This window comes from Tinamus guttatus, unplaced genomic scaffold (genome assembly GCF_059628265.1).
Source record: "Tinamus guttatus ecotype Peru unplaced genomic scaffold, ASM5962826v1 Tinamus_guttatus_pri_ptg000052l, whole genome shotgun sequence".
In the NCBI taxonomy this organism is placed as follows: Eukaryota; Metazoa; Chordata; class Aves; order Tinamiformes; family Tinamidae; genus Tinamus; species Tinamus guttatus.
Window position 1 is genome coordinate 11,045,554 of NW_028288586.1, and position 270,976 is coordinate 11,316,529.

General features: G+C 41.7%; 3 protein-coding genes across 3 annotated transcripts; 1 reads left to right on the forward strand and 2 right to left on the reverse strand.

Annotated features, from left to right (window-relative positions):
• Window positions 1-19,854: 19,854 nt before the first annotated feature.
• Window positions 19,855-35,098, reverse strand: RNF4 (ring finger protein 4). The gene is made up of 8 exons (XM_088540037.1): window positions 35,082-35,098; window positions 29,490-29,653; window positions 28,835-28,955; window positions 27,897-27,976; window positions 25,998-26,007; window positions 23,961-24,126; window positions 21,177-21,225; window positions 19,855-20,857 (listed from the first exon to the last, which is right to left on the reverse strand). Exons 2-8 carry the CDS (start codon window positions 29,496-29,498, stop codon window positions 20,708-20,710), a joined length of 585 nt encoding a protein of 194 aa, XP_088396163.1. The 5' UTR covers window positions 29,499-29,653; window positions 35,082-35,098; the 3' UTR covers window positions 19,855-20,707.
• A 2,725-nt stretch (window positions 35,099-37,823) lies between these two features.
• On the reverse strand, window positions 37,824-91,385 carry CFAP99 (cilia and flagella associated protein 99). The gene is made up of 16 exons (XM_088540050.1): window positions 91,345-91,385; window positions 88,709-88,836; window positions 77,840-77,984; window positions 74,954-75,048; window positions 68,674-68,786; window positions 66,292-66,466; window positions 61,469-61,549; window positions 59,251-59,316; window positions 58,827-58,886; window positions 55,352-55,440; window positions 52,922-53,126; window positions 51,589-51,730; window positions 50,282-50,433; window positions 45,736-45,941; window positions 40,284-40,446; window positions 37,824-38,066 (listed from the first exon to the last, which is right to left on the reverse strand). Exons 2-16 carry the CDS (start codon window positions 88,826-88,828, stop codon window positions 37,899-37,901), a joined length of 1,980 nt encoding a protein of 659 aa, XP_088396176.1. The 5' UTR covers window positions 88,829-88,836; window positions 91,345-91,385; the 3' UTR covers window positions 37,824-37,898.
• Window positions 91,386-92,152: 767 nt separating this feature from the next.
• Window positions 92,153-212,172, forward strand: ZFYVE28 (zinc finger FYVE-type containing 28). Its single transcript, XM_088540055.1, has 14 exons — window positions 92,153-92,197; window positions 149,787-149,927; window positions 162,588-162,725; window positions 163,584-163,786; window positions 164,788-164,877; window positions 166,800-166,889; window positions 169,873-169,974; window positions 173,578-174,945; window positions 185,784-185,888; window positions 198,580-198,734; window positions 199,228-199,344; window positions 199,827-199,931; window positions 210,342-210,445; window positions 211,244-212,172. Exons 1-14 carry the CDS (start codon window positions 92,159-92,161, stop codon window positions 211,373-211,375), a joined length of 2,889 nt encoding a protein of 962 aa, XP_088396181.1. The 5' UTR covers window positions 92,153-92,158; the 3' UTR covers window positions 211,376-212,172.
• The last annotated feature ends 58,804 nt before the right edge of the window (window positions 212,173-270,976 follow it).

Genomic DNA, 270,976 nt, shown 5'->3' on the forward strand with positions numbered 1-270,976 from the left:
AGGGGGCCGCGGGGCCGCCGCGAGCGGACGGGAGCGGAGCGGGCGGGCGCGGGCGGGGCGCGGGCCGCGGCGGGCGCGGAGCGGCGGGGCGCACCGACTGTCACGGCAGCGGGGACTCCCTCGGCCCCGGCGCCGCGGAGCGGAGTTACCGTCCAATATGGCGGACACAAGGGGAAAGTGATCCCCCTTTACGTCGGGGGGCTCCCCCTCGCGCTGACGGGAACCCGCGCCGCGGGGCACGCCGGGAGCTGTAGTTCTCGCGCCGCCGCCTCCCGCCGCGCGCCACAGTGGCGGACTGCAGCTCCCGGCATGCCCCGCGGGCAGCGGCGGGGCGCGGCCGGTGATGTCAGCCCGCCGCGCGGGGCCCGCTGGGAGTGGTAGTTCCCGTCGCCGCCGCGAGCCGCGCTGCCCGCCGCCGCCGCCCCGGCGCGGGGACTACAGCGCCGCCCGGGGGCCGGCGGCGCCACGTGACGCGCGCGCCCGCGCCTTAAAGGGGCCGCGGCGCTGGGCGCTCCCCGCGGGCCCGCCCGCGCGGCCACGTGGTGAAGCGTCTCCCGCTGCGCGGCGGGCGGGTCGCGCGGGGACGTGGCCGCCCCGGGTTGTGCGGAGGGGGCTCCACGCGCAGCCCGCCCCGCCAGGGCGCTGCCGGTCGCGCGTGACGCGGGCAGCGCTGCGTTTCTGCATTCACCAGAGCCGCAAACGCGGTGCCAGGGCTTCGTACTCACGGGCCGTGCTCCCGGCCAGGCCGCTGCTGTGTGGACGGCAGCAATATGGTCACGGCGCCTGCCAACCCCCACGGCCCCTTGCCACAACAAGTAAATACCAGGCCTCGAAGTTGTGCTCTGGCTGCGCGAAGCTGCTTTCCTGATCGTGCCTTCTCGCTCTCTTAGTCATTACTGTGTTGTGCTTCATTAGCGTTCTATTGCCTTATTTTCAGAGTTCCTATGTTGCAAGTTGAAACACTGGCAGTTCCACCTCCATATGAGGAAGGACTTCTTTCCTGTGGGGGTGACAGAGCCCTGGAACAGGCTGCCCAGAGAGGCTGTGGAGTCTCCTTCTCCGGAGATCTTCCAAACCCGCCTGGATGCCACCCTGTGCCACGTGCTCTAGGTGTCCCTGCTGGAGCAGCGGGGTGGGACTGGATGGTCCCTTCCAACCTCAGCCATTTCTGTGTTTTGCAGTGGTGCCGTGTCCTGCTTCAGGCCTTCACGGAGCTTTATCTCCCCCTCCAAATGATACTTGGCCCCCGTTCATCTAATGCGGCCTCCTGAAGGGAGGGTTGCGATCCCGCCACTCTCTGCGGCCCCTCTGTGTTAGAGATAAGAGGCCTTATTATGAAGAAAAAAATATAGTGAAATCACCAGCTGGTCAGCCACTGAAGTGACGTTACCAACCCTCACACCCCAGCGTTTAATTCCAATTCCCAATTTATAGGAGCATCAAGGTTTTCCTTTTTGCTCTTCAGAAACTAAGAGTCATCCAGGTCATTTCTGAAGTTCAGTTTTCAATATTAAGGACAATTTCCAGTTCACAATCGTTAATTTTTGTAGACTAATAATAACAGTAGTCAGGAAAATAAAGTACTTGTATGGTTTTGAACAGCAGTCGGGCATCCCACCTTATTTTTGACTAACTAAATGCTGAGCCATTAGGTTGTTTTAGAAGTGAACTTGCCAGTGCAGTGGCGGATTTGAACATCTGTGTGAACTGCAGCGAAAGGAGAGGAAATTAATTTGACTGTCGTGAAGACCAATGACTTAAGTTTCTTGCCCTATTTGAATCAAGTTACTTAAAATATTCCACCTCCCCCCTAAGAAAATAAACGGAGCTGTTTGAGTGAGCTAACTTTAATTTACCTCGTTGTTAATTTGTAAAGGTGACATAGCACTTCAACATCCTTTGGGGCCAGAGAAGGGGAGGACCGTTGTGCTGGACTCCTGCTGTGCACACACAGCGATCTGGAGAATTTTACCCCTGAGCTCTTGTTACAACTACAATTAAAAAATAAGAGGTCTGATGATCATTACTATTCTTAAAGTAATAGTCCCAGGTATGTTAAAATTCAAGGATTTTTTTAATTTCGAGGAGAACGGACTCAAGGATTTAGATCCCATTTCTGGAAATGCTCCTTAGTGACATAAATAATACACTGAGGTCAAAAGAGCGACTCCTGTGCAAGGCAGCTCCGAGGGTTAAAAGCTCTCCTTCTGTTCCCCACCAGTCTCCAACTACCTCCCATTTAAAGAACTACTTTTTATTCACATTTCCAAAACTCAGTTTTGAGTCCTGATTTTCTCTCCATTTTCCTCTTAATAGTTCAGTTTTACAGAGAACCTGCAGCTTTTCCTAGAATTTAATATTATACAATTCAAGCAATTTGTCAGTGTAATTATTCTGCAACTAGCACTAATTTGTCTTTGCTGTCCAACGAGCTGTCACGTTAGCAGCAATTTCATTTCTGTAAAAGTCTCCTCTACGGGAGAGTGATCACACACGTGTGTCTATAGGGAAGCGCATACTTACACATAGGCAAAAACAGTTGGGAATCGTTAAGCCCAAGACGGTTCCTATTTGACTGTTGACAGGGCTGTGGTATCACTGTGTCTTTCAGCATCAGAGGCTTCTGTGTCTCCTTTGCGGGTTCGGGTGAGGGGACCTAGTGTATTTGACCTTGTCACAGCAGGAGGACAAGGTGGGTCTCCTACGGCCTTGTGTTTTTATCACGTTGGTTGGAGGATCATCCTAACCCCCTGCATGATCAACCAACCAAACTAACATCCCATCAATCTTTGGAAAAGCACCTTGAAGCCACCGAAGCCTCATGGAAGAAGAGGTCTGTCTGTGGACACCCAACAGGAGTGTCACGATTATTGGACGCTTGTTGGATCGCTGAGGCAGCAGCTCAGCATGTGTCTATGTGTCTATAGTGAATGCCATTTAATCAACATATCGACAGTTCTCACACCCAATGCCAGGGTCCTGAGCTCCTTTTGCATAAAACAGATATTGACAATAAATTCTCAGGTGGCCTTCAGGGAGTCCTAGGCACGTCCTCTTTTCAAAGACAACGATGTTCTCGGATAAGGTTACTGCCTTGTTGTCTTTGGGGGTTGAGGGGGTGTCACTTGAGGGGAATGCGAAGGACATTGCAAGCAGGCCTGTTCCTCCAGCCAGGCGTTTTTGTAAAGCAAAGGACTGCAGATTTCCCTTTAGATGGCCAAACTGTTTCTGTTAATCTCCCCTAGAATTTGTTTCACAGCCAGATGCCTCAACTGAGAATACTTTGTCTAATGCTGAAAAGGTTTAGAGCAAAATGAAAGGAATCTCACCTGCTGTATAATGAACCTTGAGTCCTGTTGCTTTACAGCTTTACGTTTATTTTTTTCTTTTGCTAGGCAGTCTTCACTGGTCCTTAAACAATGCGGGTTTTTTATGGTATAAGCAGAGACGTCTTGCAAAAAGTCAGGTCGGTTCCGAAGTATCCGCCTTGGAGAGCAATTTCTGAGGGAGACCTATCTCAGGGACCTGGAGTAGCTGAGGAGATGTGTGATATCGGCGTGTCTGTTCCCAGTGGCAGTGCTGAAAGGCCTCTGCACTGAACTTACACAAACACAGAAGCACAAAAATAAGCAAGGCTTTTTTTTTTTTTTTTTTTTTTAACCCTGAATGCCTTAGAAAACAAACTAGACAAAAGTTTGTTTCCTACAGTAGGAATACAAGAACTTGTATTTCTATTGAATTTATTTTAATTCATTGTTTTCCCAATATTCCTTTGATTCCTAGTTTCTCCCTCAGCAGCGGAAACATCTTCCAGCCTGTTGAGATGAATGTCTTCTGAAACGTCTCTTGCATTTTATGAGACATTGGTTAGATCTGGTCACTGAAATAAGGGTGTTATATAATGTTACTCTGTGCGAGCCGACAGTTTAGAAAATGAAATATGGTAACTTTGGGCATTATCAAACCGCATGGCTGTGGCTTATTGCCTATTACAGCACAGTTGCAGAGGGGCATTTTGCACCCCAGCAGAGGATAGGAGCCCGTGCTGCGCCCCGTTCACCCCCAGGACAGCGCGTCGCGGGGGGCCTGCGGCTCGGGGCGCCGGCACGCTGGCGGCGCGGCTGCGGGGGAGCCCTTCCGGCAATCCCGGCAGCGGATCAAAAGGGAACAGAAGGGCACGGACAAGTCTGCCCTGAGCTGCTTCCCAGCCCTGCGCGAGAAACCTGGAGGGAATCAAGCTCGCTGTCCTGGACAGAGTTTCAGAAGAAAATCCAATTTCCACCTTTCAGCAGAGGTGTTAACCGACGTATTCAGAGCCTTGCTGGTGAGCTGGCAGAGCAAAGCGGGTATTTCCATAGCGCGAGCCTGTTTATTCACAAAGTGCCTGGACAGTGGGAACAAACAGCAGCAGTTGCCTCCAGTGCAATTTCCAGGCTTGGTTTCCCCAGCGGGGTCTCTGCCACAGAGAACTTCTACCTTCTGCCTCTCTTGCTCCCCAATTGCTGAAAAACCTTTAAATGAAGCGTTTGCAGCCGGTCCCTGCGAGGTGGCTCGGCCGTGCGAGGTGGCTCTGCTGCAGGCCCCGTCAGGTCAGAGTTACTCAGGAGTGTTTCTTCTCTTTCCAGCTCCTGCCAGATGAAAGGCTTCGGGCTTCTGCTGACTCTCTCTCATTTAACCTTTTAAAAGATGCTGCATGCATGGGTTTTACGTGTTTTAAAACCCATGCCCCTGGGTTTTACTGAAAGGTCAGGACCTGCATCGTGGTGCCCATTAACATCTACTAGCACATGTTTATTTGAAGCGTGGAGCTAGAAGCACATCCTGCTTTTGCATTCATTGATTCAATTTTTCAGTGGAAGGAGGGCAAAAAAAGAACATCTCATTGTTCTTCCATCAGCTTTTTCTTCAAAATCCCCCAAAAAGGTAAAATTCAGTGCTGGAGTGAATAGTCAGCTGCATTTTAACACTCCACACGCTTGCCCGTGTGAACAGAAGTTCTACCAGAGAGCTTATTTTCCTGTCACTGAGAAATGATGCAGTAGCACTGTGGTTGTAGTGGCAGATCTCTTCATAACACGAGGATGCTCAGCAGAGGTCGTGGATCATCTCCTTTTCCAGACTGTGCCTGAGAAACTCTGCAGAGAAAAGAGATTTTTCTCTCTGCTCCTTCTCCAGAAACTGCTGCAGTCTCTGAGCAATCAAGTTCATAAATTTTAATTGCCATTTGCAGAGCAGCTGAACCCAGAGCAAGAGGGTTTTTTCTTTTTGTTCATGGCCACCCTTGTCTGACTGCGGGAAGGGAAGGGCCCTGCCCAGGGTGACACCAGGGAATTAGCAGCAATGGCAGGGGGCACCTTTGGTCCCTCCTGGCTGGACAGGAGTGGAGACCTTGGGCCTTACAACAGTCCAGTCAGACACTTTGAGTCTGGAAAAGCCCAGTTTACCTGACCATCTCTAATGCCATTCTCCAATTTTCACTTATTACTGGATTGCTCCCAAATCACATGCTGCATGACAGGATATTCCCACTGCATTTTCACTGCTTGCAGAGCAGCATTTTTCTGTGAAGACTGAGATTCAGAGCTGGTCTCTCCGAAATTCCTCAAAGCCTGAGGTGCTGGGGGCTAGTGCCTGGTCCAAGATCAAAGATACTAAAAACAGCTGTGAAATTCCGATCCAGGCTGCAAGCCTTACCGCAGCGCACACCTTTCCTTCAACAGAAATATTTCGTTTGCTTGATGAGATTATAGGAAGCGACTGGGCTTGCCCCTGGATTGCACGGTGATTTCCATGGTGTCTCCTGCAGTCCAAGCCTTGTCTTTGAATCATCAGAGAAGCTCGGGCCGTTAATGTAATGACATGATCCAAAAAGATGAAACAGATAAAAAGAAGCACCAGAAAGCTCAGGGCAGCAAGTATTAATGTGTCTGGTTTCAGCTGCAGATCCTTTAAGAGCTACCTGTTATTCCAGCTGCTTCACATCATTTGCACAGTGGGGCTTTTTGTTGGATTGATAAACAGTCACAGTAAACAGCCATTTCGTGGTATTTATATGAATACAGGGTGCCATAATTCTGAGCTTCTCTCATTCCTATGAGAGGAAGTATTCAAGAAAACTCCCTGAAGGGCAAGTCACATTTGGATGAGGCTGGCATCACTTCAAGAGCGTGCAATTACTGGAAAGAGGGAATTTATTTGATGAAGAATGAGGATCTGGCATTATTTGCAAGCTAAGAGCTGCTCCTGCAGGGGGTAGAACATCATCCTGGGTATCAAAAGACTGAGGCTGCTCCACATCTTAGGCCCAGATTTAACAAATACTGACGTGTTTGCACAGTATGTGCTTGCAAGAGGCATTTCTGTAAGTGCGAGGAGGCAGTTTGTGCATTAGCAAGGCCGGCAGAGATATTTTCTGAGGCACTTCAGGATCTGAGTTGTCAAGCACAGCAGCAGTACCAGGAGCTTCAGCAGAGAGGGGCTTGTTAACCTGCACGGTTCCCGCGCACAGCCCATTAGCAGGAGGCTGCGGCTGTCGCGTTTCAGGGCTTTGGGGGATTTGAGTTTATTTGTTTATTTTGAGGTAGTAAAAATACCACGTTCACTGTATTGTTCATGTATACAGATCAGGACATTAATCCCTGTGGTCACATTTAGCATCCACTTTTGAACATCTTTTAACTCCACAGAGAAATCAGTGCACGGTTGTGAAGCGTGACTTGTTTTTTAAAGCAGTCACCTTTGAGAGGGAATCTGCCCATCGAGCACTTACTGTTTGTTGGGAAAAATGGGTGGAAGAAAGAAAGAATGGACACGGCAAACAATTCTGGTGGACGTAACCCTGCTGGTTATCGAGAACGACAAGGAGGACCATGTGAATGTTCCTGACAAATTGCCCTGTGTAGGTGGATAGCTCCATGGATTTAGCCTTGTACACAAACCCAGCATCTTTCTTTGCTCTTCCATGAACATCTCCCTGCCACATCCCCCTCGTTCTCTCCACGATGGTGCCCAAGTGCTTTTGAACAACAGTGACACCTTCCTGAAATTTTTAAGTCCTAAATCATTTTCTCAAAGACTATTTTCCCCAGGATTAGCCAACTGCTACCTCGGTGTTAAGGCTACCTGAAAAATTAGATTTTTTTTCCTCCTTCCTTTTAAAATTCTGCATTACTGTGGTCAGCTCGTGCCAACAGAAGACAAGGGACGTGTAGTCATTGGATTTGGTTGCCATAACTTTGCAGCCGCTTCTTTCACACTGAAGGACATCCCATCGCACTGCCTCTTCCTCAGGCCGTATGACAGCTCTCCCTCTCGGGCTAGGGAAGCACTTTAGTCATCTCATTCAAATTTAAAAATATTTCACTGCTGTCGTGCGAGATAAGAGATGGGAGGATTCTCCAAATTATTTTATTTCTTGGTGACTGAAACAGCCTGGGACAAAGAGGAGATATTTCATTACATGAGTGCAAATAAATGGTGTATAAAAACACTCCAAACCGTACATCATGTGCTTCAGCCAAGTAACTCGCTGCTGTGAGCAGTGCCCTGCTCTAGAGATGTGCCTGGAGTCCTGCGCTTCCCTTTTCAAGGAGTGCTCACGTTGCTGAGTGCGTGTCTGCACTGCGAGCAGGTCTGTTCAGGCTGGATGGGGTCTTTATTTAAGAATGCAACATAGCTGGGTGCACCATATAGACAGAAGTAACGGTTAAGAACTTGATTGCAGAAGCGGAAGAAAATTTAGCTTGAATGGATTCAAAGGCACTTTGTTTCTTGAAAGAAGGCCATGCACTGAGAATATCTAACCTGGGTTATGCACTGGCTGCTACCTCCGCTGGGTAAACCAGATTAAACAGGTTTCAGGTGTTAAACAGGATGATGTTGCTTCGTATCCTGTACTGAAGGTCCATATACCCTGTCTTGACACCATGCTCGTTAGAGTGCCAGCCTATTAAATAGCTCCCTCTCCGCAGTTTAATAAACGTTCCGGTTCTACCAGTTGCAATGCCTTTCCTCAGTGCTGTTACTTTTAAAGCCTTACAAAAAGGCCATAGGTCCTGGCTGCTTCACGAACGAGATGCCAGAACGTGAACACCATCCCACTGAGCTAATGGAGCTGCAGCAATTTTGCACTACGACGCTGGCCCGCGTGTAACTCGGACAGACAGGTCCGTCTGAGTTCACACTAAGCAGAGTCTTACTGGTAAAATATTTCCCATCCTGCTACCCCCAGCATTTAAAGAAGTGGCCTCATTTTCCAGAGAGTATCAGTGACTGTGTTTTAAGTTCTTCACAGAAATGGCCAAAGCTCCCAGTGTTGCTGTTGAGTTGCAAGAACAAATCTCATCTGTTTTGACTAGCTGACTTGAATGAGTTTTTACAACATTTTCCTCACATTATCCTTGAAGGTCTAGCACAATGTAGACTTTGTCTAAACCACAGCTATAATTATTGATAAGAAAACAAAAAAAGGAAGGTGGAGGAGACACAGGAAAGGCATCTGTGGGGCCCATGGCAGCCCATGATGGCCAGGACACAGTGTCGAGCAGCTGTCTCTTGTGGAGATCACGTTTGTGCTGTTGTGGAGACCTGCTAACGTGCCCAGGTTCAGCCACAGGCCAAGGCAGAAGCTGTTCTGGATTTGTTTGCTGTCTCGCGTGAAAACTTCCTCCCTGCAAACCTGAGCAAGGGAGAAAAGGAGAAGGTAGCGAAATCCAAACTGCCACGGCCCATGTCTGAAGAGATAAGGAGAGAAGAAACCATTTGTGCTGTTTTTAGGTCTCAAATCCCAGGGAAGAGCCACTGAAGTGAGCAAGCAGCCCTGAGCAAGCGGAGTGGGGAAGGTTGGAGGAGGAGGTGAGGGGGCAGCAGGAACCGGACGAGCCCGGCACAGCAGAGAGCAGCCATGGGGGGTGGAAGGAAAGTTCGGGTAAGAAAATAATGACAAATGGCAAAGGACAAATGGCAAAGAAAAAAAAATGTCAAGGAGAAGATACTGCACCCTTGAAGGTCCTAACCTATCCGTTCATTTGGCTTTTCAGGCTCACAGGCAAAGCAGCCCAAGAAAGGGTAGGCAGGGTACTTATCTGGGGCGTTGTGTGAACTGCAGCTAAGCCTAGCAGTAATCTCAAAACACCGCCCAGCAATACAGGTGAGCTCGTCCACGTCACCTCTGCACAAGCAAAGGAACCTGGACTTTTGGGGGAGAAAAAAAAAAGTGTTTTCTCAAAAATTGTTGCTCGGGGCACTTCCGAATTACAGCAGCGCTCCTCCCTTCCTCTCCTCCCTCAGCAAGTCCAGCCTCAGCGTCGCCACAGCAACTGCACGGGCCCTTTTTCTCTTTTATTTACCCGAGTTGCAGGCAGTGAAGTTAGTCCCGACTTTGAAGCAGTACCAGGGAGGCTCCCCAGGCTGTGCGGGAGTGCACGAGTCTTCAAGCTGGGGACTTCAGCTGAAAAGCCCTAAACATCTATAAATAACGAAGCCTCCCCATGAACTTATCCTGTTCTGATAAGAGATTTCTGCTTTACCCAGTAAAGGTGCTAATTAATGCTTTTTTACACTTAATTCGGGTTGTCAGATGTAATCCCTTCCCCAGACCCAGAGCCTGAGGTCCTTTGTCAAAACCCAGCTCTGCTCCTGGAACCTCCACCACGTGGCAGAAATGCAGGTGGGTTTCTCCTCCCAGATCCTCAGCCAGCATCCGCAGAGGCTGTTGCTGTTTTCTCATTTGCTGCACTCTCTATGGATCGATCAGCCTTGTTAGCCTGAGGCAGCCTGCAGGAGGCAAGGTGGTAAATCAGCCTGCCTGCTTCAGAGCTCAGAGCCTGCTGCATGATCACGGAATTGCTCTCTCTGCTCAGGTCTCTCCTCGGCGGTTCACCAATGTATAAAGAGATCACCAATCAGCAAAATCACCTGTTGCTGTGTCAGCTGGTGACAGCTTCTCCTGGCACTGTCTCCTCTCTTCTGTCTTTGTATCTGCGAGATTATGTCTCGGGTCCTGAAGTCCTTGTTGCTTCCTCCTGGGATATTATGCACCGTGCTCTTCAAGTCCTTACTGATTTCTTTTATGGGAGTTTGTACCTGAAAGTGCTTTGCCTCCATCCTCTGGCAGCTGGCAATGCTGACGGATGAAGGATTGATGCAAACCCCAGCACCCTGCACCAAAAGCAGCAAGCAAACCCAGGCTGCATTTCTACTCCAGGTTCAGCATGCCCACCTTTGGCACAGGCAGCTCTTCCGTCTTGTGAAGACCAAGCACAAAGCAAAATGTGTTTTCGGCATCAGAAGCATCTTTGAAGCATCTCGGCAGCATTCTTCTGCGTGTGAGTTTCAGACAATGCGTGTTCTTGCAGCATCGTAGTGTCACCTCTGCTGCAGGCTGGAACACTCCTCCCCTCCTCTGGGTACAACCACATTCCCCCTCACTGCTTTCACACTCCTGCTGAAGCACTAACGCGGCTCTGGCAGAATTCCCTCGCGCTCAGTAGGAGCCCCTTGGTGTGCAGCAAGGGGAATGCCATGAGCCTCACCTCTGCCAGAGGGTGCCCTGTTTATGGGCCTTAGGTGCCTTCTTTACAAGCACTTACCGCAAGTGGGAGGATAGTCCACGGGCACTGGTGAGGATGGGGGTAACATGAGGCCTTCCTGAGACTGCTGGGATTAAAAGAAGATAGAAACAAATGGCCTGACTCCTCTTCTTGACACAAATGGCCTGATTGCTCTTCATTCTTAGTTATTTTTTCTACTTTTCCTTCTGCTTTGTCATCCAGGCTGAACACCAGTGCCACTGGTGTGTCCCTCCCTGGCTTTGGGTGTGCAGGCTGTGAAGCCCCAGGGCTTCCCACATGGAGAGCGCCCATGGAGGTGTCTGATTTACCAGCTGTGATGAGGGCTGCCTCCAAAGCACAGCTGGAGCAACACGGCTGCAGCAGCAAGGGGCTGCCCCAGGGCGTGCTTGGACGTGCCTGGAGGCTCCGCATCTGCAGAGCAGGAGTCCCTCGATCTGCCAGCCCTGTCAGCTGGGCTGTAACGTCAAGGTTGACATGCGCTAGCACCAGCCCATGCCGAGCAGGCGCCTCCTGGGTGCCATTACCTACAATGAAGAGCAGGTGGAGAGCGCTGCGAGGAAGGGCAAGGCCTTTTCCAATTCCCTGAAAACACAGGAGCCTCCTGCAGCCGCTGCACAGAGGCACTGTGCCATTCCAAGGGGAGGCTGCAGCCCAAGCGCGGGACGTCTCCTCGCACGGGCAGCAGCCGCTGTAGCCAGGAGATGCCCTTGCATGGGAAAGGAGACGACAGGCAAAGGCACGACAAAAGGGCCCAGCTGTAACTATTATCAAAAGATTTCTTAGGAAGAAAAAAATAAAAAGACAAATCAGGGCATTTATTTTAGGAGATGGTGAGTGCTTTCTAATGCCATTTAAGTCTTTGCACCTGGGGATAAGCATTGTACATAACATTGTAAACAACCAAATTAATCACTTAATCCTCATTTACTACTGCCCTCGAAGGCAGTGGTGACAATTATTATTAGTGGCTGCTGTTACCTGAGGAAGACTCCGGCTTTTAGGTTCCCCACTTCATACCTGAAAGGCAGGTGTTCCTTGGAGCAGGGCTTGATATGGACACGGTGACTGGCCCTGCTCTGCCACCTCGGGACATCTCAGGGAAATTGTTCTCTCCTTTTAACATCTCTCTGGGATTTCTGCTCCAGAGGTTTGCCGCAAAACGAAACCACATTTAGTTTAAGCTTGATTCATCCTCAGTGGAATCTTTCTGCTGACCTTGGTGAGCTTGAAATTTCCTAACCCCCCTTGGTTTTGCAAGCGATGGAGGCTTGGTTGAGCAGACGAATTTTACTTGACCTCCTAAGAAAGCAAACAAAAAGCTACACACCAGAAGATGTGCATCTCCTGCTTTCCCTTTGGGGAAGTCTGACATGAAAACCATAAGCTTGCATGGTCTACTTGGATCTAATGTACCTCTTTTCTGTCAGACATTGAAATCTATCCTTTCAGGACAGTCTTTGGAAGTGTTACCCATCAACCCAGGGGCAGTAGCAGTGTCTTACCAAAATGACAGGTATCCAAGCCTTGTCCAGCTGGGTCAGAGCAGTTTTCCATCCAGGCCATCGCCTCTCTGAGAGCAGCCAACGCTGGGCTCGTTGAAGGAACCATAATAGAACCAGCCCCAGGCCTCTACAGTCGGCACTCGGCTTTGCCTAGGGAGGTTTTGTCCAGTTGCTCAGCGCTCAAGTTCCGTGTCAGCACTGATGGGCAGCCAGCAGCAGTGCAGCCCGGACGCTTGAGTGCTGCTGCCAGCGCACTGGAATGGGCTGGGTCTGCGGCGCACAGGCGATACTGAGAGGGAAGGCCGCCCGGGACGCGTGGTGGGTACCCGTGAGCGCTGTGAGCGCTGCTCCGTGCAGCTCCACGCGGCTCCATACACCGCTGGGATGAAGTGGCAGGCCACGGCTTTCTGGCCACCGTGAGGCGAGAGCTGAGGGACAACGTTGAGACACTAGGGTGCTACGCTGGGGACACTCTGGTGCCACCGGCAGCAGCTCCTGTACAAATGCCAGGTTTGGTGCGGCCCAGTCGTTGTGGCTTCGCTCTCCAGCCACGATGGAGCACGGCGCTTGTTCAGTCCATGTCCAGGGTCCTAGAAAGCAGCATGGTGCATCCACAGCGCGGGTCTAAATAAGCACCCAGGCGTGAGCTCAGCGGTACGTCGCACAAGCAGTAATTGTGGGATTAGGGACTTACTGCCCGTTAGTTGTCACTGCTGCAGGGAGCACCAAAGCTTCTTCGGGATAAACCTCTCTTGCTGCTTCCCATGAAAGTTATACGGCCTCTTAATCCTCCCCCAACAAACTGAGCTGCCTTAAAGTGCTCCTGTTTAGTGGTTTATAATTCTTGGATGTGCATTCAGAGCTCGGAGCAACGCGCGAAGCAGATGATGGTGAAGGGAAAGAGGCAGCGCAGCCAGCTCAAAGCAACCTTGTGGCTTGTTGGGATCCCTGTGAGGCCTCAGCGCCTGCCCTGGAAATAGCTGCTCTGTCCCTATGGAAGGGCGCTGACCTGCGGCTCCACAGCCAGCCCCGGGCAGCTCAGTGGTGTCACGTACGCAGCGGGGGTCTCTCCCTGGAGACCTGGCTGCTACAGGGCTGGAGACACTCGTGGCTTTGGCATGTGGCTGTCTCTGCCTGCAGCCATGAGGCAAAACCCGGGGGATCTTGGCGGGGTCTGTAGCTGAAACTAGATCACACGCCAGACTGACTCTTCTGGCCAGTCAATCCACTGGGAACTCAGTTCCTGCAACCGCTCTGCCTCCAACATACAGATCGATGCTGCAGATGATCTTTTGGAGGAATAAGCTGCTCCCCAGGGAGTCACACCGTGGTTTTTCCCAGGGGACATCACCACGTGCTGGAGGAGGAAAGCGGGTGGCCAAAGCCACAGCTCCGCTCTCAGCCGGGGGTTTTCCCATGGGCCGGCACAGGGATGCACGCACTAGTACCGGGGCCAGGCCGCACATGCTGGACTAGCGCCCTGGCTGTCACACACTCTCGGTGCCCCCCAGTTACGAGCTTCCGCACGCAGAGCCGTCTCTTCCCTGCTTGATTTTGGATCACCTGTGCCGGGAAGGCGCCGTGGCACAAAGCCCCATGGTATTCGCTTGCTGGGAGCAGCAGCACAGAGCCGAGCCCGAAGGAAAGAGCGAGTAGTCCAAGGCACCGCGATAAGGGAGCCTCGCTACCCGGGGTGGCGGGTACCTCTAGCGGAGGCAGCTCCACCTGAGGCAGCCGCAGTGCCGGCGCGGGTGCCTGAGGCGCCGCTCGTGCTCCCGCCACAGAGCACAGCGGGCGACGCCACTGGCCTCGCCGGCGCGTTCACTCACAGCCACTCAGCCGGCTACATCCCAAGTCAGCGCTGCCCCTGGGAGAAAGACATAAGAATAAAGGTCAACCAGGCTGTTCCTGAGCTCCCCTCGGCTCAAACGAAGACACCCCAGCAGGCGCTCAGTGCGGCCACCCGGGGCTGGCGGGTGCTGCTGACCGGCGCTGGCTCCTCTCCAGCCCCGCGGCAGCAGCGCAGCCTCTCAAGAAGTGTCAGGAAACCTATTACCTTCCCGTAAGTGCTCAAGCACGCTCTCCAAAGTTAATTTATTCTCCTCTCCACCTCGCTCCTGGCTGTAATTTGCATTATCGGCTGCTCAATGCACTGTGGCTCTTCACACCGCGTCGCAGTCTCACACAGCAACCTCCTTGTGGCCGCTTCCTCAGCAACGCACTCGGCGGTCTCCTAACTCCAACACGTATCGCTGGCCCTGGACTCAACCTCCTGACAGCTCTTCATTTCTAGGCTGCCTACAAAGGCTAAGGCAGTGCAGGGGCCTTCTGTATTTTCGTTGCATACATTTTCATTACATTTGCTGCTATTTTGAAGCTGACCTCTAGGAGTTATATATTTTTGCTGCTGATCCATTCACCCTCCTTCCCTTGCCTTGGTCAAGTTTTCCCCATTTCATGAGTAATACTGGGGCTGAGATACTTCACGACTGATGACTTCTGAGAAAACCTCACTTGCAGCTGAAGCAGAACCACAGCAGCCTGTTTTAATGTTTGCCATTAACCTTGAGCGATCCCTTCCCTTCCACAATGGGCCCGTCATTGCAATATACTTTAACACACTAAATACTTTATTTAAATCCTTTCTAACAGGTCCCTTGTTAGGCTAAATAAAAGTCAGCCTCCTTCCATATGTTCCACTTGAATCCCTAATCACCTCCGTTATTTTCCTCCTGGCATATGTTGTGCTATCAGTATGCAGCTTAAACAAAAATTGCCAGCTTTACGATCTGATTTAATAACGAGTGTTTAATAATTGCAAGTATAATTATTCACAAAATTTGCTGTTAGCCACTCATTTCTCCAAATTGCTCAAGGCATGAAACAAAAACAGGCTGCTCATTTGCAGGTGAGTTTGGTCCTGGTGCTTAATGACCACGTGGAGGCAATGCCGTCTGGCGGGGTTTGATGCCACCAACATGCAGGGGGACGCGGCTGTGGGCAGTGCAGGAGCGGTGTAATCCGTAAGGCCAGCGCTGGGCATCCCTCGAGGCTCAACCAGCCAGGAGGAGCCAAATCTGAAGTATCAGACACCAGCCGTAGCAAGAGCCCAACAACAGATCTAATAAAATCCTGCACTATTGCTAGGTAGCAATGCTGAGTTAAAACATACCACGTATTACCTATACAACAGCATATTGAGCTTACTCTTCCCTGTCTGCAACACCAGCCAAAACCATCCTGCTTCCTTTCCGTTCCCAAGACACTGCCACACACCCCACACAACTGTCTCTTTCACCTGCTCCCGCCAGAAAGAGCACCAGGTCCTTCACACTGCTGGAAAACAGGCCCAAAGCGACCTTTTGGAGAGTCCAGACACATGCCAGGAAGGGAAGAGGCTCGGGAGAAGCTTTCCCAAGCACTTTTGCTAGGCAGGTGCCTGCAATGGAGGAGGCCTCCGTCACTCGCTCTCCTCCAGCGCTGTCAGCCTGATCCCGGGCCCTCTGCGCCGCGGGATGCTCCTGCTCCTGTGCAGCAGACATTTTCTTAATTGCTGGGAAACGTCAACAAATTAGAGCCATCCTATAATTTGGCAGGTTAGAAAAGCAGCTCTTAAAGAGCCTTGTTAAATAAATGACTTGCACCTTCACCTTAGGCTATTTTAAAAATTTATCTGTCTGCACTGCAGAGAGGAGGAGGGCTGCAGGCACAAATATACACACGATTCATGTTGAACATTTTGACTGCTGAATTAGTTAGAAATAAGCTACGATCTTCTGGGTCACTCATAAATCATTATGGGGAAATCGTGTTGGGGTTGCGGTTCCCAGGATAGTCACAGCTTTGTACCGATCCTCCAGCGATGGCATCTTCGTGTGGGATTTATGGAGATGCTGGTGAGGAAGGACCCTTCAGGACGCCACGTCCTCCTCGTGACAGCCGGAGCACTAAGGCCTAATTTACACATTGCTTCCCATCGGCATCTGTGCGCTTTTAATCAGGCCGATTCTAAAGTGCCCACTTGTCATGGAGCTGCAAATCAACAGATGCAAGAGCTACATGGGAGCTAGTATAAATACGGTATATTTTATATATAATACAAAATAATGGTGCTCCACCTCCCCTGTAAGCCAGAGTCACAAGACATTTATACTACACATCCTCAACAACAGGATTAATATAGCAGAATAGGGGCTGGTTGGATTCTTTCCTAAAAGGGAAAAGCATCAAGGAAAAGAGCTTCCAAGCTGCATCTGGACACAGCATCATAGATTTTCCTTGGCAGAAATGACGATCTTTTCCCCTGGGAAGCCCAAGGCGAGACACTCCGTGTCCCTCCTGCCTCCACAGGACCCTCCAAGAGAAACCATAGGAGCATTTAGGATGTCTGAAAGAACACAAAGAAAACTCTAAGGGTTTTCACTGTTAACAGCCCTTGAGCAAGAGCTACTTTAGTTTCCCCAGCTTATCTGACTTGGATTTCACATTTGCCCCTTCCCTCTTCCAAAAGCACAACCTAGAACAGTCCCAAAGAGAGAACACTGTCCTGTGATGGCTACAGGCTTCACCCCACAGCAGTGACAGTGGATCAGAATTTACCTCCAGTGGACCTGCTATTTTGAGCAGACAGGGTTTCATTGAAGCAGCAAGGACTGGCCCATCACAACAGCCCATCACTGAAGGGAAGTCAGAGCAGTTTCAGCACAGGCAGGAGGAGCTGGTGGAGATGGGAAGCAGAAGATCTCTTGCAGTGGGTTGTGTTCAGCCAACGCAGGAAACAAGGCAGCAGAGCACCTTCTGAAGAGCCTTGCAGGAGGGGAGGTCAGCTCTATCATTCCAAAGCACCTTAATGCAGAAACAAAAACAAACAAAAATAATGCTAATAATTTGGGATCAAGAAACACTTCAGAAGTGTACTGGTTGCCAAAGCTCATTGTAAAAAAAATAAATAAATAAAAATAAAGTGCTAAATATTCAGGCATGCTTTTTCCTTCAGTTTCATTTTTTTTTTCTCACCAGCAGTGCAGAGAGGCTGGAATTTAACAGTGAGCAGCAAGATTCCTCCAACACTAAAGCTGCAGATCATCACCTGCAGCTGACAGCAGCCTCTCACATTAGCTCCCCAGTTGTCTTTGGTGAGAAGAGAGACCTACAGGAAACATTCATTCTGAGAGGTTACCAAACACGTAATGTATTTACTTGCCTGCATGGAAAGTTACTGCCGTAGCCACAGCTGGGATAGGCTGGGGAGGGACAAGACAACTGCAATTACAAGATGCAGGAAGGCATCACTCCATTGCAGGGGAAGTTCAAGAGGAGTCACACACACTTAATGAGTTTTATTAGCAGCAACAGAATTCCAAATTATACATTCACATGGCAGCTGTTCAGGTTCACCATAACATATTTAAGACCAACTGAATAAATAACAAGTAGAGCTCTGATGCAATGGACTTGCATACAGGTACCATCCTGATTAACATGCTCTAGGAATTGTTTACACATATAAATGGCCAGCCTGGATATTTTTTTCTCTCTGCAAAGTGCAGAACTTCACAAAAACACGAGGGCCTGACCTTCACGCCCCCGTAGGCCTAGCCCTCACCTTGGCATGCTCATCCTCCTCCCCACTGCCATGGTTCATCCCTTGAGGTGTAGCTACAATGGAAACAGCAGCAAAGCCAACACCTGAGCAGCAGTGGCCACCTCAGCACCCTACAGGCCTCCAAAACAACCTCTATCAGTCACTAATTCCCAGTTCCCACCCCAAGGCATCTGCCCCAACCCCATTCTCTCCTTCCTGCTCCCCCAAGCACACAGCAGCATCACCCCTGTGGCCTCTGCACAACCACTGACCACACGAACTCAAAAGCTCTTCTGTATTACTCCCCCCACCACAGCTGCTACAGAGTAATTAAAAGAAAGAAGACTTCCACTTCATTAAATTAATAGTTTTATTTGCACCTGTTATAAGAACTGTTTGCCTACTGGTAGAGTCCAACATAGATGCGACATACAGACATGAATACAATTAAATACAGGAAAAATGGAACTATATACAACAAGACATACATTTACAGAAAGAAAAAAATCTTTATATTATCTATCAGTTCTTGCCAATGTTGTCTGTTATACTGAAACATCACTGGAAATCAAATATATTGTCTTTGCTTTTTATAAAGATATAATGTAATGGTAGCATTTTTCCTTGTGGTACTGAGAGCTTAAAATTTGTTTTGAGATGCACAAAATTTGTGGCACTTCACCAGGTACACAAAGCTAGAAGCTTTTTTTTTCCTTGAATGTTTTATAGTTTGTGATATCTAAGACATTTATTGAGACCAAACTATAAAGTGATATTTACATGGAGGGAATTGTGCAAAGTCCTCTTAGGCTACAGCTAGTACACTGTGAAAGATGCACAAACACGTTACCCAACCTCATCCCCAGACCTAACCCCTTCAATCTCGCCTTCCCTATTGTACAGTAGCTCCTTAGTAAAACTGGCCATAAGTTGGGGGGCTTTTTTCCTTTTGTTTTCTTCCAGATGGTGGGAGAAAGCACATTTCTGTGGTCCTTAAATATCTAGACAGTTTTACATCTGGCTACTACTCTTAATGCAATTGATGTTTTAAGCAATCTTTAGTGCTGTTTCATCAACTGATTTGCTTTTTGGGACACAAGTCACAGCCTGTGTTGTCACGGTCCTATCTTAAGATTGCCGAGTTCATTTGCATCCAGTTCACACTACCAAAGGGAAACACAGAGTTACTGAACATTTCTCTCTATTTAATGGCTCGAATGCAGAGCCTGCATTTTCATCATTAACAAGGCTGAGCCCAAGCGGTCCAGAGCTGGGCTGAGAAATTCTGCATTTCTTGGGCTGCCCTGTAGGGAACAAAACCTTCCTGCTTTGCTACACCCAGTAACACCCCTGCAGACTGAAATTTTCACTCTTGGGGTGCAATCATCGATCGAGAAGCTGAACCATCTAATCAGACCTCCATGTTTAACTTTCATTAAAAGCTTCCTACAGAGCCCTACTAGGACAGGTTAGCAAAGATGTATCAGGGATCAGCAGTGTTCACTAAAGGCATCCTACAACTGTGTTGCGCCAGAGCACAGAAAACGTATCTAATGCCTTTCATAACCAAACAACTTTCAGAAGTGGCAGACAGTTTAGTTTTGAACTGTTTTCCAGACTGTATTTCAACTTTTGCAAATGCTGCTTACTACATAAGTGGACCATAAAATACTGATGTTAATAATCTCTCCTACGTTTAATTATTATAATCCTGTTCATATTAGCCCGTTTGGGTCTTCCCATCAGCTTGGAGATTTGTACTGCTAACAGGTTTAAAGGAGACATTTATAACTCAGCCCTAGGGAGGAAAAAAAAAAAACAAACAGTAACTGGTAACAGTGCATAATCTTGCTTCGTTTTAGCAACAAAATTCTGACGTAGGTTATGTAACTGACTTTTTTCAATTAAAGATGCACATTTTAACTTCCAAGGCAAAGGGAGATTAAATTTCTCTTTCAAAAAGCTTCCAAGTCAACATTACTACCAAACCTCATTTAAAGCCTCAGTTTTGCAAATTCATGGTAATGTATTTATTATTAATCCTGTACACCAGGCTAAAACCAGTCAGGTGTCAGTATAGTGACTGAAGAGAACAGTGAAGTGAATGCACTGAACTTCAAGCGTGATGCTGGGTACACTTGATAGAGTGAAAAAAAAAAAAAATCTGTCCACGTAGTTTGGTATTCAGCTGACAAAAGCAAAGGATACAATTTGCTGCTTATTCATCACAAGCAAGCCTAGAGAAGACTATTTTCTCCTCAGTTATAAGGAAAGAGAGCTACAGAACAATAGTAAACCCAAGAGACCATTTCGTCATGTTAGAAAATAAACCCAGTATTATCATTCAAATAAGGGAATCTTAGCAGTTAAGATGCTCAAAGAAATATTTTCACATCGTACATGTTGTCATTTGGCTCTGTACTTTCGATCTCATGGAGTTCATAGACATCTACACGTTCAAGCTGCCTGCTTAAAAAAATCCAGCTGCTGGTTAGCAGCAGGTTACTTTATTGCATTACCCTGGTTGTCGATTTAATAGTGATTTATGATTAAATGTTCACTTGTTACAGAACTTATACTATTTGGGCAAAGATGATTTAACAGAAAGCAATATGGAATGAGCATGGAATAGGATAAGAATGAAAGTATAATAAAACTGCAAGGTGTTCATCTGTTTATCTATTTAAAAGATAAATATTCCATATCTTTGTGTGATGATGGGAACAATTTAAAGAGTAAGAAATAACAAAATATTCAGACTCCTCTTATTCAAGCATTAAAAAAGTAGAAGGAAGTGGATTGGCTGCTTCATTTCCGATATAGGCTGCTGGTCTAGTTTATAGACAGTCAAATTTAACATAACCAGTGACATAAGCAGCAGCTTGGACCATAAAAAAGCTGTTTATATATGTACAAGTTACTCTCAAAAAATCTGTTTTATTACATTTGGCTGCATGTACAACCTGTTGCTCCTTAAATCTTTAGAGCACTGAAAACATGACACGTTTTTCCAAAATTCCAGTTGAGTCTGTCCTGAGAAATCTAAGTACTCATATATAAATTGGATGATACTGTCTGTGAGTGAGTTTTTTCCTGCAGGTGGGGCAGGAGTTGGCATTCCTAAGGGAATCTCGGAGGCACTGGCTGCAGAAGACATGGCCGCATTTCGTTGACACAATAAGCCGTCCACTTTGCACAATCTGGAAGGAAAGAAATCACCCACAGTTATTTGGAAGAGATTTTAGCTGGTCTCTTCCTAGCAGGCAGATAGCCATAGTAACACTTGGATTATGTATAGGCATACAGATACCCAAAGCATAAAACAGGGAACCAAAATCTTTCAGTAACATCTTGGAAAGTCCTTTCCGTTACTGGACACTATTAAGTGACTGCATTACCAAGTCCTTAGACCTGGAAGCCAAGGCTGGACCTTAACGACAGCTGTTTGTGCTTTCCCCATGCACATGCACAGCGCGTCCCCCCCACAAACGAGCAAGGATGACAGCCCGGGCCCCTTACCTCTGAGTAGCCATCCATACAAATGGGACAGCTAACGGTACCTGAAGGCCTTGTGGTGGAGAAGACAAAAAGAAAGAACAGACACGTATTAATTCTGCAGCCTCCTGAGGATTACTGATATACAGGATGTAAAGTAATCGCTGGATTCCACAGAACAGACATGGCCTAGCTGATTTGAAGATCCCTGTGTACCTTCAACTGTTACTTTTAATAGGCAGTTAGGGTCTCCCTTACCTAAGGAAAACCCCCCTTTAGTTTTCATTCAACGACTACATTAAAGGGGAAGGAGGATGAAGATGCAGTTTGTCACTCTCCTCCCCCATTAAAAGTAACAGCAGTCGCTAGCAGCACATGTATAGTGGTCATCATCCTCAGACTGCACATAATTTATCTAACAAGAACACCTTAAGAAACTACCCAAAGTGGCTGACACAAAGTAAAGCAGCTCAAATTCTAGTTTAGCAGCATCCCAATCTATTAAGACACACAAGCCCAAGAACCCCTCCTTTCTAACAACGCACACTTCTGTGAGGCGTGTTCTGCAGAGAGCTTGGCTGTTTATGTACTGAAAGCATTTCACTGTCCCTCAAGCCCCCATGAAGGATATATTAGATAAGGTTTTCATACACACCAGAACAAAGGCTTTTTTTTTTTTTTTTTTTTTTTTAAAGAAAAGGTTTTCTTCTAGAAAAAAGAATTACACAGTTTTAAGTTTTAACTCAGTGATCGAACATCTGAAGAAATCAAAATGTCTATGTTACACTGGAAATTACACTTTAGAAAGTCTAACACATAACATTTACAAACATTCGGGGTGGGGAAATATATATATATATCTTCACTAATTTACCCTTGCCTAACCAAGTTTTTTGATATATTCAGAATACTGTGCATGCTGGAAATAAAATTCTGCATAGTTTGCCAACAGAGCTAAGCTACACATGACTTCTATATTATAGCTGCCAACTGTACATTTAACCAATTCATATCCAAAACCAGACTAAAAGCTCTACAAGGACCTGCCAGGGCCATTCCTGAGCACAGCAGTATATTTAGGGTTGGGGCCCTCGAGATGCCTTAATGCGGGAAAACCTGTGACTAGTCCAGTCCCAGAGAGGATGGCTCTGGGCAGGTCAGGAAGAACACAGCTGCTTGAGGAAGCTTTCAGAAGTTAACTCCCAGCTCAGAGGAGACAGAGGCTGCTACAAGGCCGAGTCAGACGCCCTCCTGCCCTCAGCCTCTGGGACAGCGAACATCCACACAGCTGGCAGACATCACTACTCCACCTAAAGGAGCACGCCCTGCTGGGAGTGCTAAACTCTGCTCTGTATCAGAAAGACTAAGAGCTTCCTGCCACTTTTAACCCTATTTTAGATGGTAAGTGCAAGCTGCTTCCATGGGCCCTTGCCACAAGCACCAGTGCTCCTTCTGCTGGCCTAAGCTCTACCACGTTATGTCACATGTCAAACACCCCCCTGTAATTTTTATTAGTAAGCGTAAAAATTCAGCCTTTATCCCTTAAAATCAGGTCAGTGAGTACTACTGAAGACTACCTAGCTTCGCATGTAATTTTAGCTCTAATTTCCCCATTTTCACTACTGAAATTCTGAATCTTTACATCAACTAAGCAATTTGATTCACTTATCTATACACTTGAAGACAAAAAATATGAAATCTAGAAGTCCATCAACTAAATGCACTACATTAGGCACTTGGCATCCATAAGGTTCTTAAACCATTTAAGAACCGGTCTAAAAAATTTCCATATGCAGGTTCTTCTCTATATTGCCTTGAAAACAATCCAAAAGTCTTTAAATGAAACACCTAGAAGTAGCAAAAACCATAAAGCATAACTCAGCTGTGACACTGGGAACATTTCACTGCAGTCTTTTGTCAATGCCATATACCACCTAAATTTCAAAACCTATTTTACTGCCAGAGACAGTCATTTAATAGTAACGCTATAAGGCAGTCTACATAGTAACTCTGTCAGGGAGCTAGGCAAAACAGCTACATTAGAATCATTAAAATCTGTATCTTTTTAAACACTTTAAAGATGTTTATATATCCCTAGTCCCATATACACCTCATTTCGCTTAATTAGTCTTATACCCATTGTGTTTCTTAACATCGTGGAGTGTTTCTGCTGCAGGAATTTACTGTTTCTCTTCATAAAATGGTCCTTACTATGCAGGCAGCTCTCTAGACAGCGAGACACCCATCTCATGTGCAAATGTGCAAGAGCTCCATGACACAGGCAAAACCTTAACAGCAAGACCTGCACACTCAGTGTGCAAATACCCTTTGGGAAGCACTCTTACTGCTCCGAGAGAACAAGGCAGTTACTAGACACAACGTGTACAAACGCAGTACATACATCATAAGTATTTACTGGAATTGGCCAAGACGCAGCCTGTTGTTCTCACTTACCAAGCCTTATCTACACAAATGAAAATATTTGCATGTTTAACAGCACTGCAAGGCTACTGGGTGAAAAGGAGAGGCTATGAACTATGGCCTGTGACTAATATTTCTTCCCTGCCACACTCCTACATTCACCTTGGAGGTTGTATGTGTAATTCCATGTCCTTCATTCTCTGTCTTTTTTATTCTAAAACTGAGAAGAGCCATTTTAGCAGTATTTGGAATGTGATCCTGTGCATATTGAAGAGGGCAACTACACAGAATAAGCTATGATTTCAAAAACACACCAGATTTATAATACAAGTTAGTTCTATATGTATAAAATAATTCGGTGTTTATTAGGTTGTAATGAATACATACTTTGAACTTGCAGTTTCATCCTCCAGTGGCCCCAAGTCTTGAGACACTTTGTTTGTTACATACACATCATTATCTCTCGGCTCATCTTCATCATCACTGCTCAATACACAGCTGTCCGACTGCCGCTGGCTCCTTAGTCTGAGATTTCTCCTTTGTCGTTGATTCTCTGTAATTTAATTTTGGCAAGTTAGATCTACTATGAGTACCAGCCCTGGAAACCAACCTTGAAATGAATTATTAGGAATAGCCCTTAACTATTCACATTTTAAAAGAAATTAATTTTTTTTAGTCCATAAATATTAAGACTGAATGTTTCCAGGTATTATGAACATTCAGTTACATGATTATTCATTTGCTCTAATCACCCTACAAACAGCTAAAACGTGATCTCAAAGAACTATATGTCTGCATATAGATACACTTAAGTAGACACTATCTATTTACTGGCTGTCACTAGAGCTCCACTACAAAGCAAAACTACCTCATTCTTATGCTTTGTTGAGAAATTACAACTGCTAATGAATTCAAGAACACCCCTACCAAAACTGAAAGGTTTTTTTTTTTTTTTTTTTTTAAAAAAAAAGTACACATACCCCTTTCAAGTGACACAGCAAGAAACAAAAGGCAAAAGCAGACAGACACATTGCATGAGATTAGAAAGGGTGGGGGGAATGTGCATGGGGGCAGGAAAACAAGTTTCCAGGAGCCAGTTGTGTCTCAGGGATTATTCACTACATGCATACACTTCCCACAATACCTTGTTCTGATTACCAAAGTTTAAAATAAATAGCTCTCATGATCAAAGTCTGAAGTAAGAGAGTTGTGAAAAACAGATTTAAGTCTAAAAAAATTCATTAGGCAGTTGCTATATTTAGTTTCTCACTGCTCTATCCAGCTACTAAGGCCAAAATGTTCTACTCTTTCTGTCCCCTCACGCAAAAGCGATTCAACAAAATGAGTCTTTTAAAAAAGAGTATCTAGAAAAGCGAAAAATATTTACAACTTCTTCAGAGCTGTCTCCTTAAGACATTTCACCATCTTTCTCCTGAAGGGAGGTACCATAACTTGGAAACGGAGTTCATAATGCCCAATATAAGAGCAGAGAAAGAATGTAAACATTCTTAATTGCCTGGTTTGTAATATGCAAAGGCTGAAGAACTGCTGTTTGCGTGTTAACTATTAGATATTACATAAAACAGGTTTTTGTTTGTTCTTTTTTTTTTTTTTTGCAGCTCTAGTGTTCATGTAATAACCAAGCACTGATCAACTAGTACTGGATAAGCAGCTACAAAATCAAAGGTCCTTCCACATAAGCATTCAGCTAATACTAATATTGCATTTTTTACTTGCTCTTGTCTAATTCAGAGCCCAGAATGGATTATGTCCTCTAAGAATAGAGCTAACAAACATAGGAGAACATTTCAGATCTTTTAATCAGAACAAGGCCTGAAAAATAAGGCCTGAAAGGTGTAAAGGACCGATTTTTCATGCCTATTCAATAATTACTATAATACAAAGCAGAAAAATCCACATTTGTTAAATATTTTTCAGCACTAGATTTGAAAGTGTTAGACTGGACAATGAAAGTGAATGCTACGCCTTCATTCTCTTTCTCCTTTAGTTGCTTCACTGCAATTTAGGCTAATAAAGCCTTTTAACATTTTCTTATTCAAAGCACACACTCCATAGCTAAACCTGCTAATTAATATAACTGTCAACTTGGAGCTTGCAGAACTTCTACATCTGGAAAATAAGAAAAGTATTTTGATTGTTTTTATAGATTTTATTTCAGATAGTTCCTATCAGAGCTTGTATAAAATACATAACACAGACTGAATCCATTTTTCTAACATACTGGCAAGACACCAGAAAAGGAAAGATGATGTTAAAGTAAATCTAGTTTCAATCCTTGATGCTCAAGTAAATGTTGGAAAATAAAATAAAAATTAAAGATACTAGTCAACACATTATCAGCTTCCTTACCTTATTAAAGTATTACAAAAATATGTTTAAAACATGTGTAAAATGTCAACTCACCTTCTACAATCTTGCAATAATATATGTGGAAAGAAAGAGAAAAGAAAAACAAAATTAGATTTTGGCATGCACCCCAAACGTTACAAACATCAGTTAAGCAACCCCCATTTCATTTCTTTGCATGGGCAGAACCAGAAGGCAACCAGTTATTTTCTGAGCTAATTTACTACTTCTACCATTCTTCATCAAAACAACACAGTGATACCTTATGATTGCTAGCCTGTGTTACTACCAATTGGTATCATCTTAAACACTCCTCACCCCACAACATCAATAGCCTAGTTTGATTTAGGCTTGAGGAGGTTCTTTGCCAAACAGGGAAGCTTGAGTGTCACGTCCATAAGCACTTCCCACTGGGTTAACAACTGCTGAAGAAAACTGTCGTTCCACAGAAGGCAGTGGTGGAATTTGAGTTCAGACACTGTGGGTTACATGTAAAATTTGAGGCCTCTTCGTTATAAAGCCTCAGGTACAGCTCCAGCATGTGACATTCCTGATCTATTCCAGCTTTTTCTCTCTGGTTCTGGCTCCAAACACTGAAGTTATAAATGGCAACACGGATCAGATCAAACACTGATCTGCTTTAAAAGGCAAAAAACAGTAACAAAGAAATGATGTGGTTCCTTTTTACATCTGTTTTTGAGAACTTACTGGAGCACAAAACTGAACTAGTTTCTAACATAATCATAGAATTTTTAAGGTTGGAAGGCATCTCTAGAGATCATCTAGTCCAATCAGCTAAGTTTTGCTGCAGTCACAGGAATACCTTACATTGGCATTGCAGCTAAACACCTCCTATTTGTTACATTGAAGACTTAACAGTTGTCTCCTTCAGTTTTTATTTACATCATTGGCCTACATCTTTGACACTTAAGACTTCAATTTTAAATGATATCCATTTATGTTATCCATGTCTGGCATATACCTTTCCCAAGTTTTGGAGCAATACGCTATCTTAGATCTCTATCTGCAAGTGATATTAACAGATGTTTTCACAGGTATTTTTGAACATGCATCTAAAGTATTTATAAAGACAGTGTTTTAATTCAGCTGGGCTATTTTAATGCCAGAAGAGAGACCCAAAGGCTGAGCTTTAGAAAGTCCGATGTTGGTCAACGGTAACACAAAGCCAGTCTTGCCAGCGTGGAGTCTTCAAGCTTATTCTTACTTCTACATCCAATACATCCATTTACTTTCACTGTACAATCTTTAAATATAGGTTAGATAAGCATTTCCACAGAACTCCTCAGTGCCTTAATACTGTCTTCCTGACTCCTCATGCTTAGCAATTTTCAGTAAGATTTTTCAGAAATATTCATGACTGAGTCATGACAAGTGTATCAGACTTCCTTTGATCCTTAAACTAGAGGCAATACAGGTAGTACCTCGTTATTAAAGAAAATGCACTATAAGCAGTGAGTAAACTCACTGCCTGGGCATTACGGTCTAAATAGCTACCCTGTTCCAAACCCCAAAAAGCAGTATCAGAACACGGTCACTGTACAGTTCAGGTACCTTCAACATTTAGTTAGCCAGGGGCCTATATTCTCAAAGAGTGTTTTACCTACATAGCATTTATTATGTCAGCACAGCAAAAAGGCATGTCCAGCTCTAGTCTAAATTCTTGTATAAATAGACATTGGAGGAAAAAAAAAAAAAAAAAAAAAGGCATATCTACAACGCCCTGGGAACATAAGAAATAAGAAAAGCATGTTGCTCTGCCTGAGAGCACTCTGTTAAGCAACATTTCCCCAAAGCTTCTGTATTGACCTGTAGCACACAGTTTTCATGTGTTAAGAAGCCAAGTTTGAGCCTGGAATATTTAGGCTTTAAGGACAAATTCTATCAGTAAGCACAATACAGAACTAATCTGACAATTTACAGAAGATCACTACTTACCACAACAGAGTCACTGTGAGTTAGATCAACTACTACAGGATCAGAAGATTCACATGTGAGATCTACTACTTCTTCACCAGCTTAAAAACACAATGTTAAAATCAACATAAGAGTTTGCAGAGTAAAATGAACTGCCACTGTATAACAAGTTAAAGTGTGATTCAACCCACAGCCTATTCCTCTTCAGGATTATATGCAACACATAAGCACTCTCCTCAATGGAGGAAAAGTAGCAGATCTCCTCACATATTCCTGTTATACGTCAATAGCCTGTGGAAAGTACACCAGAGCATTTATCTAATTTAGAGAATGTGTATCACAATATAAGTCATATCAGACAGTTCTCCAGTGCTTTGCTGTGAATGTTTTCATCTTATATCTTGTACATTTAAATGGATACCAAAAAATACAAAAGTCATTGACTACCTGGAGACCAGGTTACTTTTAATCCTTCTAAGATTTCAGTAGATGGTTTAAATGTCTAGAAGATTAAAGAGGCTTCTAAAATTCTGATACTTTTTGTCAAAATATATTTACCTAGGGCCTCTCCTTTGAGAGATGGACATGAGTAATGACAACCTTTTAATCATCTCCTTAAAAATTGGGAGTTGCCATACTTAGTTTGCCACTATCTGTAACAGCAGCTGCAACACCTCCCACCTCATCAGGCCAAACATTCATCTACCAGACAGCACTCATGTACCACTCTTAGAAAACTCATCTAGCACAAGTGGTGAATGCATCACACCTCAGGAACAAACTTAAACAACTGTCAATGGGTTTGTTCTTTACCCAGTTCTCACCAGCCGCTTACAAAAATAACTAGGTTTCCACTTTTCCCCTTTCCAAGCCTTCGAAATTGGTACAAAGGCAAGTTAAGTGGGACCATAAGGCTCCAGAAGGAAATTATTTTCTTCCAAGATAAAAGGAAAGCTTACCACTTTCTTCAAGTTCTATCGGCTCTGCTTCTGAAGCCATTTCTGTGGTAGAAGCTATCAGCCTGTTCCGCTTCTGAGTTTGCCTAGAATTAACTGCTCCTCCACGACGCTTTCTTTGAGTCTAAGAGAGAACAAAGCCTTAGAATTTGCTTTAGAAGTAACATGAACATCAACTTCATTTTTGGAGCACCAAGGAAAGCAGCAAAGACACACAAAACACTTCACTAAGAGGCCGCCTCATGCACAAAGTTGTGGGATGGATCTTTCCTGCTCCTCACATGAAGAAAAAGACATCACTACAAATCTCTTCACAAATGGGACACAAAGCAGAAAAAGCTTGCCATGGGTTTGCCAATGAGAAGCCTAGCTCAGAAGTATCTCAGATGGTAGCTTGCTGACAACCACCTGAACCACTCTGAACTAAAGACTCTGCCCACCTTGAAAGCACTTTTGAAAAGATTGCTAATACCCAGAAAGATAAAAAAAAAAATAAACAAGCAGTACAGAACACACTTTACATGGACTCTAACTATGCTTATAGTATAGTGCATTTGCTACAAATTCTTAAAAAGACATATAGAAATACCATAAAACCACACAGTTCAAGAATTAGTTTTGCATTGATTAGTAAAATGCTAATTAGTAAAATACTTACTGTACTCATGGTGTTTCTTGATCTAAAACTACAGAAAAAACAAGAGGTTCAAATACCATAAAATAAACTGCAAGGAAGCTATAAGTTTCAATTCCTTATATTTCTTTAGACAGTACACTTAAAAAGTCCAGATCTCTGTATCTTAGAATGATGTTCTTCCAAACCTATAAGAAAAGAAGAGAGAAGATTACCTATCTGTAGCTCTTGTTCTCTTACACAGACCCACTCTCATGGATTCCTACTCCTGAGTAACTAATTTCTGTCCAGAGCTAGATGGGAAGTCCCAGAGGTTGGGTGGCAGGTTAGCCTCAGCCACCTATGCATAGGACTGAAACCTGTCATTCTTTTCCATTTCCTAGAGCAGACACCAGAATAAGCCAGCTTAACTATAAACAAGAGAAATACTAAAGAGTCCCAATTAAGTTTCATTTTTTAAAAAAAGAACCAATAGGAACATCTCCTGCAGAGGGTCAGTGTGAGCAGAATTGGGCAAGGTGTCAAAGGAGCTGTCTTCTGAGAAGAAAAATTACAGATAAGCATTTCTCATTTCTCCAGCCCATCTCCAAATTCCAACACATGAGACCTGGAAAGGAATCTAAAGCAAGGGGAGCATGGAAATACCAGTTTGGAGACAGATGGAGCAACAACTTCCCACTGACTAAGAGAACACAACTTTTCAGTAACTCCATAACAAGCATCAGTGTGCAAGCCCCATCCACAGGGCTAACGCTGCCTCCACACATGCCTTGCATCTTGTCCCCCTTAGCGACTAGCTGAGCAGCTGACACACTACCCCAATTCACACCTTACACTTAACCCTCGGTAGAGTATCCAGCAGAAGTCCAGTATCCTGCTCTAAAAAAGTGGGTAGAACCGGGCAGGTGTTACTTGAGGTACGGTAAAGCAAACCTCAACAGGTAACTAGGAAGATGTATACATGTTACTTTAGCACACAGGATCATCTACTGCCTTTGTGATAAAGCAGCTCGACTATGCCAGTCATCTCTAGTCCTTACCAACATAGGAGGATTAGCTCACTGCTACAGTCAGTTCTGGATGCAGAGCAAGCCCAAACTCCTGAAAACTGTGCAACCCCTCGTCTTTAGTTATACCAGGTTGTTTTTATAGGCCATAACCATAGCTGCCTCAGAAAGAGAATGCCACGGGGTCACTGTCGAAGTCAGTCTCAGGTTACAGCTTCAAAGCCAGAACAGAATAATGTCAGATGGCCTGGGATGATGGTTTCCACGTAACTGGCCTTTTCCAAGCAGGAGCAAGAGGGCATTAGGCAAAACATAACAAGAGCACCGCGGATGCAGAGATGGGTGAGCTAACGGCATACGATAAGACCATAACCACAGATATCATCTTCCTAAAATCAAGGATAAGCCTATCTGAGCACTGCTGAGTTTATTCTGTCTTCCCAAAACTTTATGCTCTCTACTGAAGTAAAAATGAATTCCCCTCTTGAGACTTAGATGAACCCAAGGATTTGTATGAATGTTAGATTTGAACTAGCTGCATATCCAGGTCAGTTTACAAGTCATTCAGATAAATTTCAAAGATCATCCAAGCTTTCCTCATCATACTACCTCACGGGTTTAGGATTATCTGCTCCCACCTCTGTTGTGTTTTTGGTTGTGCTCTGCTTTACAGGTTTTCTCTGGGGGAGTTGAGAGGAAAGGTGACAACACTATGTCAGTTACAAAGATCAGAACTAATTATGAGACCCTTAAGAAACATGGATATAACACAGTGGGATGGGGTGACATTGGTTGCTAATTTTAACCTTGAGTTAAAGCAAGCTTTACTGATTTTTCTTTTAATCTTTTCCTATGCTTCTTAATGGGTCTTAAAGCAAGTGATTTAACACTGAACTGTGAAATTATTAAGACAAGAGGCCTCAAGAATATTTACAGTAGAGTTGATACTTTTACTGAACCAAAAGATAGAAGTGCCTCTGTTCACAATTTAAAGCTAGGCAGTGTGCACTGATTTTTTCTCACACTTTTTTTTTTGTTTTGAAACTGGCACAGAAATCCAAAACGCTAAACAGGAAGGCAACGTTCTTTTTTTAGTTGGACAACTCAATTATGTGCCAGATCTAAGTAAAAGCTTAACAGATTCAGCATTAAAAATTCATCTAGGAAAAATGCTATTAATCTGTGAGCTATTAGTCTGGCAGTTTCTGGTCACAGTGGAGCCAACTGAGATTGTTATAGAAGGGGGAACCCCATAAATAAGAATACCAAAACTGATTAAATTCATAAGATTCCCACTATGTATGACAGGAAACATTTTTAAAATATGTACTGCTGGGTAAAGTTACTCCTTTCTTTTTTCTAGGAAATTACAGCAAATGGCTTAAAGTACTCACATAGAGAGTGCAAGACTAAGGCTCACAGGTTGTTCTGTATGAGAGTGAACAAGGCAGTTAACCTTCAGGCTCCTGCTTCCTTAGGAAAAGATTCGCCTGCACATCCAATATAGAGGCACAAGCTGCCTTTACACCCTTCCTTCTACTGCTCTTAAGCTCTAGGTTTCATTTCACCTGTGAAGAAAACAAAGCTTTTCTGTTAGCCACATCAAAATTTTTGGAAGATCTTATTTTACTGACTTGGCTAAATTTTTGGAAGAGGGAGTAAGAACTCTTCAAGCAAGACCATGCCTTGTTTTGCCCTTAAAAACCAGAGCAAGGAGGGCATACAGGAACACAGAAGACTTAAACGCAGCACAGTCACCTTTGCATGTGCAAGTGTCTCTAATCCTACCTGGGCTGCGCTGCTCAAAAACAACAGAGCATCTGCACCAAACAGATGTAACTGAAAACCAAAGTAACTTGGAGAAAGCAGCTTGCCCCACACAACAGAAAGACACCAAAGATGAGCTACGTGGGCTGCACGAAGAAGTTATGCTATTAGAGTCTCTATTAAGTTTAAGATGATTTCATCTAGACAACTGAAAGACTTCTTCCTTGATTCTCCTCAGGATAGCACTGAGGAAAAGTAACTTTCACCTCATTGAAAAGCAGGTAACTGATCAGTATGCACATCTGGCCATTAGAAAGAACAAGGCTTTAAACAGGCAGCCTTTAATACAGTCTTAGATCCATCCACTCTGCTGAAAGACTGTGAGACATTCACTAGACAAAGTTTCAGCATAAAATGCTCAGGCAGTTTTCACAAGACTTGGTGCTTCTTAGACTTAATGCTGAACACACCCAAAGCACAGGTGAAGTGATAAAGCCTCTATAAAAAGGTTAAAGAGGCTAGGGAGGGATTTCTTTGTATTAGTTGTTATAGCACTTAATACAGACACCATATGAGAGGCACATACACTCTTGTGCTCTTCCCCATGCTAAAGACTCACATCTTTACCTTAGTTGGTGAATGCCTTTCAAAGAAGAAAGTGTAAAGAATGGATATCCACTGAGAAGCCCAAAATTGTAAAGTGACCCTAAAACCATCACAGGCTTGCACTGAACCTACCAAATCGCAAGCGTTATACTCGAAGAAAACCAAACTGCTAGGACTTATTACAACTGTGGGAAGACTCTTATGATCTAGCAACTTTTTTCTTGTAAGAACAAATTTCTTCTGTGGCTCTTGAAGATTTCCACATGTTCTTAGTCTACTAGGGAAATTTCACTGAAAATTAGTTTTGCAACATACAGGAATGGATAGGAAGAGTAAAGCAAAACTAGGTTTCTTAAAATACTGCAAGGCAAAATCATCAGTGTTCAAGAACAGAGATTAACAAAGCAGTTCCAAGTTTTGCATGTTGAGAGGCATCAATACTATCAATAAAGGTTCCTCAAAGATTCTCAAAACCCCATGACCACTCAATTTAATAATAGCTTTTATTAGTCTTGAATAGTGTAAATTCAATAATAAGTTCTACATGGTCCTCCTCCCGCAGTGACTATAGGATTCAGCAGCAACTGTCTCAAAGCTGGATACAAGAAATGCTCAGACATTAATTCAAAAATCCAGGAATTCCGATTTTTAAATTTTAAGTTTAAAACAAAACGAAAAAACCCAAACAAACAAAAATACAAGGACACCAATTTGAAATGCAAAAAAGCAATTAGCTCAACCTGACAGGCCACTAAATGCTACTAACCTCCACAGGATCTTTATTGCATCACTGGGGGATGATCCTAACCAGGAGAGGCCCCTCCTCTTCCTCCCTGCACAGTTATTGTTCCTGCCACTTAACCCTCCCAAGGCCTTAATGACTGTCACCTCCTCACAACAACAGAGTTCAAGTTGATTCCGGCTAATTTCATTCTCATTTCTATATTAGGTTTATTCTACTGGCATTTTAAGGGCTAAATCCACCAATCTTTCTATCAACAAGTTACTACTTCAGAAGCATATGCATAAACTCACCTAAATTAAGGTTTGTTCTAGCAGTGAAAGAATACTGATTCCCCTATTCATGATTTAAGTCTTTAAGCCCCTCCCCAATTTCATCAAACTCAACTCAAATGATTTTACCATGTTAAACTGCATTTTTTAAAATAATTTTAACCCACTAAAGATACGCTTGAATCTTTTCCTATACCTCCCGGAAAAGGTCCTGGGCTCCCAAACACTTTGATCTGAAGCAAATCAGCTTAAGCCAGAAGTCAAACATTTTTGACTGGCATTTTTACCATGTCTCCATGGACTTAACCATATGAGCACCTTAATATTAAAAATACGCTATAGAAAACCTTTGAGTAGTGCAAGTTTTGGGCTGAATGTCGGGCCTATACAAGGCACAGGTGACAAAACACGACACACGCTGCATTAGCCAAGAAAATAGCACGGGCCTCACCTTTAGGATTTTGCTTCTCGCTTCCACTTTTAAGGCATTTCATTGCACTTGCAATATAGGAAACCCGTACCCAAGGGGTAACTATCCAGAGAAGCTCCCCTGCCACCCGCAGCAGTGGCGCACAACGTGTCATCACAAAGCACCAGCATTGTTGCTGCTGGCCTGCAACAACCCACCCTGCCATTTTACCCACTGAAAGCTTCCTCCCGTCACACGCATCTCCTCTACTGCTAAACATGTTCTGGCCCTTTTCTTTCCCTTTTTTGAAGCACGCTACGCCAGCCTCAGTGAAAACGGAGGCCGAGTCTGTTACGTTTTACACAAACTAGGCCAAGCGGCCCGGTGCCTCGGCAGGAGGCTCTGTGCAAAGCCCGAGGCCGCGGCCCGTGCTCGCGGCGAACAAAAGCCCCGGCCGCACCAAGCCCCGCGGGGAGCCGCGCAGGGGCCGCACCGGAGGGGCCACCTCGGCCTAGGGCACCACACGGCGCAGCCCAAGCGCCCCGCGGCCCAGGCCCCGGGCCCGGCTGTCAGCAGCGGCGCGGAACCCCTCGGAGCGGGGGAGACCCCGAACCCGGCCCGACACCCGCGAGAGCGGAGGCGGCAGCGCCCAGGCCGCCCTCCCCCGCCCGGCACGGGCTGCGCGGCCCTCGGCCCCGGCGCTCACCTGCGGCCGCGGTGCCGCGGGGCGCGCACGGAGGCGCCGCTGGCGCCGCTGCCGCCTGACCCGACCCGGCCCGGCCCGGCCCGGCCCGGCCCGCAGCGCCCGCTCACCCCGGCTCGGCTCGGCCCGGCCCGGCGCGGCGCGGCCCGCCGAGTGCGCAGCGCCGCGCCCGCCCCCGCGCGCCATTGGCTGCGCCGCCGCCGCACCGCCCTGCGAGTGGGCGGCCCACGCATCACTCAAAGCGCTGCGCGGCGAGCGGCCGCGCCCTCATCCGGCCGCGGGGCGCTCTGGGAGTTGTAGTCCCGCGCGCGGGGCCCCAGCGCTGCGGCCCGGTCCCGGTCCCGGCGCTGGCCCGCCTCAGAGCTCCCAACGCAGCGTGGTGTTTCGTGCCTCCGTCGCCCCGTCGGAGGGTTTTTCCCCCGAACACGAGGACGCCCTGGCCTTCGGTGCAGCCAAGGCGCCTGCCTGGCCGCGGGATAGCCCGTGGGTGGCTCGTAGCTGGCGTGGCGCCTCCTCTTGCGCTCTCCCACCCTCCTGCACCAGCGCGGTGGTTTGCACCACGGTTTCATTGTGCAGTTCCTGCACAACAGCCCGCGGGCGCCTCTGGTTGCGTTTAAACCGTTGTCCCATCTTTCTCCCGTGTTGCCTGTGGCAGGCTGGCTTTGTGACAGGCGCCAGCCCCGCATCCTTCGAGTGGGGCAAGTGCGGAGCCGCGTGCTGGCACGGGCCGCCGCGATCCGCGAGGCTGGAGCGACCTCCACGAGCATAACGCTGACGGTGCCCCGAAATCCCTTCCTCGTCCGTGGTAAATCCGGCCCTCGTTACACTGCGGGGTCATGCAAATGGCTTTAAAGGTACCTGGCCGCTTAGACTGTGTCAAGCTGCTTCACGTTCACACGAGTGATTCCGTAAATCCCTCGTGCAGTTACAGGCACTTCTCACCGCGGCGGCTGCGCTGCTGCAGAGCTCGGCTGGCTCCCATAGCCCTGCAGCTGCGCTCGTAGCAAAGCTGCCAACTGCTGCGAGCCGCCTGCACCGGGCAGGGTCTGCCCCCAAGCACCACGTTATCCAAGCTGGTCATGAGGAATGCGAATCTTTGGTTTTATTCCATGTATTCTGTTGCAAGACCTGCCATCACCATAAAGTGAACAAACTATGTAAATAAAAAAGGACTATACTGATGTTTTCCCCCAAGATTATTTTTTTTTGCATTCCTTGAAAAACTGCAACTTATGAAAATTATTTAGGTCCTGGGGTAGTGAGAATAGGGCTATTTGTGAATCGTGATGTTAAACTTTCCACATCTGGATTATTAAGATTGTGCTGTGCTCCGTTGTTTCATTTTGAGAGCAAGGGAAAACCCGGGGAAGGAAATAGTTACAAGTCAGCATGACTGTAGTTCATCAAGAAATTTGAAGACTGGGTCCAACATCCCAGAGGAAGAAGTACGCGGTAGGATGGGATTGCGGAATTTTGAAAATTGAAAGCCCTCCCCAAATACAGTTGCTTCTCCATCTGCTTCATGATGAGTCTTTCTTTTCTATATCCTCAAAATGCATAGTCTAACAAGGTTAGGAGGTCCTATTCAGCGTATAACATCCCAGACCATGACCATTGGTCCTGTTATTTGCTAGCTCCTGGAAAACTGAGGCATTACAGCCCAGACTTGGCTCTAGTGTGGAACACAACACAACGCAGTGCTGAACAAACACAAAGGAAGATAAAATCTCTGCAACCAAGTGCTTGTCATTTTAAGCTGCTCAATCCTCTGCTAGACATAGTGTCATACTTCTGTCTTCCGCGTAGTTCTTCGGCTATCACTCCTTCTTCCCACTCTCCTAGGATCCCTCTTTCTTTTAAGCTACTGCATGACTCCTGCTTTGCTCTCCTGGACCAATACAGCAGGTTTTGACAGCATTGCGGATTGTGGAAGTGATCTTCACAGCTAGATGGCAACAAAAGAATTCCATTAGACTTCGTTCAGCAAAAGTGAGAAATACAATGTTGTGAGAACATTAAAAGCCATTGCCTAACTCTAATGTCAGTGACAGTCTCCTTCAATTTAAATATTTGCAATAGCCATAATTAAACACTTAGTAGCTGGCACGAATTTAAAATAGAAATGCATTGCGTAGTCTTACTGCTATGCAGTTTTTAATTCAGATTTATATCCTCCTTGGCTTTATGTCTAGAATAAATCTTGTGATTTGAAGGCCTTTTTACACAGTACAGTAATTGTCACAGAGGGCAAATTATCTTCTAGGTGAGTAGCAGATGATGGCCTTTTTTCTGGAAGCAGTTCCCTAAAGAGATCAAACCTCCTTCCAACATTCAAAGACAAAAAAATATTCACCTCCGTGCATATAGAAATGGTATGTTTAGGTCAGTTGGTCTCGTGTTTAACTGCTGTAGGCCATCATGTCATATCAACCTGAATGGTTCCCCCTTGCCCTCTAAAAAGCAGTGTTGAAACAGGGGCTGTTACTATGTGCTGTTACTGTCAGGGATGAAGATGTACTTGGGCTGGCCATGCCTTTGGAAACCATACATATGTGAACAAATACTGCTTGTCCTTTTGTTTTTCTCCTCATTTTTATTCTTTAGGAAGATGAATGTAGCACATCACAGCATAATCTATAATGATATTAGAAATAGAGACCACAGCATTCTTACCCAGATACTTGTCATTCTGCCCCAGAAGCCTCAGTTGCAAGGGTTCAGTTTTGTACAGCTCTTGATTCTAACAGGAAAAACAGGTCATCACAGATTAAAAAAAAAAAAAAAGACAAAAAGTGAACAAACTTTGATTCATATGTGCCTGTATGAACACAGTTCTGCTATTCAAACTGTAAAGAGGAAACAAAGGCTAAATTTCAACCCTGAAGTACGTAGGCACACTGGGATAAGTTCTCCAGCAAGTCCATCTTTTATTTTACTTCAGATCTCAGTATACAAACTGTGGCTCCACTTTTTGCTGCCTCGTATGCAGCCATTTTCTGAGCTGTTTCTCTGGCCATGAAGCCATGTTGAAGGATCTTGAACCGCCTTTCCCGACTCTCTTCCAGTTCTTTCCAATGGTCCTGGTGCAAAGAACCCTGCAGAAAAGAAACAAGGATTATCAGACCATAGAGAAAATAATGGCTCAATTTAGATGATGTGCCAAACTTTTATATGATAATTTGTCTGCCTGGTGACACATTCAGCTTGCTAACACGATTGGGAAACATGTCAACTTCAAACCAGGCATGATGAATAGAAACAGAACTTGATTGAGTTGCCCAGCTTAGGATGAATTAAACACAGCTGCAACACTCCACAAAATGTTATGTCAAGGCAAAACTGCATCTAGATTGTTATGCTTCTGTGCCACTACCTTATGTTCTTCCATTGCCAAAAAATTAAACTTGAAACTCTAAAAAAACAGTTGCAAAGATCCTCTCTTTCAAACTCTACTGGTTTATGGATTCAAAAACTTGATTCAAAAGGCAGCACTGCCAAGAAAGCTCAGAATAAACATAAAACTAACTTTCTCATCTGATTCTTTTCTTGAAATGACAGAACAATGTGTTTTCTGTTAATGACAGTTTTCTTCTAGTTCATTTTCTAAGTTGTAAGATAAATTCTGCTTTATTAAGAGCTGAGTAGTGATTTATGCATAACCTTTATCTTTGTTTATATTAGCACAAACTTTCTGGGCCAAAAGGGACATCACAAATGAAGCCACAATCGGTACTTGGAGCTTTAATAAGGGAGTAAGTCTCATTTTCTCCAGTTTGTTGAGATCTCTTAAAAGGCAGCAGCACAAACATATTGCTAGATAACTATTGCATAAGGGCAAGAATTCTTTTTTATAGTCACACTACCACAATTTGCAGCAATATGTAGTTCAGCATAAACTGAATAAAGATAGAAGTAAATAAAGATGTAGCTGGACCTAACTGGTCACAGTTAAGCCACTTCTCTGTAATAACACCCGAATACAGTAAGAGCTGAACAGTACTGATGGAACATACACCAAAGTATCTAAATAATTTATATTAACCCTGAGTTTTTTTCTATTGGATTTTTCTTACACACTCTTAGCATTTGTGCAGAAAGTAAAAGCACTGTGATGTCTTCAAAGACTTATAGCTAAACCAAATAAAAAGGCAAAACCTAATATCAAAACAGCTTTGAACCTCTGTCTTTTTTTGCATATTTATGTGACACCAGAGCACTCACAGGGTCCCTCATCAGGTAGTCAAAAGTTCTAGCTATTAATTTATAATTTCTTTTGGTTGATTTTTTAAAAAATGATTCACATGTTGCAATTATATGGCTGCTTCCCTTTGAAGTCTCCATTTACTGCTTTCGTTTTATTCTGGATCCTAGTCAGGAAAGCTTTTAAGCTCATGTTCAAAGCCTCAGTTCAGAAAGCCACCTCAATTTAAAAAATGCTTTCTGGAATTGGGCCCTTGCCTGCATGCACCTACATCTTTTTTGTGTGGCCTAAAATGGGGATTTGTAGGGCAGCAAACATTGATACTCTGAAAAAATGGCACTATTTACGTTTTTAAACTATACACACTTGAAAAATACAGCTTTTCTCTTCACTTGAATTCAGCTTCATCAAAGCTTCTCAGAAGATAGGTCAAGATTTATTATTTTAACAAATGGGGAGGTATAGTTCTAACTTTCCATAGGGCTAGCACAGCTTTTAAGAAGCGCCTGTTGGCTGCAGTGTCTCATAAGCTGCGGTAAACGCGCGGGTGCTGCTGCCTCTGCCGCCTCCTCACACGTGGCCACCACTTAGGAGTGGTTGAAGCAGCAGCAGGTCCTGCTCCTCTTTAGACACTCGCCAAGGAAACACAGCCAGTGTTACCTGTCAAAAAGCCTACGGGCCTAGTGGTGCTTCTGTATCTTGATGTGGGACCAGGCTGAGGAAAGGCGAGATAAAAATGATGGAGATGATAAACTGGAACCTTCCTTGGGTGGAAGTGGGGTCAGGGTCACAGCTGGGTGTCGTGGGATGTGTGTGATAGGAAGAAGGACGGAGTTAGGGAAAGGGATACGATCTTGTTTTGGTGGGAAGAGAGTATGTGGTAGGAGAAGACAGGGATCATATGGATGAGCCCTGGCCTGTGGTAGTGGATATGGTAAGAGGATGAGGTGGAGGCCATGGTTTGGACAGGCACAAGACATGCACATACGAGAAGCAGAGGGCTGGTGTTGCCACTGCTATATGGCAGCACCTGCCAGTAGTGCAGTTGAGCAAAGAAAGTCTGTGAACACAGGAATACTGCAGATCGTTTTTCTTTATGTAGCTCCCAGACCTTGGCTGATGTCATGCTGGTTTTCTGGGGAGTAATCTTTAGGAGTTCTGCTTGCTTTTTACGCTCCATTGTTTTTTCCACAATCTTTTGCTGCAGGTTTAAAACGCGTTCATCTTTCACAGGCCTTTCACCAGACTGGAACTTTCTTTTCTTGTCTTCTTGCCTGCAAAATCAAAAAGAAACAAAGAAAAGGTAAAATAGTATCAACCTACAAAATAATCCATCTGAGCATATATTACTTTGATAATAATGAATTTGCTCTTGCCTCTGAGGACTAGCTAGACAGAAAACAGGTTTAAATCATATCGCTCAGTGAATGCGCTATTCACAACTTGCTGCTTGTTGTTTACAGAACAGCACTACTAAACAGTATAAAATATATATTTTTTTCCCTCACAGGATGCACTGATGAAAATATCAGAGGCATTTCAAGACCGAAATTCTTTAGGAAAAATATGTGCAAGACCTGTGATAGTACTGCAGTTCTTTGCTTGTGAGAACTATGGCATCTTCTTTATATAATCATTAGTATTCATCTTGATTGCTATATTCCTTGGCAACAAAGATATTCTTTTCTGTGTAATCTCAGTGCCCAAATTCAGAATCAATGGGGATAATGATACATAAATTGAGGTTAGTGGGTCTAGGTGGGGAAAAATTGATAGTACAGTGTGTAGCATAAAAATAAGGAATAGGAGAACAGTTATTTGATAGTCTTCCTTATTTTTACTTTTGCTTTTTTTCCTCTGCTTTTATATTCTCTGGACTTTATATTTTATCAGTTTTTGCTTATTTTCACCAAGCTGGCACCATGTACTTGTAACTTTTTTTTGTGCAGGTTACATTACCTTACATAGTGACTCACTTACATCCAACTTTCTCTTTTATTCCACATTGCTCTTGCATTTGGCTCAGTGACATTAAGCTGTAGTATTAATATTATGTTATGAGCAGCTGTGATTCTCAAGCCCAGTTCAGAACTAAAGTAAGTATCAGCCTACCAAAGGAGATACATAATGATATTACATGTCACTATTATATCTTCTGTCAGCTGGAAAGGTCGCAGAGCTTTTTACTTTTACTCCAAGTTTGTAAAAGGTCCTTTCTCTTTGCTGTAGTACAACATTTCTCTGCAATTGCTTTTACTGGAAACCAGAGTAAGACTCTGAACGACCTGCTCAAACAGGGAATGCACTGGGGCCTTTTTTAGCTGGTATGGTAGCTAACTCTGTGAACAGCAGAACTAATTCACCAGTAAGTTTCCCCTTGGAGTTGTTTTACCACAGAAGCCTTCCCTTATCTCTCAGGTCTTATACTGCAGTGTTTTCAGTGTAAGACACACTCTTCTTAAGGAACAGGAGGAAGACTAAGAGGGAAGAAGTCCCTCCTGATGGTGAGGTCACCAGTTCACTTTTAAAAGTGCCCATATCAAAACCCCAGTGATCCAAATACTTCTTTTTACCGTAGGTGAAATGGGTTGTGTCTGTATTGTTAGCTTCATCCTTGCTGTGATTAATATATGGAAAAAGGGGCACAGTTTAGATTGGCTTCTCATTTCCAGTTGCTTTTCTGAGACAGTCCTGAACTGTTCTGCCACTTGCATCATGGTATCTGGATGGGATAACTCTTCCTTATCCTCCTTAATATAATTACTTATTCTGCTACAGTGAGATTAATTTTTAACACTGATGTCTAAAAAACCTATGTTCTAACATTTGTAAGTGTAAAAATTATACTCTATTAATGAATCTGATTGAGAACATGGATTATTTCTATTTGCACTGTAATGAGGCATTGCATTCCAAGGGATATAGGAGTATCACAATACAATTTTATGAAAACACTTCATGATTAAATATTGTCACTGGGAATAGGCAACAAAACCTTTCATTACATGCAAATCCAGATTCTTGTAAATACAATTACAGAAAAAACAGCAAGAGGTTTAACATCATGAAGCAGCAGCAGCTGCTTCTGAATTAACATTGTAAATAGTTGCTTATTATCTGTCTAATGTTCAGTCTTCTCCTACATGAAGTCATGTGCTCCTCATCTGCATCTATTCCAAAAAGCAGACAGTTTCATAATTTTCACATCATTTCTGGGAAATTCCAAGAGGGGGAGGCATGAAAAAAAGACTTTAAAATTCTAGTGTTTTGTGATGGTCAATTGAGAACTTCAAAGTAGAGAAAGCTCATACAATCTCTGCCTCCCCTATTACCTATTTCCAAAGAAAGTAATGGAACAGCCACTCAGAATGGGATAGTACATATTTAGAAAAATCATCTCCAGATTCAGTAGAAAATTGTGTCATAATTTATAACAAAAAAAAAAAAGTGGGAGTCCATCCATCTTGCTCTGTATAGCAATTCCCTGATTCTTCTCTTAGACAGGGAATCCAAGGAGGACTAGAGTCAGGTGGGACTGCCTGCCTGGAGGAGCAGCTGCAGAATTTTGGTCACCATCCTTCTCTTCCTCACTGCACTTCACCTGGACACTGCCCAGTCTTGGAGTGAGAGGAGGTTTGGGCAGCAGACACCATCATGTCCCTTGGAAATAAGCAGGAAAAAAAAACACAGGCAAGAACAGGAATGGCCTGCTCTGTGTGCAAGGTCTTGCTTAGGTGGCAGGGGGTGATGGGGGCACTGACACACTGCTGTTTTGATTAGCTGCAATATAGACCGAGCCCCGCTGAAATAAAAGGGAATTGTACCCGAAATGTGCAGTGTAATACATTAGCAGGTATTGAAACAGTCATAAACCTTTTGGTACTCACTGGTGTTCCTCAAGCTGAGGAATCCAGTGTTTGCCCACTGCACACAGCAGCGCAAGCTGTGCAATGCCAGCAGTGAAGGGGAGGTGCTGCGCGCACGCTGCGCTGCGCTGCCTCCTCGGGTGCTCTGCAGCCTCCCAGCGCCCTGGCTCTGACAGATGCCACGGCTTGCAGGCTACTAAGGCCGATGTCTTGGTAATTTTTCAGGTTCCATTTCCTATTTTGTGTAATATAATTCATTACATGTTATTATGTACTTCTTTTGAGTTGATGCATGTCTGTTTGCAAATTATATTGAAAAAAAAGCTGCTCAGTAGGGACCAAATTAAATTTCAACTGATTCCAACTAAAATACATCTGTTTAGCAAAGCTTAGCTGCCATACCTTAGCTGATTAGTAATAACCTTCAATGTAGTGCAATTTAAGATACAACATGCAATTTTGTGTTGATATATACCAATATCTTGTGAGCACAATGGATGAGATTGGCCTTTCTATCTGAATAATTATTAATTCTGTAATCACAATCATTTGATCTTCACTTCTCCAGTGTATCAGTGCAATACAAGCAATTAATCACTCATACTGATTTGAGTGATGTTTCAGGATTAAGCATCTGTAAGTATGTTTAACACATAAAGGCCATAATTTCTTTTGAAAAATAGTTGCTGGAAATTGTTTATTATCTGTTAATAAGCCAATATGCCATACTCCTATATTAACAGAAATACTACCACAGATTTGCATTCTAGATGCTGTTAAATGCAGTCTTGAAGAACAACATTTCTGTAATACTTTGATGATGCTGCTCTACAGTAGATGATGCTTCCAAATTACTTATGATTGCTTGAGAGCTGTGAAAGGAAAAGTCTTGCAACATCAAGTTTCATATATAATGAAACTTATTATTTTATTCATTTGGAAAGCTATCTAGGGTTCATTAAAATAAATTACATTTCTGTATTACTTAGCATGAATCTGAACAGAAGCCTGCAAATTAAGTGTTTAATTTCATTTGGATTCTGTCATGTTTGGCATGGTGGTTGGTTCTAAGTAACATTTCAAATTTATCAGGACAACTAGTTTCTTATTCAGATATAGCTCATTTCAAGATCGGAACAGTTTTAGATCTGAATTAAGCCAAAGAATATATTTTAAAGAAACCCAGCACTACATGAAATGTGAAGGCTGCGTATCCGGTGTAACAAATGATTCTTTGAGTAGTTACTAGAGAAACTAGAGGAACAGATTTTACATGATATACAAGCTCAAACTCTAGTTTGAATCTGTAATGAAAAGTAGTGACTTAAATTGCTCCCACAGGCTTTCACAACAATGGATGTTTTCAGATAAGAGTTTATTTCCATGTGCAACTCATTTCAGATTTGTTAGTCTTAAAACCTTCTCTTTATGAACGTCCTCCAAGGGAAAGTCATTGATTTTTGCAATCAATCCACTGGCTTTGCAATTATTGATTCATTAAACTATCTTCTTAAGTACTACTTAACTTCCTAACGCTGTCTTCCAAAGTACAAAGACAGCATCCCACTTGCTGGAGATTAACTATCAACAACAAACTAAATTAGAGATCAGACCAGTGAGAGCTAGTTCAATGCATACTTCAGTGCTGCTTTCTGCGACTGAGAATTAGAATTGCAAGATAAATCAATAGCATGAACTGAGCTCTAAGAAGCCACTTTTGGTACCTCAGCAATACACACAAACCAGAGACATTTCTAAAGGCCTGTGCCTCTAGCCTTACAGGCGATGTCTTCAGAATCTCGGCATGAATATCTGTTTGCAGATAAATATGGCAAGACAGGGAGTAAATTACAAACAGAAGGGCAAAGATGAAAGACAACTTGCAAGGAAACAAGGGCAACTAGTCAAGATGCAGCAGAAATGGCATAAGATCAAGAGGTGTGCAGTTTGCTACACTCATGCAGGCTTTTTTCCTGCTCAGCTTTATTTGTAAATAGTTTTAACTTTATCACTTTGTGAAAGGGCTTCTGCACATGTGAAGTATCTACAGTACTCATGGATCCTTTATAATAATGAATAATAAATATAATAATAAATAATAGATATGAATAATGGATATAAATTTTGATCAGAGAGCCTGTAAGCAAAGATTTTGCTCTTTGATCTATGGATTCACTATCTTGAATTTATAATTTGTTATTATTATAAGAAAATCTCCTTCCTATAATATCTTTAACTTCAAAAATAAAGCCTGCCCTTCCACACAAGAAATGTGATTCAAGGAAGAAAAATACAGCCCTATCATATTAAGTAAAAATGAGAAACCACTTTAAAGTCGCCATTTAGGATAATTCCAATAAAATCAAATTGCTTCTGATTAACTGGAAGGGAACAATAGAAAGGCATAGCTGCTTTTCCCAATATATGATCTTGGCTCCGAATCCTGGGGCAATACTGTCACTGGCTTAAGGAGTGTCTTCAACCATAAATTCAAATTAATGAAAAAGATTTGTTAAATCTGAAGCAAATTACTTCCAAGAAAAAAAAAAATCTAGGCCCCACTAATCTCTGAAAAAAGTCCTCCTGATTTATAAAAGGGCAGGATTTTGTTCTATGCTTGCTTTCCTTATTAAAGGGCTAGGAAAATATTAATAAAGTTGCAATGGTCTTAAATGCCACATGCTGTTTTATACTGACTTTAAAGCAGCTGCTCGTCCAAGTTCTGCTCTGAACAGGGAAATCTGGTCTAGTTTGTCTAGAAGAAGTTGTTCCTTAGCTTGTTTGTCTTGAATTATCTGGTCTCTCTTGTCTTCCTCTGCTGCCTTCTGTGTTTCTCTGAGTAGAGCGAGGCGTTCACGCAGTTCCACTATTGACATTTCACAAATTAAACCATGGCCACCAGTCTAGAGAAAATGAAATATTGGTTCAAATAACACTTTTTAAATAGCAAGGGAAGAGTAAATGAGTAAAACAAGAATATTTCCATTGTATTCCAAATTATACTGAATGTTTTGACTTCAAGAAAGATAGGCCTTCACTTATCATTTATCACAAACCTTTCAGGTGGTAGAGGTCATCTTTTGTATTTGTCAAAATATTAGGCTTATAAAACTTTTTGTGAAAAGAAGTTGAAATATACACTATTCATAAATGTAATGTATTTTAGGGCCAGAAAAAAATGGCATGGATTTTTAAAGTTTTATTTGACATTTGTAAAGCTATATATTTTTTTAAAAAATTGTAAAACCAGAAGACAGGTTAGTCCCCCCCAAAAATACTTTTTTTTTTCTATCTATTTCCAGGTTATGGATTTGACTATGATGTGTACCCACTGTTTTTCTCTTGGAAGACTAGGAATAAACAATGATTTCTACCCCGAAAACTGCGGTCCTTATCAACTGATAAAACCTTATCAATATGCACAGGTATCTGAAGGGAGAGCACAGAGAGGATGGGGCCAGCCTCTTTTCAGTGGTGGCCAGTAATAGGACAAGAGGCAAGGGGCACAAATTGAAACAGAGGCAGTTCTGTTTGAACATAAGGAAAAACTTCTCGACTGTGAGGGTGACTGAGCGCTGGAACAGATTTCTCAGAGGGGTTGTGGAGTCTCCATCCTTGGAGCTCTTCAAACGTTATCTGGACCCAGTCCTTGGAAATGTGCTCAGGTGTCCCTGCTTGAGCAGGGGGGTTGGACTAGATGATCTCCAGAGGTCCCTTCCAATCTCAAGCATTCTGTGATTCCATGAAGGCTTTGAAAAATCCACTTCCGAATGAGAGAGAAAAGTGCCTAGTTCTGAGATGTAATGAGAAACATCCGCATCTTTGAAAGTCCCAAGGATGTTGCAGATGAAGACAGATCATTTCTAAAATGATTCATGAAATCTTGAAGTTTTCAGGCCCTGCTCATACATATACTTCCTTTCCTTTTGTCTACCTAGATGGAAAAATTACACAACTGCACAAGCTTTTATGTAGTTTTGTTTGCAAAATTTCATCCATTTCACAGCAACTAATATTCCTTTCTCCAGCTTAACATATAGTTTGGTATGTACCAAGCATTCTGGTGGTTATCATGAAATATATGAGTGCAGGAAGTTAAAAATTTTAATCTGACTTGCTATATGGTTTTCTAACGTTAAAAGTGAAACAGTGGTAGGAATATTCATCACAAAGATTCATTTCCATAGAACCAGTAACAGAAAACTAATGACAAAGTTTGGGAAGGATGTATGGGGAGCAAGAAGAAAACCGCTCTTCCAAACTGTATTTTTGACAATGATATTATATGATAATGATGGACATATATAATCAAAAATCATTACAGTCCTTTTAATGGAGAGAAATTATTCAATTTATGAGTCTGCATTTTTCTAAATAATCATTTTTTGTAGAAAACCAAAAAGTCCATGTATCGAATAGCAAGTTTGTTGTTGACATTTTGACTTTCTGGGAAAAGCGAAGGCTGCTCACACACATATAGATGCTCAGATTGTCAGTTTGGCTGTAAGAATTGACCTGGACCCAATCCCTCCTCTCAGGTCTGCGATGCCATCTAAGCAGTCTATTAAGATACCTTTGTTTCACTGGTAGTTCTCTGTCTGTGCAGAGCAGCATTGCTAAGAATCAGGGGGAAAGCCAACAGAGAGAAAGAACTCTCCACACTCCTCATATTTACCAGACATGATCTAAATACAAGTCAAGTGTAGTTTCAGTCAAAGATTGATAAAAGTGTTCAGTATTAATCAGTCTTCTTGCATCTTTTTTATCAACAGTTACTTCCATGGATTGCTGAAACAACAGATGATTCCTTATCTCCTTCTCAGATGTGAGTTTAGAGTGACTTTGCAAATACCAACCGTTACCACTGGGCCACCATTCCGCCCTAGTCGAAGACTGTAACAGTAAGTGGAAGCAAGAAGGTTTTGGAACAGGGCATGTGTAGCAGTGGTTTTGTGTGAGCATGGAAAGGATATACTGAAAAGTCCTAGGAAAGAGAATTTCTTAGAAGTGTAAAATGGTAGAGATTGAACACTTTGAGAGTGTCTGCATTTCAAAAATATTCAGTGAAGTGTTTCCAAAAATATGAAAAGTTCTATTCTTGTGCACTATATAACGCTGGTGCTCAGGAGACTGAAGTGCTATCAAGGGAAAAACTGAGTACTTAAAAATGATGAGAATAAGTCAGAATTTTATGGACACATATTTAGCCTTACATGGTCTGAAAAAGTCTTTTAAGAAAGGGGGGGGGAAAAAAAGGCTTGCTTTCATCAGAAGTGTGCTAGTGAATATGAGAGATATATTGTTCAGGTCCATTCTCTTCTACTTGCAATATGACCTGTATGGCCACCCCAATATCAGCAACCTTACACTTCGGTAACCTTAGACATATCATAAACTGGATTTGGAATGAGTTTTTCAAATAAGACATGAAACCTGCTGTGCTCTTTTCCTTTGTCTTTGAGATGAGCTAGATGGGAAAATATATTTAAAACCATATTCTGCACTAAGAAACAAATAGGATTTCTGTGGAAACTCTGTTTGAGGGGTTGACAGCCACTGCAGATGGCAGTGAAATGAACTAGATTTAAAAACAAGAAAGTACTGACATTCCAATCACCTTCATTTCCCCGAAGGAGAGCCTGCACACTTTTACAGAAGTTGTTATTATTGAAAAAGTAATGACATTTCCGGGTCTAACTACATAAAGTTCTGTCTTTGCAGCACGCACTCTTCTGACTGGGAAACAAATGTGCAATGAGACCCTACTGAAGGTCTCACTGGACCTTACAAAACTCTTCCTGGAAGCAATGAAAAAAAAAAAAAAGTTTGGGGTGCATTTCTGTTATTTTCATGCAGATAGTTAACAGTATCTGCAGTATACAATAGTTCTCTGTACTCTTATTTTTTTTTCCTCTTTTTCCCATTAGTTTGGTAGCATTTCTTCAGGGATGACTGGAGTGAGTCTGTGCTTGACTCTGATATAAGAGAATGGCCCGACTTGGCTGGAAAAAAGAAGTGGAGGAGAAGTCAAGGAGTGAAAAGGAGAATGGGACATTTAAGCAGTTGATTTTATTCCTGTTCATTTACTCTAAGGTAAAGATAGAGCTAAGATAAAATGTGTTTCAAAATCTGTGTAAATGAGATGCAGCATTTATCCGTAGGTCTGCAAAAAAGGGTAGGTAGCTTTGGAACCAGTGAAACCAATGAATGTCTCAATTCTTTTGAGAAGAGCAGGAGATAAAATGGAAGCATCATGTTGATTGTTCCACCAGCCCCACAGAAGGAAGACCTGTTCCCTTCTCTATGGGTTCTGCAGACAACCATATTTTTTTTTTTTGTGTGTGTGTGTGTGTGTGTATGCAATCTTTATTTGAATACTCAAAGAAAGAAAAAAAAATCCAATACAGAAGGATTACATTTAAAACTGCTAATTTCATTTTATATTATCCTGTGCTATTATTTTTTTCATTTTGGATATGGGAAATGGAAGACTAGGTTTGAGCTACCATGCTTCTGGTTTAGTGGCAAGATAACAGATTTCTGGATTTCTAGTTTTGAAATTCTGGAAAAACTGCCACTTTGCATGAGCAGAACAACTCTATCATATGTGCTTCAAAGCCATTATCAGATGTGTTACTTGGTGTATGAATAGCAAAGCCATCAAGTTTGAGAGACATTTATGATGGACTTAACCATGTACACACAGGTCAGTTGCACAGAATGTAAAAACACATTAGCAAGTTCTGGTTTCAGAGGTTTGGGGTTCACTGCACAACATCTTTCGTACACCTACATGTTGACCATTTTGAAAGCACAGGAGTGTAAGTTTGCTAATAACCGTGGCAGTGACCACTACAATATCAGCCCAAACTTTGTGTTTGGAAATGAGAGCTCGGGACTGACAGATCTGTGACTCTGTGAAGGCTGATTACACATTTTAATCCCGAGGAGTCTCTTTGAAAGATGTCATAAAATCTGGACCCTATTGGCAAAATTCTCAGAAAGTTCAAGGGGCCTAAGATTTCACTTACCATCATAGTATTCTTCTTTGGAAAAATTTTCATTTTAAATTGTGGAACTTTTCAGGTCACTTCTAATCTTTGTGTCATGGGATCACTTTGTACTTAATGTTGGATATTCAGACTGCCCTGTATCTGCACGTGGTACATAATTTCTCTGAATATGTGAAAGATACAATATATATTTCTGAAAAAGACAATCATTTTCTTCCTGTTGAGCTTACCTCAGTTAAATCAACAAACTTGTTTTTGAGGCTTGGTAAAGATTCAATAGCTCGTATTTGTTGAATCAATTCATATCTTTTCTTAAGCTTCTCCTCCTCTTCTTCTAACGCTTGTCGAAGAAGTTCTCGATTTTCCTCACAAACTTCCTGAACTGAAAGAAAAGAATAAATGTCTGTAAGCTGATTGCATACTTTAACAAGCAGTCCATCTGGAGAAAAATTCGTATGCACTTGTGAATAACAATGATAATAATACTGATGCAAAGGTAATTGAAGGAACAATCTGTCACCGGTGGGAAGAATGATTAGAGAAACAAATGATTACTTCCCACTCCAGTATCTATCATTCTATGAAACACATAAATATACTGCATACATAATGTATACATACATAAAGTAGACACTTTGAATTATGGTTTTGTAATTTACGTTCTAATTAAGATGAAAAATGGTAAAACGTAGCAAGATGCATACTCTTTCATTATTTAATAAGAGGATCCTATACAGCTGCAAATATAATTTTGTGGAAATTACTGAATTTCAACAGCTGCTAGGCTGTGCTAGGCCATTTAGATTTGCTGTATCTCCTCCCCTAGCACTTAATGAGGCAAACATGGAGATACACCAGTAGAGAAGAGAGTCCTCTGCTCCACATAGGTGCAGCTACCGGTAGCCTGTTCTTACACTAGATGTGAACCTGGCCCTGCACTGAAAAATGTGTGGTCATGCCAGTCAGAGCAGTCTTCTGCTCCAAATTCATTTGCTAATGCATTAAGTGAAGAATTTTCTTTAAGGATTATTGAGGATGAATAAAGTTTTCTGCTTTCACCATAACCACCGGACTGTCTTGGAGATGCTGTCTACTTTTGGACACGTCTTTTTTTCATTAGCTATGGTCATCTTCTTGGCCCTGTCATCTCTGGAGAAGACATTTTGAGCTGCATGATTCTTTCAAAGTGATTGCTAAGCAAGTCTTCTCTCAGTGACATGAATCACAAGAATCTAAGCTGCATAACTTGATTTCACAGTCAGAACAGTCAATCACATATTTCTACTTGCAGACTGAAGGAAAAGTAGATGTGGAACATACAATGTTGTATTTTTCCCTTTTAAGCAAAGAGTAATTTGCATGGACAGTATCTTGGGATTTAATACCTGTACATTATCATCTTGTTCACAGGAATTTATATTCTGGATCTTTCCTTCCCTTTTATCCTTTTCTTTCAATAAAGATCATAATTGCCCACTAATAAATAATTTGGGGACATTTGTCATTATCTATCATTGTTTTGACAATATATAAATACCTATTTGCTGTTTGTATTTCTGGAGCTTTAGTTTTGCTTGCTTTGCATTCTTGTGTCCTTCCACAACCTGCTCCACCAGCTCTCTCATTTCTTTCTGCTCCTGTAGACGTTTCTCTGCATACTGGTGCATTAGCTCTGCTTTCTAAATCCCAAATGAACAGGTCAATAAAAGTCCTTGTAACTGGTGATCTGAATGCCTCAAACCATTAAAATAATGCAAGTACAAATGGGTCCAAAGGTCTCTGTCATTCATAAAAGTAACAAAAGACAACACAGATTTAAGGTTCCTCTCTCTACCTTTTATTTTCCCATATGACCTTCCCGTATGATATTTATATGACATTTGCACTGCTGTTTCCCATTACTCTCTCCCACATGTTCCTAAGAGTAGGTTAAAAGCCATCTCTAGCTCTGCTTGGAAGACAACAAGATGAGTGCCAATCTAACGCACAGCTGGTTCTAACAAAGCGCTCTTCTTGGGCAGAATGTGCTTTCCAGCCATCGTGTTCCTTTCTTTGCCAGAGGAAATGGGCAGGAATCAGTATTTTCACAGAGCATAACCCTTTCTGTACTTTCTATTTTAGATGAAGATCAAGAGCTTTAAAAGAAGAAGATGGGTCACTGTGACCTGTTGGTGGCTGGGGAGAAGCTGCTCAGCACTCCTGGAGGGCCCCATATGTTAGGAGTAACCTGCTGGCATCTGTTGGAAAGTAAAGGTTAACTCCTGAAACCAGTCAGGCTAGGGTAGGTCTGATTCGCACATTTCCAATTCAAAGCATATGGGATATATGGGATATTTCTGTTAAAAAAAAAGCTTATTTGATCTTATTCAGCTATCAATGTTATCTAAAATGGGTTCTCTGCCCGATTTTTCCCCTAAGAAAGGCTCGTGAATGTCAGAGACATGAAATAAATTGAATTATACCACTTAAAGAAAACAAATACTTTTATACTTGTAGCTCAGTTAAGAGTAGAAGGAAATTAGTCACATATTGGTAATTTCATTACAAATGGTACTTAATATGTCAGTATCTGTACAAAAAAGATATTCACAGTGACATGAATGCAGGGGAGAATATTTTTCTCTTTTTTTAAATTCATTTAATTCATAAGCAATATCAATCAAATCAAATACTTGTAAAAAGTACTTCAAATATATGACCATTTCTATGTCTGGAAGTTACATAATGATTTTTCCATTGTTTGCAAACTCCAGTGAGTAAAGATATATAGACTATTAAGTTGCAAACATGTAGTTATAGTAGATATAATCTATTATAAGAATTGCACTGATTGAATATAAGCAAAATCCCCTCAACACTGTATGTATTACCTCTTCTCTCATTAGATCAGCTTTCTTCTTATTTTCTTGAATTACATTCTGATGGGCTAGAACTGCCTCTTCATGACTTAGTTTCCCTTGAAGCCTCTTGCACTCTATTTCAGCCAACTGCTCTTCCATATCTTTTCCACGCATCTGTTTTTGCCACTCCAAGAATTCAGATGGGTCTCTGGCACCTCGTAGCAGATTTTCAACTCTGCAAGAGAGAAAAGATACTGTACCAGGGATCCGGTTTAGCCTTGCTATGATTTGTGGAGTATTTCTGGTTATTTTTTGTGATATAAGGTACTTAACTCTACAGATAAATAAAAACAGTCACTGCCAAGTCATTCGACTGGTGTGTGTGAGCTCCAAGGGACATCTCTAAGAGGTGTTCCTAATATGTAGAAAGCCAAGAAAATTCAGGGTGGAAGGAAGTGCAGGAGGGCATGGACTTGTAAGTTTTCAGCAAAGCCAAGCTGCAAGAGAGAGCAAACTTTAGCCATACGGATTCTCATAGTAATTCGGAGGAGGGAGGATCAGGGCAAAGGTATGTACATTTTTTGCAGAGCAATTTATAATTTAGAGTTTCTCTCTGCTTATAAGTGAAAGGAACATGTACTTTTTATCTTTTGACAATCTTCTGGGCCACTTTAACACAAAAAGCTAAAAAGCTCTTTCCCTTACTACTATTACTGTTTTGTCTTTTGTCAATTAAATAATACTACAGCATTGTTGTATTGTGGCAAAGAAATATTCAGCTATTAAGCAAAACCACATTCTTATTTACTGTGTTTGTCTGAGAGAGAAAAACATAGCAAAGCTCTGGGGCAGGCCCTTTAAAGTCTTGCAGCCAAGAATTAGGGCAGAGACACAGAAATGCACAGTGAATCATTCCCTACTGCTACTCCCAAATGCATACATAAGTATCTGTTCTGTGTTACATGCAGCTGAAGATTAAATCTCATGAATATACAATAGTACTAAGTTAAAGAGAAAATCTATTCCTTTGGTGCATGGATCAAAATTCTGCAGGAAAGAGTGAACAATGTTCACTCATAGATAATATATATATATATAAAATCACTATACTTATGCAGCTGTTAATGGTAGCAGATAGCATAAGCTAAGTGACATATTAAGTTCTGATTCATATATCAAAATCTGCTAGACTCCAAGACCAGATCCAACTTTGTGCAGTCATTCCAGGGCTTAAAATGCTAACAATGCTTAGTGCACAGCCTGCTGAGTCAGGATGACCAGTAATAACAGTAAATCAAAATGACATAATGTAGGTTTTATCTTTATTAAAATTATTAGTAAACATTTCCTGCATTTTCAGTTAAAGAATACAACCTGCAGTGGCTGTTCAGGAGTCACTCTCTTCATATTTAGTGTTAGCTGAAAACCTATGCTGGTCCAAAAGCCACAGTCCAGATTCCTTGCCAGAGCCAAGAGCTCTGTGTGCACCAGCACACAACTCACTCGCTCTCCTCTCCACTCCCCCAAGGATTTATCTGCCCGTGTTCAAGGTCAGCTCTGACCTGGTGCACCATGCAGCCCAGCCAGACTGCAGTTGTAAGAACTGTGTGAGGATGAGATGTAAGAAGCCTTGTTGTATGTGTAGGGTTGAATCCTGTTTTGCTTGAGAGATACATTTTGGCTCGTGTCAACAGCTTTTGTCTGTGTCCAAGCTATCCTGTAGATATGCCTGTGCTCAGCTTTGTACTTTGTTGACCCTGTCTCATTGACTTGACCTCCTAGCTTGGTCTCGGCCCCGACTCATCACTACGGACTCATCTGGCAATCACTGCACTGTTGACTGCCCTTGGTTCCTGTCCCTCCCTGCCTTGCCTGCATTCTGTGGGCCTGAGCCCTTGCTCGTGAGGACACTGCTCCTGCATGCATTGCTGCCCACCTCAGCTGCTGACTTCCAGCCTTGTGGAACAGCACAGGATTGGTCCTCTCTAACACCTGATTATAATGGAAATGGACAAGTATTTATATGGAAACAAGTTCATATAGAAAATCTATGTAACTGACCACATAACATTAAAGAAAATGGAAGTATAAGAAATGATTTGGCTTTTATATATGTGCATGTGCATTTTTATAAAGGACACATAAATAGATGGGCCTTTGGCTCATTGGTTATTCTGGGGAGTCAGAACATATATAACATGTGTCTCTATTGGAATTTACAAGTGCTATTCAGAACACAGTAATCCTGCATAGCATCTACAGTAAAACCATAACTTTAATGTAGACTTCATCGTAGTCCACTCTTCTCTGTCAACTATCTTTGCAAAACAGTTTTCTAATACTTTACAACAGACCCATTATATTAATTTATCTGGAGTTTTCTTTATTATTTTCAGCATGGTTACTTATTCTATATCAATATATATGAAAAAGTAATCTGAGAAGGATGCATAATTGTACCTCTTGAGCTCCTGTTCCATTTTCCGCTGATAGAGGGCACCCTCTCTTAAAATAGCTGCTGCATTTAATTTAATAGGTATATTGTCAATCTGTTGGAAAGGGAATGTATATACGATAGTTAGTACTGAAAACCATAAAACAGAGTATAAAAACATTTTAATGGGTTAAATAAATCGACTTAAGACAGCATAAATTCTGCTTAAAGCATTCATCTAGCATTAATCTGACATTAACAATGAAATTGCATGCTGTTCATAAACCACTCAAGCTGCTTAAAAAATCAGCAAAGTCCCCAAGTGGATTATAAATTTGTAATCACTCTTGGACCATGTCAAATCCCATAGAAGGTGTTCACTTCCTTTCTTTTTCCAGTACCCATAAACACAGTGTGCATGCACATATTCTAAGAGGAAGAAGATGCCATCTGGTTTGGAAAAGGAAAAAACTGCTTCCAATGTCATTTGTATGAATGGTTCTGAAAGAAGATAAGATAGCCAAAAACATTAAAGTAAAATATAGGCAGTATCTTTCACCGAAAGGTGCTGCTTTCACATGTTCCGTAAATAATATTTAAACTTTAAAATACTTGTAATTGGCATCACCTATCTCCATACTAATTTTCTGGACAGTAGAAGCAAATCACAGATTTCACTGACTTGTCCTCTCCATGGCATTACTTGGACAAGATCCTCTGGCTTCTTTTAAGTTCTTCAAAGAGTTGCCTTCAAATCTCTAGATACTGAGAGGGAAAGGGGAACAACCTCTCTGCCAGTTACAAATGAACCTTGCACCTGACAAGTGCATAAAATTGACCTGATCTGAACAGAGGCCAAGGGGTGCTAGTGGGATAATTATGTAGATTGAGAATACCAAAATTAACCTAGAAATTTCTAAGTACAGTAAATGTATTTTCCACTTAGGTGTTATATTTTAATAGAGAAAAAAATAATCTTCTGACTATTTCTTAGCAAAATAATAACTCAAAGAATTTCAGAGAGGAAAGTAAACAAACATAAGTATTTTCTTCCTTTCTGTTTGACTCAATATACTTACTTGCTCCATGTCTAATGATATCTTCTTTCCTCTTTGGTCCATTTCTCAGCCCTTCCCAAAGTTTCTGCGTTATGTGGACATTCCACCTCCAGCCTGTGCTTTCTACACTATACTGGCATTAAAGTGGGCCTTTTCTCTGACATATATATAAATGCTGTTATTTTGGCAATTTCACGCTCTGCATTTCCTAACTATAATTTGGATGGAGAATTGAACTGAGACTGATTATGGAAATCATTTTAACTTCAATTTCCCACTTTATTAATCAGAAATTAGACAGAAGCCCATACAGTCAAAATAACTAGGCCTCCCAAAATATGTGCAGACAAGTATAAAAAAAATAACTGAGTAGATTCTTCAATCTCAAGTGATATCGGTGAATATTTAAACTGTACTCTTTCCCTTTCTGCCATGTGGTACCTTCTCCTTTTTCAAGCTGGGAAAGTGCAAACAACTTGGCAAATTGAAAACTGTTGTAATTCTTGTGGAAAAAAAAATTGTATTCACTCTTTCCACCTATGAACACATGATAGCTCCTAAAAACCAATAAATATGTAGAGAGTAAGGCCTTATATGAGCAAGAACCAGAATGAACCAGAATAATGAGGCATCTCTATCGTCTTATGATTGCAGTGAAAAAGGATGAACAAAGATTTTTGTTACAGCACTAAGAAATAATATTTGGCTGCACATAACAAATGTGCCTGATTGAAATGAGAAAATGTGTATATAATAGTGTGGATATTTTAATAAATAGGGAAATGAAAATACTAGTTGGTTAAAATATTATATAATTTCATTATTTTGAGGAAGGATTATAACCCGATTTATTCATCTTGGATAAACACCTTTTTCTTAGGCCTTTTAACTTGTCTGCTCAGAGACAGAGTTGCTCAAGAGGGAAGACAACAGGAATTTTTATATTTTAAAACTCCTCAAGAATATGCCTGTCTAAGCTTGTTACAGCAGCCGTCTGAATATCACCTAGCCAGCCTTTGAGACAAATTTGTTAGGTGAGATAAAATTGATCATATTCCTAGAGAAGATACTAGCAAATATTAAAAGCCTCTGATCAGTGCAATAAGATACTAAATCCTTATTTTTCTTTATACAGTTTAGGCAGATGGCTTGATTCTCACCAACCAGCAGCTATTTTCAATATTTCAGATTATCAGGAAAGGAAACGGAATATTCATAGACTTGAACCAAGATCACATAATTACAGGCCATGTGTGTTCATACTAATTGTGTAAATGTTTCCCATTTTTTTTCTCCTTTGAGTGTGGAGGGAGCTGGGATCTTACTGTTTTCCAGTAATTTAAAAGCACCTGGACATACACTGGCCTGTGTATCCCAAGCAGGGAATAAGCCTCTCCAAATGAATGAGCTATGCCCAAATTCACAGCTTTAAAGAGTAGATAGATCAGCACACAAAGTGTTTGAGGGCACAATACAAGCACAGCTTCTGCTTTCAATTATTCTGGTATGAACTTGATACAAATGAAAAGTGGCAGATTGAATGATGTAAGACTGAAGATTATCTGTAGCACAGTAATTGCAGAAATACCAGCATGAGTTTTCCTGTGCTCTATACCAGTATGGGTGAGTAGTCATTTCCATGTTCACAGTGCTCTGACCCTTGCAAATCATAGCAAAGAAGCAATCAGTATAGTCAGTTTTATGACTTGAGTACATGCCTAGAGGAAACAAGATAAAACTTCCAAAATGTGTACTGAATATCAGAAAGCCATTTCTGGAATCATTGCTATTAATTCTTTAGGATCTCAGTTTGAAATGGGCATTTAGAGATATAAGTCTCACCTGAGACCTCCACCCACCTCCTCTACCCACTGGTACCTGAGCTCCATTTAAGCTCAGGTCTGGGCCTCAGTCCTTGCCTATGTAATGCTGGAGGGAGTTCTGCTCCTCATCACCTCTCCAGTTGTGTCTCCCACTGTCCGGACTGGACTTCCAGCATGGCCCCGGAATTACATTGTAGCCCTGTCTCCAGATTGGACTTCCGGGGTAACCTCACAGGTCACGGACCTCTCCCATTACCCTGCTTTGTTTGATAATCACTGGGTTATCCAAACAAACCATCCCTACCACCAACCTGACCTGTTCACATACTGAGGACCTACATCCTGACCTGTTCTTTGGTTACCCTTGACTCCTCGCTTGTCTTGCCTCATGGAGTAGTTGCACTTCTACTGCCTCCTGAGCACCTCCCTGTGGATTGTCATAGGCCCGTAAGCCAAAATTTATGAACCACAGACAAAATCCATCCAGTTCTCCTGGCCATAGAACCTAATATAAAATTATAGACTCCAGTAGAGTTTGTATCAACATAGAATTTGCATGTGTGTTTTTTACTCCAAAGCCTTCAAGTACATCTGACAACTGTACCTTAAATGTTACTCACCCTGCTTTGGATCTTTTGAGCCTGGAATGCTGGCTTACTCTTCATACTGTCAGGTGTATTCTGCAATTCAATTCTTCAAAATATTATTTCATTTCAAAGATAGATTTGCAAATACTCAGCAAAAACTAGTAGTTCTTTACTAAAAAGGCATGTATCTACAATATGCTTCTAGTGTAACAAAGCTGAACACAGGGGATATATTTTGCAATAGTTATATCCTCAAAATCTTGTTATGTACACTCAGCTCAGTGGGAATATTTAGTAGCAAATGACACAAAAGTAGGTCCAAATATAAAGTTATTGCCAAGATTTTTTTTTGATTACCATAGAATTATTAGCTAAAATTATGACAAAAACGTAATAGTGGTGTTTTGTTTGACTACTAAATACTATCTATAGAACATTAGAAGTATTTTTTACATACCCTTTCCTTTTCAAGCTTCATAGTTGCACACCTGAACTGGTTCACATTTGCTTTCAGAAGCAGATCCTGCAGTCAGTAGCATAAAAATACAGTACATTTGAATTATCTACTAAGAATTTTCCATCTGAAAAAGCCCTGCAGTCCCGACCAGTGCACTAATTTGTTTCTGGTGAATGAAGTCTAGAATTCATATTGATATGAATTTTCATTCCTGGTGAAAGATTTGCAGCAGACAAGATTTTCTAAATAGTTCTACGTGGTTGTACTCTTTGCATAGAGCATCAGTCTCTTTGATAGGTTAGGAAACACATTACTCATTTAGAATTTGAGTTAAAAGCATCATAATTATTTATGGCACATAGTATCATAGACAGTAACTGTTTCAGTATATGTGACAAACACTTCTGTTGGTGGTGGTGGGTTTTTTTTGGGGTGCATTAGAGGATGCTCTGAGTACCAAGGATTGGTACATCCACAGTAGTAACTTCACTCCAACATTTTAAAGGGGGAAGCATAGGCAGCCAGTCTGCAAATTTCTATGGTTTTTTTTTTTTGCCTTTTTTAAATCTTTCTTTTGATTGTAAAGAAAAATACTAAAGTGTGAATCAGAGAGTAGGTTTTCCAATGGAATTCCTGACAGGACCTGTCCATAACATCAGTGCTTCCATAGGCTCACTAGAGTACAGCTTCCAGTGTTCTCTCATGCCTTCCTGGAGTTGTTCTGTCATGACGTGTACAGTGGCAGTCACTGCTTTTCCAAAAATGCAAAGAAACAAACAACAGCTCTTACTGCAGATTTCTTTTAGGACTTTTCTTGTTTAGCCGAATAATAATCTAGGGAATTGACCTCTGTGAATGCTTCGGATGCCTTTATGACATTCCAGAGATGAAAAAAAATGCTATTATTGCAGCTATAATTTCTGTGGTGGTTTTGCTTTGTTCCCTTTGTTCATGCTTTTCCTTCATTGAAGAATGTGAGTGGTGGTTACATTTTATAGTTGTCAGATTTTTGACAATCAGGCATTGTATTATCTTACTTTTCTCATGTTTCTAAGAAGTTTGTACATACAAATAAGGATACAGACAAATAAGCAAGTGCTTTCTGCATAATGTGGAAATAATAAAAGGATAAAAAATAATGCAGAATGGTTTGATAATGAAGTATCAAGCATAGCCAGTGAGATAGATAGACCTCTGAAAGAACACTGCAAAGTGTACCCCCTGAGAATATATCAGGCATTAAAGTATTTACTACAACTTGGGAGCAGAATTCAATGCTCCTTTCACAAGGACATGAGAATAGTCCAGAAACGTGATAAATGGTCTTGCACCAGCTAACAAAAGCTAGAGTAAGGCATTTGCAGAACGGAGGTGGGAAAGTGAAGATAGAAAGTCAAATCGCATGTGTTTTATGAAGCTTATAGTGTGACTGCATTGGATATGGTGATGACAGTGTGAGAAGCAGGAAAGAAGTGGGACCTGACATTTAATTAATTTCATTTCAAGAAGACGACAGCAGTCTGCTTTACCTATAACAGGAGGTATAGCAGGGATTCAGATCAAAGTTAGGATCAATTCAAATAACTAGATCTGTTTCTTTGTATGAGGACACTTTCTAGACCCTCCCTTCTCCTGCTCTTTTAACATACAGAGCATGTATTCTCCTTCTTTACAAACCATGACTTCCCACTCTCAGTCTGCTAAGAGAAAGAGTGAAGAGTCTGCAAGAACTCAGAGTCTGATGATCTTTCAGTAGTGGATGATGATTTGTGGTTATTTATCAGTTAATACAGAAAATAAAACAAATGTTGAACATATTTTGAATTTTGAAGCTTTAATTATTAAGCGAATGCCTTAATATCCACTCCTGCAGGAGTTAAAGAGCCACCAAACAATTTCAAGCCTGTGAACAGAAGAAAGTAATCGAGTTTCTCCCATCTTACAGGTTTACTTGCAAAATTTCTCACACACTATTTATACTGTGAATAAAAGGTGGACTTTGTCTCAAACAATTAGTATTAAAATAAGGACAATGGACAAAGGGTGATAGAACAGAACAGAGGACACCGACTCCATCACTCTAGAGAAAGAGTCTCTATTAGCCTCAAAAGCAAATTTGCTCCAGGTTTCTGGAGCAAGATTTCTGAAAACTGGAATGTATTCCAAAACAAGGAGTTTGGATCAAAGAAAGACTAGAATAAGAATATAATACACTTACTTCTGCTTTTCGGCGATTTTGTATTTTGATTTCCTCTAGCAGCTTTTTTTCCTTTGGGGTTTTGTAGGTACTTGGAGGAACCTATATTAAAAGGCAATAAACTTCATAATACGTGATATAAAACATGCCAAATGACTCATGCTTGTGGAGATAATCACATTCACCTATACTGTAAAATAGGTAAGGTTATTTTTTAAAATATTCCTTTCTATTTGTACCAGTACAGAAAATATGCACAGATTCCAGTCAGTTGGGATTGTCCAGGCTTTTCAGGCTATCCAATGTAATGCAAACCCCAAATAAGACACTAGAAAGAAAAAAAAATCTGGAACTAGTACAAGAAAGGCTAAAGATAAAACCTATAGGTCTTACTGAAGGGAAAAGTTGCTAGAAAGGGGAAATGCTGTGTTTGGCATGAAGTTCACTAAGTTCAGTTTCCTGGCCCTGGCAGGTGAATGAAGCTAAGCTGTGGAGCGTGGGCACTGCGCGTTGTAGTAGCTACAAGTTTACAGATGTTCCTGCAGCTCAGGAAGCAGACCCTTTCTGAGGGTTATTAATGTGCCTGGGAAGCTCCCTGCAGCTCAGGAAGCCTTTGGTTGGAGGCTGGAAGCTGGGAAGGAAGCTGGATAAAGCAGCAAAGAGGCTTGTCCTGTCCTTGTACTCCTCCAAGGTATCATGTTCTGCCACTAGTGGAGAAAGGAAATTGGGCAAATTTTTTTTTTCCCTGGCTCATGGTGGCTGCCCTTATATTCTTGTGAAGGGGGAATCACTGGAGATGTAAATTAAATATTTGGTGGTAGACGACTGAGAGGGCCTCTGAGCGCTATTCACAGTGCTGTGAAAGTGCTCCCAAGTCAGAGAGCAATTTGGATAAAACAGCCAGGAAAAAGTGACAGCCTGGCTGTCTTATGGCCCAGCAGGTGCATCGGGGAACAGGGAATGTGGGATGTTGAGTTAGGCTGAGTCTTCAGGGGCATTTCAGTATCTGCTGTCAAGCAAAAAGCTCTTTTTTGTGTCTTAACTCATAGCTCTTATACCTGATCAATAAATTTTGTCCAGAAGTAAAGTCTGAAAATAAGACTGGATGTCTCTTCCTTGTGTGGGTGAGACAGTCTGCCAGTTTACAGGACTTCTACTTACATATTTATCTTGCTAAAAATGTGCTAGCTCAATTAAAAACTACAGAAATAATTCAAGAAATCCTGGGAAAAATCTACAATCATTATTGTACAGAAGGTCAGGTTAGGGAAAAGCAGATCCCATTTAGTTTTCTCGGGCTATATAAAGCGCTATGTTTGGAAATACTCACGTACCTGATACACTTTCCACTGCCTTTGCCCTCTGACATCGTTATCGACAAGCAAACAAATGCACAGAAAAAGCCAGCAATTAAATGCACTAGTGAGACTGTGCAAGTAGTGCTGGGAGTTTTTTAAGTGAGGTAGAAGTGAAAGTGTTTCCCAGCAGTACCTAAGAATTTTTATTATGCTTTTATGGATGGAGAAATTAGAGCCCAGAGGACTTGCAAAGAGTTGCACGAGCAGCGAGTATCAGTGTATTTCTCTGTTCTTCCTAGTCATGTGCTTTACCTGCAAAACGGTGCTCATCTGCCAGGGTAAGCTGAAAATTTCTCTCCCCTCAGAAACTGCTATGCTTATTCTGAGTAATTTAAGGAGGAGACTTTTCAGGCAGCTTTATTTCAGAAATAATCCTAGCCTTGTAATTTAGCCCTCAGATACCATGGTGATAACAAGTACCACTCCGACAGACAGATAGACAATACAGCAATTACCCTCTATAAATCTCCTTATAGATGCTGGGTAGAAGAGGATGAAAAAATCACTAAATAAACTGTAAATTCCAGCAGTAGAGAGATCAGAAAGGCCTAACTGTACCCACTAAATAGCAACATGAACAAAAAAGGGCTGAGAATAAAAGGTTTCATGCTTGCTTCTCCCCTTCAATCCGTGCTCAGGCTCACTTATGCTTTCTAAATCTCCTTATACTACAAGTTTATTTAGGCAATGCCTAAATAGGCCCAAATAGGCACCACAGGACCTTGAGGAAGAGCAAAATGGCACGACCTACAGGCCTTTCAAACAGCCCCTGACACAGCCCCGGTCCTGCAATGCAACCTCCTTAACATACACCAGTGCCTTCAGGGCATAAAGTAGTAAATACCCAGGGAGTGACAAGTGATTTCTAAGAAATTCACTCAATTTTATTTAATCACGCCAAAATGCATGCAAGTAGAAATGCCCATATGGGATGAGCGGAGGCAGTTTTACAATGCCCACAGAACGTGAACTTCAAGAAGAGGCATGAGAGGGAAAATATGCAAACTAACTGATGAATAATCACTTTGAATTTTGGTAGTGATCACTCATGTATATATATATATATTTAAATACGGCTGTCTGATAGACAGTGGCAGGCTAATGCAATGCTTAATGTAATAAGAGCTTCTATTTTTATACATAACAAGATCATAAAGTTAAAGCATTATCTATATACTTGAAAACAAAATTCTCTTTATTGGCCATTTCACACATGTAATTATTTTGAACAAAGAAGCAACTCCACCCATGAAGCACAGATAAAATAATAAGGAAAATACCTAAAGCATCCACTAAAATTGACTGGAGTTACAATAACATATCTCAGAGGGGATATCATTTTTAATGACATTATAGCTTTTTAGAAACTCTAAAAATAAAATAATTGCATAACCTTATTATTCTATTACAGCGCTGATATTCAAGGGATGGATTTTGTTGCAATGTAAGGCCAAGATATCCAAGGGAGTCAAAAGGTGTCCAAATCCATTTGCATGTTATCACATTGAAGCACCTGTCTCCCTTTGCTTCCTTTGCAAATTCCAAGCTCAAGTGTTGAAGAATTGTATTTGTGAGTGTGTCTGTGTGCTCACCCACATGCTTGCGTGCAAAGCACGCTGAAGAGACTGTATACTTTAGATCAAGGGGTTTCATTATTAAATTTCTCAGTGAAATAATGTATTTCATGGAGGGCAGTCTAACATCAATGGAAAGGTGCCTCCCCCCTGACGAGTGACCCTTGATGATCACAACCTTCCGCAAGGAACACAAGTCAGTGAAGGGACCCAGCTCAATACAGATCACTGAGCAGGGCAACCGTCCCGTCCTGTGCAACGAGCCACTTCTGCAGCCCCCTCCTGTGAAGGCAGCACGTGCTAGTTTACGGGAGAGGAGCTCTACGAACCCGAGCTATGAGAGCCCTTTCATCCTACTCTGCATATTACCTCTACTGCAGAATACAAGGTAACCCAGCAGGAAGACCCACTTAAAGCAATACTTCTATTCATCAAATTGAATGAATTTCACATAGGAATGGAACCAGCAGTCATTGCTCATAATCCAAACACCTCCGTATTAAATCACACAGTTGTTTCAAAGTCCAGTAGCAACTATGCCTCTAGTGATTGTGACTGCAATATTCTGTGCTCATGTGCTACATGACAGGCTCTTTGGCAGATGAGTGAAAATCATGAGAAGAAAAAGATATGTCAAAAGTGTGACAATGTCATGAGAAAATGAAAGAAAATATTCTACAGGAGATTAGGGGATATAATCAGGAAAAGCCTTATTTTTGTGCATTCATCCCAATTACATACAGCTCCCTACTATGCAGTAGCCAAAAGTATGGTCTGCTCTCACTTTCCTACCTCATTTTTCCCATCTGGGCTGTCTTTTCAGTCTCTGCCAAAAGTTCAGGATCTAAAATGGTGATGTTGGCAACAATATGGCAAATTAAAGTGAAACTTAATTTGCTAAGATAGGTGCAGAAATGAGCACAACATATGTCACTGCTATGCTAATGGCCTGAGATTCACACAAGCTTTTAAATTAGCAGTCTTGCTCAGAATATAAGCCGCATTTAATATAATACTAACAACACAAAAGAACTTCAGTAAATATGTCTGCATTAAAGCAAATTTATTTTAAGAGGGGCTGCACAGCATAAAGATACTAAAATGACAGCAATATGACTCATTCCTATACTGATTAAGTAGTTATTAAATGCAGTTTTTCAGAGCTTGGTATTAAGCTGTTTCAATGTAAAATCCCATTAACTGTATAACACTCTACCATTAAATGGTTCTGCTATCCTAAGATTTAAGTGGTTTCTACAAGCATTCGACACATGCATTATTTAAAACCTAAAGTGCTAATACAAGGCCGCAGATAATGCCCAAAACTGTGACTTCCAAGCTCACTTCTCACTGTATTTAAATATAGATTATCTTGGATTCTTGATTAAGTAAGTCAGAGTTAGACAGTGCCTTATCCCAGTGACCCAACTTAAAATCAATGGTGTCCCCTCAGATTTATACATCTGCAACTGAATTAGAATCTTAAACAATTAGTAAAATAGAAACCTGACCTTTTCAAAGACAAATTCTAGTCTCAAAGATTGTGAGCAATAAGTCTAAACTGAAAAATATTAATTTAGGAGATTCAACATTAATGTAAATAGCAAGTAATAATATTCCACCCTCAAGGAGGAGCTGCAAACCTAGAGTACACATCATCTTCACCAAAATTGCTTTGCCATTTATTTTAGTGAGAGCTCATCTACAAACAAATCAGTCGCAGTTTATAAAAACTGACATTTGAATATCTTCTCTGATTCTTTTCTGATCTGACTCAGGGCATTATTCTTGTTGATCTGCCAAAGGTTGTGGATTTTCTACAATTATTTTGAAAGCAACTATTAACCACATCCTATAACTGTGCCCAAGAATGCAGGAAACTTATTATCTCACAAGGAATAAAAACACTCACGGGCTGACTTTTTTCCAGTGCTGGTATTGGCAGAGGCATAGGAATGGCACGAGGTTTAGGTACAGTCAAATTAAATTCCTTTGGCTGAGTGACCATTGAAGTCTTGGCAATGGTAGTACAATTATTTAATTTATCTGTGAGCTGTTCAATCACTTGCTGTACTTTTGGCTGCCATCTGTAAACAAAAAAAAAGACTCTAATTTTCTCTTTTTCCTTTTTTTTGCACATCTACAATGCACTATCTGAGCTTGACATTGGTGTAAATGCTCTCAACCATTCTGCTGATTCCCTTTCAACAAAATTGTGCCATGAATTTATACCAATGATATAGTTGCATTATGCTTCTCAAATTAAGGTATACTTCACTAATTGATGGATGCTAATCTGCTTTATTTGGACTACAGAGGTGTATTAGCCATAGGTTTTTCTAAATAAGCAGCTACATTTCCAGGACAATACTGTAAATCAGAAAAGCAGTTGTCACAAGCAAAGTACATACAAATAGAAAGACAACAGACAAACTTTGGTCTAAGTATCATCATTCTTGCTGTCTGGCACAGCAGACATAGATTAATCTCACAGCACATGCAATTTGCAATTCCAATTAAAAAAAATAGAAAGATATAAGGAATTTGACAGAATTAAGGAATGAAACCCCAAAACAAAATTCGGTGCCTGTGGGGCAGTTAAAAGAATTCCATTTTTTTGGGGGGGGCTTGTATGAATGTTGGAACTTCTTATCAAGAATGACAGGAAGGTGTAAAGTCTCAGGGTAACACATAAACAAGTGACTTATCACAGGGCTAATTATGGTATCAGCTTCATGTCAGTTATTTTTCCTCCATATGTGTCCTTCCCTTAAATATTATACATGCAAGGGAGCTTTCCCTGAATTAAAAAGTAGCTGACACTACAAATTTAGAGCAACATGTTTGTGTCTGTTACCTTAGCTAGTACTGTCATCATGGAATGAGGCTTAAAAATAACTTCTCAAAATAGCTTTGCTCCATTAAAATAAATGGGACTCAGTATTAACTTCCTCGATGTTAGAAAGAAAAGAAGATAGATTTAAAAGGATTTAAGATACTGAAATGATTAAAATGATCCTCAACCCCTCAAGGGAAGTTTCAAACCCAACAATCAAATATGGTCTTGAATTTTCGTGTATAACTTGCATTTACTTCTAGGCATAATGTGGGCTCTTTACATTGAATTTAACTGAGTGTGAAGGACAGCTCCAATAATCTTTATATTCATGAAATATGAGCAATAGATTAAGCATCTATGTATATACATATGTACATATAAAAAGTGTGTGGATGTGTTTGTATATCTTTATGTATTTGTGTCTGTATTGTTGTAAGCATATTTTATGATTGAAATGCCTATACTGGAATATATTCAGCCAAATTCTGACCTCAGATATATCCCTGCACTTCCAGTAGAACTCAGTGGAATTGCAAACATTGCAAGCCAAATTTAAATCACTGCATTTGCTAATTTGGCATAATCTAAGGAGTTTGAAAGGGTTAATAATACTGACTTTGATGAGAAGGTTAGAAATTGATGTGAGCTCTTTTTCAGCTGACAGAGTTTGCAGCACAGCTTTGTCTAACAGCATTTGCCATCATCTGTGGTAATCTATACTGCAATGCAGATGAGTGATTGCAGCCACATAGGTGTGCCAAGGACAGCAGAAATCATTCAGTCCTGGGTAAAAACAGCGAAGAAGTGGCACCATAGGCTGCAGTGTGACCTGAGCTATGGCTGCTGTTCTCCCCAGGAAAATTCTCCATTTGGCAAGGGCACTCATGCTGCTGTATCATCTCCTAACCAATGTGTGGACACACCCAACAGATTAGAGCATTTAAATCATTAAATGCTGCTGCAACTGTGTAAATAAATAATAATTTGGAAAGGGCTTGTTTAGTTGCTTATCTGATTTGCTCAGAAGGGTTTTAGGACCATCTGCATAAACAAGGCTGAGGATAAAACCAGGCTCTGGGAAGTTAAACATCTTTTTTTGTGTACTTAATGTTACACAGATGTTGAAGTGACTTGTGAGGTTGGAATCTAACTCCGTAAGACAAATGGAACCCTCCAGTTGTATTTGGAATATAAATGTGGCACTGAGAAACACTGCCACATTCAGTGGCACTGAGAAAGAGATGAACAACAGCTGGGAAAGGACTTTTCTATGAGAGAATCTTGCCTCTGGTTAAGTCAAAGGGATTATGATAGGCTCATGAAAAACAGTGAGTGCTCTGAGTGACAACAATAGCAGAAACACTTTAAAAGCAAACTGAATTTTCAGTGGAAACTTTCTCCAGGGTGTTGTGTTTAAGCTTTGAGGTCAACACAAACTACTTCAGCACTGCTTACCTTAGCAACGAGTCGATCCAGTTCTCTTTTACATAAAGAGAATCATAGAAATGACTCCATTCATCTTTTATCCATGTGTTCAAATTCAAGGTATTGAAGAAGAATCTAAGAAACTAATAAGATTAAATGTAATGAACTGAATGTATGATGTATATAAGACTACAGAAAGACAATTGGTCTAACTACAGACACTGCTGAAGAACTTGCTTTTTTATCTCACAGTTATAATCAAGTATGTTCTATATATCTAGCTTCTTCTTTATCCTGTTGGGTCAGATTCATGTCTTTGAGCCTTCTTTTATAAAACATTAATAGATACTAAAACATTTGTACTGTCCAAAACAATCTACTGGTTAAAACATGTGGGTGTTTTGATGAACCTTGAACTTGCTTCAACTATCAAGAAAGAAAAGCTTTTATTCAAAAATAAAGTAACTGTTACTGCAATACACTGATTTTAGTCTATGGTTTTAAACTCTAATATACCAATGGCAACTCTTAATTATCTGTTGTCAGATAATCTACAACACCCAGAAACATTGTGACCCTGGCACTGCATCTGAATTAGCAACTGCCTTTCAGTTCCCTGTGAACAGGAAAGGCAGAATTAATGAGGACTTTAATAACTGCTAGGCAATATGTTCTCTTGTTTTCTTCCGAGTTCACACAGAGGTGAGGAGAGGAGGTGAACAGCCTTTCTTTGAAACTTAAATTGTTCAAATGGCCTTTAAAGCCAAACAGACTTTTGCAAAACAGCCCTTAGAGTCAGCACCTGCCATTGACAGTGATAGAAATTCCAAATGTGAATTTGAACTTTTTCATTAAAATTCTTAGAAGTGAAAATATAGGCAAATATCATGCTGGAATAACCCCAATAATAGAAAAACAAAAGCAAAATAAATACCATTATGGGCATTCTTAGTTCAGATTTGGTATCAGTCCTGTCTTATCTGTGTTGGTTTCTGAAGAGCCATAAAGGAGTTTGTGCACTGTGGTCTCCAGAACTTTTGTTTCTGAAGGACTGGCAAGGAACTTATTAGTTCAGGTGCAAGGCCAGGCCCATAATGGCCCAGAGCCATGTGAGTAACTCAGAAAGAAACAATTCTGATTTGACTCTAGCTTCTTGCTAGCCAATGTTCCACAACTGTAGAAAGCTCGTTACTTGAAAACTATAGCCTAGTAACCATTTCCAGGAATTAAACTGTGAATTTAGTTTTAGTTTCAGCTATTACACTTTTGGAAGGGTTAGAAATCTAAGCAACAGCTGAAAGACTGAATGAGTATTAACACCTGAGATTCACGTTCTGGCCTAGAAAGTACCATTCTTCCCCCAAACTGCAGATGTGTAACTGGTGTGTTATCAACACATCCTTCAACAGAAGACATATTTATCCCTAAGAGCATGAATATAAACTAAATTTTGAATTAGAAAAGAAATTGTTTTATCGGTGCTTCTGGATTCAATGGGCTTTGCTAAGTATATGATAAGGGAATATGTTCCATCCCCCTGTCGAAAAACTGAGTTGTTCTTATGGAACATCTTTCTCTGCAGTACATGCATGTTGGATTCCATTTTTCACCTCGCATTTGTACTGCTGCAATGTAGATACGAAATGCTAAAAGACTAGACAGAATTCATATTCTCCGAGACAACTGATGCACTGCATATATACCACTTTCATAACAAAATTTTATACCCAGGTATCCAAAGTTTAGTTATGATTATGGACCGGGCAGTCATGGCTACTGCAATGATGTTCTTCCTACTCGGTTGAAGGCTATGACTATACTCAGAATTTATCAAAAATATGTTTTTTAAACCAATTCAAGCAGGTCCTTATAGAGCCATGGAATTAAAATGAACAGATATACTTAAAATAGGGCAGGCACTGAGGGAAGGAGCTAGTTTCAAATTTATGGTTACTTAGAAAGTTCACAGAAGAAGCTGCTGTGGAAGTACTGCAGGCTGCAATCTGAAAATCCTATATTTTTTTCACTAGCTTTCTTCAAGCTGAACTCTGTGTCCTGAGTTTTCCTTTTATGTAGCCTAGTCCATCCTCACTGGTCTAACAAATCAGCTTATTCAAAGCAACCTAACACCTATATGTGTATGTATATGTATATATATATACACATACTCAGATCATTTAGCTTTGAAAAAACTCTTTTTTTTTAAATTTTTTCTGTTGCCAGCAGCTTACAGTTAGTGATTTCTAGTGTTGTCTTTAACAGCTGGCTTCTATCCCTGCCTCTCCTGCATGTGTAGTTAGCTAGTGGTTATTAGCATTTCACACTCTGTTAGGATAAACGGGTAATTATGTGATTAACAAATGCCATGAGGTGCCTCTGTGGCTTACAGGAAATGGTGAACTGTGTAATCAGATATTACTGTTGTGATATATGCTTTGGTGTTCTGTGTTTGAGTCACAGCTGCCAGAGAAATGCTAAAATGAAGATGTGCCCCATGCACCACGCCAGGGAAGCCTTCGGACCCTGCCCTGGAATGGTTTTCCAGGCACTGCGAGGGCGACACGAGGGTTGCAAATGGCAACCCAGAGACTGCCAAGCATCAGTTCCAACCAAGCCTTTCTGGGCCAATGCCACAGTCTTGGCTTTGATAATCCCCACCACACGCAGTGGCAGAACTGGACCCATGAAGCCATACAACAATATTAACTTCTGCGCTGTGTGAACTGGATCATAAGGAAAATCCCATATATTTCAGTTCTGTCTTTGGCCACACGTGAGCAGGCAACATCCTGAGCATCAGCGGTCTCTGCTTTTATAGCTGCAGAGTTCATCTTGATGTTCTCACCACTTATTTTTCAGATGTTACCAGGATCAGTCTGCTTGGGGGAGCCACCGGACAGTCATTCTGGTAACAGCATTATTCTGCTTACTCCTCTTGCTGCTCTAGAGTAGTTTCTGAACTCACAGAGCATAAGACAGATTCACTTGTCTCTGGGAGAGGTGGAATTATATCAAGAATGAACTGTACACATTTTTACTACTTACTGATCATCATACATCACTGGTCATCACAAAACACAACAAGATCGCATAATTAAAGACTGTTTTGCAGTCTTTAACCGGCATAGGTGGGCTGAATTAATGTCCTGTTTTGGAGAATTTGCACATGCTCTGCTAATATGTCCTTAATGTATTTTTAAATGGTGAGATTGTATAGATTTTTCAATAGAGTGAGAAGTTTCCTTGTCTAGGATGATCTTAGCCAAATAAATGGTCATTTGCAGAGCTAAAATCTTTATATTCATCACACAAGCTTTTGACTCCAGAGTTCAGGAAATAACTGAAAGCAGCAGCAGACCCAGTTGCCCCATGCAGACCAGTCACTATCCAAGAATGAGATAATTTTGCCTGATCACACCCACAGCTATTTGGCAGTTGAGGAGGTTCCTGTTTACTCCTCCCTTCGTTTGTTGATTCTTTCCCTCCTAGTTCCTGTTCAGTTCTTCAGCTTTACCTGTTCAAGTACCTGTGCTACTCTACCCTTCAGCTGCAACACAGAGAGGAAGAGGAAGGCCAGGGGCCCTTAACAAGGCTTTCCTGCCTAGAAATTGTAATGGGTGATTATGCTTTGAGAATCCTTGATGGAATAAACGTGTCCTAGCAGGGTTTTGGAGCCTTTGCCATTATTTGCCTCAATTTTGACTTCTTTTGCCCACATGTCCTCCAGGGGCCTGATCTTGCCTGCTCCTACTTCATCAAAATAGCAATTATAATTCCCAGTTCTTATGGTGTGCTTTTCATTTGCAACTCACAAAGGTCTTTATATACAAAGGATTTCACTACTGTTAGCAGCAATCAGAATATGAAACAGAACAAAACAGGATCTTGAAAACTAAAAAGGAAACACTAGTTATTTTGTATTTTATACAAGTATGAAATTATAAAGCTGTTTTCTTCAACTTTTTATTTCAACCATCTTTTCTCTAACACGCAAACACCGAAATTTTACCACAAAAATAAAATAACAAGCATGAATGATGAAAAGCAAAAATAGACTTGAACTAGCAAAGCATAGCTAAGTTTCTTACTGATACAATCCTGCTGAGGATAAAAAATAGTGTTATATTCTTTGATTTTGTACTTACACAACCATAAAGAATTCCTGCATGCATTCTTAACATTACAAAATGAGATCTCATATTTTTCCTGTCCAAGCATTATTTTTATGCCTGGATATTCCACCTAAATGAAAATATTTAAACATGAACAAGTCACAGGGAAACGCTTAGACTTTGGTTAGAGTGGATTCCACCTTGCAGTCCTCTAAGAGAAAGATCTGCTCTCACAAATTGATCTCATTCATGTGAATAATCCACTTAATTTCATGAAGACTACTCATTATATCCATGAATTAAGATAATTCCAGTCAATGTGTGATGTTCAGAAGCACTTCTTTTTTAATTAAGGTAAATCTATTCCAAATAAATATATGTGAATAGTTATTTTGCACCTCAGCTGAGCTTGGATTCAGCAGTTATCAGAGGATATCTACAGGTCAGTATCCTGAAGGAGCATCTCAGATTTCTAACAACTTTAGGCTGTTGCTACGGCTGCAAATCTGCCTTCTGCTGTTTTTGTCTCTGTTGCTGGGGGACCAAATGCTGCTTCTAAATCCTCTGCTGCAGGTGCATTCATATAATCTAGCATCAGTTTGGAGACAAAGAACCCCTTTTGGTGCAAGAAAAGGAAACCTAGGTATGATGGTGGTGAGGATCTGAGAAGACCCTTCTGCAAAATTACATGTACGGGAAAAGAGTAGGAGGTGCAGAAGATCACATAATGCTGCACTTTCCCATCAGAAGAAAAATCATTCCAGGCAAAGAAGGAGAAATTATTTGAAATAAAGTGTGAGTGCACTGATGCTCAAGCCACATAAAGCTGGGTGAATGGAATCAAGGTAACCAGCACCGAGTGGGAAGACTGTGTCGCTGGCCGTAGGAGCTCAAGATGCATCCAATCCTGTGGCTTGTGTCTAAGCTGTTTATCAGAGAAGGCTCTGGGAGAGCTTTTTAGACAAAGAGTGATTTGTCTGTCTATCAGATTAGGATAATTTTTCCCGCCACTTCTCTCTCTCTTTTTTTTTTTTTTTTTTCTGCCAGTTAATGAAATGTATCATTTTTGTCTCTGAGCAGAATTAATAAGAGTATTTCATGGTAAGCTCATCAAAATAAAGTGTTTCTAAAAGCATTTTACAGACCACCTAACCTTCTTTCTCCCTGCATACTGTCTAGCAATTTCAGTCATGGACTGGGCTCTGCCATTCACATGAACATTCAAAGTAATCAGTATAAAGATAAACCTTGGCTTTTTGAGGACTGATTACCAAAATTTGCCTAGCTTCTGAATCTCACTTACACAGAAAACTATACAGCTGTTATTCAAGCCTTGTGTTTGGACATACTTTTAAACATCTGGATGACCAGCTTACAGTTTCTATGTCAGCAGTTATTTCATTTTTAGCCTATTTTTGTAAGAAAACAGGGCTTATGAGAAAACACTGTCTGTTTAGCCCTCTGACTGCCCATCCCTAACACAGAGGTTTTGAGAAAAAGAGCACTTTCAAACAGTTTGAAAGTGAAGCCAAAGATATTTCAATTTCTACAGAAAATTAGCAGACAGAGAAAAAAAATCCAAACAAGTGATTTGAATGAGAAAAAGGCAGGCAGAATGTTGCTCTTGTGCTTTCTCTTTAGCAGCAATGGACCGGCCAATTTCATATATGTTTTAACTGGGTAATTGGTATTTGCACAGCTACAAATTAGCAAATGTTTCTTGGGAAGGAGAAAAAGAGATGGATGGCAAAAATGGGCAAATAATCAAAGTAGTATGGGACTGTTCAGGAAAAAAAAAAAAAAGAGAATGCAAATCAGAAGGAACCACAGGTTTCAATGGATTCATTGCTTAAGGAAAAAGCTTATTCTGTTGCCCCAAAGTCAAAGGAAGAATATGAGCAGAACCAAGCATGAGTAAATTAGATAAAACTGTAATTTTGATTACATGATTATATGATCTGTAAGAATTTTAAATTCTCAGATAATGTAAAATACATTTTAACCTGATCTTTGACTGAACATGAGTTAGGCACACAGAAGATTTTTATGACAGCAGAATACTAATTTCTTATAAGGTAAATAGAATTTGACACTAATTTCTCAAATTAAATTATGCTAGGAATTGAAAAAAAAATCAGATTAATCAAAAACAATGAAGAGATGGTTATTATTTTAAACAAGTTTGGTACTTTTGTTACCTTATGCATTTTTGCAGTATCCAAAGATTTCACAATTCTGCTGAAGTGCTGAAGACCAAGCTCTTCTAGTTGAAAAGTGGCCAGATAACAAATAACTGTCAAAAGATACATACATTTAAAACATAGCAGGAAATTCTGGAAAACATATACCTTCTAATCACTATGCTCTGAGATTTGGACCATTATTACAATTTTAAATAGTCTTGAATAGTGTTTATTCAGCTGGGCAGTATAAGGGTTGACAATGAGAAATTATAATGTTGATCTTATGATCATTATTAGCACTGGTGACCTTATCGTGTGGCTCATATAGATCACTTATTTGTCTCTTGAGTCATATGTAAGCTAATTGCACAATTTCCTGGAAATTACAATACCTGAAGATCTGTGCATTTACACAAAAGGCATCTAAAAATATTGTTTAATCTAAAGTGATTCAGTGGGCCTTCTGAAGCCTGTAAATATCTATTTGCAACCTTGGGAGATCTGCCGCGGCAGAGTGTGGCTGCAGTAAGGTGGGGAGGAAGTGCCTGGAGCACAGAAATTCCCAAGTTTCACAGTCACCTCATCAGGCCAACCCCACTGCTAAACCAAGCAGCTCCATCAAACCCTGCTTGTTTGTTCCCATCCTTCCTGGCTTACTTCCTTGGGCAGGTACAACCATCCACACGGTCAAGTTAAACCTGATCATGCATTTTAGCCTGAAGCAGCTTCTTGATTAGGTCACCAAGTGGCTGTTAAACACTAAGAGAAGGTAGGAAATGGGGTCAGACTGAGCACAGAGAAGAGAGAAGACACCTGCTTTTTTTGGGTAGCAGCTTACACAGCAAGTACCTGCGTTATCATAGCTGGGCAGCTCTGGTGTTAGCCTGGCAAGAAGGCAGGAAGGAAGGGGGTCAGACAGCCCCTGAGAGACGGGGCTGGAAAGTTTTGGACAGGATTCAGATTTTGGAAAGAGCTGTTTTGATGTAACCAAAATTTTCAGTATAAGCAAACTTACTCTGACGAAACTGTATGTGAGCAGGGGATGTAAAAGAAAATGCTAATATTCTGTTTTTAGCATTCTCAGAGTGGATAGTTCTTCTGTTCCCAAATCACAACTTGTTCCATATAACAAAAATGTTATCAGAAAATATGATATTAAAATCCAGCATTTCATTTGCTCTGAAGTAACCATTTTGCAGAAAAAGTTATAATTTTTAAAACTCTGAGGTAGAATAGAAACAAATTTTTAAATTGTGGAATTCTCCAGGAAATAGAAAACGTGATTCTTACACTTCTCTCCAGCAAATACGGAGTTTGATACAGGAAGAGGCCCCCGTCAGTGCTGTGAGATTCTGATGGGTCCGTAAAGCTGAGGAGCTGCTGCATAAACCTTTCTTTAACTGCAATGACTGGGGTCAACCAGGCTTCACTTGCACTGAAGTACTTTAGATCCCAAACAGCGATGATCAGTAAATCCCGACCAGGATGCTGCAGCCAAGCCGGTGTGTGTTGTTAGAGACTTCTGCCTCATGCTCCCGCATAGCAACATGTTTAAGCAGTCTCAGTGCAATAAACATTTATCTGCTACAAGCTTTATTATATTCAAATCTGCTCACACATAGCAACAGCCTTTATAAGCAGCTTTGATCGTTTGAGTGTCAATGAAGCTTGGCAAGGGGAATCACAAGCAGCTTAAAAAAAATCTAAGCCAATGACCTTAGACTCTCAACTTGTTGACAAAGGAAAATCTTTGGGGGCCTCCCCTTTGCCTCTGATTAATGGAGGCCTGGAAGCAGACTGGTCCTGACAATCCAATTGCTGCAACACTCAGCTTAAAGGTACAATTTATGTGTCCCAGACACTGAAAAACATCGCTTTGGAGAAACGTAGACAATGGAGCATTATCATTTAGAACAAACTCAGTATTAATTTAATTTTATCCACAGTAGAATAGGTTCCTCTTAGTCTGATATTTGACTTATATTTGACCTAGCACTGTGACAGAAGCAACTAACATTTCAGTGAAAATTAATACTTTTAAAACACAAAATGTAAAGTTAATTAAATGCACCTATTTCCTTTCGAGGTGAACTACTTAAAATAAAAATGATTAGATTTTTAAAAGTGGCCACAAAAATTCAGAACATATACAACTTTGAGAGCCAATGACAGTATGATTTGGAATTCTAACTTCTTCAGGAAATTAATAAATTAAGTTCAGCATATCTGCATAACGTAATTTTTTTAAAAAATATTTCTTTGATGTGCTTCTCAACTACAGAAATAACCTTGGGAATACTAATTACTCTGATTAACTAGCTCATACAATCAGGTATAGTTGTATTATAACTGATTCTAACTAACTCGTGAAAGGAAGAGAAGTGACCTAGCTCATGGAGGGAAGACAGAGGTCTCCTTATGTTACGGTGATGACCAATAATGAAGGTTGCATGACAGAAACCTATGCATGGACAGAAGGAACAGTGTGGTCATACTGTGAGGGTATTCCTTCTTTCCTCAGCAGACAGCTTTTTCTTCAGCAGTTTCATATCTGAATGGCGTAGAAGAGAATAAAGAGAAGCCACTGAATAATATTTTTGAATTAACAGCCGAACTGTCAAAATACTTCTTCTAGTCCCTGCTGTTTTTTCCATCTGTAAATTGTGACTAACTTAACCTTCTGCAGAACTTTCTTCGGGGAGTATCCCATTAACACCTCTGAGAGTCGAGACTAGACACAGATTTCAGGATTTAGGATTTACATTGTAAACATACCAGAAAAGGTCCTAAATTTCATACTACATTAAACACCAGGACAATGCTTCAACTGTACTATAATATTAGCATCTTAACCAATAAAATAATATGTTTTAAAGTTAAAAAAGGCATTAAAAAACTTACCCACATAGAGATTACGCTCAGAAAACAGGCAATGTTTCCCATCCCGAACATAGAAGGCATTGACTACCACATCTAATAGGGGTTTATATTCTATGCATCCAGCTAGTGTTTCCATCACAAAATTTTCATCTGTCACATTAAGCGTCTATAGAGATACAAAATTAAAAATGATTAACGCATTCTGGAAAGAAAATGCTATCTGGGTGCAAAACATATCCAATCATTTTATGATAATCAAAACACACGGGTACTAAACAGCAGTGACCCAGGTAGGGCTGACACACTTCTAATACTATAAAAACATGGGCAGTTGTAACAAATTAATAACCTTTGTTAAGTAAAACGTAACCCCCCCCCCAAATTAAGGTTTCAGTTAATCTGCTGATGTGTGCATTTAATTACAAGGCCTTGATATGTGAGAGCCAACAGCTAATGCAATGAAAATGTGAAGTCCTTGAGCTATGAACAATGATTAACTTGGGCAATACCATGAGAAAGTTTCAGTAAGATTTTGATCTTCTAGTAGGAAATGTGCTTTATCAATAAACACCTGCTCTATACAGACCATGTCTGAGCTACTTGGGGAGCCTAAAAATTAAGGAGCTGGAGAGCAATTACAGAAAAGACTCTTAACTTCTAATATGTGAGAGTGTGATTATTTTCATCTAAACTTGGGAGTGCCAGGGTTCTTCTTCAGGAAGATGGTGGTAGATTTCTTATGCAGCTTTCCTCTGGTACCTCATCATGTTCCCGCAATACCACTAGAGATGGCCACTGCACTCCATTTTGGTCCTACCTCACATCCTCAGTAAAAAGCTTAAATACTTTTGAATTTTACAGAGTTTCACTCCTAATAAATAACCTAGGGAATTTCTGTTATTACATAAGATACACTTGCAGAATGAAGCACCTTTAAAATAGTGCAATAAAGTCTGAGGTCCAGAGCAATTTGTTATTAGGTAAACTGAAAAATGAGCAGCCAAAATATGACAAAATGACTGATATCGGTGATTCTTTGACCCGAGGAAGTGAACCAGGAAGCCAAGAAAAAAGCTAAGCGCATCTTCTGAACAAGTATAATTCACATTTGGTATATGATCTCTCCTGCACAGGTATAATCCAGTCATTTTCACTGCCAACAGCATTCCATTAACAAGATCTAGTAGATTTATGTTCCAAATTAGATGGAGGAGCTCAAAAGATCTAGCTTTGGTGCTGAAGTGTTGGAGTCAGTGGAATAGTTGTAGAAAGATGCCTTTCACCAAGATAACATTTTAGGTTAAAATGATGTCAAGTTATTTTTGTAGGCATTAAAAATTTCCTGGTACCTGTCAAAAGAGTACTGGACATGCCTCAACCTCTGTCCACTCCATCCTTTCCCAATAAGTATGTTATAACGCCCAAGGACCCATCGGATACTCTACATACAGTTGAATTTCTCACATCAGGAATGTCACCAAAGCTCTGAGATGTGGCAACAACTGAACTGCAACAGCATATGAGACCAGAGGTTCACCTTTCCTAGTAGGCTATCTCATTCTTGAAATAAGAAATGTCTGAAAGCTTCATTAGAGGTTGTTATATGGTAGGGCTTTGAGACTGGGCAAGTCAATGGCATTTCTACACTACACTCTTAATTCTTAAAGTAAAAATAATGTAGAAAGGTTCCAAGAGCTTTTTCTTAGGTTGTCTTCCAGAGGAAATGTACTTAAGAGTAAGTATAACTTTTTTTACCATTCCTGCATAGAAGACAGATTGGGTTCTTCACTTTTTGTGCATGCATCACTAGGAAAAATAGTGCCTCTGTATAATTGCCTCTCTCTATATGTATATATGCAGGCAAAATTACACCTAGGTACATTCCTGTAACTTCTTTACTGCCATTGGGACTGCACTAATATATCTGACTCTCTCTCTAGCAAAATTTTAATAAACATTGCCAGTGATACATGAACAGAAATAGAATCGAGCGCAGTCTCTGACTTTTAGATTGCTTAAGGCTAATAGTTAAAATGACAGAAAACTTTATTTCTACAATTGAAGTGAGCAGATATGACTGTGAATATATTCTGCGACCCAGATATGTAGGGTGAGAAGAAACAGAGTACATAAGGACATTGAAGCTTTATAAAGCTTGTTGGGCAGCTGGAGACTGAGTGAGAATAGGCAGGATATTGTCTACTTTCTTAACCAGGGCACTAGACAAAGGAGACCCAATAGATTGTGGCTGAGACGGCAGGAAAGTAAAAGAAATTTGTTTCCAAAAACTGAGCCAACAACAGTGATATGAAAAAGAAGCTCTGAAAAGAGAGTGAAAAAGAAGGAAAGGTAAAAGAGGAGACACAGAAAGGCAGAGGAAGGCACAAGTGGAAGAGGAAAGGATTGAACATATCTGGAAAACACACACACACACACAAAAAAGAGATAGAAGGAGTATAGACTCCATCTTGCTAAGCACTGAAAATTCTTGTGAGGCCCAATCTCACTTCCAAATATACCTTTTCTGGATGAAGATTTATGGAAGCTTGTTCATAAGTCTGGAACAGAAAACCCATTGCTAAATATTCAAATATAAACCCCAAATTTGATAAGAGCACATCTGAGAATGCAGGCAAACCCAAGCATCTGAAGGTCTAAATGAGAGAAAAACAGGTAGTTTCAATAAAGTAGGATTGAAACACTTTGCAGTGCAAAACAATGGCTCTTTGAACAAATGTGGCAGCTCATGAACTTTAGACATAGCTCTTCATAAAAAGAAAATCCATAGAGAAACTGGACAAAGTAGTTGGAAACCAGCCAAACAAAAACCCTCATAATTATCTTTGCTAGAAGTCTGGAAAATAAATTGTTGCCAAAACCTTCATTTGCTTAGAATCACTGCATTTACCCTCTGAATACCTTGATATATTTCAGTTGTATAAAATACTACAAAAAGAAAAGCTTTTAAAAAGTACTCTAGAGGGAGAAACAAAAGCAGACAACCAGATGACAATATTTATTCAGTTTATTTTCCTGTTCTGAATTAACAAGTCAATCATGAGATAGTTGTAGGACAAGCACAGAAATAACATATTTATTTTTATCATAGTGATTGGCAAAAAAAAAGTACATAATCATTTTATGGCCTTGAGCTAAGCAACAAGTTGACAAGAGGGGCAGCTTGCGGACAGCTGTGCTCCAGAATATTAATACTGATGGGTAACTCTGTGGGACACATGCCAAAAACGTCCTCTCTGCTTGTCATAAAACATTATCAGTTGAATCTGTTTTTAATTACAAAGGATACTAAGTGTTCTGCTTCTATGTCTAAAAAATTGAGCAGAGTTATGCAACCTACAGCTATGTCATCTGAGGATGAGATCTCATCAGAATTCATGAAAAAACGAACAAGAATGGGCAGGATCAGTACTCGGATATGAAAATTTGAGGGTAAGGCAGTTGTTGGTTAAGCAGTGCTAATCTATGAATCAAAAACCCAGCCAGTGCTTTAAAACATTTCTGGGATACTCTGTGCTATATAAATGCTGTCTTTTGTTTAAGTTCAGAGATCATTAAATATCTCTGCGTGATTATTCCAGAGGTATTAGGCTATCCCTGGTGTCCTGAGCAAATTTCATCTATCTGTCCATATATCCCCTTTTTATCCCTACATCTGAAATCATGACTCCTTTGGGAAAGTAACATGTTCAGAAAAGTTGAGTTCTTGTACTAATTTCTAAGTGCAGTCCCTCTATGTACCTTTACGTCAACAGGATTTATTTCAGAAGTGGGATAAATGGCCCAGGAACATAGTACAATATGATAACAGACTGTACTTTTTGTATGAATTTCTCAAAACATTTTACAAACATTAAGTTTAAAGAGATTCATTTTGGGTAATATTATTTTGCATTTACAGGAGCTACAGTACGATGCAGACGAGATTTGCCCCAGGTGACACGCTAAGTCACTGGTGGCAAAAAGAAAAGAATTCATAAATGCTGCTTCCTATGTCTTTGTTTTGCCTAACAGATCATGCTCTTACCTTCTGAATTACATTTTACCTCATCTGTTTCTCTGAAACCACTAGCAGCTGGTTATGCTTTCAAGTATCTTGTATGAGTCTTTCAGCATGAGAAGCGCTAGACAACTTACAGCTGAAAATAACATATCAGGACAATTATTGCACTGAACATTTAAATTTAACAGAAGGCCTAATCTTAATGGACAATATATTTCCTGTATGCCTAAGAAACAATCTCTATCACTAATGTCATATGTTACTAATTCTGTTTTGTTGTGTAGAGTATAGTAACTTCATGGTAGATGAATACCAGATGGTCCAGTACTTTTAATGTTTGGAACCCTATATCTTACAGTGCTGAGCAGTGTCTACACGGGATATAAGTAAAATACTATGTGTTCACAATGTCATTCACATAAAAATGACTGAAAGTGTTTTCTTTATGGCCCTGAATTTCAGCTTCTCTTGATATTTAAGGTGTAAAAGAGTGACCCCATTTGTGAAAAAAGTGCATCATTTTGACTCAGTATGTGTTTGAATATGTGCGCACTGGCATTGCCTTCTCCTTCTGAGAAATACCTAATGCCCTTAGCCTGCTTCCTTGGGCATTTCCTTAGTTGTGGCTGGGAACCTGCCATTTAAGAAAGAAGATAATATTTGATGAAAATATAGTTTTCACCTCCCGAGGGCTCTGAGTAATATTTTGTACCAAACTCGACTATTTCTAGACAGAACACACTGATCTTGCAGATGTGGTCTGATTAATTTACAGCTTCAGATTCCAGTACTAGTCCTCTCCAAGGGTCTAATCAAAAGGCTGCTGAAACGAAAGAAAAAAATCTTATTGACTTCACTAGGTTTTGTATCAGTCACCAGAACTCAGTCCTGTCTCCCCTGAAGCCTCTGAAAATGCTTTCAGTAATTTGAAGGCAGGGAAAATAGGATCTTAGGATATAAATAGGAGAATGTACTGCTTCTACTGTTTACATGGTATTTTATGGTCAAGAACAAGTATTTTCATCCTTACATGATAATGCTAACTGTCTTCAAGAGGTATGTTATGGCTGTTTTCCTTTGTATTTGATATCTAATCCCATGAGCTGGACATTGCAGAACCATCAGATTTAATCCTTTCCTTACCAGGATCTTAATCTGCATTTATATCAGTAACCAAAAATACAAATTAGATTTGTGTTATTTAGTACGGTTTTTTTTTCTCACAGATATCCAAGAATCTTCCATTACATGATTTTCTTATTTAAAACTAAATCTCTGACTTCTGACATCTGCAGATTTTACTCCTAGTTAGGAGTGGGCATATGTGAGACATACAGATGAACCAATATAAATGAGAGCTAGGAAGAGTTATGCCAAATTACACCCCATGCTTGTAAAAGAGAGCTCATAAGCAGGTTCATCTTGCCAGCAATACAGGAGAGAGAAAGTGGTAAAACAGTGAATTTGTAGTGGCAGCTCTGATTTTACAGAAGTAAGCTTTTTAGTAGATTGGATTTATAAAGGTCAATATGACGGGTCTCATCCTGCAACTGTAATTCAAGCAAATAATTTCACTGAAAATGGAGAGTTATTTGCATGGAGAAAGGCACAAATACTGCATGTGGAATTCTGTATTAAAATATGTCTCTTATTATCAGAGCAAAAGCATGATTCTAACAATCACAAAGAAGGAAAAATGTCTGTGATACTTGAGTTAGGCACAAAACTTTTTTTCCCCCCAAAATGAAGAGATATAGTCTATTTTTATATTTCTCTGCTCTGACGAAATGATATTCATATGCACAATACAATGGTTGAAGGGCCATTCTGGACATGGATCATTTTTGATATTTAATTGAAGAATACTTAATATAAAGAGGGGGGTTACACAAGAGGAAATAAGCTATCAGCAGAGCATCAATCAGATGAGAGGAGCATTAAAATGCATTTAGGAAGATAAACAAAGAGAAGCAGTGTTGGGAAAACAGAAATAGAGATGCAGATTTGAACACGAGTATCAGTAATTTAAAGAACCATGACAGATTTAAAGAGTTATTTAGCTTAATGTGTTATTCAGGATAATTCAAACCAAATTCTGTTTTAACATAAATGAGGTCACAACATATAAACAAGGGCATTTGTTTGCACTTATTTGGTTTTATAAGCTTTCAGGGGCATAAAATTATTTTTCAAGATAGAAGGTGAAGAAGGTGATAGAAGGCTTGCTTGTTGAGATAGGAGTTGCATATCATATTACTAATGAACCCATGTTCCTACTCCAAATATTCTAATGAAAAATAAGTCCAGTGTGATGTTATAGATGTTATACTTTAAAATGCAATAAACATGAAGATTGTAAATGACTGCATTGCAAGCCAAATATAGTTTTCTTCCTGGAAAAGGAATCAAGTCCTATCATTCATTGGCAACAGTGGATAGAAATTCTTTTTATGGCATAATATTCACATGCTGCACAAATGATATACATGGAGGTTAACAATGAATCACCTCAAGCCTAATTTTGATCATAACATTCCAATTAGAGGAAGCCATGTTGATTTATCCCTGCTATTCAAGAAAAGACAAAACATTACCATATTTCATTTGCATTTCTCTAAAAACAGGAGGCAAATAACCAGTGAGTTTCCCTAACTCCTCTTCTGTACAGAGGCATGAACTGGGAACTGGAAGATAAGAAGTGGATAAGAGGACTGGAATGCTTCTCTCCCTGGTTTGCCAAGTAGCCTTGTACAGATCATGTTCTCTCTTGGTGCCTAGGTTTCCTGATCTGCAAAATGAGGATTACTTCTAAAGTGTTGCATGTGGCACTTCAAAAGTGTCAGGTATTGTAATAACCGAGTGCTTAAGTGTGTTTTAGAGCGTTTTGCTGCATCATGGTCAGAATGCCTAAGCAAGGAATGAACAAAGGTAATATTGAGGGGCACCAGTGCCCACAGAATGAATCTAGCTTTTCTGCTCTTGCTGAACAACAGATATTTTAGAAGATCTTTATGGTATCTTCTGAAATGAGGGGTCACTTCACAAAACACAAATGTGTGCCCTGTGTCTCCTCACACCATCAAGGAGAGCAGAGCAAAGGTAATACCTTCAAGCAATCAAGACAGACTGTTTCCCATTTCAGTCTCCCCAGTAACATTGTTTTTGCCTTAAAAACAAATCCAAACTAGAAACTGTTTGTTCTCCCATCTGCGGATTTTAGGGAGTGAGGATTACTACTAGCTTTAAAGCTACATTAATTCTTACAGGTAAAGGAGCAGGACGGGGAGGCCCTGTGAATCCGGAGCTGCATGGAAGGTCCAGTTTTCAGCTCCAAGAGCTGCCACTTGCCCATGCTCTTCTGCCACTTTCAATGCAAAGTTGAAGGCTTTCTTGGGAGAAGCCTCGGCAGGAAGTTGCTCATTCCCCAATTACTAAGAAAAAATGGTGTTTTGGGGCTTGGCTCACTTGAAAGGTGACAGATCCAACCTTGAGCTAATATTAGCAAGAATTCCCACAAGGCTGGTCTAATACCCCTGTGGATGGTAGGCAGGGATACTTTGATCACGGCAGATTGCACTTTCCAAACTTACTCCCATAAGACTGTATCCAGCTTCTTTCCATTGCATGTTCATAATACATTCATATTTGTCAAGTACACAAATAGGAATGTTCTAAAATCACGTCCTCTCTTTGTGACATTTCCTCGTTGCTGATTATTAGCTTAATTTCAACAATGCTAAAACAAAACTCCAGCATTACTTCCTAACTACTTCCTAATATCTGAGACTATTGCCTGCTGGTCAAGCCCCCAGAGAGGCCACTTTTCACGTAGACACCTCTTCAGGATATCACAGCCAGTCTATGTGTACACCTTGGGCGTTCTTTTTGAACAGCAGCTTTAAAATGTTCACTGATAAAAATCTAAGTCAATTTTTCAACACTTTATATTTTAATATAATAAAAATTTTTTTTTTTAGATTTAAAAAGTCCTGTCTTTCTCTGTCCATAACCATACCTACTGCTGTTTTAAGACTATTCTCCTAGTCCATTGTTCTCACTCACCTAACATGTCACAGTTGACTCTGGAACATAAAACAAACACTACTTGTTTTTACTGTCAAGGTGCTTCGGAGCTTAGCTCTATTCTGCCTATTATTTCTCACTCACAGGTGTCATCTCTCATTTTTATCTGTTGAGGATGCCCATCTCCACTGTTTATTTATTAGGTTACCAAAGACCTTGGTTTATTTGAGATCTGCTCCTATAAACATCTACATGGCTCTTTCACTGCAACTGTGAACAGATTTTGGTCTGCCAAACATTCATTACTCCTTGCAGTGAACAGGTTTTGGTCCTGTTCCTTGCAGTTCAGGTAACACTGGACCTGTCACCTGCAGACCTTGACAGCGTCTCTACCAGGCTGCAGCACAAACTGCCAAACCAGCACTGCAGCCTGGCAGAGAGGCTGTCAAGGTCCTGAATTCCATGAACACGTTTTGAAATTACCTGTGCACATTGTTTTGTTGTTTCAAGAGATTTTGTTGGTTTCTCTTGGAACAACTACAAACAGTGGGTAGTAGCCTAACAAGTATATTTTTATGCAGGCTGTCAACAGGTTATCAGAGGTCTACACAAGACCCCTTAGGCATTGTATTAGAATGACATACAGACAAGGAAATGTCCAAATACAACATTTACAGACACATAAGATGAATGAAATATATGAGTGGAACGTAACTGCACTGACAGTGTATGGAAAATTAATTAATTAGAAAAATCTAGTAGAATGGAAGATAGTAACTTGTATTTAAAAAAAAAACAGATATACTGCAAACATAAGTAACGAACTATAATGAGAGCTGTGGCTTGGAGTTATTCAGGCTTGTGCTGCTGGAATTTGACCCTCCTGACTGTTGCCCAGTCAGTAGTATAGAGTGCTGGGTTTGCTCTTTGTCGTTCTTCTAGCATGAGACATACGGGCTTGAATCCAGTCTGTGATTAAAGTGATGGAGTTAATCCGGTTCCTAACTGGAGGAAGTTTCTGAGTTACTTAGTTAACACTGGCTAATTGGTAAGTGGCCAAGTCTGGATTAATCAAGAGTGGATCTAGGCCCCGAGAATGCCAAGAATGGCCAGTAGAACAGTGGGGCCTTGGAAGGAAATGGGAATCAGTATTTTTCCAAATAAGAAAATAAAATTTAAATGGGATTGTTAGATCACTTGTTTGCACAATACTCATTTGGACAAGAAAAGGTTTGAAGGATGTTTTCTCAGAGTTCTGAGATAAAATAATTTTGGTGACAGGTGACAAAAGAGCAGCAGGATTTTATCACTCGTTTTATACCAACACATGCAAGGAAGCCAGATTTCATAAAAAAAAAAAAAAAACAGATTTTGCTTTTATTTCCTTGGATAAATTGACAGTCAAAATATTATATAGTAAGGGAGGTGAAATAGATGGATTTACAATCCCAGAGAATGATTTTTGCCATATCTTTGGCACCAGCTATCCTCTCTGTTCTTTCCCCTTTGGTTAAGGGTCACGTTTCTCTAATGCAGTTAGTGCATCTTTTGTCTTTATGTCACCTTTCCTGAGCTGTAGGAATGATGACCTGAATACTAATTTTTACAAGCACTTATCTTAACAGCAGTGGTAGCTGAACTTCCTCACACTCCACGCAGCAAAAATATGATTATTTTGAAACTGGATCGCTTTCCTAATTCACATCAGCATACGAATGCATGAGTTATGCCATTACTACAAAGCAGGAAGGCAGGGACAAAAATACAGTGGCCTGAGAAGCTGTATAAGAAAATAAACACCAAACAAGTGCATATGGACACATTGCCTCGGCCTGTGATCTTCGTATCAGGCATCTATAGTTTTATATTTTTGCAGTCTTTTCTATTTATAGAAGATCAGCATAAAGGACTATTTATTTGGAATGGCAGTGACGTAGACTTTATAGTCAGAAGTGGAAATGAGTACCTGAGCTACACAGCAGTGTGGAACCAGGGCTCTGACAACGTGATTTGATAATGCACAGGCAACAGCGGCCTGTGCTGCTATTACTGTCTTCTCTTAGTGATTTTTATAAAGTAGATTCAGACCAGTGGGGTCCCATGAACAACTACATCATCACTGGGGTGGCCATGAGCACAAAGGGACAGGAACCGGTGACAGCGTGGTCAGAAAAGGCTGGGAACTGCTGGTGCCAGCGCTATTTACTGGCAAGTCCTGGCCTTGTTAACTGCAGTATTGGGTTGAAATCACACATTCATCTTCTGTCACTTGTCTCTCGTGGGGTTACTTATGTCCCCAGAGTGAGAATGTCTGATCTTGTAAGTCAGCTTCTGGACTGCCAAAATTTACAGCCTGGCATAATCAAGAAAATGAAGTCTGTTTTTGGTTTAACTAGATGTGGAGGGCTGAAAACTGCAGTAAAATGGCCTGTGAAAAACTTACTTTTCATCCTTTAAAATCCTGCCTTACTTAGACTGTGGATGTACCAGCAGTTAATTTAATACTCATGTCAATTGTGTATATGTGCAAATGGGTCAAACTGGCAGAAAGAAACTTTCATTGGGAAGGGAAAGACAGGAGACTTCAAAACAGCTTAGTAAGAAGTAGAAGAGAAACTTTTCCTCTCATTACCAGGTCCATTTTAGCAGATTGCTGCATTGCCTGTTTGCTACCAAGCAAGTGCTACCAAGCACTTATTCAGCCCCTCTGATCTTTGGACTTTACTTGGGAATGAGACATGTAGTCACTGTGAGAAAAAAATGTGATGCTTACAATAGCACATTAGGAAACATATTTAAAAGCATGTACTAAAACTTAACCTATGTAAGGTAAACTGAGAACATACCTGCAACACTCTAGACGATTCATTCAAGAAATCCTCCATGCTCTGATTTTCAGGATTAAATTTGTTAAGCTGTTCGACTATTATTGCAATATGTTTTCCATGGCTGACCATCTTCACCATGGAGAATCCTATAAATATAGCAAATCATTAATTTTTCATGCCTCCTTCAGTTGTGGCATAATGTATGTTGATAGGCTCACAAAGAAGCATATACTGCAGTAACACAGAAGAGAACATTTAGGTCAAGCTTTCAAAATCACAATTAGTCAAATAGAAGAGCTATCAGGGAATGAGAAAACAATAAAAAAATCAATAAAATACACGACAAATAATTACATTTTTCTTATTCTGGAAATGCCTCAAAAGATCATTAAGATGATGGTTTCTGTTTTGGGTTACTTGATGAAATATAATTAAATATCATGTTAGAGAAAAGCAGTAACTTTAGCAAGGGTGCTATACAGGCCCTATTTAATACATTGACCTTCCCACTGAGATGCAACTGACAGTAGAATGTCAGTTTTAAATCTCATTGCATGCTGTTATTAACAGTCTGCATCTCCAAACCAACAGAAAGAACAGGAATAGGGAGATGGGGCACACAAAGAAACAGTGAGACGGTGTCGGAAAGCATCAGGATGGGCAGGGATGACGGCAGTGCACCGGCTGCTGGGGTTTTTGGAGGCTCAGCAGTTCACAGAACTTCTTATGCTGGATGCCCTGTGTGTTTTTATCTGTTTCAACTGCTGTCTTCCTCCTATGAGTGAGAGTTTGCAAAACTGTCTTAATGTCTGCATGAACTGTGTTTCAATTGTGTATTATACATTTGCACATGCTGTTGTGTATATAGACAAATGATAGCAATGATCGGGGTGAAAGCCACTACACTGGTTTAGCAGTGACAAAAAAAAATGAGCACAGGAGTAATTTCACATGGTGAAAAAAAAATATTTTAAAAATTGTCCTTGCATTTTACACAGTATCACACGGTACTGTCAGAAAAGAATGGTTGATCAAGATGATTCATTCCCACTGTGCTAAAGATAAATCATTTCTTGCAGTAAAAGGATGTTGTAACATTTCCTAGTACAGTGTACCCTGCCCTTCAGCATTACCATACCCTGTTATAATTGCCTAAACAGCACTAGTTTCAACTACTAATCTCAAACTGCTGAAGGAAAAAAAACCTTATGCCTGTATTTACGTTCAATACAAACATTCAGTTAGCAAATATGGTCATGATGACCAATTAATAAAAATGTCCAGGAAAACAAGATTGTGACCAAAAAGAAGGGATGGCCAGAAAGCAGAGGCACTGCACTGCATCTCTGCCGCTTTGCCAATATTAATAAGATGTTCTGCTCCAGGAAGAAGGAAAGGAGAAGAACCATTTCTCCATTCCCCTGTGGACATGATCTGTTTTTCCTCTGTACCTGCCATGGTCCTAAAATTCACAAGGAATTTTGGATAAGAGAGAGAGAAAAATCTTTGCATTCATTCAGGCTGAATCATAATTCAGGCTCCAACTCCCTCACAGTGAAAGATATTTTTTCTACTGCCGTAGTAATTTCAGTTTTCATAGTGTGAGCTTTCTGATATTCACTGTCCAAATATAGCAATCAGGAGACCAAAAAAAATGAGATATGAAACCTCAGACATACAGTAACACCTTAAGGACCTGAGCTGTAGAGGGGTTCTTAGTAGACAGAACTTAGCCTAGGATTGCATTTAAACAACTATCATTATCATCAATGTTTTAAGATATACACATTAATAATGTAATTAATGATACAATCTGCTTCCATTACGTAATGCAGAATTTCAGGAACTGCCCTAGCTTTGCTTTGCACTGGAGTTTGGGCATCCTTTTGAAGGTGACTATCTGAGCACTAAGACCATCCACAACGGCAGGGGTTGGTTCCAGCGACCCGAGCTCTTCCCGGGGATTTCGGGTCCCTCGCGGGTGCGTTTCCCCCGACGACCGAGCCCATCCGTCACGCGGAGCTCAGGCAGGGCGCGCAGTTCTGCTCCCACGGGAGCGGGCGCTGCCCAGCGCGGCACGGCCGTGCCGGGATCATCCGTGCCGGGATCATCCGTGCCGGGATCATCCGTGCCGGGCGCCTCTTCCCGCAGCTCTGCCCATGGCCACTGCGCGCCACGGGAGCAGCCGCTCTTCCCGGCGCGCTCCGCCCTGAAGGCAGCGGAGCAGCCAGTGCAAAACGAGTTCAGACCGAGCAGCTGCAGCTGGGACTGAAATTTTAAAATTTCCATCCATTTTAATGTCTTATACACTTACCGCAAGTGTTTTACTAGACACGGTGTTTCCTATTTTTAAATTTAAGCTCATATCTGGTGAATTTCGCTATTTGCTTCCACGTTGGCTCTGCGACATGCCCTGCCAGTAAGTTTTATTAGCCTTATTTCCCGGAACGAGCAAACCGAGGGACTGCCGGGCCGGCTCCGGGAGCGACGCGCGGCCTCCCCGCCCCGCGTGACACACTCACACGCCGCTCTCCTCCCCAGCTCCGCGCAGAGCCGCGGGGAACGCCCGGGCCCTGAGCGCCTCCCGAGGCCTCCTGCCCTCGCGGAAGCGGGAAGCGCCGCGAGGCGGCGGCTGCCCCGAGGCGGCCCCGTACCTGGCTCCGCCGCCGCTCCCGCCGCCGCCGCCGGCCCCGCGGCGTTGCCAAGCGGGCGCGCGGGCTGCTGGGAGTTGTAGTTCTCCGGCAAGGGCATTTCTGGGGCACAGAAAGGCGCCGGCGGGGGAAAAGAACTACCCGGCGGGGAAGAAGCAAGATGGCAGACGGTTGTTTGCCGCCGTTGCCGAGCAACTCTTCCCCCTCGCCGCCGCCTCGTTGTCTGCGGCCACGGCAGCCGGAGAGGCTGGAAACGCAGCAGCTGCATCCCAGCTCTTCAGTGGAGCCGGCGGCCGCGGTTAGAGGCTTTCTGTCGTGACGCAAGCAGCCTCAGCAGCTCTTCGAGAGGAGACTACAAGTCCCGGCATGCCCCGGAGCACGGCGCATTCACAGCCCCCGGGCCTGGCGCGCGGCATACTGGGACTTGTAGTCCCCCTGCCGCCTTCCCCTGTTACGCAAATGAGCAGCTGAGGGGGCGGGCCGAGGCCGCCGGGGGCCGCCCCGGGTCGCGCTCCGATTGGTCTCGGGCCGGGGAGGCGAGGCGGGAGCGAAGGGCTTCCCGCGCGCATGCGCCGCGCGGAGGGAGCCGCTGCCGGGCGCGGGCGGCCGCGCGATGTTTTGGGGTCTGTGAGCGGGGAGCGGCGCCCGCTGCCTGCGCGGAGCCGAGCGGCGGCCTCTGCGCTCGCCTCGAGCCCGCTTCGCCGCGGCAGCCGCGGCGGGAGGCAGCGCTCGCCCCGGCGGGCGCCCCGCGCAGCGAGCGAGCGGCGCCAGCCCCGCGGCGGGCGGCGCGCTCCGAGCGGCGGCGGCGGCCGCGGGGATGATGAACAGGTTCCGAAAGTGGCTCTACAAACCCAAGGCAAGTTGCGAGCGGAGCCGTTAAACGCCCGCGTGCGGCGCGAGGAGCCCGCGCGGCCGCGGAGGCGCCTCGGGGCACGGCCGGGAGCGCGGGCGCCGCTTCTAGGTCCTTGTGGGCGGCCGGGAGCCCCTGGGGAGCGGCGGTGGCCGGGGAGGTGGCGGGGGCGCAGCCGGGGGCCCCTCGGCGCCGCCGCCGTCCCGGGCTGCGCGGGCTGAAGCGCCGCGTTCGGTACCGCGCGGAGCCCGGGGCCGCTGCCGGGCAGCGCTCGCGCGGGGACCCGCGTCCTCCCTGCGGGGACGTCGCGAGCGGCTCCCCGCGCGCAGGGCGCGATGACGAAGCAGAGCGGGGCCGCGGCGGGGCGGCCGCACCTGGCAGCGGGAGGCCGGGTCCCCTGCGGCCGCGTGTCCCCCCGGCGGGCGCTCCCGGCGCCTCCCTGGGAGCGGGTTCCCTCCTGGGCTGGAGCCGTGACGGAGCCTCCGCGCGGGCTGTGCCCTGAACCGGCGCGGGGACTCCGCGGTTCCCAGCGCTCCTGTTTGCCGTTAGTGCGACCTACGTGTACGGGGGAACTTTTAAAGCAAGAGCCTTGCTTAATGCGTTCCGTGGGTGCGCGTTTTCTGCCCTTTGTTCTTGCTTTTAAAGTCTTGGGAAAAGTCCAAGGATCAGAGCTCGCTTTGTGAGGGAATTATCATCTTCTGGCGTCAGGGGCATAAACTGCCTGGGGAATGATCATATCCTACACGGGGTGTTCGGGTATGCGAAGACCACTAGTGATTTTGCAAATGTGCATTATGCTGACAGTTGAACTGTCTTGGCAAAGAAGGAGTTATTCACTTTATGAAGTACACGGGAACAGAAATTAAATGAAGTATCGCTATTTTCTGGTTTCAGTAATAATGTTAAGTCTCATTCTTCCAAATCTTTCACATGCACAGTTTGTTCCCCCAGATAATAGCCAGTATGCTGGGATTTAAAAATATACTGACATAATCTGATTTTTTGTTTTGCAGTATAATGCTGGTTTTATGGTATTTTGAACGTAACTATAACCCTGCCCGGGGTTACTTGTCCGGTGTTGCTACCAACAACTGAAACGCAACTCATTTAGAGACAAAGTAACAGAAAACACAATAACAAGTTGCTCGCAGCCATGTTGCCTTCCATAACCTTTACTGTTTCCTTACCTGTGTTATACCAAGGAGCAACTACGAGAAGAACAGTTACATGTACAAAACGGCAATACTTAAATTCAGGAGAAATCATTGCCTATATGCAATATCTTCTGTCACTATTTCTTTACTAAAACTAAATAGATTTCACCATGGTTTCCTTTTTAATGGACATCTCATTTTTAATGTAGAAATTATTTATGAATATACTATTTCTGTGTTATAGGCTTTTTATTTGGTACCCTGGATATATATCAGATAGTACATGCCTGTGTTTTTATATGCAGTTTTTGTGGGTAAAGGAAATTTTCAAACATGTTGCATGACATTGAGCCTCATAAATTAGTCGTGTTTGTAGTGAAACCATTGCCATTACATTGCAAAGTTAGTGTCTTCTTTTTTGGAGAGGAAATAAAAAAGTTGCTTGGAATATAAGGTTTTGGTGTGTACTTTCTTTGCAGATGGTTTTTGTGAGTTTCAGTCACTTATTTCATCACTTTTTTTTTTTGGTAATGATATAGTCATTCTATATTCAATTGGATTAGTGTTCAGTCTCATAGTGTGTTTTCTGTTAAAAATGAGCAGTTTTTTGATTTGTCTATTGAATCTTATGGATAGTAAAATGTAAATAGTAGTAGTATTAGATAGTAAAATGCACAGAAGCTTGAATAGTGTTTTGGGGGGTTTTTTTGAGAGAAGGGGGATTCAGGATATAATATATAAGGATGCTTCTCATGTTCTAACTTTTTCAGCTTAGACTACTTACTTTCCTGTTTCATTAGGGAATCCTGGAATTTCCAAAGACCCTTCCTGTGAGCTCAGTGGGTTCCTTAGTCTGCCTTGAAGTGCTGTTGAGTGCAGTGTTTTGAGGGTGATGTGTTTGGGTATTGATTCTTGTGGAAGTTATTACCGACACACAGTGGTGTGTGTTGTTTAGTTACAAGATTTTTTTAGGTGCTAGAGAGGTTGGGTGCATTTTACTGGGTGTGTTTATCTTCTGCCAATGATGGATAGAGTTTCTTTTGCAGTCTTCCAAATCCTGGTTTCATATAACTAGGACTTTGCATGGCAGCATGTTTGGATGGTACTGGGCATTTGGCCTCCTCCTTCGATTGTCGTAATTTTGAAGGTGGTAGGGAAATGTTATTAGGAAGGTACAGGAGGTGCTTACATTAGAATGCATTAGATTTATAGAGCAGCCCATTCAGAAACCTGAATATAGGGTTTGGTTTAACCCTGGAGAAACTTCCAAATCCCAGGGGAACTTCCATAATTCTACCTCACAAAACAATATCTCCAAAACAATTCAGCTTAATCTGTGTAAATTGGAAACACCAAGAATAAAATAGAACAGATATTGTTCTTTCTTAAAGAGGCACAAAGCAAACAGTCTCACCTTCAGTTTGCTCCAAGAGGCAGAGACCTGTCTCCAGTAGCTGCTGCAGCCCTGACTGCACCAAGGATGTTGCAAGATCTGTGTGTGCAGAGGGTATCTTGGCCAAGAGGAGCAGGGCACAAGGACCATGGGTCTCAGCTCCTCAAGCCATCCCCTACTCTCTGGTGCTCTTCAGACTCTGCAGGTGTGCTTATATACCCCAATTTTAACAGATTTATGTCAGCGGTCGGGGAAATAAGAGAATGAAATCGGTGGCAGTGGCATGGAAAGAGGAGTTGCTTTTAGCTGATGTTTAGCGCATGTCTGATTTTAGGCAGAGCAGTGAGATGGTGCTTGGGTTCCAGCCTCCTGTTTCACTAAGATTTTATCTTTCATTTTGGCGAGTGTTTTCTTTTTGGGGCTGCAGGTCCAGTGCATTAGGTTTGGCTTTTGGGGGTTGGCTTCTGGAACAGAACAAAATGCAGAGTAATTGCAAGCAGTTGTGCTCTCAAATTGCAAGAGCTCCGTGGAACAAAGGTTGCACTGAGCTCCTCCGGTGTTCCTGGCTTCTCTCAAACACTGCTACCTCTGGAGAAAAAGGCTGGCTCTTCCTAGACCGAAATACTCGTGTGCATGCACAGAGAGATACAAGGGGAATATTTCCTGTCACTTCAGGGAACTTCTTATCTTGTACCTTTTGCTGTTCGAACATTCCACAGATGCTAGGTCAGAACTTGTTCTTAGGCAGATTCTAAATATCTAGCAAAAAAGAGGAAATCATTTGGTTTCATGGAGTTTTGAAATGTTTTTGCTGTCAAAAGTATTCTGAGCAATTCTCATGGATGTAGCAACGAGAAAAATGGTCAGCAGCCAACTCGCTGGTGTTAGTGTTTTAAACTGCGCTTGAAATTATCGGTGTTTTGGGAAGGACCAAATATTTTGAAAGAACTGTAGGTATTTGATTTCCCCCCCCCCCCCAAAAAAAAAAGTCCATCTCTTATCTGCTTAGTATAACAGACAAGATCTTCAGTGTATGCTTATTTGTCTGTATTTTTCCTTTTACCATATCTCTTTTTTTATGATATATATCTTCAAATCTTAATAAAATAAAATAACTAAGGAATAAAAAGAGAAAGATAATTCTTTTTTCTCCCTCTCTTCCCCCCTCCCTTTTTTTCTCCCTCTCTTCCCCCCCCCCACCCCTTTTCTTCTCCCTCTTTTTTCCCCCCTCCCTTTTTTTCTTTTCCTCATCTAAAATTGATTAAGGTACAGCTGTGTTGTTAACTCGTGTCCTAAATAAAAGGCTATGTAGCACCCGTGAAGACACAAAGATCTACAGCCTCTGACAAGTGAAAGAGATATGCTGAGTACCTACTTGTCCTTAAGTGCTCACTCATGGCTATCAACAGACTGGATCTGTTTCCATAAATGTATCTTTTCTCCCTGAAGTACTTGAGAATGAGTTGCTACCTTCTTGGTTATTTGTTTTGACTTTTTTTTTCTTGGTCATTCAACAAAACAGCTGGACTGGTCCAGCTTTAGATAGCTGGATTGGTAGATACAACTTCAAGAAGAGATTTTTGCTCCCTGTTAGCGCCGATCCAAGATTTTAATCTTTGAGAAATAGCACTTAAATAACATTTAGGTTATTTAGGGATGTGTGGAAGTGTAGGGAGTTGGGTAAAGCTTGTTACTGTGTCTACATAGTACCTTGCTCTAACTTCTATCAGGATCTTCTGAACTGAACTATGTTTTATGCTAGGAAGCCGTTGCTCTTAGTAATAGCTATTAATAATAATTATTGAAGAACATTGAAAACATGATAGATAGGCTAGTTTGAAACAAGGCTTTAAAGCATAAGATGGGTGTAAATGGGTGTCTGGGAAGAAGATCCCATGCAAGTGGATGGGAGAACGTTTCTAGGAGATGGATGAATCCCCTAATATAGAAATATGAATGGCATTTGATTAGGAAGAAAAATCACACTGGCTCTCAACTTCTGCATTAATTTGCATATGAGTTAAGTTTTTTTTTTTTAAACCCAAAACAAAACAACAACAACAAAAAAAAACCCTGAGTGTTAACGGTGTGTGTGTAAGAGAAGCTTCCTCTGTTGTGTTATCAGGCTTACTTTATGATGAAGCTGATTCCAGAGAACAAAAGTGGAGAGGAAAAATTAAAATGACTGTTTTTGGTATGGTGTATATTGTGATCTTGGAAGTTGTGAAAAGAACTGAAATTTCAGCGGTAGATTAAATAAACTTTAAAATACTTTGCTTATTTTGATCCTGGAAGTGACCACGCCACGTGTAGGGCAAGGCATAATTCAGACATTTGTGTTTATCATTTTCATGTCAAGGAGCATTCATGGATCATTTAGCAATTGCAATATGTTGATTTGAAGTCATATTTTGTCATGTAAAACATTGGCATTTACTTTTCCCATAGAAAAACAAAGCAATTAAACAAATAATTATACTTTATTGTTTTACACAGTTTGGATACAGGTGCTTCAAAGCTTGTAAAATGTGTGGTGCAGAAAAAAATGGGTCTTGTGAATCTTGGAACTTAATCCTGGACCAGAAATGTGTGGAGAGGTTCCATGGAGCTGTTATCAGTGACTTTGAAGAGCAAAATATGTTCTTTATCATATAGCTATATGAAGGATGTTTTCAAGCTTGTGGGATGATGTGCAGTCAGGAATGAGTGGGAGACAATGGGAATAGTCAAAGCCGAAATTTGTTCGGCGTGTAGGAGAAAATTGATTGTGAGTTGGAAAAGAAGAGGAGCTTTGAAGATGGAGAATAGGGTTATGAACTCTTCATAGAGGAAGGCAATTTTGTACAAAGATTAAATATATAGTTTTGAATATATGTTGCAAAGAGCAATTTTAAAGTTGTGTCTATAGAATGAGAGGTAGGACTAACAAGGATTGTCTTGAGGGGTTTTGCTTGACTGAGATGGTCAGAGATGAGAAAAAGATGAAGCTACTGGAGCAGTGAAGTAACTCTTGTGGGTAATTTTGAGGGAGCTGATAGAAAAAGGATGGATGATGTTATAGAGTGATAGCTGGAAAGAAGCTGGTATATTCTTTTAGTTCTAATATTTAAGTTCCAAGTGAAGGAGGAAACTAGAACAAGTTTAGTCTTGGAAGAATGTCTTGAAACTATTTGGATGAAGAATGAAAGAAGAGTGGAAAAAAAATACTGCTGTCATACAGCAAAAAGCCTTGGAGTACAGCTGATTGTGATCAAACTTCCTCAATGCAATATTTCTATTAACTTTTAATGACTTTCAAAGGACAGGAGAATTGGGACTCTTCCTTACTTATGAAGGCAATACTGGATTTTTGAAAATCTTCACCATTTTCATGATCAGTTCATTTGTCTCACTTAATTACCTGCTTAGTTGTTATTCTTTCTACTGTCTGATCAGAGCTGCAGCTATTGGACATGGAACAGCAGTATTGATAAAAGCTCTGGAGTAGGCAACTTAGAAACGAGTATATGTTGTTTTAGCTTAGGTTCCACATACAGAATTAGTTCATTTTAGAAGCACCATCTAGTGGTTCGAACACATATGTCGAAACCAGTAATTCTTCACTGTTCCAGTTCTGCAGCTGACTGGTAATAACTGACTGGATGATAACGACCTCAAATCATATCGTTTGTTAGTATTGATTTGCCCATATTTAAATAAGGGAGATAGGTAACTGTGACAGTTGTCTGTTTAGAGAATTGCATGGTTGTTCTGAGTACTGGAAAATGAGAGAAATGCACACACCTCCCCAACAGTTTTTGCCGCGGTATCCTGCAAGCCCAGTCACAGCACACCAGGACAGAGGTCCCTGCAGTCCGGTGGTTATCCCTTCCTCTGAGTCCTCCAAGAGGTGCCTGGGGGGAGAAAGGATGAGTTGAATGGGAATTGTCATTTTCCCTGGGCCTTCTTTTAAACTTAGGGTAGTCTGCGTCTTAGGGGCTTGCCGAGCTGCAGGTTGTACTCTTATAATTTGATAGTCTGTGAATGTTTTTCTTTAAACTGTCTAAGCATTTTTTTTTTTTCAATCCAATTATACTTCTGGCTTCTGTAATGGCTACTGGTGCTTAAAGCCAAGTTCTATGTTAGTGAGGTAAGCATTTTCTTTGTAAACTTTTTCAAGTATTCCTCCATGTTCCTCTACTGTGTTCTTTGTCCTGCTGACTACCTTCCACTCTATCTCTTTGAAATTTATTTTGGATGTCCTTTCTCCTCATCTGATGCTTGTTACCACAAATCAGGAAAAGGTACTTTTTGAGGATCTCGGTGCATTCTCCCAGGGTTCTTTGAAAGAATGACAATACCAAAAAGACCAGGTTGGAACTGGACTGGGTTAGATGCTGCTAATAAAGCCTGCTCTCTGGGAGGACAACCTGTCTCTTTGGAAGGTATCCTCAGGCTTTAAGCTTAGGAAGTTAGGGGGCCTGAAGAATACTTTCTTTTTGAACCAGACAAAAAAATAAGTGTGGCAAATGCCCTCTATGTGCTTTATTTAACTGTTTTAATGTTGTATCTACTGTCATAGCAAATGTTCTAGCAGCATTCCTCTAAAAGTTCATCCAGTGAAACTGTAAAGAATGATGTCAAAAGTTAATTAAGTGTCAAACAGATCTGTTTGACTTGTGTTGAAAGCCTGACCAACCTTCACAGTGCACATCAAAGCAGGCTTAAGATTAGCTCTTTTTTGGAGGACACTGATGAATTTTCACATCTATCCCTACTTAAGTGTTTTTTTTTTTTTTTTTTTTTAATTTTGACATTGTAACGTTAAAGCTGTGGTATATTATGTATCTAAAATCACATACCAGAAATCATTGGTTTAAGGGCCTTGTCCCCACTTTCCATTCAAGAAGTTAACTGCTGCATTCCATACTGGCTGCAGTGTATAAATCCTGTAAACTAAAGGTGTTCCCAAGTCAGCCAAGCCCTGATGCTTAGCCTATGTGTGATAGAAGATATGCAGAGCAGAACAGTGTCCTTCTGTTGGGGCAATGTCAGCTATTGGAAAATTCGTGAGTGAGAAAGGTTGTAACATGTTTTATAGAACTATGGATTTAGGGTATAGGAGATTATTAGCTTCAGGTGAGTGGGAGAGATGGAAGAGGGGTGTCAGTGTTTTTGAACAATATAAAGTTACAACCTTACAATTTCCATATTCCTAGTGGATAATCTCATTCTTATTTTGATTATGTGGGAAAGTCTTATTGCCCTTTGGGAAATTTGCCTTATTGTTATTTAATTCTGTTCTCCACTACAAACTATAGAATTTTCCTTCTTGTCTCCCAGTAGGTGATTTTTGCGTTGCTTCCTCAGGCCTCTAATCTGATCCCATGGACAGTGGTTCCACTTGTTTCTATTCCTGTCTACTCACCTCCTGTAATATCAATGCTCTTGACAATCTGTAAGGATGACATAAGATCGCTTTTATCCTGGAGCGTTGATCAACACAGTATTGGGTTATGAAAGGAGATAAGATTCTGCAGTAGGGTAGTAAAAGTGTATAATGTTCTACAGTAGCAAGGAAAGTTGACCCCCTGAGAATGTCATATGAAGGTTGTCTCTGCATTCCTCTGTCTTTGTAGGCCACTTTATTTTTCTGTCTTACAGAGACTTTATTCATGCTTGATGCTATTTTTCATTCTAAATTGCTGTCATGTCAGTTTCATGTAATCCCTACTGGGTAAATGAGTGAAAGGAAAAGTTCAGGGGAAAAGGATATTGGAGGCTGGAGATGATAAAGTGGAAAAAAAATGCTTGGAAAAAAAATGTTAAAATAATATGAGGGAAGAAAAAGTGAGAGTGGGGAGCTCACTCTCTAGTCTTTCAAAATGCCTGCTCTTTATTTTCAGATGGGACCTAACTGAAATTAAGTTGGGGTGATGTTCAGTCCAGGATGTGTTAATTCCCCCCATCTGCTGCCAATATGACTTCCATGAATTAAAGGTGGATAAAGCTGCAGTAACCAGATGCTCAAGGTGTTCCTCTTCTCCACTCTATCGGGAATGTTGGCCTAGGAGGTTTCTATTGAAACATGTTTTGAATTTTTTGTGTGTGGAACTTCCAATACATGGATATCAATGGTTCTTCAATGTAAAGCAGATAAAATTCATTTAATTGAAGCGGGATGCTAAGTTTAAAGACATTAAATTTGGTTTGTGTAAGATTAAGTTGAAGTGGTAAATGCTAAATAATAAAATATGGTTTTTACATGTAATGATCTATGATGTATATAGACTTTGCAGGGTTGTATTAGAAATATGATCAGGAATAACTAAACTCAACTTTTGAACTTGCCTGCTACAAATACCTTTACTGGAATCTAGTTGATAGTGATATCAGAAGTCTGATTACCTAACTCTGCTCTTACATGTCGTTTATGACTTTCTTTTCCTGATGATTAGGCAACTTGTCTATTATAACGACTTAAATGTTTTGTAAAACCATAACTGTATATTTAACTGTAGTTAAATATATTTGTGCAGTAATGATCCTTTTTGAGCAAAAGGAGTTTTCAGTTTTGGTGTTGGTAGTAGATGAAGTGCTGAGAATCTTTGTCCATTTCTCATGAATTTGAACTCAAGCTAAGGCTTCTGCTGAAGGGGCAGAAATGCTGCTAGTCTCCCAGTCCTTCAGCCCTGGCCATGTGCTCCCACCTTCCTGCTGTTGATAATGGAAGTTGTGTGGCCAGATTTCCTTTGGGTCAGCTTGCTGGCACAGTTGGAGACTAATTTTGTTTTTTACGTTATTTAGCAGAGTTGGTTTTCAGCCTAATCAGGGAGAGGGACCAGATGATCTCCTCAGTTGATGGCAATGTGGTCTTGTTTGGCTATTGTTTTATACTAGTTGTGGGATTGCATTTTCATTGTCTTTTGTGCTCATGTCTGATGTATTCCTAATACAAATCAATAGAAGGAAGCCATAATCTCAAAATGTGAACAGGTAGGTTGTAAGGTTAATGTGCCTTTATTCTGTTGCTCTTGGCTCGTGCAGGGAGCAGTCTGAAAGCCAGGTGAAGTAGTCGTGAGACCAGTATGAGAGATGAAATTATTTTCTGCAAAACACAGGCCCAGCCATTATTATCATTTTAGGTGACACTGAAGAACAGACCATATAGAAAATGTTAATGTAAGTTATTTGTAAGCACAAGTATCAATTGCTATCAGCAAAGCTCAGTTAAGTTGTGAGGGAAATTGTGCTATGAAAGAGCAGGATTTTCATGTTTTTAAACTATTTAGCTCTTCGAGCTGGCTACTCTTTACAAGAAGAATTGTGCAAGTGCTACAGTACTCAGTTAATGCTCTATTATCAGCTTGGCATGTCTGTTTTTTCTTTCAAATCCTTTTCAAGAATTGTCAAACCTAGAATTTGCTAATTTGAGTCTTGGAGCCAGTAAAGTGAAGGATCAGCTAATTATGCTAATTCAACATTTCGCAATTAATTTCAATGGCTTTAAAAGTCTTTCCTTTATTTAATTTTCATCAGCTGGCTCAGAATTAATATATTTAAATAGCATTATCATCAGACAAAGTTAGGTTTTCATTGTGTGCTTACTGGAATAAGAGTTTTAAGAGAACTGCAGGAAGTGAGAAGTGCAAGTTCTTTCCAATTTAATTTTTCTTTGAAACTGTAGCAGTCTTTTATCTATGTTTTGCTTGCAAGCTAGCAAATAAAACTCTGCTATGTGTAAGGGAGTGCAGTGCTAAAAACAAAGTCTGGGAATGCAGAAGAAGAGGTAATCTTGTTGTGGATTGCTTGTTTCCAAGTGTAAAACGCTGTCGGTGTTGGCTACTGAATTTGGTGTGAGCTTTATAGCTGCTTTGCAGCCACTCAAAATCACTGTAAGTTCTACTGTTTTTGAGGGATCTGAGCAGTAGAAATTTCTGGTTTGCTTAAGCAGCAGTGGATGGTTTTTTAGTTGGTGTTTGCAGATCATTCTACCCACTTTCCCTACTTTCCATGAATAGTTTTTTCAATGTGTTGAGACCTGTGAAGAGCACTAAGATCTCTCATAGCATAAGGATGGAGATTCCATAGCCTCTCTGGGCAACCTGTTTGGTAGCTCCCAAAAGAGTATTTTCTTATGTCTAAATGGAATTTCCTGTTTTTCAAATTGTACCCAGTGCCTTTTGTTCTTTCACTGGATAGCCAGGCAAGGTGGCTCTGGCTCTGTTGTCTTTGCACCCTCCTTCCATCAGATACACACATCCTGTGCCAGCTTTGACTCCAGATGGACTCTGGCTTTCTTAATGCCATCCGTGCACACTTGGATAGTGTCACTGCATTCCTCGTGGGTCACCTGTCCCTGCTTCCACCTCTCCTACCCTTCCTGCTCGTTCAAGTTGCGTGGGGAGCTGCTTGTTCAGCTGCACAGGCCTTCTGCTGCCTGTGCTCGACCTGCTGCTGGTCAACACGCACCTTCCCGAGCTGTGTCCAGTCCTCCTAGACCCTTGCTCTCTCCAGGGCTGTATCCCGTGGGATTCTTCAGAGCAGTTCTCTGAACAGATGTTGAAATCCATTTTGTCTGAAGCTTGGCGATTTGATTTTAGTTTTCCCTTCTGGAATAGCTTCGTAAGTTCATAAATAGATACAAATAATATACTACAATATTATAAAAATCTGGCTCTGAGAGACAAGGCTGATGCTAGCCTTGAGGCAGAACATATACTGAATGTGCCTAGTTCATCCACGGTTTATGTTTGCCTAACTTGTTCTTCAGGTCTTGCAATAAAAATAGCTTGCACTGTCCTTTTGGGCGTCCAGTAGTTCTCTGCCTTGCAACTGGTTCCTGTACAACACTCAACTTCAATCACTTATCCTGCAAAATCATACAGTTTCCTATTTTAATCCCTAAGAGAGTTGGAGGGGCGGGGCGGATCTTTTATAACTTTATTTGTGCTTGGAAATGTGCTACTTCTTCAGTGTTTTTTTTTTTTCTTTTCCAACTTACACTAAGCAAGCATTTGTCACCTTCCCCCTTTCCTTTTCCCAAAACAGCTTCAGGGGTTATTGTTTTTGAAACCTCTTATTTTCGGGGCTCTTTCTGCTCCAGCTCTAGTTGGAGATGTAGTTCTTATAGAAAGCTTGATTGTCAGGGATTCCACTAAGGTATCAAAAGTGCTGTACGTATAGAATGTGTATCTACGGTGACTTATATATGATTTTTTGTGGTGATATGACATTGAATTGTATTGCTTATGATATGCTAAAATTAGTTGAGCCTCATTGACCCGGTCCGACCACTTGTGGTGGTCACTGCAGCCCGTGGCGCTGCTTGGGAGGCCACGCTGAGCTGGCTCAGCCAGCCCTGCAGAAAAACATTGCAGGGTTAGTAAGAACTAACCTCAACTTTCCACTCGCTTTCCTCTCTATGGAAAGCTTTTTTCTTTTTTTTGCCGGATTAGCTGACTGAATCAGTTGAACGATGAGCAACCTGATGAGCTGAACCTGGTGTAGGAACTTTGTGGTAGCCAGATGGGGAGGCAGACAGGAGTGTGGCAGGAGCAAGCAGAGAAATGGACATCACCTTTGGCATCAGCAAATTGTTAAGGTCACCAGTAGGATTAAGACAGTTTGTTCTGACATAAATTCTGTTCTAAGGTGTTTTTCATGCCTTACTGCCTGTATATAATCTCCATGGAATTACACTCTACACTTTTTATTATTTGTTGAATAGAACCAGGCCTGTGACACCACTGCAGACATACTTGGGTTTTAACAGCAGTTAATATATACTATAAGTTAGACAATTAGTTTCCAAATAGCGCCAAATTAGCACCCAAATATACCTTTTCCTGACCTTCTGGAGTTTCTCGTATAGAGCTAACTTGTTAGTACTCTTCTTGCTATAATGTTAGAGAAATGAAAATTTCAAGTCCTTTGGGTTCATGAACTTACAAAGCACAATTAAAACCTGTACATTCTTCCATGCTGAATGAGATTGCCTCAGGCCAAAAGCAGAAGGGAAATGAAGATATGAGAGATGCCCTAAATACATATGAAGTAAGCAAAGCCATTAAATGAGGCCGTAAATAAATATATTTTCTTTTTCTGTGCAAAAATGTCAGAAAATAAAAAGACCAGTTGTTATTTTTTTTTCAAATGCTTTAATGAGAAAGGACAGTTCTTAACAGCTGATTTTCTTATGCATTCAGTGACTGAAATTAGTTGATAGTTTTCAAACTGTTGATTCTGTTGCAGAATCAATCAATTGTAACAGGTGTTTTTTTTTTTGAGAGAGAGAGAAAAGAGCCTGAGGAATAAGCAGTGGAGAGAGGAAGAGAGGATGTAACTGGGAAGGTTCTTTTGGGGAAAATATTCGCTCTTTGGTGCTGAATTTGGGACTTTAGATGCTTGGAATAAAACTGCATTTTTCAGATTAACTTGTGGATTGGTTTGACTTTTAAAATGGGTATTTGTGGTGTCCCAAAAGGTTCCATTTTCACGAGAGGCTGAATAGGCTTTGGGGCTATTTTGAGTAAAATATGAATGCTCTGTGAAGACCAAGTTATGACTTTTCCATTTGTTTTTAAATGAAAGTATCTGAAGTCCAGAGCATAGCTACTTATTCTTATGTATTACTGTAGAATTAGCTTAGAAGTTTCCAGAAGGTATTCATGAAATTTCTGTACAGAGGAATGCAGGAATTTGGTCTTTCTCTAGGTAGTTCTGGTAGAGATGTTTACATCTGTGCAGAGCCTGGGGCAGGACTGCTGCTGCTTCTACCAGTCCTACCTTTAATGTCTGCGTGCTGCTGCCTCGGAGCACACCTCAAACAGCATTATTTTCTGCAAGCTTTAGGAACAAAATTATAGTGACTTTTTTCTTTTTTTCCTTTGCAAACAGACAGAATATTTACAGTAAGGTAGAGCATGCTGCAGTTGCAGAGAGTGGAAATATTGACCCCTTTTTCTAGGGAAGGGAAGAGTTTTGGGAAAGTTTTGAAGGTAACCTGCAGCTTAGGGAACCCCTCTCCTTCCTAAATCAACTGCTTGAAAGAGGCTTCTGCCAAAGACTGTTGACAGCATCTGTAGCTTAGTTTTGGGGCTGGCTTGCTGCCTAGAAGAGCTTTTCTTTCTCATGTCCTCCAGTGATTACTAAGCTGGGGAGTTATGTTCCTGCAGTTCTAGTCTCTGTGAATCTCCCCTCTAGAATTCCTGAAGTGAATCTGAAGGAATTGAGGTATTATCATTTTCTCCACAAGAGGCACTTGGAGTTCTTGCACATGAAATAATTATTTAAAACTTTAGAGATAGTGGGGAATGGGAATGAATCATGGCAATCAGTTTGTGCTCTAAAGGCTGTATAGGATTCCTTCAGGTTTTAACCTTCATTAAAGTCTTATTCTTCTGTCAGAAAAATCCAAATGAGCTTGAGATTTGAAAGATTTTAGGCTGTTTGTCTCTTCCCGCCTGGCCATTTTATCTCTTGAGAACAGGATCAGCTGTGCTGAACCTCTTTTTAAGGACTACATGTTTTCCAAGAATAAAAAGGTGTGCTGCAAAACCTTCTAAAACAGGATTTGCCCCAGTTGATTTTTGTGTTTGTTATCACCTAGCTTTTGTAAATGTATCTTTTGTTCATTTCCAGAATGCTACTAGTGGTAGCAATTGCCTGAAGGTGAATCAAATTATCTTAGCAAAGAAAAAATTGTATTTATCAATTTTATGTAGCAAAGATAAATGTGATAGAAATTGCACTTGTTACGGAATTTTTGTTATTGAGTCCTAGGAAATATTTAATTCCTTTTTAGTTAACTTACTGGTTTGGTTGGAGGATTGGAGAAAAATAACTTGCCAGGAGTGGAAGATCATAGTTTAAATATCACTGTTAATGTATTTGAACATCTAATTTCACAGCCTAATTAATTAGATGTTAATTTTGGTATTTTTGTTGTGTATGAGGAAAAACTTGGAGGTTTTTTTTTATTTTCTTTATTTCTATTTGTTTCTTTATTTTCTGTCTGTTTGTTGCCTTTCACCTGAAAGGCTCTGTGATGCTTTCTTCCTAACACCAGGAATTAGACAAAATAACTTACTGAGGAAAGACAGATAGAGCTGGGAGGCCCCATCTGCCATGGCCACCACTTCATTTCGCACCACTTGGCGAAAGAGAAGGATCAGTACAGCCTGGCCCTTCTGCATCTGGTAACTAATTACCCCAGGTAATTAGGATGAATAGGAGTTGCTGTGGGTTACAGTGGGCACTAGGCTTTTCCTGGGGTTTCAAGTCCTCTGTATCTTTATTTTATTGCCTGTGTCAGTTCAGCTAAGTCTAGGTTCTGCAGAGCTGCTGCGTTTACACTGTTGATCATCATCTCTGTAGTGACTGTTGAGTCACTTCTAGGCAGGTCCAAATCGAGATTCCTGAACAATTTAGGCCTCTTTCGCTGTAAGCTTGGCTAAATTTGTCTTGATTACAATATTTGCTTCACATTGATTCATATGCTGGGCTTGTATAGCTTAAGTTAAAGTAACCTAGGAAAGAGTAACTCAGACTATTCAGAGTGGCTACAACAGCTGCTGCTGAATCCTGTCTCTTTTCCTTTCTTCCAAATCACTTGTTTGCCTACTTCAGTGGGATGTTACTGATTCAGGAGTGTGATCGCTTTCTTTACAGTTGGTCATGCAAATGGCAAGGTTAAATGATTTAAATAGTTTATTTTATGGATTTACCTATATGTTTTGGAAAGGGTTTTTCTCTTTTTTAATCTCAAATTTCCATTTGAAAAACCCACATAATTAGTTTAATATCTGGGGGGGAGGGACATTGGTAGCCCTGTCTTCATTTTAAGATGGTTAATCAGTCCTGTTAACAGGCCAAAATCCCTTGGAGCAGCTGGGAGAAGGTCAGGCTAGTGGTCTCATATTGCTGCAACTGCTTAGTGAAAGGAATCATGTCTTGTGTATATGCTGTCGTTATTTTAATTCATCTGTGCATACTGTACTTAGGGTATTCCTACGGATAAGTGGAGGTAAGTGGAGACTAATGATCACAAAATAATTGAAGTTGGAAGGGGTTTTTGGAGGTCACTCTGGACATGTAACTCTCCACTCAGAGAGGTTCAAAATTTCAGTACCAAAGTTTGCTCAGATTCCTCAGGGTCATTCAGTTGTTATCCTAGATTATCTAGATGGCAAAATTGTTGTTAATAAATATATTTTTGCAGTCAGTGTTGTTATATTTCTTCCAATAACTAGACGTAGAGCCTTGTTAGGTATGGCTTTATTACAAATTGTTACAGAGTAGATAGAAGGAAGACCAGAAATGGGTTGTTGCTTTTAGGCTAATAATGGTGACAAAGTAAAATAGATGATAATCTAAGTTTTCTGATATCCAGCATTCTGGATATCAGGAATCTTAGATTATTTTATGCAATCTTACGTCCAAGTGGGAGGAGTTCTCGGAGCCCTTGGCACCTGAAGTCCTGCTCACTGAGTGTGTGGAGGAGTAACCCCATCTCCTGCCTCCCTGCTGTGATCTTGTTGCCAGGTCAGATTTTTCTGCTGCTGCACACGTTTGGTTGCAATAATAATTGCAGTAATAATGCCCTGCTACTTTTGTTGCTGGACAGGTATTTTAAAACATTTTAAAGGAGTTTAGACCATTCATAGTTCCTCACAGATGCTTTTCTTTTAGCATTTCTTCTGTTTTGCAACATGCATATCATACAGCCTGAATCATGCTCTATCTACAAGTATAACTGTAGTTCCTCCCTATTTTTGTATTCTAATTCTTCTGTTCTAGTTTTAGTGACTGTCCAGTATCTAAGAATTAAAACAAGCCCTGAGAAGGTGGCAAACAAAATAGGCTCACTGTAGTCTCCAAGCAATAAACAGGAGGTGAGGCTTTGGCACCTAAGCATGGAACTTTCCTCGTTCACTTTCTTTTTGACTTGCCTTTTGATTAGTAATCTAGGGAAATACAAATCTGTAGGAGAAAAAGTAGTTATTTAAACTTGCATTTCTTTCTCTATATACTGTATCTCCTTAAAAAATGTTGTTTTCTGTATTTCTGAGGAGTCTGTGTTTTTAAGAGTTCATCAGTGCATCTGATTCAGATTCCAATTTATCCTGAAATTAAAATCAGAAATTCCGTATCTCAAGTGAGGTTTGCTCAAGGACCGAGAACTTCTCAGAATCAGTAGTCCAAATGGCTTCTCGTACAACAGCAGATTCCAGGGTATTGGTTCATGCATGCTTATGAGAGAGGAAGCAAAGAAGAAAGTGGCAGTTTGGTTTCTTACAAATCAGCTTCGGAATTGAGTGCCCAGATCTTGTTCTTCCAGCTTTTATGCTTTTGACAACTCCCTTTCTCTTTGTGTTTTTGGTTTATTTTTTCAATAGACAAAGTGGTACAAGTATTAATTTGCAGGTTAGTGGAACATGAATTAGAAGTTGCTGGGGGCAGGAGAAGAGGGTATTTTGGGGTGTAAAAGCCTTGCTGCAGTTCTCTGCTCTGGACCATCCCTGGTCAGAGCTGCATGTTCGCACAGTGCAGTGGACTCTGCAGTTATTTTAGCTGATGCTCATCTGAAATTAGCCTATCCACCCGAAGCTGCAGCGTTCAGTGGTGTTTTGGCCTCTAGCTTGAACTTGTGACTTCTATAACTTTAAAGCAAAGCCTATACTTAAAATGAAGCAATGTGGTGGTTTTTTTTTTTTTTCCCTCCTCATAGAGAGATGATACGGGGAAAAATATATTTATCATCTGAGAGACAGCCTGTATTTCCTAGCAGGAGCACAGCTCAGATTTTGATGCCAGTGGGGTAAGGGTAGGCAGAGGTCAGAAAAAACTCTCAATGCTGTGCTAAGCTGTTAAGACTGATGTGTTTATTTGGTGTGATAGCCTCGACCTGCTGAAGTTGAAGGAGAATTTGTCACTTATATCATGGAAGATAAGACTTCATGCCCAGCCCTTGGAGGACTGACCTGGGCTAAGACTTTGTGACTTGGGCTTTTTGTAACAAAACCCTCTGCAGTGTCATGAGGGAAAAATCAGAAGGAGACTGTAGACTGTGGAAATATGGGCATGGGGGTCGTTTACTGTGTTAGGGTACAGAAATGCTGACTTTGTTCCTTTTAAGATGCTCCTCACAGGTCACAGGAGACTTTGAGCAGCTGATTGAGTATTCCATGACTGAGCAATTTCCTAGCATCAACGGGAGACACTGGTGTGCAGAAAGATTTTTTGGGGGACTGTGGCAGTGATAATGAAAAGCTTCAGTTATTCTCTCTCCAAGGTGTGAGTTAGTAATTGGCTGTGTAAATCCCCCCTGGCAATTGGCCTCCAATATAGTAATTACTTTATAAAATCATTTAGCACACAAACTGAATGCAGATCTTAAGTGGAGGTAACTGTGTGTGTGTGTACTAGGACACAAAATACTTCTAAAATAGTTCAGCAAGTAGCTATTTTTCCATTTACTCCCTCACTAGCTGTGGTATGTAGTCTGTAGCTGAAAAAGTGTTACACATCAACTGTCTAAGGACTATTTAATTTGCATGTTCTGTTTCTTAATACATAAATTGCGGAGAGGTTTTCTGTTTGGAACATCTCATTTTTAATGTGGATTTTCACTTACAGTTAATGAAAGATGCATCCTGCATCCCAAACTAGACTATGTTTTTGTTCAAGGGAACCAGGTAGTCTTTGGGAACATGACTGAAAATGTTGTCCTAAACTATTTTTTGCAGTTTTATCATGTAGCTTTTAAAGACAGATTTTAGTAGACTTAAGGAATGTGCTTTAATAAAAGCATAATGCAGCCAGTTGGAACTTGAACGTAGAGCTAATATTTTAGCGACAGAAGTCTATTATTGTAGGCTATAACTCAACATAGAGTTGTAGAACTAATCTTGCTGGAAAATCATTAACATATTTGTGGTGGAGGCTTTTTGTTTATTCTTGTTTTTCCTTGAAATGTTTCTAGTAACTTGGTATGTGGATCTCTGCATGAAATTGCTTCTGTGTGGAATTAATACAGGTAAATTACAGGTAAATTGCAGGAAAGCAGATATGGATATTTCATGTCGCCTTTGAGGCTGTGTTTGGCACATTGGTTTTAATAATATTGATCCTTAGGTATGGTGATGACTGTAGGGAATAACTGAACAAGTAGCATAGTCTGGTGAATGATAGCCAGCATATTGCATTGCATGCACTGTTCCTATTAGGTAAATTAAGATTCATAAATGTCTAAATTTGATGTTGAAAATGATTTCTGCTAATCTTTCCTGGAACACTCTTCTCTCTGAAATGTTTTCCTGAGCAGCAGATGGAGACAAAGAGTCCTCCCAAAGACAGATTGTGCCTTGTTCTATTTTTCCTCCTTTTTTTTCAGAAGAGCAGCGTATATTTTGGTGTCAGGTTCAGAACAAACAACTGATACTTGATTAATGTGCAGTGTTAAAGACCAGTTGCTGCTAAGGTCAGTCCTTGTAGAATACGTTTTTGTGTGTTAATCATCCTGCTTGAAATCCTTTTCCCTCCTTGCAAGCCCAAAGAAACAAAAATATCAAAGTCTCCCAAATAGATCAGTTAAAATCTCTTTTCTTTGTCGCACCTTTTCTTTTGGAGATATGAGTTTGCAGTTTAATAGCTCTTAATTCTTCCAGCTTTGTTGGTTGGTGCTATTGAAAGAGGTTGATGGAGTATGAAGTCTTCCACCATTGTATTTAGACTAAACCCAGGTACATCTGGGGAGTGTACTTCATAAAGCTAATAGTTTGACTAATGTAACTATAGCTGGTCCCAGTTTTTGGAATGTGGCCTAGGGTTAGGGACATCTTTGAGAACATGATTTCAGACTAATTGTATAATGCGCTTTTCTAATAAGATAAGGCTTAGTTTTAAGTTTTAGAAGTAGCAGCGTATTTTAGCTAATTAACTAAAAGATCGGAGTTTATTGACTAAAAAAAGCCTAATTTTTTTTTCAGCCTATTGCATAATGCTAAAGGGAGTCTATGACTAATTAAGACAACAGGTGTTTAGTTAAAAAGAAACAAAAATTTCCCCACCTTCATCCCCCAAACTTCTGGCATTGCAAATAGACATGAGTGATCCTGCATATCTAAAATTATTTTTGCTTATTTTTTGATGCTTGAGGGCTATAGCGTGCTTGGAATTTTTAGCATGTAGCGGCTGCATGACGGTAGCAAGAAGGATGGTGGAGGCAGCCGTCCATGCTCACCACCCGCGTTCGTGTTTTAGTGGGATTGGGCTGCTAATCCTTTCCTTTTGCCCAAGGAACACCAAAGACTTCTTTGCTGGGCAAAAATGTTTTAGTAGGTTGGCGTGTACTATTGAAATAGGCAGCGTTTGTGGTAAATGGGTTTTTGTTGTTGTTTGTGCCTACATATGGGCAAGCAGTCTGAAAATACTTTTTGAAAATATTTTGGTTTGCTGTGAGAGGATGTGGCAAATCAAAACTTTTTTTTTTTTTTTTTTTAAGTTAGTGATATAATTCTTAAGAGTTACCACAATTTGAAGTAAAGATTTTAGAAATTCAAAAGACTTGTAGGTTCTCTCTGGTGTGCGGTCTTCAATATGAGTCATTTTTCTGCTACTTCATGTTCCTTGCTTTCACTGTGTAACAGACTTGTTCTCCAGGAGCAATCTTGAAAGCAGTAGAACAGAATTCAAACTACTAAATGTGTGTTGGAAGGTAACATTTGATAAAATTTTGCAAGGCAATCTGAAAGTGCTACAAGTGTGAGTTCTGTATCATGGAACCAAGGAAAACTCAGATTGTCTTTTTTTTCTCTTTGCAAATAAATTAGGTAACTAATAAGAACTTTAACTATTCTGTTTCTGTGCTTAAACTTCATCAACGAATTACGTTTAGTAAATACTTTTAGGGAAAGTAGGGAAAGCAAGGTAAGAGTCAGATGGGAGACTTCTGTGGGAGAGATCAAGATAAACTTGAAACAGCTTAGTTAATGCAAAGATGCAAACGTTAATTCAAGTTTCAGATGATTCTTGAGGTTGAAGTATCATTTTTTTAAATTTAATGTATACAGAATTTGTTACTTTTACTAAGGTAATGTCTTGTTTTCACTGGTTATTTTTGTCAGTTTATTATAATTTTAGAAAAATTAGTGATTTAGGGTGAGCATGCTAAAATTAGTGCTGATGATAAACTACTTCCTCTAGAAAGGACTCTGTCCAGAAGCTGATTTGTAGAAGTTGAATCCTTTCCTTCTCCTAGTGTTACATGAGAATAAAGTAGATTAGTAGTACTATGTAGATCTGGAATAGTTTTTTGGTGCAGTGTAATTTATTTTTTTTGAAAGTCTTCTAATGACAAATTCTTTAATTTGAATCTTTTCAATTCATGCTATACTGACTGTAGACTGTTTAAGTATTGCTTACTCAGAACTTGATACTTTGGATACAAACCAACTGCTGAGGGACTGTGCAGCGAGGTGTCCTGCTTCTGGAGGTAGCGGAGCACTTTGTCCTCTCTTTCTCTAGCTGGAATTAATGCACGTGCTTCATTTTGCAGTCTCTCAAACTTCTTCTGGAGAAGCCTTGGTGCCCATATGCCAATGCTGTGTATAACACAGGTCACTCTAGATAATGCATGATATCAGTTTTACCAGATGGCTGTATTGAAATAAATGCCCATTTCCTTGGGTGTGCTCTGGAGCTACATCTTCTCATCCCAAGCACCTCTTCGTTGGTTTAACACTGCTTCGTACTGGGAGGAAGCTGAACACTCGCATCTGCCCGTTCAGGATCTTGCATGGACTCAGTTTCTTGTGGCTGCTCAGGAAGGGGTTATGGGTTGGTGTTTCTGCTCTGTGAGAAAAAGTGTTGGAGATGGACAGTAACTATTTACTTTTATTCTTCAAGTATTATTGTATCTTCAGACATATGCAGAGTTGTTGCTCCTAAGGTAGTTATCAGGATCTCATGTTAACAGAAAGATTTAACCTTGTAGTATTTTTTTTTTTTCATCTTCCATACCTCTCATATCTCTAGTGAAGTTGTAATTGAGCTGAGCTGTAGTTGAAGTTGCAGAGGAAAAAGATTAGGGAGGGGAAAAAAAAAGTGAGGAAAAAGCAAGCAAGAAAATAGTGGGTGAGAAAGGGAGGGTGTTGCTTAACCTGTTACAATTATAAATTCACATTAGAACATGAAGAAGAATATTTAGGGTCGCGACTAGCTTTCCGTCTGTGTTTTGTTTACGGCAAAAGAAGAATATGATCACGTTTGCCCAAATCTTATTTAAAAAAAAACCCAACAAAACAAACAAAAAACTCACAAACACTAGAACTGGTGAAGTCTGGTCTGGTCAACACAGTGCAAGCAAGTACTTCAGTGCTGCCATTGCCAACAATTTCTCTATGTTCATACATCATCTTTCTGGTGGGGCTGTTCTGTGTAAGGGATGGTATGCTCTATTTACAGCGTGCGAATGCTGTTATCAGACCTCTGCCCTGACGTAGGGCTAGGTCTTTTTTGTTACTTTTTCAAGGTCAATGGTTGTCTTGGCTTGTTTTGACTCAATTTCAGTAGAAGCTTGGATATGAAAATTATAATCTTTGGGAGAAAAATCCCTCAACTTTATATCATTCTTGTAAATAAAGAACAAAGTAATAGCCTAAGTATTTTGCAACAAATCAATGTTTACTTAAGATTTTTTTTTTTTTTTTTCAGAGACTAGAGTTTCACGGGGCTTTTCCAGATGGGTGTACCGTTAAAATATGTGAACAAAGCTGGGAAATGTAATTGCTAAAGTTTCAAAATAGACTAAATAGAATTACTACTATAGTATATAGCACAGCCTGTATTTCTCAAAGACAGTCTAGTGCATCTAGATAACACTTTTATACTTTCACTTCAAGGGTAGAAGAGATGATTTTTACAGATTGTGGCATTGGAACTCTACAGAGAAATAGTGACCGTGCTCCAGTCGAAAGTGATCCTCTTGAAGAAGAAAAGAGAAGAAAATGTCTTAGAAGTGCTTTTTGATTGAATATTTGTAATGTTACACTACCTTTTCTTCTAAAATGATCCCTGAAGGACACTTGTAAACCATCATTAGTGCTTAGTCTCTCATCTTACACGTGGTGTTGCTCTTCATGCACATCTGTGCTTCTCATGGTGAAAACCAGCTGTAGTAGTTGTCTAGGAAAGGGATTTCCCCTGTTTTCTGTTCACAGGAGGACTTGGTTCCGGCACAGAGGCCTGTCTGTTCTGCCCTGGCTCACTGAGCTGTGCTGGTCTGGCCTGATGCTTCGCTCCTGTCTGCTCTTCAGCTTGCAGAACTGCTCCAGTTGGTCTCTACATCCTTCAGCTTTCTCGTTGTTTGCAAATTTAAGCCAAAGTGCTGTCCTTCTCTTGTGATTTAGTCAAGTGCAAATATACAAAAAGGCATACACAATTCTATTGATATCTTAACTACAAAGTAATAAATAAATGAGAAAGTGATGCATGTTTGAGGTGCATTCCCTACTCAGCAGCTTCTTTGAACCATACTTACTGCTAACCAATAAACTATATAATTCATTGGTACCCAAGTACTTATTTGTTGCACTTCTAGATTTCCGCCTGTGTTGGAGCAGTTGCAGTATCTTGCTGTGCTACTGCACTCTTCACACTATATCCTTTCAGAACCCATATTTTGGGGGACGCAAAAGCACATGAGTTCCTCAGAAGGTTAAGCAGCTTTGGTGTATTAGTTGCTTGGCAGTCATTTTTTTAAGACTAGCAGCATGGTTTCTAGGGAATACTTTAGAAGGAAGGAGCCCTTGCCCCTGTTAACAACTCAGTGGTGTGAATCCGTGTGAGCAGCTACGGAGCTCTGCCCTTCGTGTCCCGCGTTTGCAGCACTCGTTGCCCGGCCTGGAGGAGATGCCTGGCTCACCAGTAGCCAACATCACACGTGTGTGTATGAAGCTCATGCACATGGCATGTGCAAGTGCTGTAAACTCGGGGAAACAGAATTTCTCACTGATAAAGTTGTCAGCAGCCTAGTGGGAGTGAATGTTCCCTGAGCAGGAGTAACTGTTTCAAACTTGTTTTTATTCCTTTCAAGTTTCTCCTGTCCAGATTTTTCAGGGCCAATAATGCCAACAAGTTATTGCACATCATCAGATGTTTGGTAACTCTTAGCCTGTGGCAACAGTGAAATTCTTTTACTTAGCTTAGTCCTCTTTTTATTGAGTGAAAATCTACCCCTAATTGCCTGGCATTCGCCCCGGCAGAGAGCACGCATGGCAGTTACCATAGGCTGTGTGAGAGGCAGTAACTTGCTTGGGTGCTTACGCTTTCAGATGCTCTGGTATTCTCATCTTATTTATTGTTTTTCTCTTCTGTCACGGATTGTGGAAGGATTCAACAAAGTTACTATAAAAATCTTGATAAAGAATTTAGCAATGATGTATTAGCATTTCAATTCCAACATGTTATTTTTCTAGGCTATTTTTTGTGCCTTTTGATTTAAAGTTCTATATGTTGTTTAGAATTTCTAATTTCTGCTCATAGAGCTTATTTTCCTCATGACAAAGCTATAATTTGCTGTTGGGAGCTGAGGATGCTTAGTTGGAAACAAGACTGTAGGAATTGCTTTAAGGTCTGTTCGCCGCTTGAAAGGTTGTGGATCGTGTGGCGTGTTGAATGCTTTGAAGTGGTGACTCACGTTCTGCATCATCAGTATCAGGAACAAGTGCTTTATATAACATTGATTTTACATCTTGGTTAAAGATTTCAGACAAGTAGGCTACTTTTAGAAACACTGTATGTGAAATTTGAGGTAATGCTAACTTGGAAGACGAAATGATGCACATTACAAGCAACTTTAATAAGCAGCTTTTCTGCAAGAATGACGGAGATCTCATGCTTACTCCAGTTCTGACTATTATAAGCAATTTGTAGTTTCATGATTATTATAATTTTGGAATGATTTAAGTACAAAATGATAGTCTGTGAGATTATCTATTATGCCGAATTCTATACTTAAAAGGTATAGTGTTGGTGTTCGAATTTATCATGACTATCACAGTGATTACCTTTGGCTTAGCTTTCTGTATAGCAAAAAACTGCATCAAGCTTCATCAGCTGGAGACGTTTCAGAAAAACGTGCTCTGTAAGATTGAAAAAGAGAGGACAGAAATGTTTTAATTCTGAAGTTGCCTCCACTGTAGCTCTGACACAGTGTCTAGTACACTGCAAATTCAAACCATCAGAAACCGCGTTAGCTGAAGGCCATGTCTATCTTTTACTATCTTTTAACTATTGCATCATTGGAGTGTTGTTTTTTTTTTTTTTTTTCCCTATGTTTAGTTCTTCATAAACTTTGTGAGGGTTTTTGGTCTATTTATTTTAAGTAACAATACATCTGGGATTTAAAAAAAAAGACTGGAAAAAGGCAAAACTAACTGATACTTTACTGCTGCAAAATACATATGAAACCATAATTAAATAAAAATATCAGCTTTGGAATCCTCACAGTTGTTTGTTGGATGTGGTCAGGAAGTCAGTCTTGTCCTGTCCCAAACAGGTATAAGGGCAGTGTGGGAGTTCTACAGCATGGAAGGAATCCGCCCTCTGAGAACACTTCATAATATGTGCTTTTCTAGGCTTTGTTTCATTTACTTGCAGTTAATATAACTGCTAATAATAGCTCACTGGAATTTTTTTTTCCCAAAATAAAAATGGCTTGCCTTCTAACCCTAAAGGGATCTCCATTTGAGTTTACTTGGTCGGGAATCACATGTGCTGCATTTCAGCATTTCCCATGGTTTGTATGGGCAGTTCTCTGACCATCAGTGTGATTTTTCTGACTATAAGCATTTAAGCTGCAATGCATGGGAGAAGATCACCTGAAGAATTTTTCATGCTTTTTCATGCTTTTCCTTGCATTCTTGCTCTTGGAAAAATCAAAAAGTTTCCCTTGTAGTTAGAGTGGTTATACCTTTCTCGGCAACTTCTTTTGATATACGTGTGTGTGTGTTTTTTGCCCTTCATAACCCTCATGGCTTCAGTGGTGACTCCTTACAGAGTCAAAGGATTACAATATTGCAATTATTGACACAATCTTTCATCTTGCTATACATATTTTTTAAAAGTTCTCTTTTTTCGAGAAATTAATGTCAACTCTGAAGTCTGCAGGTGTACAAGAAACTGGCCTTTTTCAGAATTGATTTAGTCTGCTAATCTAATTCATTGTTTTTGTTTGCTTTAAATGGTAAGGAAGTGTGGAGTGGTTGTATTTTACCTTTTTATTTCCTTATGATGTGATGATTCGTCTCTTAGATAGAAGAAATGTCTGCAGTCTTTACAGATTTCAAGTTTATGCATTGACATTTGAGTCAGGAGTATGAATACATTCTTGACTTGAAGAAATGAATCCACTTTCTTGTATTTTCTTTGAAAGTTCTTTGGATAAATCAAAGTTTAAATTCTGTCGAACTCATTAGGACCTATATAGTGTCCCCCTTCCCCTCCCCTGATATTTATGGATGAAGATAAACCTATCTCTAATAGATTTGACATGGAGATGAAGGGACTTAACTCCTCTCTGGTTTTGTTGCTACTCTTCAGAATTAACTAGCAATTGAACTTCCTTTTCTGTGAGATGTCTGATGAAGAACTTTCTCTAGGTAAAATCTTTGAATGGTACAGGCTCTTTGCCCTGGAATTTTTGACCATATCTTAGGATAAATTATATGAACAACATTAAACTTTTTGTGAAATGTACCTGGAATTAGTCATTTCAGTATCGGTACAATAATGTTGTTCCTTATGGTCCTTTGCATGGCATGTGAGACTTTCCACAGGTAGGGTGCATGTCATTATGACTTAAAACATTATAGCGCTTTTGTGGTTACCTTTTTTTAAAGTGGTTGAGACTTTGAATATTGATGAAAAGCTAAATACAAATAATGACTGTCAATCTAGGAAGTAGATTCGTCAAATTGGCAGATTCAAGGTGCTTTTGTGAATTGCTGTCATTGCCATACCCTTACCAGAATTATGGCTCCATTACAGCTGTCTAATAAAACAACCGTATAATCCTTTCAAGTCAGTGTTCTCAATGGCTTGAGTGTCTTTTTCCTGGCTTGTCCTTGGCTTTCTGAAAACTGGCAGTTCTCATTTCTTTTATCACAATGTGAAAAGATTTCTGAATATTTGTTTTTGTTTATAAATGATGGTGAGAGGGTCTGGGAGGGAAACATTCTGTCCAGTGAGCAAGCAAGCGGTCTTCCGAAGTCTTGTAATATTAACAGACCTGAATTTTCCTTTTGGACTTTCTCTTAAAAAGATCCTGTTCTCAAGGTATAAATCTTCAGCTGGGTTTGAAATAAGCATCTTAAAGATGTTAAAAGCTGCCATCCAAAAATAGTGTCCCAGGTCACCTTTTCAGAAGATTTTTGAGTATGTTGAGGCCTCTTCTTTTCTTTGATCCTTTATCAATTAAAGGTAGTTCTCTAAAGTATTGATGGGTTCTATCTCATTTGTATATATGCTGAAAACTTTATTTTTTCTTGTACCAAAGTAATTTGTGCCAATTATTGTTAAAGGCTCTGGATTTGCTTTAAGAACTGGTAAGGAAACTGGAAAGTTTTAACATATCTCAAAAGTGAACTGCTAAACGCACTGCTTTTTTAGTTAAGTCCAAATGCCAGGTAGATTTCCACTCGCAAAGGCAGCGTGAATGAATGTTGCAAAATACTTGAATAAATTGAATAAGTTGATGTAAAATAGGAGATGTCTGCGGAGCAATTCACTCATCTGCCAGTTTTCCCAGAATGGGATATTCCAGAGTTCATCTCTCATTGTTCAGGATTTGAGTGCTAAAACTTCTTGTAATTTTTGTATATGTCAAGAATTATTTTTCTAGGAGAGATTGTTTGTTCTATCTTATTTGTTCCAGACAGAGAATTTTTGTTCAAACCATTTTTTGGGACAGGGTTTGGGGGAAATGACTTGGAGAGATGGTGTCTGAAAAATACTGATTTGGAAGGTTGCTCTGGAGGGTTAAGATAAATTGAGAACATTAGTGTCATAATAGTACTATAACTCCTGAAATTCCCTTAATGTTAGCAGATAGTGTGACAGGTGCCCTTTAGTATAAGGCAGCATTAGTCCTTTGGAACAACCCAATTTCTCCACCAATATCAAATAATTTTATCATTTCTGATTTTTCGTTTGTGGATTCTGATACTGTGTAGCTGATTCTATGAACTTTTAAAGGAACTAAGTGGCATTTCTTTTTGCAAAGCTCCGTTTTCTCAGTCTCTTTCTGCTTAACTTCTCAATTGTCTTGGTTTTCATCCTTTTCACCACTATGCTAATTCTCCCTTAATTCTCAGCTCTGTCATTTTACATCTAAGTTCACGTTTTATCTGTATGTGCTTTTTGCAAATGCTATCAGGGTGATATAGTCTCCCTATCTATCCATATGTCTACAAATATGAGTTTTTTCTTCATTTAATGTGTTTAATTTATTCTCTGAATTAATCAAATTCTCTGCTATCCTGTATGGTCCTAATAATGCAGGTATTAAGAAGACATTACTGCTAAGGTAGTTCCTAGAAATGCCTCAGATTGTCCAAATTGTTTTGTTTAATACCATTTAAAAAGAAAATCTGCTTTGCAGTGTTCCAGTATATTTTAATCTGTACCTAATTTTGGAGGCTAGGGAATGATCAAGATGCATGGAACAGATTATCAACAAGACAAGAACTAGATATATAGACGAGAACTTAGAGCCTTTTAATGAACAAATACACTGATCGAAAATTCCTGTTGGCATTTTGCTTGTCATGTTTAAGCATGCAGAAAGATAGGAAAGGAAGATCAAATCCTTGTTCTTTATGTACCTTGTGGATTTTTTTTTAATGTTGAACATCTTCATGTCTAGTTCTTCTTCATAGCACATCTTTTTGTATTTTTACTTGAAATTTGTCTTCCAAAATGTTTTTGGGAGGGTGGTGTTCTGCTTGTTCCCTCAGGGTATTACACTATCACTCCCCGCAACCTGATGCAGTGTATCTAAAAGCAGCAGGACAGCGGCCTGTGGGAACAGGTTGGTACTTTGATTCCTTCAAAATTTGGATGAATTAGTGTTTGTTATAATTACTGTTTTTTTTTTGGGGGGGGGGGGCGTGTATGTGTGTGTGTTTCAGTTGCCGGGGTGTGGTGTTGAGTAATTCAACTCCCTAAAATACGTTTCACGTAATTTTAGCTTTTATATATTATAAAAACAAAAAAATCCTCTAACCACTAGGGAAACATGCTGTTTAACCATGGTTTTACCCAAGCTTGTGCTATGATTTCCTATTTCTTGTCATGAGCCCTTTAGGATGAGGATGGCACCTGGTTTCTCCTGGAGCAGGCCTGGACGCTCCCTGCTGTGACCCTGGTTACATTTCTCAGCATCACCATAGGCCTGGTCCTCATGCTGATAGGAGATCAGAACAAACTTGGTGCAAACCTGTGAAGATCAGTGGGAAAAATTAGCTTGTCAACATCTGTCATATTATGGAGAAATACATAAATGTTGCTTTTATTTCTACTGTGGCACTTTAAGCTACCTTGTTTCCCATGACACCTAAGCTAAAATCATTTTTCTCAAAGAAGAATGACTTTCAAAAGAGCAGTCTTCAGCGGTTCATTGCATGGCAGCCACAAATTAAATTAGATGGTCCTTATTTTCAATGCCCAATCACCATTTTGTTTCCCTCTGTGTCACCCACTTGTCTCTGATAAACAAGGAGTTTCTCATTCCTTCTAGCTGTCAATCTACTTGAATAAGCTTTCGCTTTTATATTTTAAATAAAAACTAGTTGCAGTTTATTTATAACATCAATTTATTCATTATTTATGAAGAGGAGAGTATGTATGAGATTTTCAGTAAAAATTCTTTCATGACCAAAATAAAAACAAGAGAAGATGTGCAGAATAACAATGTAGCAGCCTCTTAGATACCTCCTGTCTTGAGAAGAAAACCATAACAAGAAAAGAACCACCCCAAACTTGGTGGGCCTGTTCAGTTTACAGAAGATGATGCCTGACTTGCTTTAGACTGACAGGAAAGTGAATTCCGGAGCGCAGGTTCCTCCTGCGAACGCTCCCTGTCACGAGGCGTTTGGATGTGGGAGCCTGCGGGTGGAGCGCCTCACTCGACCCCTTCCCGCACGCCTCCCGCAGCGCCACCGGAGCGCCGGGAATGCGAGCGAGCCAAGACCCGCAGCTGGGAAGCAGCTCATTTGATCTGCCCTTCTCATGAACGTGCTAGACCTCTTCACGTGCCCTTGTCACCAGGGAACCTTGCATGCTCGTTTGCTTGCGAGTGCCGTCTCTCCACAACATCATTGACTTAGAGCACTCGGGCTTATTTCAGCGTCAATGTTTTATATTAGGCCGACTTTCCACACTGGGACCATCGGGCCCCTGCAAGGGATTCCTTGTGCTCCTGCTTGCTTTGGCTGAGCTGGCTCTTCTTCTCCCAGACCCAGGACACGCCGGGTGCAGTGCACAGAAGAGCCTGGTGCAGTTTGTATTTCTTTCCTGTTAAAAGCAATTCTTCCTTTGCTGTTTACAGCTGCCCAGATTTTGTCTGCTCTTGCTAGTCAAGAACTTGGAGTGTTTGGCTTGCTGCCTGCTTTTCAGCAGCTTGTCATGGACAGATGTGCTGTCTCCTTCTGAGTATTTTAAAGCTGCTCAAGTGAATTTTTCAGACAGCACTTATAAATCCACATACAGGTTTTTGAAGGCTAATAATTTAAACTGTAAGAATAGAAATTTAAAATCTCAAATGGCGTATTTGACACATCATTCAGTAAACAGGCACAAAAGTGATCAGCGTCAGCCTTTGCTAGTTTAAGAATATGCCTGGAAAGAAATAAATGCACAGTCTAATAGACTCTTGTGATTACATAAGAGATTATAAAACAGGAGAATATAGAACTACTCCCTGAGATCAGCACGCTGCTTTACTTTGCAGTGTATATATGAGACTAACTTTGAAGAGTCACAATTTGAATGACAATGCTTGAGGCTAACTAGGACATAGTGGCTAACATCTGACATAATTTTAGGTCTATATATATCATTTGTAAGCAAAATGATTTGCATGTCCATGACTCTTAGGAGGAAACACTAACTACAAATCAAATTTGACTGCATCAATCAGAAAAGCTGTAGGGGCTTGAGGTAATTATGGCTTTGGGAATGCAAACAGAAGGCATATTTGTTCCAAAATTGCTTGATTCCACTGTTCTATGGCATACTGCCATAAGGCCATTCTCAAAAAAAGTAGCAGAAATGCTAGTAATTACTGGATTCATTCTGAATAGGATCAAATGCCTTTTTTTTTCTATGTTAGAAAAGACTTTTTCCTCAAGAAACTCTAATTTAAACACAGGGATTCTTGGTCTTTAAGTTTTTAGAATTCTGTATTCGGTTAATACATAAAGCAGTGTGTGAGAGAAGGGATAAGATTGAATGAGGAGGGTTTCAGAACAGTCTGCCTCCCAAAGTGTGGCAAATGTTTATCACTTGATACTAAATCTTTTAGAAATATTTTTGTGTCTCAAACCATTTGCTTTAACGGCATTTACATTTCTCATACCTTTTTATTGCATTTAAGTGCAAGATTCTCCACAAGAACAGGAAATACTTTTAATGACGTTGCACCACGTTCTTGTGTTTATTTTGGTGGTGGTGGTGGTTTATTTTTTTTTTTCCTTCACTATGATGCTTGACTACATTATTTACTGTATTTGTCCCTGTCTAGTGGTGTTCCTATTTCTGGAGGTGTAGAGTGTTTTGTTTGTGCTATTTACTTTTTAGTGTCCCGCTGATGACCATGAGAAAGAGACATGATCCCAATTTATGTAGGTTTTGTCACATAAACATCCATGAAATATGATCTCAGTTGGAAGTGAACTTAAAAGCATAGATTTGTATTGTATTGGATCCTCTGGGAGGATTTAAACAGTTTTTAACACTTTTATTCTCCTGGCAGAGAATCACATAATTATTAGTCTTTCTCCATATGATCAGGGTTATTTCTTTTGTGTTAATTTCATTATATCTAGAACTTGTGTCAGTAATCTCAAATATTATTTAACCACCTGAAGTGCTCTCAGCTTGAATATGTACCATGTCACAGAATTAATATGGCAAATATTTCTGAATGTTCATCGATGCGTTGTTTCCAACAGTGCCTTTTTAACAGAAACATCATTTTGGAAAGGAAGGAAAACTGCGTCAGCAATTCTCTGCAGGCCTCTCAATTAAATATTGCATATCTGGTTTCTCTTGCTCATGGTCCTCTCTTCCTGTGTTCCCATGTTCTGAAATCCTGGAGAACTCCTGATTTTCTCACCTACTCCAAGTTCATCCTAATCGAAGATATTTGTTCTGTTATAGACATGGCGTTTTGTTAGTTGATACAAAGGTTATTTCTGTTGCAGCTGTGCACATGGGTTAAAAGGCAGGTGGAAGAAATGCCAAGTTTTTATTCATGGTTACAATAGGTTGGATTGGTACAAAATCCTCCTCCTACGTATTTTGACTTTTTCTTTGTTGGGAGGCGCGGTGTTTTACTTAGTAATAGAGAACAATTTCAAGTGAAAGGCCACCTAGGAAGGAAAAACTGATGAACACAAATGTCATATGCCATTCTTGGATGGGGGAAAGGGTGGTCATTCAAATAACTTTTAGGTAGATATTTAATATTTAGCAGGAGTTTCAAAAGATTGTTAAAATAAAAATCATGTCACCTGGAGACATCTTTGGAAGCAATAATACCCAATTCCTGGACCGTGTTGGTGGTTTGACTGTGTGTGCGGCTGCCTGGACCGTGTCCCTCACTCCCGGAGGGGTCCCCCCTTTCGCTCCCGTGTGTAACGGGGTGAGCGCGGGGAGCCCCCGACCTTGAAGCTGTTGCTGCTGCTGTTGCTTTTCATCAGCCCCTCCAGATACTGGTTCGATAGAGACTTGCTGTGGAGCCTGACAATTAAGCTGTTTTCCTTTGCATTATTTATGCCACGCTGTAGAGGTGACATAAATAATGTAATTACATAAATAATGTAAATATTTTTTATGTTTTTTTGGAAGTACTAATTTTAATACGTAGTATGGATACTTGATACTTTAGAATGAGGTGCAGATACTTCAGGATAAGTTAATGGCATCATAAAATAAACTTATAAAAATAGCACATTGCCTTGCAGATCTGGCAATGGATGCATACATGGAGGTGGGCAGGGAGATGCATGGGATTTAAATCCCATTTTGCTGTCTTAAAAACATGTGATGTGCTGGTGGGTCAGGAGAAACGGAGGGGGAAATGGGCCCCAGAGCTGAGCAGGATGGAGGAACTCTGCCTCCCAGTGGCACTGACATAAAGAATCGCTCAATAAATCCTCCTTGTCCCCTTGCTTCCTGGCTCTGTTTTCTATGGAGTGTGTTGTATTTACAGGGCTTTTTTTTTTTTTTTTTTCTTTGTTTCTTTCTGTGTTACATGGATGCTCAGGTCTGGAGCTGCTCTTAGTTGGGTGAAGACTTATTTTTGGTACCCAACCTACAAGCTTCATAGTATGACTGGAGTTTGCAAGTAGGCCATGCTAGGGTTTGGGCCTATGCATGATTGAAAATGTGTACCTTCATTTTTCTTTCTAAACATGTCAATTAAATATAAATTGACTCTTTTAAATTAAATGTAAGAAAAATGTTATAAATCTGAGTGAATCCCCTTGAGTCATCTCCTACTCCTTTTCTCTGATCCCCCAAGAAATTGCTTTTTCTTTATGTACTTTTTTTTGATTTCACAATTACGAAGGATATTGACAAACAACAAGATGTTTTAATGCAACCGTACATTTTCCTTTCCAAATGTAATCAGTGTAAAATAATGAAAAGCACAGGCTGATCTCATTTGTGATACACGTGGTGTTAGCGAGAGATCATTTCTGCTGTCCTTGATAAAAATTAGCCTGTCAGAGAGACTTGCTATCCATGTGTTAGCAGATGGGTTTCCTTGACTCTAAATGTCACCAAATTGTGTTATGGTAATGGCTCAGAGAAGAAATTATTGAGAATAGGCTCAAATTAGCTAAGCAAAACTTAACAATGAAGCAGCAGCCTGACAAGGTTTATTTAAAAAATGTCCCCATCATTTGTCATCTTTAGAATTTCATAACTCTGTGGAAGGAAACAAAAGGTGAGAAGATGCAGTCTAAAAAGAAGCGAAGCCCCCTTCCCCTCAACTGTACATCATCTTTCAAATGCAGTATGTTCAAAGGAAAACCTGGATCAAGTTGGTCAATTGATGTGCACAGCTTGTACTTATCTCTTGCAGTTTTGATTACAAAAGTCTTTTTGGAATCACCTATAGCAGTAATTCTTGGAACTAACTATATCCCGACTGACTGCAGAGGGGTTGTTATTATTGTTTTCATGGCTTAAGTATTTGGCAATAAACTGTGCGATTGACTTAAATTTGACTTTAAATTTAAATCTATGCCAGACTTTTACTAAAGCATTCATTAATTCTGATTTGAGATGGTGCATAAAGCCTTCCAGGAGTTGCCTTTAATTCTTTTTATTATTAGCTTGTGCATATAGGCACAATAAGGTACATGTGTAGAAATCGAATATGAATGTTAGGGGGGTGGGTGAGTGTCTCTGAGTTCCTCCTGTCACAAAGAAAGGATGTAATCCTCAGCTTTAATAATTGAATACAAGTCAGTCTTGAAAAGCCTTTACGGGACTAGTCCTTCAATGAGCCAGTAATGACATGCAGGGGTAACTGGGTCTGAATAACAAGATGCTTTATGAGCAAAACAAGCGAGACCTGAATGATAGAACAACTTCATTTAAAGGATTTTCTGAAGATAGCTGCTTGTTACCTATCAATGCCCTTTTAAACAGTCTGCTTTTGTTAAACATTGGAGGTGGCTGTGAAGCACACATACACTGTCTTCACTGAGCTTACATAAGTATTGGAAAGGTACTTGGCTGTATTTGTACTATATTGGAAGATACTTCATTTACTTCATTTTTCTGTACAATTGTATATGCTTGACCTCTCAAGTCCAAAATGTTTTACAAATAAAAAGCTTGATTTCTCCCTGCTTCTGGATGTCCCTTTGGGTGGCAGTGCAGCCCTCGGGTCTATCGACTGCTCCTCCCAGTGCCGCAGCTCTTCTCCCACGCTGTTAAGCAGGACTTTCCCTTCATAATCCACACTGAATGCTTCTGATGGCTGCCTTGTCCTTCGTCTTTTGGGAAATGCTTTTTAAGGAGGATCTGTTCCATCACCTTCCTAGGTATCAAAGTGTGGATGGCTAGCCTGTAATTCCCAAGAACTTTCTCCTTGGAGGTAGGAATGACAGTTGTTTTTTTTTTTCCAGTCCTCAGGACCCTTCCTCAGGCATCATGACCTTTGAAAGACAGCCAGGAGTGGCCTGTGTCCACTCTTGTACCCTGCCTATTTATTTCCAAGATGAGTGGAATGCTGCTTATCCATCCATCCATGCAAGTCTCCTGCCACCTTTGTTCAACTTCCTGCCTGTCAGGATGGGCCATTCCTGAGCGTGGAGGAGATGATCCTTGAATATTAACCATATTAATATTCAAGCTGGGTCCTCTTCTGCAGGTCAGGGATTCTTCCAAGCCAAGTCCCTGAGCAGAGGTCGAAGACTCCTCTCCTGACACTGAGCTGCAGTCCTGCTTCTTGCCCTATTTCCCAGCTCTCAGGATCCCAAACTCCACCTTCCCTCTGCTGCCTGCGGGCTGAGCTGGCCTTCCTGCTCGTGGCCATCGTGTCCATCTGAGTGGTGGCTCCTGCTGGCATCTCTATCACCTGTGGGATTTGTGATCTGTGGCCTGTGCTAGGGAAGAGACACCAGGCGACTTCAGAGAACCATCACTGACTCTTAGCTAATTCACTTATGTACAATAAACACATTAAAATGTATTTTCTGAAAATGCCTGTGTAAAGATGGGGAGACCACTGAGAGGTCCTCGTGGTATCCCGAGGATGAGCTTTGCAACTGAGTTAGGACCTTGCTGGAAAACAAAGAGGTAATGGGTTTTAGAACACTATTAAAAATGGTGTTTGCTGTCTCCTCTTAGAATAAATTTCAGTAATGAGCTAATGGCAACCTAACTATAAAACTGTTCGTGTGCTTGGCTGAATGGATAAGCTATCAAAGATAACGTTCAAGAATATGGAAATTTGGTCTTTGCTGTCTTGGAACACTGTGACTATGTAAATGGTATTTAAAGAGTGAGAGTCACAGAATGAAAGAATTCTCTATTAATTTGGCAGCAGAGAATATTTTTAATTACTGAATATCCCTGATAAGCAAATTAATATAGTCTGGATGAGGAGCTGTTTTTGTGCCCGAATAACCAAATGCGTTAAACTATAAAATGAGATACATTAGGGCTCCTATTTTAACTTTTTAGTTTTTCCTGTGTTGAAGTTGATGAACAATTACAACATTAAATAAAATTACCAGACTGTCAGATAAATTTTTAATGGGTAATGCCGATCATATTCATCATTTATATCTTGAGACCCACCAAGATAAGTCGGATACCTGATACATTTTAGTGCTCTGTTCAAGTTCCCTTTAAAAGGAGCCTAATCTGCCTGCATCAGTTCTTACTTGAGGGAGTTATGGTGCCATATTGCTACATATCAGCAAATATGAAATTTCATATTTACAAGATGCACCTGCAGTTCTGCTGTCATGAAATCCAAGAGCTAAATAGCTGAATTAATCTGGTAGGAGCAGAGTCAATAGAATTACTCAGAACCCCAAAATGAAGTATGAAATACGTTTTCTTTGTTGCTTTAGCTTTGTATCATTCGTTACTGATTAGCAAAAAAGCCTATGATTAGCATTAGCCTGGGGGAGGTCTGAGAATAGCAAGAAAAAAGTCTTGTTGCTAGAATGAGTCCATAATAGCTGAACAGACCTACAAACAGTTTTCTTGTGTTTCTGTTCTTTTCTTTGTTTTCATCAATATGGAATAGACATTCAATCACTTTGCATTTTACAATGTCAGGTTTATTAATGCTATAATTTATAAAAATTGAGTGTAGTGAGAGCACCTTATGAAGCTTGGTGGAATGCTAATAGCAAGCACTGATGAAATACGTCTTGCAAAACAAGGGTTCAAAACACAGTGGTGCTGATTTTTATCAATGTGAATGATGAACTGGAGTTTTTTAGTAACAACTCACAAAGCCAAGGAGCGATGCTTACAGTGTAGTCCCAAATGAGTCTTTTATTCAGACTTGGACTGTTTTGCCCATTCTTAGAGCATGTAAAATTTAATTGTGTATTGTTAGCATAAGTAAACTGAAGGTGTTGGTGTATGTGGTTAGGATGCTGGCTACAGAAACCAACTAACATGGCTAATCTAAATTGTGAAGATTCAATTGGTTTTGCTCATTTAACTTGCATATTCAAAACAGAAATTAGCCTTAGAGTTACTGTTGTCCACGTTGCTCTTATTTTGTTTTCAAAATGCCATTTATGCCACTGTTCAGTGTTGGGCCTTCCTTTCTGGAAAGGTTTCATTTGAGACCCATCTCAGAAACACAGATTTATGTCTTCAGATTTACATTGTAGCTTAGAAGAACTAGTTTGGAGAAATGTCATGTCCAGTAGTTTCAGATGTATTACTCTTAAGTTTTTGAAATGCACAATAGATATATAAAACACAGTTGGTACCTTAAGAAGGTACTAACACTGACAGCCAGGTAATTGATGTAAAGAACGTTTAGTTTATTCACATGATTATAATGGGAGAAAAATCCTAGAAGGAATAAGAATTAAAATAATGTGAACATCAGTCGTTTTTTTTGTTTTGTTTTTTAAGACTTTTAGAAAAAAAAATCTGCCATAAAAATGATGAAGGAACCTTTGCCTTTAATGATGGATATACATTTATTCACATTTCTCTATAGGAATGTAGCAACACTTGTGTTTTATTTTTACAACTATCTATTTTTCATACCTTTCTTAAGTATTATTTCCACACTGTTTCTATAAAATTTATGCCTGTATCTTAAAAACTATTTGTACTACATCTTGTGGTTCACTGTAAGCAACTCAAATTCACAAAAGACTTTATTGCGACATGACAGTAACTCAGGTTTTAGAAGGTACTTTGCGTCTTATGTGCTATATGGCTGAATTTCTAATTATTTTTGCTTTGGAATAGAGCATCTATAGATCTGAGCTTTGCAACCCTTCTTGATCAGCCTATGATATTTTCAGTGCTCCTTTGGCCGTGCTTCTACCCCAGCATAATAGTCGTGATAAAGGTAAGAATAGTCCTGGTACAGTCCCTCTAGCTCCTTATCCTACGCCTGACAGTTAAGTGTGGATGTCTAGGAGGAAAGATGGATGATGAGGACAAGCATCAAGTGATGTTTCTATTGCTGATACAGAGTTTCTGGTGTTGGTCTCCTTTGCAGTGCCTGAATATAGCCCATATTGCCCATCTGCCCAGACTTCTGCCTTGGGAGAACTCAGCTGAGAGCGTCTCCTGAAGGGAGCACTATTTAGTGCATCTTCCCTCTTTACTTATTAGCTGTTGCTGCTTATTTACTGCAAAACTTGCTCTGTGTGGGGGGTTATGTACTCGCACTGTGGGGCTGTCTGACGAGCTCCTCCACGTGCACTTCGCAAACAGGAGCGGATTTGTTTCCAAATACCCAACGGAGGGGGTGGTTTTATTTGAGCTCCCCAAACTAGGATCACAACAAGGAACTTAGATCTTGGGTGCCCAGTTTGAGACCCAGAACTGCATTTCAGCTCATGTCCATCTCCGCTGAGGCTTTGGCCACACCGCGCGCCCCATGTGTCCACGCGGCACCTCACGATCAGGGTGTTGAAGTGCTGTACCCTGCTCTGCTCACAACTTGACAGCATTGCTTTTCCTTTAACCTGAGGCCTGTAGAAAGTGAAAGTGCAAAATATGATTTTCAAGCTTTGGTTATGCGTTTGTTCTTCATTTTCCAAGATATTTTTCTTAGAATTCGAACACCCTTAACTAATTACAGTGGAGCTCATTACAGCTTGTCTCATTTATCGTGTTCCCAAGGAAAGAAAGCAAATGGCTGCTTGTGCATTCAGCTGTAGTGGCCTGTGCATTAAACTCTGCTGCACCCGCCGTGCACCGTGCCAGGCTGCTGCGCGAGAGGCTGTTTGTGCTGAGCTCGGGCAGGGCTGCAGACAAGGCCGGATCATCCCTCTGGCAGGGGCTGAGCTGGAAGAAATCACCCCCTCGCTGGCATCCAACTCCTCGTGAAGGGTTTGTGGGACGATGCCTGGGGAAGAGCTCTGGGGGCATCACCTAGAGCCTGCGCCAAGGTGGCCACCCTAAATTGGGAAGGAAGTGCTTTTGCTGACTTCAATTGTATTTCAAAGCAGGAATTAACCTTAGAGTTACTGTTTCCTAATAGTTTCAGTCTGTCTCTCCTGTTCCAGCCCTGAGTCCTGCTTCAAATGTGACTATTGTGCTTGCAGTAAGAACCAGGAGCTGCTTTCCAGGAAGGCTGCAGTGAGTGAGCTCAGAACCAGGTGCTCTCTGCTGCGTGTCCTGAAAAATGGAGTAAGGTGGTGCTCCCAGGCACGAGAAAGCCCATTGCAAAGCTGTTACAGGAGTCAACTGGAGTTTGGGAATAGGAATCTCTTCATTGCAGAATCTTTTCTAGGTATTCTGGAATATTCCTACAGAGCTTGGAGGGTTTTATGGCTTTTTTTTACTGTGGATCTTCAGCTTTTAATATTACTTATTCTGTTGGGTGGGAATTCGTTAGTTACCAAATGCATTGCTTCGCCCCAGCCCCTTGCCCCTAATAGCCATTTTTTTCTGAACTCCGGATACTTAGGTGTAGTATTTTGTATACTAGAGAGCCACTCTAGTGTTTGTAGGAACATCTCTGCCTCTCAATGAAGGGATAACATTAGTAATGCAAAATCCAAATAGATGCCTTGCAGAGAAGTTAACAGTACAGCAAAGGAGAGGCAGGATGTGGTTATGTAATTCGATCATTGGTGGTTCTGTTTGTACCTGAGGGAACTCTATTATAAAATTAAACCCCCACAAAAGACTTAAAAATCTCCTTATTCTACTGTGTTTAAACAGCCTTCTCCTCAAAAAGAGATTTTTGAGGGGATAGGTGTGGAAGTTGAGACTGTAAAATTTAGTGTGATGCAGTAAAATTGCTGCCTAAGTGATGCCAAAAAAGTAACAAAACAAGGAAAGAGGCCTTTAATTTTTTTATTGTGATGAGGGATCTGAATTCTCTTATCAATGGAGCCTGTATGCTGCAGAGCTGCTGTTTCTCTTGCCGTCAGGGAGGGCATGTTTGAGGAGCAGGCACCGCTGCAGCAGCCGATGGCATCGTGTCGCGGTGCCGCCAGGAGCGTCGCCGCGCAGCCCCCTGCCCGCAGCGTCCTCGGGCGATCCCGTCACCCCTGCCGGGAGCATCCCGCACAGCCCCCTGCCCGCAGCGTCCCCGGCTGATCCCGTCACCCCGGCAGGGCCCGCGCTGGCCCCACAGCACAGGGCTCTCCCTGCAGCCCTGCTCAGCGTTCCCCTCTCCGCTTTCCAGCGGAGTTGGTAGGGGCTTTCTGCATGCACCGTTATGTCGCTTGTGTGTTTGCAGAGGGGCATCTGATTTTTTACGTACAATTTGAAATTGTTCAAACGTACAATTAAATTTAATTTAAAAGTGGATTCTCTCTTTACAGAGAACACCTCAAAATTAAACATAGCTTTTAAGTTATTGCTTATAAAAAAATAATGCATCGCAAACTTCACAGATAAATGAGTCTCCACTTTTGTTCTTAAAACTGCTAAATACCTTTAATTGTTACCCAACCACTGACAGCAAAAAGCCTTGGAGAAGTATGAACAGCCCAGTTGAGATCAGCACAGCAATTAATACTTTAAATAGGGGAGTGTCAACATGTTTGAGCTTTTTACTTATTTTAAAGGTATTGCACTTTTTCTACCAGTGTTTTTTATTTAAACTACAACAGGATGAAGGTGTTATTTGTAAGATGATCTGCCACTTTTTATCTTTTTTCTGTCTCTGAAGGTAACGTGGGTTTTTTTTTTTTTTGGCCTTTTTTAAAGTTTTAATTTTAAAATTTTAAGCTTTCTTCAGGTCGATTATAAAGGCAGGCCCAGTTTTCTCAGTTCAGGTAACTAGAAAAGCAGGGAGGCTCTGTCTCCAGGTGAAGATTGTTCCACAGGTCTTGCATGTGCTGTAGAAAATAAACAAATATAAAGGGCTCATAGTGTGAGGTAACTTGAAACTGGTGGTGGAGTCTTGCCGGGCTCATAGTGTGAGGTAACTTGAAACTGGTGGTGGAGTCTTGCCGGTGGAGTCTTGCCGGTGGGCAACTTCTGTTTCAGATGAATATTCAGATATTAGTGTGTATCTTGCCCATGTCAGACATGGCATTTAGGAACATTTACTGTTTGAACTGTCCAGCTGCTGTCAAAACATGCATAATGGCCAGGTATCCCCTGCACTGAATTAAATCTGGTATGGCTCAGGCAGTCATCTCTTCTTAGATATATTATATTTTTATATTGCTTGCTGTTCTGGCTTCAGGCTTTTAGCAAAAGCATGATTTGACTTACCTTCTCCTTCACTTCCCTGTTTGCTTGTAACATCTTTGCCAAATGGATTGCTAAAGCTGCTGTTTTGGGGGTATCATCTTTTGATGATGAAATAAAAGAGAATTTGGGAATAAATTTTTAGTACTGGCAAATTGTGCAATAGCTAAACCATATAACTATGTCATTGTTAGCATGTTCATTCCCCATATTCAGTGATATGAAGAGTCTCATTTCAAACAGAGTTGTCAGTGTCTTACAGCCATTTTTCTTTCAATATTAGAACTGTTAAAATGTTCTTGGAGAATTTTACATGTAGCAGGTTTCAAATATGAAATATAACTCTTCTGTTGCATGAAAGAATTGTTGCATACATGAAAAATGTGTTTCAGCAAAGTTTGCTTTTTAAATTAAATCACAAAAAGCCAAAAGGAGAAATTAAAATCTTTTAGACTGGGTGTTCAGTTCAATAGATAGCCCACTTGATGCAGAAGGCCTCCTGCTAGCTTAAAGTAACTGAAGTTCTAATTATAACAACTTATATCCAAGAATCTTTCCCAGCGTGTGATGAACGTGCCGGGCTTGGTTCTCACCATGTTCATTTGTGTTGAGACCCTCTGCAATAAGGCAGTGCTGCGAGAATGGAATTCCTTAATTTTGCACATGCAGACTGGATGTTTTATGGTTCTAATCGAGCAAAAGTTGGTGATTACCTCCTCTGTGAGTCACAGGCAGACCACTGTTTTATTAAACCTAATCCTACAGTTACAGGCGAAAATTGAAGTCTGTAATCATACAGCTAAAGGCCTAGAACTCTCCCCTGGTCACATGGGGTTTAGGGACAGTGTTGGCGGATGGTTACGCAGCAGTCGGCAGCCTGGCTAGGCCTGGAGGTCAAGCCGGGCGTCTGCTCGGCGTGCACAAGAGCGAAAGGCAAAGCAGAGTTAAAATCAGTGAGGAAGGAAATTACTTGATCCATTTGCTTCTCTGCTTTGTGTCATTTTCTTAATCACTTTGTCAGAGCTTCTGAATAAAAAAATACTTTATGCAACATGATGCAAGAGCTATAGTATTTTATTGCTTGAATAGAAGTAAGAAAGTTAAGAGAAACACAGTAAGAAAACACAATCATTCAGTGAGGCTATGAATCGCACCTGCAAAAGTTAAGAGGATCCAAGTTCTGCTCTTTATTGGGGCCTCCTTGTTTCTCTCTCTTCTTTTTTTCCTCCGCCTTATTTAATCAATATAGTTTTCAGCTTGGCGCTTCTTTGTACCATTCTTCTTTAATAAAATGTCACCAGCCTAGCAATGCTTCAGGTTACAATCTCTATCTCATCAGTAGCATAAAAATAAAGCTGGCGCTGCTTGCTTTTGCAATCACCCTAATTTAACAAAAAAAAAAAAAAAAAAAAGCCGAGGACTTGAAACAGAAATATATATATATATTTTTTTAATTGAACAAGCTTTGGGGGAAAATATATTTGGAGATTGGGTTTCAGCAATGGGAGGTCATGTACAATAAAGCTGAGAACTGTGTGATGTAGAAAGTTACTAGCAAGTGATTTTGAGTTATATAAAGAATAAGAACACTTCTCATAGAATATTCTTGATTCAAAGGTTCTACTTTTCTTAAGATAAACTTGTGTATTTCTTATACAGGTGGAGAAAGCCAAAAAAGATATGAAGTGTTCTTGTTTGGAAATCATATTCATTCTGCAGCTCTTCGTTTCTGCAGCTTTTCTGCATCAACAATTGTCTAGCTATGAGAATCAGTAAAGCTGATACTAGAAGAGAACTCAAGTAAAAAGAAATACCAACACTGAATTTTCATCACAAATATTTTTCAGAGGCTCGCCTGGAAGTTCTGTGTAGTCTAAAGTAGTCAGGATTTTGAGAGGTGGTTTGGCCTTTACACGGTAGAAACAGGTACTTGCTAAGTTGAATATCTGAAGTGGCCAATAGCAACTTAATAGGAAAACGAACCAAACTCCATTTGAATTATAACTTAGTTTTCAAGGTCTGGGTTTTTGTTCATAGTCTGTATTTGATCTTACTGTAAGGAGGAGGTGTTAGGTTCACACACATGTGCATTCAGTTTGTTCATGCAGGTCTTGCTTGGGTCACTCATTGGGACAGCAGTTCAGCTGTTACTGCTCTCAGGACTCCACTAAAGTTGGCCTGAGTAGCCACAATTTCTGTCTGCTAAGGCACTCGTTAGCCTTGTCGCTGCTTAAGGAAGGTTTGTGCGTTGTACGTCTTTGACTTAACTCAAAAGTGGACACACATGATGTTCCTTTGAGCGCTGCCGTTTGTCTTATATGTAGCCAAAAGATTTAAATGAGGTCCTATGCTTTGTAGACCCTAATTGGTCTTGTCTTTTCCACCATTTTTAATTTGTAAATAAAATCCTTCCACGTGCAAATCTATATTTAATCATACTCATTAACTGCCTTTGAAACAGCGTGCACAAGCACCCTTTCAGTGCTCTCTGAGCAGGGGATATCAATAAAGGCTGGTGCAGATGCTCTCATTTTCTTGATTTCTTTTCCTTCTTTGCTGGAGAGGGCCAAAAAGCCCTTCACATTCCAGTACAGGCATGTTTACAGAGTTAGTCATTTATGGCAGAGGCTTTGAATTGCAGAATCATTGAGGTTGGCAGGGACTTTGGAGATCATCTAGTCCAACCCTCTGCACAAGCAGAGTCACCTGGAGCACACTGCACAGGATCAAGTTCAGGCAGATTTTAAGTATCTCCAGAGAGGGAGACTTCACAGCCTCTCTGGGTAACCTGTGCCACTGTTCTGTCACCCTTCCAGTCAAGATGGTTTTTCTGGAATTTAGGTGGAACTTCCAGTGTTTCAGTTTATGGCCATTGCCTCTCGCCTTATTGCTGGCCATCACTGAAGATAGTCTGGCTCCTTCCTCTTGATGTCCTCTCTTAAGATATTTGTACACACTGATAAGATCCCCTCTTTGTCTTCTCCGGTCTAAGCAGGTCCACCTCTCTCTGCCTCTCCTCATAGGAGGGATTTTCCAGTCCCCCGATCATCTTTGTAGCTCTATCTCCGGTAATTCCCTGTCCCTCTTGTACTAGGAGCCCAGTACTGGACACAGTATTCCAGCTGTGGCCTCGGCAGGGCTGAGTGCAGGGGGAGGACCCCCTTCCTTGACCTGCAGGCAAGGGCACCCGGAGACCCTTGGTCACAAGGGCACGTTTCTGGCTCAGGACTAGTCCGTAGTCCACCAGGATGCCCAAGTCCTCTTCCGCAGAGCTGCTGTGCAGCAGGTCACCCCCCAGCCTGGCCCCGTGCGTGGGATTATTCCTCCCCAGGTGTAGGACCCTGCACTTGCCCCTGGTGAACTTCCCAGGGGGAACCCCTCTGCCCTTCTCTGCAGGCTGCCGAGGTGCCCCTGCATGTGTCTTCCCAGCTTTGGGAACCTGCTGACGGTGCGCTCCGGGTGGCCCTCCTCGGGTCCCTGATGAGTAAGTTGAGGTTGGTTCTCAGTATGATTCGGGACCACAGCAGCATAACCGGATCATGATGAAGGCTTCTTAGCTTACTCTACAGCTTTATGAATTATAAAAATGACACAGCAGTTTTCTGAACATTGTAATCGTTTGCATTATTTCTAAACTGGGATTACCAAATACCCTGAAGACAGAGGATAGGGAATATGAGGGGTAGTGATACCCTTGAATACCTGTTTTTGGCTATTAAGAGTTTGTTGTCATGTCTGATTTTAAGCAATACAGGTTGATGACTTTTTGTTACTTTCTCCAAATGTTACAGAAAAAGTGAATGTTGCAAAACAGTTGTTTTGGGTGCGTGAGATTGATAGGATAACTTTTTCTTAACTCTTTGCTTAACTTTGCAGCAAGATGCATTCTGTTTTATCTATTCATTATCAGCAGCCAGTTTAGTCTGTCGGTTCGGTGCTTTATTTGAGCTTTTCCAATGGCAAGCAGCAAAGATTTTTTTTTTCTTTCCCATGTATATAAATCTCAATATCTGTCAGAATCTGCCTTTAGTCTGGCTGCTGATCTGTATGCTGTAGAATGCTGTAAAAACAGGAACAGGGGAGTTTCTTATAGACAGAAGTCTTTTGCTGTGCTCTGGATTGCTGGATAAGGAAGTGAATTAGCTGATTTTTTTGTTCGTTTGAAAATGTTTTTACATTTATTATTTGCTGTCTGCAAAACTTTACCTGGGTATATGCAAGCAAGTTCATATTTATTTTACTAGGGCAATATGACATCTTGAATACCTAAAAGTATAAAAATGAATGCTGCTCATTTCTTAGCATCTTACAAAATAGCATCCTAAATGGTTTAAACTTTCCTGGGAAATGCAAACAGTTCTTGGGGAACCTTTGGTGTAATTCTGCCCTTTCAAGTACTACAATATAATAATTCCACATGAACCAACTTTTAAAAACCTTTCCAATGTGCTACAGGGGATTTGCATTTTATTTTAAGCTAATTCAAAATATTCATAACAAACAGCTGTATGTGGATATAAAAATTGCATGCTAACATTTTTTAAAATGTACAGATGCCCTAGAGCTGGTATTCAAACTTCTGCTGCCTTAGACATGAACCGTGTTAGAATTAGTGGGTCGTAGGCTTCTCTAAAATGATTTTGCCATTATCACATTGGAAATGTATATGAAACTTTTTATTTTTCTGCTTTTTATCGCCAGGAGCATTCTGATAAGAACTCAGTGAGATTATTGGTTTAAGGAGAAAGCATCCCTCCTTACTTCCAGCATTCCTCACTTGCCACAGCATAGTGCCTCTTGCCAACTTTTCCAGGAGTCTGGGTGTTTTCAAGGCATTAGGAAAGGCAAAAAGATGAGAGTTTTAGGAACGTATGCACTCGGGAAGAGTATTTATGCTGCAGTCTACAGTAGGTTACCACTGAAATTCCTTGTGGTTAGTACTAGCAGTTTAACTCCACTGGCTGGATTCTGCTCCTGTGCTTTTCTCTCATGGATGCAGAGTGTCTTTTCCAAGTTTCAGTGATCAACACAGTGTGTTGTACTTGCTGCTTCCTTGAGGAATCTACAGTCACGATCACAACATGTTCTTGTTCGGGTCAAGGCAGAACTTGGCTTGGTTTTAGGTTGGTTTTGTTAGCATATAAGCGTGGAACTAAGTGTCGAGATAACAAGGGGAAGTGTTTCCATGACTAAGCACTGCTTATCAGATTTTTTTTTTCAAAAATATTTTGTGATGGCTGCACCATCCACTGTATACAACTGTGAAGTTTTAAAGGCAAAGTTTGCATTTGTTGTTGGTTCCTCAATATGCTTTCCCTTGGAGAATTTGTCTTTTTACTCTGCCTTTGTGGTTTCCTGTGGGGCAGGATAAGACTCTTATAAACCTCAGCACGAGATCAACACGTGGTGTTTTCCTTCTCTTAAAGGATGAAGCAATGAAGCTTAGTCCAGAGGCCCAGACAGAGGTTTTGTCTCACTGCTAAATGTGTATGTTCACATCTTTTCAAAACATTCCAGTGAATATTAGTGAATGACGTGATACATTAGTGATAACTTGTGATTGAGAGCTAGGAGGTTTGTCTCTAGCGCACCAAACCCTTGTGTTTGCCTGGCTTAAGGGAGAGTTGTTTGCCTTGCTCTCTAAACAAATGAAAGCACCAAAATGTTCATGCGCACACGCACCTGCTGGGGACACTCTGCCATGTGGGATGTGGCTCTCCCAACCGGCCTCTTGTGTATCAGGGCCTGGACAAGCCATGTCCCTCAGTGGAAGGCCCCCTTTCTGGGTGTGTGACTTTCTGGGTTATTCAGTTGTATTTTAAGGGATTGTGTGGGCTGCTATCTCTGCTTATTGTAGCACTTCCCTAGAGAATCAATGCAGGCCTTTTCTTTGGCTTGCTTGCTTGTTTTAAACCTTCCTAGTGATTTTGAGATAACTGGGGAGAAAATAATACCAAGCTTGATAAAAAAAAAAAATGTATTTGGGACAAGTGTAGGAAGATGAAGAGAGAACAATATAACGATATTTATTTTAACAGCAGATTACTGTCTTTATTTCATCCAGCTAAAATGCTGCCAAGAGCCTTAGACAACCTCTTGTAGCTGAGGTCTAATCCTGAGGCCAGGTTTCACGTGTGGTTTTTTTTTTTTTTTTTTAATAGTTTATTCTTTATTGAATAGGAACCCAGTGTGCTGAGGGACCTGAAAATGAGGGTACATTGGCTCTGGGATTTCCAGCTCTGAGCTGCGGGCTGGAGAGGAGGGGGAAGTTATCACCACTGTTAAGGGTAACTTTTTATGATAACTGTATTGTGGCTTTCACATTTTTCTAGGACACTGGTATGATTGAGTTGGTACAACGGGACAATTACTTCTTCCAAATTCCAGGTTTGTGCATTCAGTGACGCTTGCAGTGAGAGGCACCAGGGCAAGGATTTATTGTCACATTGGCCATGGGAGGGGAGAATAAAGTCCTCAGTCTGTGAAATGTAGGAGAGTCAGGTGCTTTTCTGCTACAATTCATTCTGAAGTGCCTGGCAATGCCCTGCTAGGGAGTCTCCCATCTGGTGCAGAGGCCAATGCGTGGGGAGGAGTGTTGAATCCAAACCGGCCTAGGCAGCATGTAGAAAAAAAGGAACAAGTGACTTTTCCATTTAATTTCTTCGGAATTTTGCATGGAGGATCTTTTGTGCCAAGTGCCAACAGAGAAATTTGGTGTTTGGGAGATCAGCTTCTCCCTGTGGGCTCCCCTGGGAAGAGCAGGGCCTCAGGGGCCCTCCTGGCTCCGGAGCAGCAGAGCCTCCGGCCTGCCCTGCCGCGGGCAGGGCGCTGTCCTTGCGCCCCCGATACATGGAGGCGGATGCAGGCAGCCTGTCTGCTCTCTGCGTGGACGTTTCCCCTTCACAAGAGTGCCGGCAGCTCTGTGCTGAGAAACTCCTATAATCAGGAGGAGCCCTAGCAGCCTCCTGTGTTTTTCACTATTTTTTAGAAAAGAAATTGTTTCCTGGGAAATGAAATAGCTTCCAATGACTCTTCTGGTAATTTGGCAACTCTCAGTTGATAGGTAGGATGGTTTATTAGTTTATAGAATGAAATAATTTGAATAATTTTCCTGAATTTGTCTTTCACAAGAAAAAAAAATTGCTTTATCTTTAATGATATAATTAGTGGCAATGAACAGCAAATTGAGTCAGGAGCAGTTTCATGCTTTGCAGCAGAAATTTTTTATTTATACACACACAGACACACACACACACACACATATATGCACATACGTGTGCATTTCTAGTTTGTGTGTGTGTATATATATATATATAGATAGATCTAAAAGTTGTTAATGTAATGTTTATACTTTGATATGCCATAATGTAATATAATGCTAATTAAGTACTCCAGGATTCATCTTGTTAGAAGGGCTGCATTCATCACGGCTTTAGAAGTTAGCTTTGATATTTGATTGCTCTGTGGTAAATTGGATTTGATCCTCAGAAGTTACTAATGAGCAGGAGGGCTGGATTTACTATGAAATTCAAACATGGTTTTCAGAGAGGAGGTGAGGTTTGCACAGGACTTACAATTCCATCCTTTAAATTAGATTAATTAGATTTTTTTTCCGTAATTCCCCATTTTTGCACTGCTCTCATCACCATTAATGGTGTTAGCAGTGTCAGCCAGGGTGATTTTGCTCGTGCTTTTTTGGAGCTTACACGTGTGCACTCATCCTGACTTCCTCCTCATCGTGCCTGAGCATTCAGTGCTGTGTTGAACAACGTGGCTATGGGATTTCCTGCCTTCATGGCTTTCTTTCATTGAGAGAGCCTCAGTCTCAAGCTGGTCTTTTAGAAACAGTTTGCATCATGTACCTCGTGGAGGTTAATTTTTGCTATAACACTTTTGACATTAGTTTGCAGATAGATAAAATTATTACCATCTGTTTTCAGAGTGACCTTGCAATCACTGGGAATAATTAAGAATTTTTTTTCAGAAATGGCAAAAATGACAGTTTCACTGATATTATGCTTTCTTAACTCAGAGAAAAAAACTCAATTGAAAAGTAATAAATAACTTTGATTCTAGATGACATATATGGTGAGCCTGCCGACACATGCTGTATTTATAGTAAAAACAATTGAACTTCTTAACCCGTTCCGGTTGTGATATTTGGGGTGCAGAAGCTCCAGCAGGTCCTTCCCTGCGGGCTGCAAGCGCGGGAATCGCTGCCCCATGACGCGGCAGCAGCGTCTCGAGTGTCACCTCCGCTCTCGGGATGGGGACGAATTGGGGTTCGCTTGCAGAGCCTGCTCGGGGTGCTGAATCTGTGTGGAGCTGCAGCGGTGCAGAAGGAAGTTCAGCTGTGGTGGGTGATAGCTGCTCCTCCTGTCTGCTGGTCAAGAGCCGCAGTTGGTGGAAATGAACTGATTAGTGTGTGTATGAGTAAATATTTTTGCATGAGCTAAATGTGCTTCACTTTTCAAAACTTTTGAGTTCTCTTTTTTTTCCTAGTGTCTTCTATGTAGCTTTTTGCTGCAGTGAATATCTTTTTGCTTTCATCAAATATAGCAAAGGAAAACTAGTCCAAATCCTATTCTTGCCAAAATATTTTAAATGCTACAATGAGCCCTGTTAGTAATGCATTTCATTGTAACTGGGAATTAATCGCCTGGTTCTGCAGTTTAGACAGGTTCTTTTGGCATTTAGCGTATTATAGGAAATGTCAGACAGAAATTTGCCAAACGTAGTTGAGAAACAACCTCTACATATACGATTATAATGTGAACTCTTTATCCAACAACTGATTTGGGAAGTCATATTGCTGATCAATAGCGAATAAAAGGCCTAGGATAAGAGGCCTTAAAGGATAAGAAGCACCTTCTGGTTAAACAGGTAATGCTGTAGTTATTTTTGATTTTTAGATTTAACTAAACAGGGAACACAGAGGTCTCAAAATATATGATTTTGAAATCTTTTTTTTTGCTGTTGTTGCATGTATTTTTCACTCTCGATAAAAAGAATATAAGACTGTCCAGCTCAGGGAAATATTTGCCTGAAAAGCATCCATGTTTGTGCCTAGTTTTTGTTTAGCTTTTATATCTTCTGCATCTTGACTTCTAAAGGGACCTATTTAAAGAGGGAGAAAAATCCATAGCTAAAGACTGATGCAGCTTATCTAACGTGCCTACTGATGGGGAGAAATGGTCTAACTCCAGCTGTATGCTGAGCTAGCACAGAAAACTGGAATAGCTGCACAAACCCATTTGTTTCCCACGAGAGATTTCCCGCGTGACCAGGAGCCCAAGGACAGACCTTGCGGACAGTCTGACAAGCGCCCGGAATGCCTAAGTGAGCCAAAGGATCCGGAGCACCGGGGCTGCGGGCAGGGCCAGGCGAGCGCCTGCCGTGCGCGGCCATCCGCGAGATGGTCTGGCAGCAAATCCCGGCTTTCTGTGTGTGCTTAGAGCGTGTTTTAGGGATGGGCTGTGTTTAATTTTTATTTTGGTTAGCAGGGGTTGCAAAGTCCCGTGCAAGCACGCTTTGGTCTGCCTGGGACCTGTCTTGTCTTCTGACAATTTGCAAAGCCACCGTTCGTGTTTCAGCAAGCTGGACAGAAGGCTCCTCAGCTCAGGAGCAAGTTCTCAGAAGCAGGAACATTCAAGTTGCACAGAGCTAGGACATTCCTACCCAGCGCAGGCGAGAGACGCTGTTCATGTTTTCTGCCTGAAAGTTGCTGTGTTGGGAGCGTGTTCCTAGAGGAATGGCCACGAGGAGCATGAACACGCTGCTGTAAGCACAGCCCAAACTTGAGCTGGCGCTGGCCGTTATCTGTAAAACAGAGGAAGAAACCCAGCTTAACCAGGGACGTCCTCAGAAAGCTGCTTGTCTGTAGGAGTTAGCTGGAATGGACACAAACCTTTACCTAGGCAGCCCTTCCTGGGAGATTGGTGTCCGGTGGAAGGCAGAAGCTGCAAAAATTCATGTGCCGAGTACTTGAGAAGACCCTCCCTGCTGGTCTTGAGCACACGTGTTTAGGAACAGCGCTTTGATGAAACATTTTTTGCTGAAATGATCGATAGCACTAGTGATACGTTGCCAGGGTAGCTGTTGTATTTTGAGCCTCTGGCAAGGTGCTCGACGTGAGCTTATTGAGAACCAGCAACGAGGCAAATGAGGTTATGTATGAGCTGCTTTTCACAGATGATTGTGCTTTTATCAATGCGATACAGAGCACCTGAAATTCTTCCTCAACAAATTTGAGGACAAAATTAAGGATGCAGTTTCAATGCAGAGAAGGCAAAGTAATGTGCTGTGCCTCTTAACACCCGACTGGGACTGTCTAATGACTCATGTTTAATCAGAAGTCTTCAGCTCATTGCTGGGCCTCTATATTTGAGGACATGTCCCGGAAGAGGTCATTATTTGTCTCAAATATCAGTGTTTGGGGTTTTTAATGAATCTTCCTAAACATTCATAAACATTTTATAAGATTATTGCAGTGTTTAAAATGTCCAGTAATACAAAAAGTTATGAAAATGTGTGACTTAATAAGACTGAGGTTTTTCCATTATCAGAGAGAAATAGTTGGATGCTGCTTCGGAATACAACAGGGACCCACTGGTTAATGAGACCTGTAGACTTGGCATTGAACTCAATCCACCAACCAACCCAGGGAAATAAATTACCTGCTTTCCTCTTGGTGCGTAACAAATCACCAAAATATCTCTGAATCTGTCTTGTTTGCAAAAGGCACTCAATGTAACATTAGGCTTTAAATACAGAAATGTAGGAGAAGGAAACTGCATACAAGCATTTAAAGAATGATTTTTCTGTTTTGATATATATCCCAACGAGCCGTGCTTAATATTTCTAAGTAAATATTTGTCCCCTAGGTTTGATGTCTTTGCAACAAATGAGAATGAAACATCATTATTCAAAGCTCAAGTCAGGGAAACTAGCTGCAGAACTAGCCTTTTAGTCAGTGTTTTTTACAATTTCAGATGGCTCTAGAGGTAAGAATTAAGATTTGTTACAGCCACAGGTGGGTTTAGCAGGAGGCAGCCAAGGTGACTGTGGAGTCAGAAGACTTCAGCAGCTTAGGGAGCAGGGACATTGCAGGTTACCCAGTCCTCACATGCAAGAAGGGATTGCACCATCACTTCTCACACGTGGTACATGCTTAGCATGTTCACTTGTTGACCCGAGAACCGTTTCTTGCTCTCGAAGTATCTCCTTTTTGTCCTAGAAGTAGAGGCCGCAGCAGCCCATTCCTTTCCAGCCAAGTAAACAGCCTCAGGCTTCAGTCATGTGTTAAGCATGTGCTTGTGTTCTTCCCTCAGAAAATGTGGGTTTGAGTGCGTGCCTTTCTGGGTTGATGTTATAAGCATTCAAAAATAGAAACTCTGTAGAATGACTTAATTCACCATGAGTGAAAAATTGACATATTCCTAAACATTTGCTTTTCCAGTTAAGCGTGACTGGTATCAGGGGTTTTCTTTTTCTTTTTCTTTTTTTATTACCCTTACAGTGTGCTTTAGGGTAAGCAAAATATGTAAGTGTCCTTAAGTAGTACTCATGCTGGAAAGATTCATGGACTTGGTTTCTGTAGTCTGCTAATGAATCATTCACTGTTTTTTTGCTAAAGCTGCTGCTGGCATTTTTTTTTCCCTGAGGTAACCTGTTCACCTGCCCTTCTAGCTTGTGTAATGATATTCCACAGAAAAACACCGAGCAGTTGGTAGAGCTTTAACCAGTCTGTAGCCTTTCCCCAGTGTTTATATTATTACAAATATTCCTGTCCAATTACCAATGGTCCTGCTCATTTCGGAGTCCTTTCTCATTTTAGACAGAAGCCTCACCAGAAAAACAGCAAAATTAATTAAATACAGTATTTTTAGTATTTTTAAAGGCTTCATTACATTCTTTAAAGTGAAAGCTGAAATTACTGAACAGCTTGAGGGTTCACCTCTTAGCATCCTGATTGTACTATCAGTTTTCTTTCTAGCTGTTTGCTTTTGTATGTCCATGCTAGAATCCTTTCCCTAAGTGCATCTCGTCACACTTCTGGCTACATTTTCAGTTTTTAATAAAGACCAGTTTGCTTACAAGATGTGACGATGGTGTCTTTTCATCTGGTAGCATATGTTAAGTAGGTTTGTTACTTATCTAATAAATTTTAACGGTCTAACATAAAAATTAGTGAATCTATAGTGAATTTCTCTCAAATTATTTTCCTTTTAACAGTCTCTTGTCCATATAATACTGATTAGAAGTCAAGTCACAATTTATTGTGCAACAAATTGAACTCATCTAATCCTAGTGAATAGTCACTGGCAGGACTTCACAGGCAAAAGCCAAGTGTTCAATAGCTCTGCAGTTACTTCCTCTTGTAGGCTGGACATGCTAAGCCTGATGTATATCAATGGTATACTAAGCTTAAATCTCTGACCTAGTGAGAGCATGAAATGAAGAGTGATACTTGATAAAAAGTGAAAAGAAAAAAAAGTTTAAAAAAAAATCAATGGGTGATTTGTCAGAAAAAGAAAACTGGAATGTTGCAGTATTACCCGATGATGTAATATTAGCCAGATGGTCCCTTATAATTGGTGTTCTGTATGAAATTAAATAAGCATGATGTGGCAAAATGTTAAAAAATGTACGTTACTGACTCCCATCTTTGCACTGGTTGCACTGGTAGTCTGTGTCTCATACAGATCAATATAATAAACAATGATCAATCTATAAGTGATTATTTAAAATCTGTGGTGATGTGGCCTGCTAGTGTGGTTAATCCCGGGCTGGCACTAGAGCTGCACAGAATAACGTGGAGCATTGAGGTCTGGGGCCGTTTGGACGTTCCACGTGTGCAGACGGGCCTTGCCCGGCGCTCCGGCCCGCGGGGACGCGCACAGGCCCACGGCCTGCCCGGCGCAGCAACGACCACGGGGTGAAAGTAGAGGTGACAGAAAAACTGGGTGGCGTCATGGAACGGGAAGTCAAAGGTGTGTGAATTTGATGGTGAATGTGATGTTTCCTGAAAAAAACATGCTACCAGGATGAGTGGTAGGCTCTCTGTCCGGGACTTTCAAATGAGGCCTTCTGCGTTATTAATTTAAGCAGATGAGCATGAGAATTGCTAATTTATGCAGTGCCAAGAAGAATAAGTAGTAATTCACAAGGAATCATTTGAACCATAATTTACATCAACTGTAAGCAAAAGTTGGCATGGAGAATGGTCCATTTTATGTTTTTTGATACCAGTCAGAATAAACTGAACTGAAAAAATTGTGGGTATTGATTTAAATGGCCCTATGCTAAAGGGCTTTCGCACAGCTTCATTTTGCTAGGGCCCTCCTGTGTGATTGACACGATTAAAGTCCATGTTGCCAATCCATGTGCATGTAACACAGGAGAGAGAGCTCAGCTAAAACTCTGTAGCTCCACATTGAATGATCAGACATCTGAAAGCTGAAAATCTCATACTTATGGCTTTTGGTCTCAACCAGTCTTAATTAAGATGCCCTATTTCTCTTCTGCATTGCAGTTTAGATGCTTATAAATAAAAGTCGTGTTGCCAAAATTTAGCACTGGAGTTCCTGTGTCTTTGATTATCAACTTTTGTCTAGAAAGTTTTAATAGGTGTTAAAGGAAAAATTAAAAAACCCTAAAAATCAGAAATAATCATTTAGGTGGGGGAAATACTGAAAAAATATGCTGTATTAATGAATGTCATTTGATTGGCTCCCTCTTACTATCATTCTTTCTGATTTTTTTCATCATTGGATTTGTTGCATGTATTGCAGGCTCTATCCTTTTCCTTGGAGATTTTTATACCCGGGCTATGGTGAAGGTACTGAAGACTCCATGCTTGAGACTGAACACTTGCATAGTGTATCTTAGCTGCATGGTAAAGGGTAACATTGAAGTGAGTAAAAGGAAGAGTCTTAAGATGGGAAGGCTTTATTGTGCAATGTGCAACTGCCCTTTGGAAGGGGAAAAAAACACCACTTGAATTACTGTATGTTTCAGCTCCTTTAAAAGATGTTTCATTGGTGATTTGACTCAGAAATTTAATGTTTTGGCCTAGAGATGCAGGAAGCTTTGCAGCAGTATTATAGCCACATAATAATATTAAAGATAGCCTTAAACTTCTTACGTTTGTGCATAAACAAGGCAGGTAAGAGCAGGAGTCACTGTGTCTGCTTACAGGAAAGATATTCTCTTGGTTCATTAAATTGCTGAGCGAGGAGCAATACAGTGAATAGCAGTGAGATAGTGTTTAGCTTAAACTACAAGATTGTATCTTTTTCTCTGCTTTCATAGTACAGTAAATATTTTCTGTAATTGATTTTTTGCTCCTGCCAAGAGCAGGGAATGTGCCCTGGTAACTGTGAAAGGTACCAACACAATGTTGTGCTGTGTGTTTCGATGCTGTTGTGCTGCATCAAAATCCTGGATGGCTTTTTCTGCAGGATGTGTGTTTTGTGTTTGCTAAAACCGGGATTTGAGCAACACACTGTGGTAGTTCTTGTCGAGGGGTTTTTTGAGGCTAATGAAGCAAAAGTACCTCAGCTTTTGTTCAGGACGTCCCGGTGGCGTTTCCTGGGGCCCTGTTGCTGGTGCTGCCCTTGGGAGCGTCTCCTTTACCACCTCCGGGAGTGCCTAAGCCTGGAGTTCTCTGGTGAGAGCGTTGCCACGTCCCTGTGAACGTGCGCCCTGCAAAAGTGTCTTGCTTGATGTTTTTATGATAGTCAAAATGTTTTGTATATTGCAAGTAGAAAACGTTAATTTTTGTAAGCATGTGTTTCATCATTATACCTTATACCATTATACCATTATATAGAGTTTTTGTCCTTTTCCCCAGTTTTGTCTTTCAAAGTCATGCTATTTATTTTATTTTATTTTATTTTATTTTATTTTATTTTATTTTATTTTATTTTATTTTATTTTTTTACAATTCAATATTTTCCTTTATTATTTTACAGTTGTATTGTTGCATGTTTTGCTCTGGTTGATATATCTGGTACATCTACATTAGCTATTCTTTTTTTAAAAGCGCTTATTTTGCACCCAATGCCCAAAGCACCCAATGATTTTCTTCACCTGTAAGTCTGTGTGTGTGTTGTTTTTTTTTTTTTCCTTATGTTGTCTGTAGTGTTTGACTGCCTTTAAATTGCTTCCATATTACTTAGGCTTTACTGGTCCTGGTAAAAGTAATTTCTTGCTATTTGATTTCTCCAGGTTTTAAGCATCCATTTTATTTTCAGCTATTTTTTTTTTGCTTTGCTTCATGTTTGTCTGATTTGGCTACAAATAGTGTTGTGCAATTTGCGGTCTACAGGTACAATAGTTTCAGTATAATGGTCAATTTGCTGAAATTTGATTAAAAGGGAAAAAATATATACTTCATGCATTCCTTCTGGAGATCCTATATATGTTTTACTGTCTTGTCATTTAGAAAAAAAGGATTGTGCTTATCTGAAACCTGTGAATCTTCTACCAGGTTCATGGTACCTGCAAGATGACCCTTGTGCCTTTCTTCCATATTTTTCTCCAAACTCTTGGAAGGTTCAAAATTTTTATCTTTCTTACCCCACTACTGATTTCAATCTTTTTTTTTTTTTTTTTTTTTTTTTTTTGATATTCTAATGGACGCTTTTGTAGACATGAGAGTCTCCAGGTCCTGAAGAATGTTTAAATTATCCCTCCTAGGGCTATTGCCAGTATGTTTTGGTAATGCATTGCCTTGCTCTTCCCTTCTATCCATTAGAATTGTAGTTTGGTTTTCATGTGAGTGAAAATTCATCATGATAATTCTGCTTTTTGCCCTTCAGGAGATCTGTGGCACAGAAATGTCCCAGTCCAGTTGTTTGCTTTGTTGAGTCATTACATGCATTCGGGCCTGGTAGCATATTTGGTAGATGCAGACCATTTACGTCATTTACTCTCTGTGACTTGTCTTGTGATCATCAAAATGAGGCTTTCTGTGGCAAATCTGAGCAGCTGGTGCACCAGCTTCTGCTCAAGACCCATCACAGTGCTTGACAGATCATGATTTTCTTGGGCTTTTAGCTTGGAAAGCAACTTCGGCTTATTTTGCCTGGAGCTGAAATGCATTATTTTGTTTTCAATAAATAGAAATTGTCATTCAGCTGTTTGCTCCACCATATAATTATGCCAACATTAGTGGGAAAGCCAGCACGGCTTTGGAGATAGTGCTGGTTTAATAGTGCTCCAGGCTTCTTGTGTGAGAGAGTTTTCTTCAAACTAGAAGAATTAAAAATATGTATAAATGTCTTAAAATGATTCTTTTCCTTGCTGACAGACTGCTGATCCACCCTCACTGTGAGAAAATAAATATATACAGTTAACTAAAGTGCTTCTTTCTATCTTTCCATTTCAGAGAACAGACCCACAGCTCCTTGCTCAGTTCTACTACGCTGATGAGGAACTAAATCAAGTAGCAGCTGAACTGGACAGTTTGGATGGCAGAAAAGACCCGCAGAGATGTACACTGCTCGTCAACCAGTTTCGCTCCTGTCAGGTAATCAAAATGGCATCTTGCTGATTATGTTGTGATGGGTTTTTTTTTGTTTGTTTGTTTTTTATATATCTAAATGAATTGTTTTATTGTATTGTGTATTACATAAAATGACTCTTTGGTAAATGTATGCCTTTTATTGGGTTAAATAAAGGATATATTTCCTAAAAAATATTATTCATATGACTACTTATCTCATTTAAATGTTTCTTCTTTAATGCTTTCCCCCAAATGAGATTGCACATTAAAGGCTGTTTCTCTTGTATAAAGTATGTGTGTTCAGCTTACTAGATCCTGAGCAATGTTCCGATATTCAGGCAGCTGGTAGCTTTGCAGTAAATTTTTTGGAATGCTGTCATCTGTTTTTTGCAAAACCCATTGAAGAGAGAGAACTAGTGAAGAATCATGCAAGAGAGGATGTTTATCAGTAGATTATTTCGAAAATATGAATCTTATCTGTAAATTCCTTTTTGCCTAATATTAGTTCACCTAAAAACAGATTCTTCATATTTCCTGAACTGGTCTGAAGGGGAGGCTGTGAAGATCAAATCAATTTAATCTGGCGCTTTAGTGTGGATTAGCGCGTGATTCAATTTATTAATTGAAAAGCAATTGAGGAATCGGTGCAGATGGATGATCAATATCCTGGTGCAAGTCAGATCTCCTTGTGTGTTGTCTCATCCCTGGAGATGGCAGTTCAGAGGACTGTTCTTTTGCAGGTATACATGGTTTTCTAAGCATTTCTGGTAGTACCAGCAAAGCTTAGGATCTCTTCTTGGGCAAAAAACAGCTTTTCTTGAATGTCTTATTAGCAGGAATGCAAGAAATGCAGACTTGGGCAGTTTCTTGATCAGTTTAGTTGGCTTGTACCTAGGTAACCACCTTGTGACTCTGAAGCCTGGTAATTTCTTTTTTTCTAACAGCTGGCTGCTACTAGAGCAATCTGTGTTAGGGCTGAGAGAAAAGGTTGAGATAGTGACATTTTTCATAATTAGTTTTTTTTTTTTAATTACTTTGTAGTATTTTGTGTAAAAATGAAGGGATGGTTTGTTTGTTTTTGTGGCACTTGAAGAAGATGTCAGTTCAGGAATCCAAGCTGTCCTAAGGAAAGGACAAGGGAAAAAGAGCAGGGAAGTAATCAGGGAAAACCACCACACACTGTTAAGAGCTACCCCCTACACACCTGGCTTCAAGCAAAGCAACTTTGGAAAAGTAACTTGTGACTCCAGGATAGAGTCAAGCACACTCCTAATCTTCGCTCCCATGTTCTCCTTTGTTTTCTCCCCCATAAATGATGAGGGTTTCCAAGTTATTCTATTTATTTCCTTCAAGTGTATCAAGCTATAGTCTGTCCATCAGACTTTGGTGTTTTCTAGGAACAAAGTTTTCTGAAATCCCTGTGATACTATCTTTTCATCTGGGCTTGAAATTAATTTACAAGGTCGGTCTCTTGTTTGTTCCCAGCTTGCTTATTTTCAGATGAATTTCTGCTGGTGTCTGCTTAATCACCAGGTGATGTTTTGAATTTTTTTTTTCCATGACACTTATCTAAGGAAGAGAAGTGTCTTTTTAAATCAGTGCAATTTTCTTAAGGATTAGCATTGGTGAAGTCAAGTGGTGGTGCTTCCTTATGGATATGCAAAAGCTTAAGTTTTCAAAACTGTTGAGGCTACCCTATTAAGGAATTACCATTCTCAATGTTGTCCTATATTGTTTGGCCTTACTATTATTTGAGTGATGATAACATTACAGTATTTACAGTATATTATTTTTTAAAAAGGTCTAAAGGTGTTGCAATTTGGGTTTCAAATGCTGTAAGTTGACTGTAGAGCTTGATGCTGAGTATCACAGTGATGAGTAAGAATCAAGGTCACTTTTCATTTACACGTGAATGCCCCAAAGCAGTTTGTTTCAGTTGTGATGCCTTACTGTAAAAGTGACATTTTGTGTTTTGCTTACTGTAAAAATGACATTCTGCATTTACTGGTCAATAGCAGAGGACATAACACATGTACTAATATAGCATTTTGCATTTATAGTATTTATAATACTTATCTAACAAAATACAACACTTCTGGTTATTGTGAAAAGCAAATATATTTTGTTAATGGAAAAAGAGCACTAGCTAGGATGATGTACTTCAATTTATTGAACTTGATTGATGGTAATAGAGAGAATGCAACTTATTCCTAAGGAAAAAAAAAGTGTTTGCAACTGGATTTTGAGGCATATATAATGTTAGTTCATTTGCAACACAAATGCTTCCTTGAACTATTTCTCTATGAGTGTTAAGATATTTTTTTCTTATGTTACCCCTACCCCTCAATTTCAGAAAATTCCTGACAGCACAGGCTTATTTTGGAACTGAATTTCGTAAGTAATGGTACTCTAGTGTGCGTTTTAAATTAATCATTCAGATGGTTTTCATGGTTCCTCCATCATTTCTGTTTTCATATTGATTGCTCTCTTGTTACTTTCGTTGATAAGCCAATTTAAAACAATTTATTAGACATTTAAATTGAATTAGGTTTAATTTTATGTGTTACAGAACTTAATGTATTAAGCGTGATGACAGTAAAGAGTAAAAGCACCTTTGTTTCTAGCCCAGGTATTTTATTAGAGCTTGATAGATCGACACTGACCCTTTGTATAAGTGCTTTCCTTGATAATGTTTTCAGGTTTATAGGACTTGCTGTTTCAATATGCAGAAAATTGTTTGTCTGCATAAAGCAGTGAGATCTCAGAATAGCACATGAGTCAGTTCCCAGCATGGCTTTATCAGAATTATTCCCTGAACTGCAGCAAGTGTCTTGCCAATGTGCAATGTGATACTGGGGAGGAATTAGTCCCTGACAGGGCACTGGCCTGGAGCAAACCACGTCCTTGCTCGGATGTGTCACCCTCACGCTCTGGCCCTGCGTGCTGAGGTGGGAAATGGAGAGGAGCTGTGAAACCTGCGTCTGCCGGCTGCTGGTAGGGCCAGCACCGGCACCGGGGCGACTGGTAACGTGCCCCCTGGCCCTTCTTTTGGTGAGCCAGCTGCTTGGGAACCTCGCGAGTTACTGCAAGTGATCAGACACGGTTTGAGAGTGACCGAGCCCTGTTTTCAGGCGTTAATGTAGAGCCTCTCACGCGCTTCCTCCATCGTACACGGAGCGGCGGGGATGCCCGAGCACTGGGATCCTGTCTGTGGCAAGAGGGCTTCATGCTACCGAGGAATAAGCTGAGCTCTCTCTCTGTTGCTTTTTATACTGTCTCTCTTGAGCATTTCTGTAGCAGTGTAAAGTACAGGGTGAGGATGTATCAGAAGTGCTCCCTTCCAAGCAGTCCTGCATATCTCCATACATCCTCCCGCTCGCTCTGACACCTGAGAGCAGCGGTACCAGATGAGCTGAGAGTCAAGTGTCAGTGAAAACAAAGCTTTGCTGTTACTGTAAAGGAGGAACGCATGTGTTGTGGAGTGGCTCTGCGCTGCAGCCCGGCAGAGCTTCCTGTGCCCTTGGGAAAGGGGGAAAAGGGGCTGTTGGAAGCACCGAGCACTAAGGCACAGACCAAACGCTGCTGTGAGCCGGTGTGTCATCTCCATGGTCCCTGCAAGCAAACTCCTGGGGAAAGGGTGCTCTGACCCCGGAGCGGGAGGTAGGTACCTGCTTAAAACTGGAGGAGGTAGCATGAGAGTAATGCTAATACTTTATACGTACCACAATTAAAAAGGCAGATAAAAGTAGTTTTTGTGACCAAGGTATCTTAAGTTTTGCCCCAATTACAGGTATGGCGTTTTCTTCTTTTTGCAAAAGAGAACCTGACTTTAACAGATCAAGCTGGAGATGTAGAGATTATTCCTATTTTTTGAGGCTATGGAGTCACTTTACATTTTATTTAAAAAAAGATAAGATCATGTTTCATTTCTCAGTGCATGGTTATCCACCTTAGGGATCCTCCCTTTTTATATTATGAAAAATGAACAAGTTGGTATCTTCACTGAGCACTGACATGATACACCTGAGATATATACGGGCAATTACCAGGGTATTTGAAGGCTAAATCAGGACAGTGGAGCAAGATCATTTTAAAACTGACTTTTCTCAGCGTTTATGAAGTACAGTATTATGCCAGATCCACTTCTCTAGGAATTAATGTAATGTGACGTGTCTAACTGTCAGAGGCTTTATAGTTCTACTTTCCTCGATGTCATCCGAGAATTGCTGTCAGCTCTGATGTATTATTTTATATCCGTTTTACTCTTGCAAAGGAAGGAAGATTGTGATATCAGCCTCTGAATTGTTTATACCATCTCATGACTTAAATATGCTGCAGCTTGCATTCATTCCTCCATATGTATGTGCAAATACCGTGCTAACAAGATTAGCAATATATGCTGAGTATTTGGTAATATTTCCAGTCTTGGAGATTAAGCTTCTTAGTTTTTTTTACTTAATTAAAAACAATATCCATTTATTTTTTCTTAATACCAGGGAGGTAAGAGAAGGAAGACAAGAGGGCAAATAAATTCTTTAAAGACAGTCTTAGCAGGGGAATTTATTTTTCATTGTGATCTTAACATATTTGAAAGTTAAAAGCTGAAATAATTCAGGAAACATTAAGTCCTTTATATATTTTTACCCATACTATAACACTATAAAAGTATTTCAAATAGTATGAATAATATTTTTCATAATATTGTGGATAATATTTTATTTGCATTTGTGTGTTCGCTTGTTGTAAGCAAGTTTGGTTAACCAAAAGGAAGTTTTTTGTGGAGATATATTATGCCTGTGCACAACAAGTATTTCTACATATAAGAAGGAGGGAATACCAAGGGGTTGTGGAGTTTGCAGGCAGGAGGGGTAGTTGTAGGCTGCTGCTGTCACTGCCATGGTAAAAGTAGCCTGATACAATTTATAAACCGCTAGTTTCACCACTTGAAACCAAAATTAAGGGGAAAGCCAAGAGCAAATGAAATTAAGAAGCTGTTACACACTAGCTTCTTGGTCCATCGTGGTAACTTTATTATTGGATTGAGAGGGGAGGAACATTAAATAGCTGAGTAATACCTCTAAATTACTTTTGCTATAAATAAATGCCACGAATGGGTGTTCTACCTCAAAGTTATGCTTTGGAGGGATTCATATTAGCTCATTGCTGCACAGTATCCTAAAAAGTTTGACAGAAAAATATGGAATACAGGGTAGTCACTTCTGTTTTATTCTTAGCTTTTAAAAGAACAGCATTTATGAGCATCAGGATTTCTTCAGGAGTTTTGGAGCACCGATGTGCAGGCAGCTCGTGGTGTGTGGGTTAGGTGGCAGGTCCCGAGCTGGAGCAGGTGAACCCCGGGAGAGGGCAGCCGTCCTGCCTGCCCTCCCGGCTCCGCTGCCTGTGTTCCCGTGGTGGCCAGCCTGGCTGCAAACGCCTCCCAGGCAGCGGGGCGAGCAGATCCCGGGGGCCGCAGGTGCCACCAAAAGCCCCAGGGGAGGTGAGCAGCAGCGGTGGCTTCGTGGCTGGCATTGCCGCCTGGCACCTTCTATTGGGAAACGGCCTCAGACAGGTTTCTGCCAGTCCTTAATAGAAAGTGACTTTCTGTCTCAGATGTAGAAGAAACTTATCTGAAGGTGTCTCCTATGATTAGCTGTGTTTAAGCAGCATGAGAATAAGGAATAGAAAAAAAATGCCCTTTTATTCTCTGCTTTATCTACACTGCATCAGTGGGGAGCAGAAAGCTGTTGAAAAAGTCAGCATTAATGAGCATCTCTTGGTGACAAAGATGCATGTGAAGAGCTGTGAAATAACTCATAGTGCAATGATGATGTCACCGTGGATTGGCAGTGGGTTATTTAGGAAGTGCTAATTGCGTTCATTAAGGTGCTTGACAAGAGCAAGCTGGGAGCAGGCACCGTAACCTCTGGGAGCAATGAGGAGGTTCGGGGTGCGATGCCTTCAGGTTTGAGTGCATCTGCCCATCCAAGAACGTTTTTGGGTAAAATTAGAAATGGATCTCATTAAAGATGACAAGTTAGACTAACACCATGTGAAATTCCCTTCTGGAAGCTAATGATTGGTTAAAAGTTGGTAAGAATACGTTCCTTATATTATTTTGTAAAATGTTGCAAAAGTTAAGCAGTGCGGACTCTGAACCAGGAGCGGTTTTTGAACTAAAGTATTGGTCGAGTCTTCCTAGTCGGTTAATTTGCAACCCTAGAGGTATTGTAATAGTTATGTTAGGGAAGTCAGTGATGGAGGCAATAGGGCAATTACTGAGAAATGAAGGAAAAATTGACTTAACTAAAGCAAAGTTCTTTGCCTTGGTTTTCTCAAAGGTTAGTAGACAGAAGGCTTTTTCTAGGAGAGGGAAGAAATACAGATCAAAAGCAGAATCCTTCTAGCCCGTTCAGTACTATTGGAACACTTAGACATGATTTATTGATCTGTGATCAGAAGGGAATCATTCTTGTATACTAAATTGCATGTATTTGTGAGGCTTTTAAAATGCAGAACAGTTTTTTGTTGTTGTTTTTTTTTCTTTTAATTGATTACAATATTTATTGTTCCATCATACTAGTAATAATTGCTAATGAGTTGCAATGTATCAACAGATGTCTTAGCCAAGCCTTGTGACATCCGCTGAGAGCTGCTGTGAAGCCAGCTGCTTGCTATATAGATACAGGACTGAACGAAAGCATGGAGCATTCAGAAATGTTACAGGAACCCGAGCAGGCTAAGAGTTTTCATACTCATAACCTTTTTATTATTATTATTATTATTTTTATTTTTATTTCCCAGGAATTAAGTGATAAATGAATTGAAATAGGTAGGAAACAAAAGTGCACTAATAAAAACATGTTTTTCATTAATAAAAAAAACACGTGTTCCATTTTGATCTTGTCTCCTGTTTTTCTTCGTTATTGCTGTGATACCTTTTTTACTTGCAGTATTTTTCACTGCCAAGTGATCAGCACGAAGGTTATATCAGAACTCTTGGCTATAAGTAGAGCCATCAGTACAACTCAGTGAACCAAGAATGGTCTTTCCTTGCTTCTCTTGGGATTCATGTTTGATCTTACATAGGGAATAATTAATATTTTTAAGATTTTTTTTTTCTTTGAAAAAGGCCTTAGTAGGTTCTACTGAAGTTGTCTGAAATTGAAGTTTTCCATCTTAACAAGTTTTATCGTTTGTTCCCACTTGCTCATTTGGATCAAATAGGTCATTCAGAGGAACTACTTCATATCTAAGTCTGTGGGCAGCGTGTATTGAAAATGCTGTGCACTTCAGATCAGGGAATTAATCTGTAACAGAAAATAACTGTAGGGAGGAAATCTGGTCCAATTACAGCTCAATACTGAATATGTTGAGGGTGCAGGATTCTTTCACCCCGTGCATTAGGAGAAGGGAAAGTAAAGGTGGTTGTAAATCCCCATGATGTTGCCTCAGCTCTAATGTTGGCCTTGGCAGCACAGGAGGGCAGTAGCAGTGTGAAGATCCAGATTGGAGTATCCAGCCTGGGATTTTTGTGCTTGGAAAATCTTCCAGTGCATTTCAGGACAGTTTAAGGTCACCTTACTACAGCAGGATTATGACTGTCTGATGCTGGGAGAAGAGAAAGCCCATTTTATTTTTGTTGTAGGAGATATCCATGTTCAAAATGAGTATCTCCTAGTCATCTATTATGAATATCTACATGAAACTATTTAGAAGATAGCATTAAGGTACAATATTGCTTCTAGAAATGTTTTCAGATGTCTTTTCATACAAGATTAACACTTCATAGTGTTTATAGAAAAGGTTTAAGTTGGCATAAACTGTTGTTAAGAATGTGTCTGTATGCAGGATATTTGTCCAGTAATAACTAAATTATTGTAGACTGGGTTTTTAAATTATCTGTCAGCGATAAAGAAGACAGGACTGAAAAGCTCTGCACTGTAAACCCAGTGTTTCAGTGAAGTCCTAATATATCTCATTTTCATCCAGTCAGGTCTGTCTAATAATAGCTGATGCCTTTTTGGTTTGTAAGACAGAATTTCTTCTTTCGATAGCATCAGGAACACCAGGGGTTTGAGATCCAAAAATGCTGTTTCCTACAGGGAGAGGCTGCTCCCCTGCAGCACGATGGTACTTAATGCAGTCTCTCGAGTTGGTGTTATAAACAGCCGTTCTGTAAATGGTGTTTCCTTTTTTAATTCACTGAGCTATATTTGGGTGGGCAGTAGGGAAAGAGCAAAATGAATTCCTTGATTAGGTCTCCGTGCTCGAGAAGAGAGTCTTTGATGGTGCAGTTCAACACGAACGGCAGCTCTCCGTGTTCCTGCGGCGAGGGTTTGATGCTGCCGGAGACTCCAGCTGCCTTGCACTCCCGAGCAATGTTGGGCGCACTGTACGGTGAGCCGGGTTAAACTGTGAGCTACTGTCCAAAGCAGTCAGACTGCATAAAAATCTGAGTTACCCATTCAGAAAGCAGAACATCTAGAAGCTAGCAGCGAGAAACAGGCAAAAAGGTGGTTGGGCAAAAAAGAGCACCCGAGAGCACTGCTGCTTTAACCAGGATGGGAGCTTTCCCTTATGGTTACTGGTTAGTCTGTGTTTAGGTTGCTGCTGAAGGGAATTTGCGCTTTAGCATCAAGCCAGATAGAGAAATAGAGGCACAAATCTGAGAGAGATGTTTCAGCAAAAAACTAAAATACCTTCTGTGAATTCATGGTGATAGAGACCAGGTTGTTATAGTTAGATTTTACTTATAATTCAGAATAATTTATATTAAAATATTATCTACTTAACAGAGGAAATAATCTTGCAAAGGATTTAATACATCTCAATAAGGTTATTAAAGAAGGGCATTTACTGGTAACATGGGCAGAGATTCTGTGAAGGATATATGTGGAAGGGCATCTAAGTCTGCCTTTTGTTGATGTAAACATATTTTGTAGAGTATAAATAGGATGAAGTCACTGACTTTCCTTTTTATAACTATTTAAAAGGCAAATGCTGCAGTTGCTGTTGCCTTTATGTTGTGATTATTGAGTACACAGCCAAACAGCCCTTGGTTGACTCTACTGTGGCCCTCTACTGCGGTTCACGCTATTCACTGTCTCACTGTTGCTCACTTTGTTTTCTGTCAACATATAATAGAAACAAATGGTCTGTGTTATGCGAAACACTGAGTTCTGTTCTCCTGGAAATGAGCAACTTGGAGTGCATCCCAAACCAGAACCTGTACAACCTCTATCCATCCTGGTGGGAGAAAGCTCCCAGATCTGCTGAAACAGAACTGGTCTCACCCTAGGACAGAAATGAAGCAAAAAATAACAGAAAAAACCACCAAAAGATGCATTAAGATCCGGAGGCTTTTATGGGGAAAGATGGATCAAATGAAAGATTTACTGCTTCAATTCCAACTAATTGATTTCTGTTGCTTAAATTAGAGCAAAGACTCAATGCTACCATGTATCTGAACTCATTCATTCTTAGCTTACAAAGCAGAATACTGTAGTTAACCAAATTGAATGTTGCTTGAACCTCCTTGAAAGAAAAGACTAATTTGCTTGCAATACATTGGATAGCCTGTCTGGATTGGTTGGCATTCTTCCAGCTCCAAAGTAGCTGGGACTTGAAATCATCACTGGAGCAAGACTCCAGATTTCCTGTTTAGGTTATTCTGCTTTGGGTGACAGAAGAACTTGGAAGAAGGCAGGAATATGATGGAGGGTGTTTTTTTTTTTTTTTTTGATCTACTGAAGGATTAAAATCTACCGTGTACAGAATTAGAGAATTTGGGAACTTCCAAAACTTAAAATAGCAAAATAATCCACCTCATAGAATACTTTCACCCTGTGAGACAGATGGAGATGTGTCCGTACATCTTTGGTGTTTTATAGCAGAAACATGTTGAGGTTATTGGAATACCTGGAGAAAATGGAAGAAAAATTGAATACCATCTACATAGTGTAAATTTTTAAGTATATTATTCATTGTTTGACAGATTTTGAAAATTTGACTAAAAACATATTTTATGAAGCTATAATATTTTATTTGAGATATATTCATTAATGTCCAAAATTTACTGTGCTTAATTAGCTCCTGAAATTATTTAGACAAAGTATGAGCTGTTTTTGTTACAGGTGTAATGATGATAAAAACAGAGCAGAAGCACAGAGCAACTGCTTAGGTCCTACCGCTTCACTCTAAGTCTGCATGAAACTTGCATGGACATATCACAAATTTTGAAAAAGTGCATGATTATAAACTGAGAACACAATTTGTCTTAAAATTGCTATAGAATATGATTATATTGGAAAAATATCAGATTAAGTAAAAATCTGGTTTAGGGAAGTACTTTTCAGTACAAGTCTTGTCTTATGTGCTATTATCATTCTTAAACAAATGGATATTGCATTTTCCCCTACTCAATTTTGCTAGGAAGTAACTACTTAAGTAGTTGCTACAAGACAAGTTACTACAAACTTGACTTCCAATTCCAACCAGAAAGGAATTGGATTATTTAAACTCTGATATAATCAAAGTCAAATTGCTGTAATTCTTTTCCAAGTTCCCTGCTTTAATACCTTGCTGTATTGCCTGCAGCTTTTGTAAAAATTGACTGGTAGAATTACTTTTACCACTGCATCCTTGCAACGATAAAAATCTTTGCAAGCTCATTCATTCCCTGATACCAAGAATCTGGCCTTTTCAGCGTAATGTGCCAATCCATACTGCTCCGGTGATAATGTGGGAGCTCCAGGCAAAGCATCTGATTTCAGAATAGATTGGTAGTGAGCAGATTTAAAATCTTTCTTGATTGATGACTTAATACAATTAAAATGTTACAGCCCTCAGTTTCATTCTTTGCTCTGTAACTTGGATGAGGTCTAAGTGGCTTAGGATTTGGTTTCCTCCTGGGACCTACTTTCAAGCTATTTTAGTTCTTCAGCTAGATCTAGACTCAGTAGTGATGTGAGAAGCATACTGAAGACCAGCAATTAGAAATTAGGATTTGTTGTTGTTTTATAAATGTTCTGTGACATGTAAAACTGGATGCAAGGAGGAGAGAGGAGAGATAACTCTGTGTTTTCTGTCTCTCTAAAGCTATATATGATTTTGTACCTAATCCACTGATGAATGTTGGTAGAGGGAAGTGCTCTCAGTCTTGCAGTTCTTCAGGCAGTAGTTCGTGATGAACCCGCTGAAGAGAGTTGAGCATCACTTAGAGTTCCTTCGGATCCAAGTGGTCCAATTGTTCCAGCAGTAATTTAATGCTCAGGTTGGGGCTAGGGAAGGCAGCTCTAAACAAAATGTGACTCTTCTGGATGCAGCTTTTCATTCTAGAAAAGGCATTTAAATATTTCGTTCCCAGGTGTTTTAAACATGTTTTTTTATGTCCTTGTTAAAATTAAAGAAAAAAAAGTACGCTTCTGTAAAAAGATGTTTTAATATTTATAACAATGGAGAAAATTCCTTATACCAATGTGTAATAGGTACTGCCAATCCTTCCCAGGGGAGAGAGGGAGAGTCAGAGGCTTGAGGGAGGGCCCTTGTGGCTGATGGATTTATGTAGAGATTATTTTGTGGCAACTAGTTACTGCAGTAGGCACTGAAATTTCAGAAAGATATAAAACTGTTTTTTCAACCTAGACTAGATTTTGTCTGTCTCGGTGGGGAGCAGGCAAAAGACAAATCTGTATTTCCTATTTTCTGTTAATTTTTAAGTACAAAGAAAAATAAAAGAGGAAATTGTGGACTTAAAGCCATTCTGTCTGCTAAACAATTGTATATGTGACAGATTTGTTTCTGTTTGTTTGAAAAAATATTCTAAGTGGAACATGAGTTCTCTAAATAGTGTAAAAAGAATGAGACAGGAACAAAACAGCTTTCATGGAAGCACTCAGCCTTTTTCATGCTCCAAACCTACCTTTATTATGTTAATCAAATTCCACGCAATACCCAGCAGGGGTGCTTGAAAATTATCTTTTCAAATAAATGAATGCAGATTATTACTGTGCTTTGAGAAGCTGCTGTAGGTCTTTCATCTTTGTCCTAGTGCCAGCGCAGATTAGAGCAGCCTCTGAGCTGCCCCTTGCCCTGTGGGGTGGCGCTGCGGGGCGACACGGCAGGCGCACGTGCCAGCCCTCGCACGCTGGCAAACCCGGTGTCACACTCCCCGCTTTGGCTCTCCAGAATGAATTTAAGTCTATTCAGCCCCGGCAGGCCTAATGTAACTTAATTTCTGATGCCTCCAGGGCACTCTGTAGGGCATTCTTTTTAGGGAGAATGAATTTCCTTGTGACTGGTGAGAAGAAATACGAGAAATCTAATCTACTTGTAGATTTTTTTTTAATGGTATCTTATGGATAGATAATGGGGGCAATAACCTTGTTAAACTATGTATCCCCATGTATCAGTGGCCTTACTTAAATCTTCAAAGTTAAGTGGAGTGAATATGAAAAGTGAATCTGAGTTCAGGAAAATTAGAAAAACTGAAGTTTGCTGCCCTTTCCTCCACATGATAATGTCTGCTCTTCTCCAGTGTGTTTTGTGTCTGTATAATGATCTTAAGAGATGAACACTGTTTTCTAAGTTATCTATTTAGTTGTTTAGGAAAAAATTTGTGATTTGAGAACAATCACCTTGGTCTATGGTATATTTGTATATATGAGATGCTACTTTTTGCTTCAGGATAATGTTTTGAACATCATAAATCAAATCATGGATGAATGCATTCCACACGAACGGGCCAACCGGGACTTCTGTGTGAAGTTTCCAGAGGAAATACGGCACGACAACCTTGCAGGACAGCTGTGGTTTGGAGCAGAGGTCGGTCTCTTTTCTGTGGCTTACCTTAAGGGCCATTTTTTGTGGCATAAGGCTAACTGTTGGAACAAAAGCAGATCATAAGATTTTTCTGAAAAGAATACATATAATAATAGAATAATACAAACACATCTTTGAGAATTAACTTGATATTGATGTGTAGTAAAAATTTATTGCATTTAATTCATTTGTTTCATGTATACCTGAAAATAAAATACCTTCTCGGCAAAATGCTGAAATCCGCTTTCTTTCCTCCTCTTACCTAATTGCTCTGAGTCATTCTTGCACAGTAACCTGTAGAAGCAGGGAATTTGATAGAGAGCAAGGTTTAATTATGTTAACCAGGGAAAGACTAAATAACTAGAAATGGGTGTGATATATAAGGTAACTGTCCATTAGCGTTGATACCTGAGACTTAAATAATTGTGGCATCCTTAATATTACTCCAATATTGTTCAGATCTGTTGGCCTGAAGATGCCTTTCAGCATGGTGCATTTCTAAGGCTGGCCGGATCTGGACATCTCCCATGCAGCAGCACTTTGTGCTGTTTGATTTCAGCTTTGCATCTTTTGCATGTTTGTATTTGAAGCGGTCCCTCAGCTCCTGTTATCCCACAGTCTTCTTGGCACCCATTTCCACTCCCTTTTTAAAGTACACCTGTTGTTTTTGCAGCCATCTGTAATGAGTGCACGTGAATGCAGTTACTCTTTCCTACTTGAAGGGACTTACAAACCAGGATTACAGGACTGAAAAAAAAAAAGTCTACTGTTTGTTATGTGAATTAATGCTCCCAATCTTGAAAAAATAAAAGCCAAAGTTTTCTCTCTGTTCTTTTTTTTTTTTTTTTTTTTCCTCCATAGTGTTTGGCTGCAGGTTCAATTATTATGAATCGTGAAATTGAGAGCATGGCTATGAGGCCATTGGCCAAGGATTTGACCCGGAGTCTAGAGGAAGTCAGAAACATCATTCGTGACCAAGCCTTAAGGGATTTGAACCTCTACACTGAAAAAATGAAAGATGCACTTAAACATTTTGATGTGCTTTTTGCTGAATTTGAATTAAGGTAACAGACTCTAAAAATCTAGTATAGACATAGCTAATACAGCTGTTGTTTAGCCTGGGTTTTTTTGGAGGTTGGATGTTTTGTGCTTTTTTTTTTTTTTTTTTTTTTAGGAAGAGTATATAATTTTTTATCATGACATTTGAATTCTTCAGTAATTTGTTTTATTCCTACATTTTTTTTCTTCCAGTGTACCAATAATGAAAAGAAAATTAAATAGCTTGTTGGCAATCTGCTTTTGCTCTCTTCAAGTAAACTGTAATCTTCCATTTGCATCTGGCATTAGAGGGAGCTTTTCATAGACACAAAAGGAAGTCATAAATCTCTTCCCCTAACTTTCACCACTCACCCCTCCCACCCTCCTGAGAAAAGGCAGCAAATAAGTGATGTAAAAAGAACAAAACGTGTGACGATTCTGCTCTTCGGTAGAAAAGTTCATCTGAGTACAATATTTGAAAGTTTTCTTGGGAATAAACTTTAGATCATCTTGTTTCCAGTTAGTGTTTTTATTTCTACCAGTCATTCTTCCCTTGTGCATTGACCCTGCGTGTGCAGAGGGGGTTGGACTAGATGATCTTTAGAGGTCCTTTCCAATCCTAACGATTCTGTGATTAGTACTTTGAGGAGGTCAACTTCTAAGTCTTTTCAGCTTCTCAGTAGAGACAGAACTTAACTTTACTAATACACTTTTTTGTATGTATTTTACATGATCTTTCTGTCCTGGAAATGCAGACCACTCATTATATATCAGGACCTACCTACATGTGCCATAAATGTGATTGCTAAATGAGTGTAATCCTATTCATAAAATCACTACTGTTCCATTGACTTAATCTGCAGTTCTTACAGATTTCTCAGTGTACAATTCTCCTAATGAGTGCTGTCAAAATGAGTTTAAAATGGTTCAGGAAATGTTAGGTTGCTAATATAATTTGACCTTGGTTTGCTGTTTAGCTGATTGTCAAAGGAGGTAAAATATGTTAATTAGTTTATAATCTTTGTAGTTATGTGTCGGCCATGGTACCCGTGAAGTCACCAAAAGAATATTACGTACAGCAAGAGGTAATCGTGCTTTTTTGTGAAACTGTTGAGAGGTAAGCATTTTAGCTAAGTAATAAATCTCATTTCTGTTTTTATTTTCAGTAATCTGTTGTAGAAGTACCTTATCTTTAGTCTTTAAAAGGCACCAAAAAAGATCAGGTATTTTGCTTTTCTAGTAAGCAGGAAAATACAGAATTAAAGGGCATTAAGCACTATCGCTAGGCATAAGCTTTTCTTTAAAAAAAAAAAAAGAAAAAAAAAAGAACAAAGGTACTAATTCTGTAATATTTTTGAAATGTGTAATTATAGCTGTGTATTTAAATGAACTAAATCAGTTTAAGTCAGCAGGATTTAAAGATATTTCATTCAAAAATACCTGTGAAAATGGTTTAAGTAATTTATGAACCTCTAGGGATTATCATAAAGAATTTAGAGGCTTATTAAAATCTTACAGCAAAACCTTTGTGCATAGGAAAAGACATATATATTTTTGTTGAAATAGAGCAATTTATAAGCACTTTTAAGAGTACTTTTGATAAGAAAAAATGTAAATTTGCTTGGAAATAGCATGTAGAGCAACTCCTATTTTCTGCTCTGATAGAGTAACTAACCCAGCAGATGGGCAGGAGAGAGGAAGAGCTGTGAAATGCATCACAGTTTTAGTGGGATTTGGAGCAGTGCAACCATATTCCCAAAATGGAACTAGTAAAGTGTAGTCTGGATGAAATTATTAGAGATCAATTGACTGTAAAACACACTTGAAATAAGTGTTGTTTTTTCTATCATGTTAGGAAAACTTGTTAAGTGGGACCATGATGTTGCTGAGACTCTTGTTAAAGAAGGAAGCAGTGCAGAACACTTGTACAGTTTGTAGATGACAGCAAGATCAGAAATGTTTCAGGCATTTTAAAAGACAGCATTAAAATTCAAAATGATCCCAACAGGTAGGAGGAATTGCCTTCAATCAATAAGACAGCTAATAAAAATACATGCCACGCACTTGGCCATTGAGATGAAAATCATGATTTTGCATTTGAACCTTTGGATAACCTGGTAGCCAGCAAAATATAGAAAATCATTTGGGGCTCATAGTGGGCCACATATTGACTTAATCAATTTACTGCTAGCACGAAGGAAGTAGCAATTGTTTTGCTCTCTGTTGGCAGCAATATTGACGAGAAAAGCAGTGACAAGAAATAAGAACAAGTTGTTAATTCTATTCTACTCAGGGCTGTACGAGCTCGAGTAGGGTGCAGTTTTGGGTGCCATCTTACAAAATCATGTGGGCAAATCAGAAGATGAGAATTACAAAGAAGCTTATAAATGTGACCAAGGGGAAAACCTAAAATAATTGGCTTGTAGTCTAGTGGGAGAAGGGACTTCATATATTTGAAAAGTTTTTAAAGAGGATGGTGATGACTTTTCTCAAATCGTAGATTCCAGGATTTTGTTCAGGTCATTCTCTATTACCATTTGTAGTTTGTTTAAATTACTTAGGGTTTTTTGACCAAGAAGACTTTAGCAAGTTCAGATTAAAAATGAAACTAAATACTTACCCCTTTTTGTCAAAAAGATTTCTTTGACTTTTAGCTGCAAACCTTTAAGCATCAGTGATTTTCAGTAACAAACTGAAATTTCTCATGAAATAGTCAATGAGGTGGGAAAGTGGGATAAGAATCATTTTGATTTTGGATGACTATAAAATTTTTGAAGTGTTTAAAGATTTTTTTCCCCTGCCTAAGATTAATATGGAGACTGCAACAGCGTGTGTGTTTGTATATATGTGTGTGTATTTATACACACATATATACACATTTTATCTATACATGTATATAGTATTTTGGACTATACAGAAACATTTCATGAATTAAATGCTATCAATTTGGTTTGCCTCTATCACAAATTTTTCATAATTTCCTGTTGTATTATACTATTTGAGAGTCAGATTATCTCCAAGTCATTTTGTTCTACTTAGAGCTTTAAGGCTTGGATACCTCACTCAAGACATGATTGATGACTATGAACCAGCTTTAATGTTCACCATTCCAAGGTTAGCCATTGTGTGGTAAGTATTTTTAAGTGTATTTTTTTTCCCTAACTAATCTCCACTCTACCCCCTGCACACTTAGAATTTTATTGAAGATTTAGAAAACTTTGCTCATAATTTTGGCGTATTTTCTTTCATTTGAGTTTGTTCCTATCTTCTTCTATCTTCTTACAAAAATGGGGACTATTTTTTTTTTAAACATTAGAGGCTTATATCAAGAGAAGAAAGTAACAAAGCAAGAGAAAGTAGAACTCTAAATATATAAGACAGAAATCAGGAGTTATCCTTAAGGAAAAAAAAATAAAATGAATTAATAACATCAGTATATGGAATGTCATGTAATCAAAAATAAATTTTGAATGCAGATATCCTCTCTCAAAAATAATGTATCCCAAGGTATATCCTAAGTCTTGAAAAACAAATTTTTTCAATCGTAATTGTTCATTTTTCTTAATGACTGTAGGTCAAAAAGAATTGTCATGATAAACTGAGTACACTGACCAGTGAGTTAGGTTTAAATCTTTTTTTAGAAAAGTATTAATGCATTTAAGCTATGCACAGATTTGTTTCACTGTTTTGCCCAGTACCAACCACTCAGACAACTAAATGTTAAGCCAGTTTTTTTTTTTTTTTTGCTTCATGCAGTTCATTGCAATATTGCATACTGAACAGATGAGGAGCATTTATTTTTTCTAGTGAGTCATGATTTCATAAGACAAAAGTATCTCTGGAGTAAAGCCAGCATACTTTAATATTTTATCATTGACAATGTTTTAAAGTTGGCAAATATAACTATAATTGAAGGAAGTAAGAAACCTCAAATCCTGAGTGTTACCTGCTTCTCCTCAGGAAATTCGTCTAGCCTGTTGTTCCTATAAAATAGTATAGTGTGTGCAGCTGTCATGGTAAACATAATAATAATCTGGTTATTAAAAGACAACAGGAATGCAAGAACTAAATTTGAAGCTTCTGGTAGACACAATCAAGGAAAATACATCATGACTAACTGGAAAGCCAGAGGCTCTCTGAGGAATATTCTGTGTCAATCCAAAATTACAAGGAAGAGAGAAATCAGTTTAGCTGCTTCCAAGTACCAAATAATTTGAAAATAAATCACTGCCACGTAAAGTTCCACAGAAAAACAACATCCTCCTGCTGTGGTGCTTTCTTGAAGAAATGCAAGCCTCTTATTTGGACTGCAAAAAGAGATGCCTTCATATGCAAGATAGATGCAACTCGAAATGGCCATGTTGTTGCCGTACTGTGTTTTAGGAGAGGGATATACCTGGAACAAACACAAACCATGGCCTTCCTTCAGTCCTGTCGTCGCAAAAGTTTGAGTTTAAGTCACTTTGCTGACATCATTTTGCTCTCACTTACAGTCCATGTTGCATAATATAGTAACAGAAGCCAGTGAACTTTTAACCCAGTAGGAAATATCAGGACACATCTTTTTGCAATTCTTAAGTTCCTCCATGTTGCAACTCTATGCTTTGATTCAGGACAAGATCATACATAGCGGTCATATCAAAGTTAGTTTTTTGTAGTGCTTTTGTAGCCCTCTTCTATTTTGGAATTTCTTCAGAGAGCTAAGCTTTAGAGAAAGCAAACCCTACTTGAAAATTGCCAAAAGAATGTTGATTTTTGCACCAATTAAAATTTCAGTGAAAGTAGCTTCTAACTTCCACCAAGTAAAGAAATAACATTTGTTTAGGCAGAACATCAGTACATGAGTCAGCAGTAGCTACTTTGCTTCATGGCAGCCTGCTTGTTGAAGCTCATAAAATTTAATTTATATTGTATTATATAGGTTATATATATATATATATATATATGTATGTATGTATCCTTAGTAACAGGATAATTTGCCTATAGAAAAAAAAAAAGTGCAAAAGAAGCAACTTCCCTCTTCCTCCATTTCTCCCTCTTCCCGTGCCTCCGCCCCCAAATCCTAATCCCAAACCAATGTTGATCACCTTTAGCAGTCAGATTTTTCGGGGCCCTCTGTTATCTTGGCAATGGAGCTTTTTGATGGCTGTCTTCAGCCTGATGGGAGACTGTAATACTATCCTGGTCCCAGGGCGTGAGCCAGACTCTGGGTTTATAAACAGAAGAAAAAGAGCAGTATTGCCCAGACGGTAAACAGAGTGTAAGTGGTCATTTTAATAATACTTCAGTGGGATTCATATTATTTGTGGCAGCAGCAGCACTGCTGTGTGTCAAAGAGCTGCGTGTGATTATTCAGGACGCTTCCTAGCCAACAAAAATATTTGCAAGGTACACATCAATGCAGTGTTCACATCAACAGTCCTGTTGGTGAGCTGAGTGTCCTCGTTATTCTGGCTGATTCAAATATAGACTTCCTAGAAAGCTTTCTGAAGCAGAATTTAATTTGAGTGTAGTAAACGTATCCTATATTTGAAATACAGTCAACAATCAATGACCCCAAGTAAAGACAGGAAGGGGAAAATGCCCTAGCTAAAACCACATGGGCATGAAAACACACGTGATCCCTGTAGCTTTGCTATTTAGCTTTGCAAAAACAGTTTAGATTGTTTTTGCAATAGGCAGAGATCTAAGTAGTTTTAAGCCAAAACTGATTTTGACTGGAAAGAATAAGTCCTTTGCAGTCTGTGTCAACTCAGTGAGGTGAATGCCCTCACTTACTGGACAATCGTTTTCTTGTTTTATTTTATTTTTTCTGCTGCAACAGTGAAATAAATGCATGTCCTTCCTTTGATGCTTCCATTGCTCCTTCTCCCATGCTTTGGGAGGGCAGAGGGGATGAAAAAGGGACCTTTCCCTTTTTGGTTTAAATAACATGAAGTTTAAACTGCAGATAAATAAAATAAGACAGCAATACAAAAATGATGTAAATTGCAATTTGAGTGTGGTTTTAGTGTTTATATACAGTTACTTTTCTCACTACTCATTCAGTAATGGCTCTATCTAATGCAATTTTGATTCTTAACGCGTGTTCATGCATGTTTCTGAACTCCAGTGGCCTGGTAGTCTATTCCGAGGGACCATTAAACTTGGACCACAAGCCAGAAGATATGTCTGAGCTCTTCAGGCCTTTTCACACACTGCTAAGAAAAATAAGGCAAGTAATAAAAGATTAATGTAATTGTATCTTTTTGTAGCAAAAATCAGAGACCTAAACAGGACACACAAACATCTAGAAAGTAGTTTTTGGGTTATTATGTGAACCAGAAGTTACGTATTTCATCTATCTGATGCACCTGGTTGGTTTTCCTTTCACTGGCGTGTACTGAACTTCTTGTCTCCTTGTGATATAGCCCTGTCTCTGAATATCATTTTATTACAAATCATTTTTTCCTTATGGGTGAATGATGCCTGAAATATTAAAGTTGAAGTTTATTTTTGGGAGGTCCTGTTTCTGATTAGCATGAATGTTTTGGTTTAACCCAGCTTATTACATTTTCTCAGTATGTCATGATGCAATATTCATATCATTCTTAATCTAATAGAAATTACTGTAAGTTTTTCATATTAGAGTTCTATTTTTAAAGGCTGAATCATTTTGTATATGCCTCTGTTATATAACCATTAAAGGTAAGATTTTGGCTTAAGTAGAACACTAAGAAGTCTTTTTTTGGTTGAGGTCTTTAAAGCACTGATTTATTTTTTAGAGAAATCAAACTATATCTTTAAAGCATCTTTATATTCGATGCATTTTTAAAGTATTTCGTTCTGAGTTTTTAAATTCATTGTCTCCAACATTTTATTAGAATTTAAATTTCTTATACTACATGTAAGTTCATTCCTGTAAATCTCCAGGGATAATTTGGTAAAAGGTGTTTTTCTTTTGTCTTATTTCCAATTTTCACCTGGTCATTTCAATTCCTGTCTGCCATTATGATGCTGTGATGTTTTTACAAAGACTAACTTTATCTGGAAGGCAGTAATTTATGGAGTAATCTGGATTTCTTCGTAAATTACTCTCCTTTAACCAGATTAGAGAGGTGAAGCATTTCCTGCGGCAGAAAGTAGGCTGCAGCAGGGAGTGGCTAAGAGAGGAGCCATTTCTCAAGTTCGCTTTTATGAATGTCCATTTGTGCCTTTTGATGATTTTTCCATTAATTCTGTATAGAAGCAATGCAGTTTTATTTTTGGGTATGTTAGTGATACTGGTCATGAAATCTCATGATTAAAATGCCCTAAATAATGCCACTTTTTTCCCTACATTTTGAGTGACTGTGGTTTTATAAAAAATAATATAAAAGCATCATTGAGTGGTAAAACTTAAGATAGTTAAATCCTGAAAAAAAATCACTTACAAGGAAAAGTACTGAACCTTAAAAACTCTTTGTATGGAGTTTACATTACAAATATCTAATTCATTTCCAATATGTGGCCTTAGCAGAAATTGTCGCCATTGTATTCTACTGGATTAATAAAGCCAAAAAATATTTAAAACCTAATATACTTCTCATAATCTTTACTTTCTGCTTACTCCTTGCATTTTATAATATGGAAAATCAATGAAGTCAGTTTATTGCTTAGTCCATTTAATTTTCAGCTCCTCAGAACTTAATGGTTGGATTGAAAACACATTAGTTAAATGTTTGTTCAATAACAACATATTCCAGTGCAGCCTTTAAAATGAAAAGAATCTTTTAGGTTCACTTTTCAAAAAAGTAGTTCTGATGTTCTCTAAGATTTATATCATTTTTATTTTTTCCTAAGAGGCATTAAGAAATGTGATTTAAAAAAAAAAAACTGTAGTAATAATCTTGAACAAAAAAGATGATGAAATGAGAATAAAAAAAAATACAAAATGAAACAGTGGAGAAAAAGAAAATGTCTGAAGCACAGTATTATACACAGCTAATCCTAAGTGTACAATATAATATATCTGTGTAGTACAATAAAAACTAATTTAAAAACACCTAAGCTGTCTAGTTTTCTTTTTTTTTTCTTTTATCTTTTTTTTCACTCTTTTTTTCTTTTTTTTTTTTTTTTAAAGTGACAGCAGCTTGGTGTGTTTGTTTTACCTGATAAGATTTCAATTCTTGCTCACTAAATGTTCACAGAAACCTATGAAGGAAGATGGAATTAGATATCTAAACTCCTCTCCAGCAGAAAGGGAGCATTTTTTTTCCAGGAATGTTTTTCTAGTCTCCATCACCAGTAGCTAGAGCATGAAAATAGACTCAGGGAGTCATCTGTTAAAATATTTACATGCTGTATTTTAGTCATGAGCCTGTTGTAAGAAAAAAAGAACATCTTAGGATCACATCTCAGTAAATTTCTCCACAGAGTTTAGTGCATTGCAACTTTTCAGCCTACTAAATATTTTCACTCGTGACATAAACTGAAATATACAACTCTCTGGCTGAGAGCTGCGAATTGCCAGGGAAAGGCAGGTTCCTGGGACTGAAACTCCGGTACCCTGGTCCTTCTCGTAGGTGCCTGGTCCTTGCGCTAGGCTAGGTAAGAGATGTCTGCACACCTCAACTGGGCATTAGCTCACTCACAAATACAAGTTAGGTGCTGCCTTCTGAGCAGTCAGTACATGGGAAAATCCAGTCAATGTTTGCAGTAACAGAAATCCTAGTCATGGTGATGGGGAAAAAAAATGACTGTAATATTAAAGGGTCTTTGAGACAAGCCAAAGTCCTTCTTCAGAAGGTGTGATAGCTTGATTTTGCTGCTATTCACTCCATGTTTTCATAAGGTTTTGTTTGTTTGTTTTGTTTACACAAGTAATATCATTTGAGTGGATGTTGAAGCAACTCTGATGCTAATATTAATTTTGCAGTTGCTCTTTTTAAAAATAGATAAGTAGGGTATCCAAGATTAGTTAGTAGTATTTGCAGCAGAACCTAGAGATGCCTTCTGTATTCTTTTTCAGACCAATTTTTAAAAAAGATAATGAAATACCTTTAAGCTATTAAATACATTATTTAATATTTTAACTGTTATATTTATTTGTGGATATCATTTTTAAAGGACTAAAATACAGAGAGTCACTGAGAGGAAAAAATGGAAAACTGTCCACTTATTTTTCCTTTATTTGTTTTTCACCCCTTAAATGCTTAGGTAAAAATATCAAAATTTAGAAGAAAAAACAGTTTAACTTTATGGTAATTGGCAAGATCTACAGTAGTTTGCATGAAGACACTGAACAGATTAGGATGACTCCAAAATGTTAATATTTATAATCTGTTGCAGTCTGAGACTTTTAAGACATCAGCACTGCAAAAGTGATATTGATTGTTTTTAATAAATGCATTTTATCTGATAATGTAATGCTGGGAAATTTCTACTGCAGTCTTTTGTGCAATAATTTTCAGGGTCCAGTGCCACAGATGATAAATCTCTATGAAAATCAAAAAAAAATTGTAGAATAAAAAAATTACCCAACAAAATTATTTAATAGACATAGCACTGTCTAAGCAGAAGGGAGGAGGGGGTCTGTTTTATTTTTGGGATATATTTTGAGTTATTGTTTGGCTTCATTGCAAGGATGCATTTACAAAGTAATTTTGGACTGAGATATGAGCAATCACACGTGTATTGAATTTGATTTCAAAATGCACCCTGAGTTATACAGCTGCAAATACTCTGCTCCCAAGTCCTGAATTTCTTTGCTAACTGTAAAAGCTTCTGGAAAATCAATAGCATCTGCATCTTCTGTGAGTGCAAATGCAAATTCCTGTGTGTATGTCTGTGTTTTTAGGGATCTGCTTCAAACATTAACTGAGGATGAACTGCACACGCTAGAACGTAATCTCTGTATCTCTCAAGATGTGGATTTTCCGGTCAGAGCGGATCCAGAAGTGCCCTCTGTCATCACACCTGGCCTAACTGCAACTTTGCCTGGGAAGGAGCTTTCAGCAAAAGCTGAAAACACGGAGGCTGAGCTCGCTTGTTCCATGCAGTATGATGAGCAGGAGCTGGAGCAGCTGAATCGGATGGTGCACCGAGTAGGGGATGAAATGTCTTCTCTGCTTTCCCCTCCGAGCATCTGCCAGTCTCCAGCTCACAGACCTAGTCTAAGGAACAGTTCTAGCACAGAGGCCTCGCCAACAAGACACCATCTTGACAACTTAACTGATGAAGAGGACAGAGTGTTTTTTATGGATGACCTAGATGGAGCAGGAGAAGCTCTTGCTGGGTTGGATTCAGTAAATGATACTTTTGCTTGGGTGAATAACCCTTGCCACAGCTCAAAAGAGAACCTGCAATATAGAGACGCTCTACTGTATGAGAACGGTCATCAGGCAGAGGAAACTTTGCTTCTGAAAGATGTGGGAAGTGACTTCAGCAATAATAACAATATTGAAGACAGCAAACAGAGGTCTGGCATCTCAGTTCAGAATTCGTGCAGCTGTTTAGAAGGTCCTGATTCACAGTTATACCTCAATGGTTGGGATGCTTATGCTGATGATGCAGAAATGGCAGAAATGATAGCTCACAGGACAGGAGGAATGAAAATATCTGCTACTGTAATATTTAATCCTAAATCTCCCTCTAGCTCAGAATCCCCAGTAACAACTCCAGAAGCAGCTATCGGTTGTGTTGCTGGATCTGCTAATCCATTGGCAAACGAGGAGGAGAACGAATCCCATAAGCTCAGTATAGCTGCCACAAACTGTCTAATTAATTCCTGTGTGTGTTGTGGCAGCTGTGAAGACAGCAGGGAGGAGAGTGTTAGAGGTTTAAAGACTAAGCATGCTGCAGGAAGTGTTGTAAATGCCTCATATACTTTAGTAAAGTCTAAAGAAACTGACCATGTAGATAACTCGGGCAATTCAATCCCTGCACAGGAAACTTTAAAACCTGAAACTTCTCCTGCTTTGCTAGCAGACAGAGACTTTGGCAGGGAAGAGCAGAAACTGCCAATCTCCTCTAAGTGCCTGGCACATTCCTCAGGTTCACAGGTAGGAGTAGAAAATGAGTCACAAGGAGAAGTAGAAATCATCTCAAATCAGCAGAAGAAGTGGGAGAAGAGGAAGCAACCGTGTGAGAAACAAATGGAGAATAACGAAGACAGTAGTAGTGAAAGGACAGCAAAGGATGACATCAAGTCAAGATCTAGTTCAAGGTAAGAGCAACTTGAGGTTGGCGTATCAAACCAATTTCTATATCCTTCTGCTTTTAATGATCACTCTATACTTAATGCTGTTTTTAAAGGGAATCGTATATTGCAGGCCTATGGAGTTTTTGAATATACAGATGCTAAAAGTGTTGGGCTGTATGTGTTTTCTTGGAAACATTTGGAAAACGTTCGACTTTGAGATGTGTTATGTCTCCATATCACTGAAATAAAGTACATTAGTTTTAGGAGCGTAATGTCACCGGGGCACGTTGCAGCTAAGCGTTACCTGAATGATTACGTGGTGATTCTGCAGAGAAAAAAATGAAAAAAAAAACAACAAAAACAAGTGTACAGGTACTAAAAGTTGGCTTCTGTGTTGGTTTACAGAGTTAAATTGTGCTCTAATCCACTCCCCCCTTCATGGTTAACTTGGCTCCGTTGGAGCTCCCTTACCTGGTCAGGGTGTCTGTGCGTGCCTGCTGGCATGCGCTCATCGCCGCCGCAGGAGGATAATAGAGAGGGCAGAAGCAGCTTGTAAATCCCTTTGGCAAATTCAGCTACAACTCACAGAAGAGCGGAGGTCATGGGTTAAGGTTTTGCGTGTTCTGTGGAAATAAGCAACCAGATAGCAGAGAGGGACCATAAATATCTGTATTAAAGGAAATGCTACACTTCAGCTTTGATTAGACATCAGGAACACCTTATGGCATCAGGAACACCTTATGGCAAGGTGATTCAAGATAAGTTTCTTAAATGCAAATCTGTAAGAATTGTGTAACACAACTTACTGTGTGTAAAATTATTTTTGAGGAGGTAACTATTCATCTTCCTCAATGCTTTCAATAATTGTGATTTTTATGCTTGCAAGCATGATCATATTCAGGGATTTATAGCAGAAATGTCCAAAGAACTTCATTTTAAAAACTGATTCACAAATCTCTTTGGTATTTCTTGCATTAACACTACTTTAAGGGGATTTTTGTTTAAAAATTACTGAATAGTTAATTACAATGTCTTGATAAATTCTAAATGTATTACAAAACTTCAGACAGAACATTTGTTTCCTTTTTGTGCTTGAGCAATATTAAGTAATATTTAGAAGAGCAATTCTACAAAACATACTAAAATTTTGTGTAATCTTATTTTCTAGGTTTGTGTATGTAGTAACCTCTTTTTCAAGAGCTTGTCCAGCCTCCTGTCAACATTGTGTAAAACAGGAAAAAAATGCATTTTTACAAGGCATTCTATAAATCTACATTTCTTTTTGCCATGTGTGTACAAAATTCTGGTCCTTTTGTTTGGTGCTGGCTCTTAACAACTTCATATAAGGACTCCTAGTTCCTGTTTGGAAGAGATGTCCATTCCTGTCTGATCTGTCGTTTGTGGTCCTGTAGAATCAGTTGCACCTTTCCTACATGGTCTGTTTCCCAGGTTGGAAAAGTCCACACCCTATGTAATTATTCCTTGTGCAGTTGTCCCATGACTTGGATCGTTCCTGTTGTCTTCCTCCAAACCTTTTTCCTCTCTCCTGTTTCCTTTTAGTGATAAGAGGAAGGCAAGCCATGGATTTGTCCAGTGGGATAATTATTTTCTTTTACTTTTCTAATGATTCCTAATATTTGACTTTTGTTTTTTTTGTGGTGGTGATGTTGTTTTCACCGTTACCAAGCAGAGAACGGGGTGTGTTTGTTTACTTGCTTTTTTTAAGTTATTTTTTCCTAGCTACCTAGCAAAGTCCCCAAACGCTGCCTGCCAGCTCAGAGGCTATTTTTCATATGTAAAGCTAAAACTGTTTCTCCCTAAGTTTATCACACAGGATTTCTGTCATTATAGTGGTTCTTTTAGATCCTGGGCTCTTCTTCAGTCTGCCCTTGTTTTCTTACTTCCCTGAATAATTTTGTATCCCTACTAAACTTTCTCACCTCTTTGCTCTCCCTCTTCAGATCATATATGTATATTAAAATCCACAAGGCTACAGGTGTCTCCTCTGGTTCCCTTCTTGCCCATTTAACATCAAGAAAAAGTAGTTGATGTCGAACCTTTCTGTCTTATATAAAGTTTGCACTCTAAAAGCTGTTACTGAAGTACTCTGATATCTTGGAGGAAATGTATAGCTGACATGGATTTACAAAGGGAAAATCATGCTTGAGCAACCTGAGAGGCTTCTGTGATGAGGTGACTGGCAGGGTGTATGTGGAGATGTGCAGTGGGTGACATGATTATCTTGACCTTAGCAAGGTTTTTGACACTGTCTCCCATAAAATTCTCATAAACAAGCTGATAAAGTGTGGGCTAGGTCAGTAGTCAGAAGTGGATTGAAAACTGCCTGAATTTCCTCTGGGGGTTGTGATCTGTGGTACAATGTCCAGTTGGAGGCTGCTCACTGATGGTGGATCTCAAGGGCTGATGCTGGGGCCAATATTGTTTAACATTTTCGTTAATGACCTGGATGATGGGTCCTAACGCTCCCCTAGAAAGTTTACAGCCAACTCAAAATCGGGAAAAATGGCTGATAAACCAGATGGTTGTGCTGCTGTTCAGAAAGACTTTGACAGGTTGGAGAAATGGGCAGAGAAGAACCTCATGGCGTCGAACAAAGGGAGATGCCAAGTCCTGCACCTTGGGAGGAGTGACTCCATACAAGGGTACAGGCCACAGGCTGACCAGTTGGAGACTTGTTTTGCAGAGAAGGATCTGTGGTCCTCTTGATGGACAAGTTGACCATGAGTCACCAATGCATCCTTGTGGTAATGGCAGCCATTTTAGTATTAGTGTTGGGATTTAGGCTGCATGAGGTAGGTAGCTGCCAGCAGGTTGGAGGAGGTAATCCCTCCCACCTACGCAGCATCAGAGACTGGCCCCTTCGGAGTCCTTTTTATTTATAGAGATTGCCACCTTTAAACTTTAGGTTAAAGATTAATCTGTTTCACTGCTGAGTTCTCCTGAAGTTCTTGGGGGAGTATTCTGAACATTATGTATGTATAGATATATATGTATATATGTATGTATGCATGTATATGTATATATATACACACATGCATATACACATATATATAGGTCCATTTTTACCATAGCCTCTTTATGGTTATTTTATTGATTATCATGAATTGTCTCTGTATTCACTGTCTAGACTTCAGTTTGTCTAGCAGTAGGCCAGTACTATCATATATGTATGTAATATGTATGTGTATACAGAGATTTAGTTATTGCCTGTGAATCGCTAATCATGTTGTTGGGGAGAGGGAGAAATCAGTTACAGAACAGGACATGAACCTTTTCTTACTCCTGCTGCCTGTGCAGTGACTAATCACTGCTTTTCAATGACATTTTAAAACAGGAAGATTATATTAGGCTTCCGTGACTGTTCCCTATTACATGTTTGTGCAAGCCAACCATAGGGGAAATGTTTGAGACAGTAGATTATTTTCAGAATGATGGACCCATTAGCTTGAACAATAAGCAATCTAATATACATGGAATAGCTGCAGGATATGCTCATTCATCAAATGGATAAATGTATTTACTTTCTAGTTATGGTTATTCAGCAACTAAGAGAAGAAAATTTTGTTCCCCTTGTCTGAATCAAGGAGCTATCAAATGTGCACGTTAGGACATAAACTTTCTTTTCAGTCAATAAGGGTTCTTTGTTTATTTTTGTTTTCCTAGGCAGTGTGGCATTATTTGAAGGCATATTTTCAATGATTTGGTCAGGTTTACTGTAATTATTCCAGAACTTTGCAACAGTGCGTAGTTATTCAAAATGCTCAGTGAAAACAGATATTTGGGATCTAGCCTCAGGTACTCAACCGGTAAGATAATATTCAGTGAAGTTGAAAGTACACATTAAATATTCTTCTGCTTAAGATTTGTGTGTTGACCTGTATTCCCGACTTCACTGCATTGGAAATGCTAGGTGTTAATTTTTTATCACTTTCTCCATTATTTGCTTGCAAATGTTTTGAAATTAAACCCAAAGGGCATGTTGAGTCCTGGGCAGCATAATTAATGTCACATACATGAGAAAAGTGCTAGCAAAAATTTAGCCAGTATCTGACCGATGCAAGAGACAGTGCTACCAAATAAAGGCCTTCCTGAAGCAAAAAACAAACGAGTAAAGGGCGGAAATGATCTAAGAATAATGCAGAAGAACACAAGGTTGTTTAGCAAAGCAGCATTTGCTGTTTGGGTAAGCAGAAGGTAAGTTAACACCAGTGAAATGTTTTAGGTCTGTATCTAGTATTGCTTCTTTTTAGATTGGAAGCAAGTTGTACAGATATCTAAAATGCTCATTCTGTCACAATATTCTTGTACTTTCCAATAAAAAAAATGCAGAGATTGAAAATTGCACTTATGTTGGTGTTTTGGAAATATCTGGCTTTCTGCTCCTTCCAAGACTTTATCCTTCTACACGTTTTTTGAATTTTGGCAGTATTTTTTTATGTTGTCATGCAGTGCTAGCGTTCTCATGTTTTAGGCTTAAATGCCTGGTTCTGATGTGTCTTCATTGATCTACGTTCTGGCCTTGCAACAGTTCTGAATTGTAGTTTCTCTCCTTTTCTCTGCAGGTCTATTTAATCTACCTTAAAACATAGAATTTTTGCCATTTTCCTTCATTTGTTATTTGGTGAGTGTACTCTTAATGAAGCCTTTTACAGTGCACATGAGACTTGGCAAAAGGAGCTGAAACTGGTAGTGAGAATTTAATTTGTTCACACTTTCTGCAAGCTGTAACAGTGTCCTTCATCAGCTGTGAGGTGCTGGTGCTGTTCACATTTACTTGCGGAGCCTTAAACAGAATATTTTGCCATATGCTTTTGCAAAGTAAGGAGAAGGAATGGTGCATATCCTTGAAAGAGCTTATTATACTATTTGCTGTTCTGTATTGCAACCCTACAGTAAGATGATTAAAATAATCTTCTCCAGCTTGTTATTCAAGTTGTCCTATTTCTTAGTCTAAAAATGCAATTTCTTAGTCTAAAAATGTAAAATTATATATTTTTAATTTTATTTCCTCATTATTAGAATTTCTTTGTAAAAAGAACAGCTGTTTTATACACTGCCAGAATCTAATTTTGGTTTTTATGTCTACATTTAATTTTTCTCACTTGTTAACAGTATGCAAGCTGTGAAGTGTGTGCATGTTCCACCTTTATGCCTGCAAGAAAAACAAGCATTCTGATTTTGGGTGGGTGATGTTTGCTGGAAAAGGACCTTTCCAGTTTAATTTTGTCTCTGTAAGTGGTCCTTAATCAAAACTAGATTGATAGATATTGTAATACAAATTAATTAAATAGCTCTTAAAATCATGCTTTTCCTTTAACAGTTCTATCACAGTTAGAGTTGAGAAAGCTATGCTTTGCTTCGCATTACAAAATTGCCTTTTTCATAAGAAGTAATGGACAGCTGTGCCTGTTCCCTTAACCGAAAACGTGTTTGCTTAGCCACCTTGTATTGATTAGATTTTAACAGCTATCGAAGAGTAGGAAAAAATGTCATCAGCATAGCTAACAGCAAGAAGAAAATAGGAATGGACTGGGAAAAAAAACATCAGCCCTTCAATTGCAAGACTTTCCTTAAGCAAACCTGAACCTGTCTGTTGAACAGCTGATTGAATTTCCTCTGTTCCCCTTTTGGCATTTTTTTTTTTTTTTTAGTGTTGAAAGTTTAAAATTAAAAGTGAGGGAGTTTGACCTTGTCTGTTGAACACTTATGTCGTATCTGATAAGAGCTGATAATAGCAGTTGTATTATGATTCAAATGAAAGGTGCCAGTTTTTAATAAGCCACATATCTGAGCTTTGGTAGAGCTGACACGCGAGTTTTGTGAGTTGTTGTGTGGCTAAGATGGAAAGATCTGTGCCAATTAGTTAAAGTAACATAGAATGCAGTGCCACCCTGGACAATTTTAAGCAGAGTCCTATGAATCCCACTGCAGGGAAAGCCCAGTGTATTATGTCATTAATCTCAAAGAAGCAGGAGATGCAGTAAAGTTCAGGTCGCATGCCGGCCGGTGTGCCAAAAAAGAATTAGCTGCTCTGTCTGTGCTGATGCCTGCTCTGAACTGTGTCTGTGCGTGCACAAGTTCTCATATTGCAGCAGTGCTAATGAAGATGTGCTTAGCTATCAGCCCCTGATCAGAGGAACCATGAGCTGGGGAGAGCAGGTCAGTTCACCTCAGGAGCTACCGGTATCCTGGACCTGCAGAGTGACTCTTCAGACACTGATGAGAAGGGTATTATATAAAAAGGTATCCCGAATTGTGTGTATACTAAGAATGTGGTGAGTAGCTTGAGAGTCTTCAAAAGGTTTTTTTAAACCAAGTAGTTTAGCACTGAGAAGGTGTAAACCAGAATTCTCATCATTATTGGATTCCCATTTCTTGGCACTAACCAAACACAGAATTTCTTACTCTGGAGAGTTTGCAGTCTGAATATTAACCAGAAAGAAATTTCTGGTAGAAAAGTTTGAAAGTGTACAAGAGTGAGAAAAAAAATTCAGCTGTCAAAACTACATATTCTTTAGAGTAATACAGACCCTGACTGCTATGAGGTCTGTGTACTGCATGTCCAAAGGGTTTGCAATAGCAGATGATTACTGATGAGACTGATTTCTAATGCTGAAAGATATGGGTGGCTCCTGGCCTGTTATCCAATCTGTGCAGCAAGAGATCATAGAATCATAGAATGCTTCAGATTGGAAGGGACCTCTAGAGATCATCTAGGCCAACCCCCCTGCATACGCAGGGTCACCTAGAGCACGTGGCACAGGACTGCGTCCAAGTGGGTTTTGAAGATCTCCAGAGAAGGAGACTCCACAACCTCTCTGGGCAGCCTGTTCCAGGGCTCTGTCACCCTCACTGTAAGAATTTTTTTCTTAAGTTCCCATGGAACTTTTAATGCTTCAGTTTGTGGCCATTTCCTCTAGTTCTGTCAATGGCCACCACTGAAAAGAGACCAGCACCATCCTCCTCACTGCCTCCCTTGAGGTACTTATAGACACTGATCTGATCCCCTGTCAGCCTTCTCTTCTCCAGGCTGAACAGGCCCAGCTCCCTCAGCCTCTCCTCATAGGGCAGATGTTCCAGGCCCCTGATCATCCTTGTAGCCCTGCGCTGGACTCTCTCCAGTAGCTCCACATCCCTCTTGCACTGTGGAGCCCAGAACTGGACACAATACTCCAGATGTGGCCTCACCAGGGCTGAGTAGAGGGGCAGGATCACCTCCCTCGACCTGCTGGAGACGCTCTTCTTAATGCAGCCCAGGATCCCATTGGCCTTCTTGGCCATGAGGGCACACTGCTGCCTCATGGTCAACTTGTCCACCATGACGCCCAGGTCCCTCTCTGTAGAGCTGCTCTCCAGAAGGTCAGTCCCCAGCCTGTACTGGTGTCTGGGGTTATTCCTCCCCAGGTGAGGGCCTTGCACTTGGCCTTGTTGAATTTCATGAGGTTTTTCACTGCCCAGTTGTCCAGTCTGTCCAGGTCCCTCTGGATGGCAGCGCAGCCCTCTGGGGTATCAGCTACTCCTCCCAGTTTGGTATCATCAGCAAACTTGCTGAGGGAGCACTCTGTGCCTTCATCCAGGTCACTGATAAATAGAATAGGACTGGACCGAGGACTGACCCCTGGGGGACCCCGCTAGCTACAGGCCTCCAACTAGACTCTGCACCGCTGATCACCACCCTCTGAGCTCTGCCATCCAGCCAGTTCCTAATCCACCTCACTGTGCACTTATCTATCCCACACTTCTGGAGCTTGTCCAGGAGGATGTTGTGAGGGACGGCGTCAAAAGCCGTGGTGAAGTCGAGATAGACGATGCTCTCCCCTCATCTATCCAGCTGGTCATTCCATCATAGAAGGCTATCAGGTTAGTCAAGCAAGATTTCCCCTTGGTGAACCCATGCTGACTACTCTTGAGCACCTTCTTGTCCTCCGTGTGCCCGGAGACAACGGCCAGTATGAGCCGTTCCATCACTTTTCCGGGGACGGAGGTGAGGCTGACTGGCCTGTAGTTGCCTGGGTCCTCCTTCTTGCCTTTTTTGAAGACTGGTGTGACATTGGCCTTCTTCCAGTCCTCCGGCACCTCCCTCATTCTCCAGGATCTTTCAAAGATGATGGAGAGTGGCTTAGCTATGACATCCTCCAGCTCACGCAGAGATGAAGTATTAAAAAAAAAGGCATTTAGGAAAAAGTTATGAATGGCAAATGCTTTTAAGAAAAAGTTTAAAAATAAATGAAAAGATAGGCAAATTGTAATATTTTACAGGTGGATGAGAGCTCAGATGATAACGTATCAGCTGGTTGGAGAACATCTGCAAGCATTAAAAGATAAAGCAGGATAAAGCAGGATGGAGATCTTTAGGTAATGTAATTAGGTTTTATATCGTTACCCTCAAGGAGTAATAGCAACTCATGGCAGCTTAGAGTCTGGCTCAGGATCTCAAGATCAGCCATTCTATTGAGCGACATAGGCAGGAATTACGTGTTGTTTCTTGGTGAGTAGAAGACAATCGAAGATTTTTTTCAGCCAACAATCAAAGATATACTCTTACAAGGGCCTTGGTAATCAAGGTGGATAGAATATTTTACTTCAGGTAAAATATTACAAGAACTCCACCTCTGTTTATTTCTACTGCTGGTAAAATAAAGGACGTGTCTATCCCTTTTGTGCATTATTTTCTATGTGCGTCAGCTGTTTGAATTGGTTAAGGGACAATTCCCTCTCACAAACTCCAGACTTTTCATGGAGTCATTGACTTCTTCATACTTAGGAAACGTTTCAGATCTTTTACTTGTTAAAAAGGTCTGGGAAGCTCAAATTCTCAAAACACAACCCATGAAAATGAATTGGTTCTATGTTCTTAAATAGTCTGGTGATTTTGTTCTGTGTACTACTGAAAATAGATATTTTGTCTGGATTTCAAATATACCAGGGAGAACTCAACTGAAGGAAGCAAATCTGAGACTAAATATTGGAACAGGTGTTACTGCCCAACTCATTTTGTAGGTTTGGTAGGAAGAAAACTAGAAATTGTCGGGGGAGAGATTAAGGGTTGGTGGCAACAGAAGACAAGGTGGGGCTTGCTTAGCTGTTCTTACTTCCTAGTTCTGCTTTTGGAAGATCATTTAATTTTGAACGACACATTTCATCTTTGTGCCACAGTTACTTCTGCTCAATCGTGCTATGAAATCACGTGCTAAATTTTTTTTACATCAATTATAAGACATAATCAAAATACATTTTAGTAGTATGACCAAATTGCAGAGTTGAATAGGTAAAGGTGATGAGCTATAAAAGAGAAAGCCATGTTTTAAATGGACATATCTCTTCATAATGAGCAGAATTACCAAGGGAAATTATATAAAACAAATTAAAGTTAAATAGATTTTTGTTCAAGTCTGATAAATTATTTTCCAATAGCAGCAGCTCTTCTTTCACTAAAACATAACAGTTGGGATTTGTTTTCAAACTAAATATATGGGATTTATTTTCAAATTAGAAATCAAAAATGAGGATTATGAAATGATATATTTTTGAAGTGATGAGTAGGAGATATATGAACAAATTCTATTATTTCTTAAAAGGATTGGAACACATACCTTCCATACACCACTTTGAAACCTTCCCCACAAGGGTTTTTCCACGCTTCTAGCCAAAAAATAGCTACAATAATCAATTTGGTAGAGGAAAAGAATTTGAAACGTAGTTTGCCTAATGCACTCCTCCAAATCAAAATAGTGTAAGAAATCTGCTAGTAGTCAAAAAGTAGTATGAGAAAGTATCCTAATCTAAATAATAAGATTTCTTTAAACTAAAATATTTTTTAGGTTTCTTTCTGTGTTGTCCAAAGATTTCCAGTTGAATTGAACTCTTCAGTTCAGCAGGCTCCAATGATTCTTCTGTAGTGCCCAGAATCAACACAATTTTCATATATTTGCTCAAGATGACTTTTTTTTTCCATCTGCTATAATTAGATTTTCTTCAGCCTGTGGAATTTCCAGTAGCTGAGCAGCAAATTATTACTGAAATATTAAAAAGTGGTCTCTCCAAGACAGGTCTGTAGTGCTTATGAGACTAATTTTTAATTTCCTAATACTACCTTATGTTGATAATATTATGTGCGATCTAACCTGATGTGATATTTAATGGCTTTTCATTAACCTAGGGATGATGGGGAGAAGATGAAAACAGTTAAAATTATTCATGTTATTTTATTTAGTAGCTAGTAGTTCTGGTCTAACCAAGTATTGTCATGGGGTTGCTACAACATTGGCCTTAAAGGCAACGTGAGGACCACACATGGCATCATGGGCACTGGTCAGATCGGGGAGGCCGTATTATCCCCTCCTTTTACTGAACAGACAATAATCAATGGACTTTCTCTTTCTCATCCTTATTCCGTGGAAACTTGCCTCAAAATTGTCAGGATATTTCAGAAGCTCTTGAAATTTGCTTTTTAGGCTGCCTTGGCCTGAAGCCCATAGTAATTACATGAATTTCCAGTGATGTTACATCTTTGCTATGTAATCAGGCTGCACTTAACTGCTGGGGTAGACTGTACATCCATACTCTATGCAATCCTGAGATCTTTTGGTCCTTTCCCGAATGTTTTAACTGTATGTTATAAATTAAATTGAAGATTTTTGTAAGGTGTGTGCCCATTGATTTTGCCAAATTGTCCTTTTGGTAAGATAAATTAGATACTTATTATTTTCTAAAGAACAAAAATGTATCTGTCAATTTACTTTTACTATGTGCAATGGTGCAGGATCTGTGAGTTATCACGGAGCTCTGCTTTTACCTCTGTTGGCTCCAGCAGTTCATTTTGTTTCCGTATGTTTTTTCAGTTCTCAGGATGGCTTACGTGATTCCCCCCTCAGCTCCATCTCCAGCAGTGACTATGAGAGTGTTTCTGTCACTACATGTAGTCTCTCCAGCATATACGCTCTGAGGTAATCGCATCCCTTCGTAGTCAGATTTGACTAATTGTCTTGGGTTATGGTTGGTTACAAATTTTCATTGAAGTAACAAGCAAGTGACAGCAACACTTCTGATTGTGCTTCCTTTTGAACAGCAGACACGCTTTTTTTCCTTGCAGTTTTCGTCAGTGCTGTTGCATTTGGTTCAACTATTTACAGAAAAGTTTTAATGTATATAGCAATGAATTATATGCTCTCAGTGATTTCGCTTTTGTTTGTCCATTTAGTGTTTTTTCAAGAGAAACTTTAGCTTGAAACGTACTGAATATTTGTATATAGGTACATCTTGACTTTCTAGATATCATATTTCCTTTTCATTTCAGCATAATAAATTAAAGGAAGCATCCCAAAATTAACCATAATGTATTTTTCACAGTATTTAGGTCAAAACTGTTAAAAATACTATTTTATATCCTCGTCCTCTAAGCCTGCATGACAGTTTTAACTTCACAATTAATTTTACTTGTAGTATGCAATAGAGAAATAAATTATAGTGCAGAAAAAATGTTACTAAAATCCTTCTTTTGCTTTTCTCAATATATGCACAGAAGCGTTATTACCCTAGTATGAACAGACACAATTTCAGTCTAGGTAGCCTTAGATGTTCTTCTGCTCCTTCTTGTCCTCTGTATTACATCTCTCTATCTGTATTCAGCACTTTAGCTCAATAAGTTTAGCTTTGGGGCTTGAAAGAAGAGTCAAATGATCTTTTCTAATAATGGCAGAAGTAGTAGTACATATAATCTATGGATTTTATTTTTTTAGGATACAATTTTTTAGGATGTGCCCATTTTTAGGATCAATCTTTCTAATGATTTTTAAAAGGCAAATAAGGGCATTTTTGACAGCCTACATTTTCGTCTGAAAGATGCCATTAAAACTGTTTTTCATGCATTTCATTTTGAAATACATTCACTTTTGAGTATTCTTTGAACAAGAAATAATGTAGTTGTGTGCCACAGTTTGCCCTCTGCTAAATACTCGGGCATCAAAGAAACCCTGTTTCATCCAGGGCTGTGGGAATAGGCATTGGAGGTAACCTCAGCTCCTCATCAGGCATCACTGGAGCAGTGCGAATAAATAAGTATTTATGAGGGGCATAACCTTTTCTCCAGGCCTTCCTTTAATCCTTTCCTATGTTAGTTTTGTACAAGCTACTGCAATAAAATATCTTGGTGCTTAAGCAAATTAGATCTCTCTTTTTTCCCCCCTCTCTTCAGTTATTTTTGAGTGTTTGATTCGTGCGGCTGTATTTATATGTGTGTTTTGTGCTTTTGCCAACAAAACTATTTCACTCTATTGTTGCTGAGTGCTGCTTTTTAAGAAATCTAAGCTGTCTATTATTCTGAATCAGGCTGACATTGCTAGAGAGCTAGCTCATGTAGTTTATGGTACAATAAAACATATAAGAGCTTGCTTAACCCTACTGGTGTCAGCACCCCTGCCTCTTTGTAATATCTATACTATGTGGTTTGATTTAAAAAGCTCAAAACTCTGCTTCAGAGAAGCAGCCTTCTAGAGCTGTGTGCATACGCATATAATATTTGGCTCTGTGTCATCTCAGTACATTTGCTTGTATTACAGTTTAGAATACATTTATTTTTTAAGATCTTCCTCTGTCCCTTTATTATCTGAAGAATTTTCTTTTAGCTTTTATCCAGCTTCTCTAGAGTTTTATCATTTGTCTCCAAGCTCCAAGTTCTTTGGGTAGCAGCTTGGCTTTCATTGGAAAAAAATCCCTTGGAATAAGTAAATTCTCCAAGGTGTCATGTTCATTTGCAAAATAATACCTAGCTTGTTTTCTTTTTCCGTTTCTTCCCTGAAATATGACATTGCAGTACTTTTGTCTCTTAACTTCTTAATGCTTTCACTTGTAATCTTAATAACAGAAATTAGAAATTTAAATGTAACAGTTGCAATTTTATCTGAAGAATAATTAACTGAACATGGAATTCTTAAAATACTTTTTTTTTTTGCCTTTTGACCTCCTGTGAGAAAAGAATGATTACTTTGTGCTGTTATAATATTCATCGCAAATTAAAGTAGATAACCAATATTGCTGCTGAATCTAGCATAGATTTAATGGTTTTGAGACAATGGATTATGATATATATGGAATTCTGTATGCATACTCATTTCTTGTTTTGGAGATGTAGGAGATTTCCCCCTCTTTGCAGCTTAGAGAACACTTTCTGCCATGTGTCATCATTTGCCATTTTGATTTTACTGAGAGAGAAGAGCTGTTGGGACTGCAGGCTCTTGGTCAAGAAAACTCCTTCAAATCAGCACATGATTTATTACCTTAGACTTGTTCCATCATCCACACTGTGTAATTTTCTGAGCTGGATTCACCCATCCTAACCATGGGCACCTAAGCGAGGTATCTAAATGAGAGCTCTTTTTGCTTTAGGATCCCTGCTAGTCGATGGAGAAAAGCAGAGACCTCAGCTAAGTGTCTGGTTTACTGAAACTTACCTTGGCCAGGGTACTACGTTTATATTCTTTGAGCACTGATTTGGCTCAAGCTGTATTTTGAAAAACACATTTTATAACTTTGCTGGAAGTTTCTAGAACACCCCCTCTTTGAAAAGAAGACTCAAGAGTTGATTTGCTAAGAAAGGTTTGGTTATTTCATTGGTATGTGATCTGTGTAGAAGGTTCTTCCCTCTATTCTTAGAGGTCTGATCATTGAGAAGTTGACTCTTCAGTCCCGTTTGAAATCTTTTTTTCTTTCTTTTTTTTTTTTCTTTTCATTGCAAATGTTCATTAAATAATATTCAGATTTGAGGTAACCATATCAGCAGCCAGCTTTATCAGTGAGGAGTAAATGTTCTTCATTTACTTCAGAAGGCTTTAAAGAAACTGGATTTCTTTACAGACTCCCAAGAGTTAATATGAATGTGAAATAAAAGCACTGACTCAAGTAGAAATGAGATATTTGTAACTGTAGCAGGGAAGCAACGACTGGTCCATCATTTTTATTAACCCCAGAGAAGAAACCATCTGCTTTTTTCTTTTAAGGATACTTTTTTACAAATACAATTTCTAGAACAATTTTTAATATAGTTTCTTGAAGGATAAAATATTATACTGCAATGTTGTCCATTTCAATGTCAGATATAGTTTCTTTATTTTTCAGTGAAATATGGTAGCTGTTAAAATTCAACTGTATTTTCAGGAATCTCTTTGTCCATCAGCTCTCAGCATGTATGAACATTACTGGGCAAGATCCTGACAAAGCCAGGAATCTGGGTTGGAAACGAAACAAGGCTGTTCCTATGTTAACTGAATTGGGATGGTCTGAGGTGCTTAAAGCTATGTAGCAACTTAAGTGCTTTGAAAGACTGGAACTAAAATTGACGTTAAAAATATTGGGGAATGAAGAGTGTATGGGCAAACCAAGATGATCACAGCGAGCTGATTTCAGGTCCCATTGGAGTTCTTTTGTCCAAGATGATATAAGAAGAAATATTCATGAATCTACATTCATGCTTTTGCTTTTTTCTGCTTAAAGAACATTCCAAAGCCTATATCTTCATTTAAAGATCATGAGGAACTAAAAAATAATAAGGTTAACTGTACATAATAACTTTAAATATTAACTTTACTTGTATAATAGATACTTTTCCCAACTAGCAATCACTTTTTAGTCTGTGTGTGATTCTGTTTTTCTGCGTTTTGCAATACTTTTCCTACAATTTTTGGCACTTATAAAAATTAGTGATGAAATGTTAGCCGATATTAACTGCAGCCTGCAAAAGAAAGTATCTAAAGGGTGCCAAACAGTGGGGTTCTGCCAGCCTTCAGGGTGGGTTATTTATTGTGTTATTTCTACTACAGTATCTGCATCCGCCTGCATGTGAGCTGCTTGCTGCCTGGCTGGGTGGACCTGCAGGAATCGCTTGCCGTATATAACATATTTGGAGTAGATCTCTGCTAGTTTAAACACACACATGGGAAACAAGGAGAAAAAAACTGCCCTAGTATATAAAATAGAAGGAGGTGAAATGCTGATTATCTGCTTCAAAAATTGAGGGTGTTTTGAAAGAGACTCTTTGAAGCTACTTCGGCAGGCGGCCCTTATGTTGAACAGTTTCAGAGAGAAACAGGTTTTATACTCTGCTTGTCAGCTCTAATTCTCACTGCTTCACAGAAGACGCAAAAAAGGAAAATTACTTGGTGGCCCATAGGACTTCTAACAGTGCAAGGAGCAGAGATGGTTCTCCCACGCTGTAGTCCAGCGCTGTCCGATAATCGGTGCGCTCAGTGCTCCGTCGCAGGTCGTGCACCCACCAGTTTTATAGGGGAAACATGGTCTGCTCCTGGGAATCCACAGCAGCAAGGACACCAAATATATCAGGGATGATTTTGCTGGCTGGTAGGGTAGCCCCTATTGGGTCAGATGTGTCCTGAATCTTCTCTCCTGCCATTTGCCATTGTTATCCTGGTCAGGTTAGGTTTAAGTTATACAAAATAACAGTTTAATTCTTAACTCTTGTTTGGTACTGTCACTTTTGTTTTGGTCAATGCATCACTGTTTACAGTTTTCTTTCCCCTTTGTCTGTAGAGCTGCCCTTTAGGGAAAAGAGACTGAGAACTGAAAGTGGCTGGTGTTATTGCTTTGCATGAGCTGTACTGGGATCATGGAAACAGCTCAGGGAGAAGAGCTGCAGGAAGAGAAAAGGGTGTCATGCTTTGAGAAAACAAGAATAAAATAGATGTTTCTCCTGCTTAATGATTTGGGACTGCAGACTGCCTGTGTATGTTTTAGGCAGTGTGAGTCCTTGTTGTGTCCTATTAGTCTGACACTCCAGAGGTGTGAGAACAATTAATATATATATTGACAGAGACCATCATCAACAGGCTACAGTGCAGAATCTGTTGCTTTGTGGCTGCATCCTTTGCCCCAGCAACCAGATGAGCAATATTAGCAAAGAGGAAAAAAAAAAATCCGTGTTTATAAGGTCTGTCAGCTTTTGATTAGGATTTTAGTCAGCTAGACATGTATGAACTAGGCAAACTGCCTCTGCTTCTTCACCTGGGTTGCTCTGGATATGTCGTGCCCATCTTGTTCTTCATTACTAGTTTTCATAAGCCTGCAGTTGAGCCTGTGTAATAAAAAATATATCTCTAAATAGTGCAATATTTGTAAAATATCATGTTCCCCTTTACAAGGGGTATTTTTTTTAGACTGTATGGATATAATCTTGATCTTGAGCATGTATGTTATATGCTTGTCTTTGTGTTCAGTAACAAGTGACAGATTTTTTTATTTTTTATTTTTCTCAAGGACCTGAGTGTTCTGTGTGAACTGTTTGTTAATTAGGGCATATTACAGTGGAAAGGTGAAATTTTGGTCTTTCTCAATTTAAACTGTAAGCTTCTTATTTAGAGAGTTTAAATGCCTAATCTGTTTGAAGTAAATTAAATATAAAATGTGTTCTTCTTTGTGTCAATTAAGTGAAATAGGGCATTACATTTAGCTGGCTTGAATGAGTGGCAGAAGCAGTAGATTTGTTGCAGTAAAGTTACTCAGCATCCTATAAGATACCATTTTGGGGCAGTATCCTCAGTGGCATTTCATCTGGCATGAGCCTGACATACAAAACTCATGATCAGTTAGTGTTATTGTGTCTATGTAGCTCGCTTCTGATCTTCATTTCTAGTAATTTGGTCACATTTATAATTTTGTTCATTTAAGGATGTGTATAATCTTGGATCGTTGAATGTGACTTGGCATTCCCTATGTTATTAATAGAACAAAATCAACAACTTTCAGAAATTTGATTTTATTTTACATTTTTTTTCCTACAAAAACTTACACTAGCATGTTTAAGAGTTTTGAGATTATGTGGAATAATTCAAATCACAGTTTTGCAGAGTTCTTCCAATGCCTAATACCAAGATATGTTGCAAGAGCACAATTATGTTTAAGAGGATTTTCTCATATTTACAACAGACTGTAGTTAAAAACTGAAGAGAAAGCTTCCTTTTCTAATTCAAGCTTTAAGGTTCCACTTAGTCATTTAATCAGTGTTTCTCAACTTTGACTCCCATGGCTGGATACAGAATTCCTCGGGGATTCTCCTAGATCCTAACATGCTTTAACACTTCAGCTGCTTGTTTCGTATTTACCTTTGAAGAAACTCAAGGAGGCAACATGAAAATATCCTAATGAGCTTCCCTGGCCTCAGAGGCTTTCACTGCTGCTTCTCTGCTGCTTCTCTGCCTCTGTGCCTCCCGCTCACAGGAGCTGGAACTTGAGACAGATTTTAGTGGAGTTGGATGATAAATTAATTTACTTTTTATGATGCCATACAGTGTAGCTTCACCAAGGACACTGAGGAGCTGTATGAGAGGCCTCTCCCTTTGGAAGGGGTTGTATACTGCAGCAGGTACCCAGGTTCTGTCCATCCTGATATCAGGTTTGAGGATAAGCAATTAAAGCTGGGACCAAGACATTGCTATCCCCTTATTAGATGCTAGAGCTGCTATTGTATACCGTTCCTTCCTAACTTCTATACTATTTCTGTTTTTCACTTTTTTTTTTTCCAGTTCAAGATTGTTTCAGCTGTTGCTTTGCTCTAAGTTCATATTATTTTGCAGCATGACTGAATGTTTGTGAGATCTTTAAATGCGTGTTTGATTACAAGAAAGTGTTAGGAGATAGCAATGTCATGATGGAATTTGGAAAATCTTAATAGATTCTAATTTGTTAGATTTTCATTTATATTTTTTCTTAAATCTTCCAATATCCATTTTTCTGAAAAGACCAGAGTGGCAGTGAGTTTTAATAAGGCAGAAGGGCACTGCAAGAGGACAGTTGCCTAAGAGCAGCTTCTTACAGTAATTTAGCAACACACTGCTTCAACACCTGTGTTTTTGGGAAGTCCAGCATGACACAGAAAGAGAGAGCTCAGCAGTGAGAGGCGCGAAGGGCTGGGGAAGGAGGCACAAAGCTGCTCTGCCAACGGAGCCGGCAGCTGCCAGGGTCTGGGGCAGACATCCCTATTGACTTCAAACTCACTAGTCTTTAATGCTAAGGACGTTTTCCTGACTGAAAATATCATGTAGGACATATGGCTAATAGCATTAGCCAAATTGTTTATTGTAACCTCTTGCCCATGTCAGTAGGGGAAAAAAAGCTACAAAGGGGCTTCTGCAAAACTTGCGATTTATGAAAAATGCTTCCCTCCTTGTGGAATTCGAAAGGGTAACAGCAGATGGGTTGTCTCACAGGTGTCCTAACGTGCCTGGAGCTGGGCATTGGTAATGCCAATGGTGACAGTGTAGTTCAGTAGAGCTGAGCATCTTCTGGTGGTGCTTGTTCAGTTGTTCTGCCAGAGGAATCTGCATCTGCAAGTTTTAAAGCCCAGGGAACTGGAAACATTAAGATTTGTTTCTTTATCCCTTTCTCTTAAAATAAAGAGAAAATACCTAAGCGTTTGTATACAGAAACACCCTCTTGACTTCATAAAATATTATGATTAAAGAGATTTTTTGAAAAATCTGAATTAAAGCTTTTCTTAATCCAAGGACTAATTTCTTAGTCCTTAATTAACTAACTATATGCTACTCACGAAATAGAAAACACATTCTGAATTTGGTTTGAATGATTCTATAATTGAGTGTGCACACCTCCTTAAAATATTTATAAGGTATTAAGAAAAAGCATCAAATCTTAGTTACAGAAGCATTAAGAGTGTGGCGTTGAGAGAGATTTGGGCTGACTCTTGGCCAAAAGGAGCTTGGAATTGTATGCAGAGAAACTGTTCTCCACTCTTGGATTTTTCTTGTGTCAGGGAAATTAAATGGTTATGTAGAAAAAGAGCATATGAAACTACTTGAGTGATTACTTTATAGTATGGGAAACATGAAGCAAAAGGGAACTTCTGCCAGTAGACACATGTTCATATAGGTGTGCTGGGATAATGCACGTGTGTGGTCTCCTTGGCTTGGTAGTTAGATTAAACATGCAGTTAATGTTACATGCTACTCCTAGTTATGGTTGTGCAGTTTACTGGAGAATCCCAGGACAAGCAAACAGAAACCACTGATATCCCAGGTATTGGTATAGTATAAATGGAGTAAGGAGAGTCCCTGAACTCTATGTGGACATTTTTCTAGTAATCATGCGGCATTGCTTGTAGAATTCACAAGTTTTGCTCTTAGGCACTTCGTTAGGATGAACTTGTTTTACTGGAATTTGACCATCTTGATTTAAAAGCATCACCAATGATCTTCAGAGATCTGTATGTGAAAGTTAATCGTAATTAAAGGCATTGCCTGAAATCAGAAATGTAGAGGGTGGTCTTTCCTTTTCAAGTTGGTGGCTTTATTTTATCATAGAGAGTAGAGTATATCTTTGGGGTGGTTTTCTTGTCTGCTAGGCTTGACCATGAGTTGCTTTTGGTCTAAAACCATCACTTTAGATGTCTTTGGCTCTTGAAATCAGGATTATTCTGTTGATTTCTTTATATACTCTCTACAATGACCTTTAAAATTCATTTTACTTGTTATTGTTCTGTATTTAATGCAGTCTTGAGAATGTTTTTGTGACTAATAGGTATTTCTTTGAGAGTATCTTTATGTTCTGCATTCAATTCAAATAAAATTTGAGATTTAATGAAACAAATGCTTCTAGACAAGTTCAGAAGAAAACATCTGTGAGTAGTTTTCTAATGTCACTGTGTCACTGTCATCTGAGCACAAATGTAGCACATTTAAATTTGGACTAATTTTGAATCCACTGATTTTGCTTGCTCAGTTTGAGATTTAGTCTTTTTGGATGAGTGTCAATGCTCAGCAGCATTCAACACAAGGGCTAAGGTATCACAGATGGTTATGTAAAACGCCTGGCAACTTCTGCAAATGTCAGTCATAACCTTTTTGTTCCACAGTCTTGTTTTCCATTATGTATAGGTACTACCACTTAACCTGGCTATAGACATCCTTTGGAATGTAAAAACTGTAAAGCAAGCTGGTTCTGCAAGTGACAGGTGATGCTGTATGCAGTGACAGTACTGGAGTCTGGTTGTTCAGAGTCAATTAAATTTTGTAGACAAGCTGTAAGAGAAAGAGCCTCTTCTGGAGATACATATTTAAAATGCTGGAAAAGGCCTCCTAACCTTATAACATGATAAATGAAGAGTCATTTAAAATTATTAAGTAAATGCTAGCCAAGTCAGGTAAAAAGCTGATTTATTGCATCTGCCAGAGGATGTTTGTTCCTTTATAATGTATAAGCAGTTTTACTGTTTGGAATCAACCTTTGACATAAAGTCTTCTTCTTGATACTTACCTTCAGGTATAGTAACTTTGCAGTGTTTTCACAGATGAAAAATAAATACATGATAAGCATTGCTAATATGATAAACATTTAGCAAGGGGAATTCCATGGTTGCTTTGATCTCATCTTTGCATCTATTATTTTCTTTTCCACCAAATTCCTTGGGTAATACAGATTCTCTTCTGAGAAGCTGAAAAAGATGAGGAAATCTCTCTGATGGCTTCAGAGTGAAGCATGGCTGTGCTTATTCTGCATTGATAGTCAATTCTGCAGATATTGGCACTGAAACCTGCCAAATTCCTTCCAAACCTTCCAAGAGTATAATCTCTCTATGTTAGTGAAATGCTTCCTACACATCTGGGATTTGCTGAGAATTTTCATGCAAATTATGTGAGTTAGATAATCAAGCAGAAGTGGTATTCCTTGTAAAACTACAAAAACAGCTTGATTGTAAAAATAATTTGGACATGAGATGAGGTGAACTCTACAGGTCAAAATTCAGGTTTGTTTTCTGTTATATAAGTTTAAAAGTCAAGAGAATCTTTAACATTTGCATAGGTGCACTCACTGCTGTTTGGGGTACCCTGCTGTAAGAAAAGACGTCTCTTCTGACTATCTGAAACAGTTAATTGCTGTGTTGCTGTCCTCCCCGTATTTCTGACTGCCTCTGTGCTATTTATTTTCTAGTTACTTTCTTGTAGAGTAAAATATATGCTAAAGAACAGATGGTCGTTAGTCATTCTTTAGCAGTCATTTCTCCCTAAATCTGACTTGGGGTGTTGATAAAGGCAACAGACTAATTGGTTCTTTCTAACTCTGAAGCAGTTCTTAAGTCCAGGTTTAAATTATTCTAGAAGGTTCATTTTTCTCTTTTTGGTGACACCAACAGGCCTGAATACAAAACACCCTCTTTTCTGAACATGTTTGTAGAGGTATTGTACTTAGCATGCAGCGCTCTCCACATTTAAGCGAGGGTTATAAACGTGTCATTTATAAATCCTGCCCTTCCATCCCACAATGTCCAGCCAGCACCTATGTGCCCTGTCCTAGGGGCTGTGTGTGAAGAAAGCGGGGAGGCTGGTGGTGTGACATTCCTGCTCCTGGTGACTTGCAGCAAAATCCAGCGCAGAGCAAGTTGGAACAGCAGGAGGTAGAAGCCTTTCCCTGGGACGTAGGAGGAGACTTACAGGGGTGAACATTATCATCAGAGCTAGGGCTTGTGCAGAAGCACAGAATAAGCCAGCCTTCCTCCAAAATTTTAAGGGACTAAATATCTTATATTCTTGAAAGACAGTTTTCACAGCTCTCTACCCACTTAACACCCCGCTCCAAAGCTTGTCTTCGGCTGTGTCTTGGAGGGAGGGGAGTTAGTGCTGAATCTCTAGCTCGTCTTTCCTCTGCTCCTGGGGATTTGCTTAGTTTGGGAGTTCCAAGAAGACCGCTGTAATGAGAGTAAATAAAATAACTGGCTTGGTTCAGTCATTAGGTCCATACTTGTCTTGAAGAGTAGTATGTGCTGCAAATATGTGTGTCACTGTAAGAAAATTCTTTAAAAAAGGGGAGCTGCATGCAGTCAAGGAACTGGGATCATGTCTGGATCTTAAGGACTTTATCAGTTTATTCCTTCATATGTCACCATCACACACAACCTTTCCATTGTCAAGAACCCAGACTTTTCCACACTGTGGTGAAAAGTGTAATGTATATCCACTGTGGAAGAAGAAGGGAAAAAATGAGGGAGAGAGGATTCACATTCAGTTCTCGCTAAGTAAATTTAGCTAGCATTGCCACTGAGGGAACTGCAAGCATAAAATTAACTTCTTTTTTACATGAATTTGCTTTTGATAATAGCAGCAGATAAAAACAGAAATGAATTCTGTTAGGCTAAGCCTTTACTCTTTGTAGTGGAAAGCTAGACAAGGTTTCCAAACAACCCATTTCCTGTTCTTATTTCTGTCAATACCTGATCTTTAGTATGCATTTATTTCTGGTTCTGTTTTCTTAGGGATTTTTAAATGATGTGGCCTAATAAATTTAATTTTACATTTTTAAAAATTATTTGTGTTTTGAAATCGGAATTTCAATATATTGTCCCACAAATCTTTGTTTATAATTATTTTCGTATTTTCTCCCTAACTGTTATCAGTTAGAGAAGTATCTTACCTGCAGTAATGGTTGATGCATAATGTCATAGGGACTGAATCAGCAAGGCAGTGAATGCATAAGCAGCTGATAAAAACAGGCTGAATTCCAATAGTAACAAAAATTATTTCCATTGTTTTGCTCTGTATCTGCCAATAATATACTATTTTTTTTTTTTAGCCTAGTGGTTGTCTGTGTAGTAAAGAATGCTGGAGTTTTCTACAGAGAAAATACAGTTAGAAGCAAAACATTCTATTTTTTCTATAGTTATTGCTAAGATTAATTTCTTTTCTCTCAGGGGTAAACTATTTTGTGTTCCTCTGCCTCTGAATACAGGAAGGTAAGAAGGCAGGCTCCTTCCAGCTGACACAATGAATCTTAAACCTGCAGTGTAATTTCATCCTAAACTCTATTCTCAAATCAGAATGTTTATTTATTTATTTACTGTGGGAGAAGTGCTACATTTTCCCTCTGTATTTGTTTTGTGACTGCACCTTGATTTAGAAATAGTTTAGATAACCCAGATATTGGATGAATCTGGATTCCCGCTGAAACTTTCTAGAGGGCTCTGTTGGGTTTCTTTGTTTGTTTTGTTTTCCCCCCAAGTTTTCCTTCCCTTTCCAAGAGATGTAAATGGCAAGCAACCCTCTGATTGGTGTTTTAATGAAGATTAAAGTCTCCTGTAGACATTTGGTGACACATCTTAATCTCTTTGGTGTGATGAGCTGTAATCATGTTAAATAAGGGAGCAATGTAGCTCTACTGTGCAAATTTCGTTTTATCACTTTTCTTGATTTTTTTTTTTCTGTAATATCTATATTCTAGTGACTCTCACTATTTTAATTCATATTTTTTCCAAATTAACTTCTACATGAATTTCTAAGTTAACTGACCTGCTCCATTTACAGACTGATATTCCCCTCGCGGATTTTTGTTGCAGGTCTGGTCTCAGCACAGAGCTATTAACAGAAGCTAATGTGGAAAAATTATAACGGGAAAGAGGAATACAATAAAATATTCACAAATGATTTTCTGCTCAAAAGTTCTTCTGTAACTATAGCACAGAGTAAAAATCAAACATGAAGGTGATTGATTGCATGTTAACTTCAACAAGAATTTACAGCAATTGGTTCTGTTTTGCGCTAGAGTATTGTTTGAGTAATACAATTTACTGAACAACCTGACTAACTGAATAAAGATTTACATTGCTTTTTATATTTTTTTCTCCACTAGCAGTTTAATGACAAGTTCTTGTTCATCTGATGACATTGATCAGGAAGAAATTCAGCTTGCTTTACAGGCTGCTAAAATTGCCACCAGAGAAAAGATCAGATCCAGATTTCATGGCAGCAATGATCTTATCCACCGGCTTTTTGTCTGTATCTCAGGTATGGGAGTGTCTTTTTGTTCCAAAAGCCTTATTCACCATTTACACTGAGATGCATAAAAATAGAGGGTAGTAGAACGGAGTACGAACAACATAGCCAAAAGACTGTGGTTTGGGGCTGAATTTGCAGCCTGATCTGGCAAGGTCTGTTGAGTGAGACCAGCTTCCAGAATCAAAGAACGCAGACAGCTTAGACCTGTGGTAATGAAGAGTTTGGCCATGCAACAGGCTCAGTTTTGTAGCTCTTTCTTTTTCTTGGTGGTGCTTTATGCTTTACAGGGACAAAATTTGATCCAGCAGTTGCATATTGATATGAAATGTGTTTTGGTATTATGGTAATTTAGTTTAAATAAATGTGCAGTTTTTATCACTAACATAAACAAGTAATCCCCTCAAGAAGAAATAGGAGACAATTACTAGGAGCAGCACATAAATTTAATTGGGGGATGGTAATAGTCTAGTAATAGTTCCATCCTTTTTTTCAAAACTCCTAGGTGTTGCTGACCAACTGCAGACAAACTATGCTAGTGATCTGAGAAGTATCTTAAAGACCTTATTTGAAGTTATGGCAACCAAACCTGAAACAGAAGACAAGGAGAAGCAAAAGAAAGGTAAAGAGATTTAAGTATATATATTTTTCTATCATTTTTGCTAGTAGCTGTATTCGGTTCTACGAACCATTAGCAGAATTTCCTTAACGCTTTGTTAAATGTCTCTGCACAGTCATTTGACTTAAGCTTAAACCATGGAATTACAATGTAAACAAGATGAAGCTAGTAGAAATACATATGCATAGGAATATGTTTTAAAGCAAATTTTGAAAAAGTTGTCATTTTCAGAGTGCTTCTGCTCATTTTCATATCTATATGGATAGTAGACTAGTGTTTCTAGACAGTATGGTTATAATATAATGTACAGAGAGTTTGAGCGATGAGGATTTCTGTTTTCCTAGTGCTTTTACATGAAACACTAAGATAAAAGTTAGTTAAATTTAGCAGAAAACCCTTCAACTCTGCAGTGAAATAATATGTTACGATACATAATGGCCCTCTAGTGCTTACGTTGAAACTTCTCCTTTTGGTTTGTTTTACAGTTAATCAGGGTTTAAGGAATGCAGCACTGGAAGATTGTGCTTTATGTCAAGAAAGTATATCATCTTCAGAACTTGCAGCAAAAGCCAGAGATGGGGACTTTGAAGGTACTTTCTTATTTTTGAAAAATAAAATAAAACAAAAATGAGGTATAAAAAATAGTCATTAAAATAAAACTCATTTATAGTTTGGCTCTTGAAAGTGACTGTAAGATGTTTCTGTACTATGATATATAATATTATAATTCAGATGATAAATCAAACATTTTTTCTAGAGCTCATTTTAAAGCAACTTGAAACTTCGGGTTATAGAAATTGCCAATTCCTTATGAATACTTTTGTATTAATGTAGAAAGTTTTTGTATAAAAAAGACTTTAAAATAGTATGTGACACTACATGTCACAAGTCTCAGATAGCTATGTAAAAAAAGCAAAGCTGTAAGGTTTTCTCAGGCAAATCTAAAGAGATCTTTTGTGTCATTAGGCTTGCACGGATTTGCTATTTTTTTTTTTACCTCACAGAAAACATACTTTTCATATTTTCTGCACTTCTCTCTGAAAAAGATGGTCAAAATATTGCTGTTGTCATATTCTTGGCCATGCCCATATTACCGGAAAATAAATTAGAAAAAGTTAGTTATGAGAGACTGTTCTAAGGGTGTGCCCAAAATGCTTATATTACTTGAATATAAGCACTATATGATACATACTTGAATATAAGCTCACTGATATACACCAAGAGTGTTAAAAATAATAATAAAAAAGCATATGTAAGTCTCAAAGGAAAAAAAGCATATATAAGTCTCAAAGTTTAGGGCAGTTCGAAACACTGAGGGCTCAGAGTTGGGTTTTGTGTTTGGAGTTTTTTTGTTTGTTTGCTCTTTTGACAGAGCTGCAATAGTGCTTAGATTTTATATATATGTGTGTGTGTATGTATATATATACATATATATATAGTGCTACAGCAGTAGTGTGTTAAGTATTGTATAGGTAGTGAATAAAAAGGCATCAGACATCTTATAGTTAAAGAAAAAGAAAAGAGAAGGCAGATTTATGGGATACAGCAGACAAGAAAGCAGCCAGCTTTGGTCTTTGGACACAATGGTGATTTTAGCACACAAGGAACCCAACTGTTGGGCAGGTCTGTGGTTGGGGAGAAATACAAACCAGCCATGACCTGGGAAACTATCCTAAACTTTCCTGAAATTCAGCTGTGTGGTAATCTCCCTGTGCTTTAAAACCTTGTTCCACTGTTGTCTCTCCTTGTGTGGATGTGTGCAGTGTCTGTCCACATGCACCACTGCTCTTCCAGCCGGAGGTTTTGAATCCAGCGTGACTGAGAACTGAGTGATAAACATTTAAATCTCAACTCGCCTGCAGAAGGGAGGCCAACAGACAAGAAATCTTAGCTTGTCATTTGTAGGAAGATCAAAAATCACAATTAAAAAAAATCTCTTGAAGATTAGTTTTAGAATAATGCTACATAATTATAATATATGCTTGCATAGAACCTACAGCTTGTTTCTAAACCCTTCATTTAAAGGTAGAACAGGCTAGAGGATTTCAAATGCAATCTATTTTAGAACAGCAGGGCTAATTCATGCATAGTGCACTGTAGAAATAATATCTTCTGGAAGAAGATGATTTCGAAGCAGATAAAGAATTGCTCAATAATAATTTTAATTGATTTTTCTATTGTGCCATAATTCAGAATGTGACAAAGTTCAGCAAAGAACTTTTTCCGCATAAAACCATTATTTTAGTAAAATATGTACCGTATATAGGCTGCAGTTTAAAAGAATGAAAGAGATTACTCTCTACTGTTTAAAATTATATTTCTTTGTTTTGAGTCGATGCTGATGCTGTCAGTGAATTTGACTTACAGAGCTCAAAAGCAAGTTACTCTCAATTGCAGGATGCTAAATAACCCTCACACAGTGGATCTGCATTTTGTCACGGCAAAGCTGCTTCACCTCCATGAAAGGTTGTTTGGCTGTTGCAGATCCTCAGCCGTTCACTGTGTCTTCCGCAGGCACAAGGAAGTTTTGTGTTTGGGGAAGTGCAGCTTCCGGCTGGGGTGTTATTTATTGAAACTGCAGGTGTCTGGGTGCCCAGGTGAGCAGGTCACTGTGGCTTTGGCCCTCACGTTGTGCAGAGGGTGTTGGAGCTGCCGGCTTTGTGCTGGGTGACGTTTGGGTGCACGTGAAGGGCTTGGTGGTTGGGGCGACCTCGGCTGCTCCGACGTTTCTTCCCTGCCTCTTGCAGGGAGGCTCATGGATTCTTCCTGCAGGCCACCAGCAGGAATGAACTGCGCCTGTCACTGTAAATATTCAAAACAAATCTGTTGCCAGCACCACATCAAAATTTCTTTTCAATATCATCATTATCTTTTCTTGAACATTATTTCAGTGTTTCAGGCCACTGTTCTTGGTTTAAAAAGAAAATCAAAACAATTTAAGGCAAATGAGCCTAGTAGGTCCTTCCTTCTGCCATCGTGGCAGGACACAGGCACCTATCAAACTGAAAAAGCCCAGTAAATTACCTGCTGGGAAAACTATTTCCAATTGTCAAATCCCTCTTACCAAAAGTACCAGATATTTAAGATTGCATCCAAGCAATGCTAATAAAAAAGTAAGCCCAGCAGCTCAAACAAAAAAAAAATTGAATAATTTTAAGATTCAACTGATGATTCCAGCCTCTCCACAGATTATGAAGATGAATCACTTGTTTTCGCGGATTTCTCATTCTTGCCCTGTATAAAACCCACCAGCTGGTCTGGGTCATAAAACAAATATGAATGTTTATTATGAGCCAGCTGACATTGCCAAAGGTATAAGAGTTAAAACCTGTGACCTTCTGAAGGTTGAAATACAATAAACTACAGATTAACTGGAATTCCAAAGCAAAAAGCATTTTTCAAACATACAGATGAGCCCATGGCATATATCCTTAGCTGTAATTTTCTAATGTTCTGGGATTTTTTTTTTTCTAGGAAACAAATGTATTCTTCCGAGAATATATAAAGCAGTACATTTGCATATGGAGAGAATATGTAAATCCATTTCTGTTTTTCTAGCATATAAGGTGAATTTATACAACATTCCCTAAAGTGAGGCTTAAATGTAATAGAAGTTCAGTATATAAACTGAAAGCAACTTTGCTTTTGAAAACATTCAGAAAATTGCTCCTCCGTTCATGTCATGGGAATGTCTCTCTGCTGGGATAGTGCTGTATCGGTCCTAGAGACTGCAGGACGTGTCACCGCTTTCTACAAAATACATTGGGGAAGTAGAAGTTTGGCTTGAGCCATTTATGTGTCTGGGATATTGTTTCCACTCCCAGCATAAATCTTTCCTTGCATATGCCTGTGGTTTCCCATATATGTACAATAGCTTCTAAATTTGTGTTTCTAAAAAGATTTGTATTAATTTATTTAATAATATGTAATTCTGATCAAGCCTAAGTCCCTGATTGCGGCTGCATTTGGAAGCCTTAGAATTGCCCTTGTGCACCTGATGATTTTAATAGCCATCTTTGCATGGCTAATGTGAGTTTGACCACCCGAGAGTTTGAGGATGATTTATTGCTCAAGAAGACGCAAGGAAAAAAAAAAAGGAAAAAAAGAAAAGTGTTACGAAGCTGTTTGTGCTCCACAAAAGCTTCCTGCAGCCCTACATTTGTTTCGCCTCCTTCACCCGTGCGGAGCCGCCCCGCTCGCTGCGGCCGTAGCGGCCTTGCTGTGGCTGCCAGTCCAAGGTGTCGGCGCCTGCTCCCTGCGGAGCACGTGGCGTTTCTCCCGATCCCTTCCGTCTCGTAACGCTGCAGCCCTCCTGCTTTTGTCAAGTCACGGCTCCTCGCTGCTCCCTAACCAGCAGCACCAGCACCGTGCAGTAACTGATGATCCTAAGGCTCAAGCTCTTGTTCTTTCTGCCATAGGGAGTCATAAGGTCAAGAAAACCCTCCCATGTTCCTGTGTGTGCCGAATCTCATCGCTATGAGCCTAGAATTAGCTGTCAACCCCGTCTGAATGTTTCGATTTTTATTTTGGTGCTCACGTGCCTATGGCTCTCTCTTATTTATAGCGATGAGCCGCTACACTTCCAAAGTGGAAGAAGTTAAACCATTGGATAGTTCAGTGGCCAAACATACTCTGCCCATATAACTTTTCCATTTTTAACTTGTTATGCAGCTCTGCATGCATTCGGTTAGAGGAGAATTTAGTACTGAATTTCCCAAAATAAGAGGTTTTATAATCAACCGAGCATATTTAATCATGCATGTAAAACTACTGGTTTTCCAAATGTGCAGGGTTTAGATAATATTTCAATATTTTGGTCTGAGTTAAGGTTAAAGAACTTGTGTAGAGTCTGTTTTGAAGACCCTTTAAAAATATTATCTCTGTCTATATGCACAAGTATGAAATTGGGATTTCATTGCAGGAGAGGGGAGAAGCCCTTGGTGCTTGCAAAGCACAAGTTCTTTTGGCTCCACAGTGACTGAGCTGTTGAGATTTTGATTATGTTTGATTTTTTTTTTTTTTTGGCCTAGGAATACACATACCACGGATCTAGGTTGTAAAACCTCTGTCAAAAATGTCAGGAGAAAAATATTTGAAATCCAAGTGCGCTTTATTAGAGCAAATACTTTGTAAATCTCAAATTCGGGGGCTTCAGAATGTGTTTTTATTTTGTGGTCTGAAGAAAAGCCAAGAGGATTTAAAATAGTAATAATAATAATTTAAAATTCATAATGAAACCCTGGGGTAGAATGTTTTATTACTCTTGCTGCCTGTTGCCAGGAAAGCCTCATAATCATGTCTATATGGGGGGTACAGAGTCTCAGATCCATCTGATTGAGGGTGAAGAATTGAACCTCAACCCAGTGGCAGTCAGTCTTTTCTGTCAGAGTTGTCTCTTTTTTTTTTTTTTCTTTTTTTTTGGTTGTTTCTTCTTTCTTTTTTAAATAATTATTTGGTTGAAGGCATCGCTGGTTATCTGCCTGCATCAAGATGGTTCCAGACGATGCTGACTTGGGCAGAGGTTTGAACTAAAGTCTACAAAAGCTTTGTGCTCTGGTGAGAACATTCTGGATTTGCAGAGAAACTGTCTTAAGTTGGACAAAGCTATGCCTGAAGTTAATAAGTCTCTGCCTTTCTTTTCTCCCTTACTCCCAATTTTCATGAAATAATATTGTCGAAACAAAAAAAAAATTTCTCAATAAATTCCAAGCCAGCTGTAATCACCACCAACCACATGTCCTCGCTGAGATTGCATTAGTCCAATAGTCTCCAAGGGATCTTGGTAAAAATTGGAGATTGCCCAGAATGACGTGCAGAAAATTGTATGTCAGAAGGGACAAAAAGGTTCATTTTACAGTGGCAGTTGAAGTGAAGGGCAAAGTCATGTCATCTTGCTTCCCTACTTTCTGTACTTTAAACTGTAAGAATTTAGCATGCCTCACAATTTCTGCTTCTATCAGAAGGGCAAGCTCATCTGACCTTTCTTGCAGCTCTGAGGATAATGCACTTTGACGGCTGCAGCAGCGCAAGTTCAACGCGCTGCTGTAGGAACAGCCCTCTTAGGGTTAGTCTGGGAACAGGATAATCAGTGTTACGCTTGAAGTGCTCTAAAATCTAATATATGTTGATCCAGGAAGAGCTTACAGTTTGAGTTCTGCATTAATAATATCTGATAAAAATGACAGATTCAGAAAGGTTTCATTCTCTGAATTTGTCTGGCCATAATGCAGACCTTGTCACAAGTTTAGCATTTAGCAGGTGGTGATCTACAGGCTGTCATGCTGTGCAGGTTTTCCAGTTCGTGTTCTTCGACACTACAGATTTGCTAAACTGGGCCTGCTTTTAGAGCTTTAACATTTTTATTTATTTATTTATGTTTCTCCTCAGCCCATGCAGTCTCTCGTGTTTTAGGACTGCCAAACAAACTTACCCTTTTTGGAGATGGGTTCAGTGTTATTTCCGAGCTGTGTGATTCAAAAAGTGTCCAAGAGATTGGATTTGTATGGGGTACTTCCCTCTGAAGCTGGGTTCCGTTCTGAATTTTGGTTTTTCTGCCTTCAGAATTGCTCTTGCCAAATGTCCAGCCCCTCATGTCACCCAGCAGGACCTGTTCTAATTAAAGAAGATGCTGGCGTTGCCTTGTACGTTGTCGTGTAACGTCGTTCGAATCACCACTGATGGATCTGGGTCTGGGCTCAGCAGCTCGGGCTCTCTTCTCCTTGTGTTCTATGGCATAGAAATGTTCTCCTTCCTTTGTCAGATTAGGTGGGAGTGCAGCACATCTATTCCACATATTTAAGCAAAATGAATTTCATATGTGCTTTTGGGCAGTGTTTCCAACGTGTATAAGTTTTATTGTGATTAAGTTTTTTTCATAAATCTTCAGCTTCTTGGGGTTTTGTGACAATTTTAAGTTTTCATAGACCAAAATGAATTACTTGAGATTGCAGAGACAGAAAGATGAATTCTAAAAGCTACAGCACAACTCAAAGGCTGTAGGATTTCATGGTTTATAAGCAAGATTACAATGCAAGATTTTTGAATAGTTAAAATTTAGCAACACTTTCATTTTTTTCTTCTTTTTTAAATGTCGTCTCTGGTTTTCATGATACTTGATTTTATCCTGGGCCTTTAAACAAATTTTCCTTTCTTTAGACTTATGTTTTTTATTCATTTGAATACTTGTTTTTCCTCTTTGTCCTGCCCCTTTCCCGTACATGCTTTTAATGTTTTCACCTTCTCAAATTTATCTCTGTAGTCTTTCTGTCTTGGTTAATTCCTTCCCTCCCTTCCTCCTCCCCTTTGATGTTTCTCTTTTGGTCTTCATCTGCTTCCCAGCAGACTTCTCTTAGCCCTCATTGCGTGATAAAGCAATCGGCCAATTAGCCCACGAACAAGGTTTTCTCTCTACTCCGTGTGCAAATCCCTGAAGCACAGGGAGACTTTAGGATATTCTAATTTGCTGTTGCATGCAGAGCAAATGGAGCAGAGTAGCCAGCAGAAGGACCATAACAGAAGAAGCTACTGCCCTGCTTCCAGCATGGCTTCAGGATAGTTTAATTTATATAATTCACTGTACTCATCATCATCACAGTGCAGCTTCGTGTCCCCACGAGACTGCTCTTCAGAGAATGTTTCCAAAACCTGTTCTATAAAAAGCCTGCTGACTCAATCATTAATACATGTGAGCTGGGAAGGCTGCTCCATGGTTGAGTGAGATGGGGCTGGTGGAGGAACCCAGGAATTAGAATTGAAGGTGTCGAGTCCTCTTGGTACCTGTGTGGCGTGAGAGGGTCTTGAGCTGCTCAGAGCTTCGTCCTGCATGCAAGGTGCTGAGCACGTGAGCCCTAACCCAGGACTGCAGTTACACCTTCATTCCCGAGCAAGCGTGTAAGCTAAAAAGGAAGCTGCTGGTTTTGTAGTCAGCATAAAGATTATTTGCAGGCACAACCCGAGTCAAAAGCCTGGGGCTCACGGCCCTGGGGTTTTGTATTCCATATGCTATTTCCTCGCTGTGAGAGTGTGTGGTTTGGAGCAAGGCTTTTCCCTACCGCTTTCTGCCCACACCCCCTCGAACAGACGGACTTACCAGCCGGAGCTGGGTGGTGAGGATTAGAGCGGTTAACGTTTGCACAGCATTTGGGATGCTAAATGCTGTTACATAACGAAGTGTTACTATTTGAGGGTGTGCTGCAGTGCAGCTGATCCTGACGCCAGGAAACTGGGTGTTGGGAGGGCACTAAAATGCAGCAGCAGCAGCAGCAGCAGCGCGGGGCCCCGCAGCCCCTCGGGCCGCCTCGCTCCGGGGTCACCATCCACGCCACAACGTGCCCTGCAGCTCGTGCCCGTGCACGGGAGCTGGGGAGTGGGGAATCGGAGGAGAGGAGACTCCCTCTGATTTGGGAAAGCAGTCTGGATTGAGGCATATACCGTTTGTATACATCTTGTACCAGGGGCTTGGGAATTTGGTATCGTGCAGTCATTAAAACAAAGATGGCAAATGAATTCATCTTACAGTAACTGAATTCTCTAACGGTAGACTATGGGCTACATGATTCCTGTAGACGTATAAGGTCCCTATTTATCAAAATCCTTTCACTGTCTCTTGACATATACATTTTTACCTTTTTTTTCTTTGAATTTAGCACTGGAGACAAGTCTGTGCAAGGCCACCCTTCCTCACACACACGCGCGCAAACACACACACACACACTCTCTTTTCCAACATTTTACATCAAGGGCAACAACAGGAAAACAAACAAACCAGATCCAAAATTGCAAACACCTGCTGATAAAAGCTGCTTTCTGCTGATGAGCTCCATAGTCTCAGGGTTAGGGGTACGTTAGCTTATAATGTACCTGCACTAATCATGAAGCTCAGGAAAGGAGTGATGATGGTACTCACCGCTCCAGAAGTTTCAATCAATTCGTAAGGGAGTTTACAAAAAGGCTCTGCACTGTGTGGCTTTTCTCAATGTGTTAAAATGAATTTCCACACTAAAATGAACGTTCAGCCCATTGGCAAACCATAGGTAGCAAAGTAGGCAACTTACCAGACTGCTCCTACCAGCTCTGAGGTTGGGCGATAGGGAGACCTGGTGACACGGAGCTTGTCCAACTTCCTGAATTTTTCTGTCTTTAAAATTAGTGAGAATCGAGGGGAAGATTAACTCCCTGAAAACAACACAAAAACTGCATAGACTAATGGCAATTTTTGAACAGAAACATCTTTGTTGGTTTGGTTATTTTCCATGGAATACATGTGACATCCCAAAGGACCTCCCGGATGGAGAGTGTGGAGATGCTCTAAGGTCGGCAGCCTTGTCATGATTTCATGACAGAGATTCCTGCAGAAGTGACATGAAGTGTTCAAGATCCATGTCACAATCTGGTACTAGGAGCAAGTCACACCAGGCAAATTACATGTACTGCCTAGGCAGGTTGCAGAGGGAAAAAAGAGAAAAGAATGAAAAAATTTTTGGCTTCATTGCGATTAATGCACAGACTTAAACTGATAGTCCTACTGTGATAGGAACAATGTATTTTACAGATTTTTGTAGCAGATCAGTCCTATCTGTCTAACTCTACTGCTCCTGGGGTGCAGGTGAAGGGTGCCACATGCAGTCTCTTTCTCCCCAACTTTGATGTGACTTTATTAGAAAACAGCTCATCCTTAAACAAAAGACTTTACTTTCTTTCCTAGTTTAATTTCCAAAATAATTCAGAGGAGCTCAAAAGAGGTGCATCAGGATTTAAAATTCTTGTCTTTTTTTTTTTTTCCACTTACCTGCTCTTTGAACATTTTTTACATTGAAAACTTTTGGTTTTAAACTGGTAAGTGTTGCAATATGACAAGCAGATTAAAGTGGGTCATAGTTACATTTGATAGAAGAACACAGTGGAAATTACATGGATTTTTCACGTCATTATCTTCAACAACTGTTCATTCTTGTTGCTACTGTGCGCACGATGTCTGTATGAAGTGCACCACGTATGTTCCTGCTGGAGAGCAGCCCTTCTTGAGGCAGGGTTTTGCTTCGCAGGTTTGTGACTCGGCAGTCCCGTGTTGCACACTGTAAATAATACTGGGAGAGAAGCTGCACCGAGGAACTGGGGTAAATACATCCCTGTTCCCTTGTGTCCAGCGCTTCCTTCTGGATAGAAGTTGTCTTACCCTTGATTAGATATTTATTAACTTGGTTAAGCAATCAACCGCGTCACTCCTGCACTCATAATTCTGGACTCACTGAGGTCGTGTGGGCCTGTCACTAGCAGAGGCAGTTTGAGAGAAGTGGGGAGCCTAATACACTCTGATTTGTAGAAGACAAATCACTTCCCTGCTTTGCTCTTTGGAGAGGTTGTAGAGTTCACAGGAGAAACTACCTACTGGGTCATGCTGTTAAGGGTGATGGTAGTTATTTCCCTGCTAATTTTTGTATGCTATGCAAAAATGCAAAATGATTTTGCATTTTTGCTTTAGCTGCTGGCAAGGCAGACTTCCAGTAAAAGCACTGGTAGTTTAGCAAAGGGAAATCGGGTCCTGAGTTTATCATCACTGGGGTTGCTTACCTCATTGTAGAAAAAACAGCCTTTTTGTGGAAAGGGCCGAAGAGGTTAGAAATGGCATCAGCACTAGGTTTGTTTTGGCAGGTGATTGGTTTGTCACTGGTTTGTGTGCCAGCCCTGCTTAGTAGTCTCTCATCTTCATACTTTATTTTGCCTCTCTGCTTTTCCTTGCCACATTTTCAAGTCCCCAGGTGGCAGGTGCTGTTTCAGGTGAAGCGCCTGCCCCAAAGGTCTCTCAGGGAAATGGGCAGTGGTGCCGCTTCATCCTCCTTGCGCTCACCTAGCTGCTTCTTCCTAAAGCTCCTTGAGACGCTTACATGAAAACTACTGCTGTTAGATTTTATTCTCCCTGCTCCCTTGAGGATCTTACAATCACGTGTTTGTTTTCATTCCCTTTTGAAGCGTGTTCCCTTTTGTTGCTGTGTTTCTGACAGATCCTCCTGACTGGGTCCCAGATGAGGTCTGCAGCTACTGCACTGCGTGCAAGGCTCCCTTCACCGTCATCCGCAGGAAACACCACTGCAGGAGCTGCGGCAAGGTGAGGGCTCGGGCACGCGCGTGGCAGCGGGACTCGGCACGCCGGCTCTGCACCACGATTTTCCAGAGCAACAAGTGTTTCTGTATCTTCGTGGGCAGCTATTCCACTTACCTCTGGAAAAGAAGGGGAGGGTCTGGGATTTCATACAATAGCAGACATTTGCCCTCTAAAAAAACCAGAGGTCCCTGTTGAGCTCCCTGCACCTCCAAGCTGTAATGGACTTCCCCGGCAGTGCGGTGCTGCGAGGGGAGAGCCCCTCTCCAGCTGCTCCAGCAGCGCGTCCCTTTGCTTGCTCTGAGCCTTTGCAGGGTGGTGCTATGGGGCTGCTGCTTTGAAGTTCGTGGGGGAGGAGGGAACGAGGGAGAATAAAGCAGCTACGTGCCTCGGAGAGCCAGCGGTCTGCACTCCCGTGTCACTTGCTGATCAAAACTCAGAGGGCAGAGAAACTGTGCGCTGACCTCAGCAGTCGTGTGGCACAGAGAGCTGTGAGGATATTCACGGGTGCTCCCTAGGCTCTCCCCGAGCTCTGTGCCGCTCACCCTCCTCCTCTGGAGGAGCCTCCTTGGCCTCTGCAGAGAGGCTGCTCCGTCTTGGCTCACGCTGGCGCTTGTGATCCTGGTCAGATTAGGGGTCACTGGGCTGTGGGTTCCTGCAGGGGGTTTTTAGCTGATGAGTGTTCCCAAGGTGGCGTTCCCAACACACGAGCACGGGCAAACCATCCCTGCCTTTTCTTGAAACCAGTTTTGTCCCAGGAAGTTTTTCAAGGAGCTAAAGTGAAATCTCCCTCTTGTTTTTCAGATCTTCTGCTCCCGCTGCTCCTCTCACTCTGCTCCATTACCTCGTTATGGTCAGATGAAGCCTGTCCGTGTTTGCACTCACTGTTACATGTTCCATGTCACTCCTTTCTATAGTGACAAAGCTGGTATCTGATGTATTAAACTAGTGATGTGTCTATTGGAGTCTTAAACGGACTAATATATTTGACCTAAGCCAAGAATTCACTTGAAAGAGGGACTCTGTGAGGGCATGTAGGCTTTGACATCCATTATTATGTATTTTGTACAGACAGTTTTTACTGCATTTTATTACGCTGCTAAAGGGAAGTACGAAGCGTCTGTAGCTCTAACGCTACAGTACAGTCTTCCATAAATTTATAACATTAACGTTATGATGCCATATGCCGAACAAATGCACTGCGTGGAAAGAAATAGGGCTTAGAGAACTGAGCAAATACTGCTGCTTATCATACATGCTAAGACCAGAGCAGCTGGTTCACTAGTTCATCACAGCAAATCAGTCGCAAAGCTGGGACACTTCTGTGCTCACTAAACTCTAGCATGGCCGTGGCTGTCAGCTCTCCCGCCAGCTGCGGATTAGCTCCTCCGTTACTGGGTTTGTGCCACCTATGCTAGGATTAATCAAAGTGAAAGTATTTCGAATCCATATTCAGTATTTATGAAGGCAAATTTTGTTTGAATCACATAGGAAGAACGGAAGGTCCTGAAGCATTATGTGTCTGTTGCCTTTCATTTTCCGAGCTGAGCAATAACTCTTTAAGTTGTCTTCTAAAAATTAAACTTTATAACTTCTAATTTCCATATTGGGGGATTTTGAAATTATTTATGGCCTGCATCATTTATGCTAAATTCCATTAATAAAAATTAACACAGAGCTTTGATTTCTGTGTCAACTACTGAAACTTAACAAACTGCAGTGGAAATGATTACCACATGAATGATTTATTATTTAAATAGATATTTTTGAAAAAGGTTAGCAGCAAAATTGAGTAGATATGAAAAAGGATTTATCCCATGCTGAGGATGTTTTCAATACTTTTAAAAAAGCAAATATGTCATGATATAATATATTCAAAGGTCCTACAGAATGGTCAACGAGGGAGAGGTTCGTGTTGTCCACTTCTGGCAGAGTAACTGTAAAATATTGCATACTGTTACTTCACAGAAACATTGGCATTTATTTGAAACACCAGGGATTCATTTTTTATATCCACTTGGAGAGGAAAGAAATAAGATTCACGTGGCTTCGTGCTATGATCTTGCACAACCTATTTGCAGCAAGAGCTCCATGAGCACTGAGGTTTGAAAGATGTTTGGACATGCTCTGAGTTGGCTGCATTAAAGGCAGGACACTGCGTGCTGTGGTTAGAGAGGAAATGAGACCAGGAGCCCTTTGCTCTATCCCCTTTCCCGACTCGCAGTGTTACACAGAGGGTTTCAAACCGACACGTACGGGAACAGGAGGAGGAAGCTGTTTGTGGTAGCGCGCTCACGAGCGGGTGTCATTCAAAACGATACAGCAAGACTGGCCAGTGTGGTTTTTTCTGTGGACATTCCCTTCGTTACGTGGTTTTATATTCACTGTTAATGAGCCATATAAGGGTATAAGTTTGTCGGCACTACTGTCATTTTGAATCAGATGAAACAGCTTCACGTAGTTTATGTGTACTGCACAAGCCTTATGATGCTGTTTGTAGATGACTTCAGCTATAAAATGTTATCCTCACCTTATTTATATTTTTATTATATTTTTCCTGATTTTTTTTCTCATGGAGTCCTTGAGCTGGACTGTTGGATTCACCAGAACTTGAGGACATGGGGTGGGGTGAGGTGGGAGGTGGGTAATGCGGTGCAAGCAGTGATACTTATTCAGGCTTAAATCTCAGGCTTCACATTGCAATGATTATTGCAGTTTTATTTTTAGAAAAAAAAAACGATAAATATAATGCTTCTTTTATAGGATAAAAAAAATACAACGAACTACAATTGTGAAATAAATATGCACAAAAAGTTGCTTCTGTGAAAAAAGAATCTTATTTAATGGACTGAGTATTTATTCAAGCTTGTTTTTATTTTGTAAATGCTGTAATTCAGAATCATTTCCATAAATATGGTATTTAAAGATCTCAGACACTATAGTTTCTTATGTAAATACAGACTCCTATTTCTCTTACTGAAAAGCACAATGACTATATCAATACTAATATACATTTGCCTCAAGGAAGACTTTCATCTTGTAATCTCTAGAGATAATTAAAATGTCAGGACTTTCTACTTCCATGTGCTGGGTTGCTCTTTCATTTCTGGTCTGTTTACACACAGTGACAGCTGACATCCTGTCAAAGAATCCAGCCTTAATTCTGCCTTGCTTTGCCCAGTTTGCAAATACCATGAAACATTCAGAGTTTAAATTTGAAAATGGAAGTCACCCTTACACACAGGGCTGGCAAATCAAGCCTGAGCACTGACCTGTCACTGGAGGTTTAACGTTCTTTGCGCTATCCCTAGCCCCTGGCTTAACCTCTCCCTTGCCCAAAGACCTTGTGTCAGTGGCTGCCCCGTACCCAGGGCATATTTGGTCTCCCTGCATCAAATCAGAATCACTTCTGTGTGATACAAATCTGCTGGGAGAATAACGATCCTTGGCTCTACCTGGGCAGTTATTCCTATAAAGTGTGTGAGTTCCCTGTGTTGGTTTGTGGTGCTGCTGGTAGGAGAGGGAACTGGTGCATTGCTTGTGGGCTTTCAGAGACTTGCTTTGTCCACAGACATTAACGTACATCTTTGACAGGCCCTTCCGCTGAAGAAACGTTCTAGCCCTGCGGCGTGAGGGTTTCAGCTCCTCGGCGGCGCAGTGGTTAGAAAGCTGCCTGGGAATTTCGTGCGCAAGCTCGAGATTGCATTTGAGTTTAGCATACAGAATATTTATGGGCCAATATTGCTCCCTTAAGGTGTTTACATGAAAATGAACAGCAGGAGTTTGTCCTAAAGGGATTTTTTTTTTTTTTTATGAAATTTATGGTGCTTGAGGGTTTGTCTAAAGTAGGGTAAAAAGGAACCTCTTGTTTTCTCCAACCTCCCCACTGGTTTCTCCATTCCTTGGGGTGATGCTACAAGATGGCATAGAAAGGTAAGAGTGTTGCCAAAGGCGGCCGTAGCTCTCCCGCTGTTGGGCCTGCCTGCATGAGAGGGTCCCTCTGAACCACGGCTGTTTTCAGCAGCTTTCCCCAGTTTATAACGCGTCCTTCCGGAGCTGTGCTGAGCGTACAGCGCTCCCTCCTCCCTCGGGCTTTGCCAAGGCAGCCTGGGCTCCCTCTGCAGCGGAAGGAGCTTCGATAGAAGATCTGTCTGCCTGCAGGGACTCCTCCTCACCAAGAAGGCTCAGAAACTCAAAATAGGTCACCCGGCGGCTCTGTGAGGAGGAATGGGATGAAAGCGACGGGCAAGGGCCCCAGGGTGGCCGCCATCTGCCTTGGGGCACGCGGGAGAGGGGCTCTGGGGGCGCTGAGGTGGGAGCCTGGCCGCCCGGCGGCGCCGGCGCTCGCGGCCGCGCGTCCCCACCTGACCCCGGCTCCGCGTCCCCGGCTCGTCCCGGCAACGTGCGCTGCGTGCGGCCGCCCTGCGCCACAGAGCGCCCCGGCCGCCCGCGCCGCCTCCCGCGGGGAGGCCTCATCGGGACCGCTCCTTTTCCGGTAACGGCATCTGACAGAATTGGGCGCTGCTTGCGGTGCTCGTGCTGGAAGGGCTCTCCTCCCTGGGCATCCCTTCGAGCGCCCGCAGGCTCCTCCAGCTGTTTTCCCTTCCAGCCTCCTTGGGTGCCTTGCGCTGCGGAAGCATTTGGGGCAGTATCGCACAATGTGGGGCGCTTTCATCCCTGCTGCTCCCGATCTCCCCCCTCAGGGTCCCCGGCACAGGATCCTTCCATCCCTTCATTCCCTGTCCTCACAGTTCTAGGAGGGGCCACTGCTAAAGCCCCGTTCCCGAAGGGTGCTGCTTCCCGCCCTTGCTCCGGAGCACCGGGCCATGCTGCCGGAGAAGCCCCATCAGCCGTGCGATGGTGGGGACTTCACCTGCCATAGGCTTGTGCTATCAAACCCTCATGTGCTTCTGTGGAGCAACTCTGATCGAGTTTTGAGGGACTCATTTACTTATTAATCAGTTTTTCTCTCCAGGCCATTAGTGATTGTTGCTTCATTAGCGAGTTTCCTGGTCATTACGCAGCAGCAAAATGCTCTGGTCTTGTTTTTAATTCAGCTCTCTTTCTTTGGCTTATCTGTGAAAGTTGGAAATTAGGGGATGAAGCTATGAAAGGGAAAAAATTGCTTGCACCAGTTCAAAAATATGTTTTTAAAGGAACTGCCACATGATTCCTTGGCTCTCAATTGCGGAGAAGAAAAAAGTAGGAAGCAGCAGTTCAAAAGTGCAGAGAACCAGTTTCTGAGCTGCCTGGTTTCGTCTAGGACTTTTCTGCCTTGTAGCTGCTGAAATGGCTAATCTGAATAGGGGATCTCCAGGTGAAATGTTCTCTTAGCAGGGAAGAAGAATACAAGGTTTTAGCCACTGACTGTACATCGTCTCTCTAGAAATAACTCTTCCATAATTCGAAATAATAATGGGGGAAGTGAGCTACGGCTCCCATGTGAAGCAGCTCCATTCAAATAAGAAAAATCAGCTATTTTGATGCAAGTCCGTTGAAACAGAATATAAAGCTCTCATGCCTTCACCTCCCAACTGACTACACAGCCCATGCCCCTTGTGCCGGGGGGATTCTGCTCTCCAAACAAGGCTGATGTCCTTTTCTGTAACAAAGCAGGAAAATGCCCGTGCAGCTGTACTGAATGGGTCATGCTTGCTCATCACGCTCTCATGTCTGCTATTTCTAATTCCAGTTCTTTTCTCTCTTTTACTGCTTGATAAAATCAAATGCCAGGAGGAACGCAAGGTGCTATCTTACCTAAGGCACAGAGTGTATTTCTGAGCAGGTTGGAGGAACATCGACTTAAGCAGAGACCAGTGTATGTTATATGTTATTTGTATGTCTCCCCCCAAAATAAGCAGCAATATAAGTTCTTAGTAGATGGAAGAGGATAGAGGGAGCCTTGTCTTTTTGCTTGTGGATCTTTTTTTTTTTTTTCCTGCTTTCTTCTCTTAGGAAGAAAGGCAGAAAGAAAGCATTTGCCTTTTAAAAATCTTCTCCATGCAACAAATAGCTCTTATAATGCGATGTAATTGCACAGGGTACATAACTACTGATCATCAAACAATGTTAGTTTGGTTTTAAAGTAAAGAGAAAAATCATTAACCCCAAATCAAGCAATTATGAAAACACTTGCTCTGAGTGTAAACAGCTCAGAAAGGCATCTGAGAATACCAGTGCAGTGTGATAAAATGCTATCTGCCTTGCATGCTGCTTCTGGAGGCTTTCCAGTGCCCTCCAAAGGTTCAGCTGTCGTCACGTCGCTATTTGCCAGAGGAAATTGGTCCTTGCCAAGTCATATCTTCATTGCTGCTCTTTGTGCTGCTGGGATTTGGTGGCTCATGGCTTTACACATTGGGAGCCCATTCATGATAGTTTTAACTTGTGATATTTATAAAAGGGCTTATGCATCTGGCAAAACAGAAGATGTAACTGAAGGAGGAAAGGTTTTGAGCTGGCATCTTGCTAAAGACCGCATTTCTGGCATGCCTGATACTGCCAGGGAAAAGCCTTGGGAAAGAGGAAAGGGTTGGAAAGTGTGGAAATCTTTCAGGGGAGTGGAAGCATCTATCGGATAAGAGAGAATCGATCTGTTGTACCAAAGAGAAGGTTAATTGAAAATGCAATTGGCTGCACTGTAAATATCTGCACTGGGTGCACGGATCTGATAACAAGGGCTCCTCCGTCTGCCTGACAGATCTAACAGTAACCAGTGGCCAAAGGTTGACCTGACTTGAACAGATTCATGTGAGCTGTAAGGGGCTAACTCTTGTGGGGGTAATTAGCTGCTAAAGCAGCGAGCCAACAGCTTGGTGAGCCCTCCATTCCTGAGACTGCTTTAACTCAGCATTGGAGGGTGTCCTAAACGCACAACGGTGCAACCACGGGTACTGGCACTAAAGCTGAGGTGGATGCTTGCTGATCTGAACTGCACCGCTGCTCTGTGGAAATGTTTGTGAAGGTCTCAAAAATGCATAAATCAGTTCTTAAATCAACTGCTTAAATCTGCTGAGTACTAGTGTCAGCATGAGAGGGAGACTCCTGCAAATGCCTAAGTGGGCCCGCTGCACTCGGGATAACTTCTGTAGGTAGTGTGGCATGCATGGGCAATTGAGTAGCAACTGCATATACAAAAATCATTTATTTCACATATTCAGTCTTTAACTAAAAAGAAACAACCCTCCAGCTTTATTTTCCTTTGTAATACCTGGGCAGGGCTCTGCTGCTCAACTGAGCTAATTCTTGCACCTGTGGGACATGCAGTGGCTTAACGGGCGCAGTGGGCTGGAAATGGGGAAGTTGTACTTCTGTTCCTGCTCCTCCTGGAAATTTTAGGCAAGTCACTTTGGGGTTAAGGCAAAGGCCTTGCAGTAACTTCCAAGGACACTGTATCTGATTCCAAATCTTTCTTGCACCTCAGTTCGCCAGCCATAAAACAAGAAGGATAATTCTATTTGACTAAGGAATTGGGCATGGATAATAGTGGCTGGCTCTGCACAGATGTTGCTGTGATGTACAACACAAGATGTAATTAAATATCACGCACACAAGAGATTTATATGTGCACACAAGAGTGTGTCTGCCCCCAGGACCAGGACTTGGGCTCCCGTAGCTTTCCCTGCATGGATGTGGAGGACAGACTGCTGGCCCTCCGGGACTTCTGCTGAACCTCCTCCGAGCCCCGACTGTCAGGCCGAAGGTCTGTTCTGCATATCCGCCTGAGCTTTGCAGCAGAGGTGTTGCAATAATGCTCTGCAGCCCAGTCCATAGGATATTGTAGAGCAATTCCATCCTCTAGTTGCAAATTGCAGTGCCTTATCTTACCATGGTAACCATGGCACCAGCGCACTGAAACACCAATACATAGGTCCTAATTATTTACTGCTGTAGGTACCTTATCTTCATCCTACAGAAGAGGCATTGGAGAGAGAGTTTATTAAAAGACTTGGGAACACCAGACTGGATCAGCCTGTCCTGCTATCTCAAAAAACCTTGAATAATTCTGCTCATAAATCAGCTGTGCCTCATTCTAGAAGTAAGTACAGTTTTCTTGATTGCACTTGGACCTTTATCTTCTCTGTAGACTGGAAGTCTTGGAGATGCCAAAGTCTCCAGAGTATGGTATTTAGCTGCACTTTGAAGCTTCACCTTGAATTTGTCAGTCACTTCATGTTTCTCTTGCACGTCAGACCTTTCACTCTGCGCCAGTCACCTGGACCCTTGTCTAGAGACATGTCTAGCAGGAAGAGGAGAGCTTGTATGAAATGTCTAAGTTGATCTAAAAGTAATGTGTTCACTCAGGTAAGCTGAGCCCTGCAGTGGCTTTGGGCTCCAGCTCAAAAATTACAATTTCCCTTCAGTGTCCCCAGGATGTGATCAGTATTTAAAGGCTCTCTTTCTCCTTGCAGTCCCATCCTGTTCTAAAAGCACTCTCCAGCCCTCATTTGACTTGTTAAACCTTCCCAGTCCTGGTGCATTCTTTGAGCACAGACACCCAGGGTAATGATTGAGCTTTAAGATTAAATTCTTCCCCCACCTCCAGCACTTCTGACTGGAGCAGCTCTGTCTGACTTCATGGGGGCTGCTCAGCGTACTGAATGGTGGCTCTCTGGTAGGATATGTGTGGGATATAATATACATATAAATATATGTTTAAAACAGTGGGGAAATCTAGAATTTGTTCCCAGTGCAGGAGCTGGGCAGCACAGCAGCGACCAGGGCTGCAGTGTAACGGCTGCTGTGCCGCAGCTGCAGTCTAGCGGGTGATATTTGTGTCTCTGCGTTAAGCTGAGGAAAAACCTGCCAGAGTTGTTGTCTCCTCCAGCGAAACACAGCGGAGGCTGGTGGATTTGTTTCGCTTAGATAGTAAGGAAGCAGTTAATTGCGTCTGGTAATGGCTGACTCTGCCTGTCTGCACAGAGACGTCTTAGATGTTTGTCCCACAGATCCCATGTTGTGTAAGCACATTTGAGAGATGCCTCCCATCTCCCAGCCCCCTCTGCTTTCCCAGCTCCCTCGTTGGCTTGTTTTGCCTTTTTTTTCCCCAAACATTTATTTAATCTCCTCGTCTCGCCAGCGCCTGTGCGGAGGCGCTGAGGGTGTCAGCAGGGATGGCAGCACACGCGGCACCTGCGCCAGCGCGGATCCCTCTTGAGGACTCCCTGGGGCCGGAGCTGCTCTGTGCCGGGTGCTCTGTCCCTGCGGGGCCGGGTGACTGCGCTGTCTAGACGGAGCGTTAGGTGCCAGTGGCCACATCTCCCACCGCGGTGCCTCGCTGCCCTCAGGCTCCGCAGGTGCACACAGGTCCCGCACTGTTTTCAAGTGGACCTTTTGGGTTGGTTTTGCTGTTTTTTTGGGGGGGCAGTGTCATTATTGGGGCCTTTGAGTGTTTCAGGGTCTGGGACAGCATCCCAAAGCAACATTCCCTGGAGCACATCGCTGCTCTGCATCCTGCTGGCGGGCCTTGTCTGCGGCCCTGTGTCCAGAGGGGTCACAGCAGCTCCTGAAGCCTCTCGCCAGCTCTCATCCCCACACGGCTGTTGGTGCTGGCATCTGGCAACTGTGGTGCCGGGTGCTGGTGCTTCCGATGCTGCGGGAGGGCCCGGCTGCCTGCAGGGCTCTGGTGAGTCCTGCAGTGCTTGGCCGAGGAGCTCGGAGGGATTTTCTGTGCTGCCAAACACACAGCAGAGATGTGGGGCTGCGAGGGGCCACTGCAGAGCCCCGGGGCCAGGAGTCCCTCCAGGTCAGGCCAAGGCAGCCACTACGATGTCCTGTTCCAGCACGTCCAGGCCTGACCATGACAGGGGGCTGGGGCCCTCGGGGCCCGAAATGGCCGGTTCGTCCCTATAAATAGCAGCTGCGGGTTACAAAAGCCTCTGAACCGCGGCGGGGGTTTCTGCGGCGTCTGAGGCAGGCGCAGGTTCGGTGTGACACCGTGTGGCAGCCCGGCGCAGTGCCGAGGCCCGCGGCCGCCCGGTGCTGCGAGCGCCGCCGCTGCCGGCCCGTGCGTCTGGGGCCCAGCAGGAGGTGAAGACCCTCCTTCGTTTTCTTTTTTTCATGTAAATTCACCTGCCAGGGCTGAGTTGACCTGCCGTATAGGATAACATTGTATAAGGGAGAAGCTTAGTAATGAACTTTGGCGAAAGTGGTGGTGGCCGTGCCAGTGAGGTCTCACATGGCCTCTGTTGAAGCCTTTAGACTACAAACCAGCCTGGGCTGGGGTCTCCTGCTGGGTTAGGAAGGTTCAGAAAAGAGCCAAGCTCCGAACTTTTTGTGTCCCAGTCCTTTAGAGATTAGTGTCCAGCCTGGATGGGCACATAGCAAGCGTGAATGCTTCCTATGCTGTCCTTGCTCTGGCTGCCACTTAAAAGCATTGCGTGGGGCGAGCAGGAAGAGAAAGCCCTGACATAACATGGCTGCCCTGCCATGAGCAGTTCATCTAGTCCTTTTTCCCTCATGGGTCCTTACTCTTTTCTGCCAGGCCAGCCAGTGGTCTGCCAAATGTCTTCTGGTTAACAGGCAGAGGAAGAACAGGGAAACACATTTTTGGCGGGTGAACTGGAGGGCTTCCACAGCCCCATGCAATGAAGGTAGCCATACTGATGTACAGTGGCTGCAGGACCTCCTGTCCCGGAGTGGCTCTGTGTGGGTGTTCCTGATGGTCTTTGTGTTGCTTTTGAAGCAAAAACATGTGTGAGGAAGTTCTGGGGAACCTTCTCAGTGTGAAATTTTACACCCACACAAATATCACCACGTTGCTGAGTGATACTGATAGACCAGAAGGATGAGCTTTCTCAGAAGAATGACATTTTGAGGACTCCTATGCAGTTGTCTGTTAATTTTCACTGGTAAATATTCATATATTTCCATTCACCTAGCCCAGATTTCCCACTGTCTCTGAATCTGCCATACAGAGCGCAGCTCAGCATCTGTTCCAGAAGTATCTCTGCCATAAGACACAATATGTGGGACTGAGACATGTACCATGAAAACCTGGCAAGCAGCTGAAATGGGAGATGGAGCCAGACTGCTTAGCGGGGCTCCTGCTCCTACACACCAGTGATTAAATACCTCAGTCCTTCCTTCCCCTCCACTTGGAAATCTCACCGTTAACTTGACTTAAGGCCTCCTGTTGGGTTTGCAAGCTTGGAGAAAATCTTTTCTTTCAGAGATGAGTTCTCCTTGCCAAGAAGGTTTTAATAACTCACCGTGAAATTTATAGCGTTTAAATTTAAACCACACGTGGGAAAGTGGAGCCGTAACAGTTTAATCCAATTTGACCTTGAGCGATCTGTTCCGCTGCCTTCAGACAGACAGTTCACACTGCAAGTGAGATTCCTCTGTGGGGCGGCAGGCTGCAGCTCCCTCATCACATTTGTGTCCTGTCCAAAACACGGAGGTCAGCGGCGACCATCTACAGCCCCCTGACTGGACTTCAGATGCCTTCTTTTTCCATCTGGACTCTGCTAGTGAAAGAGCAGGAGGAAGCCAAGATAAGTCTCGATCAGTCCATTATGTGTTCCTGTCCGTGTTAAAGAATATACATCCTTTTCATGGCCCAGTGGCATCTTCCCTGCCATCCCATCACTAGAGGAAGATACCACAGGTGAGCACGGCACAAATTCACCTCTTCTATGGAGTAGTCTGCCGGGGATCTCCCTGATGTCCTCCAAGGAGGTGGGAAGGTCTTATCGCTGCGTAAATGCTGTGGATGATAAAAAGATATTGAGCTACTTTACAACATGAAGGAGAGAGTTGGGCTGCTTCTGGGCAGTGCTAAAGGCTTGATGATGTTTAAAGAGTTGGCTGCCCTTTGCAGCCAGCACAGCAGACTCTGTCGTTTATTAAGCAAAGCAATATATGCTAAGCTCTGGCCAGCATATCAGCATCACATCCATTGAGTAATGATTTCCTGCCTCTGTGGGCTCTTGTTTGGATGGTAGGGGCTGAGATAGGACCTCAGAGCTTGCTGTGGCCAGAGGGGTGGAAACTGTTACAGCATAAAATTCAAGTGCTGCCTTATTCTGCTTGAAGCTATGGTAGCTGTTGTACGCTGCATGCTGAGCCAGGCTGGGTGAGCCTCGATGCATAGTTATATGGTTATAATGGTTGGAACCTCAAATTAGTGTGAATTTCACAGGTAAGTGTTCAAATTTTTGTTTCCATTGGCCTGCTTTGTCTTTTCTATCAAACACATTTTTATGTCAGCATTACCAGTGTGGAGACTTAAAGACTGCATGAACATCTGTAGCACAAGTGAGACATAAGGTGGCAAAAGCCTGTTGAGCAGGGGTGTAGGAAGCTGCTGATGTGTGGATTCTGCAGCCCCGTGGAGGATCCATTTACTGCACAGAGGTGAGTTAGAAGCCTAGGCCTGGCAAGGCTGAATTCCTCACATGGTGTCCCACTAGGGCAAGCCAAGTCACGCAATCCAGGACACTTCTATATGGCTGCCCGAACCCGCGGCAGTCTTGGTCACTCTGTTGATGAGACCTATGCTGTTCAGGTTTCCATAGCAAGCTCTGCCTGTTGGAGACGGGCAGATCTGATGATTTACTGGGATGGCCAGGTGGAGGATATAAATCCAGGCTAAATCTGTTATGGCTGACTTAAACCTAGGAGACTTAAACCTGTGTGAATGGCAATGCTATAGAAATATCAGTGTTTAGCTGAACTACCAGTGCCCATATTTGCTGTGTTTGTGTCGACTGTCATTTGTTCTGCCTTTCTTGGAGACAACCCAAAGAAAAGCAGGCAGATGGCAAATTCTGCTTTTCAGTTGGCTTTTTATTCCCCTTTCCACTTGTGCATTCTATAGAAGATCATCAAATAGCTTGCTTTGGTGAGATTTGCTTCCTTATTTTTTTTTCTTTGCTATTTTTATGGAGAGAGATAGCCTGTAGGCCATGTATTCTCTAGACATGTTAAATGTAATGCAGTGAGACCAGAAATTGATTTCACATCATGTTCCCTGCCAGAACATTTCCCAGGCAGGTTGATTGCTGCTTGTGCAGATGAAGTTTAAAACCTTGGGGTAGTGGAAAAAAATAAAACCAGATTCCCTTCCAGCTTGCCAAGTATGCCAGGCTCCTTGGTTGACTCACCAAGGTGGAGGTTTCCAGAATGGCTAATGACTGAGCAGACATTGATTTCTGCTTGCCTAGTGGAGATGTCTTACCAAGTCGCCAGTTTCCAGACTGGGTGGGGTGCTTGCCTTTTGCAAAGCAGATTCATATATTGTGGACTGCCCCCAAAAAGACATGGTAACCTTGAGATCTGGTAAGTATGTCAGCAGCAGGCTCCAGGCTGCCTCCATCATTCAGCGTGTTGAACCAAGTCTAGAAGTGCCCTCGTGCACCCCCATCCTTCACCGCTGACATGAGCAGGGCCTGAATTGCAAACTAGGCTGTTTAGAGGCACGCATCTCATGTAGGTTTAATAACACTCCATAAAATGTAGTTTCCTTTGATTTTTTTCTTTAAGGGAAATGTTTGCTCTCCTGTTGCCACCTTTCTGCTCTTGACAAAAATGCAAAATTTCAGCTAGAACTGTCCACTTCTTGAAGCATTAAGTTGTTTTTGATCAATAGCTAGATGTCAGTTCCACAGTAGACCCAGGCAGACCAGACCAAGGCATGAACCCTAGGGCTTTTGTAGAAAGCAAGAACACAGCAACATTATATACTATTTCTCATCAAGGCCACAACTGACCCAGGGTCAGGAAAAAAATACAGAAATTAATTAGGCATATTCTTTTTGACACAGAATTGAGTACTCCCAGATGAAAAGAGTTCACCATCTGATGCAGGCTGAGATCTTGAACTGCTGTAGAGCTTGGGAAAGCTGAGGTTTGCATCTTAAAATGCAACATGTAAGCCCACTACAGCACACAAAGTAAATTGCCTTCCCTGAAGAACACCCTTCTTTAGGTGAAGGAAGTCATCAATTTGGCCTATTTCTGTCTTTCCTTGCATCCTGTTGGCTTCGCCTCTGAAATAAACCTTGTGAGTGAGCAGCAGTGGGGACATGTAGTTTCCGTGCTCCTCAGTGACACTCGTCACTGCACATGAGACACATCTCATCCCATCTGGGCATGTGGGTCCCACCCAAGCGCTCGGCTGCTCTGTGCTTCGGACCTGGCGAGTGGCATCTGGGGGCGCGTGCCAGGCGGCGGGCGGCTTCCCAGCCCCCGCTGGGACACGTGTCCTGCTCTCTGCTTCAAAGGGACGTCAGTGGGACGGGGGCTGCTCCTTGTTTAACTCTGCGCTGGAGACTTCAGGACGTCCTCAGAGCACCTACGACAGCTCGACCTCTAAGCAGCAGACTATATCCCTATGGAAAGGAAGTTACTGCCGTATCGGAAGAAAGGGGATTTTCGGTCCCTGCAACCTGCTCTCATTTGGGCTTCCATGTCAGGACATTTAAGGTTGGTTTGCCAAGAATTTTGCCTAGGTAGGGACAGCAAGGCAAGCTGGATACAGTCTTTGCGGACTGATGATGTAAAAGGCATCCAAGCAGCCCTGATGTCAGTATGAACCCACTTGCCTGATAAACCAAGTAGTATTTTGTGCTCTGTGTGTGCTACACTGGCTACGTATATAGCTCTCGTCAAGATTGCTTTTTGTTAGCAATCAAATATGAGTCTCAGGCAATGGAGAAGGGAGAGAGCATTAAGTTTTCAGGCAGCAGACTTCAGAGAGTGAATCCTCAAATCTTCTATTTAGAATGTTTCCCTGAGGTTTTACCACACATAAATGAAATGATAATTACAATATTTTAACCCAATTACCTCCCTTCATGATCTGGCAGGTGCAAATTGGAGATGGATCAAACTTCTTCTTACTGTGAATTATGCCTGGAGCCTCCTTAAAGCCACTGTCTAGCCTTGTGTGTACACGCTGTACAACTTGTGTTCCGGGGGGAGCACAGGGAGTTCCTAAATTATGCATGGGATATGAATTATTGCTGCAATGCATCACTAAGGCTTCACTCATCAAACATACCCAGCTCCTTGAGAGCAGCATGGGAAAAGCGAAGAATTTGCCTGTGGCATGGGCAAGGTTTTCATCTGCATGGATTTAAATCATGTGTGTCACTGACAAAGTCACAGGTCACCCAGAGTTAACTTCGTACATGTCCCTAGATCTTGAAGGAAATGTATTTTGCAAGCTTTCATCTGATTAGCATGGAAATTACACTGAGACTTTGCTGTAAAATGGGGACCAAGTTGAAAAAAAGATCTTGATTTGTTATTTTTTTTTAAAAAGAAAAAGTCTTTGAAGGCCAGTGCAGCTGCCCTTCCTCAGGCAAAACTCCTATTTACTTATGGGAGATCATTCCCTACACTCCACTCCTGTAAAAATCTGGAGCAGTGAACCCATACAGTAAAAGCAAAACTCAAGAGGACATCTGTACAGCTACATTAACAAATCTGGTGTGACTGGCACCAGCCCCAAGAGGACAGTTTCCCATATCCATGCTTGTTTTTCTATCACCTCAGCTGTGTCGCTGGTCTAAATATTCTGGAAAGCTTTGGGGTAAAACCCTAGAGCCACCACAGTCCTTGTCCAGAAAAGCCTTTTCAGCTAAACCACCCCCTTGGGTGGATGGGGCTGACATGGAGAGGTCCAAGGTGCTGGGTCTTGGCCAGCTGCAGGATGGGCCCTTCTGGATTCAAGGATTCCATCCTTCTGGAAGGGCTGTGGAGAGATGGTGGAGAGCAGGAGAAGGGATTGCAGTCTGCCTGGTCCTAACAGGAAAGGGCACCTGGAGACTTTGTAGGGGCGTGTGTTTATGGAAATGTTTATGGAAAAATACCACGGTGATTTCTGTGCTCACTGATCACCACCAGTGACTTCTGCCCTGTGAAACCTCACTGCAAGCAGAGCAGCTGGGCACAAGGGCCTGGAAGGAAGTCGATGTCCCCCCAAGGACAAGGAGAGCGATACCACGGGTGCAGGATGAGCCTGGCACTGCAGGAGCTGGCTCAGGCCGGGGCAGATCTGCTCCTGGGCCCCTCGATGCAAACTGGGAGCAGCGGGAACAACTGCTGCAGTGGAGGTCCTGCCCCTGGCATCCCAGTGCTGGCCTTCCCCATCTGTAGGTCAGCTGTTTTTAACAGAGCTCCCTCTACACTGGGAGAATTTACGTGAATGCAGAAGTCCTAACATAGCATCTTGCTTCCCAAGGCTATCTCAGGACATGAAATTCTGACTGTTTTTCTAAATCTGTCTGGACAGTGAGTTTACACGGCAGCAGTGGTCCCACCTTACAGATCTCAGCACAGCCATATGACTGTAGGAACTCCCAGTGTGCACAGAAAGGGCGAAGAAATTATCTCCATGCAAAACCAGGCTAAAGCTGAAACGAGCTGCAGAACAGAGCCATTTTCAGCACTCCTACTGCCAAGTCGCATTTTCCATGCCTCAGACTGAGGCAGGAACAAGATGGCACCTTTTCCTTTTTCTTTTTCTCCTTATTTCTTCTATTTAGTTTTTGGAAGTGACTTTATTTTCTGAGAAATGATTCAAATTCTACACTGGACAAGTTACCTAACACAAATGTCACCCAGAGTATGGGTCAGCATAGGATGGGCACCAGGTCTTACAGGCTGTAGGTGAAGAAGGATAACTTTGTTATCTTTGGGATGGAGAGACACTCAATAAATGGGTTTCAGAAAAGGGTTTCTCTCAATACTTGTCTTTGAAACCAGCGTGTGCCAACTGTATCATGTCCTTTTTATGTTTCTGTACCTCAAACTCTGTGACAAAGTTTTACTAACAGGTGTCCAAGGAAGATTCATAATTTCCAGTCTTCAGGACAGATGTAGAATTGGCTGCGCTTTAGCACCAAAACGCTTGTGCAAAGACGGCAGTCACCAGTGAGGGACAAGGACCCAGCCACAAAGAGGGGTCAGAGCTGAGTTGTGAGGAGTCAGCCACAGACCTCGAGAAATTAAATAAATAAATAGGTCACTGAATGTTTTCAAATAAACTGTAAAAAATTGTTTTCCGCACATTAATGGTCTGTGAACACAAGGTCAGCTCAGCATGGATTGACTCCTCCGTAGCCTGTAGCCTGCAGCTGCTTCTGCGAAGGACTGGGTGGCATTAACACGTGCTGTAAGTATGGAGTGAGTAGGAAAGGCTAAAATGAACATGAGGGAGAAGAGGGGGAGGTGTCTGAACAAGAACTAGCAGAAATTCTCCTAAAACAAGGGGTAGAAGGGCTATTGTGTAAAGGATGTATTTAAGAGGAAATGCATTTTGGAGAGCCAAGCTAGCTGTTTAATGCTCTGTGCTTTAATACTGCTCTACCTTTCATTTCTGAGGATGGAGAAATGCTGTCATCTGCATCCGAGCTTCAGATCAGGTTAATTTAATATCCAGTTTGACTTTGTGATTTAACAACCTCAGCTAAAGGTCACTGGTTTAAAGTGGGAGGCTGGCTGGACTGCTGGTAAGACCCGCCACAGACAGGCTGCTAAGTGGGCTCAGGGAGAAGCAATTTGGACTAGGAGGTCTTTGCTTCTGAGAGAAGAGATGCCGTGGTGGAAATTTAAATGGAGCTTCAGCTCTGGAATTCCCCCAGATTACCCCAGGAGCTTAGTTAGCTCCATTTCTCCACATGAATTTTTTATTTGCAGATAAATCCAAAAGCACAAGCCTTAGCAAATTGAAACAAACAAACAACAACAAAAAAAGACTTTAAGAAATGGAGTATTGTAAATGTGTCAAGTCACACTCACTGGGAGGCTTGGATGACACCTCACACTCCTAGCTACTTCCAGGAGGAAAAAAATAGCTGTTCTTTGGGTAAAGGAGAGGGCATCCAATCATTCTTTCACCCAGTGACAGAGTCTAACACCTTTGCTTCTTCAGAGCATCTCCTTAAATTAGTCCCAGAGGTGTCAAGGGAGAGAAGCCTACAGAGCAAGGCACAGCCCCACATGAATGAAGGGGTCAGGACCTGACCTTCCCATGCTGTATGTGACAGCAAAATGGACATGTGCACCCTGCAGAAGAAATGCTGGCGTTTCCATATACCTTGTGTGTGACCCCACATCAATTATTTGGGAAAGGAAAACAAACCCTCAAAGCCACATTTCCATGGGAGCAGTTCTGATCTTGAGATGGCTGCAATCTCCCTGCAAACCCCTCCAAATTGCTGACTGGGGACAACTTTCTGTGGAGCAAGAACCTTTAAAGACCAATTCCTCATTCCTGTTGAAGGTCCTTGTGTGACCCCCCCGGGACTCAGTCTTTGCTGCTCTCCTTGCTGAAAGACTGTCCCTGGTGGCTTTGGGAAAGGGCCAGCTTGATTGATCAGGGCCCAGCTGTGGCCACAGTGTCACAGAACTGAAGAAAACACTGCAGCCACCTCACCAGGTAACTCAGCAGGACCAGCAACAGCGCCAGGCTCATGTTTACCTCCTGGCTCTGGTACTTTGCTGCCAGGACACAGTACAAGCTGATTTATGAGCAGCAAAACGCATGACCCTGGAGATGGGCAGGAGGAGGCTGGCTGGGTTTGGGGTGGCTGCTCACCAACTTCATATCTAGCAGCTCAGCCATCCAGACCTGGTTTTCTGGTTATATCTCTCATTTCTATCCAGCCACTGACTTCTTGTGAAAAGTGTAGCAAGGTAGGTCTTTTGAGGGCTCTTCCTCTCTGCCAGGTTTGTGTGATACTGGCCAGCACAACGGCTCAAGAGGCTGCGAGCCATGTCGTCACTGCAGGGCTGTGTTGTTTGTCACCAGGCCCCCTGGGCATGTGGCTCTGCTGGGTAATGCAGACACTTCTGCAAGAGTTGTTTTTTTGTCAGGCACTGAAAAAGCGAGCAGAGGCTGCTGCTGGCCAAACGGAAGCTAGTTTGAGACTTGCTCTTAAGCAAGTCTGTGAGTTGCCCATGCTCTTTGCGTAGGACCTCATTTGTTGAAGCGTGTTGAATCGATGGGAAGGCCGGAACGAGGATCCTGCTTGAACCCGCACCGTGGAGAGAAAGTTATTTGGCCCAGCTCTGGAGCAAGTATCTCGAATGCGCCCTGCAACCTAGTGAAACACTTAACCTAGGTCTCTCAGCAGACTGGGTTGAGCCCAGTCTGCTCAATTTAGGTGCCAAAATTGCCATCTCCAACCTCAGCAGAGGGAGATCATCAGCGGTACCTAACACGGCTGCATAAATTCCCTAGGTGACCACTGAGACGTGCAGCCTGCCTAGTTTAGGCGCTTTTCTCTGTCCAGGGACTATGCAGGAAAACAGGGGTGCCTCCAGAGGGCACTCCTGTCCACCTAACACAGGGGCTTGGTTTTTCCATGGAGAGTGAGGAGGTTATTTTAGCCGTGTGATCAGCCTGGGATTCAGGCCGCCACAGCAACACGCCCGTAGCACGGTGCTGTACGTGTTCATGGTGATGCTCCCTACTTTTTGTATAACGGACCACAGGACTCCCCCGAGACCAGGAGTGCAGGGCCCGGGGCCCTACTGGCTTGAGGATGGGATCGGGGATCACAGGACTGATCCCTCCATTCCCGTTACGTGCCAGGCACGGGTCATCTGAGCTGAACCTTTGAGGCCAAGTTGCTGGCCAGAGTTACGGGGCAGAGGCCTGGGCTTGAAATGACGTGTGGGGCTAATGGCGGCAGCAGTTGTGCGACACTGTGCGCAGACAGGCGTCCGGAATGTTCCATCGAGCTGTAATGAGATAAAACCAGCTCCAAGGAGTAGGGACCAGGGTCCTATATAAGAATGACTGGCAGCGGCAGAAAGCTGTCTCCTGGCACTGGGGTGAAGGCAGCACGTTCCTCCCTCCACACCCTGGGAATAGCAGCCCTGGGGAAGAGGAGGGTCAGCATGAGGCGCCAGACAGCTCAGACCTGCCAGGATCTCAGCACCTAAACACACATTCCTGGTGAGAAGTCGGGGATCTGTGGGCAGCAGCTGAGAGGCTCTTTGAAAAACCTGAGCTTGATTCCTTTGTGGATCCCACTAATAACACCTTGAAGGACTTTTTAAAGGAGCTTGAAATAGTAGTAAACAGGTCACGAATTGGGAGTGCTAAGGGAAAGCTGGGTGTTCCCGAAATTTGCAGCTCATTTTCCATTCCCAAAAGGAGGATCAAAATCTAAATGTTTCAAGGATGCAGCTAGCTCACTGTTCACAGGCCCTTTATGGCGTTTGGAAACTGCCTCATTTTCTACCAGAAGTCAGACTTGGTAGCTTGATTATACAGAATTTGGAATTTTAACGCAGTGAAAAAACAACACAAAGAGCAGATGTCTGAACAGTGGTTGGTCCAACTGTAGAAATCGTTTTTGCTTACAATTTTAATTAATGATGGGTTTTTGTTTCTGTCACAATACACAGAATTATTGCTAATTCTGTGCTAAAGCACATTTGAGACTTCTAGGAGAAGAAGTTAACTAATACAGTGAACTCACCCACCCAGGGGAGCTCTGAATTAATGTGGCATTTAGATGGGGATTTCAGAGCGAAGATACCAAATAAAATACTATTAACAAGTTCTCACAAGCAAAAACCTTTTTCAGGAAGTGACAGTACAAGATCTTGGAATCAAGAAACAGCTTGGATAGGGGAAAAAAAATGTGGCTCTCTTCTTGTTTTGGCTTTATTTGACGCTCAAAGCAGAGGTCTGAAAGTAGAAAGTCATTTGCGGGTAGCTGTGGATGTATTTGCCATGGTTAAGGATGCAGCAGATGCAGCATACCATCTGAGAAATTAAAGGCCAGAAGCATAGCTAAAATGCTTCTTTCTGTAAAATTGGCGAGAAGGCAAAGCAGGCGGGAAGGTAGGTGCAGAATTATTGCACTGGCCGGGTTGTTTCAGCGCCCCAGCTTGCAGTGTGTGCTCTGCGCTCCCTTTCCCACTGAGTAGTCTGGGAAGCAGCTGTACCCACTGTTTCTTTCTTTTTCATTTTTAACAAGAAAACAAAATTCCAAATGTTCCTGTCTTGACTGCAACTCCCACACAGGTAGTAAAAGGTTTGCTCTTTGCAAATTCTTTGAATAAACCAGAATTTGGTAACCATCCTTTTGTCCCTGGTCTCTTCGCCCAGCCCCTTCTCCCTGATGTATTTCTAGAGAGACTCTGCATTTTTCCAATTCTTGGGTGACTGAATATCTATTTTACAGCAACATTTTAGTAACCCCATGATAGTGATAAGTCAACAAATTATAATGCTGGAGCACCAATTAGACAAGAACTGCAGGAAATATTTAAGTAGGTGAATCTATTAGGCTGACCTGTCCTTTCTCAACTATCAGGTTTTATGTGTGATCATGCTCTTCACATGGATCAAAAGAGCTTAGCTGCGGGGACCTAGCAAATGTCTGTGAATTAATATTAATCAAATGTACACCGCTGGGCTGATTATTAAAGCTGATCTTTGATTTTGACTTTCATGATTTTCTTGGATTTCTGAGTCACTCTGAAAATATTCCAGTGTTGCAGAATAGATTGACCTGTACAATGTACTTCTTAGCTGTGATTAAAGCTAGTGAAAAGGGTATATATACAATGAAAATCTACACAATGGGAAATCCAAGTGTGACTTTATTAGCCTAAAGTATGCCGGAGATTAATTTGGTTACATACCTATTGATACTGACAAATCAAAATTTTCCTCCTTTTAAATCATTAATGTATCTAGGTTTTACAACTCAGCTCGTAAGGCACATGATAAATTAGTTCACTTTGTGTATATATCCAGCTGACTGCCTTCCAATTGGGTTAATTACCATTTCCAAATTATTCCAGCGCTGTTCAGTTAAGCCATCCTAGTTCCCTTAATACCTGGAAAGAAAATTTTCTTTAATCTCTGCTCCTGGGTTACCTGTATTAAACACTCAACATTTATAGCCCTGCAGCTAATTGCTTAGCAACACTTTTTGGTGGAGAGGCTCACCTGGAGCTTTATCGGACATTGCTGCGTTGCAGAGGAAGAAAAGCTCGTGAATTGAGGTCAGGCGCTGTAAGCCTAGCCCCTAACGGGGGGCATTTTCTCCTATCTGTAAGGAAATTAATCGAGGTCATTAATTCGAAGCTGTTTTATTGTTGTAATTTGAAGCTGTAATTCGAGCTGGCTCAGAGGCACAGCTTTATCTATAATTATCCTTATATAATTACATTTCTATTTTAAAGTAAATATTTTCTTCTATTACTGTAAATATACTACACGGTATATAGAATAGTGCTGTCTCATCCTGCTTTTCAGCCAGAACTGCACTATTGAAAACAGCGTGTCTGTGGGATGGGGCAGCTATTGAAGTTGGTTACTTGGGTGCTATTTCATTTGTTTTTAAGGCACAAATACAGTCCCCATTTTGCTAAGCTCTCAGCATCAGAGTGACTGAAAAGCCACGTGCCAGCAACACCTAGAAATTGGCATTTGTGTCAACGCCCCAGCACGGGGACCAGTATTGCCATCCTGCAGGATAACGGAGGAGGAAAAATTGCACTGCTTGTTCCTTGTTTAGAATCTGGCTTGGTGAGACCAAGGTGGGGATGGGAAAGCACCTTTTGTCTGCAGAGCCAATTTGGCTCCCTCGGTTTCCCTGCAGGGCTTTGCTCACGCGGGTGTCTACACGGCATGCATATGAGCTCACTCCTCTCTCTCGTCTGGAGCAATCCAGCCGGTTTCTTCTGAGGAGAAACTTCAACACTCCTGGCAGGTTCTTCTTCCAAGGTTGCCTAGACAGAAAGACTTGCCATGAGTTAGACCAGACTCTACCCTGGAAGGTCCTTCTACCATGGAGGGCGTCCTCCTGTGCCTCCCCTGATCTTCATGCCGTGTTTCTGAACAGAAAACACGCTCGTCCCTTGCTGTAAAACCATAATTCTGGTAGGCTGCAACCGAGTCTTTTCATTATTTGGAGGCTGATGCAGCAGGGGATGATGTTGTAGGGGTTGGAGTTCACTCAAGGAGAGTGAAAACACCAAGCACAGAAAGCCCTGAAAAAGGGCGGCGTTGAGACCATGCAGGGACAAGAAAAACATTGGTTATGTGGTGTTAGAAGAAAACAGCTTGGAAATGAATCCCATCCCTACTGCGTGTTAGAGGGGATCTTCTGTAGCACTTGAGAAATAGAACAGTTTACCTGAAATATATAGCTGAAAAGCCAAAGTCCAGATGTTTTTAGTGCACTAAAAGGGGAATTCACAGGTTGAGTGAGAGAGGGGGAGTGAAAGGGCAATGAGTCCTTTACTTATCAATAACCTATTTTGAGCTACTAGCAATATTTTGAAATATGCCCCACGCAATCAGAGCAGTACTGAAATCCACATAACCAAAGAGTTTAAAAAGCAGTAGTACCATTCTCAAAGTCCTTTTAAGCCAGGCTGGCAATGATTGTGACTAGGCAGAGACCAGGCCTCTACCTGAGCTTGGCGCCCTTGGCGTGCCGTTGTCCCCTGTCACCTGCAGACAGTCATGTCATGAACCCATGAGCCTGGGGCTGTGTTCATCTTCGTGCTGCGGCTACTGGCGTGTGTCAACTGAGAGCAGCATTTCACTCATTCTCCTCCACTTGCATTTCAAATTACCATAAAACCTCTTGTGCCAAGTGAAAACGCGTGAAGGCCTCAGGTTTGCATCCGGTGCAGCTGAGGCTTCAGCTCTGTAGAAAGCAAGCGTGGAGATCTGGCACACAGCTGCTGGGTAGCAAGGGAGTTACGACTTCTTGGCAAACTTGTGTAATAATTTGGACTTGAGCTCTAAGGGGCACAGCCTACACTGCTGTCAGGTACCAGGCTCGCCTCTTAGCAAATGGGCATTTTCCATTTCTCATCTATCTTTATCTCGCGGTATGCATGACATGTTTTTAACCAAGTGTCTGTCTACACTTGACTTATTTCATTCTCTGTTTAAACATACACCTGAAAAGAATCATATGCAATGTGCAGTGAAGCCCATCTCCCATCACCATCAATAAAAGCATTTATAGAAAATGTTCCACGTCCCTGCAAAATGAATACATTAGCATAGATTTGTAAAAGATGAACTAGAATAGGAAGAAAAAGGACCTGGAAGACACTTTGTGAATAAGCTGTGCAAGAAGCTCACGGCAAAACCATCAAGTGAGCATGCCTTATTTTAACCTGCCACAATATTTAGAAGTGATGTGTTATTTTTGCAACCTAATTTTTGAGCATCTGATTTAACACAGCTCTATATGAGATCACTGCTCTGAAAATGCTTGCTCACCTCCTGATGAAAGACAAATCAGCCTTCAAGGAGTTTCAAAGTAAGCACCCAGAATCAATAGTCATTCTTGAACATTTTGGCTGCGGAAAATTATCAAGGCTGGAGAGAGAGGCAGTGATAGCAGTCTGTTCTCCATGCCAGTGCTTATTCCAGGAGGAGTCCAAGCAAGGAACTTTATGGGCTCATTTCTCAAACAGGGATGATTTTTCTAAGTAATCCCTGGCCGTCCTGTTAAATTGAGCAAGTGCGATTGAAACAGGCACAAGTTTCACGCATGGGCTGCGTGAGCCCTTCGGTCTCCTTTCTATGCCGCGTTGTCTCGTGGTGTTTCAAGCAAAGCCTGGGCTGGCTGAGGTGGTGGCCATGGATTCACTAGCACCATCTCCCAAACTCGACACACCACCGTGTGCTGGCTTTTCTTACCCTTCTTCAGCATCCCCAGTAACAACGCCTCAGCAGCCGTTTTGGCTGTTTGAACAGAAATCTTCCTGTATAGTCTGTGAGTAAATTCTCTTACCTCTCTATTAGATACTAGGTGTGATGAAAGCAGGTGACTTTTCCAGGGATGCCCTAGATGAGGTTTCTGGTGTGATAGTAATGCACTTGGCGAGACAGAAATCCTAGAATTGTAATCTCTATATCCAGTTGCTAAAAGTTGCCATGAAAGTATTAAGATCTTGGTTTCTTCATTTCTCCCAACAGGAAAAGATATTAAGAAGTGCATAGAAAAAGGCACTTCTCTCTTGCCTACCTCTCTCAATGTTCTGTCCAGTCAGTACTTCTCTCTTTTGTCTTTGGAATGGTCTTGGTTTCTTTGTTTTTAACTATTTTGCCATTCGGGGATCACCATCTCTTGGTACAACTGATGAGTTCCACTTTCCCAGTGACAGTTTCATTTCAAAGAAAAATAGCAAAATCAGTGTGGAGTCAACATTTAAAAAAATATATTGATTAAAACTGTTGGGTATGTTCTTCTCCATTTTGCTGGTATAAAGCAGAACAATTAAAGGGGAAGAAAGATGCATGTAAACTATAGGAATAAAACCTGAAGAGCTTCTTTTTGCATTTTTAAGTGTGCCAGGATAATAGGAAGGGCGGTAGTGGGGAACTTCTGTGAAGAGGTCATCAGTTTGGATTGAGCTCAGACAGCATCAATATCATCCCGTGCATAAAGAGTAATTTATGTGTTTGTTTATTTTTGCCAGCAGCCTTAAATCTCTAGGAAAATGTTCTTGCATGTCCCATTCCCATGACAGTGTGATACAGATGAGACCACTGCAGACATCAGAAAAATCACCTTTATCAGGTGGGTGGCTGCAGTCGTGGGACAAGATGTGGCCAAGCGAAGCCAGAGCCGGCCTGACCTTGCGTTGGTGATGGCCTGGCTTGGAGGCATGAGTTGGACTTGAGTCACAGAGTGATTGGGGTTGGAAGGGACCTCTGGAGAGGCAGGGTCACCTCAAGCATGTTGCACAGGACCCTGTCCAGATGGCTTTTGATGGATGGAGACTCCACGGATGGAGACTCCAGTCTCTCTGGGCAACTGTTCCAGTGCTCTGTCACTCTCAAAGTAAAGAAGTTTTTCCTTATGTGCAGAAGGTCTCTGGCTCATCAGACCTGGTCCCCACAAGGTGCCCGAGCAACGTTTATGACAAGCGACAGACGTCTGTGACGAGTATGGTGTGTTTCTTCCTCTTGTAGAATCGAAGTCCGTGTTCACTCGTGTTCAGCAAGTGAACTCAGTCACCCAGGAAGCAGTCAGAGCTGCCGGGTATGGTTTTCTGCAAGTCTGCACTCTGGATTTCAGCTGGTAACGTGGCTTCTAAGCTTGGTGGGGTGTTACTTAAAACAGTCCTCAGCCACGTTGTGTTGCCAAAGGAAAAAAAAAAAAAGGAACAGTTTCAGTTTATAAATGACTAATACATGAAAATACTTCTTCTATCTTCTTTAGCCTTTTCCTGCCTAAGTACCTGGGAGCTGGACTGCTCTAGAGGAAGCAGCGGGAAACTGGGAGACGAAAAGGGCTCGGTTTATTCATCTTTGCTCCAGTAAGCTTGGCTTTTGGTGGGGGAGAAAGCCCTGGGGCTGGGCTTTGTGACAGATCAGATACTGGAAAGGAGAGAAATTGAATATTGCACCGTATCACATTTATCTTCTTGGATTTACAAATACATTAAAATAGAGGCTGGGTGGAAAGAATGTGATTCTAATTATTTAAATTTAATTATTTAAAGGGCGCTTGGCAACTCAGTGCACGGCTCAGTTAAGCACAGCCATTCAGAAGTATTTGCTATTTTTTGTGTAATTTGGGGTAGATGAAAGTTTCTGTTGCACGAGTGTACTGTGAAATCCTACCAAATGAAGAGGGTGTGTTTCAAGTCTGGTCAGGATAAACAAGCAGAGTTTTAAAGGGCAGATCCAGCCACGTGCCCTGTAGTGGTTTGTTGCATTTTGTCACCTGTCTTGAAAGAGGCATTTCCAGTTTGGAAGGACGTTAGGCAAAAGAAACAGCATTGCCTTCATTCCCAAGAGCCTGGGATATATTGGAGAATTAAAGTGAAAACCAGCTCAGAAGCTTGGGCCATGTGTTTTTCTTTTATTAAATTTCTGAGAGACCAAAAAAGACCCAAACTAGACATTTTAGAGATCTCTTTAAATTCTTTTTCTTAGCTGCAAACTAATTGGAAATTTATGGCTACTGCTAATTGGAAATGGATTCTGCGCTGCCAGTGCTGCAGGTTGGGGAAGGAAGTGCTCGGCTTTCCCTACGCGACCAAAAAACGCTCCTGCCTTTGAGTGGGAATCTCAAGCAAAGCCCGGCGCTGCGCTGCAGCTGTTCGTTAACCACTCGAGAGAAACCGGCCTTCAACGAGGAAGGTGTGTTGGAGTTGGCCGGGTGGGCTGTGTTTCTTGGATTGGCTCGAAAATACTTGTCTGTTTAATAGCGCGGGTTGGCTGCCGAGCTCGACTTGTGCTCTAATTGCTGCGTAACTCCAGATCTATTTTAATGCGTGCAGCGGTAGTAATTACAAGGAAAACACTCTACCAGAATTTAAATGTCTTTTTTTTTTTTTTTTTTTTTTGAATTTGAAGCCTTCGTCTCTCCATAACAGGATTTGAACCTAGGCAGAGCTTGTTGGGTACTTGGTTTAAAACATGTAATCCCAGGAACAATAAAATGGGCCATAAGGCCCCGAGACCTGCTGTTCTGCAACCAGAGAGGAAGCAGCCTGCACACATCGCCTTCAAATGGATTTCTTCAAGTGCTGAAGGATCTAATGCTCGCTGGTTAAAACTAAGCTGGCTTAATTCTTGTTTTTTTACAGCTTACTACTGTGACGATCGGGAACTGATGTAGGCCAGCCGGGAACAGGCAGAGTGCTACTAAAAACCATAATATTTTCTCTTGCCTTTGCCAAAGCCCAGGGTGAGAGTGTGGATGGCAGAGCTGGAATTGGGGGCTGGCAAGACCCACAGAAAGCCAGGAGGTGCAGCAGGGGCCAGTGGGAGCCTGCAGCCCTTCCCTCCCCACCAGTGTCCACAAGGAAGGGTCCAACACCCTCCTCTGCTCTGGTTGCCTTTATATAAGCATCAAAGAGCAGCATAAAACAAGCGGCCGGTGTTTCCATGCCGAGAGCATCGCAGTGCGGCGGAGCTGCCGTGAGCCCTGCAAGCACCGCTATCACCAGCGTCCCCCCTCCGTGGCCCAACGCCTTGCAATATCACACGTGAGCCGAATTAATGCTGTCAGAGCTGCGGGATGGCTTTTCCCACCGGGTATTTCCGTGAGCAAAAGCAGACTTGGAGAGTACGGCTCTCCAAGTACCCCTTGATCGGCTGCCGCTCTGTCCTAGCCACTAGCTAAGGATTTTTCCAATCACTTTTGCCTGCAGCTCAGCTGCAAGCTGGAAGGTGTGACTGCAGGCAGTTTACACCTCGTTTTATTTTGAAGAAAGGCAGGATTTGTGAGCTTGATCTTGCATGTGCAGCGCTCAGGTGCCCCGTGCCCACCTGCCCTTTGCTCTCTGTGCTTCCCTGCACTGCACGATCTGATGTGACCAGGGCTGCAGGAGCTGCTAGATGTGGAGATGTGTGAAACATGACCTGTTTTGACTGCACAGCCCAACATGAGCATTTGTAAGCAAAGGCCTGCAGTATATAATGATATTTATCCCAGTTTCTCAGTTCCCTTGTGTTTTGACTGGCTTTTTAACATCTTGAGATCTGTATCTTTATTTGCACATTATTTTCACTGTGAAATGACTGTGGGCCTCTGGATACAGCTGCTCTCTAAAATCAGCGACACTTAGGAGCCATCACCACCTCCATCCCAACTGTAACTCAGCTGTGCTGCAGTGGTTAAATACAACCAGGAATTAAAACACTTCAAGAAAAAAAAAAAAAAACCACTTCTGAGAAGCACTGAGTTTTTTAAGGCTTTCTCAAAGTTCAAATCAATGCTGAGAAAAGTGGGGAGCATTAAACACTGGTTTGGGCCCTGCGTCAGCTGCAGGACTGCCTCTGTGCAAGCCCTGCTGGGGCAGTTTTCCCCTCTGTGCACAGGGCCACTGCTCCTACGAGCCTGGAAGGTTTTAACCCTGGGGCCATGATGAACCTGCTGCAACGATGCTCTGCTGAGCAAGCGCCTCTGCTTAGAGCCTGCTGCCACCTCCTCCTTCAGCAGTGCAGCATTACAGTGCAAAAGGAATTTAGATGCTGTGGGTATCCAGCACGGAGAACCCCGTGAGCGGGAAATCCCACGGCAGGAGCGAGCCCTGGAGCTGGCACGTGCACCCATCCCCACTGATCTCCTCACGTGTCCCATGCTCCGAGCACCTCACACACCTGCACCTTGAAACAGTGGCGCCTCATTAGCTTCTGAAGGATTAATTACTTAGGCTGAGAGGGTAAGAGGTAAGACACGCTCTTCCTTGGGAGCCACAGGAAAGGGCTGTGCGAGCTGAGGGCTGTGTAAACAGAACAGATAAATTATCCCCTCGGTTGCGAACGCGCTCAGAAGCAGAGCTCCGGCCAGCCTTTGCATTAGATGTGAACAGCTGCATACACCATGGCCTCCAGATTTCCATAGAAACTTGGATCCGCCATAGATTATCTTCATTTTGTAAATGTTTTAATTATTATGCTATAATATGGCTCCGTAGGGATTGCAGTGCCCAGCCAAGACTCCATGGAGGCCACATTTTAAAAGCATTTTCTCCAGACCATATTTTAAGGAAAGCGAAGCTGTTTTAGGATTCAGAGTTATGGTTTCTGATAGATTTGGTTTTTTATTCCGTGCTACTGCATGTGCTGTTTTAAATAAATAAACTCCCACTGAGCTCGCTCCTCCAGTGGGACTGGATTGAACTTCCCAGGCATGCATGAATTATAAAGTCAGATCTGTGTTCCTGCCGAGAGGAGAGCTGCGCTCGGAACCAGCCCCTGGTGCACGTAGCCGCTTTGCTCGCTTGGAAATCCAGGGAAGGTGCCGGCACGGAGCACGTCCCTCTGGCCGCAGGGAGGCGCTGACCTTGTATTTACTTTTTTTTCTTATTATTTATCGATTTTGGGGGGTTCTTCTCCCAGAAGCAGCTTTCTGGTGCTGTGCACCTGCCCGACGGCTCCCACTCTGCCAACCTTCTCCTGGCAAAGCAGCGGTGTTTGGCAATGCAAAAACCAGCAGCGTTTGGGGCAGTTTGGTAATACGAGCAGACGTCACCTGCCCCCCGGGAGCCTCTGGCATGAGTCTTTTCCACTGGGAAATGCCAACGTGTCAAAGGCAGGGGCTCTCCCATGGCAATATCTGATTTGGGCAGCGTTCCGTCTAAATAGGAAAATTGATGATAATCGAGGGCAATTTTAGTTTCCATGTGGAATGGCTCCTTTGATGCAATTTCCTGCAGCCTCATGCAAAAATCTAATATGCGCAAGGTATAATGTGAAATGCCTGCATCAACTTTGGGAGAAACCACACGTTTTGATCCACCTGTAGTTAAACAATTTTGAAACTGCAACCCATGGCAAATTTTTTACTTGCTTTGGCGTGGAAAACAAATTCCCAAATTACATTTTTTTCCCCCATAAAACGGAGAAAAACGGTCCCCTCTGGCTCTCAAATTTGAACACAGTCTGGCTGGGAGCCCTGCAGACGCAGAAAGTTGTGTCTGTGGCCAGGATGGGTCCTGTTGGCTCGTGTGGGGGCCCCGTCACGCTGGCAAACGCAGGTGAGGCCCAGGAGATGCCATCCTTAAATATTTTAAAATTTTGGGCCAATGCTAGTTACAGCTTTTGCTGTTTTCTTTTTTTTTCTTTGCTGTAAAATTTCACAGGGCTTCGAAGCGTGACTTTTGCAGCTCGCTTGGGAAACCAGCGTCCCAGTGACTCTCGGTGAGATGTGATTTCCTAAATCCTGATACCTTATAAATCCTTTATTGCTTTCAAAAACAACACATTTTTCTCCTTCGTTTGAAGACATGCACAGGGGGAGGAGAATGAGAGAGCTGTGATTTTGGATTTTTTAAAGAACCTTTTTCTTAAACTGTTCATTTATATGGTACTCCATGAACCTATTCCCTATTTCAACACAAGCCCGGTGGCCGAGCGGCTCTGGGAAACCAGCTCCCTTCGCCTTTACAAATGGGAGCTGTCACCCTCTTATCGATGCCAGCCTTTCCACGCAGCCTGGCGGAAAGAAAAAGAAAAGGAGGAAAAAAAAAAGAAAAAAATATTCTTCTGTGCAGAAATCCCAGGAGGATGTTGGGTTGTTTTGCAGGCAGCCTGAAGCTTGTGTCTTGGCTGGCAGAGCCGTTTGCACAGTTCCCTCCAGAGCAGCCGCGGCCCTTCTCCGGCCGAGGATGCTTCGCGGTGCCGCCGCGGGCAGCAGCTTCTCTGAGCACGTGGGTGCTTTTCCGTGAGGCCCTCTGCTCACACAGGAGCGTTTCACTGTGAGAGCCTGGAAAGGACAGACTTCCAAGGGCCTGAGAGCTGAGGAGGGCAGCAGCGGGTGCTGGTTGTCCCTGAGCTCGGTGTCAAACTCCAGTGCCGTGAGGGGAACGTCCTCCGTCATTCACAAGAACTGGCTACGGGGGCAGGAGGATTGATTCCTCCGAGGAGACGCCGCCTGCATTCCCGTGAGGAATGCCCGGCCACGGGGCCCGTCTGGCACTAAAGCAGCGCAAGACACTTCATTCAGCAGCCCCACGCTGCGGGCCTTGGGGAGGCAGGTGAAGCCCTTGGGTTCACTGAGTGCATGAAATTTGCATGAAAATGCCAATTATCCACATGTTATCCTGCTGCAAGCAGGCCTGGACACCCCCAGACTGCTGGAGCTGAAGAACCCCACCAAAATGATCTTTTATACAGATCTCAGTGCGCTCTTTGAAGTGGCTCCCGTCCTCTGAGCGTTTGCTGCTGTTTATCCGAGGGGGCTCTCACCAAGCACCCGTGAGCTCGTTAGCTGGGAGCATCACAGCGCGGGAGACCCGTCCCTGGCTGCTCCGGTCACGGCTCCGGCTCGGGGCGCCGCTCCGCCGCGCCCGGCCTGCACGACCCGTGTCCCACCTGGAGGCCGTGCTGACCTTCTGCAGCCCGTTTCTCCCTGCTCCTGAAAAACACCCTGTCACTGTGAGGGGCCACGACGTATGGAGGGTCCCGGGCTGAGAAATGGGGCCACGGGGGTGGCAATAGGCAAAATGGTTATTGCTTCTCTCCCCATTTACGTAGGAGGCTGCCACGGCGCTCCTGAGGAATAGAGATATCCCACTGGCTGCCCCAGGCAGTGTGGCATGACAGATACACATTTACATGATGTCTCTATTCCAGTTCAGCTGAGAAAGTAATTATCGAGTTTGGGGCTGAAGCCAAGAAGCACCTTTGTCTCTGAGGGCTTGTTGATTAAAACGTCTTGTGCTTTCAGCTGCGTTGTAATAAAGATGCCATGTTACCCTTCGCATGGGGTATTGACATGATTATTTGGCAGGATAGAGGAATTTGGAGCGCGACCTTAATGTTCCTTGAGGTTTGAAGAATTTTACCAAGTCCTGAGAAAGTCCTAGTTAGAAAATCAGGGATTTCTGCTAGAGCAGGAAGCGTCTCTCACATTGTTATCCAGCAAACGAGCTCTGGATTATATTTAGTTCCATTCACTCAGCACAATGAGAAATCGGGCTGCAGCCAAGTTCCTCAAGCACGTTTATTACCGCGCCTTGGGTCACTCCTGGGTGCAGCCCGTGGCACAGCCTGCCCTCCTGCTGCCCCGAGGACCATGGGGAGCCCCATTTGCCTGGCAGCCTAACGCAGCTGCCAGCCCCATCCCCGTCGCTGGCGCTCCTGCTCCGTGCTGCCAGCAGAGCAAACGCTGGGATTAATCCAAGGGCATTTAGCAACTTTTAAGCTAAATAAACTTTCGGGGCTCCTAGCTGCAGGCTCAGGGCAGCACTGCATAAAACTACCAGCTGAAGCCCCCCTGCCTGCCGACGCTGCGATAGCAACAACGGCTCCTGACGTTCGTGAGCGTTTGCTGCAGCCGCACGCACGTCAGGCGCCGGGGTCAGCGAGTGCAGACGGAGCCTGGCTGCATTTCCTGCCTTCATCCATTATTTCCTGTGTGACTAAAAACAAATTGCTCGGGCTCTGCCTGTGCTGGGCTTTTTGGAACAGCCTTAAGGTGGCCATGTGCATGGCAAACTTCATGAGCCAAACACATTCTCTTGGTCTCAAAGGTCTCTGCAGTGTGTTTAGGATGTGCTGAGCTCAGGATATCTCCCAGTGGATGGATTCCTGCCTGTAATCAATTAATTTAGACCACATGTTGGGCTTGTCCTAAAGGACAGACCTCCCTACTACCACCTCCCCTTCCTCCAGATCTCGAGCTGAGCCAGGCTTATGATGTGGGCTAGAGACTCAGGATTCCCTGCAGGTCACAGCTCATCCGCCACCAACACGGTTGGGAACCTCCAGTTAAGAGCAAATATGGAATATGGTCCGTTTGGCGATTACCTGGAGAGATGTCTGGTGCTGAGTGTCTTTTCAGTAATGTCAGTGGTGGAACACACTTTCTTTGAGGCTCAGAGAAAAATTTTTAAAAAAACATGGCTTTGCTTGGGCAGGAAAAACAGTTGTCTTCTCTCAGCTGGAACAATGGAGGGAAGAGCAGGGGAGATGATATCCCCTCAGCTCCCACAAAAGCCAAGTGTGGCAACCTGTGGCTGCCTTCTCGCCCCATCTCGGAGCCAGGCAACGATGTCCTCTGGGGCTAAGGGCAGAAAGAAGCCGGGAAGCAAACTGTGGCCACCAAATGGTGATGCTGTAGCCACCGCAGTCGGCAGTCGGGGCACCTTGGGGATGACGTCCAAGCTCAGCATCGTGGTGAGTACTGATCATCCAGAGCTGCAAGGACTTGGCTGAGAGGACTGCAAACACACCTGCCTTTTGGTAAGGACACCTGAGGTTGTGTGGCACCAGCACAAGGTGCAAAGCAAAAGCAGCTAAGACCACCTAAGCCAGGCAAGCAAGCTCTAAAAGGAATCCCTAAAAGTAATAACAGAGCCAGCCACAGAATCTCCTGAACTTTCAGTGATTTTTATGAATGCATGGTTGGCACAACGCTGTTACGCCTGCCAAGCACTCAATTAGCACTTGAGTTAATAAGATGTTTTAATGGCTGTTAAATTAATCACTAAACCTGACACTGCTTTCCAGTGTTCTCGCACGGTGAGCTCCTTTCAGGCCAGTCCCTATGTTATCAGTGTCACCCAATTATGTGTGTTTATTCTTCTTACTACACTTACTTGAATTCATGTGAAATTGCATGCAGTGATAGAGACGTAACTTTGTATTTTTCTGTACTGTGCTGAAAAGATGAGGATTAGAGCTCTGCAGCTGGGAGCAGACAAGAGCTCCCAAGCTTTTGCTCAAACAGGTTTTACACAACCCTTCCGACAACAGTCACAGTCCCTTGATTTGTTCTTTCCCAGTGTTTTTGTGAGTTTGTCCACAGGAAAGTTTATTAAAAGGCTGCTCATACAGGTGACAGCACATATCAGCCCAGGAATACTCATAGAAATGTTGGACCGACTAGTGCCACAGCTATTTTTTCTGCTGGTTTGAAAGGGATCCAGCAAGGAAACAAACAATAGTTTGGGATTTAGCTCATTAGTCACTCCAAGCAGCTAGTAGACTATAAATAGAAGGGAAAACATCAAGTAAAAGTATTTTTTAAGTGACCGAAATATGTCTCTAAAAATGGAGTTTTAAAATAGTTTCATTTCGAAAACATCGATGGAACAAAAGGAAACACACGATCTGCGGGAAGTTCCCAGCTCCACACGGGCTCTGGTGACAAGACCAGGGTGGCCCTGCCGGAGTGGCAGCTGCCGCAGCCCCCTCCGAGGTGTCTCCTTGGGTGTGAGGAACCCAGCGCTTCTGTGGAGAGCGGCGCGGCCTAGGCCGGAGCGCGGCACCAAGAGCGGCCAGGAGCCCTCACAGAACCGTGTCCCGTGCGAATGCGCCTGCCTGTCCCAGCGAAAACTTTCGGTAATTAAAACAAGTAGCTAGTTATGGCGTCTGAGTATGATCAAAGCTCTTTTGTCTGCTCTGACAGTTGGCACATGTGAAAGATTTTGGCTTACATGGAAAATACTGTTGTGGTTTTTCTCTCGGTTTGAAATGGCAAGAAACATGCATCTCGGATTAGCCCTAAACTGAAAGAAAACAGTAACGGGAAACTGAGAACCAGAATGTACATGACGTAAAACGTCTACGATTTCTGGCAGAAGTTGTTTCTCTACCCAGAGATGATGCCGTCGGAGCAGATGACCCGTTGCTGTAGTGCACATGGTCGAATTGGGTCATTGCAATTTTCGGCAGCGAGGGGAGAACAACTCCTCAGAGCAATCCCAAAAGTACTCTGCTGCTTTTTAAAAATAAGAATTGCTTTTTGCATAACAAATATTTGTCTGAATTGTGACAAACCAATTGTGTTCTTTTTTTTATTATTTGGATTGTAAATAGTTTGGGATGTTTTATGGAGGAAAGTTACCTTTCTGTGTGTAAAAATCCCGACAAGGATAGAAGAAGAACTGACATATTTTTTCTCTATTCATGTCTTTGTTATAAAATAAAGGGTTTGGAGAGTAGATATAATCCATTTCCCCCCTCAAATTCCTCTTTATCTCCAGAAGCCCCCAAACTAACTCAGTTTCCTTTAACATCTCTGCAAACAAGCTACTTCCACTCTGGGAGTGTGAATATGAAGAAATGGTAAAAAGCCACGTGCTTGGCTGAGGAACTCTAACTGTCATATTAGGCAACAAAACATAATTTGAGAAAAATGACCCAGCTGGTAACATAGGGATTTTTCCACCTCTTATTCTGAATTTCTGAGGTATGCTATGTTAAGATGTGCTTCTTCCACATCTTGCATGCATTTGTGTCTTTTTTGCATTTCCTGGGATTTTTAAATTATATCCTGTGAACTCTGTGAGTGTAGGCTAAATTTTCCACAAAATTCAGCTTCATTTGATGTGGGCCTTTTTACCCTGATCATGGCCAGCAGAATGAATTGTGAAATCTCAGCCCTACCTTCAGGTGACAACCTGCATAAAAGTGTGCCTGTACCTTGTCACTTTTGCCCACAGCTGTTCCACCTTTGCGGCTTATCAGAGATGACAAGAAGTCCCTTCTCCTCCTTATTTGGATAACAGACTGATGTTATTCATTATATACTACGTAATGAATATGTAATGCAATAGATAGATAAATATTCTGTTACCTTGGGCCAACTCTGGTGCAAAGGGCCAGGCTTGGCCCTGAATGACCCTTTTTTGGTCCATGTAGCCCTCGGAGCCACCCCCAACCTGATGGCAGGTGCTTGTGGAGCAGACTGCAGGACATGAAGGACCTGCTCTTCCATGGAGGGAACAAATCCTGCCAAGTCCTGCCTACCTTTGAGAGGATTCCCAGCGATCCGTATCTCGGTAATGCCCCAAGATTCTCACGCCTTCTCCAGTTTAAGTCTTGGCTCCATATCACACGTCTGCAGGCAGACGCGTGCTCAAAGCCGGCATGTGACAGTCGCTCTCCAGAGTGCGGGGCGGGGATGCTTCCCGGGCATGGGAACGGGCCATCCGCATGCCAGTGCGACGTACCAATGTGGACGGTTCAGTGGCGCAGGTCTCTGCTCCTTACAACATCAGCTCCTCACACCCAGCATCACGAAACCCCGCGCCATGCAGGCTGCCTGCAAGGGTGTCACTGACGTATCCAGGGACATTGCCTCCAGGTGACAACAGGCAGTATTACCATCATGTGCTATATCAATAAGCAATGTGCTGTGACATTCCCTCATCCCTGGCAGGAAACGGTTGACCTATGGAGCTTTCCCATTAGATTAATTTATCCACTGTTCACCTTCAGTGAACACTTCTAATTGACAGCCTGACTGATTTACCTCTTACGGAGGATGAGCACGGACATCTTGTAGTCTGGTTTCTTGAACTGGAGGCATTTGGAGAGAAACATGTTTACTGCAGATGTCAATACAGGTGAACTGAACCTTCTATCCTCAAAAAGGAAGTTTAGGAAAAGGAAGACTGCAGTTAGAGCTGTTTCTGCTCCTGCTTGAATGCTGCCAGCTTGCTCCTGGTGTTGGCATTCCCAGTGCCCGCGTCCACAAGCTCTGCAGGATGCTGCTCTCCCACTGAAGAGCTCGTTGCCCATGCTCCTCATGGCAGTCTGCTAGACAGCTCGCACCGTTAGGACACACTTGCTCCTCTTTGAAAAGCCGCTTTTCACCAGGACCAGAAAGGGACAAAAACCATTTACTCAGTGTAATAATCTTGACTTCCGGTTGGCTATCTTACATGCTTCCTCATGTCAGAGTGGATTAAGCATCCTTAAATGGATGCAGCACTGTCCTCTCTGTCCTGAAATCTCATAAATGACTATGGAAATTATTCCTTTGTCTTTGAGTGTAGACAAGAGGGAAGGATCCCCTCAAAATCCCAGCCATGCTGTATGTATGTTTGTATGCTCAGTGTGTTGACTGCGTATGTCTAAGAGCATTGCCTACTGCAAGCGAGTAACCTCTCCCTTTGCCTATGTAGGACCTTTGAGTCGCCAGGGACTAGTTCTACTTGATGATAAAACAAAAGAATTGTTAAAAATACATGATTTGAAGTGTTTCACAATATTATATTGTCTCACACCAGGACATAATTAACTAGGAGCAAGACAAGACAGGCATGGGAAATTATACAGGACTCCGCTGTGCACAGTTTAGCATTTTCTCAAGGAGCGACACTCCAGAGCAGAACGGTTCCCTGAAGCAGCTTAAAAAAATGTTGCTGTTTTACGCTATTCAAATCCTTAGCTTATGCGTTTATGCTACGCACCCGGTTAGGATGACACAGTTCTAGTGGGCAGGGCTAGAGACCCATGATGCAGAAACTGCAGTTCTTCTGAGATGGTACTACCCTCTATCTCGATTCTTAACTTTTTGCACCAGAACGTGGCGCACACAGTTAGTGTGTGCATGTGTGCGTGCACACGTGTGTAAATAAATGTTTATATGTAGACGCATATTCTCATGGCTTGGCAGACATGCCTGTGGCTGTATGAGTTCCATTTGAGTTCTTCACTCCGTTTCTATTAACTTTAACTTTCAGTTCAGATAAAAATACCCATTTTATGGCAAGAGAATGACCTTAGCTCCAAAACAAGACACCAAGGACCACCAGCACTATCCTTAGGGTGTTTTGGCTTTTCATGAACCTCTTCTGTCTCTGCTACTTGAAGAAAGAGAGAACAGAGTATCTGTAGAACTGAGAAATACAAAGAGCGTCAGATCCCACTTCCGAAGGGAAAGGCTGCCTAGAAGGAGAGGAAGGACTTTGGTGAGAACCAGAAGACTGAGCAGAAAAAGCATGTTGGGTGAACCGGAGCCACACACCATTTCTGTGGGGATGATACTCAAGGGACCTCAAGAAGCAGTAAGTACTCCCAGAAAGGGAAACACATTCAGGTGTTAATTACTTTTCAGAAGTGCTTTTGTTATTTGCTGGACTTTGTAAATGTAAAGTCTAAAGTAAATGGACTTTGAATTCCTCTTTTGTACGCCCTGCGTTGTCATGCACATGAGTTTCTGTGAGAGCAAAACTGGAAAAATGGAAAGTTAGGGTGGAGTTGTGGAAGAAATACTGATCTCAGGGCAGCTGGGTAATAGATTCTCTGCCCTGCAAGAGACACATCACTCAGGGAGCTGCAGTATTGGACCTAGATGGTTGCTTAAATGCAGGTGTTTGAAAACACATTGAGTCAGGTGGAGCTGCTGGTAACACCCATAGCTCCAGAGTCCGATGGAGCTGTAGTAATGGCCAAAGTAAACAAAATATTTCTAGTATGAGTAACTTATTTTTATAGAAAAGCAGATCTATAACATTAGGAGAATATATATTTAGACAAAAGCTTAATCGTTAAATCTCAAGAGCGCTGCAGCGGCTGCAAGATAAACCCCTCATATTATACTAAAAATGAGGAACTGCTGCAGGGAGAGGTCTTGAGGTGCTTTGTAATTGTAAAATGATACAGAGAGGACTGACAGTTAAGTTTGCTGTGAACTGGGGTCTTGTCTTCTGGAAACCCTTGTAGAGAAGAATGAGATAGGTTCACCAGGTGAATATAAAATACTCCTGGCTTGACAAGCCATCCCTCCTGGGCACAAATAATTTGAGAATCTTCTACTGGCTTTTCAGTAAATCCTGTCTCTACTACACGTGTAGCTTAGTTGCTCCTGCTGCCTAGTCAGGCATGGTGCTACTTGCTGGTACCCCATAAAATCAGTAAGTCCTGAAGGTGGCTCAGAGGGCATTAGCTTATACTGTAGGGATATATTCTTTTCTTTTGAATCAAAATGCTTATAGTCTTCCCAGATAAAATGACAGACAACAGCATGAACAATTGTAATAAACATGGCAGCAAATGCTGGTCATCCAGCACCTCCAGAAAAGGCAGAGTAAATAAGCCTGGTCTTGTCCTTCCACCTCTGCCTCCCCAGCCAGCTGGGCTGTGGCATCTCTCCAGCTTTGGGCAAAACATTCTCCCAGGCAGACAATTGCCAATATGCTTCATGTGGTTGGTGAGTGCTGGAGAGACAGGCCAGAAATTCAGTCTGTTACACTAAATCCAACAAATAGGAAATTATCTGCATATAAATATAGTTTATGCTTTTCCACTTGAAAGGAAATCCCCTTATCAGCGTGGTCTCAGATGCAAACAACCACGGACACTGTGAGCTAAGCCAAGTGCCCTTGCTGAGAGGAATCAGTGGCCTTCTCTGGCAACTGAATCCATCTGTTTATGGCCCTTTGGGGAAGGAGTTTTACCATATTGTATTAGGATAAGTTGCCAGACGGGACTGTGGATGAGGAAGGTGGAGCGCAGAGATAGCACAAGGCTGTTTTGCTGATCTAGATCCTGGGAATTGATACAAAACCAGGCAAGGAGATGGGATGCTGCTTGTTGGCTGGGACAGATTTCTTGGGTCAAATACCATTTTTTTGACCCTTTAGGTAGATTGGTGCCCTTCTGCCACTGAAATCAGTGCAAATTTTGCTATTAACGCAAAGAAAGTAAGCAATGCTAGGCCTCAGCATCAGTGAAGAAAATTCTTCATTGCCTAAATATTCAATGACGGTCCTTCCTCCGTTTGCCTTTTCTATATATTTTCTTCTCAAACCATACCAGATTAAATTCATGAAGTCCTATACAACTGAAGACCATGCAGGTGCAGGTGGGATAAAGTACTTGATTTAAAACATCTTAAGTTTGATACTGCATAGCTTCTACACAGATATTTTTTAAATGAAAAAAAATCTAACAAGCAAACAAACAAAACCCACTACCACCACCACCAAAAAACACAGTTACAAAGCCCTGGTTAAATTCTGTGCTCGGAAATTCAGCATATCCACATATAAATCTACACAGTTGTCCACTTTTGTCAGAAAGTACAACCAGCCCTTTGCACTTTTCTAAAGGGTCTCCTGAATGGCCAGAAGGTGGTTTTACCCCAGAGGAACAGTGATTTAGCAGCATCCACAAGCGGACTCGATATGCCTTTCATACAGCACTTGAAATGTACATTTTCTCTACTGCCAGCATGGCCTGATGGATATGGGATAAGAACTGAAATCAGGAGCTTGTTCTCCCATCGCTGCTCTTTGTCACTGAGCCACATCTCTCTCGCCAAAGCCAAACTCTCTGAGGGCTGGAAAAGCCAGATGAAGAGCCAGGCAGATTCCCAACCACCTCCTCAGGATGGTTATCATGAGCAGCCTTGGGGGGTCCTTCGGCCTTCACGGAGCTCCCAAGACCCTGCCCTGGCCGAGCAGCCTCACACCAGCTGCTGCTCAGGTAGGGTGGAGCAGAGACTAAAAGGAAAGGAAGGGAAAAGGCCACACTTTTGGAAGAGAGAAGCAGCCCGCACTGTGTTCAAGCTTCCCATCAGCGCCTGCCCAGGTGGGTTTATGAAGGGCTCCTCAAGCGAGGATGCTGCTTTCCCCTGCCAGGAGCCCTTGGTCGCCGCCCCACCAAGGGCTCCTGGCGGGAGCGCTCAACGCGGAGCCGCTGCCCGGCACCCGCCCGTGCGCCAGGCGAGAACGCGCCACGCACAGGGGTTTCGAACCCCTGTCCCTGCCAAGCCCTCGGCGCGGGCAGCGGCCCTCTCCTACCGCTCTCCTGTGCTTGCTGGTGCAGTTTCCCCAGCTGGAGGAGGCGGGGAGCAATCCTACTCCATGAGTCAAAAGAAACATTTTTTTAAAATACTTGGTTTTCATCGCAATGCAGCATCGCTCTCCTGGTCACTCGTTGCCAGTCGCAGTCCCCACGTCGTGCTGTGTTGCGTTGTGGCTCCTGCTCCGCAAAAGCAGGAGCATTGACCATGCAGGCCCGGCCTCGCTCGCCGCGCACGGCCCTCCGTCCTCTCGTGGTGGCCTCAGCAGACCGGGCAGAGCGGCCGGGCTCTGTTTAAACAGCTGCCTTGTTTCATCTCAGAGGTGGCTACATTTCTGTCCTGGGAGAGATACTCCTCGAAATAGTTTGCATTACAATTAACGTTTGTCAGCAGAGATCTGTCCGCTGAAAGATCACTGTTTACAAGTAGGCTTTAAATCTTTTTAGGCTGAAATACTTCTAGAACCACGTAAACTAAATGTAGAACAGGAGCAAACCTGGAGGTGGGCTGATTTCACACAACAGGTCTGGGGAAGAATATCTTTTGCATTCAGCTCAGAGGTAGAAAAGTGGAGCTGTGAGTATCCATGAAAGGGGGGATTCTTTAGCTCTTACAGATTTCATTCAGTTGTTCCAATGAAATAAATACATCCGCCTTAAACAATTGAAAGAGGTATTTACTGCCTGTGGTTTAACAACTGTACTAAGTCAAAGGGACCAGTCAACTAGAGCCTTATAATTCTTTTCTAAAGAGAGGATGAGAGAAAAGAATGAGACGACAATGCAGTATTTATAATAAAGATGAAATGAGTGGAACTCAATGGCGCCAGCAGCCCCAGAGCTCCTGCTGCTTGGGCTAATGCATTTTGCATTAGCACGTCTGGATAGCTGGCACTGTACGGCCCTGAAAATGCTTTTACAAAGAGTGGCACTCTTAGAGCAGCAGCCTTGCTCCCGAGCACCACTAGCACTTGGGGCAGCTGGGAGAAGCAAGCACTATAGGTGGGTGAGTCACAAATACTCAAGGCAACTGAGAGCCGTTGGCCACTGGCCTTCTCACACACAGGTTGCTCTTCGCCCTGTCAACTCTGTCAACTTCAGCAAACAGCAGAAGATCTCGTGGGGGACAGTGCCAACCCAGGACATGTCACTTGCAGAGAACATCCAGGGAACCTGGTTTGGCAGGGGGTGGATACGGAGGGTATCCAATATCCATCCATGGAATAACTGAATCACAGAACAGCTGGGTTTGGAGGGGAGATCATTTACACTCTGCTCAAGCAGAATCAGCTAGAGCACCCAGTTACCCAGGACTGTGTCTAGTTGGATTTGGGATGCCTCCAAGGATGGAGACTCCGCAACCTCTTTGAGCAACCTGTTCCAGTGTTCAGTCATCCTTCTGGTGAAGAAGTGTTTTCCAACATTCAAGTAGATTTTTTGTGTGTTTCGGTCTGTATCTGTTGCCCCTCATCCTGTCCCTAGAAACCACTGAGAAGAGTCTGTCTCTGTCGTCTTTGCACCCTCATGTCGGATATTTATCCACATTGATAAGATCCTGCCAAGCCTTCTCTTCTCCAGGGTGAACAGTCCCTGTGTACTTTTTATAGGCTTCTTTTCTATGCTTGAGTTTAGCCAGGAGCTGTGTGTTCATCCACAGAGGCTCCTGCACCTTTGCTTAACTTCCTGCCTGTCACAATCCCCATTCCTGAGCATGGAGGAGACGATCCTTAAATACCAACCAGTCCTCCTGGACCCCTCTTCTCTCCATGGCTGAGATTCTTTGAAGCAGGACTCTGAACAGGCCAAATTCTTCTTTCCTGAAATTCAGGGTTGTAATTCTGCTTCTTGTCTTGTTTTGCCCCTCTCAGGATCCTGAACTTCACCTTCTCATGGTCACTGGAGCCAAGGCTGCCTTCACCTCTCTGACCAGCTCTTCCTTGTAGGACAGTTTGTAACTATCTGGTCCATCAGTGTGAAGGTGTTATTGTTATTACCAACGCAATCCAGAACCCTCCTGGATTTGCTTATGCCCTGCTGTGTTGTCCCTCCAGCAGTTATCAGGGTGGTTCCCATCCTCAATGAGGATGAGATACTCATTGTTAGAGTCAACAGGATGACTTCAGTAATCTTCCAGTTGTCCAAAGGCCTCATTTATTTCTTCATCCTGATCAGGAGGCCTGGAGCAACGCTACAACTCATTCACGTTGGTCCTCCTGCTACTCCTGGCCCACAGCTCCCCAGCTGGCTCCTCACCCGCCCCAAGCAGGCTCCATGCCTTCCCACTGCTCCCTCTTGCAAAGAGTCAACCCGTCTCCTTGCCTCCCTGGCCTGTTCTTCCTATGGGGCCTGTACCCGCCCATTGCAGCTCTCCATCATGAAAGCTGTAGGCTCATTCCAGGTTTGGGAGCTGTTGATTTGACCCCCTGCTCAGTGCCTGGCCAGGATCGTTGACTTCTCCATTGATAATGGGTTGCACTGGGCAGCTACTCTCCACAGTTAACATGCAAACACCAAAGTACATCTGCAGGTAGACTTGCCCTGCAACAACTAAATAAATAACATCTGTGTTGGAAGAACCCCTAGATCTGTATCCCGCACTGTTCCACTATTCCAGCAACTAATCCTGTATTTGTCTTGGAAGCAATACAAAATCCTCAAAGGAATTAATAGCCAGCAAGTACATGTCACCAAAATGATTTATTTTTCATTCTTTTCCCCACCAGATTGAAGAGATACATGTCTTCTATTTCTTTGTGAAGCCTGGATTTGAGAACCTTTGCGTTGCTGTATCTTCCCATAGGCTCAGATAGCGGAACCGTGGGCAAAGACCAGTCTCATCCAAGGACAAACTTCTAGGTGGGAGCAAAAATTCTTTGGGTGTACATGTCATCAGAAGCAGATGGCAAATGTTACCTTCTTTTCAATTACTATGATTACAGTGGAGAGAAATTCAGCATTTCCGATTTTTCATTTGTTTTTGACACAAATAAATGACTTCTTGTTCTAAAAAGTACATGGTACCAGAAATTATTCCTATAATTCTCAAAATACGGAACCTGATCATTTATTTCTTTCTATCTAACTCTTTCTTACATCAGTTTATCTGTGCAGAACAAGCCCAGAAAAGGAAAATGCAAATGGAGATGGAGGCTGCTGAAAAGTGTGGGAACAAGTCAATAAAGAGGGATCCAGGGAAAACAAAATAAATTGATGATGCTGTTGTCTTGATTGCTGTGTGCTTGAGCCCAGGCTTCCAAAAATAAATCCCAGCTTCCAACCCCAAATTTTGGAGGCGCAGGATTAGATTAGCAACTGTGAACTCTAGCACTTGGATCCCAGTTTACACTGAACATCGTGTTCACAGGCAAGTTACTTTTGGCTTGATTTTTCAGCAGCTCCTTTTGTTCTCTGTTGGAAATATTGGTGCCAAGCTCTTGAAAATCTGGTCTTAATGTCTTGATCTCAGATATGAGAAACATTTAATAAACCCATAGGATGTGGGCAAGATGGTTTAGTTATCATCCCAAAGCGCTTAGAAGCCACTAGGGAAGGTTTTGAGCAAGCTGCTACAGTGCAAACCACATTTTTTGCTGCTAACCCTCTCACATACCAACAGGCAGAGAGAATGGGCATGGTGACTTTGCCTGAACTGGACAGTAGGAAGAAACAACCCCTTTGCTTTAAGACAACAGTGAGGAGGGTTGTCTTGCAAGGAGTTACTTACACCCAGGCGGTCAAGCAGGCATTTTCAACAAGAAAACAGTACCACAACAGATGCCTGAGCTGTGAAGACAAATTTGTAAAAGGTCCTTTTAATACCACAGACTGCAATAGCTCCATGCCAGGAAGATTGAGCCAAAGGATGCATCTCCAAAGCAGGAAGAGCCCTCAGACTGTGACTTTCCGCACATTTAGGCTGTTGAGACTGGTTAGGGCATGGCTTCGATCCGGAGGTGAGGTCTGGACTGAGGCTGTGGCTTGGCTTGTTGCTAGTCAGAAGAGGTCCCCTGGCCTGCCAAATGTCTTATACTACTAACCTCCGAGGCGGATTTCTAGTAGATCTTCAAGTCCACACTGGTGTTCAGGAGGAATCTGAACTCTTCAGCACAACAGCATGGCCTGCCTCCAGGAGGATGTGCAGCTGGCCTCCTTCCAGAGGTTCCCTTGGGATGGGCTGAGCTTTAACTGAAAGCTGCTACAAGTTCTGTAGACTTTTTTAAAGGAAAACTGAATGCCCTGGAATTGCAGAAGGTGCAAATCCGGGCAGATTCTTCCATTTCTTCCTGCAGAAAAAGTTGACCCTGAAAGACATGTTAAAAAAAGCAGATCCCAGAGCCAGTCTTAGGCTCTTGGGGAAGTAGGAAAACAACTCTGCTTCTGCACAACCTCGACACAACTTTCCAGTGGGATGCACTTTAAGATTTTCCTCAAGCATCAATGCCTTCTCACCACCTCACCGTTACATCTCCTATGTTGTTAGTTCTTCTTTTTTAGCGCAGCCGTTGCCTGTGTGGCTCTGCATTGCCACCCAGCCTGCATGGAGAGATGGCTGTGCGGGAATACGAATCGCGACAGGTAATGCCGATCTGTGACCGCGGATGCCCTCACACAGCCCTGGTTTGCTGCCACCCGGGCAGGAGGGTCTGTGAGAGCCGCGCGGCCGGGCGGGAGGCGGCCGAGCGCTCGGGCACCCTGTGGCGGCGGCGCCTGCGCTGCCCTTCCTGCACGCGGGGCACGCGGTGGGGTCAGCCCGGCAGGGGACACGCGTGTCCGTGGGTAGCTGCAGGCTGCAACGGCGACCCCGGCCTGGTCGGTTCCCTACGCGGGAGTGCTGAGCTGCGTTATCTGATTTGAGTCTTCACGTGGGGCTTTTTGCACGTATTTGCAGCGCCTTGTGCTTTGCTAATGCAGTCACACAAAAGAAATGCTGCCAGGATATACTGCATAAAAACAGGAAAGATCTTTAATCTTAGGGTCGTGAGAATGACACTTGACCTAGCAGAGTTACTTCTCCACTTGCTTTACTTTTAACGTGATTGTTTTTAATGACCGGCAATGCTTCGAGCCTCTGCATTTCAGCAGCATCTCCGACTATGAAGGTTTATACAAGTGATGGGCCAGGGTATTTCTGAGATTGAGAGGGCTGCAATGAAAGAACACGTGGTAACAGCCCAGCAGCTCTCCATTGCTTTCACTCCATCCCTTTCTTCTTTCATCTTGAAATATGTCCAAGCGTCCCTGAAACAGATCAGTGGTTTTTGGTTCATTGCTCAATTTTCTTCAGCTTGTGAATATTCATTCCCCTTTTGGGTGAAATAACTGGCATAGTGCAAATGGATACAAATAAAAGTTGAAAATTAAATGATGCTCTATGTGTTTTATAATAAATAGAGCAAGAAAATGACATTAATTTTTAATACACATTCTAGATGTGCTATCTCCCTGCAGCACCTGATTTCATTGTATAAGCAGAATTGAGAGGCTGAAGACCAGAAGGAACATTAGAAGTTATAATGACTCTAAATCCAGGTCAGGTAATACACACTCTGCCACTGGAAAACTGTTGTATCGATATGTTATTTTTTTTTAAATGATAGTGGTGACCCTGCAAAAAGATCAATGGATCAGTTTCCCAGATGACATGGTAAAGTCCGTGATCAAAATATATAACTTCAGAATGTGGTAGGAGGCACAGAAACCACTTGTGGAAGTCTCCAAATGCAGGCTGAACTTCACAGTAGTATCTATCCTTTACGGCGGCTCTCACTTCTAAATTCCAGGGCTGGGATGACATTTGCACAAGGCAGATCACCTCACTTTGATAGTGGAATAAGACAGTTCACGTTTGGCACGAACAGGGAGTTGATACGGAATAGGAATAACGTCTACACCCTGTTCTGCTGTCCCTATCTCCATAGACTCCAAGAATGTCGCTTTGCAGGATCAGACCACATGTAGCTTATCTAAAGTTGCACTGCAGGCATGGAGCAGAAAACCCTTGTTTCAAAATCCTGCATTATCAGAAAACTTCTTAAGTTCCTCGAGCATTCGTCACAAAACCATAATCTATCCTTTTGAATGAAAATGCCTTGCAGCGAGGATCGGGTTTTATCCAGCACCGAGTGCGCTGATAACACACCACAATCAGTCGCCAATCTCTGCTAGGCAGAAAGCTGTACTTTTACTGAAGCTATTTTTAAATGACAGTGTGACTTTTTTTTCTTTGGCGCATTTGCCAGTGGAAGAACTGGCTGTGCTGTGCATGTGTTCTGACAAGAATCTTCCAGTTATTCTGCAGCCCATTCCAGCTGGGACAGAGGCAGGGCTGGAGAAAGTGCTGACTATGGGCAGGGTGAGCCCTCCAGGGAGCAGCGATCCTGGAAACCTCTTCCTGTCACCATCCACCAGGGTCCAGCTGTGGGAAAAGCCTTCTAGGTTTCTTGTGACTCTGTGGTGCTGCTGCTGGGTTTGGCTGCTTTTCACATGTGGGGCTGTTTTATGTTTAGCTGAGCTGCTACTTGCATGAGACTTTTTTTTTTCTTTCAATTGCGCTAGATTTTCAGTATGTTATTATTTTAGGTTGAAGTTCTGAACAGCCTTGAGGCATGAGCATCTAGAAAGCAAGCTTACGAGTCGTCTGAAAGGCAAGTGAATCTCTGCTGTCTTTGTGTAGACAACTCAGATTTCATCTCTTCAGCTTTCCCAAATGGAGACATAATTGATTCCACCTCTTCGCCCAAGTGTCTGGATGCGGCTGTATGTTCCAAAACATGCTTTATATTTCATTTTCCCCAATAACACACTAGAGAATGACATTAGCCAGTTTTCATCCCCTGGGGATTTCTTTTGAATGAAGAAAATGCAAAATGTCTGCCACAATTTTGCTGATTTCCAGCCCTCTGAGCTTAAGCCCTGCTGAATGATAGTTGTCCTACAGTTTTATACCAAGATTTTCTCGCATATCAGATCTAGGCATAAACGGCTCACAGTAGGTAAAACCCTATTGAGAAATATGTGCAGCTAGTGGATATAAAACACACCTAATTAAATCCTGAACAATTATCTTCTCTGTTTTTAAAAGTCCTCTCTTAATATACAAGTCCAAGATTTCTGTTTTTACATCTGTGAGTAATGTGAATTCACACAGACTGAATCCATCACCTTCTCTTAGATATGCTGCTACCTCACTACAGAAGAAATCCCGTAGATGTTACTACTGCTAAGGTGAATACCGTGCAATATAAGAAATGGTGTCAAATTTAGTCCCTTCAGACCAGAAATAGATCTGCCCTCACCTGGCAGCTCCAGCAGAGCAAGAGGGAGAAATGAACCTCTGCTCAGCCTGAGCTGGGCCAGCTCCCACCAGCTCTGGAGGCAGCTTTTACGATAGCAGAATCCAGAAAAACTGGATTAAAACCAACATGCTTATTTTCCAGTTGGGAATCTGATATTCTAAAGTCTTAAATGATATAGTTTTTGTCGTTAATATCCAAAAGGAACTAAAATGACTAGAAGTAGTTTGCTAGTTGAATAGTTTGATGGGCTAGATATAAATGTATGTTGGATCCTAACAATTTCTGCAGGCTTTGGTTAAGATTCCTAGGCAAGAGTAATGGAAGCTGTAAAAATATGTCCCTTATTCTTGATGGCTTTACGTCAGGAGTTTACTGTTCTAATCATTAACTAGCCTGCTGCATTATCTATGAAAATTGTTCTGGAATATTTATGAAATGTGACCTTTGCTAATTCAATGTTACAAAGTGTTAGATCTATTCTGTTTGCAAGTGGAACAGATTTCAAAATCACTCTGCAATTAGTACAGTTTGATCTAACCAGCCTATCTCTGCATGGGGTAGCCTTCTACCGAAACAGCAGGACTGCTGTCAGAAATGAAACGCATTTTCCATACAGCTGAAGGTAAGGCTGTAACACCTGCTTGCACTACATCTTATCTGACAAATGTAATTGCTGAATTCATATTCCCAATAAGGGGAAAAAGTAACAAGGCTTAGAAATCTTTCGTTATGAGAAATACCTAAAATAAAAAATTGTACTTGGTCCAGAACATTTGCTATGTGTAAGAGAGGGAAAACAAAGGGTAGCTGGGCAATTTTAGGCTAAAATGCGTAGTGTTAGCAATTCCACAGTACATACAACCAAGCAATTGTGAGAAAGATGCAGAAGTGGCCCAATGGCCTCCGACCACTTTGGTCTGTGACTCTCCAACTAGGCCACCATTAGGTGGGAATGCTAAGTGCCTCCCCACCTGAAAAGCCTATCATCTGCTTTGTCTAGCTAATGCTGCCATTCATTTCTAATTCTCACAGTAATACAGGACAACCTTTACAGCTTCAGTTTATATAGCATTTTGGATGAATTATATTTCATTGGAATGACAAATGTGCTGGAGAAGCATCATGCAGGGATGCCATGTGGCACCATTCAGCGAGCTGCAATAGTAGATCACTAAAAGTGTGTGGCATCCTAAGCGTTAGGGTCGCACTGTTTTCATCCAGGGACCTCGACTTGGTCAGCATTAGTGTTTCATTAATATATGGGGAAGTCAAATCTCACTAAAACTCACGCGCCATGGCAGGTCATGAACACAACTGAGAACTTGCATCTCCATCCCTCCATTAGTCCTCACTGACTGCTAGTGATGAGTATCTAAATTAGAGCTTGGTTTGATGAGCCAACTTCTGGTCTGATGACACTTCTCCAGAGACTCATCTCAGAAATCGTCTGGCCCTGTATAGATCTATTTTGTTTTCCCTGAGCATGACATACGACTGTATTTTCCTTTACAGAAAATAAACATCCTCTTGCATAAAACAGGGACTGGAAAGTCATAAAGACACCACATTCACCCTCTGCTCTGTGCATGGAAAGTGAGGGTGGGTCTGGTGAAGGTTTGGCCCTGAGGCTTATTCTGGCCAATGTGATGATCGGGTTGAATGAGAAGATCTCGAGTGGGAACCTCTGGTCTGAGCACTGATGATATTAAAGGTGTTCACATTCAAATTCTGTTTTAAAAAATAAAATGGCTTGTCTGTGCTCTCACTGCTCTATCTGCATATGAAGGAGAGATTTGTTCTGCAGGCTGGAAAGGGAGAAAACGACCCGCGGGGCTGCGGGCGGACCGGTGCGGACGGCGGGCAGGACACCACCCGGGACAAAGCGGTACGGCTGCGGGCAGCGCCGCGCCGCCAGCTTTACACCAGCTGCTGATGTGGTTCTGCAGGCCAAGGACGGCTCTCGGAGTGAAGGCACTCGGTTCCTCATGACGTTTCCAACTTTCGAGTTGGCATTTAAGCTTGGTTTTCCCATGTATACAATGGAAAGATCAGGACTACAGTCCTGAATGGTTTGATATGAAGGCAACAGTGCGGGCTGTAGAGAAAACGGCCTGCTCAGGTTCTGCTGCCAGCGTCAGGCCTCCACAGTTCATGGTTTTGTCCTAAAATTCGAAGGCGCCGGCAGGCCGGGCGCACAGGGCCTGATGAACTTCCCTCTCCCTGTGACCTTGACTGCGTGCCAGCGCACCAAGGAGCTGTTAAGGAAACAAATGTGAGCTGGGCCTGTGAGTGACATGGGTTTCTTGGCATCTGGCCTAAAACTGCGGCGCTTATTCCCAGGACTCACCAGAACGGGGGAGTTCCTGCCTCCTCAGAATAAAACGCACTTTGCACCGTTCCCCTGCACCACAAGGGAAAGGAAAAAAAATACAAAAAGTCTTAGGAGAGAAAGAGCAGGAGAGAAGCTGTAGTTAGATGCGTAGGGACTGGGGTGATACAGGAAGTGGGAGAAATCGAGGACCCTGTAGGTATCATTACATTGAGCTACAGACCTGCCAACCAAAGGCAGCCGTGAACAGACATCCTCTTGAGGCCTGCACTCACCACCAGCCTCCTGAGCCTGCCATTTTGGCAGATAATTCTACTGCTTCCCCAAATTGTTTCCTAAAGGCACATTTGGAACAGGTTAAATCAGGTGCAGTGCACCAGCTGGCAAACAGGAAAAGACTGGAGAGAGGACATGTGCAAGCAGGGAGAAGGGAAGGAGCAGCTGCGGTCTCCAGAGGCACTCGGCCTCCGCAGGTGTCCGAGGACTATGATGAGGGGTCCTGACAGCCGCGGCAACATGGGGCAGTGACATGGGGTGACATGGGGCAGTGACTGTGGCACTGCGAAGTGGGGCAGCCGCAGCATGGACACAGCTCCCCATGGGTATAGCTTCTTGCTGGCGCCCCATCCCAGTCATTTATTGCAGTTGCAGGCACCAGAGCAGAGATGTTGCACAGATCTTGACTATATCTTGCTGAGTCCAAGTCACCTGGGACTAATGGCCATCGGGATGCAGCCACCCTGTGCTAGGAGGTGTAGGAGGGCTTAGCTGGCCTGGTTGCAGAGCTGGCTGTGCTAGTCGGCCTCTGCACCAGAGTCTCTGCATTACTGCGCCCGGTGTAGTCACTGTGGCCTGCAGGGAGTGAGAGAACAGGTTCCCACCCTGGAGAAAACCACCACTTCCTTCAGCACCTCTTCTGAGCACAGCATGGCACTGTGTCCTTCGTCCTGGCACGGGTAACCTGGAAGGCCACAAAATGACAACTTAAATTCCACAGAGATACCAGTTATTAGAAGTCACAAATATTCCTGATTCTTGTATTCCTGCCCGTTTCCTGCACTGGTGTAGACTTGCTTAAGTCTTGAGGGTGCCTGATTAATCCAAAGCACTGAAGTAGAAGATCCAGGGAATGAGAGACACTAAGAAAGAAGAAGTGGTTTGGGCAAAAATATCTAGAAATCCCCAAGCTCCCATCGGAAAGCAGTGTGTTAGAGCCAGGTTCCTTCCTGTGGTGTTAAGCAAGTTCCTCTGGCAGCAATTCAGCATGATTTTTTTTCTCTTTGGATCAGTCTTTCAGGCAGGAGATTTTTTCTGCCACTGCATCCTTCCTCAAAGATACAGCTCACTTCAGTACACCTATTAGGGCAAATAAACCCAAGAGTAAGTGGTTGGCCATCAATTCTTTGATAGCATCACAGCTCTTTGAAATACCTATGAGATCCCTATTAGCTGTGGGAGTTTCCCATTTGGTTCAGGTTTACTCTTGGCCTTTTTATTTTTTTTTTCAAACATTTCAGCATTTTTGAGCCTCTGAAAGTCCAGTTCTATGGTTTGCCTAATTAGGAAATTGAGAGATAATATTCATTTACTTGACACTTGTGAAATAGGAGACATTGTTTGTCCCTGCTGGGGCAGGAAGGTTGGACTTAGATGATCTCTAGAGGTCCCTTCCAGCCTCAACCATTCTGTGATTCTGTGATTGTGCATTTCTATGTGTGTACGTGCATGCGTGGGAGGAACACACAGGATTGCCTAGAGGGTACAAGGAAAGATTTTTTAGCATGGGTCCCACTGATTTAAAGAGAAGACCACAGACACATTTTCCTCGGTCTTCCGGAGACATCTCTCCTCGGGTCACTTTTTGCAGCTTGCCGTCACTGTAGTTCTCAAGTGTGGTTCAGTGACCACAGCCATCCTTCCCTCTTGCCAGTGGGCACCTCCTCCTCTCCACCACCATCGGCTACTGCATTTTCATGCAGCTGCTTTTCCTGCATGGCCATGTTTGCCACAGAAGTGCTTTGTTGACCAGGTGTTCCAAACAGCTGTGACAGGGAAGGGACGTGGTGCATGAGGTGGGGGTGTGAGACGGTCTGTCAGGGGACATGTGGGCAGCCCTGAAGTGTCTGAAACTCCCCCCCCAAGTGCCCATTCCTACCTGTCCCTGGCTTTGCAGCCTTCCACACGCCGGGCTGAGACTGCAGAGCTGGGAAACAGAGAGCAGGCACCAGGCGCACCATGATCCAGCGGTGCTGATCCTAAAAAACAGCCTTCCAGCTGTCAGGAGGAGGCAAAGTTCCTGTACGAAAATGCTTTCAATGGAATAAATCACAAAAAAAAAAAAAAAAGTATTTTGAGAACTGAACAGTACCTTTCTCTTCCAGCAGAAAAAGAAACAAAACAAAAACATTACAGCCTGTGTGTGTTATGTAGCTGTTTGCTAACACGTAGCATAACTGTAGCACTCAAAAGTGGGTAAAAGAATATGGATTAAAAAGTTTATTTATTTTTTTAACCTAATGTGTTATTAACCTAATACTTCCATAGAAGTATTATGCTGAGAGGATGACTAATGTAACCAGTGTGTGTTTTGAAGCATGTCACGAACACTTTTTATGCTTTCTGAGCACACAAAGAGAAATCCCACGAGAGAATTAATTTACAAATCTGATGAAGCATAGTGGCTAAGTGGCAAAAAGCACAATACAATAAATAGTAGGCTCCGCAGGTAAGCAAAATTTTGAAAAGCAAAAGAGATACTCCACAGAGAGCCCTCGTGTGTGTTTTGTGTAATGTATTTGATTAGGTGTCAAAGGTATAAACAAATAATTAAAACAAATGTCACACTAATGTATTACTTCCTACCTCATCTTCATTAAGTCATCCTATTCCCCGCCTAATGTAAAGCACATATTTTAATTTGGGAAGCACAGGCAAGCTTGTAAACAGAGGAATGAGTCATAAGGTCTTTTTTTTTTTTTCTGTCTGATGTCAAGATAGACTTAAAGTGTTGTCTTCTGCTAGTCATAGTAGCTTTCTGGAATAAGTTCAACTTGTATCATGGCAAGTTGGTGTGGACTAAGGACCCACAGTTCTTCAGACAAAAATATTCTCTTACTGTTTGTAGAACATAGAGAATATTAGGACTTTGATGATTTAGGGGCCTGTAGACACCAGGGGATCACAAATAGCAATAATAAAGATGTGAAGAGCTGCCAGTGTCCTGACTAGTTAGAAAAAGGATGAATGTCCTGAAATTCCTTTTCTGTGGACTCATTCACACAATGCGGCCACTGTGGGAGAAGCAGGAAGTTGTGTCCTGGGTATCGGGTCTCCGTGCTGGAACTGCCGGGCGCCGGACACCTTGGACATGGCTCAGGCAAGGGCCTGTCACACAAAGGGGAGCGCTGGAACCAGCGTGAAACAACCGGCCACAAAGGGCGGCAAACGAAAACAGGACAGACGGGATCACAGAAACAGAGCCAAGCGAAAGGCAAGAAAATAAACCTGCAGAGACCTGGAAGGAAAACAAATAAACCAAGTAGGTTCAGTTCTCCACTTGCCCCTGGCCCTGCCGCTTTCCTTCACGTCATTTGCACCTTGCTACAAAACTTCTCTCCCAAAGCTGCAATCGGTGCATCCACATGCAGGACTTGGCGCGCCGTGTGATGCTTGCCTGACAACATCTGCCTGCAGATGAAGATTTCCCTTTTTAATTCTTGCATTTCGCAGACACACACTTAGCAAATGTAATGCTGGGTGGCTCCTGCAAGGCTAGGTCCTCACCACCGCACAGCATGCTGTGGTCGGCCCCCAGGCAGACACAGCAGCCTGGACAATCTTGTTGCATGCAAGGTTGTGCTTTTTGGGAGTTTTTCCTTTTCCTCCCTGCCCCCAAATTGTGGGTTTATTTGTTTGTTTTTAGCAAAGATTTCCCCCTTGGTGGAATTCAGTATCTCAAGCAAAGCATTAAGATCCACAATCAGCTTAAAACTTTAGTAGTAAATTATTACAAGAAAGCACCACACACTGTCTTTATTGACCAGACTTAGGCAACCTTCCCTGATCTCTGAAAAAATATATTTACTAAATCAGTGCCATTCACATGGCAATGGTTAGAGTCTGCCAACACTTACATGCTCATTAGCATGACTGATTTGGCATTACCTAATTAATTACTGCAGAATCCATGTTTTTGTTTTACAACCCTTGCCTTGCGCAAGACCAGCAAATCTCCTGTCACCAGAAGGTGGTGCCTTTTTCACCAGGCTGCTGCAAAACTCTGGTCACAAGACAAGGCAGGAGCGTGGCAGGACGTACCTGGAAGCACCTCTGGAGGCTGGAGCTCTATCCCCTACCAATAATCACAGCGACCATGTCTCTCCCAGCCTGCCAAGGCTCTTTTCGCAGATATCCCACGCTGGAGATGCCCTAACTCCCCCAGGACATCTATCCCAGCCCTGCATCGTCCCTGCTGTTGGGCTGGTTTGGCAATATCTGGCCTCGTTGATGCAATTTTAATGCGTTGCCTCTCTTCTCTCCTTGCTGCTGAAAGCTGGAAATTTCCTGCCTGCATTTGCCTCTCTGCATATGGAAGAGAGCTTGCTAACATCCATTTTGCCTGACTCTTCACTCAGCTTCAGCAGTTGTATCAGCAAGAGAGTGGGGAAATGGTCAAATCAAGCCCACCATTTTTTATTCTAAGCCATAGGTTACAAATACAGGTCTTACCGATTCCTCATTTAGCATTCGGTTCCAGTCCTCCACAGGGGCAATTAGCTTGCACCGAGTAAAATCATTTAATTAGGCCCACGACTGATCAGAGCCTGGTGTGTAGCCTATCAAAATAAAGGGGAAGACACAAATTGATTTCAACATGTTTTGAGCCAGTCCCAAACTTCCAAAGCAAATAGAGAGATAAGGCAGCATCTGCTGACTATTCCTCTGCCAAGTCTTTATGCTGATGGCTAATTTTAGGTGCTGCAGGCAGCTGTCCAGGTTACTTCCCACCTGGGCTGTTTTGATTTTCTCTCGAATGCGTGTACCCATGAACCAGGCCTCTTACCTCTACCACAGTAATACTGGCCCAACTATCGAGCAGGACGAGGTTCAGCATCACTATTGATTCCCCTCTCACTCAGCTGAGTAGCATGTTACTTAATTGCTTCTATCCATTAAGGGTCTGCACTGGCAAATCCTGACCTAGTAGTCTAAAATGCAAAAAATCGGGCACGCTGCAGAAATGCACAGTATTATCCTTGCTGTGCAATATGGGAGGCACCTACAGTGCTGTGCTGGGCCTGGATGCACCCACAGCTACTGCGAGTAAGAAGCAGAACTCTGTTACCTCGAGGAGTTTTGCACCTGCCACATTAGTCACTATTTTTTCCCTGCTGGGAATAAAAACACAGCAGTTTGCTTACATCCTTACTGGAGGACTGTGAACACATTATGGATAACTTTCCTCTGGAGAACAAAAAAAACCAACTATCTCATATATTTCCATACGTATCTTGGCTCCTGAAAATAGCTGCATGAAAAGCATTTCCTTTTCATCTCAAAATCTGATTTACTGAGTTTACACTACAACTTATTTTGGGTATCTGTGTATCCAGGTGAGAGGTCTCTGTGTTCAGATTCTTCTTAGTTTCCTTGGTCTGTAATAAATACTCTGGAAACTAATGGCAGCTCACAACTGTGTTGGTCTGCATTTGACACATGAACTCATTCTTCCTCACCTATTCGGTTTTTTGACCTAACAGCAACACAAATTGGTGGAGCCATTCCCTGTAAACAGGGTAGACATCACTCACAGATACAGGGTAAACAGACTGGTTGGGTAAAACTGAACATTGTTTTTACATGTTCATAGGATAGATGCCATTTAAGTCATGTTACTACTGATCGAGATTTTTTAATTATAAACCTTACAGTTGCCTCCCTCTCCCCGTTAAAATGGACATTCTGCTTGTGAAAGCCAGACTGGTTTCGTTTCTGTTTGCTAATACGGGAAAGCAAGGTTGCTGCGTCTGCATCTGCTCTGGGCTGCAGCAGAAAGCATCAACGCAGCCTCTGCGATCTTCACAGTGAGGTAGGGCCTGGTGCTACTTCCATACCATGGACCCATACCCAAGTAAGCTAACAGGAAAGCCTAACTGCAAATGTTCCTCACCAGAGCATTCAAGCAGTGACTTCAGGCAGATGTCCCATGCCCAAAGAGACACACTAACACAAAGTGGGTCTGAGTTATTGTTTCTTCAACTAGAAGAAACAAAAAGACTTTCTACGGTCTCCTTGTACTTGCACTAGTCTATGTACTTTGTGAAAATTCAATGGGATGAAAATGTACACAAGGCCCCTTTCCTATGACAATAGAATGTAGTAAGGCCATGAGATGTCTAAGATTTAGATCAAAAAACATACAAATGTATCCTTAACAATGCATCATAAGGCCTAATGCTCTGGACTTGGAACAAGAATACCCAGAGCCGTCTCAGATCTTTCCATGATTCTTTTTTTTTTTTTCTTTTAAAACAGAAGTAGCGATAGCACCGCCCTTGGCGAGGTGCTTGGAGAACAGCCTCACGAGTAAAGATTTTTAGGAAAAGGTTATCTAAAATAGCCAGCCATGGTTTAAGTAGTTGATATGGAGCAGAAAGATAGAGTAAATCAGTGTGTCTCAAGCTTTTTAATCTATGCCTCACTTCAATCAGTTAAGAATAATTTCATGCCTCATCACCGAAATGGCTTCGGGCCTGAAGGCCGGGTACTGCACGTCTCACTCGCTGCTTCAAGTAGCTCGCTGGTTGGGAAGGGCTGCAGGAGGGCCCATTTGGTGCTCCTTCAGCCAGACTCTTGGAGGACGGAAACATACAGATATTGTCGTTCACAACTGCTGTAGGAATTAACAAGAAATAAGTGATAGAAGAGACTGGCATTCAGTTTGAAGTACTAATGTTATTCAGATGCGAGTTTCAAGCATGTCTATTCCATAAGATTTTATAGATCCTAGTGAAATCTCCCCCCAAAACTGGAAACTTTAGGAAGGGCAATGATTCCATCAGTGCAGCACAAGACCGACCAAGCACATGCAGCAAGCTTGGCTGGTGGGCATCACATACAGAGCCCACCAACCCAGATGCATAGGGGTGACTTGGGCTCACATCATCTGTACTTTTTGTCATACTCCTTTGACCAGGCTATTTCTGAGGTTCAACAAGGACAAGTGCAGGGTCCTGCACCTGGGGAGGAATAACCCCAGCAGGCACCAGTACAGATTATGGGTTTACCTGCTGGAAAGCAGCTCTGCGGAGAGGGATTTGGGAGTCCTGGCTGACAACAAGTTAACCAGGAGTCAGCAATGTGCCCTCGTGGCCAAGAAGGCCAATGGGACACCAAATACCCCAAATACCCTCATGTCACATAGCCTCAATTTTAGACTCGAAAAGTAGCTCTCTGATGGACTGCAGCACATCTGTTACTTCAGATATTTTGTGATCTAAAAGCAAAACACCAAAAAAACAAACCACATACAAAATAAAGTCTATGACTAAAAGCTGCATGTGCATCACTACAAACCCAGAGGAGACCCAGGGTGCAGTGGCTGCAGTGACTCTGCTGAGTTTGGAGCTGGAGATCGTTTTTTTTGCCCTGCTTTACTCAGCAGTGTAGATATAACCAAAGCGTCTCAAATTGGGCACGGGCACTGCCAAAAGTGTTATTTCTGAAGCTCTCCTCTATTCAACTTACAGCTGTTCTGGTTTCCCTATCTAGGAAGGAGAGTTAAAAATCTGAATCATAGGTTAGATGAGAAATTAAATGTGATTTGAGATGCTGAGACAAGGAGCTGAGACTCGCCTGTGCCAGCCCAGAGTGCAGATCCCCCCGTGTGTGGGAAGAGAACTAGAGCTCCTGGCTAATTAACTGAGCCTTGCAACACCGAGGGAACACAGGGGAATGGACTCCAAGGCGCAGTGAGGGAGGCCAAGGTCTTGACATGGGGATAAGATACAGCGGGGGATTAAAGAAACGAAAGAAAAACACACAGGGTAGCTGCACTGAGTCAAATCCGAGAAGCACGTAAGAGCTGATTATTCATTTAAGGGCGCGCACAGTGAGAAGCGAATGACCAAGTTCCTCCAGTTGTGGACTGGCCCTCAGAGCTCCTCCCGCACCGCAACGGGGGGACAGCGGCGGTTCCGCCGTCCCTGATCCCGTGTCATGTCACACCACCGGGCAGCTGGCAGTTCTTGGGAAGGCGCGGAGTTATCCCCACACACATGGAAACACCATCGCCGCCGCCTCGGCAGAGCGGGCCGGAGCAGGCGGCAGGTCGCGGGGTGCGCCTGCTGGCGGGGCTCCCTTCTGCTCCCAAATAACAAGTTTTTAACTTTACCACAAAGTGACAGGCCCCCGTTATCACTGGCGGCCAGCTGTGTCTTCGGCACTCAGCTGTTCCTGCTGCACGGTCACAGAAATGGAAAAAAGCTATTTAGAGACGCAAATCCGCAAAGCCTTCGGGCGTATGTGCGTCTTAAAGCATGCCCTTCAGTTCTCGAAGCAATTCGGTCTGATCTTCTGTCACATCCCTTTCACACCTGTGCATCCACCCTGACCTCACTGAAGCCAGTCCTAGTTCTTAATGGTGTGTATATATATATATATATGCATATATATAATACACACTTACATATATATAAAACGTCCAGACCAATTTACTCTAGAGATTTTAGAATCGCCTCTTGAAGAAGACTCAGCTGAATTCATTCTAGGAGAAATAATCTTAGTGAAAAACAAGTTCTCTAGTACTGTATAGAACAGCTCCTTTGGAGCAAATGTATAGGTAAGAGTTTGTCAACATTTGTTCAGTGTGAACAAAAGCGTCCCTCCTAAAGTCATGCGGATAAAACATTTATTCTCGATGTCATCAGCAGGGTGTATGTGTGTGTGTGCACGCACGCGTGTGTCTGTGGTTATGCACATGCTCCTTGTTTAAACAAATACGCCTCATGCTGAGACAGGGAGCCACCACGGCCAGAAATCAGCTGGTTTTGCGACAGCATCAGGCCCTATCTTGCAGCCCTTAACAGCCCTGCGTAACACGTCCTCACGCACGTAGCCCAGAGCTCCCTTCCCAGAGCTCTCCGTCAGCACGGGAAGGGTGTGTTGCACAGGGCTCAGGAGACCGCTGCGAAATTGTGCTTCATCTTCTTAAAACAACCGTCCACAAAAGAAACAGTGCAGCCTACGTAGGAGAGGAAGTGGAACCACATGGAGTCTGCTGTGTTTTACCCCGGGAAAGGTTAAACGTGTTGGATTTGGGTGCAGGGAGAGCCAGGGCTTCGGCAGCGTGGAGCGCAGCCAGCCCTGGCAGCCGTATCACATTCGTTTTGCTTCCTGACGCAGCATGTGTGCAACACAGCTTGAAGATACACGTGGACACGCAGACTAAGAGACATGCTTAACGCTCCGAAAACTGGAGACCGTGCTAGATCACCGGGGCTATAGTTGAGAACAAGTTTAGCCCTAGCTGTGTGTCTGCATTTTCTTCACTGCTTTATGCATGTCGTCAGGCAAAGGGTACTTTCTTTCTGGTGTGGCCGACACAGACTGATGCCTACACAGTTTCATTCTGTAGCACTTAATGCCAAACAGCGTCTAATTCTACTTCCAGTTGAAGTCGACAGAAAAACTCCCCAAAATTCCAGTGGGAAGGCACTGCGCTTACAATACAATGTGACTATCTTGCCCTAATGCAGCTGAATCTAAACAGTTCAAGCAGCAGGTGAAAAAAATCTTAGAGCAATTTTTTTTTTACTGTTTCAATCTACAAATCACATTCTCTCCTGTTTTGTAATTCATGGAATCACTTATTCTTGTTCCAAGCAGATAAAAATTTCTCTTAAATTTCAACCACAACACTGCTTTCTTTACCACCTTGTTTCTTCCCCAATACTGGGGCCAAGTGG

Coding starts and splice junctions, on each gene's coding strand:
- ZFYVE28 (XM_088540055.1), top strand. CDS start 92,159: ATGATGAACAGGTTCCGAAAGTGGCTCTACAAACCCAAG. Junction 149,928..162,587: donor ACCAGTTTCGCTCCTGTCAG/GTAATCAAAATG, acceptor TTTTTGCTTCAG/GATAATGTTTTGAACATCAT. Junction 185,889..198,579: donor TCCAGCATATACGCTCTGAG/GTAATCGCATCC, acceptor TTTCTCCACTAG/CAGTTTAATGACAAGTTCTT.
- RNF4 (XM_088540037.1), bottom strand. Junction 27,977..28,834: donor GATAGAACTTGAAGAAAGTG/GTAAGCTTTCCT, acceptor TGTGTTTTTAAG/CTGGTGAAGAAGTAGTAGAT. Junction 21,226..23,960: donor GATGAAACTGCAAGTTCAAA/GTATGTATTCAT, acceptor CTCCACCACAAG/GCCTTCAGGTACCGTTAGCT.
- CFAP99 (XM_088540050.1), bottom strand. CDS start 88,828: ATGGTGAAGATGGTCAGCCATGGAAAACATATTGCAATAATAGTCGAA. Junction 58,887..59,250: donor TGAAGCTTGAAAAGGAAAGG/GTATGTAAAAAA, acceptor ATTGAATTGCAG/AATACACCTGACAGTATGAA. Junction 55,441..58,826: donor CTCAAAAGATCCAAAGCAGG/GTGAGTAACATT, acceptor CCTTTCCAACAG/ATTGACAATATACCTATTAA.